General features: G+C 34.9%; 2 long non-coding RNA genes and 1 pseudogene across 2 annotated transcripts; all 3 read left to right on the top strand.

The window, feature by feature from the left end:
• Positions 1-51703: 51703 nt before the first annotated feature.
• Positions 51704-206073, top strand: LOC147579988 (uncharacterized). The gene is made up of 5 exons (XR_015252397.1): positions 51704-51773; positions 94762-94844; positions 133850-133995; positions 148628-148776; positions 202803-206073. It is a non-coding gene; the product is annotated as an uncharacterized LOC147579988 (long non-coding RNA).
• Positions 55228-56403, top strand: LOC147579989 (pre-mRNA-splicing regulator WTAP pseudogene; annotated as a pseudogene).
• Positions 206074-232799: 26726 nt separating the features above from the next.
• Positions 232800-262885, top strand: LOC147579987 (uncharacterized). Its single transcript, XR_015252396.1, has 5 exons — positions 232800-233013; positions 238070-238291; positions 243274-243321; positions 260215-260385; positions 262656-262885. It is a non-coding gene; the product is annotated as an uncharacterized LOC147579987 (long non-coding RNA).
• The last annotated feature ends 25473 nt before the right edge of the window (positions 262886-288358 follow it).

Here is a 288358-nt window from a genome sequence, read left to right as displayed (position 1 = left end):
CTTCCGGCAACTGTGTGGGACAGTATATGCAAATTGTTGCCAACCAAGGGAGCTCTCTCAAGTCTTGGAATCCGCAGTTTTATTAGGGTTCATATATGTAAGCATGTAGCACTTTAATGACTGACCTCAGCTACTCAGACTCCAGCCCCTCAGAACAAAAATATTCACCATAAATTATATTGTTAGTATTAACTATCTGATCAAGCTGATACCACACGGCAGAATGCTTCAGGCATATAAAAACAGAATTCACCCTAAATCATATTGTTAGCACAAACGATTTGAACAAACAGTAGTGCTGCTACTAAGCCTTAGGCACACAAAAGCACTCTTACCAAGTATAATACTGAATGGGCTTACAGCTCTTATCTCAGGAGCCAGGAAAGGACCCATCCTAAGACAAGTTTGTTTTGGGAATGGGAGGGTTTGAACAAACCGTGAGGAGTTCATTCTTTCCTGCAGAGTCAACCTCTGGCCCTTGACTAAATTCTATTGTAGCAAAAATTATTATATTTTCTTGGGTTTCTACATTTAGTATAGCATTGATATAATAAATACAACATTAGTAACGGCACAAATGTTCCTATCATTTGACAAGATTGGGCGCGTTCAGGGTGGTATGGCCGTAGACTTAATGTTCCTATCATTTGGAGGAGCCAAGATAGTGTAGAGATAGAGTTAAAGAAGCAATTCTATACAGCTATTACATATATTTTCCTATCTTTGTGCTATTTAATTACTCACTTCTCCCTTGATCTTTATACCTTCCGATATACTTATGTGGGAATATTTAGCATAGAAATTAGCCAATGTTTAGCTAAAATGAGTTCTTCCTCAGGCCAGTAATTTTCCATCACAATTACATCTTAAAAAGCTTTTAATTTAATCTCCCAATGCTTTGTTGGTATCAGTATTATGTATCATGGGATTTATTTATAGATTTTACAACAATGCCAGTGTTACATCATATCACAATTAGATCATGGCACAATTCCATTTCATCACAGAAGAAATCAGGAAGGATTACAGAGGGTATTTGTTATGTGTACTTAAGATAATTAACCCTTGCCCATATACTAATTTTTATTAATAGACAATATTACAATGCACCATGATTCAGTTGTTTCTTGGCTCCTAATCAGTTTGGAACAAGGCCAGACACCTTGTCTTAGTCCAAAGGCTGAATATTGAAACTACTCATTTTAAGTTTATTTATTTATTTTTGAGAGAGAGAGAGAGAGAGAGAGCAAGCAGGGGAGGGGGAGAGAGAGAAGGAGAGAGAGAATCCAAAGCAGTCTCCACATTGCCATTGTGAAGCTCCAAGCAGGGCTCGAACCCACCAACTTGAGATCATGATGTGAGCCGAAACCAAGAGTCCCACACTTAACCAACTGAACCACCAAGGTGCCCCTGAAACTATTTTTGATTTTGTGCTTTTTGCATCTGGGCTCACCACCCCTCCTGTGGATGTTGTGCGGAATAGTTCCTATTCTGTACATAGTCTCTATCTATAGGTAATTTGGGGATTATTTCAATCTTAACAGTATTAATCTTCTGCCCCATGACCCTGCTCATGTTCAGTACCAAATACATCACTCCATGCCGTGATCGATTGATAATGGACATGTTTAATCTAACAACTTGGTTGCTGTGACACTACCAAGTTCGTCAAGTAAGTATCTATTATCATGATGGGAGCTAATTTATAAATCATGTAGAATCCTCCGCTTTAAATTTTTTTTTTTTTTCAACGTTTATTTATTTTTGGGACAGAGAGAGGCAGAGCATGAATGGGGGAGGGGCAGAGAGAGAGGGCGACACAGAATCGGAAACAGGCTCCAGGCTCTGAGCCATCAGCCCAGAGCCTGACGCGGGGCTCGAACTCCCGGACCGCGAGATCGTGACCTGGCTGAAGTCGGACGCTTAACCGACTACGCCACCCAGGCGCCCCGAATCCTCCGCTTTAAATGGCATTACCTCTCTCCAGAACAATGAGGACCTACATTATGATTAAAAGTTAAAATTATGGTATATAAACTTAATTCTCCATGTCTATGTAATATTTAGGAATATTTGTAATAATAGGATTTATTTTTCTAAATAGAAAATGTTTAAAAATGGAATTAAATACTACAACCTATCTGGGACTTATAAATTCATTCCTTGAAATGTTCCTCTGTTTTAGATTTGAAGTAGGTTTTTATCTGTTGCTTTAGGTCAACTTTGATCACACACATCTTCCTCTGTCAAAATCTCAAACTTACTTTGGATTCCAGTTATATATTAGAAGATGTGGAATAGCCATGGAACCAGATATATATTCAGATTATCGTCAGGCCTACAGTGTATTACTCCCATCTTGTGACAGTATTATTTTTAAATTAAATAATATAGAATGCTCTGATGAACTTTAGGATAAGAATAAAGTTTTAGGTAAACTTTATGATTAAAAGAAAAAGAGAATGAAGTTTAAATAAAATGTGTTATTTTTGTAAGTTTTATCAAAATTTTATTTTTTTAATCTACTGTTTTATAACTATACTGGAAATGTTTTATGAGTTTAATCTGTTATTTTTAAGGTTCTTTCTATGAACCAAGAGGTCAGAAGGTGACTTTAAAATTAGAGTGTGTATAATTCCTCTAGATTAAAAAAATAAACTTAAAAAAGACCATCACAGCTATGTTTTTCAATTGCATAATAAAAAAAATAGAGGAGTTGATTAATTATATTAAATACAACTTAACAGTACCAGACCTTTTGGAATTGATATTCTAGGTGGAAACCTGATTTTAATTATGTTTACTGTCTCAATCTCTCCAATTCCATCTTGATTGGATTTAATAAGGAGTTTAGATTATCTTAATACTTTTAAATTAATCAAAATCCAAGTCATTTAATATTTAAAACATTCATCAAGAAGCTAAGGCTGTATTTTCATAGAGCTTTCATAACAATATTGTTGTTAACTCCATTATAAAGAACTGTTCACATAGCACCTAAGCTGTGCTACAGTTCTTTATAGAGTAGACCACAATGGATATGGTAAAAAAATGAAATTCATTTGAAATTGGCATCTTATAGGTGTGTGTGAATATTTGTCAAATTAAATTAATATGATTGTGTTGATAAAAAAATAGCATTCAACTACTAACACTCAGTGAAATTGGCAGTAGTATTATTTGAGAAGTTGCAACATGTCCACAGAAAACTGCTGATAGAAATACGTTATACCATCACATTAAAATTATATGAAATCATGGAGTTGAAAGAGAAAGTAGTAATTTAACTCGATCACATTTTATTAAGCGAATAAGTTTTTTGAAGTTAGAGTACAAAATGTTAATACCTAGAGAAATTAAATAATTTCTTACTGTTCAACAACTTTTTTATATGTTTTCTGGAAAAGTGGGTTAGCTATGAGCTATTTTATGAGCATAATAAATTAGACATATAAATTTCAAAATCTAATTACAAAAGTGTATTCAACAGTACTAGTGCCATAAAATCATACAATATTTGAAATAAAAAGGCTTAAGTTTGAATGAAAATGGAAAACTAAACAACTAAAATATCTTGAAATGCCACAAAATTAGGTAATCCCTCCTCAAAAGTACTGATAAAAAAGAAAAATTTCCACCAGTTTATCAAATGTCTTGAAGAATTCTTGGAAGATGGAAAAATAATAAATCCAAATAATGGAAAAAGGAACACATGGTCAAAACAAAGGGCCACAGTTGTAATAAACTTTAAGCACAGAGTCAGTAAATGCAAAGAAAATGAAAATGCCTTCATTAAAAGTAAAAAGAAAAAAAAACAGAAAAAACAAAAAAACAAAAAGGAGGAGGACGATGGGAATAGTTATCTCTTACATACACCTATGTTACTCCTAGAATTGTCTGAAATGAGAATGTAGAAACTGGTGACTTTCACCATGGGTGTCAGGCTTGGAGAAGCAAGTCAATGTCTTAATGCATTATGACCATTTAAAGATTAGAGAGATAAGTGGGCTACCTTCATTTGTTACAGGAAGCAGGTCTCATTTTGTCTTACCAAAATATCAATAAAGCAAGCCAGCATAATTTGAGACCCATATTAAATTACACATAAATATAATTATGTGTCTTCAAATTGAACAGTCATCTAATAATCACCAAACATTTGAGGATAATATGAATATACAAGAAAAAGCATTAAACTTAAATATAAAGCATTAAACTTAAATATAGCCCCCTCTCACCCCAAAAAAAAAGATTCATAGAGGAAAAATTAAGAACCACAGTATAAATATAATTTCAAATAAAGTGTTATCATTAAGATAATTTAAAAAAAAAAGATTTTATAAACTTAAAAGATTATCATGGTTTAGGTGAATGAAAAAAAGATCAAGTGGAACTTTGATTTTGGAAATCATATTTGTCAGAAAAACACATTTTATGGGGTGCCTGGGTGGCTCAGTCGGTTGAGCATCCAACTCTGATCATGGTCATGATCTCAGTTTGTGAGTTCCCGCCTTGAACTGGGCTTTGTGCAGACAGTAGTGATGGAGACTGCTTGGGATACTCTCTCTCCCTCTCTGCCCCTTCCCCACTTGGGTGCATGTGCACATGCACTCTCTTCCCCCCCACCTCCAAATAAACATTAAAAAATTTTAAGAAAACCACATTTTACTGTTGAGATATGATAGGATGTTAAGGTTAATTGCTGAAAGAATAGAATCAAAGTGTTAAATTTTTGTACCAGGAGAAAAACTGTGTGGAATAATCAACAGAGAAGCAAGCAAACAAACAACAGCAACAATTAAAGAAGTTAAAACACAAGTGGTGTCTTCACAAAGTCAGATGCATAAGCCACAAAGGAGCCAAAGAAGCATTGTAAAATTTAAGGATGATTAGAAATGGAAAATGAACATGATAGAAACAAAGTCAAATATTTAAAAACTACAACAAATACAAAAGTGTTATAATCACCAGCTAACAGAGTTTATCAGATTAGGAAAAAATCTAATGCTGTCATCTACTGCTGATGATAAAATCATAGCTACATCTCGGCACATGAGGCATGGAGGAACACAGAGATGAAAATACAGAATGCTACATATATTTTCATCAGTTCTTCCCTATCTTCCACACTCACATTGAGTATTAAAGACAGGTGTATTTTATTATTCTTTTTCGGTTAATTGCTTCTTGGTTAGTAATTTCAAGTCTTTTGTTTTTTGTTTTTGAATGTGGAATGTAACTGAGAAAATGCATATCAGTTTTAGGGAACATATAATTGAAATAAAAGAAAGTTAGATTAAATGAATAAGTGAATAAAATATATTCATATATTTAGGCACACACACACATAAATTTACAGATACAGAGAACAGATTGGTGGTTGCCAGAGGCACGGGGTGGAGTGTGAAGGAAATGGGTGAACTTTTTTTTTTTTTTTTAATTTTTTTTTTTTTTCAACGTTTATTTATTTTTGGGACAGAGAGAGACAGAGCATGAACGGGGGAGGGGCAGAGAGAGAGGGAGACACAGAATCGGAAACAGGCTCCAGGCTCTGAGCCATCAGCCCAGAGCCTGACGCGGGGCTCGAACTCACGGACCATGAGATCGTGACCTGGCTGAAGTCGGACGCTTAACCGACTGCCCACCCAGGCGCCCCTGAACTTTTTTTTTTTAACTTAAGTATTTTTTAAGGGGGCGCCTGGGTGACTCGGTTGATTAAGCTTCCGACTTCAGCTCAGGTCAGGACCTCACAGTTTGCGGGTGGGAGCCTTGCAATGGGCTCTGTGCTGACAGCTCTCTGAGCCAAGAGCCTGTTTCCCATTCTGTCTCTCCCTCTCTCTCTGCCCCTCCCCCGCTTGCAGATGGCCTCTCTGTCTCTCAAAAATAAACAAACATTAAAAAAAATTTTTTTAAATGAATAAATATTTTTAAGGATATTAAAATTTCCATCAACAAATAAAAAAAACATTTCTTTTCATGCTACAAAGCATTGAGGAATGCTTGTCATTTTAATAAAGACAACTTGGAATTGATATAATGAGTAAAAGGAGTTTAGAAAACAAAAGTAGGCACTCTTGATGAAATAAAAATAGAAGCTTAAAAAATATTGTTTTTGATAGGATGAAACAATTTTTAATAGAATTTTTTTTAATGTTTATTTTTGAGAGACAGAGAGAGAGAGAGAGACAGAGCATGAGTGGGGGAGGTGCAGAGAGAGAGGGAGACAGAATCTCAAGCAGGCTCCAGGCTCTGAGCTGTCAGCACAGAGCCCTACGTGGGGCTCGAACCCACGAACTGAGAGATCATGACCTCAGCCAAAGTCAGCCGCTGAACCGACTAAGCCACCCAGGCGCCCCAGGGTGAAACAATTTTTAAAAGTTTCTGCTTCAGAACATAGATGCTTTACTGTTCTCAGCTAGCTGATGCAAACAAACTTAACTGTGTTTTCCAGCAGGAAAAATAACAATGCTTTGGGGTGAAAGTTCAGAAAGCAAAATTTGAAAATTTAGAACATGGGCTTTTGGCTCACATAACCCCTTTATTATTTTCATTTGACTTATATATGGTTTAGTTAGTTCAGGGTGCTTTAACAAAATACATAGACTGGTGGCTTAAATAACACGAAGTTATATCTCAGAGTCAGGAGTGTGGGAAGTCCGAGATCAGAGTGTCCTCAAGGTTTGGTTCTGTGAGAGACCTCTTCCTGATTTGAATAGGGGAGAAAAAGTCCCTGGTCTCTTCCTTTAAAAAGGATACTAAATCCCATCATGGGGGTGCCATCCTCATAACCTAATCTAAACCCAATTACCTCTAAAAGGCCTCACCTCCGAATACCATCACTTTGGAGATGAGGGCACAACATAAATTTTCAGGGGACATAAGTATTCAGTGCATAGCAATAGTTTAGAAAAAAATTAAGTTGCAAGCAATTATAACAGATAAAGTGTTTTTTATGTCATTTCTTATTTTATTCAAGTACAATTAACACTCGGTGTTATATTAGTTTTAGGTATACAATATAATGATTCAGCAGTTCTATACATTTGCAAGTGCACCTCCCCTCTGGCATCCACCAGTATGTTTACTGTATTTAATAGTCTAGTTTTTTGTTCATTCTTTTGTCTCTTTTTTTTTGTTCATTTGTTTCGTTTCTTAAATTACACATATGCGTGAAATCATATGGTATTTGTCTTTCTGTGTCTGACTTATTTAACTTAACATATTTTCACAAGTCCATCCATGTTGTTGCAAATGGCAGGTTTTCATTCCTTTTTATGGCTGGGTAATATTCCATTGCAGATAGATGGATAGACAGACAGATAAGATTAGAAAGAGAGGTATAGAGATATCTATCTATCTCTGTCTATGTCTCACACCCACTTTATCCATTTACCTATGGATGAATATTTGGATTGCTTCTGACAGGTATGAAGTGATACCTCATTGTGGTTTTAATTTACATTTCTCTGATGTTTAATGATGTTGACCATCTTTTCATGTATCTCTGGCCATCTGTATGTCATCTTTTGAAAAATGCCTATTCAGGTACTCTGGCCATTTTTAATTGGATTATTTGTGACTTTTTGGTGTTGAATTGTATAAGCTTTTTATATATTTTGAATATTAACTCCTTACTGGATATATAATTTATAAATATATTCTCCCATTCTTTTCATTTTGTTGGTTGTTTCCTTCACTGTGCAGAGGTAGCCCCAATAGTTTATTTTGATGTAACCCCAATCATTTAATTTTACTTTTGTTTCCTTTGCCTCAGGAGACATATCTAGAAAAAGGTTGCTATGGCTGATGTCAGAGAAATTACTATCTGTGCTCTCTTCTAGGATTTTTTATGGTTTCAGGTCTCACATTTAGGTCTTTAATCCACTTTAAGTTTATTTTTGTGCATGGTGTAGGAAAGTGGTTCAGTTTCATTATTCTGCAGGCAGCTGTCAAGTTTTTCCAACACCATTTGTTGAAGAGACTGTCTTTTCTCATTGTGTATTCTTGCCTCCTTTGTCACATTAATATTAGAAATGCCAAGCATGCAAGTACGTACCAAATTTGACTAAACTAAGGTTTCAATTAGCCATTGTATTAACATAGAGTATTACTATTTATGTCTTATTAATACTATTCATTTTTAAATACTAGGAACAGCTGAATTAGCAAAATTAAAATTTCCTTTTCTCAGGACCTATTTAGAGCTGTATCCAATTTGCATTGCTTCTTTACCAAAATCAACAAAAAGTATGTTATTACATTTTTAATCTTTAACAGCATGACCAATAAAGAACACAAGTGTCTTAATATTAAGGCTTTCTGTTTTATCTTTATAATTATTATAAAACTGATACATGTATTTGAGAATAGAATGAAACTGAAAAGACAGCCTGTTGGCTCATGTCACCACATTCATATTTCTTAATACTTTTTTATAGCTCTATTTTTATTACTTTTAGATACTTTAGATACTTTATTACTTTTAGATTGACTTAATACTTTTAGATTGACTCCAGACAATGAAAGAGGAAAAAATTTAGCTCACTGTGTGAACCATCGCCTCCCCATATTCTCCTCCTTATGTGACTGAGACTTTCAGATATACAATTAGTGTTTCTTTAATTGGTTATATTGAGAGAGAAACATTTTCAGAAATTTTACTCCTTCAAATTCGCTATTTCTCAAATCTGTATTTTGTAGGTATCCTTGAATCTCTATTATGCAGGATAATTTTTCCTTCTCATCACTGTCTTTTTAATATCAAGGTGACAAAATGCACATCTTATTGTATAATAAAAAGTGCCTTCTCTTCAACTATAAGCTTATTTTGAATATAAAAAGCCACCGTGCTTAGATTAGAAAAAAAAATGCATAATTAATATTCACCATAAAACAAAATGATAAACAATTTAAGCAACAAACTCTTTGTGGAATATGATTGCTTTTTTGCTACAAAGAGTTTGTTGCTTAAATTGTTTTCTGTTATAAACTAAATCTGGGAGCCTGGGTGGCTCAGTTCGTTAAGCGTCCAACTGTTGATTTCAGCTCAGGTCATGATCTTGTAGTTCCTGAGTTTGAGCCCAGCGTCTGGCTATGCACTGACAGTACAGAGCTTGCTTGGGAATCTCTCTCTCCCTCTCTCTCTCTTCCCCTCCCCTGCGTGTTCTCTCTCTCTCTCTCTCTCTCTCTCTCTCTCAAAATAACTAAACATTAAAAACCTTTTAAATGAATCTGTTTTGGTATTTTTTCTGAAGGAAGACTATAGAAAGGAGAAGACATGTATTACCCAGTTTTCTTTTCTGTTAAAAATGCTTTTCTTCTGCTCTGAGTTCTCTTTTATCCATTCTGTTTTTGCTGTATGCATACATTAACTTTTAAAAATTTTTGAAGGCATTTTTTAAGGTTTTTTGTTTTTTTTTTAAATTATCTCTGTCCTCAGAGCAGGGTTTTTGTTTGTTTCTTTGTTTTCGTTTCTTTTTTTAAATAACCAAACTGTCCCCTCTGGACCTTCCTAGATAGAATGCCAAATGTGCTATTTCTGTTATATAATGGATTGCTATCATAGTCACACAAAATTATGACTCAGTGGATAAAATAAATTTCAGCTCAGGTAGGGCAGCTCTGGTCAGAGTCACTTGATATCCAATGGTTTGATAATTAGTTTCTTTTTTTTTTTAATTTTTTTTCAACGTTTTTTATTTATTTTTGGGACAGAGAGAGACAGAGCATGAACGGGGGAGGGGCAGAGAGAGAGGGAGACACAGAATCGGAAACAGGCTCCAGGCTCTGAGCCATCAGCCCAGAGCCCGACGCGGGGCTCGAACCCACGGACCGCAAGATCGTGACCTGGCTGAAGTCGGACGCTTAACCGACTGCGCCACCCAGGCGCCCCGATAATTAGTTTCAATCAATATCATGAAAGATGTTACTTTACAAGCAGTGAGTAATTTTTACAGTATATGGAATATTTGCTCCATAGCCCTAAAAATGTACACTGCTATTCTCATATCAGGGTGGTAAGAACACCATCCAGCATTTTAATCCATTACAGAAAACGGCACAGGATCTGCTGGGTAATAAAGTCTGGGAATTAACAAGCTTGCCACCCACTTGATCACAGCAGAGCTCTGGGACTCTCTTAGAACTGGCAATATTCCCAAGACTGATCAGTACTGCTAAGTACACCCACCAAGCAATGTGGCTCTTTTTTAATAGTGTCTGAGATGCAAGGGGTGCCTGGGTGGCTCAGGCAGTTGAGCATCCGACTTCTGCTCAGGTCATGATCTCTTGTTTGGAGAGTTCAAGCCCCGCATTGGGCTCTGTGCTGACAGCTCAGAGCCTGGAGCCTGCTTCTGATACTGTGTCTCCCTCGCTCTCTGCCCCTCCCCACTCATGCTCTGTCTCTGTCTCTCAAAAATGAATAAATGTTAAAAAAAATTTTTTTTAATAGTATATGAGATGCAAAACCTTATCTTTTACGTTACAGGGAATATCACGTGAAAGTTTACATATATGTCATCTGCAGTGTCTTGTGAAGTTCTTCTCCCATGCCTTGGGACCTGTTTCTTGCAATTTAGAGCATTTTCATTTTTCCTGTGTACCAGATCCAATCAACATGATGTCGTCACTACACTGGACCAATCTGACGTTCAGCTAATGATAGAAATTCCTGAGTAGTATTTAGTGACAGAAAGCAGGGAATTTAAAATACCCCTTGGGCAAAATAGGGAGAAGATTCCAGCATCCTTCCTACATACAAGCAAACTATTTTTACGGATAGGATGTGGGGGGAAAAAGCATAGTTGTCAGATTTGTATTCCCACAAGGGATGTGCAGATTGGGCTGTTTTGGTAAGAATACCATAGATAGCACAGCAGCTGCCATTACTGTTACCATCTTGTTAAGTGACGATAGGCTGACATGATCTTTCTGTATCTTACAGGCAACAGTTAGGTAAATGGAAATGGGATATGATGTGAGCTACAACTCTGCATCCTTCGGCATCCATCTGCAAATCCTCAAAAATTATGGTAGGGTTTCTGCTAAGGGATGGGAGGTAATCAATGTTAAGTATTTTCACATTGCCATTCCCACCGTAGTTGTTTATACTCACTGGTTAGGAAATAATATGTAGATTCTTATTTGTATTCAGGTATTAGAAAAATGACCACAGAAGAGTCCACAGACCCACTTTGGCACAGATGTGAGCCATTAGCCATTTGTCAATTGACCTCTATAAGTTCCTAGTCTTAAATGAGTGTCATGGCGATGTTTGGGTTTACTAATCTGTCAGCTAATTCACTATATAAAACAGCTTTTTTGGAGGTGTGAGATTTACCCTTTTCCAAGTATACATGTATCCTCATAAATGGACTCAGGTTTAGTTGGGGAAGAATTAGGTATTAGATATTTTATATTCTTGTAGAGCCAACTTCAAAGCAAAACAAACACGCAAAAAACCTGACAATCTCTTTCAATCAATAGCCTCTGGGTATGGGAAGATGTTTAGTCTGGGAACTGAGTTAGAGATTACCATTTACCTTCACCTTTGAGGCAGCTGATGGCAGCCTGCTGCTTTCCAGATGTTTCCTTTTCTTCTAGGTCATAAAATCCAGTAACACATTATTCATTTTCCATCATTTTACTTCTATACATTGATGTACTAGCCACTGCTCTGAGTGACTACAGATGAATTCACTCTAATTTCTCCTCAGGTTTTATTGCCTGGGGAGCCTTTCTTTCCCCATGACAATGAGATTGCACTAGCGAGGAGAAATAGGGTCTCTGAGAAGATCTGCGTTGACCCTCTGCTGTAGTCCACTGTCACAATGAGAGCTGTTGTCTTGCAACCAAGATCTTTGATATCAATAAGGATAATATGAGTCAAAAATAGCAGAATCTGGGGTGCCTGGGTGGCTCACGCGGTTAAGCATCTGACTTTGGCTCAGGTCGTGATCTTATGGATCATGAGTTCAAGAGCCCCACATCGGGCTGTCTGCTGTCAGCACAAAGCCTCTGTCCACCTCTCTCTCTGCCCCTCCCCTGCTCATGCACACACTCTCTTTCTCTCAAAAATAACCTTGGCGGGGGGAAAAAAAAGAATAGCAGAATCTGCTTTCTGTTTCTTCAGGGATTATACTTAAGAGGCAGTTTTTTTCGGCTCACAAGATAATTCCACCCAGATATTCTTGGTTCACTGCAGTGTCTGTTTCTTTTTCTTTATAACTCTGTCAAGGCAGTTCCTACATCACCTCCTTATTTACTGCAGGATATCATCATGCCCAGTGTCCTGAATAGGACATTACACCACAAAAAACAAGAGAGTACTTTTATGCCAACAAATTTGTCTTATCTAGCCTCAAGTTTTACCTCCCACACCAGATTCCAGGGCCCTCCAGATCTCCCCCACACATATCAGTGAGGTGGCTGATATGTGTGTGCAAAACCCCTGGCAGAGGCTTGGGCTGTGATTCTACCCTAGTTGTTAGTTTACTTTCTGTATACACACCTCAGTAAAGTGCTGCTATAAACAACAACTGGTTTTTTTGTTTGTTTTTGTTTACTTTCCAACTTTCCACAAGCAATAAGTTTCTTCTTACCATCCGACCAATCAGTAATTACCAAGTTCAGAATCCCATCCTAGATTATACTTTTTAGCACAACTATAACTAAGAGTTGTAGCCTGGGCTTGCCCCCTGAAAAAGAGCTGGAGTCAAGGGTTTGCATGTAGGCAGTCTTCTTGGGGAGGTGACCCCAAGGAGCAGCAGTGGGAGACTGTAAAACTGGGGAGAAAAGCTTAATCCAACTGTGGGTTATTGAGCTAACAAGGGCTTGATCCCATTGACACCTTTAAGGAGCCACATAGAATCCATCTGAGAATTGACTGCCTGAGTATATATGTATCAAGCAGAGTTTCATCTTACTGCATTTTAACTCCCTTACATGTCTAGATTTGCACATGATTCAGAATTGCCGAGTGGGTTCCAATAGCGATCCCAGTGAAGGCCATGGTGATGACCCAGGGCAGAACGTGAGAGCAATGGGACTGCTTGCCAAAACAGCTAGGGTAAGTAAAAACAGGTGGACCAGAAGGGACACTGAAAAAGTTTAACACGTTGTGTTGTAGCAACTCACCTCTAAGTCACTCTTTGACACATAGTAACAATGACTCTCATAGAAGGGATTTTTCATTATGGTGTTCTTTGTAATATCACATATTATAATCAACTTATATCAAAAGTTTTCTTAGTGACAGGGCGACCTAAAACTTAGTATAGAACACTATACAGTGGACAAAATAAATAGTTTTTATGTGTAGAGAATGGCATCATAAACATAAAATAGGAAAACAATCCAAAAACATAACTTGTTATATAAAAGCATGTATATGTGGTAAAATTACAAAACCTAATAAGGGAAGGAAATATACGAACTTCAGGAGAGTGTTTATTGCTAGCAAAATAGAGACACAAAGTGTACATGATGTATACTTGATATTTTATTATATTTACACTTTTTTCTTTTCTTTTTTTTAAGTTTATTTATTTATTTTGAGGTTTACAAGAAGGCTCCACACTGTCAGCACAGATCCTGACACAGGGTTCATTCCACAAACTGTGAGATCATGACGTGAGCCAAAATCAAGAGTCAGATACTCAACCAACTGAGCCACCCACATGCCCCGTATATTCCTACTTTTTTCTAAAGTTAGAATATTTTCTTTTAATTAAAATGGGTTTCAAAAAAAATTAGTAAAAGATACAATCCTATGATACAGCAATCGCACTACTAGGTATTTGCACAAAGTATACAAAAATACTGATTTGAAGGGACGCATGCACCCTGACGTTTATAGCAGCATCATCAACAATAGCCACACTATGGAGACAACCCAAATGTCCGTTGACTGATGAAAGGATAAAGAAGTTGTGATATTATTAGTATTATTTGTATCATTCAGCTATAAAAAGAATAAATCTTGCCATTTTCAACAACGTGGATGGAACTAGAGAGTACTATGCTAAGGGAAATAAGTCATTAAGGGAAAGACAAATACCATATGATTTCACTCATGTGAAATTTAAGAAATGAAACTGATGAACATAGGGGAAAAAAAGAGGCAAATAACAGACTCTACTGTAGAGAACAAACTGTGGGTTGTTGGAGGAGAGGTGGGTGGGGGAAGGGCTAAAGGGGTGATTTTCTAAGAGTTTCTATTATGAAGGGAAGTTACATCTTGTCAAATACTTTTTTGCATCATTGAGATTATTATGATTCTTTTCTTTCATTCTGATAATGTGAAATAGCACATTGATTGATTTGAATATATTAAACCATTCTTGCATCCCAGGGATAAATCCCTCTTGACCATGGTGAATGGTCCTTTCAGTGTGCTGCTGAATTCAATTTGCTAGTATTTTATAGACAGTTTTGTATCTATATTCATCAGGGATATTGGCCTGTAGTTTTCTTTTCTCATAGTGTTATTTTCTGCTTTTGATATCAAGATAATTCTGGCCTTCTAAAATGAGTTTGGGAGTGTTTCCTCCTGTTCAAATTTTTGGAACAGTGTGAGGACTGGTGTTAATTCTTCTTTAAATTAGAGGTAAATTTCACCAGTGAAGCCATCGTGTCCTGGGCTTTTCTGTGTAGTGAGATTTTTTTATATTTTTATTAAAGATTCCACATCATTACTAATAACTGGTTTATTCAGATATTCTATTTCTTCTTGATTCTGTTTTGGCAAGTTGTATGTGACTAAGAATTTTTGCATTTCTTCCAGGTTGTCCAATTTCTTACTATATAGTTATTAATACTCAGTGCAAATTTTTAAAGAGAAATTTGGTAAAGCACATATAAGTTATTCATATATTGACACAGAAAGTCCAGTTTAGGATTTATCTCAAGAAAAATATCCAAACTTATGTTGAGCATAGTTTTGCTTATTCTTTTATATTTTGTTTGGTTTTATTTTTAATAAATGTAAAATGTCTATTTTGATATTTCTTATATCTGATATTTGGGGAAAAAGTGAGTGGCTGGTATAATAAAGTGTGGTGCATCATTTGTTGGAAATTACATTTAAAAATGTTTTTATGTAGGTGCGCCTGGGTGGCTCAGTCGGTTAAGCCTCCAAACTTCGACGGTTCGTAGGTTCGAGCCCACATCAGGCTCTGTGCTGAGAGCTCAGAGCCTGGATCCTGCTTCAGATTCTATGTCTCTCTCTCTCTCTCTCTCTCTGCTCCTCCCCTGTCTCTCTCTCTCAAAAATAAATAAACATTACACAAAATTAAAAAATGTTTTGATTTAGAGCATTTGATACTGCTGCATATGTTCATGATGCAGTTTGCAGCATATGCATAGAATCCAACTAATTTAAAATGTGTGTGTGTGCCTATATACAAACTGTTTTGTTAGTATACTTAACTAAAAACACATTTTTTAGAAATATAAAAAAAAGTAGAGCTATGTTAATTTTTTATCATATTCTTTTATTGTAAATAATATACATCAGGCCATAATTTTCCTCTTTGTACTTTAGTTCATGCTCATTCCTTCAAATGAGAACATTGTTAGTTGATATTGTGGAACTTCAGTATGATAACTAGTTATTTATAACTTTGATTACTTTAATAACCTGCGATAAACTTAGTGTGCACCATTTTTAGTGACTGGTCACTTGGTTTTGAGAGATAGACACATCGTGTTAAAGGACACATTATACTTTATTAATAATAGATATTCAGATATAATCCTTTGTGAGCTCTAGTTGATTAATCAAGATTTTGTCAAGAAAACAAAGGCCATTCTAAGTATTTTAATCAAGAAGGTATTTAATGCAGGAAGCTAGAGTCTCCATAAGCATGGATTACCTGAAAAACATGTCATTCAATAATCAATTATAGGATTCTCATTGAAGACTCCATGAATGATGTCATTTGCTTGTAGTATCCAGTTATTGATTAGCATGAGCTTGTCCAGAAGTTTCTACGAATTTGCCAGCTAAAGCTTTTTGGCAGCTTCTACCATATAATAATAGTTTTCTTTTTTTCATTTTCTAAATCACCTATGAACGACATTCACAAATAGAATCTAACCCAGAAACCTACTCTTGAGGAATTTTGACAAATTGATTGCCCAGGCTTCTTCTCACAGGTGTGGAAGGAGGCAGAGCTGAGGTAATAATCAACAATCAGGTACACCTGAGACTAAAGTTTATTAAAGATGATATTACACCGATTATGTTTACCAACCATCTGAGAGAAAAGAGAAATGTAAAATAATTCATTTTATTTTGGTTTCTGAGAACTTAATTTCATAGCAACTTCTTAAATTTAAGGTTACTTTGGGAGCAAGAACTTATAATGCAGACAAGAGATGATTTTATGTTGGAGAGATACATGTGTATAGACTGGCAATAAATAGTAAGGGAACATCAAGAATAAAAAATGGTGGTCTCAGTATACAAAATAGACTTGCCTAAGATTTATGTCATCAAAGTGGCCAATTTGTCCACATGATATGGAATACTTTGCTCTACATAGCTATTTTTTTATCTTGGTCTCTATTTCAATAAAGCCTCATTTTTTAAATGTCCTTTATCATTAATTTTTTAAAAATAATATAACTGTAGCTATAACATCATTCTAGTCTTAATCCACTAATGGAAGTTACTATCTCAATAATATTCACTACAGATTAAACCATTTTTCAGTAAATAGTTTGTTGCATATTTTATATCATATACTCTAGCATTGTATTTTATTATATTTATTGTATTTATTGCATTTTACATATCATACAGCATAGGATTTGATTTTTCTTTATTTTTTCTTTAAGCAATCTCTTAACTGTCTAATAAAATCTATATGGACTATAAATATATAAAAACTGTATCATTACTTTTAATTGATAAAATGTTGTATACAGAATTGAAATCCTGATCCCAATGTCTTCCTTTTCCTAACAGAGGCCATATTTATTCTAAAATAAGTATGTGCCAGCCTAGTACATAAATTAGTGGCTTTATTATACTAGATTGTTTCCACAAGTGATATAATGATTTACCCCAGATTATTCCTGATGATACAAGTCATTATACTTTACTCATTTCCCAGTACTATATGATGTCTTATTGTAAAAGTATCAAAATTTATCCATTTAATCTGCTGGGATATTTGGGTTGTTTCGTCTCTCTCTCTCTCTCTCTCTCTCTCTCTCTCTTAAGAGCAAGGTCTCAATGCATATAGGCAAGAATTCCTCTAAAGGACCTAAGATCAGAATTTGCTTCAGATACAACTATAATAGTTTCTTTTTTTTTTTTTTTTACTGTTTATTTATTTATTTTGTAAGAGAGAGGACAAATAGTAGAGGGACAGAAAGAGGAGAAGAGAGAGAATCCCAAGTAGGCTCCGTGCAGTCAACACAGAGCCTGATAAGGGCCTCTATCTCACCAACCACAAGATCATGACCTGAGCCAAAATCAAGAGTTGGATGCATAACCACTGAATCACCCAGGTGCCCCAATAGTTTCATCTTTCACCCCTAACTCCCACTTCCAAACCTCCTATCATTTTTACTTTTACTCTCTTAACACATTTCCACTCATTTTGAGTACATATTACAAGCATCACTTAAATAACTTTTTCTTGAAGATGGAAAGCCACTTTCTTATGTAACTTGGGCACAGAGGTTAAAATGAGGATCTTTCTATCAGGAAGCCTGTGCCAGATGTAATGAAGGAAGTGCAGGGTACTAAAAATGGTAAATACAGGAATAGAAGATGATTGATGTTAGGAGCTGGAGAAGTCTTTTACAAGTTAGGTGAAACCTGAAGGATAAATAGATACTACCCAGATGAAGGAAGGATGGTAGAAAATGTTTAATGCACAGAGAATATAATACAAATATTAAATGCTCAGGGACAACTGGGTGGCTCAGGTTAAGCATCCGAATCTGGATTTCAACTCAGGTCGTGTTCTCATGGTTCATGGATTGAGTCCCACATTGGGCTCCATCCTGACAGTGAAGAGCCTGCTTGGGATTTTCTCTCTCTCCTCTCCATCTGTCCCTGCCCCACTCTCTCCCTCTCAGAAGTAAATAAACCTCAAAAAATTAAATGTACAAATGGCTGAGCATAGTCCCATGTGTCTTGAGTCTGTAGAAGTGTCAAGAGCTGAAGAGAGAGCTTTGTTCATTTAGAAGCTTGGGTAGCATATTAAAATTATTTATTTTCTCTTGACGGCAACAGAAAGCCAAATAATGTTTGAATTTTAGAATGATCATTTTAACAGGTAAAAATATAGAGTAGCCACATAAAACACAAAATAGGAAAAATAATTTTTAAGGAAGTCTGATAATTTAGAAAAGATACTGTGGCCATCCAAGGAGGTAGCAACAAGACTCTAGAGATGTAGCTGGATTTGACAGATACTTAAGAGATTGAATTGGCTGGCTTAGTAATTATATAATATAGGAATTTAGGAAGGAGATCATCCATAAATTTTGTGCAGTATGAGGAAAAAAATCACATACATCATAGAGCTGAGACACACATTTTTTAATGGATATATTCAGGATTAGGTGTAGGGCATTTGATACCTAGAGTGCATAGTTTTTTAACATTCCCCCCATCTATGGGCAAAATTATTTTCAATAATAGTCTTATCAGGAATAATAACTACAGTTTCATGACTCATTCTTTAGTTTTCAAGCAATTAGCAATAAAAAGAAAATAAATTTCAAAGACATTATTCAATTCCAGTAAAATATTTCATGTGTGAACTAAAATTTGTAATTTACCAATCAAAAAATAGTGTCCCAAGATTCATACTGTCTTTCATTATGTTACGTTTTAGAAACAGATGAAATCTCCATAGTCTTATAAGAGTGATGGAATTGCAGTCACCTTTTTTGTTTGTTTTAGTTTAGTTTAGTTTAGTTTAGGTTTTTGGTTTTTTTTTTTTTTGTTTTTTTTTTAATAATCATTATCTTTGCCAATTTGAATCTACTGGTTAAAGGCAGGAATGAGGAGTCCCACAGAGATTTGAGACAAAATGAGCTCCAGGGATTCCCAATCATTATGAACTTACTCTCAAAAGAAACATGTATGGATGAGTCACTATGTATCAGGAAGCCAACTGCATAACTGAGAGATCCCCAGATTAATTCAATTTAGACTACAATGTACAATGTCAATATTTATTAAAACATAAGTAATGAATTGTGTTAATCTGAAGTAATGTATATATCATCTATAATAGTATATATAAACTATATATATATATATATATATATATATATATATACACACTTTGTATTTATGTGTATATGTGTACACATAAGTGTGATATTTAAATGTATGTATTATATATTGTTTATATAACTTAGAAATACAAAATACTCAGTTGTTTAAAGGCTAGTAATAAGTCTTATAATGCTTTACACGCCATAGCAATATCTGAAGGGGTGGAACACAGCCTAGATCATTTCACCCCTGCTTCCTAATAACAGCCTATTTTGAATCTCTTTACCAAATCACTAAGTCACTCTTTTGTAAACCTGCCCCAAATCGTTTGACAAAGTAAGATAAAAGAGACAGGAGAAAAATTTACAATAAACAACAAAGGGATTTAGAAGATATTTAACTTCTAAGAAGAATGGAAAAAAAAAACATTTTTTACTGAGTGTTTTATAGTGAGAAGCTCTTGATATAATGTCATATCTATTTTTTATCGGAATGTTTATAATTAAACAACAGTGAGTTTATTGACAACTGTGCTCAGTTCTATAATCAAGCAAAAGGGATTTGATATTGTGTTCTATATAGGACAGAAAAAAATCAATTGTCTTCTCCCTCTCTTTTTTTTATAACATTTGAAAATTAATTTCCATTGAAGAATTGGTCAATAATTGCCATTTAACATATCATAGTACTTTTTTTTTTTTTTAATTTTTTTTTCAAGTTTATTTATTTTTGGGACAGAGAGAGACAGAGCATGAATGGGGGAGGGGCAGAGAGAGGGAGACATAGAATCGGAAACAGGCTCCAGGCTCCGAGCCATCAGCCCAGAGCCTGACGCGGGGCTCGAGCTCACGGACCGCGAGATCGTGACCTGGCTGAAGCCGGACGCTTAACCGTCTGCGCCACCCAGGCGCCCCACATATCATAGTACTTAACTAAACCCTCCATTTATGGAATTGAGGATAAAATTTATAAATTTCAAAAATACTATACTGTTTTGAAATATTCAATCATTTAAAAGTACACAAAGAGAAAATTAAGGGCATATGTGATAAAATAATAACAAAAATAAAATCAATTTTCAAATTACATTTTTTATAACAAACTTTATTACAAATATTGTGGCTTCTATCCCTTCCCAGGTAGGTTTTATTAGACAGCCAAGAAAAGTTTCTACAAGTCAGACAATCTGGGTTCAAATTTTTCTTCTATCAAATTCTCAGTCATGTGACCTGAACAAGTCATTAAACTTCTGTATGTCTCCATATGGCCTAAAATATGTTCCCACTTTATAGTATTGTTTGGTTTATAAAATCCTCTTCAGATCCACTAGTTTATCCAATACCTGATTCAGCTTCAGCTTTCCAAGGCTGTAACTTTATTCTCTCTCTACCCTTGGGGGAACATAAGTTTTCATAGTTGCTTTTGTGACTGATATTTAACCCTCATATATATTTCTTTTATCCTGCTAATACCTTTAGGAATATTTTCTTCATTACTGTTTCTCAAGTTAAATCATTTTAATTATGTTATTGGTATCCTTCCAGATACTTAACAGACAGTTCTTTAGTATTTAAATGCTCTTCTTGAGACAAATGTATGTCTTGGAAAACATAAACTAATAAACCAAATATTTATTGGATATATTTTATTAAAACTCAACAATTTATTCCATAAATGCCTTTAGCATACATACATCATAATTCCATTGAATATTACCTAATTTATCTACCTAATATTCTTTCTTTTATTACTAATGTATTTTCTCCTTAAGATATTTGACATTTAAATGTAACCACCAAAAATGGAAGTGAGCACATCATGTGTTTATGATTAGAAATTCAATATTTTTATCATAAAATATGTATGGAAAATTCTAACAAAAATGCACCTTATGAATTTGTGTCTATAATAATATCAGTATGTATTTTTGTGAGAAAACTGATGCTTTAAGCAGTTTTTCAAATAAAATACAATGTCAAGGAGCTGTAATATATATTTGTTTTACAAAGATAATGAGAGGTGTAAAATAATGCCATTCTCCATATAAAAGTAGGAAGCACCAATTTCCCAACTGATACTAATTTTGAAGACCTTTACATATATTTGAGAATTTTTGGGAAGGTTAAGCATTTGACATCATATATTGTAAAGTGATAATAATATAACATTTGCTTTTCCGATGTGATATCAAAAGATCTATAATTATGTCCTACTTAATTTATAAGTAGTTAATTGTGAGAATAAATAATGAGCAGCAAACCAGAAGTAACAAGTTGTTATCACCACATAAATGATAATCTTCCAGTTTATCAAATAAATCAATGTGTTTTGGAGATAGAGACAACTGTAATAAATAAGTCAATCTGTACTGTCTTATAACTGAGTATATATATTCATTTTTTGACATTATAAATACATAATGATTTCTACACATAACTGCAAGTAACTGTAATTCATCCCAGGTTTGTCCTCTTATAGTGTCATATTTGTAACACTGCAGTTAAGACTATGTTAGCACTTTCATTATAAAATCCATATTTTAAGCCATGACAATTATGTGATAAAAATTATTTTCATAATGAAACTTGGATTGTAAGGGTGCTTTCTAGGAGATATTTTAAATAAATTTTAAAGGCTGTTTTTTTTCTAGAAGGGCATATCTGATTATGAGAAGAGTGTGTACTGATAAGTGATGGGCTATTGGTTGTTCTAAATTACTTCATGTCTCTGTTGTTTAATGAGTATTTCTGTTAAATGAGAAAAATAAGAGATGTTATTAAATAACTTTGTTTTTTTTTTAGGGGCGCCTGGGTGGCGCAGTCGGTTAAGCGTCCGACTTCAGCCAGGTCACGATCTCGCGGTCTGTGAGTTCGAGCCCCGCGTCAGGCTCTGGGCTGATGGCTCGGAGCCTGGAGCCTGTTTCCGATTCTGTGTCTCCCTCTCTCTCTGCCCCTCCCCCGTTCATGCTCTGTCTCTCTCTGTCCCCAAAATAAATAAACGTTGAAAAAAAAATTAAAAAAAAAAAAAAATAAATAAATAAATAAATAACTTTGTTTTTCATTAAAAACAAACAAGTATTACATTAGTTCTATAAACATATATTTAAAGTAAGGCGATAATTGATACACTACTATGTCTTTTGAAGGGTATCTTCAAGTTTTACAAAAAAAAGATTGATAAGCAGAAAAATATGTATGAAATTATTTGATAATTTTGCAATTGCAAAACGAACTTTAAATTTCCTTGTTTGATAATTAACTGTATGATAAACAAGGCTAACTGAAATGATTTTGGCACACTTTGGTAATTCAACTACTTACATTTTAACCAAGCAAAAAAAAAAAAAAAAAAAAAATGACCATAATAAATTAACAAATACTATTTTGAAAAACTATCTTACTTTTTCATGTTCAAATTCAATAGAAGACTACTAGCAGAATAGAAGTAAAACTATTAAAATATTATTTCAACATAATAAATGTTTTATAGATAATAAAAATTTAATATTTAAGTAAAGGTAAATATTACAAACCATAAGAATTATATTAAAATTCTAATTTAAAATATTTTATTCAGTCAATCATCAATATTTTTACTAATCATATAGCTTCTAAATTGTATTAAGGAAAATAAGGTTTTATAATAGCAGTTGTAAAATGTAGATATTTGATGATATAACTTCCCTCAAAAATAATTATTTTTCAGAAATTAAACAAATATATATAATCTTTGGAATTACTGGCTATACTTTTATTTGGATTTGTGTTCATATTAAGATTTCTAAATTCAGTAACTATTTAAAAGTAAAAGTGTGTATATAATCTCTTGTTATAAAATACATAGAATGGATTGCAACCCATTTTATGGATTCCTAAATCTTTAAAGTTACTGATTAAATTACTAATTACTAACTAAAAAATTAAATTAAAATTAAAATTAGTTAAATTACTAATTAAATTTAAAAATTAATTACTAATATTCCAGGGCACCTGGGTGACTCAGTTGGTTAAGCTGGTACCCTTATAGAAAGAGGAAAAGACACCAGAATTCTCTTTCTCTGCCGTGTAGAGAAATGTTCAAAGATCTCAATCTGGAAACCCGAAAGGGGGATCTCTCCAGACACCAAATCACCTAGATTCTTGAGCTTGAACTTTCCGAACTCCAGAATTATGAGAAAATAGATTTCTGTTGCTTAAGTTTCCCAGAATGTACCATCTTGTATGACAGCCCAAGCTGACAGACAAAGCTGGACATGATGCACTCAGTACAAGTGATTAGGTTAAATAGGCCTGTAGTGTAAGGTTTTTTGTTCATCTGACTAGGAGTTAGGCTCTTCTTACCTTTCGCTGTAGTTGCAACTATCGGAGGCTAAAATGTCCCCTGATGTTCTTACTTGGTCTCCTGTGCTGTCTTGAGGTCTCCCTAGAGAATTCTTTTTAAGTGAGGTCTGCCATGTGCAGTACTTTAGGTTGTACTCCCTGTTATAAGAGGGGAAGGTTTGGGGGAAGGAGAAGGATCTGATTATTCTAGCAATAGTCCTCAATTTTTTAGTGCCTCTGTACTCCTGGGGTGTGACCTTCACAAGTGTTTCTCAGATTTGTACTCCAACCACCCCCCACCCCCACCCCTGGCTAGGTGAGACAGAAGGGGCTGGAGTTTGGGGTTTCCCTTTCCCAAAGTCAGTCACACTCAAACAGCCCCATTCAGTTAGACACTGGGACAATGATTTCCCATGAGGCCGGGCCATGTTAAGAAGTATAGAATGCTGAGAGCACCTGGGTGGCTCAGTTGATTAAGCATCTGGCTTTGGCTCAGATCATGATCTAACAGTTTGAGGGTTCAAGTGCCACACTGGGCTCTGTGCTGACAGCACAGAGCCTGCTTGGGATTCTCTCTCTGTCCCTCTCTCTCTGCCTCATGTTTTCTCTCTCTCTCAAAATAAATATACTTTAAAAATAGTATAGAATGCTCTGGACATATTTAAAGATACTTTTTCCCTCCATCCACTGGAAGCACAAGGAGAAATATATATACATATATATATTTCATAGATATACACACATATATATTTCATATATATATTCCACATATATTTCATAGATATACACACATATATTTCATACATATATTTAATATATATTTCATATAAATACACACATATATATTCCATACATACATTTCATATATATATTTCATATATACACACATATATTTCATATACATATTTCATATATATATACACAAATATATTTCATATATATTTCATATATACACACATATATTTCATATATATATTTCATATATATATATTTCATATATATATATTTATATTCATATTTTTTTCTTTCTTTCTGATCCTCACTGTGAAAACCTGGTAGGTTTTCTGGAGGTAAAATTCACAAATGTGTGGGTGCCCCCCTCCTAATTTGAACAACTACTGGAATTTTTAACTCTCAAACTTGGTTACATTGACCTCTCAGCAATTCCTCAGTTGTTTAAGTTCTGTGAGCCATGGAGGACCTGTTGTAACTGTGGTGTGAAAACAGCCATTAATAACACATAACTGAATGGGTGGAACAGTGTTTCAGTGCAGAGAGGGTTTCTGTTCCTGAGCTTGTACTCCAGCAAGCTGTGATTCTATCAGCCTGCCTCTCTTATTTTCAGCACCACAGTTTGTCCTGTGAGATCAGTGCTCATGGATCTAAGAAGAGTTGTTGGTTTTCACCTTGCTTAGCTTTTGTTGTTGTGCAAAGACTGGAGTTATAACTTCCAAGCTCCTTTAATGTTGGACTGGAAAGTGGAAGTCTCAAAACATAGCCAGTGTTTTTAATGCAGTGATCAAATGTTTACAAACTTGATAAAAACTATAAACTCACAGATCCAAGAAACTTGAACCTCAAGGAAAAGACACATGAAGAAAATGGCCCAAGGCAAATTGTATTAGTTTGTAAGGACTGCTGGAATGAAGTGCCACAGACAGACTTAGTGGTATGAACAAAAGATATCTATTTTCTCACGGTTGTAGAGGCTAGAAATCTGAGATCAGGTGTTAGTAGGGTTGGTTCCTCAAGGCCGTTAAGGGAAGGATCTGCTTCAGGCTTTAAGATGACCATCTTCTCCTTGTGTTTTCACCTTGTATTCCCTCTGTACATGTTTGGTACCAACTTTTGTGTTTTCAGTAAGGACACCAGTCATATTATTTAGGGCTTATACAAATGACTTCATTTAATTTAATTACCTCCTAAAAGACCCTGTCTCCAAATAAGCTCATATTCTGAAGTGCTAAACATTAGGACTTTAACATATAAACTTCTGGAGAGGAGGGGACACAGTGCAACTCCTAATACATATCATAGTCCATTTATTTAGACACCAGCAATAAGAAGAAAATCTTAAAATCAGCAAGATATCAAAAGAAAACATTATATACAAAGGAGCAAAGGTAAAAATTAATAGTAGACTTCTTATCCAATTTGACACAAGAGGAATATGAAGAGGTCCAAACACCTGGTCAGATTTACCTACTGGACATTTATTAATTTCTGGGAACTGCACTAGAGGCAGGGGTGGGGGTTGCTCTGGGACATACTTATAAAAACTTTTTTAACGTTTATTCATTCTTGAGAGAGAGAAAGAGAGACAGAGTGCAAGCAGGAGAGGGCCAGAGAGAGAGGGAGACACAGAATCTGAAGCAGACTCAGGCTCTAAGCTATCAGCACAGAGCCTGACGTGGGGCTCAAAATCACAAACTGTGAGGTCATGACCTGAGCCAAAGTCGGACCCTTAACCGACTGAGCTAACCAGGCACCCCTGCTACGTACTTTAAAGACACAATAAGAGAAAAAAGAAAAAAAAATCTCTCATAATTTCTCAATATTTAGAAGTGAGATAACTTCTATGTTGAAGGAGGCTTGTTTCAATCTTTCTAACAAGAGATTGGCCAGATTTTACAGCTGTTTCCTAGAAAGTGGGGAGTGTAAAATGGAGATGAAGGGATATACTCAGAAGCTACACAGGGCAAAACCAAATCTCTCCAAGTCTTCAGTCTCTCAATTTAAAACCCATGTCTTTTACTCCTTGGGTTTGCACATTTTTTTAAGCTTATTTATTTATTTTAAGAGAGAGAGAGAGAGAGATCGCATGTGCCTGCAAGCAGGGAAGGGGTGGAGAGAGAGAGAGGGAGAGAAAGGGAGAAAGGGAGAGAGAGAGAACCCAAGTAGGGTTTATACTCAGGAGCCATGAGGTCATGACCTAAACTAAAATCATGATGTGGATGCTTAAGTCACTAAACCACCCAGGCACCCCTGGGTTTGCAGACTCTCATGGATGAGGACGACATATAAGACATACTTCTCCTTAAAGCCATATGAGGGACTAGAAGCTTATAGCACAAAAAAGGAAAAAAAAAGATGGGGAGGAATCTTACCTCTAAGCCTTTAGGTTAGGTTTTATGCTTCCATGAAAGTGCCTGACACACAGAAATCTTTCAAAGCCTAAGAAAATATTTAATTTACATTCAGTATGCCTGGAAAGGTCTTCCAGATCATTTTGACCCCAGCTTACTTGTATAAGAGTTCCCTTGTCAGAAGAATTAGCTTCTAAATTTGTTGCTTAGGAAAAGAATGCAATTAACACTCCAGGGGATCTACACAGAGAACAACTTTATCTCTCAAGAAAAGAATACACATTTTATGTTTTGATAAACATAGATAATTAGCAACTGTGAGTTTCCATTTTCTAGCACTTACAAGTTTGCTCTGGTTAAAAAATAATAGCTTGACTTTTTGTAGATATTAAGATGCCATAAAATAAAAGCTTACTTATACTGAGTTGCAGAATTAATGGAAAAAGGGTCAAGCTGAATATTTATTATGGAATTAATGGCTATTGAAATATGTTGAAAGGACTATAAGGTGCAAAATGGAGTAAAATATGAACTCAGAAAATTCTGACTAAAGAATAAAAATACTTTCTGAAACTCACCAGATAAGCAATCAGGATATTTTTTAAATTTAATTAAACATTTGGTTAATGAACTAAAATAGAGTAACATAACTGCTGGGAACCAAATTAAAAAAAAAGTGGAAGAAATATTAGGCAACTTTGAGAGAAATTATAAAACAAGGAGGGAAAAGAAAAGAGACTTGGAAGATGTATCACATCTATGAGGCAAATAATAGGAATTCTAGAAATAAAAAAAAATAAAATGATGGAAAATAACTGAGAGCAATGGAATATTTATCTGAGCTAAAAAGGGACTTTAGTTGCATATTTCATAGGACCATTAATTCCTAAGTTGTTGAACATATACACACCTATAGATAAATATGTTTGTTTGTTTGTTTGTTTGTTTGTTTGTTTGAGAGAGAGAGAGAGAGAGAAAGGAAAGAGAGAGGGAGATGGGGCAGAATCTTAAGAGAGAGAGCAAGAGAGATTCTTAAGGGAACTTTTAAGAATTCTTAAGGGAGAGAGAGAGAGAAAGAGAGAGAGAGAGAGAGAGGGAGAGAGAGAGAATATTAAGCAGGCTCCATACCCAGAGGGAGCCTACCTGGGGCTTGATCACATGACCATGAGATCTTGACCTGAGCTGAAATCAAGAGTTGGATGTTTAACCAACTGAGTCACCAGGTACACTTTAGCATGGTTCAATTCTGGTTATAAGGATTAAAAGAAGGCTAAAGAATCTTCTTTTTGGTTACTACCAGTTTCTCATATCTTTACATGACAGAAAACAGAGAGTAGAAGCAAGCTTTCTTGTGACTCTTAGAAGGGCACTAATTCCATTCACAAGAGCTCCATCCTCATGAATTTATCTAATCCTAATTAACTCCCAAAACTCTGTCTCCTAAATGCCATCACATTGAAGAACAGGGTTTCAACATATAAATTTTGGTGAGAATACAAATATTCAGTTAATAACATGTCCTACTGAATAATTCAATAACATTATAAAAATTAATCAAAGTAACTATAAAGGAGGAATAATAACAGGAGAAGAAATCATAATATAGAAAACCACAAGTGAAGAGATTGTAAGAGGTTAACAAAAAACCCTTACAAAATCTATGCAGTAAATCTCCAATAATATTTTTCAAGAAAAAGTGAAAAGAAAATAATATTAGGAAGAAAAAAGGGCATGATTTTATTACTTAATAGATAATAGTATTTCCTCCTTTGATAATGGAAAACTTGACATATTTTTCTTATAGAATATTTATTTATAAATAGTCATAGATGTTAGACGTAATTTATATTTGAATATAGTTACTGTTATAAATGTAGCTATAGGCATTTACTAAAATGTTTTCTACGTAATGTTTCTTCTTACCACTAATACAAAATAAATAATGACAGGATAAAAGTTATAATTATTTTAATTTTTTTTTAATTTTTTTTTTTCAACGTGGGACAGAGAGAGACAGAGCATGAACGGGGGAGGGGCAGAGAGAGAGGGAGACACAGAATCGGAAACAGGCTCCAGGCTCCGAGCCATCAGCCCAGAGCCTGACGTGGGGCCCGAACTCACGGACCGCGAGATCGTGACCTGGCTGAAGTCGGATGCTTAACTGACTGCGCCACCCAGGCGCCCCTATAATTATTTTAAATTGAAATTCTTTTAGGTAATAATATGGGTTGTAAGGATCATGTATTGTAATATTTTATTTGTTCATTTTTATGAAAATTTAAGTTCGCAGAGAATTTTTCTGATGTTGTAAAGTTCTGAGAAGAAGATAAAAGAGATACATCATAAAGTATGTACAGTGGAATATATCCACGTTTTATGGATTTTTATTTTAACAACATGGTATACTAAAAAAACCCCACAAAGTTGAAAGTTTGGAATTCATTTGTAATTGTTATTTTATTACTTCTCTTCTGGATCCCATGACAATTTTTAGCATGTCTGAAATGTTACAGATTCTGTGGCACTCAGCTGGAGGTCTTCTCATAAACTTGACACATTGCCACTTATTGTTAAACATTATGCTATTTTCCAGTCAGTCTTCATGACAGTGTTCATGTCCCAATCAACTTGAATAAATTTTGCATAATGTTATATCTAACATCATATTCAACATTTTAATAACTTCAAGATATGTCAGTATATATATTTAGCAATTCTGTCAAAAATCATTTAGTTTTGTTTAATACGATAAAACTTTTAAAACTCAATCTACTCACTGGGATCATATGATAATACATTTTAATTTCTTCCTACTTATTTATTTATTTATTTATTTGTTTGTTTGTTTATTTATTTATTTTTAGAGAGAGAGAGAGAGAGAGAGTGCCTGTGAACTGGGCAGTGGCAGAGAGAATTTCAAAGAGTCTGGGATTCTCTGTTGATAGCATGGAGCCGGACATGGGTTTCAATTTCACCAACTGAGAGATCATGACCTGAGTAGAAATCAAGAGTCTGAGGCTTAACCGTCTGCACCACCCAGATGTCCCTATTTATTTTTGAATTATTATTTTGTGAGTGTAATTGGCATAGTTATATTTGGTTCAGGTGTACAGTGTAGTGATTCAACTCTACATGATACGCTATGCTCACTATAAGTGTAACTACCATCTGTCTCCGTACAATGTTATTATATTATTATTTGCTATATTCCCTATGCTGTGCCTTTTATTTCTTTTTTTTTTTTTTTTAATTTTTTTTTCAACGTTTATTTATTTTTGGGACAGAGAGAGACAGAGCATGAACGGGCGAGGGGCAGAGAGAGAGGGAGACACAGAATCGGAAACAGGCTCCAGGCTCTGAGCCATCAGCCCAGAGCCCGACGCGGGCTCAAGATCGTGACCTGGCCGAAGTCGGATGCTTAACCGACTGCGCCACCCAGGCGCCCCTGTGCCTTTTATTTCTATAACTTCTTTAATCCCTAATTAGAAGCCCACTCTCTTTCACCCATTTTGCCCTTCCCCTGGCCCTCTTTCCTCTACCAACCATCAGTTTGATCGCTGTGTTTAAGACTGGTTCTACTTTCTGTGTGCTTGTTCTTTGTTTTGTTTTCAGATTCCATATATGAGTGAAATCATATTTGTCTTTGTAACTCTGACTTACTTCACTTAGCATAATGCCTCTAGGTCCGTCCTTGTTGTTGCAAATGGAAAAATCTCATCCATTTTTATGGCTACATAATATTTCATGGTGTGTGTACATGTGTATACATACACATACCTACCGTACCATCTTCGTCCATTCATTTATCAGTGGGCACTTAGGTTGCTTCCGCATCTTGGCTATTATAAATAATGCTGTGATAAACATAGGGGTACCTATATCTTATCAAATTACTGTATGTGTTTTCTTTTGGTAAATACCCAATAGTGAAATTTTCAGATCATCTAATATTTCTATCTTAATTTTTTGAGGAAACTCCATATTCTTTTCCACAATGTCTGTACCTATTTACATTCCCACCATTATACAAGTATTCCTTTTTCTCCACATCCTTGCCAACACCTGATATTTCTTGTCTTTTTGGTGTTAGCCATTCTAACAAGTGTAAGATGACATCTCATTATGGATTTTTGTGTTTTTTAAGTTTTTTTTTTATAATTCAAGTTAGTTAACATACTGTGTAACATTAGTTTCAGGTAATATTAGATTCAACTCTTCCATACATCACCCGATGCTCATCACAGCAAGTGCACTCCTTAATCCCCATTACCTATTTTACCCTTCCCCCAGCCTACCTCTCTTTTGGTAACTATCCATTAGTTCCCTATAGTTAAAGGTCTTTCTTGGTTTGCCTCCCTTTGTCTCTCTCTTTTTTAAAAATTTCCCTTTCCTCATTTATTTGTTTCTTAAATTTGATTTACATTTCCTGCTGATTAGCAATGTTGAGCACCTTTTCATGTGTCCTTTGGCCATCTGTATGTCTTCTTTGGGAATATGTCTATTCAGGTCCTCTGCCCATTTTTTAATTAGATGTAACCAATAAGGGGTCAATATCCAAAATATATAAAGAACTTATAAGACTCAACACCTAAACACCAAGCAAACAAAACCAAGCATATTTATTTATTTATTTATTTATTTATTTATTTAAATATAATTTATTGTCAAATTGATTTCCATACAACACCCAGTGCTCATCCCAAAAAGTGCACTCCTTAGTGCCCATGACCCACTTTCCCCCCTCTCCCATCCCCCATCAACCCTCAGTTTGTTCTAAGTATTTAAGAATCTCTTATGGTTTACCTCCCTCCCTTTCTGTAACATTTTTTCCCCTTCCTCTCCCCCATGGTCTTCTGTTAAGTCTCTCAAGATCCACATATGAGTGGAAACATATGGTATCTGTCTTTCTCTGACTGATTTATTTCACTTAGCATAATACCCTCCAGTTCCATCCACATTGCTACAAATGGCCAGATTTCATTCTTTCTCATTGCCAAGTAGTATTCCATTGTATATATAAACCACATCTTCTTTATACATTCGTCAGTTGATGATATTTATTTTTAATGAATACATTCATTAATGAGTGAAAGAATAAACATCCACTTTTTTGACTACTGGATAAAGCACTCTTGTCCCTTGCTTAAACATACTGAGTCATATTTATGAACTTCAAAGACTCACATATGATGGGCTACTTCATGGTCTCTTCTAAAACCATTAGTTTAAGTGTGAATTTTCTGAGTGTTCTGAAATCTGTTAGTTTTACTTGTGGTAGTTATTTAATGAAATATTTTAAAACCATCTTATTAAATATTATATAAATTATAATTTGAAAAGGAAAGAGTGTTTTTCTATAAAATCATTGTTGAAATAGTCTTAAAATTTGTAAAGACTTTCAAATTAGCTATATATGCCAAGTATATAATGGAAAAAATAATTAAAACTATAAAATTCTATGCACAGGGGTGCCTTGGTGGCTTAGGCGGTTGAGTATCTGACTCGATTTCAGCTCAGGTAATGATCCCAGGGTCATGGGATTGAGTCCCATGTTGGGCTCTGTGCTGGGCATGGAGCCTGCTAGGGATTCTCTCTCACTCCCCTTCTGCCCCTACCCCCCGCCTCTCTCTCTTTGTCTAAAATGAAAAAAAATGAAAAAAAAAAAAAAAAGAATTCTATGCACACATCATTTCACAAGTGTTTTTAGGTTCTTTTTCATTTGTTTGTTTGTTGTTAAGTTCTTGATCATTTGTAAAGAAATAATTTAAAAATGAAAATATCAGTAGATGAAGTTTAGATATGTCTTCTTCAAGAATTTTGCCCGAGAACTATTATAATTAAAACATATTAGTTGAATTATTTGCCTATAAAAATCTTGGCGAAAATGTACATTATGCATTTCTAAAATATGTTTAAATTAGATATATATGTCTTAAAAGGGTTTCTTAACTTATCAACTGGAGTATCCTCAGACTCCCACAGTATTTGTTGATTTGCAGTGAAATCTAGTTTGGTAGGGTTATGTCCATTATAAATTATGTTCATCATATAAAAACTACATGTTTTATTAGTCCTATCATAAGCCTGTTTTATTGTAAATATACATGTAAGACTTAGAAACTACCACGTTCTTCTCATCTACCTTTATCCTGTAAAAATACATGGCTTTTCCTTCAGGGCCACCACTCTTCCTACAGGAGGATGGATTTTTAAGCAATGCAAATGAAAGGACCCCCATGCAAATTCTTCATAGCCTACCTTCATATGTTAATGGAGTACTCAATACTGGGACTTCTATGAGGGATGAAAGACTAGTATGTATGGGTATTATAAGCCAATAACTAAATATTTAAAAGGCAAATAAGCAAACAAAGCATAGAAAAAAGGCATGGTACTAATAGCACACTCCCTGCTCTCCTACACAAGGCCCCAAAAAAGTTTTAAAATCTGTGTAGGTCTAGATGGAAGTTGGTGCTAATTTCTTTGGATCAAGAAACAGGATTGCTTATAAGCATTGATTTCCAGGTGGTTTGCTTGTCTCTCTTGCTAGAAATTAATGAGGTTTGAATTTGGTCTTAAAATGTGACATGGACAAGTTTCATTATATCCTACAAAATTTCTGCCATCTGAACTCACACCACATATTTCCATTTTATTTCTCCATTAAGCAATGGGTCCCTCACACATCCTTCTAGGTTAGTTTTTTCCACCTTTCAGAAGAGAATTCTACAAGTGTAGAGCTCTCTTTAGTATGTTTTCAAATATGTTAAATTGGTGAGGCTATACTATAGAGTTTACTTGTATTTAGAAGACAAAGCATGCTCCTAATATAATCACACCACATATTATAATTTCTCTTTAGTTAACTCTCTATTTTAAACATAGGCATGGTTATTATTTAGTGTTGTTTCTCAGTGAGAAAGTGTCCCTCCTCTTAGACACAATCATGTTTTCTCTGGCCCTCTAATGACTTGTATATTTCTGACCTTCCCACCTCTTTTCTCTGTCTTTAATCTCACCTTGGCTTCTTGATCCTTCTTATATAGAATTTAAATGCAAGTCTGTGGGAAATCAAACAGTTATGTCCTGGGTTCAGAGATTATAGGGAATGTGTTGCAAAGCAGAGAACTGCTTTCTGGCCTGGTTACTGACCAAACACGTTCTGCTAGGGACCCTTATGTCTTCATCCTGATTTATAGCAGTGAAGGCCTGGACCTAGGTACCTCTGTCCATTTGCCTTGTTCACAAGGCCATGCAGTATTACAGATCAGTCCTTTTCTACATTTTGCAACCCGAATTATTTCCAGTGGGTTAAAAAGTCATCCCAAGAGTCCGTCCTTGGGCACCGAAGAGAAGCTCCCATGCTTGTCCTAGGGAGAGGGCTTACTGAGAAGGCCAAGAAGAAACTGCCATTTTTAACCCATAGTAAACACTGGAAAAGTTTTAGGGGGAGTTACCCAATTTTGTAATTTAGGTAGTTGGTAGAGGGCATTAAGAGAAAACAGTAAAGACAGAAATCTGTGTTGCTCTAAGTGACATTCCAACACATCTAGTCTTTACCTAGGTAAAAGTCCCTGACTGGGTTTTAATTTAATTGGATGCTGGTTTTGGCTGGCTCCAAGTGGAGGTCTCGAGGCCAGAAGTGGCTAGACGAAAGATGTGGAGGAGGTCACATTAGACCCATGATGAGGAAACCTCACTTGGGAGTCTTAAGATTGACAGCTGTCCTGGTGACTTAGGTGGCTGTCCTGTGCCCAAGACAGACAACTTTGTATAAGGACAGGAATAAAGAGAGGGTATGACGTTTCTGGGTCTTATTACCATTCCGGACAGGGCACTGACTTCCAGCCAAAAGGCAGGCTTTCCTCCTCCCTGTAGAGTAGCCAAGGGCAACAGGATTGCAGCCTGCGCAATTGACATTAAAGTGTTCCAATAAGACCCTAACCCTTGAAGAGCCCCTAACATGAGAGTAAAGAAGAAAAGAAAAAGTTGTCATCAAGTTTGCACCGGCTCAGAGTCCTGATGAAAAAGACTCGGAGCCCTGTAGCATTTCTACCCCTATCGGAATATGAATAGTCTGTGTGGCACATCCCTCTTGATTTCAAAAGTCTAAACAGCATGCTGAGCCGCGGGGAAAGCATGCTTTTTTGTTAAGGCCTTTCAATCGCAATGGGTCATTTCATATCCATTTCCTTTTGCTTCAATTATAGACTTATAAAGGAGCTTTGGACACTGTTCTCAGCAACCCTTTGTTTCAATTCCTTAAAGACAATAAAAGGGAGGAACTCATGCCTATGTTGATGTCCAGCAGTGGTAATGATGGGGAAGGCATGAAACACCCCAGCAGCATATCCCTCTTGTAAACGTTGCTGCATGGCTGATGGTTTATGTCCCTCCAATATAGGTATTGGCTTTAAGTGATCAGGAGGAATAGGGACAGGAGGAAGTGGGGGGAGGCAGGTGTTAAGCTTTCTTTCTTAATTTGTTCCTTCTCTGGAGATACATTAATGGTTATAATGCCAGATGGAGTAAACTCCAGGTCACTAAAATGAAATGGGAACCTTCTCTCCCTTTTCATGTTTTCTTGTTAAAATTTTCTCCACTTGTTTCCACAGATTTAAATCAACTGTACCATGGTCAGGAAACCAGGGGCAGGCATCTCACATTGTTCATAACAATTTACTTAATTGATCTTTTTTAACAGACAGAGCCACCTTTAAAAGCTGCTGTAAAGTTTTAAAATATAATAGCAGTTCCTTGTCATGTTTTGGCCCATGGTAGAGAAAGAGAAAAGAAATACTCTCACTGAAAACTAGACATGTTGGCAGCTATCCCCAGTGGGTACTGCTGTCCCTTACTGGGATGAGGTCTGTCTGAAGTGAGGACAATTTCGCTTTCTTCTCCTGAACATTTCACTTTCTTCTCCTGAACATGTTGATTCTGCTGCCTGAAAATCTTCCTCCCAAGGCTATCACTGTCACATCAGGGTCACCAATTGTGAGTATGGCTTTTGGCTTTGTCAAGCAAGGCCGAGATGGCAGAAAGGATTACTCAGGACTCCGCAAGTCAAGAGAGGTGAGAGGGAGGCTAAGGGAAGTCTCCCTGAACTGCTCCCAAGCTCCCGTATTAATTGAGCATACATTTAAGGAAACATTGTTCAATACTCAGGGAGCTATGTGCCAGTAAGAACATATAGAAAATGTGCAGAAAAACAAGACAGGGTAAGCATATTCCATGTGATAACATGGTCGGCAGGACCAAACCCCCAGATATACATTAACGAGATAAGGAAGTGAGTGCCCCGTAAATATACATTAACTAGATAAATGAAGCGTGCCCCGCTGTTTTCAGCAAGGCCAGAAAGCAGTATTCTGCTTTGCAATGTGTTCTCTATAATCTCCTAACCCAGGACATAGCTATTTGATTTCCCACACAAGTCATTTTTGTTTGTTAAAAAAAAATGTCAAACATACTCCTTCAAATTCACTCCCTATCTTCCTGCTATTCTGGCTATTCTCTTAACAGCCTAAATGATCCCCAAATTCTGGTTCAGTTTTCTCATCTGACACTTCTCAGTTTACTTTGCCTCTATTTCTATCCGTACACTGAATGGGCTATCATTAAGGTCAGCAATTACCTCTATTAATTGAAATTTAAAGATTGTTTTATGTAACTTTGTATCATCATTCCACACATTTGATAATTTGTCCAGATTGAAACACTCTCCATCCATAATTCCCCAAGCTTTCCTTACAAGTATAGCCACTTTCTCAGTGCTCAGGCTTCTTTTAGAACTTACAGATCTACCTTTTATCCTGGAGCTTCTAAAAATGTAGGCCCTGCTACATTTATGTGGATACTGTTGTCTTCAAGGGGGTAATGCCTCTGCCTTTGGCAATAACTGCTGTCAGCATTTAGGACCCCCAAGTACTTAGTACCTCCTCTGTCACAGATCTTACATCTGAATCACTGGTATGGCATCTTCAACATCCCCAAATCATCTAAAAACACTATATCCAAAGCTGAAAATTTGATCTTCTCTGTACAATTACTTTCTCTTCCTCATCATAATGAGCAGGACCATTTACATCTAGTTCACAAGTAATAAACCTGAGCATGGGGCGCCTAGGTGGCGCAGTCGGTTAAGCGTCCAACTTCAGCCAGGTCATGATCTCGCGGTCGGGGAGTTCGAGCCCCGCATCAGGCTCTGGGCTGATGGCTCAGAGCCTGGAGCCTGTTTCCGATTCTGTGTCTCCCTCTCTCTCTGCCCCTCCCCCGTTCATGCTCTGTCTCTCTCTGTCCCAAAAATAAATAAACGTTGAAAAAAAAATTAAAAAAAAATAAAAAAATAAACCTGAGCATCATCTCTACCTTCACCACTCTGACCTTCCCCAAATCAATCTACCACTGTGGCATGTCTTACCCCCTAGACAACACTCAAGTAACTCCTGTCTTCTATTTTAACTGGCAAAACATCTGGCTGTGATGCTTTAAGACAGACAAAATTGCCCACTACCTAAATTTCATTTGGCAAGCTACATATCACCCTAGCTTCAGTTTCCTCATCTATAAAAATAAAATTAATAATTTTATTATTAGTCATGTGATTCCAGTTTTCTCTCCAAGTTCATTTCCAGACTGGTCAGTTACTCTTGCTTCTTCCTGACTTAGGACCTTCCCTGGTCTCACAGTCTGAGGTAGGATCCCTGCTTATATGCTTTGTCAGTTCTGTGTATTTCCCCTTCAAAGCATTGTCAGGGTTTGGAATCACGTGCATATCTTATTTTTTTTATGCTTATTTGTATCACTCATCCACCAAGTTTCATGAGGGAAAGATTATGCTTTACAACTCACCATCATAACTCCAAGGTCTAACACAGTGTATGGCTTATAGTAGGAATTCAGCTAATATTTTTATAATGGATTTATGCACTAGTAGATGGATGAATGGACTTTAAACATGTTGTAACTTTATTTCTTTTTCAGAGGAAACCACCACATACACAATACTACAGAAAACTCCTCTATATAAAAGGCTGTTTTGATATTCTTTTGCTTGTCCTCTAGTTTAAATAATTAGCAAGACAAACAGAACAGAAACCTCTTAGATATTTATCTAAGGGGGGAATAATTCATTGCTCATTTGTGATAGCAAAATGCCAGTAGAGCAAATAGAGTCAGTATAAGGATTTTGGCAATAAAATCAAAATACCTGAAAATAGTTGATTTATTTTCTATGTAGTTGTGCAAATAGTAGAACAATCATTTTTTAAGCACTATCTGCTGGGTGCATATTATGTTCCAGATTATAACTCAGGGCTAAAATAGTGGGAAAAAATATTAGATGAAAGTCTTGTTACCAGTTTTTCTGTGTGAGAACCCTGACTTAATCACCTACTACATGCCCTGGAAAACTTCTTTAATCTCTATTTGGTTCTCTCTCTCTAATGATGAACAGAAGGTAATACCACCTATCTTCCAGGATCATTTTGAGAATTAAATAAATATAAGGAATTTAGGATTATAATCTGTGTAAAGGACAGTGCTCAGCATAAAGGAAGTATTATAGAAGACATATATTATCATAAACCATATTTTGTAGCCTTAGAGCATAGCTTGCAATTGAATGAGAGAAAAACAATAGACACCAAAGATATATTGTGTTATTGATATTGCATGGAAGTACTAGGTTTTATGGAATCACAGAAGTAGGATGTCTGACCTGAATTTGCGGGTGCAAAGGAAGCTCGATTCATAGTGTCGCATCAAATAGCATCTGACGGATGAGCCCAAGTTAGTTCATGATAAATGGGAACAGCCCTCCAGATGGTAGCATATAAAGAGTGGGAGTGTGCAGTTGGCTTGACTTGGTGTGGCGAAAGCCTGGGGTCCATGTTGTCAAACTAGATGGAGCCAAAAATTTACACCAAAAAGGAAAAATACCTCACACTCAGCTACCTGTGACTTATAATGCAACAACACTTGAGCTTTCCCTTAACTATCCATTTATTCACAAGCACATTTTGTCTCAAAGAAAATGATTCTAGATTAGTAAACATCACTTAAACAATTCAAATGTTTAAAAATTTAAAATCAAATTCCTTTTGATAGGGATCGTGATACCATTTCCCCCCTTTCCTTTCCACTACCTTCCTCTTTTTTCCCCCTTGCTTTCATTCTTTCTCAATTTCTTAATTTCCTTCTCTCTTCTTCTTTTTTTAATAATGTCTGTTTTCCTTTGCTTATATATATTTTTTCTTCTTTAGTCTTGTAGCAATTCTAAGAATTCAAGATTGTTAAACTCAATCTAGTCTTGTGGTTGGAACAAAATTTTATTTCTCATTAACACAAATACATACACACAATGTTTGCTAAGAAACAGAAATGAATAATAAAAACAATTTGAAGTATGTGGAAAGGACAGGAAAGAGTAGAGATCATTCCAGTTCTCTACCATTGGTTTTAATACCAATTCAGAGTGTTAACATTAGGCATCTGCAATTTAAGAGAAATCACTCAGGAATGGTGACAGAACTTTAGTCAAAATAAGGTGTTATTGTATATGCTTGTTAAACAGAGATTTCTATGTGCAGATTATCTTGAAAATATAAATTCTGATTGCCTGAATGTTACATGTGCAACTCCACCAGAACAAGGAATTGGCGGGAATGCTTTGTTGCTTTTTTCTATCAGAGTATCCACTTTGTTTTGATAGAGTTTATTTTTAATTGTTAATTATGTTTGTTTTGGGCCCTTGAGTCTATTAAAGAGCAATGTGTGTGTACCTCAATTTTATGAAGTCCATAGCCACCTAAATCTAAATCTAAATGTCCAACTTGATATTCTAAGCCACATTTATATCTGAAATTATTAATCTCACTAACTGACTACATAGAAATCAGTAAGTGAAAGTGAAAAAATGGCAGTGAAATGGTCTGCTGAAATTAATAATCTATTTGGCATATATGCAAAAGTCTCCTGTGCAAACTACATACTGCATGTTCATTATTTTTTTGATTAAATGTTTCAGTTTCCTCTTAAATATTAATTCCTTGTATCATGATTTGAAGTAAATCATCAAGATCTGGCAACTTTTTCCCTTTGTAATACTGGGTTTGGAGTGAATTCAATAGCCCTTAGTCCTGAGTGTTGCCTTAGAGTCATTTTATTCCTAGTGAGTGGAACTATGTGCTGACAAACTTGTCCTTACACTTTGCCAGTATTGAAACTGTTACAAAGGGATTATGAGATTTATCCAGGGCCAGAGTGCTAGTCATTGACTAGTTGGCTGAAAATTATGTTGCAGATGCCTGGTTCTTAACCCAATTGGCTGTTTAACATCCCTAGAGAACATTGGTGCTAAAAGATTCAGGCTGTTTCAATTTACTCTTTTAATTAAAACATAGCACTGGAGAAGAAACAAATAAAAAAGATGAAAGCAGAGCTTAAAATATCCTCTAGCTCACCCTCAGTATTCTTTGTTATAATTCTGCAGTAAGGCTCCACCAGCATATCTCTGAACAACTGCCACTTTTTCTTTTTCATTATGCAACATGCCACATTTACAGGCTCAAAATGATACTTTACATTCCATTTCCTCAACATAGCATCATTAGAGGAAGCACATAATTCCACACACTGACACCTAGAAAATGCAATGCATTGTGTTACATCATTATACTTCCTCGTTTAGTTAGAAACTGTAGATGAAAGAATCCATCATCAACTCTTACCAAGCACAAAGTGTTCAGAACCTATAAAAAAGAGGCAGGGCTTAATAGTAGAATGATAGAACTTGTTTTCAAGAGAATGGTGTTGGGGCGCCTAGGTGGCTCAGTCAGTTAAGCATCCAGCTCTTGGTTTTGGCTCAGGTCATGACCCATGGTTAGTGGGTTCGAGCCCCGTGTCAGGCTCCGTGCTGCCGCTGCTGGTGTGGAAACTGCTTGGGATTCTCTATCTCCTCTCTCTGCCCCTCCCCTCTCTCCCAAAAGAAATAAACTTAAAAAAAGAGAGAGAGAATGATGTTAAAGAGGGAAGGACTAAAAGCGCAATGTGGTCTAAATGATTTATATGTATAAGAACAGATCTCCCTTCCTCCCCAAGAAAAACACATCCCAGATTTGAAGGTATTAAATGAGAAATAAAATTGGGGAGAATTATTTTAGTTTTCATTATGTATTCATTCATTCAATACAAACTGCCTCTGTGCTAAGCTTTAAAGAATTAGACAGACATGGCTCTTCCCCAGAAGTAGCTTATATTCTATGAGATGAGGCTGATGACATTTATTTACCTATATACAAGTCAGATACTAATAAGTCATAAGTGTCAGTAAGGAAAATCCCGGACATTAAGAATTTGCTATTCAGAGAGCTTGAGAATGTGACTTGTGAAATTTGGACACACTACATTTTTTCCAGATATTTTATAACAATAATGAAAATAAACACATATTTACAAGGAGAAAAATAATTGAAGTAATTAATTCTGGATGAAAATCTAATTAAAATATAAAGGCAACAAGACAGTTTATTGCTCTGGAAAACTTACTTATTGTGTCTGGTTAAATGTCTATCATTAATACAGGTTTAGATATGATCAGTACCTATAATTAATGGTAATTGAGAATTATACAGCAATGTGCTAAGGCTTCACCATCTTCCTTGGCTTTTGTAGAAATATTCCAAGATACTTCTACATATTATTTATCTGTGTTATTAATACAACTAACACAAGTGTGTTCTTATTTGAGAGAGATGTGCATATATTGAAGGCAATAAAACCTTAACAGGGTATGACAGTAACATAGATTCTGTAGCCAGAAACACCGTATGTGAATATCAGCTTTGCCATTTAACTGAGTTATACAATACTGAACAAGATACTTAAACTATTTAGTGTCGGTTAACTCATCCATTAAATATAGGAAAATAATATTGTCTTATATGTTTTTGTAAGGATTCACTGACTTGACACATATATGAATGTACTAAAACAGTGCCAGCTTCATATTGCATATTCATTACAAAATGAATGGTAAGGCTTATAGTAATACTGATGATGCTGGAATATTGGAGACTGTCAAATTTAAACTTACGGAGTAAGATCAATACATGGAATTGTGGACTATGATTTTTGCATTGTCCTGCATTATATCAGTTAATGTCAAATTAGGAGAAAGAAACCATACAGTAATTTCGACAGGGGAATTTAATATAAATAATTTTAATTATAACAGAAGATTAGGGGCACCTGGGTGGCTCAGTGAGTTAAGCCTAGGACTCTTGATTTCAGCTCAGGTTGTGATCTGACAGTCTGTCCCTTGGAACCCCGCTCCAGGCTCTGTGCTGGCAGCACGGAGCCTCTTTGGATTCTCTCTCTCTCTCTCTCTCTCTCTCTCTCTCTCTCTCTCTCTCTCTCTCTCTCTCTCAAAATAAATAAATAAACAATAAAAAAAATAGAAGATTAGAGTAAGAAGAGATTGGCTAGTAAGAAGTAGGGAACTGTAAATACAGAAACAGCAGTCACTAGCTCTAGGGCTGAGACCCAGTGCCTGTAGGAGACTCCTTCCCCCCAGGCTGACATGCGGGCCTTGTTAGAGAAGTCACAGCTGTGGCTCATAAATGGTAGAGAAGTATCTAACCCTTCTCTTACCCCTAATTCTAGCCTTAACCCTGTAGTAGAACCTGCCAAAACTCTGCCCTCTTGGGTGACAGGGAAAGCTGTCCTTTTGTGGATGCTGTCGGCTGCCACGCACTGGAGGAGGAGGGCACTGGGGAAGCCTAGTGTGATCAGGGGTCTGAGGGACTCTGCCATAAAACCTCACGGTGGTGTGGGAAGGCAGTGAGGAAGGCGCCTGCAGCCGAGTGCGCACAGGTGCGCACTGTAAGAGCCCCGAGTAGAAGAATCTGCAAGCAAGGGCTGGCGGAGCCTTAGAGACACTGCTAGGAGGCGGAGGGGGCTGCGTGCTCGGGGGAGTGCGCACAGGTGTGCACTGCTGGAGCCCGGAGTAGAAGAATCTGCAAGCGAGCGCCTGCGGAGCTGGAGAGACTCCGCTAGGAAGCGGAGGGGGCTGGGCGCTTGGGCAAGCTGCTGCCTGCTCTGTGTTGCCCGCCCCGTATCCCCCAGGGATGGGCCCTGAAGGTGTGCCAACGCTTGCAGAAGTCGACTGCTGTGAGTGAGCAGAAGCGAACTGGGAAGAAAAACTTCCTGGAACGCCTCTTCAGTCCCTTCAACTGACAAAACTTCTTGCCAGCTGGAACAGGAAAAAAAAAAAAAAAATTGCAGAAAGGCAAGTATCATTTTGACAGAGCAATCTAACAGGGTCATTTCGGAGCGGGAGGGCAATTTATCACTAACTGGCACAATACTACAAACAAAAATAATTGAATATGAAAACTTCGTATTTCTATTCTTTGTGCTAGTTTATTAAACATACTTCATTCCAGTGTGGATCCTAGAAATCCTTATGAATTGAAAATCCACAGATACTATTTGCATTTATAGTAGTGATAACAAAATCTCTAAACTGATAACCAACCCTTAAGAAAATAGTGTGCTCTTGAGGGGAACCTCCACGGTATTGACTAGAGGGAGGTCATCTGTTAGAAATCTATTCGTATTCACATATTTTAAAAGTTTTCTTGAAAATTTTACATGTATTTTCTGGAAATGTATTTTAATCCATAGAAGGATACAAAATATGATTAATTTCATATTAACTCCCTGACTTCATTACCTTCCATTGTTCCCACTTCTCAGTCCACTCCAGCCACATGGAAAGCTTTGGGTTTCTCAAATATCTCAGGTTTCCCCCTTTGTTTCTGTTCTATAAAGAGGTAAAAGTCAAAGGGAAGAAGGACATAACATGGACATAAAGAGAAACTGAGAAAACAAATCTTGAGGGGAATTGTCAGTTTTTTCTTGCACTAGTCAGTATAGCGTCAAACAGAGGTATCCTCATTCTAATTAACTAGTATTAGCTCATATATGGTTTCTATCTTACTGTCAGAGTTAATGAAGTCTAACACAATTGTAGCACCTGGTGTGAGTTTTTTAAATATTTGAACCCGTCCTGATCTAATATCTATGTTTCCAAAGAACTACATCAGCTTTTTACCTGTAACATAACCTGTATTCCAGGCCTACCAAACGTAAGATTTCAGTAAAAAATACCCTGGTTTTAAAATGCTCTTCCCCCCCGTTCTCCTTAGAATTTGTTTCCTATTTTATTCATTAGATGTTTCCTAGTACTTTCAAGTATGAGCTTATTCCCCACCTTTGTGTGTTCCTGTTCACATAGCTAACAGGCTACAGAAAGTCATTGTCTGAAATGAAAATAGTAAGTTTACAAATCAATATTCACTTCTAAACCTCATGTTCATGGAGAGGAAGAAGTGGTATCCTATTTAGTCTCTCTTTTAGGCACATTGTAGAGTGCTTGGCCCATAAAGTGCAGCAAATGTTGGTTAGAAAAAAAATAATGGGTGAAAGATAGAAGCATGTTACAGAAATTTTTCATGAGGAAGATCAAAGAGAATTTTTGCTGAGTTAGTATCTAAACTGAACCATGGACGTGGAGGATGAGTCAAGTAAAAGAAACAGCATCCCAAATTGCCAAAGACAAAGAAAATTTGAAGCGATATTAGAAAATATCAAGAATATGAGTCTAACTGTCTATTCTGGAATACTAATGCTAAGGAAAAGTTAGAAATTAAAAAAAAAAAAAATAGCCTGTAATTAAACCCAGAAACATCACAAAAATATTCAGAGAAACAAAAATTTAAGGCCCAATCTGAGATAAATTTAGTTTTCTAGAAATTGTATGTAGAAGGTAAAGAACTTTAGGGGCACCTGGTGGCTCAGTCAGTTGATCTACTTTGGCTCAGATCATGATCTCACGGTTTGTGGGTTTGAGCCCCGCATCAGGTTCTGTGCTGACAGCTCAGAGCCTGGAGCCTGCTTGGGATTCTGTGCCTCTCTCCATCTCTTCCTCCCCACCCATGCTCTGTCACTCTCAAAAATAAATAAAAAACATTAAAAAACTTAAAAATAACTTTAAAAGTGTTTTAAGGAAATAGTAATAAATGTTAGAGCCATCTCTTATTTCACTAGACTGCTAAAATATAGCAATGTTTTACTACATCGCCAATGTTTTAGAATGAATATTATATCCATGTCTATGTTAAATGGTTTAAAAGAAGTAGTAATGGGGGCAGCTCAGTTGGTTAAATGTCCAGCTTCAGCTCATGTCACGATTTTCACGGTTGGTGAATTCGATCCCCCCGCCTCGGGCTCTGTGCTCACAACTCAGAGCCTGGAGCCTGCTTCAGATTCTGTCTCTTTGTCTCTCCCTCTCTGTCCCTCTCCTGCTTACTCTCTGTCTCCCTCTCTAAAATAAACACTAAAAAAATTTTTTTTTTCAATTTTTTATCTTTTATTGAAGTATAGTTGACATACAATATTAAATTACTTTCAGGTATACAACAGAGTGATTCGATAATCACATACACTGCAAAATACTAACCACAATAAGCATATTATAATATTGTTGACTATATTCTCTATGCTGTACTTTCTATCCTCATGACTTATTTTACTGGAAATTTGTACTTTTTTTTTTTGTTTATATATGAAATTTATTGTCAAATTGGTTTCTGTACAACACCCAGTGCTCATCCCAAAAGGTGCCCTCCTCAATACCTGTCACCCACCCTCTCCTCCCTCCCACCCCCCCATCAACCCTCAGTTTGTTCTCAGTTCTCAACAGTCTCTTATGCTTTGGCTCTCTCCCACTCTAACCTCTTGTTTTTCTTTTTTTTTTTCCTTCCCCTCCCCCATGGGTTCCTGTTAAGTTTCTCAGGATCCACATAAGAGTGAAACCATATGGTATCTGTCTTTCTCTGTATGGCTTATTTCACTTAGCATCACACTCTTCAGTTCCATCCACGTTGCTACAAAAGGCCATATTTCATTTTTTCTCATTGCCACGTAGTATTCCATTGTGTATATAAACCACAATTTCTTTATCCATTCATCAGTTGATGGACATTTAGGCTCTTTCCATAATTTGGCTATTGTTGAGAGTGCTGCTATGAACATTGGGGTACAAGTGCCCCTATGCATCAGTACTCCTGTGTCCCTTGGATAAATTCCTAGCAGTGCTATTGCTGGGTCATAGGGTAGGTCTATTTTTAATTTTCTGAGGAACCTCCACACTGCTTTCCAGAGCGGCTGCACCAATTTGCATTCCCACCAACAGTGCAAGAGGGTTCCCGTTTCTCCACATCCTCTCCAGCATCTATAGTCTCCTGATTTGTTCATTTTGGCCAGTCTGACTGGCGTGAGGTGATACCTGAGTGTGGTTTTGATTTGTATTTCCCTGATAAGGAGCGACGCTGAACATCTTTTCATGTGCCTGTTGGCCATCCGGATGTCTTCTTTAGAGAAGTGTCTATTCATGTTTTCTGCCCATTTCTTCACTGGGTTATTTGCTTTTCGGGTGTGGAGTTTGGTGAGCTCTTTATAGATTTTGGATACTAGCCCTTTGTCCAATATGTCATTTGCAAATATCTTTTCCCATTCCGTTGGTTGCCTTTTAGTTTTGTTGCTTGTTTCCTTTGCTGTGCAGAAGCTTTTTATCTTCATAAGGTCCCAGGAATTCACTTTTGCTTTGAATTCCCTTGCCTTTGGGGATGTGTCGAGTAAGAGATTGCTACGGCTGAGGTCAGAGAGGTCTTTTCCTGCTTTCTCCTCTAAGGTTTGGATGGTTTCCTGTCTCACATTCAGGTCCTTTATCCATTTTGAGTTTATTTTTGCGAATGGTGTGAGAAAGTGGTCTAGTTTCAACCTTCTGCATGTGGCTGTCCAGTTCTCCCAGCACCATTTGTTAAAGAGACTGTCTTTTTTCCATTGGATGTTCTTTCCTGCTTTGTCAAAGATGAGTTGGCCATACGTTTGTGGGTCTAGTTCTGGGGTTTCTATTCTATTCCATTGGTCTATGTGTCTGTTTTTGTGCCAATACCATGCTGTCTTGATGATGACAGCTTTGTAGTAGAGGCTAAAGTCTGGGATTGTGATGCCTCCTGCTTTGGTCTTCTTCTTCAAAATTCCTTTGGCTATTCGGGGCCTTTTGTGGTTCCATATGAATTTTAGGATGGCTTGTTCTAGTTTCGAGAAGAATGCTGGTGCAATTTTGATTGGGATTGCATTGAATGTGTAGATAGCTTTGGGTAGTATTGACATTTTGACAATATTTCTTCTTCCAATCCATGAGCAGGGAATGTCTTTCCATTTCTTTAAATCTTCTTCAATTACCTTCATAAGCTTTCTATAGTTTTCAGCATACAGATCCTTTACATCTTTGGTTAGATTTATTCCTAGGTATTTTATGCTTCTTGCTGCAATTGTGAATGGGATCAGTTTCTTTATTTGTCTTTCTGTTGCTTCATTGTTAGTGTATAAGAATGCAACTGATTTCTGTACATTGATTTTGTATCCTGCAACTTTGCTGAATTCATGTATCAGTTCTAGCAGACTTTTGGTGGAGTCTATCGGATTTTCCATGTATAATATCATGTCATCTGCAAAAAGCGAAAGCTTGACTTCATCTTTGCCAATTTTGATGCCTTTGATTTCCTTTTGTTGTCTGATTGCTGATGCTAGAACTTCCAGCACTATGTTAAACAACAGCGGTGAGAGTGGGCATCCCTGTCGTGTTCCTGATCTCAGGGAAAAAGCTCTCAGTTTTTCCCCGTTGAGGATGATGTTAGCTGTGGGCTTTTCATAAATGGCTTTTATGATCTTTAAGTATGTTCCTTCTATCCCGACTTTCTCAAGGGTTTTTATTAAGAAAGGGTGCTGGATTTTGTCAAAGGCCTTTTCTGCATCGATTGACAGGATCATATGGTTCTTCTCTTTTTTTTTTTGTTAATGTGATGTATCACGTTGATTGATTTGCGAATGTTGAACCAGCCCTGCATCCCAGGAATGAATCCCACTTGATCATGGTGAATAATTCTTTTTATATGCTGTTGAATTCCATTTGCTAGTATCTTATTGAGAATTTTTGCATCCATATTCATCAGGGATATTGGCCTGTAGTTCTCTTTTTTTACTGGGTCTCTGTCTGGTTTAGGAATCAAAGTAATACTGGCTTCATAGAATGAGTCTGGAAGTTTTCCTTCCCTTTCTATTTCTTGGAATAGCTTGAGAAGGATAGGTATATTCTCTGCTTTAAACGTCTGGTAGAACTCCCCTGGGAAGCCATCTGGTCCTGGACTCTTATTTGTTGGGAGATTTTTGATAACCGATTCAATTTCTTCGCTGGTGATGGGTCTGTTCAAGCTTTCTATTTCCTCCTGATTGAGTTTTGGAAGAGTGTGGGTGTTTAAGAATTTGTCCATTTCTTCCAGGTTGTCCAATTTGTTGGCATATAATTTTTCATAGTATTCCCTGATAATTGTTTGTATCTCTGAGGGATTGGTTGTAATCATTCCATTTTCATTCATGATTTTATCTATTTGGGTCATCTCCCTTTTCTTTTTGAGAAGCCTGGCTAGAGGTTTGTCAATTTTGTTTATTTTTTCAAAAAACCAACTCTTGGTTTCGTTGATCTGCTCTACCGTTTTTTTAGATTCTATATTGTTTATTTCTGCTCTGATCTTTATTATTTCTCTTCTTCTGCTGGGTTTGGGCTGCCTTTGCTGTTCTGCTTCTATTTCCTTTAGGTGTGCTGTTAGATTTTGTATTTGGGATTTTTCTTGTTTCTTGAGATAGGCCTGGATTGCAATGTATTTTCCTCTCAGGACTGCCTTTGCTGCGTCCCAAAGCATTTGGATTGTTGTATTTTCATTTTCATTTGTTTCCATATATTTTTTAATTTCTTCTCTAATTGCCTGGTTGACCCACTCATTCGTTAGTAGGGTGTTCTTTAACCTCCATGCTTTTGGAGGTTTTCCAGACTTTTTTCTGTGGTTCATTTCAAGCTTCATAGCATTGTGGTCTGAAAGTATGCATGGTATGATTTCAATTCTTGTAAACTTATGAAGGGTTGTTTTGTGACCCAGTATATGATCTATCTTGGAGAATGTTCCATGTGCACTCGAGAAGAAAGTATATTCTGTTGCTTTGGGATGCAGAGTTCTAAATATATCTGTCAAGTCCATCTGATCCAATGTCTCATTCAGGGCCCTTGTTTCTTTATTGACCGTGTGTCTAGATGATCTATCCATTTCTGTAAGTGGGGTGTTAAAGTCCCCTGCAATGACCACATTCTTCTCAATAAGGTTGCTTATGTTTATGAGTAATTGTTTTATATATTTGGGCGCTCCGGTATTCGGCGCATAGACATTTATAATTGTTAGCTCTTCCTGATGGATAGACCCTGTCACTATTATATAATGTCCTTCTTCATCTCTTGTTACAGCCTTTAATTTAAAGTCTAGTTTGTCTGATATAAGGATGGCTACTCCAGCTTTCTTTTGGCTTCCAGTAGCATGATAAATAGTTCTCCATCCCCTCACTCTCAATCTAAAGGTGTCCTCAGGTCTAAAATGAGTCTCTTGTAGACAGCAAATAGATGGGTCTTGTTTTTTTTATCCATTCTGATACCCTCTGTCTTTTGGTTGGCGCATTTAATCCATTTACATTCAGTGTTATTATAGAAAGATATGGGTTTAGAGTCATTGTGATGTCTGTATGTTTTATGCTTGTAGTGATGTCTCTGGTACTTTGTCTCACAGGGTCCCCCTTAGGATCTCTTGGAGGGCTGGTTTAGTGGTGACAAATTCCTTCAGTTTTTGTTTGTTTGGGAAGACCTTTATCTCTCCTTCTATTCTAAATGACAGACTTGCTGGATAAAGGATTCTCGGCTGCATATTTTTTCTGTCTAGCACACTGAAAATCTCGTGCCAATTCTTTCTGGCCTGCCAAGTTTCAAAAGAGAGATCAGTCACGAGTCTTATAGGTCTTCCTTTATATGTGAGGGCACGTTTACCCCTTGCTGCTTTCAGAATTTTCTCTTTATCCTTGTATTTTGCCAGTTTCACTATGATATGTCGTGCAGAAGATCGAATCAAGTTACGTCTGAAGGGAGTTCTCTGTGCCTCTTGGATTTCAATGCCTTTTTCCTTCCCCAGTTCAGGGAAGTTCTCAGCTATTATTTCTTCCAGTACCCCTTCAGCACCTTTCCCTCTCTCTTCCTCCTCTGGGATACATATTATGCGTATATTATTTCTTTTTAGTGTATCACTTAGTTCTCTAATTTTCCCCTCATACTCCTGGATTTTTTTATCTCTCTTTTTCTCAGCTTCCTCTTTTTCCATAAGTTTATCTTCTAGTTCACCTATTCTCTCCTCTGCCTCTTCAATCCGAGCCGTGGTGGTTTCCATTTTGTTATGCATTTCGTTTAAAGCGTTTTTCAGCTCCTCGTGACTGTTCCTTAGTCCCTTGATCTCTGTAGCAAGAGATTCTCTGCTGTCAGCTATACTATTTTCAAGCCCAGCGATTAGTTTTATGACTATTATTCTAAATTCACTTTCTGTTATATTATTTAAATCCTTTTTGATCAGCTCATTAGCTGTTGTTATTTCCTGGAGATTCTTCTGAGGGGAATTCTTCCGCTTGGTCATTTTGGATAGTCCCTGGCGTGGTGAGGACCTGCAGGGCACTTCCCCTGTGCTGTGGTGTATAACTGGAGTTGGTGGGAAGAGCCGCAGTCAGGCCTGATGTCTGCCCCCAGCCCACCGCTGTGTCCACAGTCAGACTGGTGTGTGCCTTCTCTTCCCCTCTCCTAGCGGCGGGATTCACTGTGGGGTGGGGTGGCCTGTCTGGGCTACTTGCACACTGCCAGGCTTGTGATGCTGGGGATCTGGCGTCTTAGCTGGGGTGGGTAGGCAAGGTGCACGGGGGCAGGAGGGGCAGGCTTAGCTTGCTTCTCCTTAGGTGATCCACTTCAGGAGGGGCCCTGTGGCAGCAGGAGGGAGTCAGATCCGCTGCCGGAGGTTTGGCTCCGCAGAAGCTCAGATTTGGGTGTTTGCACGGAGCGAGCAAGTTCCCTGGCAGGAACTGGTTCTCTTTGGGATTTTGGTTGGGGGATGGGCGGGGGAGATGGCGCTGGTGAGCGCCTTTGTTCCCCACCAAACTGAGCTCTGTCGTCCAGGGGCTCAGCAGCTCTCCTTCCCTTTGTCCTCCAGCCTTCCCGCTTTCTGAGCAGAGCTGTTAACTTATGACCTCCCAGACGCTAAGTCGCGCTTGCTGTCGGAACACAGTCCGTCAGGCCTCTCAGCTTTTTGCAAGCCAGACTCGGGGGCTCTGCTTGGCCGGCGAGCCGCCCCTCCGCCCCGGCTCCCTCCCGCCAGTCAGTGGAGCGCGCACCGCCTCGCCGCCCTTCCTACCCTCTTCCGTGGGCCTCTCGTCTGGACTTGGCTCCGGAGACTCCGTTCTGCTAATCCTCTGGCGGTTTTCTGGGTTATTTAGGCAGGTGTAGGTGGAATCTAAGTGATCAGCAGGACGAGTGGTGAGCCCAGCGTCCTCCTAAGCCGCCATCTTCCCTCCCTCTCCCTAAAAAAATTTTTTTAAAGAAGCAATAATATTATTGCGTTTTAATTTTCATTCAACCTCCAAACACCATGATACAAAATATAGTTACTTGTATATTTGTATATTTATATATGGTTATTTGAGATATGGGAAACTCACTTTTCAAGTTAAAATAAATTTTTTAATTTATAAATTATACTCATATTTTCTTTAATTATATAGCATAAAAAGACCTTAATAGAAAGTATAATATTTTCTACATAACTTTACCATATTTAAAGATAACATAACTAACTTTTGGTGAATGTTTCTCTCATCTAACAACCATCATCTTCATGAAGACAAGGATCGTGTCTTATTTATCTTGGCATTTCAATGCTTGCTTCAGTGACTTGCAAACTGGATGCACTCATACAGTGAAAAATAATAGTATTTATTGAGAATTTATTTTCTATGCAGTATACGTTGAATTACCATTCATAATTTTAGAAACAGCTGATGTGACAAGTATTGGCATCTTTCTTTTACAGAAAACTGAGTGAACAGTTAAAAAAAGAAAACTCTTCTCAAGTTGGATCACTGGTAAGTAGCTAACCCAAAATTTGAATCTAGGCAGGCTAGTTCTCAAATATGATTCTGTAATTACCACAGGACACTCTTTCTAGAAGTGGAAAACAGGAAGACGATTAAAAGCATGGTTATTTTTATTTTAAAATTTAGGGCCAGCCGTTACACATCTTTCATAGGTTTTATATTTTTATAATGGTGATAAAGTCAGTATATGCCAGTCTTTCTTTATTTCAAAGTGTTTCAACATTTGTTTTACAGTAATTAAATTTGAGTTTATATTTGATGTAATCTACCTGTATGTAGGACCTGTTGAGAAACAATTCTCCCTGGGTCTCATGTTTTTGTATATCTTGGGGGCAAAGCATGGGCTGTCTTTCTTCCAGACTTTTTTCATAGGATATTTTCATAGCAAACAGGCTTGAAAGATAAACTGTCACCTTTAGAACAAAGGGACAGTATACTAATTCCCCATTAGATGAGATTTGAACTCTCTAGACTCAGAGTTTTTCTCCCATAATATAATCCACCCTACGTATGTAGTTATCATCTGGTTCTCTTTGTGTCTCCCTGTAAAAAAATGGGACTTCAGGAACTTATATAAATCAGATAATCTGGCTACTGCTATTGATTGGCAATAAACTGTCTGTCTTTGACTTAGGAATCTCATGTCATCCACCAGCATACATGAAAACATGGCAAGCAAATTAATTAGCTTGTACATAGCACAAAATCTTACACCTTTTAAATTTCCTTTAAAAATCACATATATATTGTGTGATTTTTTTATTAAATATTATTAAATGACTTATTTTTTTTTTTAGGAAAGAAATTTACTAATGTAGCTAATATTTTAAAGACCCAGGATTTGAATGATTAGAAGGGTCTGTGAAAACTCATCAAAACTTTGTATTTAATTTTCATATAGTTCAAATGCTTGAATCAATTTATTCCTGATCATCTTTAATATGTATTGGACTGGTAATGAATATTTTTAAAACATTAGACCAGCTTTTCACAACAGGGGCCAATCTGTCTCCCAGGGAGCATTTGGCAACAACTGAAGACATCTTTGGTACACATTGCCTGAGATGTATGCATTCATTGCTTGTCTCAACTAGGAGTGGTGGTGGCATTTTGTGGACAGAGACCAGGGATGCTATTAAATATTTTACATTGTACAGGACAACCTCCCATAATGAATTATTTAGTCTCAGGTGTCAATTATGGCAATGTTGAGAACCCAGATATACATAGATATGCATTCACATCTGAGTTGGAGAGATCTAATTTAATTCTCTCAACGGTAAGAATTAATCTGCATATAAAATTAGAAAAATATAAATCTGTCTCTACATTTATCTATCCTATGTCTATAATACAGTATTTCATGAAAATCAAACCATAACACAAACAAGAGCAAGTAATCAACAGAAAACCAGTTTCTGTCATTTCAAAAATTTTAGATGTAACCTATTAGAAATATTAGAGGAATATGGTCAAGACTTTTTTTTTTAATTTATTGGTTATGAGGTATAACCAATAATGTATATACAAAGAAGAAACTTTTATCATGTATGTGGATGGGGATGGGTGGGTATAAATTTTAAAACTATATATATCCTGTATTTGATTACCTGACTGTATCCTGTTACTATAGAAACAGCAGTCATATATATCTCTTCGTTATTACAGCAATCTGTCAAGGAAATCCTGACATTCTGGAATTTGTGTACATTACTTTTAAAAATTGTAATACTGTGTTTGAATATAACCTGCTTTATAGAACGATCCTTAAACATCCATGACTTCACAAGTTATAGCTATAAAATTGTAAGTATGACCATATATGTATGCAAATATATGTGTGTATATATACGTACACATGCATATATGCACAACTATTATATATAATTAGCTAACATAAACTGAAAATCTGTGTCATAGTGTCAAATAAAATTTGTCAAAATTGATCTAATTGGTATAGTATTATCTGGTTCACAAGTGTGGACTAACAGTGTCTTTATTCGTGTCATCCAGTGTTAGGAGGATCCATCTACATATAATAAGAACTTTTAATTTCAGGGGAAAATTAAGGTTTCAGAGACACCAAAAATAAATATGATATAGAAAGGGGAGCGGGAGCACAGGGGCTGCAGCAGGAGGAGGAGTTGGGAGGCCAGAGGTAGCAGGGCCTGGCAGCCTGGATTGCAAGCCAGCAGCACGGCCTTGGCTTATGTGACTGGCACTGGCACAGCCTCTGTCTGGAGATGATTCAAGCTGACCAAGGAGGAACCTCTTCCCAAAAAGGTTTGAGTAAAACAGACTTCATAGTTAATGCAGGAAATGAGTTAATTTTAAGATGAAAACAATATGAACTATTTGTCCAAGCTTTGGAGGGCAAGTACACAGATTTTTTTTCTTTACATGTTTATTTATTTTGAGCACCTCCAAGTAGGGGAGGGGTGGAGAGAGAGAGCAAGACAGAATCCCAAGCAGGCTCTATGCTGTTAGCATGGAGCCTGACATGCGGCTCAATCTCATGACCTGAGCTGAAGTCAAGAGTTGGCTGCTTAACCCACTGAGCCACCCAGGCACTCCAGATTTTAATTATAATGATGGACCTGCCTTAAGGGAGTCTGATGAAAAACTAAAGCCGTAAGAGCCTGCACTCATGGAAGACATCCTTGTAATGTGACTAGCAACCAAGGAGCAAAAGAAACAAGAGTGAACTACCCAAATGCAGTACCTCAGGCAAATCCAACAGCCTAGCAGTGCCCAACTGAGATCCACAATGGTAGACCCAGTGATCAACTTGTTTTTCCTAAAAATGAACAGACTTAAGGCAAACTGGAGCAAGTCCCAAATGAACTGAGTGCCTAGAAGTTTATGCCTGCTAGGTAAACAAATCATACTCCCCAGCCAAGACTTGAATGACCATCCCACTAGGAAAAAGCTATAGTAGGACAGCCGAGTACTTTCACAGCAAGACTTGGGCTATTCGAGACAAAGCCACAATCTTACACTTTCAGCTTATCATGACTAATGTAAAACTTATCAGATGAACTTTATGTTTTAGCTTTTTTCTCTTTACCCTCCCCTTGCTTCAGAGTCCTGATGGTATGGGACTATTCCAAAGAAGTAGCCACTTCCCCAAAATTCCCCTTCTAGAGCATGTAGACACTTGAGAAATGTTTCTGTTGGAAGCAAATAGAAAAACCGAAGTCTCAAGTCTATGTGGCACACTGTGTCTTCAGATAGTTTGGAGGAATGAAAACCTAGAGATTTAAAATCGTGATTTGAACACGTAAAAGTCCAGTAAACTGTAAAAAGGGAACATGCATTGCTCTGAACCATGAGCATAGTGACTTAGAGACACTGTGTATCAGTTTTGCCAATAAGAATGTGGACTTTGTGACTCTTGAACTTCTGGGTCTACACTCGAATGAGCCAAACAGGCAAAGTGTGAATGGCAAAGTGTTGAATGCTTAACCAAGTGTTTCAAGAGCTTCGAAGTCAGCTGTCACAGGGACGTGTCGCACAACTTGAAGCAGAGTTGGCTTTACGGAAGAAAACAGCGAGGAACTTAAAAGCAGTCAGGATGCACTGAATGACTTCATCATTCAACTTGAGGAAGAAGTAGAGGGCATGCTGAGCACCAGGCTAGTTTTTCAGCAGCAACTGACAGGGACACGCCAGCAGCTGGCTTAGTACCAATAGCAACAATCTCAGGTTCCAGCCCAAGTACCAGCAAGACTACACTTCTGAGCCTGAAGGACAGGCAGAGGCCACAGGGAAAGACTGCAGTCGGCTGGCCAACGGTCCAAGTAATGGCAGTTCCTCCTGGCAGAGCACATCTAGGTCTGGATTTCACAGGGGGAGGGACACAGCAGAAGACAGCTTTTTTACTCCGGGGAATGGTAATAAATCCTCCAAGAGCTCAGAGGAGAGAACCTGCAGAGGAGGTAGTAGTTATGGAAACCAACTCAGTGTGGGGGTACGTAAGTGTAGACTTTCCCGCGGGCAGTGAAAATTCTCTCACACCCCACTCAAACGACACAGACTGCAATCATGACCCTCAAGAGGAGAAAAAAGTGCATGGGAAAGGTAACTGAACTACAGGTTCCTGCCACATTCAGAGTGGCTCAGGCTCAAGTGTAAATGTACAGGGCTCAGTTTTGGAATATTTCCTCCAGCAAACTTTATATAGTGTCATTTAATTTGAGACAGGATACTGTCCAGAAAATTAACGCGTACTTTTGTCACAATTCACCTTTTTGTGAGTGTGTTTCTTTTTCTTTCTTTTCCTTTCTTTAATACCTCTGCTACTTTGAAAATTGTGACAATTAATTACCTTGAATGTTGTTGAAAGGACATTTTTATGTAGGGTCAAGTTATTTGTATATGAGTTAATGTGCAGTTGTGAATGGAAAGCTTTCCTTAAAGTGTAACACAATGATGTCTGTAGAAATCTGTGTTTATCCTAGAATCTGTGTTGTGTAAGGGCCTTCTCGGTCATGCTGTTGTACTTATGTTAGGGTAGATGTGGGTTTTTGACTGCTAACTTTGCCCAGTACAGTAGTTTTATCACTAAAAGTTGGACTTGCTGATGAAGTCCTATAGTAGTTAAAATTTTTAACTTTTTTGAGAGAGAGGTGGGAAGGGAAGGAGAGGGAGAGAATCTTAAGCAGGCTTCATGCCCAGTTCAGAGCCTAATGCTGGACTCAATCTCATGACCAACTGTGAAATCATGGCCTGAGCTAAAATCAAGAGTCAGATGCTTCAGCGACTGAGCCACCCAGGTGGCCCTCCAGTATATCTTACCTATACTGACCAAACCTAAATAAATATTTTTCTTGTTAAAAAAAAAAAAAAAGAAAGAAAAAGAAAAAATTAAAAAAAAATCAATATCCAATATAGGCAACACCTAATTCAACTACTTGGTTGGATAGTAACTGAATTTGATGGATGAGTGTGATAATACACCCTATTTGTGAATAGTCTTTGGAAATAGAATTGATACTTACGAGATTCCAAAGAAGAAAAATAAAATTAACTACTTAACATTGTTCACAATTCAAGGACACCATTCACACTTATTCAAGACCAAAAAATCATCTTCAATCAAAGTGTTAGTCTTCCTTTTACTCAAAATCTGTTAATTATTAAATACATTTTAATAGAACTTTAAAAGACATATTAATTGACTATGATCGCAACTTTAAAATAGATATAGATTTACTTACATTTTTATTAGTTGCTATTTTACCATGTAGCCAGAAATATTTTCTACTCTGAATATGTGTTTGTGTGTGTGGGGAGGGGGCGGGTGGGGGTGGGCAGATTTAGTTATAAAAAATGTAGTCCAGGTGCACCTGACTACCTCAGTCAGTACAGCATGCAACTCTTGATCTCAGGATCATAAGTTCAAGTCCCACTTTGGGCATGGAGCCTACTTAAAATGTCAAAATAAATGTAGTCCAAAACTCAACTGAAAGAAATAATGAGGGAAAGTTGAGAGAATTATAAATTAAAATAGTATTAAAATGCATTAAATCTATTGAATAGACAACTTACTATCTAATTTTTATGGTTAAAGAAAAAGCTTTCTTTCTTTTTTAAATGGAGATGTAGGGTCGCCTGGGTGGCTCAGTCGGTTAAGCATCCAACTTCAGCTCAGGTCATGATCTTACACTCTGTGGGTTCAAGCCTGGTGCTGGGCTCTGTGCTGACAGCTCAAAGCCTGGAGCCTGCTTTGGATTTTGTGTCTCCCTCTCTCTCTGCCCCTCCCCTGCTCATGCTCTGTCTCTCTCTGTCTCAAAAATAAATACAAATATTTTTAAAAATGTAAAAAAATAAAATAAATGGAGATGCAATTGACCTAAAACGTTATATTAGTTTCAGGTATACAACGTAAGGTTTTAATATTGGAAATACTGCAAAATGACCACCAGAGTAAGTCTAGTTAACATTCATTGCCATACATAGTTATTTTTTTATGATAAGAATTTTTAAGATCTACTCTTTTAGGAACTTTCAAATACACAATATAACTGTAATCACCATGCTGTACCTCGCTTTACCATAACTTATTTTATAAGTAAAGAATCAATTTTTTACACCAGAAAGCATAAATAAGTGAAAACTGAGATTGTTTTTATTTATTTATTTTTTTTTTAAAAATTTTTTTTTTCAACGTTTATTTATTTTTGGGACAGAAAGAGACAGAGCATGAACGGGGGAGGGGCAGAGAGAGAGGGAGACACAGAATCGGAAACAGGCTCCAGGCTCTGAGCCATCAGCCCAGAGCCCGACGCGGGACTCGAACTCACGGACCGCGAGATCGTGACCTGGCTGAAGTCGGACGCTTAACCGACTGTGCCAACCAGGCGCCCCTGAGATTGTTTTTAAATAAATGGATTTTTGAAGTCATTAAGAAACTTGAAATATCATTTAATTATTCAATCTTGGATTTTTGCAATGATACCCAGAAAAACAGAGTGATTTGGTAAACTTGACACAGGTAGTTAGTCAAAGAGAACTAGAATCCAGTTGTTCCAATACTGCTATGTCTTAATATGTTTTAGGACAACTCTGCCTCACACCATCATGCATACATCTCCACCAACCATCCTTATTATCATTCCTCCTTGCTATATTGACATAAATGTCTGAAAGTATTGAACAATGGTTATGTTGTTTTATCGCCATTTGTTTGTCTTTGTGCCATATGGTGTTTGATAATCATCAGGATACTCTGCAAGGTTAGACTTATCTCCCATCTTCCCTGGGAATTTTCCAGCACCAGCTTTCTCTCATGATAAGTGATCACATCTGTATTTCTTTATGCAACTGACAGAATTGCATCCAAAATATACAGCTGAAACTTTTCAGAAGCATCAAAGAATTGAATGCAGTGTTAGATTGAGCCCTAGTGAGATCTGTTTTCTACTAAAGAATACACACAGAAATTAATCAGTCAGCCAAATATTAAAGTATGTTTGTCACATGGCTACAATTAAATATTTCCCAGAAGATCTCACTCTGTCTTCCTGGGATCCTGTGGTTTTCCTATAATCAAAATTATTTCTATCTATTTCAGGTTGTCAGCCACACTCAGCACATAAAACAACACATTCATTGCCAAACTCACTGCATTTAATGAATGTTTTGCTTTCCATTGTATTAGCCTACTTCCAAAGTATATATTTTAATTACACATTTTAATTATTCCCAATTTGTGATAAGAAGCACACTTAAAGCCCCTTCTTTTAAGGTGCTACAGATAATAAATCCTAAACTATTCTTGACAACCAAACTTGGATACAACTTTCTTTTTCCCTTATTAATATACAAGTTAAAGAGAATATTGTCTGCTGATGAGTTCCAGAAATTCTCTGTGAGCAATCTTCAGAGAACCTGCCTCAGGCGATGCTACCATAAATGTTCCCAATGGCTAATGTTGATTATTTGCTAGTTCTTTCTCACAGATGAACTAGTACTCCTGAGGAAATTAATAAATGTCTTTCATGGAATATATAGATGTTTTTGAAAAATAAAGAATCTAGAGTTATATCTATTTGAATATGCCAATATTTTTGAAAATATGCATTTTTATTTTCAGTTACGTTTCTATTTATGTTTTCTATATAAATTTATTTTTTTAATTTTTTTTAATGTTTATTTATTTTTGAGAGAGACAGAGACAGAATGTGAGTGGGTTAGGGGCAGAGAGAGGGAGACACAGAAGCAGAAGCAGGCTCCAGACTCTGAGCTGTCAGCACAGAGCCCGACGCGGGGCTCGAACTCACGAGCTGTGAGATCATGACATGAGCTGAAGTCAGACGCTTAACCGACTGAGCCACCCAGGCACCCCTATCTATATAAATTTAAAACAAAAAATGTGAAAGATGTTAGGGTGGAAAATTTTAATGTTTTCTTTTCCAGAATATCTTAGGTATTATTTCCTCAGACTTCCATTAAATCTTTTTCCATAGCCTTTATAAAGGCTTCTAAACTTAAAATTTATTTTTATTATTCAAATTATTTTACTTTTTTTGTTCTATCAAAAACCACATTAAATCTAACTCAACAGAAAAAAAATATGTCTAATGGGCACCATATTTTAGACCACAAAAAAATAAAATAGTAATTTAGCCCATGCAATTTTTACATTTATCTAAATAATTACAAATAAATATTTTACTGAATTATATCTGCAATCATGGAGTAAGTAAAACCATATATTTTAAAATTTGATAGTTAATAGTTAAATATATTTCATGATCAAATATGATGGAACCCTTTTATAAAAATCGTGTTGGTCACAAGAGTTAAAGGCATATATAGAAATATATTTCTTGATGATTTTAAGTAGCATCTTTATAATCGTAGATTGCATTATAATTGAGTGCAGTACATGGTATTCCCTGCATTGTAGAGTTATTCACATGATGAAGTTTCATGATCTATACAGAGATGGAGGAGGTACACTTCCTGGTGGTGGAGGAAACAGAGATGGAGGAAGATGCTTCCTGGGGTTGTGCACATGAACATTGGGTTCTGCACCGTTAGGTCTGACTGAAACAGAATATGTTATTCACTGCGTCTGGGCCTAGTGCATTACCTGTAAAATGGGAATGTGATATCTACATGACAGGATTGTTTTTAAAATAAATTAGGTAATGGGTTTTACATAGCACAAGTTCTCTGCAAATGTTAATTCCTCTGTTTAGCATAATGACTGTATACTATTTTAGAGAGCAATACTCTGTATACCCATGGGGAACATCACAGGGATGCCATTAAGTTTTACAACATGAATTTATTTAGCTACTCAATTTTATAAACAGTATGATTTTTAGGGTCTCACCTCTTCTTTAGTTTGCGTATGTTATAAAGATATTTTGATTCCCTTCAACCCAATTTTAATTACTGGTCCTATCTTTTTTTTTTTTTCATATTACTATTTAAATAATAGTTAAACTTTGAGAAGTCTTTTGTTTTACAAACAGACAATATGTAATAATTATCAAATGTCAACTTGTTTGAATATACAATGTGATTTTGACTACATTGTCTTTAAGGTTATCCTGAAACAGAGAGTTGCTAAATATGCTATAAAGTAAAAATCATCCATTTTGCTACAAATAAAATCAATATCAGGAAGCGATTGACTTTCTACGTGTAATGAATAAATCTGTAAATTAATGTGGATATTAAAGTGAAACCTAACATGCTGATGAAGTAAATAGGAAAGTGGGAGGCCTAAATATGAAGTTGCATGACACAGAACTGCTGGATAGTACTAATAATACCAATGGTTGGAAAGTTTTCCTGCTGGGAATTAATCAAATCTTAATAATGGAAACATAAACTTTAAAAAGGGTGTTAGAACCAAAGCCACCATCTGAATGTAAAAGTAATAATAATCAGTACTTATCTTCCTGTAAGAGTAAATGTAGTATTTTGACAATTGGGAAATGGCTATATCTAATCAGAGGGACCTATAGGAAGAAAGTATGGCAAGCCAGTGGAAGAAGGGCCAGATAAGAAGAATGGCAAAGAAAGGAAGGGATTTGACATTGATGCTTGCAGCTTTATGTGGAGAAATATAGAACAGAAGCGTGTCTATTGAATAATAAAAACTGAATATGTTGAAATATTACAAAGACTTTAAACATAAAATTTAATCTGATAACTGCAGGGACTTGAATCAGTGTTTGAATTCAGAATACTAAAGATATAGAATGTGTTGTGAAAGGGAAAAAGGGGTTTCTTTTCTGATAAAGAGTGAAAACTATACTATCAATAATAAGTAGGGAGCATTAGTGGGTCTTGCCCTAGATTTTATTAGCAAAACACAGTCCAGGGATATGTTAAAACTTACAGTGGTCACCTGAGTAACTTTACTGAAATATACTAGCATTTTTTTTCAAGATTGTGAGATGATTATATCAAAACCTAAATTTTATCTATTAGTCTTAGTCTGATTATAATGACCTATAAAATTGAGTGTATTTGGTCAGAATGACATGGTCTGTAGAAAGAGTAAACAAACACTGTCCTAAAACTGAAAAGTGAATTTCTCTCATTGAACATACATTCATTATATATCAATCTTTGTCTCAGATGTTTTAATTTTTCTTTTGAAAATTTAAATATACAAAGTATGTAGAGCTGTTAAAAAAAAAGAATCACAATTTTTGGTAATACAACCATTAGGAGAAAAATGAATTAATTGATGGCCCAATATGGACACAAGAAATTCTAACTTTATTTAAAATTGATTGAAATATGAGATTTTCTTCACTGCGCAATTTAGCCATTGCATAGTTTATTTGCAAAGGATATGCAAGGAAAGTTTAATATCACTAGGAACAGCTACATAGAGGCAAATGTGCTATCCTCAGGTGAAATATTCCTGGTTAGTATGTTTATCTTTGAAATATACAACATGGATAGGCTGGTCCCATGAGGCCCATGGCTATCGGGGTAAATGAAGGGCACATAGGAGTTTCTGCCTTGTTTGAAGAACCACCTCCATTTCCTTAACTGACTTCTTAATGTATTACGGATATCTCATTCTCAGGCTTATAATTTCCATTCTACGTAAATAGAGCAGATGTTACTCAAGGGTTTTCATACTAAATGGTTCCTTTTATAGTTAACACTGTCTTGCCTGTTACTAGTTAAATTTCCTATGCAACAAATCATCCCATACCTACTAGCAGATTAAAATACAAGCATGTGTTATTTCTCACAATCTTAGGGTTTACTTGAGTATTTATATCAGTTTGGACCAGCTCAGCTGTATAGGAACGGGATGGTGTGAACAGACTACTTTTCTATTTTGTTGTTGGCCCAATATCAGCTAGGATGATGGGATTAACTTGGTCATGTCCTTGTGTGTCTCACCATGCTAATGGCAGGCTAGGCTGGGCTTCTTCACCTGGCAAGTAGGTTCCAAAAGCAGCAAGAGAACAACTGCAAAGTAATACTTTACAAATGTCATTTTGTGTCATTTACTACTGTCTCATTGCCCAAATAAGTTCACAAAATTAGCCCAGATCATGGAAGGACACTCCAAAGGATACAAAATTTGTATCCATGTTTTATAATTTACTACACCCATATACTTAACAAGAAGGCTAGAAAATGTTTTAATCTAATATTAAGGCCTTGGTATTGGGATTTAGCAATTATCTTACAAAGGTGTATAGATCCTGTCTTAGTTCATTTGAGATGCTATGAATAGACTGGCTGGCTTATAAATAACAAATTTATTTCTCACAGTTCTGAAGGCTTCATTCAGTGTGTGGTGAAAGCCTGTTTCCTGGTTCATAGATGACTCTCTTTTCAGAAGGCAGAAGGGGTTCCAGAGTTCTTTAGGGTGTCTTTTGTAAGGGTACTAATCCCATCCACGAAGGCTCCATCCTCATGATGGAAGCACCACCCAAAGTTCCATCTCCTAATGTTATCACTTTGCAGGGGTGAAGGGGGAAGAATTTTAATATATAAAATTTGAAGGGACACAAGCATTCAGTACATAGCAGGTGGCTACCAGTCAAGAACTTCAGAAACACACCTAAGATGTATGGAGCATCTCAAAGAGATGCTGGGGAGATTTGGCCTTGTGTTAGGTGATATTGGTGAAAGATTTAAGGGGGCCTGGTTTTCCTTTTGGTTAAGTAGGGAGAGAGTCCAGCAAAGCACCTGAAAATAGGTCAGATAAGAAAAATGGCAAATAAAGGGAGGGATTTGACATGGATGTTTTCAGCTTCATATGGAGGAATGTAGGACAGAAGCATGACTATTGAATGTGAAAAACTGGATATGTTGGAAGATAACAAAGACCTTAAAGCAATGAAAAAGAGGTTACTGACTTGACACCGAGTATATGTGGACACGTAATCAAGGATTATTGATTCTTTGAAGAAAGTAAAAGCTGAGCCATTGGAAGGGGAACTATACTTGAGAACATGATTGAAATAAGACTCTGAATTGAACAAAAATGTCATAAGTAGACTGGCTAAAAGAATTAAAACCTGTTTATACTTACATGGAACTAGGCAATATTCTTGCAAGTCTAAGGATAAAGAAAAACCATATGTGCCTTCAGAAACACATTTAAGATCTCATTTTTAGAAAGCACTTCAAAACATACACTCCTCAAATAAATTGTGAGAAACTTTTGAGCACAGAAAAAATATAGCTAAAAGAACATAAGTTTTTTTCATTCAAGGATTTTAAATCTAATTTGCTGATCTTTAACAGTCATTAACAAATTTTCAGTTACACAAGGGTCTAACAAACATGTGTGAATTAAAAATATAATTATGTCTATAAAAATGAAAATTTTAAATATTTAAAAAAATACATGAAGATTTACTATGACAAATAGTTTTTAAAAAGCTCGAGTGTTAATGGGAAAATCTTTTTTTTTTTTTTAATTTTTTTTTCAACGTTTTTATTTATTTTTTGGGACAGAGAGAGACAGAGCATGAACGGGGGAGGGGCAGAGAGAGAGGGAGACACAGAATCGGAAACAGGCTCCAGGCTCTGAGCCATCAGCCCAGAGCCTGACGCGGGGCTCGAGCTCACGGACCGCAAGATCGTGACCTGGCTGAAGTCGGACGCTTAACCGACTGCGCCACCCAGGCGCCCCAATGGGAAAATCTTAATATAAAAGTCAACAACAGTGAAAACAGAAAGGATAATTAATTGTTATACATCTTGTTGAAGCACCATTAATTCATAAAATGTAATTCTAAAAAAAATGCCATAATATAAGCATTTTATGTAGTGTACATTTTTATTAAAAGAATAGTAAGAGAGAAAGATGGAGACCAAGACAAATACAGATCACAAGGTGTTATAAAAGGATGGACTTTATTACTAGAGTAATAAACTTCTGGAAGGCTTCTAGCAAGGGAGAAACATTATAAGATTTGCATTTTAGAAATATAACCAAAGCTGAAATAAAAATCAGTGATAGTAGAACAAGACTAAACCATGAGAGCCCATTTAAGGATCTACTTTAAGAAGCCAGAATGCACTGAAAATGAAGACGCGGAAAGAGATCCAAGAGAAACTTACAAGATACAGTTGGACAAGTCTGTGCTTGTTGGAATATGTGTTTAAGTGTATGGAGGTATCCTGGGTGCTTCAAAATCAGTGAAGATCCATTAATATTATTAACAAATGTATCCTGATGCAATGGGTCTTCAAATATTTATTATTGTTAAAAGAAAATAAACAGAAAAAATAGTGCATTAAATTTAGTTTTGTTCCTAAGACCACAATCCTTACCAAAGTTCACCCAGTGATAAAATGACCAGGCATATTTTCTTGGTTCTTAAGTTAGCTGAAGTACTCTTCCTCTAACTCAGATCTGCTACTTGTTGTGTTGGTAGTTTGTTACTTGTGTATTTTGTTAGAACATAAGACTTAATCTGATAACCTCAAAGTGTTTGAAATCAGAATATTAAAGATAAGGTATAGAATGTGTTAAGTCTTGTGAAAGGGAAAAAGAAGATTTGTCTGATGTAGCAAGAGTAAAAACCCTAGTATCAATAATAAATAAGTGGGAAGCATAAATGTGTCTGGCCCTAGAATTTATTATGAAAACATAGTTCAGGGGCATACAGTTAATGTGGTTAAAACATAGAGTAGTCACCTAAGTAATTTTACTAAAATATACTGGAATAAATTTTTTTCAAGACTGTGGAATTTTATAATAATTTTTACCTATTAGCCTCAGTCTCATCATAATGGCTTATAAAATTGAGGGCATTTGGTCAGAGCAACGTGGTCTGTAGAAAGGGTCCCTAAACTCTCATAAAACCAAAAAAGTGAGTTTCTCCCTTTTGACAATATATTGTCTCATGGAGTGCCTCTGAGAGATATTGAGGAGATTTGGGATTGTGTTAAGTGATACTGGTGAAAGGTTTAAGGGGGCATGGTTTTCCTTTAGGTTAAATACTGCTAGAAAACAGAATCAATATTCCTATTTTTATATGGAAGTGGGAGGAATGAAGTAGGGCTAAAGCTGAATTTAGTAAAGAAGCTGGGAAATATATATAGATAAATAGATATAGATAGATATATCAGAGAGTTTTGTGGTCTTCATAGATTCTTCTTGTCTGTGTTTAGACATAATTTGTCTTGTTTTAACTCTCTCCATCATGATTATGAATAACCTTCTTGGATATTGGTATTCTGCAAAAGTATCTGATCATCAGGAGAACACTGTGTCCTATCTCTTAGTTCTAGGCCATTTGCTACTGGCAGTCATTAGAGGTTTGTTGTTGTTGTTGTTTTCTCTCTTTCTCAAGTATAAACAACCCCCAATATGGGGCTTCAGAATATGTATGTATGTGTGTAAATTTAAATCTGTTGCCACATTGACAAATGTGAAATATCTTAGCAACTTCTCACTATAGGGCAAGTCCATGAGCTGAGTTATCCCTCAAACAATCCATTCCTGACATTGGAAGCAGCTGGAGTCAATACACCCTTTTTGTCTTTTACTATCTTGTGCTATATCTGTTACAGATAACACTTCATGCAGAATCATAAATATTAAAATAACAGAAAATCCCGCTTACAGAAATATATTTGAGTAACTATAGTATCTTGGCTTGAATTGCTTTAGCATTTACTAGAGCAACAAGAGTTTTCATCTTAACATTTTAATTTTACCACATCATTATTATAATACCTCGCTGTTGCAAAAGAGTTTCCAAATAATTCCAGAACTACACATACTGGCATACAGTTTGCTTTGATGGTATTCTTTCTTCTCATATGAATTTACATCTGTGTGAAAATTTCATGGAGCATTTTTTTCAGTAGTTGTGGTGTGATCCAGAAAAATAGTTACTTTGATCTTATTGTTAATAGTGGCTATGTCAAAGTAATGATTTTACAGAGAGATCTTGAGGGAAGAGTGTCTAAAAGGTTATTGAGATGAAGGGAGTATTTTTAATATAATTAAACCTAACATGAACTAACACAGAGGTAAGCTAGTGAAATAATTCCAAAAATGAACTACTTCAATAGGAACAGAAACATAGACCCAAACAAAACAGAGATATCAAGAAGGCAGGACTTCCCGCCGCACACGTAATGGATTTTGAACAAATTACATTTGGATCTCAAAGGACAAGGTACTGGAGCTGACAGTTGGGTTATGCACCTGAGATCCCTTGAGCCTGGTGTTGTAAACAACCATCTTTAATGTAATTACTACCCTAGAATTAAGCCAGGACAATATTTTTATTATGACTGACAAACTTTAAATACCTGATTATGGAGAGTATTAATTATCACAGCTCAGGCTATGTTCATACCTCATGAGATATCATTGCAATCTGATGAAGTTATAGAAAGTGTTTTGTAATCAACATTAAAGGCTATGCAGCATACAATTAGAAATTAAATGTTTCAGATGAAAAGCCATGCATGTGAAGTGCTTTGTAATCACTATCCTGTGATTAGGAGCAAGTGATTTCTCCACAATGTAATGTGTGTGGAGGCATGCAGAAAATAAGATGGTAAGCCAAGCAAAGAATGTTTGGAATTCCTTTATCTACCTCATGTATCCAAAGAATTCTTGGGCTGAATAGGTCCTCTGGCTGTCAAAGCATATAAAACCAACGACCTATTTCCTACAGTGAAGAAGTCACTAAGTTTAGGGCATCTGGCAGATACTATTTGCTACCAAACTGAATATGGTCTTAGGATAATGTCATGAATTGAAAATAGGGAAACATCACAAGAATAATAAAGTCTAATATGGCACTGAAGACAGTTACTAGGCTTTTCCTAATCTCCATATTAAGAAAACTCTTTCACTGTGGTACTGTCAGTGAAGAGCTGCTCAAATATTAGGTAAGATGGAGGGTGTCTGGATCTAATCTGTAGGAAATGCTCTGCATGATGAAGTATGACCAGAGATTGACAGATATAAAGGTGCTACTGTGCTCACCCCTCTTTGAGTTCTCACCCCAAAACAATGGCTTCAGTTGCAGCATGTAGATACGTGGACTCTGAAATTTTCTAGGAGAGTAATATGGCATGCCTATAAGACCTTCTCCTTTTTAGTAAAGTGCATTGAGAAGTGAATAGTAGTTATATATAAAGATGTTTCTCTGTGTTCCTATAGATGGTTATAAGGATGGAGACGCCTTCCTGATGGACCCATTGAGTCTTGAGGTGACTTAGAAATTGGGAAGGCTGGACACTTAAAGTTTGGGTCTAGAGCTTTACTCATTTCCAGAACTTTTCCTGGATCAGGATTAAGGAGCAGGCAATGATTCCACTTGCTAAATTGGCACCAGTGGGAAGCACCTAATCATAAACTGGGATGCTGTAAGCTACTGAAAAATCTACCTTGTGGTATTTTTGTACTTAAAAAAAATGAATATTACTTTTCACACTGCTTACATAATGAGATTGTGGTTCTGATCATAGATTTTTTTGGTGTTAAGTTAAAGGACATCATTTTTATAAACCATCACAGTGGCTATTACATGATAAATATACAATCAATATAAGCAATTTATTTTTATTAATAAAAACTGCCAATCCTTATTTTAAGTCATCAACCTATTACACATGCATACTCTTGCCTTTCAGCACAAATGTCTGTTGTTGCACTCAGTGTAGCAAGCTATTTGAGAATGCTTTGAAATCTTTAACTGAGGTGTCCGGGTCTGCCATTTCTTGAATTTGCACACTTTAGATGTTCAAATTCTCAGAACAGACTTAATGCTCTCATGAGTAGAGTTCCTGAACCCATGCCTGCAGCACTATATCTCCTAGGTTTCAGTCCACTGTGACAGTAATGTACAATTCCATGAGTCGTGCTATTAACTGACCTCCTTATAGCCCTTCTGTCAATACCCTTGACCCATTGTGCAGCGATGTCAGTAAATGTGTCACTATACTTGGGTATTAAGTAAGGCACATAAAATTTGTTTTACCCTAATGAATAGAAGTAACAAGGACATCAGTTCCTTATTAGAGTATAAGAAAATACATATTTTATAGGTTTTATTTTTGTATTCCATCTCTTTTTAAGGAGTAGAGGGGAGATTGTGGAAGGAAATGGAAGGTGAAAAAAATAAGGTAATAATTAGAATAATTAGAGCACAAAATGTCTAGGATTGTGAGAAGAAGAAAAAAAGGATTAGACATGGCATGTGACTACTACCTCAAACATGAGTTTTTATGTAACATGCCCCAATGATTTGAAGACAATTTCACATGTTATTTTCAGTAGCCCAAATGTGGGTGGGTCCATTATTTTTTTTCTCTTTGCTCCTTTCAAGAACATAATGAAGACTTAGTGGTTCTACCTCTCAATATATTTCCCTCCCTTAGCTGCCATGGGCGAGATGGGACATCTCTGTTGAGATGGGCAACTGCCCCTCAAAGTCATTGGGGATTCTAGATCATAGTTCCCTCAAGGGGGTGATGACCTTGACCTCTGAAGAAAAGAAACCAGAATGATTCTCTAACTATCATTTCCCTTTAGAAGACTATAAATACAAAGGAGTGATATGAACATAGAAAAATTATAAACTGAAAGTGTATGTGCTAGAGCAATCCCTAGAGAAGAATTAAGATTAGAAAGAACAAAGTTGAAGTTCTCAACAAAGTCAGACTTTTTATTGTTCTATATAAGGGAAGGTAGTTCAAACCTACCATCCAGAGATGTGTTTATCTATGAACCTCATTTTAACTCCTTATCTCATTCTTCTTTCCAAATGTTCATACTTGGATATATTCTCTCTCCCTCTGTCCGCCCCCCCCCCAACACACACACCTCTTTCGCTCTCTCCTCACCTTGAAGCCTTTCTCAGTCTAAAAACATACCTTTCCTACTCTTAGTCAAGTCACCCCCTATTTACAGGACAAAGTGTTGCTTTGTAATTCCTATCAGAATTCTCATTCTCACCTAACATCAAATGTCTTAAGGTGCATTTGCAAAAGATGGAAAGGACCAAAGCAGCCTATGAATGCTAGTCAGTGAAGAGTTCTATCCCAAAGCTACCCTACTGGAGAATGACAGATATTTCAGCCAACCTCTTTACGCAATCCTCTGAGTTAGACCTCTGTCAAAAAGCATCATTTTCTCTCTGTGGCATATTGAAGGAAGAACAGTCCCTTCATTAGGAAGGATTTGGCCCTGTCCTGTGAGCATAATGGCATCCTATGATTGCGCTGAGGAACATTAGTCATTGTTCTGGTCTGCCTGTGGCCTGTGCCACAAAGAAACTGCAATAATCAATGTTCCTTTAGTTTACTGAGGAAAGAGTAGGGGTTCTGATTCCAGGCTCTCCTTTGAGTAGAGCCTTGTAGGAGATGCCAGTTCTTTCCACAGCAACAGTTTTGCTTTTGGCATAATGAAAGAAGCAGGCAAAGAAGACTCAGAATTCTGTGTATCCTTTTTGAAATTACTCTGATTACTAAAATCAGTGTGTACAAAGACCTGGTCTAAGTCTTGTTTTCCTTTAATCAACCCTAAAGAAAACCTGTTTCCAATTTTGTAGTTTATCCAGAAGTACATAATGAAATAAAAGCACAATATTAATCATATTTACCAAATTTAGGAGTTCTATGTCTAACAGGCTTTGCAACAGTCTAAAACATTTATCAAAAGGGAAACTCATTCAAAAGGCACTCAAACCCTTTTAAAATTATGATTTGTTTGCTTTCATTTAACATTGATTAATGCTACTCATTTCTTTCTTATTCTCTATTTGCCTTTGTTCCTCATACTTAGTGTGATGTTTCAAGCTAAGCGCATCTGAAATATAATGGATCTATGAGGCAGATTTCAAAACGAAAACTGTATCTGTGTAAGTGTTTACGAGTATATGTTATATTCATAATCATGTACATATAATTGTTATTCTGTACTAATATAGAATGATGTCCAGATATAATTACAGTAAATCCAATATTCATATTTAATAACTACGAATCTCAGAATCTTACACATGTTTGTCAATGGAGAAAGTATTTCCCACAAAGATGCATTTTAGAAGCATATGGAGGTGTTTTCAGTTGCCATAATAATTATGTAAATATTATAGGCAGGAGCTGTTTATGTTTCATGTTTTAAGAACACAGATTGGTGCAATATATGGAAGATTTTTGTGTCCTGTCCGGATTTTGAAATCCTCGTCAAGAATCATGAGGTCAAATACATTTGTAATTGTCTGACGGTATTATCTGATTGTATTTTACATAAAAGATAACACATATTTGCACTGTTTTAATGCATACTGATTTTTTTTCAAGAATACAATATTGGATAAATGCACACAGTGTCTCTTTCTCTGAAAGAGTTCTTTGTCATTTCAGAATATAGTACAAATGATGACAACATACTTTCTGAAGTATTTGATCATTCATAAAACCTACTTGCATTAACTGGCATTTGTAGCTTTCGTATTCAAAGATTACACATAGACACACATATACCCCTTGTATCAAAGTATAAAATATAAGGAAAAATATAATCTGAATATTTTCTGCTTTTAATAAGCACAGTTTTAAAACTTATGACCTCTTCACTATGTATACTAATTTCTGGAAATGACTTATTAGATGGATGAGACTTTTTTTTCTTACTCTTTCTCTCTCTGTTCCTGTCACTCTGCCTGCCCCTTACGACAAATCACATGAAAAGTCATTCTTTCCAAAAAGCTGAGATAGTGGAAGTGAAATAGTGGATACTAATATTATAGTTTTACCAACTTCAGTTACTTTTCCAAAGCATAACTTCTATGTTGTGAGTCTCTGTGCTAATGGTGCTCTCCATTTATGGATAAGGAGAAAAAAACACTATCTTCATATTATATATGTGGGCCACATAACATGAAAAAAATATATATATATATATCATAACATTCCTAAAGCCTTTATAGTATTTGAAAAATTATAGATATGTAGAATATCAGAAGTCAACGCAAAAATCCGGCTACTGCCTTCATCAGCTGATTGTGCTTACTACTCAAGTTAACCCTTTCATATTTTGGTAGTACTGTGAGTAGCTAATGAAGTATGACTTTCCTCTGATTTACTTTATTATCAGTTTATCCAGTAATTATGAATTATGTTTTGTTAAAATACACCATCCATTATTTTGTAATGCTCAGTATATATTCTTATTTTAATACATATCTTTATGTTTGATTATTAAATTTGTGTTTTAAAGTGTAATGGGATTCTATTTAACAATAATTGCAACATTGGAAATATTGTTTAACAGGTTACAATACTGGATTTTCGATTTCATTCATATTTTCTACTTTTACTTTTTACTGTTTTTTCATACACTTTAGGCCATTTATTGATTACTAGGCTAATGTTACTGTATCCTTTCAAGGAAAATTGGGAATTGTCATTTTTAAGAGTATTTCCCCTCATATTTGTCATGTCAATACATTTGAAATCTGCAGTCTTTTATAATGGTTCCGATAATTAAATAGCATACAGTGATATATATGAGGCTACATTAATGTTAAACTAAATCTGGCTTTGGTTTATAGTTCTTATTAATATCTTTTAAAGAATATATTTTCCTGATAATCACCCACTAATTCCATTGAATAAATTAAATTAAGTTTTTTATTCAAATGAAAATATATAAGTAATTACAAAATAAAAGTATTATTTTAGATTTGCAACAAGGGAAAAATCTTCAAATGAGCAACACTTTAGCACTGAGTTTTGTGAAATACGCAATGTGCAATATATAAAAAAAATGTCATCAAACGTTTTGAGAAATTCCAGTTTTTATGTTGCTTCAGAAATATTTTTAATGCTTAAAATAAATCAAATGAAAAGACATTTTGTGACAGGTGAAAAAAAATAAGGAGTTAAAAGTTTAGTGTCCATTAGTTTCACTGGACTACAGGCACATAATCTTTTATATATTGGCTATAGCTTACTATCACGCTGCAACAGTAGATTAGCATAAATGCAACAGAGCTGGTATGAGCAGCAAAATTTAACAAATGTACAGTATGTCACCATAGAAATAGTTTGTGACCCCTGAACCCAATAAATGAATTAATAATATCAGGTATGACAAAGAGAAATGGGGCAGGGGACCCGAATAGACAATTTTCTAATGAAGACATGCATAGGGCCAACATGTGGTGAAAATGCTCAACATAATTAATCGTCAGTGAAATGCAAAACAAAACCACAGTGATATAATCTTACACTGTTAAGATTTCTATTAACAAAAGACAAAAGATAACAAATGCTGGATGTGGCTGTGGGAAAAGAATCCTTGGACATTGTTGGCAGGAATGTAAATTGGTGCTCCAATATGGAAAACAGTATGGAGGCTCCTCATAAAATAATTTCTTCTTTGGAACAATGTCTGTCCAGGTTCTTGCCCATTTTTTAACTGGACTTTTCATTTGTTGCTTGAGTTTTGTGAGTTTCTTATATGTTTTGGATATTAAGCTCTTATTGGTATGTTGTTTGAAAATATTTTCTCCCATTTCATAGGTTGCCTTTAATTTGTTGATGATTTGATTTCCTGTTCTTTCCCAGCTTTTTTGCGTGTTGTAGTTTCACTTGCTGATTCTTTGCTTTAGTTGCTTTGTTTTTTGGTGTCAAATATAAAAAAAAAATAGTAATTGCCAAGACCAATGTCAAATAGCTTACACAATATGTTTTTTTCCAGAGTTTTATGGTTTCAAGTCTTACATTGAAGTTTTTAATCCATTTTGAGTTGAATTTTATGTATGATGTAAGATAGTGGTCCAGTTTCATTCCTTTGCATGTGACTATCTAGTTATCCCCACACAATTTATTAAAGAAACTATCATTTCCCACTTGTATATTCTTGGCTCTTTTATCAAAAAGTAATCGACCATAGGGGCACCTGGGTGGCTCAGTCAAATGAGCATCCAACTCTTGGTTTTGATTCAGGTCACCATCTGACAGTGCAGAGCCTGCTTGGGATTCTCTTTATCTCCCTCTCTCTCTCTGCCCCTCCCCAGCTCATTCTCTTTCTTTCTGTCTCTCAAAATAAATAAAAATAAACTTAAAAATACATTAAAAAAAAGAAAAGTAATTAGCCATGTATGTATGAGTTTATTTCTGGGATCCCTATTATGTGCCAATGATCTATATCTCCATTTTTTAAATTAATTTATTCCTGAGAAAGAGAGAAAGAGCTAGAGCACTTGTGCAGGGGAGGTGGGGGCGGGGGGGAGAGAGAGCGAGAGAGAATCCCAAGCAGGTTCTGCACTGTCAGCGCAGAGCCCGACATGGGACTTGGGCCCCGCCAACAGTGAGATCATAATTTAACTGACTGAACCAACCAGGTGCCCCTTTTTAGTTTTTTAATGTTTTTCATGTTTGCTTATTTATTTTGAAGAGAAAGAATGCATGCAAGCAGGGAGCAGCAGAGAGAGAGAATCCCAAACAGGCTCCATGTTCTCAGTGTAGAGCTTAGCATGGGCTTGATCTCACAAACTGTAATATCATGACCTGAGCTGAAATCAAGAGCCCAGCACTTAACCAACTGAGCAACCCAGGGGTCCCTCTTTGTCTTCGTTTTAATGCTGATACCGTACTGCTTTGATTACTAGAGCTTTGTAATATAGTTTGAAATCAGGAAGTGGGATGCCTCCAGCTTTGTTCCTTTTTCTTAAGATGGTTATGGCTATTCCAAGGTCTTTTGTAATTCCACAGGAATTGTACAATTTTTTGTTGTTGCTGCTGTGAAAAATTCCATTGGATATTGACAGGAATTTCACTAAATGTGGTGATTGTTTGGGGCAGTATGGACATTTTAACAATAGGCATTCTTCCAATCCATGAGCATGAATATCTGTGCATTTATTTGTGTTATCCTTAGTTTCTTTCATTGGTGTTTTACAGTTTTCAGTTTATAGAGCTTTCACCTTAAATTGTTTTCCTTAGTATTTTATTGTTTTTGATGTTAGATATTATTATAAATGGGACTGCTTGCTCAATTTCCTTTGGAGAGTTCATCATTATATAGAAATGCTACAGAGTTTTATACATTGATTTTATATCCTCTGGCATCACTAAATGGTTTATTCTAACAGTTTTTGACTGAGTCTTTAGAGTTTTCTATATGTAATATGAAAACATACAAAATTTATATGGAATAATATAATATGTCAATCTTCAAATAGAGACAATTACATATAATTTTTTATTATATTTGATATTTTTATATAATTGCTCTACTAAGGAAGTGAGAGTGGACTTCTCTGACTTGTTCCTGTGTTAGAGGAGAAGATTCCAGGTTTTCACTGTTGAGTCTGATGTTAGCTGTGAGACCGTCTTCTATGGCCTTTATTATGTTGAGATACATTTCATCTATGTTCAATTTTGAGAATTTTTATCATTTATCTATTGAGAGGAGCTTATGATTTTTATGTTTCATTCTATTATTGTGGCATATCACCTTTTTTAAAAATAGTTATGCTCATTTCACTTAGCATAACACTCTCCAGTTCCAGTCATATAGAGAAAGACAGATACCATATGTTTTCACTCTTATGTGGATCCCGAGAAACTTAACAGAAGACCATGGGGGAGGGGAAGGAAAAAAAAAAGGTTAGAGAGGGAGAGAGCCAAGGCATAAGAGACTCTTAAAAACTGAGAACAAACTGAGGGTAGATGGGGGTGGGAGGGAGGGCTGGGTGGGTGATGGGCATTGAGGAGGGCACCTGTTGGGATTAGCACTGGGTGTTGTATGGAAACCAATTTGACAATAAATTTCATATTGAAGAAACATTGAGAATTTTGAAAAAAAAATCTTTGCTTGTGTTCTTGATATAGTAAAGATGTTTGTCTCCAGTGAGGTGGTGCTGAATAAATAAATGGCAGGATGAATGCTAAAAATAAAAATTAAAAAAATAAATAAAAATAGTTTTGCATATGTTGAACCAGCTTTGCATCACAGAATAAAATCCCTCTTGCTCATGTTGTATGATTCTTTACTGTATTGTTGATTTGGTTTGCTAATATTTTGTTGGGGATCTTTATGTTATGTTCATCCGGGATATTGGCCTGTAATTTGTGTGTGTGTGTGTGTGTCTTTGTTTGGTTTTAGTATCAGAGTAAGGCTGGCCTCGTAAAATGAGTTTTAAAATATTTCCTCCTCTTGAGGTTTTTAGAGGAATTAGAAAACGTTTTAATTACCCTATAAATGTTCGGTAGAATTCACCAATGAAGTCGTCTGTTCCTGGGCTCTTCTTGGAAGGTTTTGATTACTTGTTCGATCTCCTTGCTAGCAATTGGCCTATTCAAGTTTCTATTTCTTCATGATTCAGTCTTAGTAGGTTATATGTTTCTAGGATTTTACAATTTCTTCTAGGTTTTCTAATTTGTTGGCAAATAATTTTTCATATCAATTTTTCATGATCTTAATCTTTTTATGTTATTAATTGTAATGTTTCTTCTTTCATTTTTAGTTTATTTCTTTGACTCTTCTCTCTTCATTTCTTCTCCTTAAACACAGGCTAATCAGAAACTGGATCTTCAAGCAGCTGGCAGAGTATTCAAACCCTTTCCAGGGGAAAAAAAATGTGAGATTGGTATTTTTGTCTGCAATCTCTGCATTAAACAAGGAGGAGGAGGGAAGAGCTGCAGGGAGTGTTCTCACGCTGTTAGCAACTTCTTTCCCTCTTATAACGTGATAGTCCTGTGGGTCTCATGGGCACCAGCCTCTTTGGTTTTCAGTGCTAGCTGACTTGAGGGCTCATGTCTCAGGTGGCAGCCTTAAAGGTTAGGGTGCTATATATGTGGTCCAAACCCTTCACTCCTTAGAGAGAAACAGGTAGTTAGAGTTCCCTCTGGGCTTGAGTTTATGGCGAGTGTGTGTCTCAGTCATTTTTACCCATTTCAATGTGTGTATGTTCTCAGTTGCCCCATGTGGAGGAGTCAGTCAACCAGTTTCTGGATTTTGCTCAGAGGGAACCAGCTCATGTGTAGCTTTATATTTGGTTCATCTGTGGGAGGACAAATTCAGGAGCCTCCTATGTCACCATCTTGATTGGGATTCCTACTTGTTTCTCCATATCTTTCAACCCTACAACCAACTACTAAGTCCTGGGAATTCAATTTCTATTTATTTCTGCAATTGATCATTACTGTTCCATCTTCTCTGTTGATACATTATTCAGCATGGGTAATTGGTTTACTCTTTGCCTCATCATTTTCTTTCTTTCTATTCTCATGATTGTTATCTTTGACCTTTGGTTAAGTTCTACTGGAAATTATTCAACAGTTTTTCAAAATTATAATGTGGAATTTCATTCATAGTCTTGACTAAACCTGATATTTCAGTCTTATTATCAATGATGTGTTAATATTTACCTCTTCCTCCAGTTATACCCACAGGGCCTTGTTAGGATTAAATTAGATACTATATCCAATATGGTGTTGAATGTGTAATTTGTGCCATGCATTGTTTTAACTATAGCAATATGGAAAGTAGTAAAATAAAGGCCATACATTTAGGATTTATCTCATTCAGGATCTGATCCCAAGTGACCCTTTGTATGTGATTCTAGTGCAGCAAAAATGTTTTTTGTTTGTTTATTTGTTTTCTTTTTGGTCATGAAATGCCACTGAATCATTTTTTGTATGGTTATCAATTTTAGTCCAGTATATAACTTGCATTTCCCTACCTGCTATATCCCTTTTTCTTTATGGATCTTTTAACATATTGGTTTTCTGCATTTTATTATTAATTCTGAGATTACAGAGAGATTACTCTAAAAATATTTACAAAAATATTTTTGTATAGTAATTTAGCCAAGTAATTGCTTATTAAATATTCATTTATTTACTTGTTAATAAAGTTCAACTAAATCAGGACATGAGGATACCATTTGTTACAAAGAGTCTGCATTGTGCTTGATGCATTTATTGTAAGAGGTCTTGACTAACGGTTTGATTAATTTTGTGAAGAGTGATTCAGTGTTTGGTTGGTGTATAAGAGTTAATGAAAGCTCCACACATGATTAATACTTTTAGGAAATAATGGAATCCAAGAAAAGCATTCCTCAGGTTTTATAATTATGAAAAACCATATGACATACATTTTATAGTTAAGATATTTTTGTCTAGAAACAATAAGTTCTGTTAGCTGACCACAAAAAAACCTTTCATCTCTATTTTTGGTAAAAAGAATCTTGAAAATTGATCTCTGGGGATGCAGAGGTGAGCTAGATGAAAAATAAAAGAATGTTGGTATCACTATTGCTTGCAGTAGAAATGTCACAGAGCAGTTACAACTCTGCTATATAACCTAACCTTTCTATGCACTGGCCATTTATTTCTTTAATTTCTTGACAATAGAGTTGTGCACTTTTCTTCGTTTAAATTAGAAATGCCTTCTAGACATTTTTCTTCATTTTGACCTCCTGTATAAGGTTCAGGGAGTTTGCTGTTCTGATGCTTACAGAATCTCTTCAAGTCTTTAAAATACAGTGCCTATAGATACAGTGGTGTTAAGCGTGATATGATCATTTCCATCTGAAAACATAATTTTTTCTTGAAGTTATGCATTGTACACTGTAAAAATATAATGCAATCCAGTGATAACTCAGGGAGTGAGTTACTGTATGCAGTGTTAGCCATGTTAGGTGTGATATACAATATGAAACAAACATAAAAAAGCCACTCTTGTTGAAACAGGCATATTTTGACAATGAGGACATTTGTTATTTGTCCATTTGAGCAAAATTTAAGCAGAATCCACCTTGGGCAATACTCCTGAAGTCCTTTTTATGTACAATTTCAGATCATGCATTTTTTCCCTAGCATCTCTAAACGTAGCTCTTGTTCTGCTCTCTGATCCTCCCATTTTTAGTGCATTTTACCAGACTAAAACATAGTATTCTGCAAGTTGTAGCAATTATTGCACTCTGAAAGAGTCAATCTCTAGCACGTCTCTACAAAGAGATGTAATGATGTACACTTCATTTTCAAATAGAAGTATACTGTATTTCTCCTTTCATTCAGTAAAGTCATAATTCATTTCCTTCTTCAAATCCACGAAATTTGAATGTGAAAATTACCTTGTGATAAATTAGGAGAAAGTTGATATGTTCTTTGACTTAGAATAAAGGATTTATAGTTAAAATAATTTCTGTCAAAAATTTTCAGTGTGTTGACACATTGATAAGTACCTGAAAATTAAAATATTTGTAACCCCTATGTATAGATTTTTATCCCTTTGAGAGGAAAACTATTCTTGATTGGAACATGAGACAGCTGCTACAGTATAAAATTATGGTTGATTTTATATTATGACTAAAATAGCCAATGGGAATGTAATTTAGAGAGATATAACACAAAACTTATTTTCCCTCTAAAATTTCTAAATACAACAGATTTTTCATGAGCCTGTATAATAAATAATTTAAAACCTCCATAAGTAAACTCAAATGAAAACTATAGGGATGTATTTTAGCAACATTATCTTAGAATACTTACTAAGTTATGGCAAAGATATGAAAAACTAAGAAAAACAATTAATATTTTGTTGTCAATAAAAGAGTTTTACCAGGTTAGGAAGTTGAAATGGCACAGATTAAGATGAGCAAAATAGTCTTATAATCATAAGTAAATGATATAAGTGGATATAGGTGATACCAGCTACATAATAAAATGTGTCTAAATTACATCATTACATATATAAAACAATTTGTATACCAATGAAAATGAAAACTTGCAAACATAAAATCTTATATTTCAAGTGAATTAGTCTTCCAAAAGAAAAAAAAATTCTGAGGAAAGATAAATTAATATTTTACAAATAAAATAATTAATTTAAATGTTTGGTTATTTTTGTGAGAGAAAGAGAGTGTGAGCAGGGGACGGGAAGAGAGAGAGGGATACACAGAATCCGAAGCAGGCTCCGGGGTTCTGAGCTGTCAGCACAGAGCCCGACGTGGAGCTCCAACTCACCAACTGCAAGATCATGACCTAAGCTGAAGTTGGAGTTGAAGTTGGAACTGACTGAGCCACCAGGTGCCCCTACAAATTTTAAATCAAAGAAAATTAGTTTAGATTTAGGTTTTATAGAAAATGTTCTAATATTAAATGAAAAATTAAGTACAATTACAGTGTTTACAGTCTTTGAGGGGAAATTATTGTCTGTAAATTACTACTGTGTTTTGTTTGGTTGGTGATATAATTTCTTTCCATATGAAACCTCGCAGCTGGTTTAGTCTGGTTTTTCCCTGATGTCAGAAGAAATCTAAATATAAACTTCCTCTCTCTGACTTTTTGTGGACATGAAAAGAATATTTAGGTTGATAAAAGCTACCTAAATGCACACATGCTGATTATATTTCTTACATATAGGACTGAATTTCTTACATATAGGAATGAATATGTATATTCATTCATATACATGTGTTTATACGCACCCAGGCGCCTCCTGTTCAAGACAGTTGTTTATGTTTGAGTCCATCCATAGTTCCTTGATCCCAGAGTTGGAGGTAGTTGTAGCTCTCGTTAGAATCAACATTTCTAATTAAGATTTTATTTCATCCTGCCCATTCCACCTTTCTCTAAATAAAATGTTATTTCTGTATTTTCAAATTCTAACATGCTTTAAGTATTTATGTGTATCTATTTTGGTGCTGGTAAAAATAATTTTCACTTGGAACATAATTCTTAAAATAGCTTTTTTATTTCCTTTCCTTATATCCTCAATTAATTTAATGTGTATAATTTCATAATTTTATGTTCACGTAAATTTGTTAATTTATTTCCCACTTGAAACTATTTTATTTCTGTATGTGTAATCAGAATGGCATTTATCTAAACTTGTATGTAATTATGCTGTTGATAAATTAGCTCTTTTTGTTTGTCTCTTTCCTCTCTCTCCATTAGAATTTAACCTTTATGGACATGATCAGCTTTATTGCTATTTTTGTTAGTCAACATCATATCCCACATATTAGCATGGAGCTTGGGATCCAGAAAGTATAAAAGGAAGTAAATGAATGACTTAGATGAAAAAAAAATGGCCAATAAGAAACTACTTAAAGCAAGTGTTTAAGTAACACAAATAATTTTCCTATAATAGTCTGAACTATATTCTGCTTCCCTGCACTAAATATTTAGTAGGATCTATTCTACCCACAGCCTTTGTTCATTAACTCTAGGGAATTAAGGAAGTTAGGTTGTGCTGCGTGGTATAAAGTTATACAGAAAATGCCAAGTTATTAAAAACAGCAAAGGAAGAAGTTGAAAAGTCTGAAAGATGGAGACGAGATTAGGAGAGGTCTCAGCTGTGCTTCTTGATGGACTTTGTCCTTCACCTTCGTATTTCAAGGGTCAATCAGTGATTTGAGTAGTTTATTTATTCAGAACCTCTCCTTCACTGGATTTCCTTTCTTGCTGAGATCACTCAAAACTCTGACCTCTTTCTGTCAATCAGTAAGACCGAAGTACTCTTAGTTTCTTCACGTAACACAAGCTGAGGTCTACCCTCAGGTGAAAAGCTTTAAGAATGAGAAAATTACCCAGATCTTTCTCTTCTGAGTGTCCACTTTTAGTTTTTTCCCAATTTTCTTGCTTAGTTATTGTTAATATTTTAATCCTAAGTTTATAAGTGTTATATACAGATGTTTAGTCCTATATAAAGTACTTCATCTTTACTAGAAGTAGAAATCCTCTACAATTTTTTAATTCTTTTTTTAAAGAAAAGAACAAGTAAAATAAATGCAGCATTTTCTTTTTAAAATTTATATTTTTTTAACTTTAATTCCTATACAGTGAACATACAGTGTTATATTGGTTTCAGATGTACAGTAAAATGATTCAACAATTCCATATATCATCCAGCGCTCATCAGGACAAGTGCACTCCTTAATCCTCATCACCTATTTCACCCCTCCCCTCAACCCTCCTCCATCAGTTCTCTGTAATTCAGAATCTCTTTCTGTTTTTTTTTTTCTCTGTGTTTTTTCCTTTGTTTATTTGTTTCTTATATACAACATATGAATGATACCATGGTGTTTGTCTTTCACTGATTTATTTTGCTTAGCATTATACCCCCTAGCTCTATTCATGTTGCAAATGGCAATATTTCATTCTTTTTTTTTTTTTTTTTTTTTTTTTTTTTTTTTTTTTTTTTTTACGGGTGAATATACATACCACATTTTCTTTACTCATTCATCTATTGATGGATATTTGGTCTGCTTCCATAATTTGGCTATTGTAAAAAATGCTGCTACGACTATAAGGGTGCATATATCCCTTTGAATTAGTTTTTTGTAATTTTGGGATAAATACCCAGTAATGTGATTACTCGCTCATAGGGCAGTTTTATTTGTAATGTTTTATTTTAAATTTTTGAGGAAGCTCAATACTATTTTCCACAGTGGCTGCACCACTTTGCAATAATGAAAGAGGTTTTTCTTTTCTCCACATCCTCACCAACATTTGTTTCTTGTGGGTTTTTTTTTTTTTTTAAGCTATTCTGACAGGTGTGAGGTGATCTCTCATTGTGGTTTTGATATGTATTTCCCTGATGGTGCGTGATGTTAAGCATCTTCTCATGTATCTGTTGGCCATCTGGATATCTTCTTTGGAGAAATGTCTGTTCATGTCCTCTGCCCATTTTTAAATTGTATTGCTTTTTGGGTGTTGAGTTGTATCAGTTCTTCATATATTTAGTATACTGACCCTTTATCAGATATGTCATTTGAAGATACCTTCTCCCATTCAGTAGGTTGCCTTTTAATTTTGTTGACTGTTTCCTTTCTGTGCAGAAGTGTTTTTGATTTTTATATAGTCCCAAAATACATCATACTTTCTCATGTGTAAACATCTAATTTTGACATTATAGAGGAATAATATTACCATGGTCCCCTAGAGAGTTTGCCTGCATATTTACAGACAAAGGTTTGAATTTCAGCTTATCTTAGTCGTTCCTGAATGCCTTTGTCATGACCCCGTGGATTAGACCTCAAGAAAATGGCTGCTTAGCTGCAGACTAAAATCACCTCCTCAGCAATAGAGCAAATTGTGTTGTAGTCATCTAGCCCATTTTGTTTCGGCATCATGTTTTTAGTTGGTGAGATTCTTAGAATCATAGAAGCTGACACCATTGGTATATTCTTCTTTCCTCTGATTACATAAGTGTTAGACTGTATACATCTAAAACTGGCTCATTTTATCTATGCTGGTAAATCATTCAGGCTTTCTTATTACCTTGGGCTTTATTTTTATGTGCTTATAAAAGGTGATGAAGTCCATCAGGCAAAGATCATTAAGACCACATTAGAGTCTATTATCACAGATGCCAATCCCTCACAAAGTATGCCAAAAATTGTATGTAAAAATAGTACACAGAAAACTTGAATCTATGAATATTGTTCATTTTTTCCTTTTTGATTCTTGCCAGAACTGTGCTAGGGGCATTTAATATATCATATCACTTTAATACATTTAGGAAGTTAAATGATTTAAAGTTCTTTTCTGTCTCTTGCTAGTGTAGTTGTAGCTTACACTTCATTCTGGGACTTAAATCGAAGTCTATTATTGGTTACAAGATGCTATTTGGAGCCCCCTCTTAGCAATATGCGTAATTCAAATACACCACTACTCCCTCACCCCCATCCCAATTAATTTACTCTAAGTTTTTCTGCTTCTCTGCCCAGTTTCCCAAACCCTCCACCACCAATTTGGAATCAGCAGTTGTCTCTAGAGAAATAGCTACCAATTCTAGACTCAGTTACTTAGTCCTTTCCTAAACTTTAGCCCAGCAACTTCTTATCAACCTGGTGGTTCTTCAATCGCTTCAAGGATATGATCTTTCTATGCTCTTCTAATTATTCTCAACTGAAAGTTTGAACAAACCTGTACAGTCCCATTACCAGAAGAAACACTCTTGCATTGGTATATTTAAAAGTATTAATTTACCTGTAATTTCCCTATAATCTTTTTTTAAATTTTAAGTAGGTTCAAACAATTCCCACAACAAAAATTATACAAGATACATAAATATAGGAGTTATAAAAGTTATTTAAAAAGATATTTTTTGGAGGTTCCTGGGTGGCACAGTCAGGTAAGCATCTGACTCTTGATCTGCTCAGGTCATGATCCCAGGTCCGTGGGATCAAGTCCTGCATTTGGGATCTACACTGGGCATGGAGTCTGCTTAAGATTCTCTCTCTCTTCCTCTCTCTCTTTCTCTTTCTTTCTCTCTCTCTCTCTCCCCCCCCTTCCCCTTCCCTGCTTACTTGTGCTCACATGTGCACTCACTCAGAAAAAAATAAAATAAATATATTTTTCCTTTATGGATCAAAAAATCATCCCTCTGATCCCAGTATACTTTTTGTTTTCATATTTCCTTCTGAAATATCCACAAACCCAGAACTTTACCCCAAAATGTGAATTATCAACTAAATGCGAGAACACTAATTCTACCATTAGACAGATTCAACTGGAATAATAATAATATGGACAGTTCAGATAATGGCATGAAGTAATTTTGATATATGAAACAGAGCCTTCCAACAAAATTAGGGGCAGATTTTCATATGGGTTTAAAGTGTACCTCAGGACGCTCTCTGCCTGCATTAGAAATTGGCCCTGCCAGTTTTTTACTATGGGAACCTGAACAAGTTGTGTCCACTTTATAATCCTCATTTTCCCTATCTGTAAAATAGGAATGATTATCAATAATAATTAAACCTACCTATCTCATAAGGTTTAAAGGATTACAAGATTTAGTATATATAAAGTATGTGGAATATAGTGCATTTTTTGTTTATTTATTTTGAGAGAGAGACAGAGAGTGCAAGCAGGGAAAGAGCAGACAGAGAGAGAGAGAGAGAGAGAGAGAGAGAGAGAGAGAGAGAGAGAATCCCAAGCAGGCTCTGCACTGTCAGCACAGAGCTCGACGTTGGGCTCGAACTCACAACTGTGAGATCATGACCTCAGCCAAAACTGAGTCAGAGGCTTAACTGATCCACCCGGGTGTCCCTGAAGTGCATGTTTAATGAAAAGAACATGCACTCCTCAAAAATAAGAGAGTAAGCAAGAAATAGGAGACTTGGGATCTTAGAGTCATTAATACAAGAAAATAAAGAAAGGGATGAAAGAATTTCTCTGGATCATGGGGCAGTTAAGTGTCAAAATGACTGATGTGTCACAGCATAGAAAGCAAAAAACTGAACTGCAAACTCCAAATGGCAAAACTTTTTTTTTAAGTATTTTGTTTTGATTTGTTTTGTTTTTGAGAGAGAGAGAGAGAGAGAGAGAGAGAGAGAGAACGAAGAGGGGAGGGACAGAGAGAGAGGGAGACGACAGAATCCGAAGCAGGCTCTAGGCTCCTCACTGTCAGCAACTGTCAGCACAGAGCCCAACTCGGGGCTCAAACTCACAAACCATGAGATCATGACCTGAGCTGAAGTAGGATGCCTAACCAACTGAGCCACCCAGGCGCCCCTAAATAGCATAACCTTTCTTAAAATGATATGTTAACTGATTTATCCGATGCTCATTTTAAATATTTTTAGAACTTTCTTGCAATGCTATTCATCAGTTCTATCTACAACAAAACAATATCCTTTCATATATCATAAAAGAAGCACAGAAAACTCATAGTGTTCTTAGAAAGTGAAGCCATTCATTAAAGTATACATGATTCTTATTACTGAATGTGTCTTACCACTTTCTTGACCATAAGCCTGTCTGAAAATTATAAAATTAAAGTTTATTTAAAACACCTACTTTAAAATTCAATTTTATTCATAAACTTACTAGTTTTCTTATAATTCAGGTTGAACTTGTTGATATCCAACATCACTATATTAACAAAATGTAACAATTTGTAGTTACTGTAACAGTACTTCTAAATATTGTTATTCAGGGGAATAAAGATCATGAAATTTCTCTGGAGTATTCAAATAACTGTGAAAGTAACTCAAATGAAAAACAATTGTTAACTAAAATAGAACTATTTACGAATATTAATGCCTATTATTTTATTCAGCACTTGTTTTTACAAGTTCCAGAAACTGAATCTAAAAAGAACTCCTTGGATTGTGTGTTATATCCTTTGTTTTTGCCCTTGTATCCAGCTGTACTAATAAGTTGAGGGGCGCCTGGGTGGCTCAGTCAGTTGAGCATCCGACTTCAGCTCAGATCATGATCTTCCGGTTTGTGAGTTTGAGCCCTGCGTTGGGTTCTGTGCTGACAGCCTGGAGCCTGCTTCTGATTCTGTGTCTCCTCTCTCTGCCCATCCCCACTTGTGCTCTGTCTCTGTCTCTCAAAAATAAATAAATGAATGTAAAAAAATAAAAAAACTTGATAAGAGATTTGAACAATATAAAAATAATATAAATCTTAGATAAATATTAAATAGTATTTTATAATAACAATGGAAAGATCCATAACCTTTTCTAAACACCCAAACCTCTTTCTAAAGTTTTTTAAAATATTAAGTTTTGTTTTGAGAATTCAGCTAAGGATTTAAAGCTAATGTGAAAAAAGCAATTCAATTAAACAGATAAGTACTGGGGCACCTGGGAGGCTCAGTCCCTTAAATGTCAGACATCTCAGGTCATGATCTTGTGGTTTATGGATTTGAGCCCTGCGTCAGGCTCTGTGCTGATGGCTCAGAGCCTCCAGCCTGCTTAGGATTCTGTCTTTCCCTTCTCTCTTTCCCACCCCTGTTCATACTCTGTTTCTATTTCTTTCAAAAATAAATAAACATTAAAAGCTTAAAAAATAAAAAATAAAATAAATGGATAAGTACTTCATTATTTTGTACATGTTAGTACCTGTAGTAATTAATTTTTGAGCTAAGGAATTAATTCAATGCACTTATGGCCTTGTAGAAGATCTTACTTTACTTACTGATAGCTGTTGCCCCTTACGGATGGATGTCAATCATCTCATTATTGTTTTCGCCCTCCTATGTCACTAGGAAATAAATCTTTAGAATAATGCTGGTTATTCAGGGACAAAAGCATTGTGTTATTACTATAAAAATATTTTTTTGACAAAGAAAAAAAAAAGGAATTGTTTCTTCCTTCAGATTGTTAGCAGAATTCAGTTTTCTCGTAGGGCCAAGCTATCATTTATTTGCTGACAATAAACAGAAAGACATTTTCAAAAATATTTTTTGCTGGTGCTTTGATTTCTATAACCAAGGAAAAAAAAGCTTCATTTCTGGAGAGCTTCTGACTACATACAGGAAGCGTTAGAAAGATGGTTGAAATAAGATGTTTTGGTCATAGTGATGAGAATAATGCTATGTTGTAGTAACCTAATTTAAGTGACTGAGCAGGAAAATAGACTGACAGAGGCTCATTCTTGAAATTTTCTTTGCATAAACTATTCTAAATAACTACACTGGTCACAAAACTCATACTTAGATACTTTATATTTTAAATCTATCACCTAAATTGATATGGAAGCAATGTAAACTATGAAAATGCTTGTTTTCATAGTTATTTATGTATCTGCAATGCAGATTGAGTTAAATAGTATCATTGGTATTTTCTTGTCAGCTTTCCACCTCAATTTTGGACACATAATTCAGCTCCATTGGTTTTGTACCATAAAAAACAAAACAAAACAACAAACAAACAAAACTACAGTAAGTGTTCCAGTTAGATACACAGGAGAGTGTCTTTCATTTGCTTTCAATGCTGCAAATGAATTTTGGATTTATTTCTGTATTTACTTTCCCCATATATTGCTAATATAGCTGATATTTTGCTATATTACTTCCTCCTAGCTTATTTTCTATATTCTTTTATTTCTTTGAAATTTTTGCTAATCTCCTTAATGTATTTAAATTTCTATGTAATTACAACATTTTGATTTATTAACGTATCTGGTACCAAATCTTTAACCATTTAAAATAGACAAAAATCAGCAACTACAACAATATACCAACATAAAGAGTGAAAAAATATTAAACATAAAAACATAACAATTGAGCAGGCTACTAAAAATAATCACCATTAAAATGTAAACAACTATTATAAATATATTTGTATATTATTAAATATATTTATTAAATATGAGGTCCGAATAAGTTAGGAAAAATAAAATATATATGTGATTATAAAATATGCACAAATATACTTACAAACACATAAACTTCAGTAGCCCCAACCATGCACCATGATACCTATTTGATAATTAATGCCTAATACATACAAAATTGTGTACATTTTACAAATGTATTTGACAAGAATCTTACTTTCTGATTGTTGGTTGCAAAATTCTATATTTCTCCTTGTATGTTCAGATTATTTTTACATTTCTATTTGTTTGGTTTTTGTCTCTACCTTTCCTATTCTACCTATCCATAAATGGCTGATATGAATTAAAATGTCTTGTTTAGTAGACTTACTAGTTTTTACTCTAATTTTATCAATTTTATTTAATGCATGATGAATCTATTCTGTTGCAACATATTTGTAATTGCTATCTACTTTTGATGTATTAAAAATTTGATCATGATATAATAACCCTATTTATTCCTAATACTGATTTTTAAAGTCTATATAATCTTAATATATCTAAACCACAGATTTTTTTGTTCACTGTTATTAGCCTAATATTTTTATATCATACTTTCACATTCAACTTCCTTGACTACTTAGTCTTTATAGATGTCTCTTATAAAGAACAACAGACATTATTTAAATCAAATCTTAGAAGGCAATTTGGTACATTTACATTTGTTGTAATAGAAGTTATTTGAAAATACTCCAAAAAGTTAATGAAAAAATCTGTATAAGTTTTATTTTTATTTTCTAATCATTTATATATGTATTTCATAGTCGATGTCCATACCACTTATTTACTAAAAAGAGAAGAGTTTTAGGATATTCTCACTAATTATTCCCCACCATTTTTTATGCTGAATTTTAATTCTAGATGTGTGTGTGTGTGTAAATCATTTTTTTTAAATCTTAAATATTATCTATTCTTACATATCACTTCTAATTGCAAAGTATTTGGTCAACCATCCCTCACTATCTCTTTGATATCTCCAGCATTTGTTCCTTCTTTTATTTACTTTCTCCAAAGGTATTTTCTTTCTTTTTTTTTTTAATAATTTTTGTTTGTTTGTTTTTTAGTTTACATTCAAGTTAGTTATTTTCTACATGTTTGTATGTTAAATCTGACCTAATGTTCATGATCTTGTTTATAGAATGGCCTTATATTTGCTTAATTTGTTTGGCTATAAAATTATAGACACAGTGTTATCTTGTTGAAAATAATACTGTATTCTTCAGAATAGGTTCTTAAATCTTGCTATTGAACACTCAAATGCCAGGGTGCCTGGGTGGCTCAGTCAGTTAAGCATCTGACTCTTGATTTTGTGTCAGGTCATGATTTCACTATTCCTGAGTTTGAGCCCCATATTAGGCTCTGTGATGACAGCATGGAGTCGGCTTGAGACTGTCTCCCTTTCTCTATGCCCTTCCTCCCACTCATGATCGCTGGCTTTCTCAAAAAAAATAAAATTAATAATAATAATAATAAGAAGAAGAAGAAGAAGAAGAAGAAGAAGAAGAAGAAATAAAAAGAAGAAAAGAAAGAAGAGAAAAAATATCTAATGCCAAGTTGACCCTGACTCACTTGCGTGTATAATCTCTTTTTGGAGACTTTATTTTTTTTTTCATTTCTTTAATGTTTATTTACTTTTGAGCTAGAGAGAGACAGAACTTGAGAGGTGGAGGAGCAGAGAGATAGGGAAACACAGAATCTGAAGCAGTCTCTAGGCTCTGAGCTGTCAGCACAGAGCCCTACAGGGGGCTGGGACCCACTAACTGTGAGATCATGACCTGAGCTGAAGTCGGGCACTTAACTAACTGAGCCACCAGGAACAATGAAACTTTTTTTTTTTTATTATGTTCCTATTTTATATTCTTAAATGTCTCTATAATATATTTAAATTTGCTTTTTTCCCTATAATATATTTAAGTTTGCTTCTTTCCCCTTAGTAGTCTGTAGGCTTCTTTATCCTGAGGTTGTTCATCCTTCTTACATTCTATAAAAACATATCTTTTTTGTTTAAGTCTTTTCTCTGTTCCTTTAAACTTTTCTCTTTCTGAGATTTGTGTCATTAGGTTTGTGGTAAAGAGATCACAGCATTTCTCTCTTATCCTTCATACACTGTATTTATTTTTATTAATTTTTATTATATGTTTATTGTTTCTTTATCCTTTTTTTCTACATTTTTGGGAGTGCCTCTGTATCTGAGCTACAATTTCAGTATTTTTTTATTTCTCAGCTGTATTCATTATATTATTTATCCAATCTATTATTTTCTGTACTTCAGCAATCACATTTGTAAACATAACATTTCCATGTGGATTCCTCTTAAAGTTTTATTACATAATGATTCTCTTGTCAGTGTTTTAATTTAGTGTGATTAATAGGCTTATATTTAATTATTTTTCTCTCTTTTGTGGCAGCCAGCTTCTGACAGAATTCATAGTACAGTTCTTGTTTTTCTTTGAAGATAATTGGTTCTCTTCATGTGTCTTGATATTCTGACATGTGAAAATCATTTGTGTGTTATGGGTACTTTTGTACTAAAAAGTACACAGGTGGCGCCTGGGTGGTGCAGTCGGTTAAGCGTCCGACTTCAGCCAGGTAACGATCTCACGGTCCGTGAGTTCGAGCCCCGCGTCAGACTCTGGGCTGATGGCTCAGAGCCTGGAGCCTGTTTCCGATTCTGTGTCTCCCTCTCTCTCTGCCCCTCCCCCGTTCATGCTCTGTCTCTCTCTGTCCCAAAAATAAATGTTGAAAAAAAAATTGAATAAAAAGTACACAGGAAATGGGCTGAATATCCAAATTAGGTTTAATAAATAAGAAGTTGAGTCATCTCTTGTATTAAGATCCAAATCACCATAAAATCATCCTTCATTCCATTATACATCTCCTCATTTCAGAGATTTATCCTCTACCTCTATTCAGCATTCTCCCAGGTGACAGTTAGAAAGCACTCATTGACTGCAATCCACAAACACTGGAATTAGAATTTAGATAGAAAAGTGACTTCTTAAGGCTGGTCAACTTTTTCCCCCTGTTTCTCTCATGTCCTCAATCCTGTGGTGTTTCTGCATGACCTGATTTTACTTACATGATATCTTCAGCAGCATGAAAGCAGGCATTTACTGTCCCAAAGCAAGAGAAATCTAGGGAAAAAAAAAAACAAAACACAGAAATTTATTTTTTTTTTTATCATCCTACAGCCATGATCTGCCACCAAATTCGCATATGCATTTCAAAATAGTACCTTTTCATCCCAGATACTATCTAACAGTTTACTCCAGGTCTTGATGTATTTTCCCTGTAATTTTCTTGATCATGGAAGAAGGAGTCAGCAATCTGTGGTTATTTTTAGTAATTTCTGGAAGATACTAACAAAGGCTTCTCTAAAACCCTATCATTTAAAACCTGTTAATGATTCTCTTTTTCTTTCTTTCTTTCTCTCTCTCTCTCTCTCTCTCTCTGTTTTAGCTGAAGGAATCACTAACTGACAAAATAACATGTACATTTTTAGTAACAAAAATATCCATATAAAAGTTACGAATATATAAACCAATCTCAAAGTAATAAAATTCACTTAAAATCAAAGATAATAACTGACAACATATTGTATATTAATTTTAATATCTTATATATTAAGCATTAGGGTTATATATATAATTACATATAAATGCATATATATTTACAAATGTAAACATAATAAATAACATATTTTTTTACAGAAGAATACCAATTAAATTTCATTTTGATCCTAATGAAATAGACATATTCAAACATTTTTGTTTTTCTTCAAAACTTCAGAACAAATTATATAACATATGTATGTTTTGAAATTTTATTTTATTTTATTTTATTTTATTTTATTTTATTTGTTTGTTTATTTTGAGGAGGGGAGGGGCAGAGAGAGGGAGCTAGAGAATCCCAAGTTGACTCTGAGCTAATAACAGAGAGGGGGATCCCATGAACTGTGAGGTCATGACCTGAATTGAAATTAAGACTTAGATGCTTAACAACTGAGCCACCCAGGTGCCCTTGTTTTGAAATTTTAAATAAAATATTTCTAATATTCTGATTTAGAGTATTTTCCCTCCATTGATTTTCCTTATAGTTTACCTATTTTCTCAGAATCTTCCAAGATAAGAACTTCAGAGGAAATCTGGAAGAAATAAGTTTGATTGCAGTAGGAATGAACACTTTATTCTCTGTAAAACCCAAAGCGTTCCCTTTATGGTTCAGTTTTGAAAATGTCATTATTTCTGTGACATGTTGAATTTCATTATCAAGGCCATGTACTCATTAAAGGTGTTCTTAAAAATAGATGAATTGAGAAATCATATAATTAAACTTATACAAAAAAGAGTGCCCCAATGACTTAAAGTTAAATCATAACTATGGAATTTCATGAAGCATGAAAGTTAAAACTTTTACTTATGTTTTTCTCTATTCTCTGTAGAAAAAAAATGATTTATGGTCAAGTCAGTACTTTCTATATAATCAAGCTATAAAACATAAAAACTTAAAATTCTGTTTAATATCAAATTACATATACAAATTTACCTGATAAATTGTATAATACATATTTTCTGTCAGTAGTCTTTTGTAGTGTTCAGGAAAATATTATTTTGATAAGACATGTTATATAATTCCATAAATTGAAATATGTTGAAATTATCTTTTGACATATAGATGACATCTATGTTTATTCTTTGATAAACAGCATTCATTAAAAGTTGCCCTGAGATAATCAAGATATGATAAATCAATGACAGATTTAAAATAACAAAAACAAATAAACAAGTTTCGTACATTCTTGGATTCTTTACCAATAAGCATGTTCTTAATAAGCACACTAAACTAGTAGTCACCGATCAATTAACTTTGTGCCACTGCAACACCAAGTACGATAGAGAAGGAAGAAAAATTCCAATTATATAGTAGATATTAAAATTAAACTTTTGACCAGAGAACCCATCTTATCACTATGTTCCCTAGGAGGGATCACAGGGATCACATCTGTTGAGAGATAAGTCATTCATGTTTATTCACATCTTGTAAGCAGAAGTGTTAACTGTTTTTGTTCCAGACTACCTTTCTAAGAGTGTATTTATTTGAAAGTGCCTTGGCCTATGGAGTTTGTCCCTCTGTAGTGAAGGGCAAATTTGCTTGCTTTGTATCCTATTATAGTAAGTTTATTTACTAAACTTAGTAAAGTTTGAGTTCCTCAGCCATGACGCAAACCCACTAGTGCTCAGCATCTACTTCAGCCTCTTGTTTCACCATTATGGATGGTTGTTGGGGAGGTATTAGCAGAAACTTAGAGCTTAAGACAACACAAATGTATTCTGTCATAGTTTCTATAGGTCAAAAGTTTGGCATTTCATAATTCAAATCTGTATTCAGACTCTTATTGGACTGACACATAAGTTTTGAGTAGAGCTGTGTGGTTCTCATCTCAGGCTAAGAGGCCTCTTCCAACCTCATTAGTTGCTGATAGAATTAATTTCCACACAGCTATAGGGACTGAGGTCTCTGTTTTGCTGCAACCTGTTTCCCAGGGACTGCTTTCAGCTCCTACAGGCCATCCTGAGTTCCTTGCAAGCATGTTTTCATTATTTCAGGCCAGTCTGAGCATGTCTCTCTGACTTCCTATTCTGCAATCAGGCAAGGATAACCCTTTGCTTTTAGAGGACTCACTTGATTATGTTTGGCCCACTCAAGATAGTCTCCCTTTTGCCATATAACAACATAACCACAGGAATGAGATTTCAAAATACTCATAATCTCTTCCAAGAGTCAAAGGAGGTTTTCATACAAGGAAGAGCAGGGTCACTGTGATCATCTAAGAATGATACCTGGGGTGCCTGAGTGGCTTGGTCTGTAAGGTGTCCAAATTCGGCTTAGGTCATGATCTCGTGTTCGTGGATTTGAGCCCCTTGTTGGGCTCTGTGCTGACAACTCAGAGCCTGGAGCCTGCTTCAGAATCTGTGTCTCCTCCTCTCTCTCTCTACCTCTTCCCTTCTCGTGCTCTCTCTCTCTCAAAAATAAATAAACATTAAAAAAAATAAGAATGACCCCTATCACAGTAGACAAGAGGAACTGACACATGTTATGTAACTTGCTATGCAATTAGTAATAAAGGTCTTTGTCTTTGAGAGAGGAACTTTGTAGTTTCTTCCAACATCTAGGAAACAGTATAAATTGTTTGCTGAAAAGTAGGGTAACATCTCAGGCAATTCATCATTTTGATAATTCTTTTCACCAAAGCAATAGATAATGTACTATCTGGAAAGATGCAAAATATATTTGAGAAGCTGATTGTTTATTTCTGCTTTAGGTTAATGATAATAGTAAGACTGTTTCTTTTTTTTTTAATTTTTTTAATGTTTTTATTTTTTATTTTTGAGACAGAGACAGAGCACGAGCGGGGTAGGGGCAGAGAGAGAGGGAGACACAGAATCTGAAGCAGGCTCCAGGTTCTGATCTGTTAGCACAGAGCCTGACATGGGGCTCGAACTCTTGGACTGTGAGATCATGACCTGAAGTCAGATGCTTAACCGACTGAGCCACCCAGGCGCCCCAAGACTGTTTCTTTAAGACTGAGCAAACTGGCATAAATGGTGATGAAAGGATTCCAGAAAGGCAGAGGGTAGATGCTAGAATGTAACTTTCAGATGTAATCACCACCAGTATAAGTATATGGAGCACCTCCCTGAATTCTCATATTGGTTTCCTGACTTGTGAAATGAGAGTAGAAATTGTAGTAGAAAGACGATATTGGAAACTTCTGAATGTGTCCTCCTGCCTCAGCCAAGATGGTACATCAGATGTCTTCCTGAATCCCATCAGGAAATGCAGAGACTGGAAACTCCATCAAATACTGTAATGTGGGTTCCTTATCATATCCTCATTTATACCACTTGTCTAGATCCTGGAAGACTACATGAAACATGGAGAATGATGGCCAACTACTAACAACAAGATAGTTCCCAAACCAACTGTGGTGTGCTGGTAAGAGTAACTGCCACATTACAAACAGGAAAATATGTTCTTAACTAAGCTTATAAATGAAAAAAAATCACACTAATTATTTTTATGTGGAAAAGTATAGCAGTATAGATACACTGTCTTATTCAGGATTATGTTAATATTTTATTGTAAGAATATAGTCTTAAGGGAATTTGGTAGTCTTGAGCATTCCTGAGAACATCATGTTGATCCATTATATTGATGGTATTTTGCTATTATGGAAATGATTTGATAAACAGTAGGTGGTAGGTACTCTACATGCCATAGAAAGACCCATGTCTATAAAAAGATTGGAGATCAGTCTTAGGTAGATGCAGAGACTTGACAACTGAATGAAACTGTTAAGGCTCCAGTAATCTTGGTCCTGCTGAGATTTCTGCTTTAAGTTAAAGGTCATGTTGGTGCCCTCCTGTTAAAGATTAAATACGTGTGTTCCACTCAACAAATTCATATGTTTAGATCCTAATGCCCAATGTGATGGTATTAGGATGCAAGTCCTTTGGGATGTGATTAAAGTATGAAAGGGGAGCCCTCATAATGGATTCATATTCTTATGAAAGAAAATGCTTTCTCACATCCTTTGCCATGAAACACACAGCAAGAAGACATACCCATGAACCAGGAAATTGACCCTCACTTGACACTGAATCTGACAGCACCTTGATCTTAGGTCCTAGCCCCCAAATTGTGAGAAATAAATTTCTGTTCTTATAAGCCATATAGTTTATGGTCTGTGGCACTTTGTTATAGTAGCCTGGATGGACTAAATGAAAGACAAATGAAAGACTCATGTAAGTGAAACAGCAATCTGCCATCCCCCAGAAATGGTACATTTGAGGTTTATCCCAAACATGTACAGTTTTCATTTCATTTGCCTCTATTGCACCAAAGTCTCTTTCTCAAATTGCATCTGGGGCCTAAGGAAGGGGAAGGAAAAGCAGCTCAGTCTGGTTAAAAGGTGGGTTGATCCAATATGATGTACTGAGTGGAAACTGGAGATGAACTGCTACAACAGTATGAGCTAAGTAAGGCATGGCTCAGAAGAATGTCGGTGAAGGAAATACTCCTAGTGGCAGAAATGTGAGCAGAACACCTAGTCAGTCATTTTTTCTGAAGGTTGAAATGGCTCAAATTAAGAACATTCACGGACTATTGGTGTGAGTAATGGCTCAACTGGTTGGCCAAAGGCCTAGAAGTAGAAATTTTAAAAGACTAACTGCAAGAAAGTTTGGGGAAAAGGCCTCTGTATAAAACTGTGTAAGCATAAAGTGGTAGATCTTCGTATTTCATGTTTATGTCAACTAGAGTGCATTACCAAAAGATTATTTCATGCATATAGAAAAGATAATATTTCTATGATTCCTAGCCTTTCTCATTGGCCAGTACAGCGGTGTATGTCAAAAAGAAATGACTGATATACTATCCTCAGAACTCCAAAAACATTGCTGTTGAGAATATGACTTATTTTGCAGAAGGATCATGATCATGGAATCAAGTTTTCCTAATCTAGCCTTTATCTTCTGGAAGCAGTAATTCTAGTGGAACAATAGATTGCACTATTTAATTATAAATAAGACTTCAGCTCAAAGAAATCTTCCTGACTGGTTAGAGTAATATTCTTGAAGAAACAATAACTTCACAGAACCGGTAGCTAATATATTATGTTCAAATCTATGGAATCAAAAGATAGAAGTATCTCTGGTCTCTCTAACAATTATTTCTAGAGCACCACTCTGAGAATTTTTTTCTTTTTTTTAAAATTCCTGAATCCTGTGTTTTTCTCTATCAGAGGTCAGGGGTCCTGGAACTAGGAGCAGATGAAATTGCTTCCAGTAGGGGACACAGACAGATGTTGTAGTTATTATTACTTTGCAGTCTGGGATCTCCATATGGAACAGCAGACAAAAGAATTTCTTTACTTGAGTGGATCATTGGCTCTGATGACCACGAGAAACTAGATTTGCTGTTACATTATGGGTGCAGGAAAGTGTATGGAACCCCTGAAGCCCACTGTTTGGTCACTTCATTCTTCCATGCCTGATGATAGTGGTAAATGGACAGTTACCATAGTCATGGGTGACAAAGGGTAAAACAAGTAGGGGTTTGACTTCTTCAGAATAATGTTTGAGATCAACCAACCTAGAATTTCTGAAATACTAACCACAGATAAGGGAAATCTATCTTTGGTACTGGAGGAGGCAGAAAGTTTCAGCTTTGGAAAAAGTTGGAGCAATAAGGAATGCAGTTTGTTCCAATAACACTCCCAAGTTATGTCTTTTGTAGATAATGCAGACTGTGTTCCTATACTACTCCAAGATTTGTTACAATTTTGGCTTCTTTCTGGTCTAAATAAGATTTTGTTTTGTTTTGTTTCAGTCACTTGACCTCAAACTGAATACTAATAGAAAATTCTATGTGTAAAAGAGATTGGTCCAGAAAAGCTTTTTCAAGTTAAAGAGCAAACAGATGGGAATGGAACACTAGGGAATTCCAATATTTAAGGTTTGTGTAGAGGATGAAGTCCTTAAAGACAATAAAATTGCTGAACCAAAAGGTAGTACAAAGCTAATGATGTTGAAGTTATTAATCCAAAATAATATTTCAAGTAGGAAGAAGTGGTCAATGATGTCAGTTATCATAAAGAACCACATAAGATAAAGATATAAAATTATTTTTATTTATTTTTTCTTTAATTTGGTAATTACTAGGTATTTGGTTAATAGGATAGCTTCTCTGATTTTAAAACTCAATAATACTTCCCTTGCATTAATTTTGATCTTACTCCATTGATATATTTTCATATTAGCAGTATTTTTCTTTATACCCACTATTTTCAAGTGGTTCATATCTCTAATATCCTTTTCTATCCTTTTCTTGGAAAACTCTATGCTTATTTAATATTTTTAGTCTTGATATTCCATCAATCCATTTGAAAAAAGGAAATATGAGAAAAGAGGTATGAGCATAGATGTGTTAATATCCATATAATAATAATGAATAATCCAAAATGAATGGTAGTAGTAATATAGGGGTGAAAATATTTGAAGAAATAATGTTTAAGAATTTTCTCATGTTCGGGGCACTTGGGTGGCTCAGTAGCCTGAGTTTCTGACTCTTGGTTTCAGCTCAGGTCAAGATATCATGGTTTATTGAGTTCAGCCCCGCATCAGGCTCTGTGCTGGTGGTGTGGAACATGCTTGAGATTCTCTCTCTCTCCCTTTCTCTGTCCCTCCTCCACTTGTACTGTCTCTGTCTCTCTCATAAAATAAGAAACGTAAAAAAAAAAAAAAAAAGGAATTTTCTCATATTCAATGAAGATAAGAGACCTTCTACCTATTGCCTTCAGAAAGTGAAAAAACAAACTATTTAAAAAAATATTCAGGGCACCTGGGTGGCTCAGTCCTCGGTTAAGCGTGTGACTTCGGCTCAGGTCATAATCTCACAGTTCATGAGTTTGAGCCCTGCATCAAGGCTCTGTGCTGACAGCTTAGAGCCTGGAACCCACTTCAAATTCTAGGTCTCCCTCTTTGCTCCTCCCCTGCTCATGCTCTGTCTCTCCCTCCTTCAAAAATAAATAAAAAACATTTAAAAAAATATTCAAAACCAGCATAGTGTAATTTAAAAACAGAACACACATCAATTAAAATGTGCATATTCTACGGGGCGCCTGGGTGGCGCAGTCGGTGAAGCGTCCGACTTCAGCCAGGTCACGATCTCACGGTGCGTGAGTTCGAGCCCCGCGTCAGGCTCTGGGCTGATGGCTCAGAGCCTGGAGCCTGTTTCTGATTCTGTGTCTCCCTCTGTCTCTGCCCCTCCCCCGTTCATGCTCTCTCTCTGTCCCAAAAATAAACGTTGAAAAAAAAATTTTAAAAAAATGTGCATATTCTTTCCAACTACATACAAAAATGACAATATACTAAAAATGTACTTTTATACACTAGCAATTAATGACAAAAATGATTAAAAAAACTATTTAAATTGCATCCAAATACATGAAATACTTGGGGATAAATTTAACAATATATGTGAGGAATCAAGCTCCTGACCACAATGAAATGATGTGTGGTTTTTTGGACCGAAACATAAGCAATTACAAAAGCTTTATCTGGCAAACATCATGGGGAAAAGCTGCCCTCCCCACACCAGATTTGGTGCACATCAAGTGCACTGCAGTATCTGAGGAAAGTTACAGTCAAGGACTGATATTCCCCTAGCTGGCCATCTTTTTATGCTTAGCTGCATTCGTAGTTTAGGTGCCTCCATTTGAAAGTCACCTGTAAAGGAAATTTGAAGACACTGTTCTCCATTCTCACTCAGCTCTCAATATTTTTCCACTTCTATTCCTTTCCCCATCCCTATCACCTGTCTGTCTGTCCATAAAAATTGAAGGTGTCTTTCTGGGGGGAGACTTTCTCGATAGTGTAACAATCCCTTCACCTCTCCATGTACTGATTCACCTGAGTGATATTCCATGCAGGGAAAATGGAACAGGAGGCAGTTGCCATCTTCTCTGTTTTTAGATTCTTGCTTATACTATGGCAGTAAATGATTAAAGGGTTGACTGTCACTTTCATTTTTGGCTTGTTGCTTTGTCTATCCTGATACCTGGCAACTCAAGCTCTCCCTCCATCTCGGCTGAGCTCCTGGCAATGAATTTAAGACTCATACACTGAAAAGTACAAACATTTTTGAGAGAAATTAAAGAAGAAAAAGACATCTTACATAAAAGGATTGTAAAAATCAGTATTTTGAAAATATCAATTCTCCCAAATTAATTTATAAATTCAGAATAATCTCAAATTTCCAGTAAGATTATTGTTTTATGCACTGACAAGCAACTTCTAAAATTTATGGTAAGATAATAGATATAAAATAGCCAAAGTAATTTGAAGTGAATAAACAAATTTGAAATATTTATACCTGATTTAGTTATAGTATTCAAGAGAGTTAATTACATTAAGGAGAAGAGGTAATTACAGGTTACATTAAGAGGTAATTACATTAAGGATAGGTGTATATATATTAATGGAACAGATTATGTAGTACAGATATACTCACACAATCACTTCAAGTGATTTTTGTTGTTGTTCCAGATTTCTTTTAAATAGTCATATGAAACTGATTTTTAACTTCCAGAAAAGTTGAAAATAGGGCACTGACATTTCCCAAACACCCTTCACCCAGCCTCCCATAATGTTAACATCTTACATAACTGGAAATTTGTTAAAACCAATATATCAGTACTGGTAAAATACTGTTAATTATTGACTTTACTTGGATTTCACCAGATGTTCTATGCTTTTTTTTTTTTTTTTTTTTTTCTGTTCCAGGATGCAAACCAAGATACTACACGTTGTATTTAGTCTTCATATCAGTCTCCTGCAGTCTGTGACAGTTTCTCTGTCTTTCTTTGTTGTCCACGATCTCGACACTTTTGAAGAGTGCCCTAGTCTCTGCTTTTCTGAGAAATCACAGGACAATTCAATTGTTTAATATGCTTAAGTCATATTTAGATCTATTGAATGCTTTATATTTTGAGTTGTTTTCCTGATAATAACTAAGCAAAATTGAAGTCGTTTTATTAGATAAAAATATTTGCCAACATGTTATCTCAAGTCTTTGTGAAATGTCCTTTATCACTTGCCAGGAAGTTACCATTTTGGCATCTCAGGCCAAAGTACAGAATACTAAATCCTTTTCATCCTCACCATCTAATTAACCAACTGTTCAATTACACATTGCCATTTTCCTCCCAAAATCTCAAATTTCAACTAGAATAAGAGTTAAAACTACAACCTATGCCCTAAAATCTTCTAATTTTGTATAATACCTCTTGCTGAAATTTTTCATTTTCAAATGTTTTGACTATATAGACACCAAAGTTGTATAGGTACATAATTAGCACCTTGTTAATTTATATAAAGTCATTGCTAAATTACTTTCTTTTCAATTATAGTAGTCATTGAATACTGCATATTCAAGAACTAATTGTTGTATTACTAAGTTGCACCATCTTGTTTTTCTTTTATAATTCATTTTGTAACCCATATAGGTATCAACATAAAGGCAAATTAAAAGATTAAGAAAAAATATTCTTTATCTATGCTTGTTACCAAAACCCAAGTTCAGTAGCCCATTGCTTGAAAAGCCAATACCCAACAAATGAGTTTTGAGTGGAATGGAATACAAGCTGTATTCAGGAGGCCAGCCACCTGGGGAAAAGGTGGACTCTTGTCCAAAGGCTAACCCCTAAGTTTTCTTCCTGGCCCAGGGATTTTTAAAGGGGTTTAGGGTAGTTAACCTGTTAGGGAAGCGTATTGGTCTATAACATTTCTTGATTACATGCAGATTCGATGGTACCAGCTATAGACATCATGGTGCTCAGAAGTTGTACCCGGAAGTCTAATCCCTCAGTGCCTAGGTGTTCTGCAAAAGGGGTCTGGATCCTTGAAGCCAGGGAGGGGTTGTGCATGAGGATCTAGTTTCCGTTTAATGACTGAGAAGTGCTTCATTATTTTTTTTTTAGGAAAAATGTATGATCTATAGCTATACAAAGAAAGGATTAGTTAATCGTGTGGGCTATGGGTACTTGTTAAAGCTTAAAGACTACTAGGTTGGCTGGAGGGGCCAAGGTGGCTTCATGCTCAGTAATTTGTTTCAGTTTAGATATAAATCTACCTTTTAGCCCTTCATGTGCAATTAGATATAGAGAGGTATTAACTTATTTTCATAACCACATATTTGACTTCAGTTTATTTGCCAAATTACATTTATAATAACCTGCCTTAGAGTTTTAATTAAGGCTACTGAGTACTATACTTTAAAAATCGAAATGTAACTTAAATACCATAAATTCATTCTTTTAAATTATATAATTCTGTTTGCTTTAGCACATTCACAAAGTTCTTCAACCATCATGCCACCACTCTCTACTTCCAGAATATTTCATCCACACAGTAAAGTATGTACCCATTAGCAGCCACTCCCTCTTCCTTCTCCTCCACTGTTTTTGGAAACCATCAGCATACTCTTTTTATAGAAATGCCTATGTTGAATGTATATATACATGGAATTACATAATATGTGATTTTTGTGTCTGGTTTCTGTAATTTAATATAAATATTAAAAAATTCCACCATGGAAGAGAGATCACAACCAACACCAAGAAACACAATTATTAGAGAATATTGTGAAAAATTATATGAAAACAAACTAGACGACGTGGAGGAAATGGACAAATTCATAGACACCCACACACTACCAAAACTCAAACAGGAAGATGTAGAAAATTTGAACAGACCAATAACCAGCAAAGAAATTGAATCAGTTATCAAAAATCTCCCAACAAATAAGAGGCCAGATGGCTTCTCAGGGGAATTCTACCAGACATTTAAAGCAGAGTTAATACCTATCCTTCCCAAACTATCCCAAAAAATAGAAATGGAAGGAAAGCTTCTGGACTCATTCTATGAGTCCTTGATTCCCAAACCAGACAGACCGCACTAAAAAGGAGAATTACAGGACAATATCCCTGATGAACATGGATGAAAAAAATTCTCAACAAGATACTAGCAAATCCAATTCAACAGTATATTAAAAGAATTATACACCATGGTCATGTGGGACTTATTCCTGGGCTGCAGGGCTGATTCAGTATTTGCAAAACAATAAATGTGATACATCATGGTAATAAAAGAAAGGATAAGAACCATAGGATCCTGTCAATAGATGCAGAAAAAGCATTTGGCAAAATACAGCACCCTTTTTTAATAAAAACCCTCAAGAAAGTTGGGATAGAAGGAACATACCTTAACATTATAAAAGCCATATGAAAAGCCCACAGTTAATATCATCCTCAATGGGGAAAAACTGAGAGCTTTCCCCTGAGATCAGGAACACGACAGGGATGTCCACTCTCACCGCTGTTGTTTAACATCGTGTTGGAACTCCTAGCCTCAGCAATCAGATAACAAAATGAAATAAAAGGCAAAAAAGTAAAACTTTCACCTTTCACAGAGGACATGATACTCTATATGGAAAACCTGAAAGACTGTATCAAAAAGCTGCTAGACCTGATACAAGAATTCAGCAAAGTCACAGGGTACAAAATCAATGTACAGAAATGAAGCAACCAATAATGAAGCAACAGAAAGAGAAATCAAGAAATCCATCCCATTTATAATTGTGCCATGAACCATAAAATAACTAGGAATAAACTTAACCAAAGATGTAAAAGATCTGTATGCTAAAAGCCTTAGAAACCTTATGAAGGAAACTGAAGAAGACACAAAGAAATGGAAAAACATTCCGTGTTCATGGATTGGAAGAACAAATATTGTTAAAATGTCAGTATTACCCAAAGCAATCTACACATTCAATGCAATCCCAATTAAAATTGCATTGGCATTCTTCACAGAGTTAGAACAATCCTAAAATTAGGATGGAACCACAAAATACCCTGAATAGCCAAAGCAATTTTGAAAAAGAAAACCAAAGCAGGAGGCATCACAATCCCAGACTTTAAGCTTCTATTACAAAGCTGTAATCATCAAAACATTATGGCATTGGCACAGAAACAGACACCTAGATAAATGGAATAGAGAACCCAGAATTGGACCCACAAATGTATGGCCAACGAATCTTTGACAAAGCAGGAAAGAGTATCCAATGGAAAAAAGACGGTCTCTTTAGCAAATGGTGCTGGGAGAACTGGACAGCAGCATGCAGAAGAATGAAAATGGACCACTTTCTTACCTCATACACAAAAATAAACTCAAAATGGATGAAAGACCAAAATTGAGACAGGAAACCATCAAAACCTTCTTTGACCTTAGCTGCAGCAAATTCTTACTCAGTATGTCTCTGAAGGCAAGGAAAATAAAAGCAAAAATGAACTATTAGGACCTCATCAATAAGCTTCTGCACTGCAAAGAAAACAATCAACAAAACTAAAAGGCAACCAACAGAATGGGAAAAGATATTTGCAAATGACATATCAATAAAGGACTAGTATCCAAAATCTATAAAGAACTTACCAAACCCAACACCTGGAAAACAGATAATCCAGTGAAGAAATGGGCAGAAGACATGAATAGACATTTTTTCCAAAGAAGACATCTACATGGCCAACAGACACATGGAAAGACGTTCAACATCACTCATCATCCAGGAAATACAAAAGAAAACCACATTGGGATATCACCTCACACCTGTCAGAGTGGATAACATTAAGAACTCAGGAAACAACAGATGTTGGCAAGGATGTGGAGAAACGGGAAGCCTCCTGCACTGTTGTTGGGAATGCAAACTGGTGCAGCTTCTCTGGAAAACAGTGTGGAGGTTCCTCAAAAAATTAAAAATCTACGACCCAGCAATAGCACTACTAGGAATTTATCCAAAGGATACAGGAGTGCAGATTCATAGGGGCACGTGTACCCCAGTGTTTATAGCAGCGCTTTCAACAATAGCCAAATTATGGAAAGAGCCGAAATGTCCATCAATTGATGAATGGATAAAGAAGATGTGGTTTATATACATAATGGAATACTACTTGGCAATAAGAGAGATTGAAATCTTGCCATTTGCAGCAATGTGGATGGAGCTGGAGGGTGTTATGCTAAGTGAAATAAGTCAGAAAAAGACAGATATCATATGTTTTCACTCATATGTGGAGTTTGAGAAACTTAACAGAAGTCCATGGGGGAGGGGAGGGGAGGGGAAAAATAGTTTCAAACAGAGAGGGAGGCAAACCATAAGAGACTGCTAACTACAGGGGCGCCTGGGTGGCGCAGTCGGTTAAGCGTCCGACTTCAGCCAGGTCACGATCTCGCGGCCCGTGAGTTCGAGCCCCGCGTCGGGCTCTGGGCTGATGGCTCGGAGCCTGGAGCCTGTTTCTGATTCTGTGTCTCCCTCTCTCTCTGCCCCTCCCCCGTTCATGCTCTGTCTCTCTCTGTCCCAAAAATAAATAAACGTTGAAAAAAAAAAAATTAAAAAAAAAAAAAAAAAGAGACTGCTAACTACAGAGAACAAACTGAGGGTTGATGGGGAGGCGGGAGAGAGGGGAAAATGTGTGATTGGCATTGAGGAGGGCACTTGTTGGATGAGCACTGCATGTTGTATGTAAACAATGAACCATGTGAATCCACTCCCGAAGCCATGAGATCACTGTATACATTGTATGTTAGCTACCTTGACAGTAAATTATATTTAAAAATAAAGATTCCACCATGTTGTGGCATATATCAGCACTCCATTTTGAAGTGTATAGATACACTGTATTTTACTTCTTTTCATCAGTTGATGGACATTTGGGTTGTTTCCCTGTTTTGGCTGTCAAAGATGATAATGCCATGAACATTCTTTCTGTCCGCAACTACGTGGATAGAACCAGAGGGTATTATGCTAAGCTAAATTAGTCAGTTAGAGAAAGATGAATATCATTTGACTTCACTCAAATGAGGACTTTAAGATACAAAACAGATGAACATAAGGGAAAGGAAGCAAAAAGAATATAAAAACAGGGAGGGGGACAAAAACATATGAGACACTTAAATATGGAGAATAATCTGAGGGTTACTGGAGGGGTTGTGGGAGGGGGGATGGGCTAAATGGGAAAGGGGCATTAAGAAATCTATTCCTGAAATCATTCTTGCACTCTATGCTAACTAACTTAGATGTAAATTGAATGAATGAATGAATGAATGAATGAATAAAGCTGCAGTGAACATACATGTACAATTTTTCCTGTGAACATGTTTTCAGTTTTCTTGCATATGTACTTAGGAGTGGAATTGTTGGGTCTGTACCAGCTCCATGCTTAACTTTATTGAGGAATTGCTAAACCATTTTCCAAAGCAATTGCAACATTTTATACTCCCACCAACATGTATGAGGGTTCCAGTTGCTACACATCCTCCTGGACAGGGACACTGTTATTGACTATCTTTTAATTATAGCTATTCGAGTGGCAGTAAATTCTGTCTCATTGTAGTTTTGATTTGCATTGCACAGATGACTAAAATTGCTGGAAACCTTTTTTCATGGGCTTATTTGAAACTTCTACACTTTTAAAACTAGTTTTCCAATATATCAGGAGAAATGTGGCAGGGCAGGGGTTAGAAAAGCTGACTTAAAAGTTAATTGCAGAATACTTTTAAACATCTTTCATAATCTCAAACCATCCAGTTTACATTTAGTCAGCAAAAAAATTTGGTCAATGTAAAGAAACAACAATAATAATAAAAACCAAAAGAGCTATACATTTTAAAATCCCATTACTGTCCTTAGGAAAGAGTTTAGATACTGTGTCTAGATGAGCACTTGTTATAAAAAAGATTGAATCACAATGAAAATATTTATATTATCCAAACTTTCAGAGTTCTTTCAACCAAAGCAATTTTATTTTCACATTCATTAAGTTTATTCTCTCTATATTTACTCCATTAGGTCCATCATCACTTACACAATGCTATTTCCTTAGATCTGTTTCTTCATCTGAGTAAGTCAATGTAAATAGCATTCAAATTAAATGGTTAAATATATATATCTAAGTTATATATAAAATAATATGTGTATTAAAATATAACACTAATTATTAAACCAAAAGCACCTCTCATAAGAGTCAAGGTTTTGTTTTTTTTTTAATTTTTTTTAATGTTTATTTTTGAGACAGAGACAGAGCATGAGCAGGGGAGGGGAAGAGAGAGAGGGAGACACGGAATCTGAAACAGGCTAGAGGCCCTGAGCTATTAGCACAAAGCCCCACGCAGGGCTCAAACTTGTCAACTGTGAGATCATGACCTGAGCAGAAGTCAGATGCTCAAACAACAGCCATGCAGGTGCCCTGAGTCAAGGTTTTACATAGAAGAAGAATATCTAATTGGCCAGTAAGGCATGTAATAAATTTATAAACAAAATTTTTGCTTGAAAATTGTAATGAAACCATAGGTAATACTGAAGATAAAAAATGAAAAAGTATGGCGTCTGACTCTTGATTCCTGCTAAGGTAATGATCTCATGGTTCATGAGTTTGAGCCCCAAGTTGGTTTTTGCACAGACACTATGGAACTTACTTAAGATTCTCTCTGTCTCCCTCTCTCTCTCTCTGTCCCTCCCCTGCCTGCACTCGCTTACTCACAATCTCAAAATAAATAAAAGTGAAAATTTAAAAAAAATGAAAGTTATTCATCAATCTTTCCTCTGAAATTTCAAGAGCTTTCATGTAAAGTTCACTTGGAAATACTTTAGATAATTCCTAAAGAATTGAGTTCCAACAGCTACAGAAGTTTAATTAACATGCTGTTGTTAATCAAACTTTCTTTGGTACTGACTGCAAAAAAGTTAAATGAGAAATTGTCATGCTTAAGGTGTTAGATTTTAAAAAAATGAATTTTGGGGGGCACCTGGGTGGCTCAGTCAGTTGAGTGACCAACTCTTGATTTCAGGGTCGTGAGATCAAGCCTCAGGTCAGGTTCCACGCTGAGTATGGAGTCTAAGATTCACTCTCTCTCTCTCCCTCTGCTCCTTTTCCCCACTCTCTCCCTCTCTCTCAAATAAAAATAAATGTATTTTTTCTAAGTGAACTTTTTAAGAGTACCTAGATACCAAGAAAAATTCAAAGTTTTTCATTTAGAAGGAAGTTAGAGAACATATATATTACTTGTGCTCTCCGCTATCACCTTCTAATGTGTCTATTTCTAGGGCATTGTATTGTAAGTTGCTTATACTCAAGTGTGCAAGAGTACTAAAACTGATCAATGATTAGTACTTTCAATTTTTTGCACTTGTCACTACACAGTTTAGCGATAGTTCATTTTTATCTAATACCTTCTACTTTTTAAGTTTTTTACTAATTTATCTTATATTGCATATTTTAGTGCAATATATTATATTTATATTTTAGTGCATCATGCACTAAAATGTAGCTTTCGTGAGGGCAGGGTTTTTTCTACTATGATCATAGTTCTATTCCCAATGTTTGTAAACATGCCTACCTCAGGTGTTCAATAATTATGTGTTAAATAAAATGAATGAATTATTCTGAGATTGAAAGTTAAATGTTATACACCGCACCACCCAACTTTTCATTCAACAAATGTTCACTCAGCATCTAATGGGTTTTAAGTATTCTGATATTATATAGGAATACACAAATGAGCTTGTAGTCTTGTCCAAATGCTATTATTGAAATTTATGGAATTTTATCACTATGTGTCACACATAACAAACCTTAAATTTGTGCTATATAATGGAAGATTTTTGAAATAGGATTCCATTATGGATTAATGCATGCTTTCTATTTTGCTGTAAGACATATTTCCTGACTCTGACAAGGTGTATTAAATCACTCAATGGTAAGATAGTGTTTTTTTCTCAGTATTTGAGTGTTTTACTTACCAGGAATTACCTGTTCAGGTCACAAAGCTATTTATATCAATTGTAGGTGTTATTATATTTAAAATAATTTTATTTCCTATGGACCAATGAGATATGGGTATAAAATAATACAAATTGTTCTTTCGATAGAAAATAGTTGAAATGTTTCTGAAAGATTGATAAATAGGACAAAATAAAATGCTGCTGGATTAGGTATGGGTAAGAATTTTTTAAAGCTGATATTAAAAACTATAGAAAGTGATGTCAGATGAGTATACTTCTCTACTTTAAGAAAAAATGAAAATTATATTTAAAGCACATACAAATAGGTCAGGTATAAAATTTTTATGATTCTCTGAAATTTAGTCTATCCTATGTAGACTTTTGGGGTCTGATACAATAGATGCTTTAGAGTGTTTAACATGAATTCAAATCTCACCTGTGCCATTCATAATCTATGAGTATCTACATAAAAATGGTTAATTTCCTAATCTTCAGTTCTCTAATCTGTGAAATTTTGTGATATTTCATGACTTAAAAAACGTAAATTCCAAAACAAAAGCATTCAAAAATTAAAAGATGATGTCACAACATTTAATTATCAAGTTAAAGGTAAATTTTAAATCACCCAAAATGTTAATTATCCTGCAGTTTTCATCTTTGTGTTTCATGACAAGTATTTCAAACATATGTCAATTTATTTCAGTTTACTTTGACCTCGGTGGAATAGTTAAGAGTGTATTGGAGAGCACATTCATGTTGGGTGTTAGGGTATAGGTTGTTTCATATAAGCTCACTTCCTTTGTGTAATTATGAATACTTTGGTTTTGCTGGTATGATCAAAATTGCCTTTGTTAATTAATATTTTACGTATTGAATGCATGTTGAAGTATTCCCATAACATTCACATATCTTTGTATTTTTTTCTATTAAAGTACTTACAAAAATGGTAGCCTATAGAGAATAATGAAATATTGGAAAATTCAGTGAGTATTAGGAGGTAGTAATCAAATAAAGCAATATTCTAATTTTATAGCAGGTTAACAGCACATGTCAAATTTGCCAATATAAAACTTTTATTTACTTAGAAGCATTAATAAATTCAGTGTATCCACATTAAACTTGTACTTATGTATGTGCTTCATGAGTATTCAAGTAACAGTATTTTTAAATATATAAATACTTGGAGTGAAACTGAATATTAAGTATCCCTAGGTAAAAGCTACAACTTTTAATTATAATATATGACTAAATTTACAGAGAGGAGGTTTGAATTTTGACTTACTAAGGAGATTGACTTATATAAAATATAACTAAGGACTTGAATGTTAAATACACATATCTTTTCTAATCACTAATTCCCCACATTCTTGTCAGATGCAACAGAAAGTATATATGGAATGAAATGAAATATTAAATCTTGATGAAGTGTTTTAACTCTGTGTTTTTTTTTTTTTAATGTTGATTTATTTTTGAGAGACAGAGCATGAGTTGGGAGGGGCGGAGAGAGGGAGACACAGAATCCGAAGCAGGCTCCAGGCAATGAGCTGTCTGCACAGAGCCTGACACTCAGAGCCTGACAAGGGGCTTGAACTCACAAGCTGAGAGATCATGACCTGAGCCAAAGTTGGTCGCTTAACCAACTGAGCCACCCAGGCACCCCTCTTGATGAAGTGGTTTAAATCATACCATCTCCAACATGGTCATATAGATTTTTAATATTCTTTAAAATGTTTAAATTTTTTTTTTTAGTAAAATTTACCTTCTAAAATGATGCATATGATCTCATGGTAATTTTCAATGACAAAAAACTCCATATCCCCTTTCACATTTGTATTTATAAACTAAACAATTGATCAGTAGGCAGACACCTATAAAAAAAAAAAGCTCATGGCAAATACCCCATCAATGTCAGGGCAAAGGAAGTTTGGTGTTTTATCTGTTTCCCTAGCCTATAAGAACAATGGGAACAACAACAACAACAACAAAAAGACGTAAGTTATAGTATTGCTGAATAAGTATTGAATAAATGACTTACACTGAAATGATGAAGGTCAAAAAGTAGGAGAGATGGAGAGAAGGAAAGAAGGAGAAAGTGAAGAGAAAGAGTCCTGTTTTGACTTAAGATAATGGTAGAAGCTTTGAGATTTTGAATATCTCTTAACCAATTATTTAGTTGCTCTCTTAAAAATGCATTTGTCCTCGCTTAGAAAAGACTTGAAGTGGTGTTGAATCTCTCTACTAGCTTTTGATTAAATTTTCAATGATAAAGGATACCTGTCATATGTCACTGCTCAGTAAGGACACCATTCTTCAGTCCAGTGACAGAGAAAGTAAATGCAGAGCAATAGAAAAAGGTCAATTTAATTATAGATACTAAGCTACATAAAATATTCTAATACTGCCAGTGCTTATAAATGGATTATTTAAAAAGTACTCAGATCAGAGAAAACTACCTGTGTGACTCTGAGACTATTACCCACTATTAATTGTCAAGTGAGATTTTATTGATCTCATCCATCAACTTTTTTTCTTCTTTTTTTTTTCAAATTTCTGAAACTAGTTGTTTTGGTATTGATTATTCCTAAAGGCTCTGACTCACTTCCCCTATTGTGCTAATATGAACAGAGATTTGTAAATATGCACTGTTCTTCTAACATACTTGTCGTTAAACACAAAATAATAGCAATAGATCAAGAAACACCATAAGATGACAAAACATTGTGAAATTAAGTATTTTCATGAATTGAGTGATAGGATTTTAATAATACCCAACTGTTATTTAAGATTACAATTTATCTTCCTTCCCTTGTACTGGGGAGAGTAATATAAAAAATAACACTGAAGATTATGTGCTACATTTTTACAAAAATCTTACTTTACCATAAATGAAATATGGGTATTCTTATGGAAGCCAGGAAATCTAGAATAATAAAGATAAAAAAAATTTTCAGGATGGATTGATAATTTTTTTCCTAAGAGAAACTAATGAGAAAAAAATGACTAGGGAAAAAAGTGTTATTAACAATTTACTTAAAGTTTATTTAATTGTATGTGTTATTTAAGAAGTGTTGCAAAGTCACCTCTATTGGATTCAGTGGTCCTAGCATGCTCCTGCCAAAATACAAATTCTCTTAAATAACAGGATGAAAAGAGAAAGATACAAAAATATTAAAATTTAGGACTATAGCCTCTAGTCTGTTAAGGATATACTGAATGTCTGCTGAATGAGCAAATATTTAAACTCACCAATATTTATATTTGAATGTATAAAATGTTTGGAATTTTCTTGTCAAAAAATTAACTTATATTTTGTTGAAGCTCTCCTATTATTTTGGATTAGATGGTAGGTACATGACTATATTTTTTTCCCAAAATTATGGAATTGTATGCTTAAAAGGGTAAATCATACTCTAAGTAATTTCTCAATAAAAATGTATAAATTGCAAATTGATTTTAACATTCGCTTATAGATCAGAATCTATATATGTGTTAGGAAAAATCTTTCTATGCAAATGAATTGCATAGAATTATTTTGCCATTTAAATAATGACATTAATTTTTGAGAGATAATTTTTTTTTTAATTTTTTTTTTCAACGTTTTATTTTATTTTATTTTTGGGACAGAGAGAGACAGAGCATGAACGGGAGAGGGGCAGAGAGAGAGGGAGACACAGAATCGGAAACAGGCTCCAGGCTCTGAGCCATCAGCCCAGAGCCTGATGCGGGGCTCGAACTCACAGACCGCGAGATCGTGACCTGGCTGAAGTCGGACGCTTAACCGACTGCGCCACCCAGGCACCCTGAGAGATAATTTTTAAAAACACATTTTAGGGGCGCCTGGGTGGCGCAGTCGGTTAAGCGTCCGACTTCAGCCAGGTCACGATCTCGCGGTCTGTGAGTTCGAGCCCCGCATCAGGCTCTGGGCTGATGGCTCAGAGCCTGGAGCCTGTTTCCGATTCTGTGTCTCCCTCTCTCTCTGCCCCTCCCCCGTTCATGCTCTGTCTCTCTCTGTCCCAAAAATAAAATAAAATAAAACGTTGAAAAAAAAAAAAAACACATTTTAACCTTTTATATTTAAAATACTGTTTCAAAGATCAAACTATTGACTTACTATATGAAATGATTTTAAATATTTATATAGTAAATGTACTTTGTATGAATATTTTTCCTTAATTCCCTCGATATGTGTTTTTTTTTTTTTTCCCAAGAGTAAAATATTAAATATCACAGACTGTTTCCTGGCTATCATATCCAACTATTATTTCTCATAATTTTACAATGTAATTATACTGTTAATTATTGGAATTCTGTAATATATAATTCAGTTTTATTCAGGAATTGTCTTGCACTTATAGAAAAGTGCAGTAAAGAGAACTAGGTCATAATTTTGAAGTACTCAGTCCTCCTGTGTTCTCAAAGAGTTTGTGTAGGTGCATTGGCTTCTTTCCCTTCTAGCTTCTGGTGACTTCCCTCAATCCTTGGCATTGCCTGGCTTAGCAGCTCCGTAGGTCTGTCTTCATATTCCCATGGCCTTATTTTTTTGTGTCTTTGTGTTTTCTCCTCTTCTAATAAGAACACCAGTCATTGAATTTGGGGCCCACACTAGATCCAATGTGATACTCTCTTAAGATCCTTAGCCAATTACATTGTAAAAACCCTAATGATAAGTAAAGTGACATTCTATGATTCATTGTGCACATGATTTTTTTTTTGGGGGGGGGGGGAGTCCTATGATAGAATTGAAATGATTTATTTTTAAATGTTTGATAGAATTCATTAGTGAAATATGAATACATTTTGGGAAGGTTTGTTTCTCTAAGACTTTGTTTAGAGTAGTTCTAGGTTCACAGGAAAATGTAGAGGAAGGTCAGAGATTTCTCATACTCTCTGCCCCCATACATGCAGTCTCCTCCATTATCAACAGCTCCTGAAAGAATGGTGCATTGTTTACAACAATGAATCTACTTTGACAAATTTTAATCACCAAAAGTTCATACTTTACATTAGGGTTTATGCTTGGTATTGTACATGCTATGAGTTTGGACAAATATATAATGGCATGTATCCATTTTCACAGTACCACAAAGAATATATTCATGGTGTTAAAAATCCTCCATTCCCTATCTAGTCATCCCTCCTATCCCTGAAACCCTGACAGCCACTGATCTTTTTTCTGTTTCCATAGTTTTGCTATCTCCAGAATGTAATATAGTAAGAGTTCTACAGTATATGGCCTTTTCAGAGAATTGGCTTCTTTCACTTAGTAAAATAAAATTAAGTTTCCTCCCTGTATTTTCATGGCTTGATAGCTCATTTCTTTTGAGCACAAAATGCTATTCTATTGTCTGGATGTACCATGGTTTATTTATCCATTCACCAATTACAGGATATCTTGGTTATTTTGAAGTTTGGGCAGTTATGGTTAAAGATGTAAATATCCAAGGGAAACTTCTGTGTGGACATAAGTTCTGGAAAGGTTTTTAAATAACAAATGCAATACATGTAATTTTTAAAGAACTAGACATATTTTCTGTTTCCTGTGAGGCAGTTTTAGTTATTTGTACTCTTCAAGGGTTTCATCCATCTCATCAACTTTTTTACATTTTTTGACTATCAATAATCAGTAGATTAGGAAATCCAAAGGTCACAATTGAATCACTTATTATTTTATAACTTATTGATATTTCCTAATGTTTACTCATTCTCAATTGATAGGTGTTATTTATACAAGATTCCTGGTCATGAGCTACAGGACCCAAGCTACAGGACCCATTTATTATTATAAATGAATATTTTTATCTAAGACTTTATTGGTTTCTAATATGTTATTTTCCTGTTAATATATCATCACTAATACTTTTTAAAACCTTGTTCCTAGAATAATAAAATGAGTTCCAGAGCTTTGCCTTATTTTTTACTCTATAACCATGTTTTTGTAACATCTAGACTTCTGTGGTCTAAATGTTGAGCATGTTCCCAGCTTAAGATATATGGTTCTGGTATTTGAAGGGGGACATTATTTACTTAATTTTAATGTTTCTAGGATTAATATTTTCTATTTTCAAGAAGGTATTAAGTATTTTTCTAGTAATTTCCTCTTTTCATCCATGTTTTTGTATGTCAGAAAATAGTATACATAATATTCTCTCAGTATCTGTTTAATCTTTGTAGTACCTGGGTGTCTCTCTTTTAACATTTAATACTCTGTATAAACCCTGACCACTTTTTTGTATTCAGAATATAGAGACTTTTCTATATGATAATTTTTTTCCAGATAATCAATTTTGTTGACTATGTTGGATATGTGGTTACATTCTACTAATTTCTGCACTTGTATTTAATATTTTCTTCCTCATAATTCCTTATTATATTGTTCTTTTTCTTATTTCTTTTTTGTTTAATTTTTTAATGTTTATTTTTGAGAAGGAGTGCAAGACAGAGTCCGAGTGAGGTAGGGGCAGAGAGAGAGGGAGACACAGAATCCAAAGCAGGCTCCAGGCCATGAGCTGTCAGCACAGAGCCCAATCCAGGGCTCAATCCCACCCACCGTGAGACCATGACCTGAACTGAAGTCAGACGCTTAACCTACTGAGCCACCCAGGTGCCCCTTTTATTTCAAATATTGGAAGCTTAGAATTTTTTTTTTTTTCTCCAGAACATTCAAGACTATAACTTTTCATCTAAGAAACATTTATCGCCTTCTACAAGTTTAAAACTTAGTGTTTTTACTGTGATAAAATTTTAAGTATTTCAAAATTGTAATGATTTATTCATTGACTCAGGTTTGTACAACAGAATTTTTTATTTAAAAATATGAGGGGGGGGGTGTGTTGGTGGCTCAGTCCATTAAGGGTCCAACTTTAGCTCAGGTCATGATCCACGGGTCATGAATTCAAGCTCCACATGGGAGTTCTCTCTCTCTCTAAAATAAATAAACATTAAAAAAATAAAAAATGCTTGAAAATTTTAAGTGAAAATACATGTGGCTCTCAAAATTTTAAAATATCAAATATAAGTGCACTGTAGTGAGAAAATGTAATTTGTATAATACAAACTTCTATTTAAATTTGAAGGCCAGCTTTATGTCTCAGCCTATGATCATTTATTATAAGTGTTTCCTTGAAAATAAAAACTTAAAAATGTGGATATTCTAATCAATTATAGAGAGTTCTTAATATATTTCTCCATTAGATCAATCTTAATAATTGAACTTCTAGAGTCTTCTATTATCTTAATGATTTTCCCCCTTGATCTAATAGTTACAGTCAAAAGTGTATTAAAATTCCTCATAACATAGTAGATCAATTCATTTGTTTTTTTTTTTTTTTAATTTTTTTTTCCACGTTTTTTATTTATTTTTGGGACAGAGAGAGACAGAGCATGAACGGGGGAGGGGCAGAGAGAGAGGGAGACACAGAATCAGAAACAGGCTCCAGGCTCTGAGCCATCAGCCCAGAGCCTGACGCGGGGCTCGAACTCACGGACCGCGAGATCGTGACCTGGCTGAAGTCGGACGCTTAACCGACTGCGCCACCCAGGCGCCCCACATTTGTTTTTTTTAAGAGTACTATATTTGAGGGTTATTCTTTGAAAACAAAGTTTAGTATTTTTGAATGATTTTGGCCTTTGATACAGTTTTCATTATATTGTATTCACAGTTTTAATTAATTATAGCTTCAAATTATTTTTCTAAATAGTTTCCTTTGCTTTCTTTTAGTTGAAATTTTCTTCATTGAATCTCTCTGTGGACCTTTTTGTGTAACATAAATTAGAAAGAGGACAAGATATACATAATCTTAGAGTTACCTTTGAGAGTACCTTTGGAGATAATCCTACCAGATAAGATATCCTGCCCCATATGTCTTTTTGTCATTTCCTGGAAAACATACTTTTCACCTGCCTCTTAAGGAGGAGAATAATTAGAAAGCTTAAAGTAAAGCTGTGAAATATAATCAGCATATTGAATATTCCAGTTTTTTTTTTAACAAAAATCATTCCCTTTTGTCTTCTTCCTGGGTAGCACTTTTGCTAGTCTGAAGCATGCTGTGTTTGCTTTTGACCCAAACCTTTGTTATCAGTAAATAATTCTATATACATAGCTGGAACAGGTTCAATTTGCCATATTATTAAGTGAAAATTATTAAATGTACTGATTTCTTAGGTTAATATAGTCGAGAAAATTTAAAACTATACCATCCCAATATCTAGATGGTGGTAATTATATGCTAGATAAAGATTTAATTATCTAATTAATTATTTTAATAAATGATAGATTATTCAAAAAGCTGAAATAATATCTTTATGAAAACAGAATGACTACTTGTAGGTTCAGCAGATTGGGCACATATGGATGAGATGACATTTAAAGCAGGCCATGTTGGTAGATGTGACATGGAGATAGAAGTAAAGATAATTTCAGTTGTAGATAAGAGGGTGAGCAAAGTCATCATAGAGAATTTTTGGTTCTTTGATAAAAACTAACAAGATAACGTTTATCCAAAACATAGATGATATTAAGATGAGTTTACCTCTTATTAATCTATATGGTGGATATAAATGTCTTGTAGCCCAGTGTTCTTCTCTTTCTTGCTAATAGATCCTACTTGTATTGTTTCAGTAAAGTGACCAGTTAAAAAGCTATTCTGCATTCTTCCTTGAAGTGGCTGCTGCTATGTAATTAACCTCTGTCTAATATATTTAAGGAAAAACTGTTGAGTGGATCTTTCATAAAAGTTTTTTAAAGGTGATATGGGAAGGGGTTGACTGCCTTAGCCAGCATGTGTCTTTTGTTCGTTGCCTTTTCCTTTCTTTTACCTTACTCCCTGCAATACAACATTATGACTGGAACTCCTATAGCTATCTTGGAACTGCGCATAAATAAGCACAGAATAGGAATGACTGAGAAGAAAGTCTGGGTTTGTAAAAACACAAAAGGGCTTTAGGACTAGCCCTGATCACCACCTTTATATTTCTTTTTATGTGATAAAGGTAAAAACCCCTAATTTTTTCAAATCACACTTTTTCAGATCGTTGTTACCAGAAGTCAAATACAGTTCTGTACTTATGTAATATGAAGGTTGAATTTTATTTTGAATTATAATTTAGAAAATGCATTTCCTTTTGAAAACAAAACTAAAATTAACATTCCCTTGACAAAATATTACTTTCTGTTAGTAATGAAAACTATTTTTATCAGATATTTTAAATACTTAAATATTAGAAATTAAATATTGAAACAATTTTTGTTAAGATACTAGTGCACAAACATTATTCCAAATATTTAATGCCTACCATGGACAGTGTGCTACAAAAGTTTGGTTGGTTTGTGCATTCATTCATAAGAAATCAGCATTAATGGGGGTGCCTAGGTGGCTCAATCGGTCGTGTCGGACTTCAGCTCAGGTCATAATCTCATGATTTGTGAGTTCAAGCCCCCCATTGGGCTCTGTGCTGACAACTCAAAGCCTGGAGCCTGGTTCAGATTCTGTGTCTCCCTCTCTCTCTGCACCCCCTGGCCCCCGCGCTTGTGTTGTGTCTCTCTCTGTCTCTCAAAAATGAATAAATGTAAAAAAAATTTTAAAGAAATCAGCATTAATGGAGTACAGAAATATACATTTTGGGGTTCTCTATGTAACTCTTGCCATTGTACTAAAATTGTGTACATCAAAAGAACTCTTTAAATAAATGCTGGCATAAGAATGGTGAATTGAATTGCATATAACTTATACCTCAATTAAGCTGTGTAAGGCATCTCATGTGATTCTTATGAGGGTTTAGCCCTGAGTCATTTATTCACACGAATGGATTGTAGAACCATAAATATGAGAATCTATGAAGGAAATACCACTTACTTTTCTTTTTTATATGATAAAAAGAATAGTTGTTCAGACTGCCACATTGAAATGGGTTTTGTAGGTTCAATTGTGCCTCTTCTAAAGGCCTGCTATTGTGAATATTTTATAGACTTTCTTTTAAAAGCAAACTAAGCTAATTTAAGGTTGATGATGAACCTGTCAGCTGTGAAATTCTTCACTTCATTATTCTTCCATCTTCTCTGTGAAGATGATCTCAGTGTATATTATATCACTCAACTGAACTTTGACTATAGATTTGCCTTTATTTATCTTGAAAACTATATTCATTTGCCCCAATTCAGGCCCATGCAAAGACTTGAGCTCAGGGTTGTGGAGTGGTTAGGTATGCAATTCTTGAAAGGGCACTGAAATCTAGAGAAGTTTAATAATGATATCACTATTATTTCTTTTGTTTCAGTTAGCAATATTTCATTATAGCATATGTCTTCTGGAAAATTAACCAGAGTTATTATATATGCTATATATGCATATGTAACCTTCGTGAATTCTAAAATTTATTTAACCAAATTATTGCTACTTGGGGCAGTAAGAGATTTTCTGTGGGGTTAAGTGGGTTCCAATGATAGTTGAAAGATTTGTGTTAGGCATACTACGTATTCCGGTCAGTGTATGGTCAGCATTTAAAATTGGATGAGAATTTGCCTGCACGCATTGCTTTTTCTGAGACTTTAGAAAGAAGAAAACTCTCACAAGAACACCATGCATTTTTATCAGCTTGCTTGGAGAAATAGTCTGACACAATTTATTTTCATTTTGTGTCTCTCAAGGTAAAGTACATGCTCCAGGGTAAGCACAGAAATAGGGTACAGATCTTTCCCTGAATTGATAGACATGACATTTGTGCAAGTAGGTAGATAGAATGATTCACAAAAAAAATGGACTAGGAAGGAAGAAAGGTGAAATGTAAAAGCTGGAACTAATGTTATCAACTCAATCTGTTATCTGAGCTCACAAGTTAAACATAGCACTGCAGCGTCAGCATTTTCCAGGAAAGTAGAACGCTATAAATATCCACTGCTTGGAAGCGATATTTGACCTATAAAGGAACCACCATCCCAGCAGTACTTGCTGAAAAATTGGATAATGGTTGTCTGCAAAGTGGCAGACTTTCTTTGGAGTCTGGGCTGAACAGAGGAGTTCCCTGTAAAATAGCAATTGAATATGTTGTGAATTTTCAAGTTTTGACTGACATGTTTTGTTCATTATACATTTTCAAGAACTGCCAGATTTAGCTCAATATCCTGAGCACTGTCTTAACAGAAACTGTGATATTTCAATTCCAAACTACTAAAATTCTAGTTGGATGCTGCAGTCCCATAAAAACTGTAATCCTAATTGATGGAATGGCGCTATTATTTCCCATTTCAAAGCATGTGTTTGTGTATTAGGACTCATGCCTTAGAAGTATTTGGAATGCCATAAAACACAATATATAGAATATTTAGAAATCGATCGGCTTATCTTCATTTTGGTTTTGTTTGTGTTTGTGGCTAATCAGAGAAATGCTAATGGCATAAATATTCTAGTATTTTCCCTATTGCAGAAAAATATGTTGATTATTTTGATCTAGCAACACTGTTTTTCACACTTTGCACAGAACATGATAGCATTTGCATTAGGCATCAGTCTAAGGGCAACAGATTTATTTAAAGCTTATTTACCATGCTCTTTTCTGAAACAATTTTGATGATTCTCTGTTAACAGCACTGTCATTGCTACTATTCTAACATTTGCTTCTAATTTATTTTACTTCCATCCAACCTGAACACAGTATATTTTAGTCTTGTACACTTTAAAAAATGTCCATTTTCTGTAAAATTCTTCTCTGTTATGCAGTGCTTTATAATGAAATATTTTAAATTATTAAAATATCATAATTCATTTTAGTTAATTAGATCAGTAAGTTAATATTTTGTTTTTTATCAATGAAGTCTTCTTTTATTATTATTTCTTAACCTCTTCATGTTTCACCATTATGACCTTGACTTACTCTGAAAATGTATATAAAAGGTGATCAATTCTGACCACTTCCCCAAAACTTCCTTAATTGAGTCTCTATTATTTCTTGCATCAAGTCCAACAACAGCCTCTATCAGATTTCCCTGCTTCACTTCTAGCTCATCTACAATCCATAGCAATCATAGAGACCTTTAAAAATCTGTTTACACTATCATTCTTGCCTATAAGCTCTCAAGTTCTCACGTTCCCTAGAGTAAATCCAAACTCCTTTTCCCTAACTTGAAGACCCCACCTACTTCCTCAAATTGATTTTATAGGATTATTCTCCTCTTTCACCTGTATTGCATTGCCATCCTTTCTGTTGCATCTTCTTGCCAAATCTGTTGCCAAATCAAATTTTCATCATCAGAAAATCCTTCTCTATTACTCTGTCTAAATTACCCACACTAACATGCAAGCTTCCAATTATGGAATGGATAAGTCATGGGGATGAATGGCACAGCATAGGGAATATAGTCAATGATATTGTCGTAGAGTTGTATAGTTACAGATGTTATTCTGTGAGCACAGAATAACATAGAGATGTTGAGTCATTATGTTTTCACACCTGAAACTAATGTAACATTGTGTGTCAACTATACTCAAATAAGAAAATTAAAATAAGTAACATTTTTACTACATTACCCAATTTTTATTTCTTCAAATTACATGTTAAAATATCACATACATTGGGACAACTGTGTGGCTCAGTCAGTTTAGCATCCAACTCTTGATTTTGGCTCAGGTCATGATCTCAAGTTTTGTGAGATCGAGCCCCACACTGGGCTCCCACTGACCATGTGGAGCCTGCTTGAGATTCTCTTTCTCTCCCTGTCCTTCCCCTGCTTGCTTGCTCTCTTTCTCAAAATAAGCAAAATTTAAAAAAAAATCACCTATATTTATCTTATTTGGAATATCTCCTATCCAGCCTGAGAATATAAGCTTAATTAAAGTCTATCATCAATAAGTTTTTGATCATTTGAAGGAGGCAGAAAAAAGTACTAGGAGAAGAGGATACAAATTGTAAAAAAGAGTAAATTCAAAGCGGTTTTTGGGGCACCAGGGTAGCTCAGTTGATTAAGCATCTAACTTTTGATTTTGGCTCAGATCATGGTCTCACGGTTGTGAATTGAGCCCTGTAGTCTCCACACTGGGCAAGGAACCTACTTAAGATTCTCTCTGCATCCCTCTGCCCCTCTGGTACACATGCGTGCATTGGCTCAAAAAATAAATAAGTAAATAAATTAATTAAAAAAGAGGCTTCAAACAGCACGTAAGATTTAAAAGAAAAACAAAAGAAATATTAATCTCCTTTTTCCCCATGCTCATAATTTTCTTGCACCTCTTATTCTAAATTTAATATCATCTCCCCACCTCTGTATAAGTCCAAATGATCATAAAATTTTAAGGCTTCGATATAATTTCTTGACTGTCACTTTCCAGGATGTCCAGGGGTATAGTAATTTATTTTACGTTGAAATACGTGAAACATTTTAACTCTACTTTGTTAATATTACATGAATTATCAGTGTACATGAATATTGTCCCAATTCTCTCATGAACCCCAGTGTATGGTGTAGCTCTGATTTATATTTATATACCCCTGTCCTGTCCTGATTACTTCCATATTATGAATTTATTATTAACAAAATAATGGACAGGTATCAAACATGTATTTATTGGAAAAATAATTTATGTTCCATGCTTTCCAAATCAGATGGATATTGCATTAACACTTGATTTTGTGTCACTCCTCAGGTGATCATATACATTTTTGAAGTTTAAAGTTTATTTGAAAAAGTGGAGATTATATATTTCAATATTTAATGATATATATTTTCTTTCATTCCATTTGTTTGTATATTTGTTTCCTTATTTAAATGTCTTTCTCATTGTTTTTTAATTAATGTACAAATTCTCCTTAGCCACTATCTAGAATCTATAAAAGGACAAGCATCAAATTTGGCCATAATTTGTCAAGAATTTTATTTAGTGAGATGAAGCTTCCGGGGATATCAAATAGTTTAAATATTTTAATTTCAAGGGCAATGGTTTTGCTTTGTTTATTTTTTTATATTGATCAATCAAATGCAGGGGATTATAAGTCTAGATATATCAAAATAAGATTTAGATACACATAGATATAAATTTAGATAGACAAAAATTTATATGGATAAATAGCTAGATATGTATATAGTTTTTTACTAATACTTAAAAATGTAGGAGCATGATGGGGAAGCTTTCCTTCCTTTTACATATCAGCCTTGAAGTGTTTAAGATCCTTGGTTAAGATTACTAAGAGAAAAATTTCAGAACTGATATCCAACTCTGGTTAATTTGGCTCCAAACTCTTGCTTGTGCCCTGCCATCTCTGGACACTCTCTTTGTCTCCCAAGAAGCAAGCTCTAACTATTTTGATAATATCATCCATATTTTCTTTCTGTTCCAGGGTCCTAGGTATATTATCTCATGAGTTGTTTTTTTCCTTTATTGTCATCTAGAGAGTGCATACGTACGTATTAATGGTGGCAGTTGGGCAGGGCTCAGTTGCTACACAAAAGACTCATAGGACCAAAATAATAATTTTTACAAATCTGTGGTTTGTTACAAGAAAATTATACTGCATAGCAACTTGATTCTTAAGAAAGAACAATAATCACATTGAAACGCTATTTCACACCAAGAGTTCAGAGAATCTGAGTATAGTCTCCAACCATCCCTTGGAGGGGCACCATGATGTGCTTTCTCTTTTGGGTCAAGACCACCATCTCATACATACATGGAACCCCATGAAAGCAGGGAGTCCAGTATAGAGTGGAAGCTCAGACTTCTTATATCCTGTAGATCATGTAGGTTTGATTTTACTATGTAGTTTGCCCCAGTGTCAGCACCTTCTTATATATCTCACAGAGGCACCTATAAATCCTCAATCCCTGTTATCAATAAACTATGTTGACAAACTTAAACCAATCTTTATACAAATGGTTATAAGGTAACAATTAATGGAGAGGGTGATGCCTTGATGAGGAGTTGATGTCACAGGTACATCCATTATTTCAGTAAAATGGCTTAGTGCAACTCCAGATCTACTAGAATTAACTCTCATGGCACAGTATATATCATAATAATCATATAGTGTCTTTAAACACTTTTTAGCTGATACTGTGCAACTCAACTAAGTGTAAAGCTGATTATTTCTGTCAGATCCCAATCTACCAGTTTGTCCCAGTCCCTAAGATTAACATACCCAATAATCATGAGACTCATATATATGATTTCTTATTTTAATTTTAATACATTTAATTTTAATACATTTTCTTATTTTAATACATGAGTATTTTTATAGAAATTGTCTAGCCTCCAACATTTTATCAGCCAGTCCTTTCCCTTTTTTTATTTTTATATGAAATGTTATTTGGTACTTCCTTGCATAGATTATGGAATATGAAACTGAAACACACTGAGGCCAACCTTTATTTGTGAAGTAGTGTTGCTTGTTAGTAAGAATGATGATAAGAATCAGATTTTCTATCTAGCTTCCCAGTGTTTTTCTCAAATGGAAGTATCAATACCTGTCCAGTTGACACATAGATAATATTTTCTTGGAAATACTAGTTACGCATAGATCAAAATTAACATAAGAATTTTCATTTAAGTGATTAAATATGCTCCCATAAACTTATTTAATCTTTTAATTTGCAGGGCCAATCTTCTCTATTATCAGTAAATATGTTTAGCTTCTGGAAAAGTATTAGAAGCTTCAGTTGTTAATAAATATTTACTAACATATTTGTTGATTACCTATTGCTAGTCTCATTTTCTCTTCTAAATGCTTCTTAACCTGGTGTCTATTGCATTAGCTCCCTCCCCCCCATAGGGGTACATAAAATAATGGCATTGTCTTAGAGTAGATGATACCTTAGTTTCATGAAATACATATATTTAGAAGGAGTTTCTGATGTTAGTTAGGCCAGACCAGCATGTTGGTTGTGTTTGATAGTTTAGTCACAGTTAACTTTTCCTAAAATTCACTCAGCGTCACTCAAAAACTAATGTTCTCTGTGACTTTTTACTGTGCCTCCTCTCGATCCATTCTAATACTATGATAGATTGAATTAGTGTTCACAGTTATCTGGCCCCCTCTCTGTAGACACAGAAAGGTGTGTTCCAGTGTAGTCCATACTAATCAACCTGCAGCTCTAACAGGTTACCAGGATCATACAATTCTGACCACTACCGTGTGAATTGCCTCAACTCCTATTGAAATCAGCCTTGGCCATATGACATGCTGGGATGACAGAATGCAAGCTGAAATGATGTACTTTCAGTATCATTGAATTCTTTTCCATTACCTTTTTTCCCTCTGCCACAACAATTGCATGACCCAGCTGAGGATGACTCCTTTATCCTGTGTCCAAGAAAAGACTTTTGGGGCATGTTGGCAGCTGACTCAAAGCAAACATAAAACAAAAGCAAGAAATAACTTTATGTGTCAGCCACTGAGATTCAGGAGTTGCTTGTTTCTACAGAAGAATTTAATGAAGATTGACTAATAAGAATTCATGTACTAAAATATTTATCTTTTCCTACTTATATGTTAGGCAGTTTTAGCATTCTGAAATAGAGTGGTTAACATGACAGGCAACCCCTTCATGTAGCTTATATTCTTGAAGGAGAAACAAACAATAAACAGAAAGAAATAAAATAAAAATACTATTTCTGAGAACGTTAGGTGCTATTGGTAATGTATAGTAAAGTATCTGTGGAACTAAGTAGTGACAGGAATTGAATATGATGATAAGGAAGAGACTTCTACAATGCATAAATTTTGAACTAAAATCTGAATTACAAGAAGAAATGAACAATACAAATATTTGAGAGCACAAGCATCTAGGTAGGGTTTACAGAAAATAAAAAGACTAGAAAGCAGGGATGGGACATATTAAAAGAACGGGGAAAAAAATCCAGTAACCATAGCATGTGATGAGCTAGGAAGGCCATGGTAGAAATGTGTTTGGAGAGGTAGCAGAGGCCAAGTTACATCAGGCCTTGGGTTCAAGAAGAGGTGTAGAGTCTATTCCTAGGTGAGTCTACAATAATCCACTCATATGTGAAGCATGCTTTTGATATATAACACATCAGTGCCATCAGTGATACATTAATTGATTTCATTCAAATTGTATTTCCTGACCTGTTTGTTTCCTCTCAATTTCATTGTCACCTTGGTTCTTATCTCTTAGGGTATGCCGATGATATGAACTTGGGGATTCTTTCTAAACTACAGTACACCTTCACTCCTCTGACAATATCCTTTTTTATCACTTCACACCCCAGTTCAATCTAACCTCACCTCATTGGACCTTCTCTGGTGCCAACCTCCCTGTGGTTAGCAAGCCTGCCTGATGAGTCTTTTTTTCTTCTGAGAAGTAAATATAAAAGTTGTTATTTTGTTAGTTTTTATTTAAATGTTTTCAGTCAAATTCAAGGTTTTATTCAGAGAGGTATTCTCTGTTTGGATGGTGGAGAATCAGTACCTACATTAGTTTTAGGATCAATTATAAAAAAAAAAAAAGAGCTATCACCCCTGTCTTCTGCTTATGATTACAATGAATTAGAATCAAATTTCTGTTAGCTCAGGGCATAAAAATAGCTAAACCTTGGCACCATGGTGGCTCAGTCAGTCAAGTGTCCGACTTCAGCTCAGGTCACGTTCTCGTGGTTGGTGAGTTAAAGCCCTGTCTTGGGCTCTGTGCTAATATCTCAGAGCCTAGAGCCTGCTTCAGATTCTGTGTCTCCCATCTCTTCTGTCTGCTCCTCCCCTTCTTGTGCTTGCTCGCTCACTCGCTCTCAAAAATAAACATTAAAAAATAGCTAAAATTAAAATAATAGTTTTATCTAATTAATTGTAAAAAGATAAGAAAAATGTCTTTAGTCAAAAGTACCTGGATTTGGAGTAAAATTATATTGTTTTCATGTGTGGCCTTTAGCAATTTACTGAATAATCCAGAATATTCATTTCTCCTGTACATAATTTTGGTACAGCAATTTTTGTGTCAATCACAAGTACATGTAGTGGAAACAAAAATTCAAGGCCAGAGAATATATATGTGGAGAAGCAGGATTAAACTAGATAATTTTTATACACGAAGACCATGTTAGTGAAACTAAGACACATGTTTGATTTTGAGCTTCCTAGAAGTAATCTAATTTTTGAGATTATTATATATATTGATAGGTAATAAGTGCAGATAAAAATTTCAGTACAACACCTGACTTGTTATTGTCATTCAGTAATAGTGTGCATCACTCTTTGTCTAATCTAGAATATTCTTGATGGTACTGAATATCTCAGTCTGAGAACTCATCACGTTGTAATTTTGTATTTCGTGGGAAGATGTAATGGGGGATTAAGTCTACACTGAATTTCAAAATTATTTCTGCTAAAAAAAAAAAGTATGTTGGTTAACAGATCTCATGTGTTTGTCCAAATAATCTTTAACACATTTTCCAAAAATTTTCACTGATTAGTTAAAAAGTTGGATGGAAATTTCTGTCTAGACCCTGATCCCAATGAGGATGTGCTATTCACATTATGGCCCGTTCCCCTGGCTAGATCCCTCTGGCTGGCAAGAACTGTAGCACAGCCTGTAGATAACCCCAAATTAGAATTTCCAAATGCTGGCACAAAATGTTCAGTATCTGGCAACCGAGGCTTTTAGGATTTGCTTCTACCTCTTTTCGGTTTTATTTGCAGTATTCCAAATCATTAGATGTCTTTTACTCATATGTTTTTATTTACCTTAAAGCACTCACTTTGTCTGAAATGCATCTTATCATCTGCAATGATAATTTTGCAAGACATAGACATGTTTCCTGAAGCTTATAATAAAAAAAAATTATACTCTGAACATTGAAGAATTAGTATAAACTCCAAGCATATTGGCAGCCTATGGCTGACTCAGGAGAGCAAATTCATGGAAGAGGAGCTTGATTCAATTTAGATAAAGGGAAAACTCCTGTTATTATCTATAAAAACATGTTTGGTAGGTACTCCCTCCTGATGGAGGTGGGGTGATAATTAGTAATTTGAGGAAAAGAGTTGCTGTAAACAGGTAAGAAACTGAACTGAAATTCACTTTTGAAGCAACCTAAGCTTTTATGTTTTATTTTATTTTTATTTCATATTTTATTTCTCCCCTTTGTTTTTTATTTTTCTATTGAAAGGCAATTAAAATACATTGCTATATTAGTTACAGGTGTACAACATAATGATTTAACATTTATATACATTTCTCAGTGTGCTTCAAGACAGGTATACTCTTAATTACCTTTATCTGTTTCACTTACCCTCTACCAACTATCTCCCATATGGCAAACATCAATTTGTTCTTTGTATTTAAGTGTCTGGGTTTTTTTTGTGTTTTTTTTTTTTTTTTTTTTTTTTTTGTTGTTCATTTGTTTTGTTAAATTCTAAATACGAGTGAAGTCACATGGTGTTTGTCTTTCTCTGACTTAATGTCACTTAGCATTTTACCCTCTAGGCCCATCCATGTTGTTGCAAATGGCAGTGTCTCATTTTTTTTTTTTTTTTTTTTTTTTTTTAATTTGTGTGTGTGTGTGTATACACCATGTCACCATAACTTCTTTCCATTCATTTATGGATGGACACTTGGTTTGCTCCCATATCTTGGCCATTATAAATAATGCTGCAATAACCTTAGGGGTACATATATCTTTCCAAAGCACTGTTTCCTTTCTCTTCAGGTAAATACCAGTAGTAGAATTACTGAATTATATGGTAATTTTAAGTTTTGAAGAACCTTCATATTGTTTTCCACATTACTCCAAAGAAGATATACATGTAGCCAACAGATACATGAAAAGATGTAGGTCACCGGTTCTTATGGGCAATGGGTACATTCCAGTTAATATATTATTCTACATATGTATCTTTGTGTAAATACAATAATTGAATGCTTTTGAATTTCATGTATTTCAGAGAAATAGAGAAAATTTTAATACAGTACACTTCCTAATTCTGCCTGACTTTGTAAATGATTCAAAATGAATACTTCTAAATATATTCCACTAAAATACATAGTCATATCAGAGTTCAAATTTTGGGTTAAAATAAAAAAAAAGAGATTGTCTTGAAAATTCTCTGAGCAGACAAAGAGAGTTTAGACATACAAACAAAGCTTATTTTTGCTTATTTTGCAAGACTAACTTGACCTGGGTCATTTCTTGCTTATGACTCTGGAATTCACAAGTAAACTTACACAGTTCCCCAAAATTGACCTAAGGTAATCACTAACCAGTTCTCGGTCATTTATAACTAATCATTGTGAAGAATAAACAGTTCCTGTCTCCTCGCTATATGCTGCTTTATAACAGTTTACCCAAGAGCTTCATACTGTGTTTATTTTGAGTGCTCTTTGTTTGCGAACTGTATTTTTGGTATGGACACAGTAAACTTTTAAAAATTACTACTACCTTGATTCACTGGTTTACTTCTGTTATTTCTGAACTTTTGATAGGTATTGTTACTAAGATATTTCTAAATACAGGCAAATTATCATGTCTTTCTTATAACAATTATATCAGAGTTAGCCATGAAGTTCAAGTGAGATAATATAAGTTATTAGGGTATACAGAGCATACTATTAGCATTCAGTAAATTTTGCCTTTTATTAGTAATCACAATAATCAAAACTAGTTCTAAATAAAACAATTTAAGAACAAAAGAATATATTTTAGCTGAGTTAATAGCCCATGTAAGTCTTTAGCCTGAATAAAAATCGTATGTATAGATACCAGGCATTTTTTAAATGTGACATGTAGAAATACTTAGCCAAGAAAGTTGTATTTATGTTTATTATTTGTCCTAAAAGAAGATAATTAAGAATTGATTTTATGAAAAAACTTTAATTTGTAGTTTTGCAATGTTATATAAAAGTATGTAGATACAAGTGTAATATTAATTTGAAAAATATACGTAAGTATTTGATCAGGAAATAACACAAGGGTTTATCAATGTTTTCTGTACTCATATGTTTAGAATGAAATAACGAAAGGAGGTGAGGGTAAATTCCATTAATTCACATACTGAGATATTTTGGAATGGGTAAAAGGCATGGAGTTAAAACATGTCCTTAGTTCTCCCAGATATTCAAGTAATGTGATCAGGTCTGCTCAATAGAAGCTTCCGCTTTATGTTGATAGATCTTTCTTTCTTTGATATTTCATTAATCACGACTGACTTTTCATTAATCATGTTATGACAGACAACTCCAATCCATTTTTTAAAGTTAAATTTTGAAAACAACTCCATTTGAAGGAGAGTTGCAAGTTGCATCTCTCATGACATTTAGTCATCAAGGGTATTATTGTGCTATTTATCATTGAAAATTGTTATACAAGAAATAGTAAATTTTTTAAGAATCTAATAAACTTACAAAGTTATAGATCAATAATATCTGAAATATTATACAGTTGTTTTAATGTCTGTCAAACTGTAATATACACAACACTGATAATATGCAGAATTTTTTGTGTCACATTGATGAATTATTTATTTGGAAAACCATTTTACATATATTTGTTAGAAAAAAAATCTGTCTAGAGCAGCAAATCAATAACTTAACAGTTATTATTCCTAGGACATATTTTACATTTTTTTAATTGATTTAAAATTTAATATAAAAATACTGGGGCACCTGGGTGGCTTAGTTGGTTGAATATCTGATTCATCATTTTGGCTCAGGTCCTGATCCCAGGGTTGTGAGATCCACTGTGTTGGGCTCCATACTGAGCTTATTGATAATACTACAGTAATAGGGATTTTAACGTCCACTTACAGCAATGGACTGAAAATCAAAAAGGAAACAATGACTTTGAATGACATACTGGGTAGGATGAACTCAACATATATATTCAGAATGTTTCATCCTAAAGCAGCAGAATACACATTATTTTCAAGTGAACATGGGACATTCTCCAGAATATATCACATACTGGGTCAGAAATGAGCCCTCAACAAGTAAAAAAAAAAAAAAAAGATGGGAATCATACCATGCATATTTTCAGACCACAATGCTATGACACTTGAAGTCAATTACAAGAAAAAATTTGGAAAGAACACAAATACCTGGAAGTTAAAGAACATCCTACTAATAAACGAATGGATTAACCAAGAAATTAAAAGAGAAATAAAAAAAATACATGGAAGCAAACGAAAATGAAAACACTACGGTCCAGAGCCATTGGGATGCAGCAAAGGTAGCCATAAGAGGGAAGTATATAGTATATCGTATATAGTATATAGTATATAGTATATAGTACTATATAGAAGTATATAGTCTAGTATATAGTATAGAAGCAAGAAAAGTCTCAAATACAAAACCTAACCTTACACCTAAAACAGGTAGAAAAGGAACGGCAAATAAAGTCTAAAGCCAGCAGAAGGAGGGAAACAAAGATTAGAGCAGAAATAAATGATAGGGAAACAATGTAAAAACAATAGAACAGATCAACCAAACCAAGAGCTGGTTCTTTGAAAAAATTAATAAAATTTATAACCCCCTAGCCAAACTTATCAAAAAGAAAAGAGAAAGTATATCCAAATAAAATCACAATGAAAGAGATCACAACCAACACCACAGAAGAAATAAAATTATAGCATTATGAAAAATCACCTGCCAACAAATTGGGCAATCTGGAAGAAATGGATTAATTCCTAGAAACATACAAACTACCCAAACCAAAACAGACAGAAATAGAAAATTTGAACAGACCCATAACCAGCAAAGAAATTGAATCAGTAATCAAAAATTTCCCAATAAATAATTCTATTGTATCTTGGCTATGGTGCTCCCTCATAAGCCATAGAAACAGGGTAAGCCATATATAAAATCAAACACACTTTGTTTTTGACCAGAGAAAGACACCTTTCTTTAGAAACATGTCCTGAACCATTCTGTTGTAGCCTTTCGTTTATATCATTTTATAAAGAAGGCAAGAGTAGTTGGGCAAAAGTTCCCAAGCAAGTATGTAGTGAAATATTGCAGCCTGTAATAAGTATCTAAGAGTTTTACATTGTTATCTATTATTTTGTTTTGTTTTTTAAAAAATATTTAGGGGTGCCTGGGTGGCGCAGTCGGTTAAGCGTCCGACTTCAGCCAGGTCACGATCTCGCGGTCCGTGAGTTGGAGCCCCGCGTCAGGCTCTGGGCTGATGGCTCGGAGCCTGGAGCCTGTTTCCGATTCTGTGTCTCCCTCTCTCTGCCCCTCCCCCGTTCATGCTCTGTCTCTCTCTGTCCCAAAAGTGAATAAACGTTGAAAAAAAAAAAAAATTTAAAAAATATTTAATGGATGTCTACGTATGTTATTCAAATTCTGGTACTTGGAGCAGTTGTAGTATAATCACCTGTGGTAATATTTAAAATGCAGTTTCATGAACCACCCTTCAGCTGCTAAACTAGAATCTATGTAACGGACGTGGGCATCCTTAGAATTTCCTCAGCAGGTTGTAAATTACATTGAAAATTAAGTATGAGAATCAGGGATACCTATAGGATATTCTGCTTAGAAATCATCTTAATGATAGTTGGCAGCATGCTTCCTGTTCTTTCTTTTTAATATGTATTTTTATAGAACAAAATGATTTGCAGATGCTTATGTGCATACTCAGAAGTATTTTCTATTTAAGTTTTTACATTCTCCCTGTTTGCATTGGTCAAAGCATGGGAATGATCAACTTTATTTTCTCTTTGTATCATTCAAGTTCCAATGGAAAGCAGCATGTACAAATTTTATTAACTCATGATTTATTTATGAAAAATAATTTCACAAGTTTGGTTGGAGGAGAATCATAGTGAATAGTTCTCAAACTCAGATTGGTGTTAGTATAACTGTCATCATTTTTGGGTCCAAAAGTTAGGAGGGAATGGCTCAAAATTCAAAAGATAATTCTGTAAAACACACCAACTTGGGAAGAGCAGTGATCTTCTGTGAAGCGAAGCAGCATACACAAGACAGGCTCAAATGGTGAGAATCAGAAAACTATATACTTTGACCTCTTTCTCCTCAATCTCTCTAAACCTCTGCCATGACTCCTCATTTTCTGAACCCAACAGGAAGTCATGGGGCATGTACACTCATTGATGTGATCTGTACAGGTAAGGTAACCTGGAAAAGGATAGGATAGGAAAGGGTAGCTCTGGAAGGACACTAAATATATCTAGTGTATTTATCCTCATTATATGCAGATACCATTGCTTTATATATACTTCTGAGTTGTTTATTGATGACAATATTTCTGGAATAGTGTTTTATGTGATATGATTTGTTGTGAAATGGTGTTATGTGAAATGATTTGTACCTAGTACACTGCTGCTGTAATTTGCATGTATTTGCGTTTCAATGTATATTTATAGGTCAATATAATACACATGTGATGTGTATGTGACCATATGTGAAAAAGCAGAGATTTAAAAAAGGAAAAAAATCATCTGTCACTGTAGGCATTTTTTTCTCATAGAAATACCACCTGGGTTGCCATGTTTTCTTCTCATAATTTCTGGTTCAATTTTTTTTAACGTGTACATCTCCTTTACTAAATTTCAAACATAATACCCCTTCTACTCTTTCTTCTTCACATTTAAGCATATAGACAACCAAATATAGAATGTGTTTATTAAACATTGTTTTTATGTTTGATTACACACTCATGCATACATACCATATATATATGTATATGTGTGTATATATATATACATATACATATATATATATATTCATATGACTGTTTTGATATTCTTATTCATTTCTAATGTAAGTGCCACCTAATAAATGGATTGGTAATTATTTCTAATGACATTTACTTTTTGAAGAGTTTGCAGGTTAATATAAACACATTTCAATTTTGTTTGCTTCCTAGGTTAATTGGAAGTTTGTACAATTAATTTTTAATGGGGGTTTTATTTCAACAATTATTCCTTACTTCTATTTGCACTCTTTTTCACAGGAGACTTACTATAATTTACCTAATCAAAATTTAACTCCTTATTTCATGTTATGACTCTTGTCTCCCCATCAACTGAATCAGGAACCAAGGGAATGTTGACTTTAACATGAGAAAGCAGAAGTAATTTTTCAATTGCTCCAAATAGAGAAGGGCATTTTCCTTAGATCATTGCTACTTGTTCCTGGCTTATGATTAGATTATCTCTGCCACTTTTATGACAACTAATTTACCTACCTGTAAGACATAGCCTTACCCAGGAATCAACTATATCCTTTTAGAGTAAGCAGGGTATAAATTCAGCTATTTTTAACCTTTACCAATTCCCAAAATCTAAGTGCTTAAGTTGTCAGACAAACAAAAGGAGGATTTTAAAATATCCATCCCAGGAGATATTTTAGAAGAACATAGAATTACAACTATTTCTGATGTAGGTATATTCATGCTTAGAAACACAGATACTCATTTTAACACTCTTTAAAAAAATATTTTTGTCAGTTGTTTAGAATTTCTTAAAAGAAATAATGTAACAGGAAGATATTTATAGAGAACTAGTGTTTAAACACAAATATAATGAAAACCTAATGAAGATATAGGATATTTGCTTGATTAGTGTTGGGATAGTACTGGTAAACTCAAATGTCTTTTAAAAAAGAGACCACTCAGAAGCAAGCATATCATAACCATTTAAATAATTTCACTCTATTTAACTTTTAGGTATTGGTGAATTAACCTTGGATGATGTTCAGAATTCTCAGAAGAAAAGTTTGAAAATAGTTTTGAAATACAGTATTATCAGATAGTACTACCTAAAGCACACAGTCAGATCCACTTTCAGATCTCTTTCCACTCTCAAAACAACAGTAAGTAATGCAGAGGCTATGTGTGTGTCAGGGTAGGGGGCATATAGGATGTTTACCTTCCTTTCAATTTTTTTGTGAACTTAAAACTCTTCTAAAAATAGTCTTTAAAATAAAATAAAAAACTGGTAAGTATTTATTTAAAATATTTAAAATACATAGTTACAATAAAGATCACAGATTTTTGTCTCATAGGACTAGATGGGAATGGAAATAGAGCTGCAAGCCAGGTAGTAGCCATGGATCGGCTGTGCTCTGTGTCTAAAATTGGGTAAATGGAGTCTTACTCTTGCAGTAGTAATAATAAAAAAGATTGACAAATCACAGGATATGTGGTATTATGCATATATATGTGTATATACATATATATGTATATTTATAGTGTACCCTCTATACCCTGTGTATTTTGTATATACCCTTTTATTTCCTTTCTTTGTCGCGTTATCTAGGACTGCCAGTTTGATGTTGTATAAGGTTAGTGGAAGAGACAACCTTTCCTTGTTCTTGATTTTAGCTGGGAACATTTCAATTACTCGCTATTGACTGTGAGGTTTTTTGTAGTTTTTCATAGCTGTTTCTTTCTATCAAGGTGAGGAATGTAGCTTCTATTCCTGGATTGCTAAGATTTTTTTCTTGGTTTGTTTTTGTTTTAATCATGAATGAGTGTTGAATTTTGTCAAAAGTTTTTCTGAATCTAATAATATAACCAAGTGTTTTTTCTTCTTTAGCTTCTTGATGTTATTTTTTACATTATTTTTGAATATTTAAACTAGCCTTGTATACATGGAATAACACCTACTTGATCATGTTGCATAATTATCTTTATACATTTCAAGATTCCATTTCTTAATGTTTTAGATTTTTTGCATGTATACTCATGAGGTATGGTCTGTAGTTTTTCTTTGTAGTGTTGTTTCTTTCTGGTTTTGGTGTTAAGGTAATGTTGGCTTTATAGGATTAGTTAGAGTATTCACTTTGCTTCTATTTAATGGAAAATAAATTGTAGAGCATTGGTATAATGTAGAGCATTGGTATAATTTTTTCCTTTAACATGTGGTAGAATTCGCCAGTTAACATATATGGGCCTTTCTGGTGCTTTCTGTTTGGGAATATTATTAATTTTACTTATTTAGTAGATATGTTCCTATTCAGTCGGTAGACCATGAGACCCTTGATCTCAGGGTCATGAGTTGGAGCCCCAAGTGGGGCATAGAGATTACTTAAAAAAAATAAATAAAGGAACCTATTCATATGTTCTTTGTCTCCTTGTGTGAGTTTGGGCAGATTGTGTCTTTCAAGGAATTGGTCCATTTTATCTATGCTGTCAAATTTGTGGGTTCAGAGTTATTATATTATAATTTAAATACCTTCTAAAGTGACTTACTAGATACAAAAAATTAAAGACAATTTTCATGTAAATTCCAGTTGGTTCGGGGCGCCTGGGTGGCTCAGTTGGTTAAGCTTCCAGCTTCAGCCTAGGTCACGATCTCATGGCTCATGAGTTCAAGCCCCATGTTGGGCTCTGTGCTGACAGCTCAGAGCCTGAAGCCTGCTTCAGATTCTGTGTCTCTCTGTCTCTCTCCCCTCCCCCCCCTCATACTCTGTCTCTCTCTCAAAAATAAATTAAAAAAAATTAAAAATAATAAATTACAGTTGTTTAACATACAGAAAAAATAGGGACAATTTTCTTTTCATAATATTCTTAAAATAAGTCTTAAAATTATTTTAAAGTCTTTGCTAAGCTAAAAAAATAGGTATAAATTATAACTTTTAATGAAAGCGATGCTTTTAAATAACACTTGTACAACAAAAGAAAATTGAACTTTTAGTTTATTGCAGTTAGTGGTTAAGTGGATGACAAAACTCCTATTGCATTTTCAAGATACATATTATATTTCCCATTAAGATCCATAATAATATCTTGATATCAAAGATTATTCAAAATATAAGATGCTATTTTACTATACTTTTGAAAGTCAGATCACGCTTCAAATAGCAGTTTGAGATGATAAAGATTCATAGAGTTTCACAATGGAAATTTTTTTTGTTGTAGCATCAGGTAGGGACTTATACTTCAGATCAAGATGGTGAACAAAGTAATAGACTTATCCTTCTGCTTTAAAAAAAATAGAAGAACAAGAAAAAATATAGTCAACCATGTATGCCATCTATTAGAAAATAGGCATTAAATGTCCATAAATTCCCAGAGGAAGGAAGAAAACATGATAGACTCTAGGATTATAACTATTTACTGCTTAGATGTAGTTTTCAAAAGAAAGAGCTGGAAATTCAGCTGAAAGAGTGTTGGAGAGGAAAGGGATTCAAAGTTGGAATTCTCCAGAAATCTCAAGAGAGATCCCCTAGAGTCTTGACCTAAATATTGATCTGTGCATGAGGGTAAAGTGCCTAACATCCAGGAAGAGACCATCAGAAAGGAATAGTACAGAGCCCAGAGAGTTGGGAGTGGTTCATGCTGTCATAAGGAAGATGAGAAAGACATTGAAATGCACAGGCCATGAGGTAAAACATTAAGAGAGGTATGTCGTTAGTAAGATAGCTAAATTGTCCTTAAATTATAAGCCTTTCTTGATCTACACTAAAGAAAATTTATAAACAAGTTTGGAAAGTATCTTATAGATTTATTTCCAAACAAAATTCAGTACAACTTAAAGGAGTTACAACAAAATTCAGGATCAACGATGTAAAATTCATAGTCTACCATCTTATCAAAACTTACAAGTCACAAAAATAAAGTGTGAAATATGGCTTGTGACCTAGAGAGGAATAAGTCAGTAAGCATGAACATATATTTAATTGACGGTACAATCTGGAAAAGGAAATCAAAACAGTAATTATGAATAGTCTACAAATGTTCAAGAAAGTAGAGGGAACTAGGACTACAATGAAGAGAATAAAATGGATGATACAAAAATGACACACACTGCTCCAGTATTCTTACTGGACTTACTGTCTCTTTGTTTTAATTATTATTGATAGAATGGTGGTATTTACTCTGATTATTTTATAGGCTATAAGATTTGCTACATATATATTGATACTCTGTTATTCAGTACATAAATATTTAGGACATTTACGTCTTCTTACTTACTTGACCACCTTATCATTGGGATATGACCATCATCATTCCTTATGACATTCTTTGTTTTGAAATGAGTTATTCTGATGTTAATACAGCCACTTCAGTGTCCTTGTTTCAATAATGTTAGCAGGTTATATTTTCCCATCTTTTTATTTTTAATCAATTTTCATCAATTTATATTTAAGTTTTAGTAAGCGGAATATATCTGGATGCAGCTTTTGTATCCAATTTGAAAAACATCTCCCATTTTATTGGGTTGTTTGCTATTTACATCTAATGTGACTATTGATATGGCTTGGTATATATCTACTATCTTGTTGGTTTTCTTTTTGTTCTATTTGTTTTTCTTATTTCTTTCTGTTTTGCTTTTTTTTTTCCTATTGAGTTTAAAATAATCTGCAAGTAAGTTACTGGAACTAATGAGAGGATTTGGCAAGATCAAAAGGACATATTTTCAATATATAAAAATAAAAAATATATATACACACACTATTAATGCACAACTAGAAAAATAATATAAAAACTAATGCCTTCTAGCTTAAGATATTTGTAATATGTATAGTAATTAGTATAATGTATTATAAGATATACTATATATTATCACTATTAGTATAATATATTAGTGTAAGGTATAGTATAAAGCTTATCCTATAGTATCAAAAACATATCCTCATGATTAATTCTAACTAAAAATATATGCAAAATTTCTATACTGAAATTACATATTATATATATATGTATATGTAAGTGTATATATATATATACATATATAAGGATATATGTATAAATATATAAACTACATATTATATTTATATTTAAGGAATTTAAAATGCCTATATAGCTGGAAAAAATTCTTATAATTTAGTAATATCACTAAGAAGATTTTAAAATGGACAATATATTTAAACCATCATTTTTCTAAAAAAAGTACATGTACCAATCATCATAATTCAAATAATCATCACAAAACACCAGCATTATAATTATATAAACTATAAGTTTATTGCTAACTTAAAATAGTAGACAATATCATTTACTAGAATCCTTCACTTGGTCAGTCCTTTCTTCACACCATATTTTGTCTATACAGACATTGCAGTTAGCAAGTTGTATATATCATATTACAATTTCACCTAAAATTAGCACCTATGATATAGTTCAAAGTTAGAGGGTTTTTTCACATTAAAAATAGAACATAAAATATTGATATCTAATGTATGAGGTGAAAGACTCATAAGCTTTAATCACCAGTTTCTACTTCATGTATTTATCAATTGATTTAATAAATACCTGTCAAACACCCACCGTATTCTAGGCAATGTTCCAACACTAAGAATACATCAGGGAATACAACAGACAAAATGACTCTGATCATATCAAATTTAGGGTTTAGTTGGGTGAAAGAGACAGAAGTAAACCATGAACAGGTAAAAAGGAATAGGGCAATGCTGTGATCTTGAATAGGAGTTTACAGAAAGCCTGGGATGGAATTTGAAGGATAGCCAGAAGAAGTGCTGATTAGTGCAAATGTTGAAGTTCCAAACAGAACTTTCTCCTGCTGAAAAATTTCTTTGACAGAGGTGGCTCACATTTGATAAAAGTTGTGATTGTTTAAATGTAGAAATGTAGAAATTGAATACTTGATTTTAACGATATTAATGTAATTCAGTATGTTCCTGTACTGCCTTCTTATTGCAGATTGTGGGGCTCTGCTCTTTCAACTACCGTCTCCTCTTACAAGTGTAGAATGTTAATTATTTCAGTAGATTTGCCTATTTTCATTTTAATGTGGTAATCATGATCATCATTATTAATGTGAATTTATTCTGAGGGCAACTGGAGTAAAATCCCACGTGGGATGTTTAAATTCTCTCATTTGTAAGTTCAAGTAGAAGGTAAAAATGACCAACTATTCCATTAAACTGCTATAACCTAAGGCAAGCTGTTCTGAAATCACTGGGAGAGAGTTAACTACCAAAATAAAGGTGAAGCCCTCTTAGTCACATTTCTCTGGATACACATGAATACATCTTCTTCAGAATTAAGACTAAAGCTGTAACTTCTGAACCACAAATGGCTATAGAAATGCCTGCTATTCCATTTAAAGTCTCAGAAGTGGTAAATTTACGAGTATGTCACTTCATTATGTTTGCAGTGTAATGGATGAATTTTTAATGCTATATATTGTTTGGAAATTGGTTTTGCTATAAATTTCTGAGCATTTATTCTACAAATCTTATATATTGGGACTTACCATGAATTCTTTATGATAAAGTGTTACACAGAAATTTTAAGTCCCAGCTTCATTTATATATTTTATATTTTAAATAATGTAATTTATATTTATAATTACAATAGCATATTTCAAACAGTGTGTGCTTGATAGGATTTTCAGTTTTTACGTACTGCAATATTTTGTAGAAGTGAAAATGAGCAATTAAGTATGGTAAGCTAACCTAAATTTGTTACGTATTAACCTTTCAGGTGTACATGAAATTTTTATAAGTGCTAGGATAACAGACAGATTTACCCTTTGTGTAAGACTCTTACTATGGCTGAGCACTAAATTGCTAAATGCTTTCACTTCATTTCTAGGATTTTCATGTGGGTTATCATAGTCATTGTTGCTACTACTGTTGTTGAAGGTGGTGGTGATGGTGATAATAGTATTTTGATTCCTTTTAGGCTTTTGTTAGAAAGCAGAACATTCCAGCCGGGCGCTCTTCCCTTTTTAAGTACTGAAAAAAGCTAGCATGGGATGTTAACTGAAAATGCCAACAGTGTTTAACCTGAACTATAAAGACATTTGTTTCAATATTTCATGTCATTATCTTCATATTGATAAGATCCAAAGTCCCCTTTCACTCTGATTGCATATGTATAATCAAAGAGAAAGATAAATTTTCCAATGTTTTTATGTCCTTTGTTTTAAAAAGAATACAATGCTAAAGCAACACAAAAGCTGAGCAGAAGTAAGAGTAAATAATCAGTTTTTTTTTTCCCCCTTGGGAATATAAGAGGAGTAGAGGACAGTATAAAATCAATAATTTAACTTATTCCAAAATGAGTAGAGATAAGAGAGAGAAAAGAGAGAGATGAGCATGAAAATAATGATTATAGTCTGATCGTAGAGAGGAGATTATTATTTATTTTAAGTGTGTTTATTCTTTGAGAAATATGTTCACCTGATACAAAATTCAAAAATTATAAGCGTATAAAATGAAAAGTGTCCCTCCCTGATCCCCACTCAGTTTCTCTACCTGATGGCCACCCATGTTTTTCAGCTTTCAGATATACACTATACCAATACAATGATAGACACATATATTACATTTTTATTTTCTTATTGAAAAGGTGGCATGGTTTGCATATTACAATTTGTTTTACAATTTACACTATATCTTATAAACCCTCCCATATCAACACAGAAAGATCTTGTATTTCAAAAGCATTTAAGGGCACCTGGGTGGCTCAGTCGGTTAAGCAACAGCTTCTTGATTTCAGCTCAGGTCATGATCTCCACGTTTGTGAGATAGAGCCCAACTTTGGGCTCTATGTTGGGAGTGGAGTCTGCTTGGGATTCTGTCTCTCCCGCTCCCTCTGCCACTCTCCCGTACACACCTTCTCTCTCTCAAAATAACTACATGTAGTTAAAAAAAGATAAAAGCATGTATATTTGGGTTTGTGTTTCATACCCTATTAATACTATATTGTTGGATTTTTTGCTTATCATTTTAAAGGAACTTGCATATGTTAAAGAAATCAGTTTTTTATTTGTTATATGAGTTGGAACCATTTTACTAGGTATTATGCCATTTTTGCCAGACAAAATTGCTTTAGGGTTTAGTTGGTCAAAATTATTAATGTATGTAATTCTACTCTTTTGTATCTTATATTTATAAAAGCCTTTTCCATTCTAATAATAATGCTGATACCAAAATATCTCATGAGTTATTTTAACACATAGTCTTTTTATACAGTTGTACTTTTGAAACATGGTATTAATTTTGTCTAAGTTTAAAGGAGTGAATCCAACTTACCTTGTTTTTAGATACATATGAAATTATGCTCAAACTATTTACTAATAACCTTTCTTTTGTCATCATATTTTAAATGTTACTTCTAATGTATAATAAATCTGATATTTACTTGGGTATATTTTCTGACTTTCTACTCTTTTCCATTGATCTTTTCATCTATTTGCTATTAACTAGTATGTGTAGCTCTTAAATATATGTTAATATCTTGAAAAGGTAGGCTTGTACCACCTTGTTATTAATTTTTGGAAAAACACATTAGCTAATATTGATTTTAATTTATTTACATGATTTTTTAAAAAATTAACCTCATTCGTTTTAAAGAGTTGTAGTATTAAATGTATAGTTTAACATAAGTAGAATTTATATGAGTTTGTCTTTCTACTCAGTCACCTGGAATCCTTTCCATTATTTTCCATATTTGGAGTGGGAGGATCAGTATTGAGACAGTTTTTGTATTTTAATACTTGGTATATTTGATTTTACCGATACTTAAGTATTATTGTAAATTAGGATTTTTCTCATTATGTCTTTTAAATGGTTGATTTCTATAGATATAATGAGACTATTTTTAAATGTTATTTACGTTAACTACTTTGTTTTATATATTTTGTTTTAGTTCATTTCCTTAGATTTTCCAAGCATACAACTTTCAAACAACAATAAATATCAAGACTTTTTAGGGAATGTAGGAAAAGACACGCTCATCCTGGCACAAGCTAAAGTGTGTTTAAGAACCAACCATCATATGCTGGGAGGGTACATCTTGTATATAGCATGAGCAGGACCAGAGTCACAGAAAAGCTGAACTAACAGATATCCAGACCTCCTTGTCTTTGCAATTTTCAGCAGTATGAAACAAGGATACATTAATATACCCAACTCCAAATTTGTTTTTGTAATTTATTACACAGTCTTTGGAAATTTTCTAATAATTTAGAATAGATTTGCTTGACATATTCTTTTTTATAATATCCTTAGTTTAGAATGTATGTATTTAATATTTATATTAGTATGAAATATACAGAATTGGTATTTTGTTAGTCATCATATTTTAAAACCACTTTCAAATGTAGTTTTAATATTAAGGTAAACTATATTAATCCAAAAAATAAGATTTTTACAAATTTATATTTAGTTTCAGTCAAATAAACATCACTGTGTAAATATACTGTGATATTGTTGAAGTGATTTAAATAGGAGCAAATTTCAGTTTAAAGAATTGTTTTAGATTGATTGGCATTATTGAATAAAATGAGCGTTAGACATTTATGGCCCTTCCTCCTTCCCTTCCCCGCCCCCCCCTTGTCTCTTGCCTCTTGCCTCATGCCTCATGCCTCATGCCTCTTGCCTCTTCCCTTTCCTTCCTTTTTTTTTTGTCAACTTAGCTAAAAACTCTTCCAACTATCACACTAGAAGCTGGAAATTTCAGACACTTGCTTTCCTCACCCCTTTTATGTCTAGAATACAAGTACCAGATCCTACTTTAGCAGAAGCTTTAGGGAAAAGCAGGAAGGGGCATACTTCATCTGGCATATATGGCAAGAGAAAATATGTCTTCGCTCAATTTCTAGGGGCAGGAGTGATTCTGACACTAATAATATCTAGTATTATCATTAGGTGACCCTAACTGCAGGGTCCAGATGTGGGAGGTTGTTGTGTAACCTATGACATTGGTTTGTGTGTCAGACTAGTTCTGCAGCACCGTCCAAAAGTGGTATTCCTGACTGTCGTTTTAAACCTAAATCTCTGGTCCTTTACTGATTCTATGAACTTTCAACCATCCTCTAATAAATTACCATCTCTCATAATTTAACTGTTAATTTAATTGGAACATAACTGTTCCAATTGCTTTCGTTAAAAAGTGCTAAATATCTGTACTGTAAATCAGTACTTCTTAACCTTTGCACTATTGAAAACTCAGAGCAGATTATTCATTTTTGGGAGCTAGTGAGTGGCTGTCCTCTACGTTATGGGATATTTATCAGCCTTTACCTACCAGTGCCAGTAGCATATTCCCATTTGTGAAAATCAAAATGTTTCAAAGACATTGTCACATGTCTCCTGAGACAGAATAGCCCTCACCTCAATTGAGAAACACTACTACAAATATATTGATAGTTAACAGAAAGGAAAATTGGATGATATGATACATACTGTGAAATTTTTCTCATTAAATAGGTTTCTACTTCAGTAAATAAATATGAAAATATAATCATTGAGAATCATATAATCATGAGGGTAAAATTAATTAAAATATTTATAAAATTTAATCTAAAATATATGTATTATTAAAGGAAAACAGGTGAGATACACTGTATCCCTCAGAGTAAAATTAAATCTAAATTCTCCAGTGAGTAGTTCAGAGAATGTTCTTTGGCATTCCTAGGATTATCATTAGAGATTTAACAGTAACAGAAATTATTGCCAAGAATATTAAATCAATATTTTATGCTCTTTGTTCCTCAATTATGTGCCTATTTGCACAAAATATTTCCAGTTTATTTCCAATTCCTAAGTGTATTTTTATCTGTATTAACACTCTGTTAGTGACTTAACCTTACCATATATTTGAACATTGGATCATTTCCATTTTTTCTCACTATTATAATAACATGAATAATTTCATTCATTGTACTTTTCTATACTTTCCATATTTGAATTTATTTCCTCACAATAGAATATCCAAAGTAAATCATCAGATTAATAAATTTAGACTATTTAAAGATCTTAAAACAATCTGTATAAGTGTACATTAATAATAGTGTTATTCCAGTTCAAGTCTACAAACGATATATAAGAATTTCTACTTTACTATGACCTTAGTATAATTAGATCATTTTCTATTGTTTACAGCAGGTAACTGACTCATTATGTAAATGTTTTTGGTTAGACACCAGAATAATACAGTACAACCAAATTATGAAGTCCAGCAGATATTTTAAGAGATTAACAAACCTCTTGTGGAATCCAGCTCTTCAATACGTCTATCAGTAAATTTTATATGGATAAATTATATATATATATATGCATAAATATTTTGTGTAAAACTATATTTATATATTTTATATTTATAAATATACATATTTTAAAATTTTTAATGTTTATATTAGAGAGAAACAGCATGAGTTGGAGAGGGGCAGAGAGAAAGGAAAACACAGAATCTGAAGCAGGCTCCAGGCTCCGAGCTGTCAGCACAGAGCCAGATGCATGGCTCAAACCTATGAAATGTGTGATCATGACCTGAATGGAAGGCTGAAGTCAGGCACTCACCCAATTGAGTGACCTAGGCGTCCCTATATGTATATGTATATATATATATATACATATATATATATGTATATATATGGAGCACACACACACACAGAAATATTAATGGTTCTTTGGTTTGCTGTTTTTATCTTAAATAATGTTTTATTTAATGTTTATTTTGAGAAAGAGAGTGTGTACCCGAGCTCCATGCTGTCAGCGCAGTTCATCATCTTGATTTAAAAAAATCAAGGCTACATCATCTTGAATTAAAAAAAAACAACAACAAAAGTACAATATCAACAGTGAGAGAAATCCAGTCTCTCTATAAACGGAGGCCCTTCATAATTTGAAATGAGTTGTGAACATTTGAGAAAGAACCTTTACTTCTCATTTTAATTGCTTTTTATGTCATTCTCTATTCATATCCAAGACTATAACATCTTGAATTCATTTTGCCTGCTGACATGAGAGTTGACAACTTAGAGACATTTATTTTTTGTGTGTGTGGTAATGTATACATAGCATAACATTTAGATCGTGCCCATTTTTCAGTGTACAGATTTGTGGCATTGAGCATATTCACATTGCTGTGTAACTATCACCATCATTCTTATCCAGAATTTGTCTTCTCCAATCAAATGCTAACTCCCTTTAACTCTCCCCCTATCCCTTGGCACTGCCATTCTACCTTCTGCCTCTATGAATTTGTTACTCTAGGAAACTTGTAAAATCAGTCATACAATCACATTTTCCTTTTGTGGTTACCTTAAATCACTTATCTAATATTTTCAATGGTGTAGCATGTGTAAGAACTGCCAACTGCCTTCCCTTTTAAGACTGAAAAATACATATATCACATTTGGTTTGCCATTCATCTGTTGGATACTTAAGTTACTATGAGCATTCGGCTTATGAATAGTGCTGTTATGAGCATGAGTACACAAACATCATGTTTGAGTCTCTGCCTTTACTAATTGTGGGGATATATCCAGAAGTAGAATTGTTGGATCATCGACATACACCCTTTTAATTCATCATTTTTGAAGTTATTTTCTTGATTTAAAGAGCACAGTATATCTCTTTTTTATACCATAGAAAAGTTTACCAGTTCTCTAAAGACAACACAAAGTTCTTGACTAAATGGGGGTGGAAGTGTATTTACTTACTTATTTACTTAGCTAACTTATTATCTATTACTATATATTACTTAGCTATTATTACTTACTAATCAGTAATTAGTAAGTAATATACAGCACTCTTTCAAAAGAAATTGACAGCCAGGTGTTCATATCTTGACTCACTGGGAATATATTTAATTAGGTTATTCTCTTAGTTCAACATCCTTCAGGCTAACTTCTTGGGTAAAAATAACTTAGTTTAGATACCTGTTTTGACTGATGTTAAAAAGTTACAACTTTATTTGGCCAATTTGCTATTATGGAAAAGGTCAGAAATGGATAATCAAAACCACTTTCCAATAAAGCAGGGGGTTAGTGCTGGAAAGGAATAACAAAGCATGGTCAACCAATGCAGAAACTGGCAGTCACATGAAAATATTATTTGAAAATCATTCTTTTAATATTATCTTCATACATTGATTTTGGAAAATAAAAAACACAGATAATGTGTTGTCTCAGGGCCAACTTGGGTTCAGGTCATGATCTCGTGGTCTGTGAGTTGGAGCCCCGTGTCGGGCTCTGTGCTGACAGCTCAAAGCCTGGAGCCTGCTTCAGATTCTGGGTCTCCCTCTCCCTCTGCCCCTGCCCCACTCATATTCTGTGTGTGTATGTCTGTCTCAAAAATAAACATTCAAAAAATTTTTCAAAAAAGAAAGAAAATGGCAATTATCAATACATCCATTGCCCAGTGTTAGCCACTATTAACTATTTGGCATATTTTTTCTAGTCATTGTTATATAGACTTAAAATTAAAATTAACCCAAGTGAATAAAACATATCTATTCTTTATCCATCATTCAAAAAGTAGAAAAGGTACAGATAAAAATTATGTAGTAATTTTAGTGTTTGATAATAATCCTTGTTATAGTTCATTGAATCTCTCTCTGCAGGTTGTAACAAATATATCTGTTACAATGAAATTTTACTTTGAAGTGCTATTTACAACTTAAAAATACCACTGTGTCATAGCACCTGGATGGCTCAGTCAGTTAAGGGTCCAACTACGTATCAGGTCATGATCTCACAGTTCGTTGAGTTCGAGCCCCGTGGTGGGCTCTGTGCTAACAGCTCAGAGCCTGGAACCTGCTTTGGATTCTTTGTCTCCTTCTCTCTCTGCCCCTGCCTTGCTCATGCTCTGTCTCTCTCACTCTCAAAAATAAACATTAAAAATAAATAAATAAATAAATAAATAAATACATACATACATAAACACATACATACATACATACACACACACATACTGTGCTGAATTCCATCTATAAAAACAAGAAAGTAAAATTGAAAGAAATTTTTAATTCAGATAAATGTATGTTGAAGATGAAGTTAGTTTGCTACCTATATGATTTAGTTTCAGTAGGACTGATCGGCTCCAAGCTATTTAGGATTAGGATAAGGACATTAGAATTCTTATATTTGATCCAATTTCCTCTGTCTCATTTGTTGTTAGTCATAGGTTTACAATGTCATTTATAGTGTTAACATTTCTGTTCCACATCTAACATTTCTATGTTTTGATTTATCTTCTACATTAAATTTACTATTCATTAGTTCTTTTACCATTTTTTTCTATTTTCCACAGTTCAACTATAATTAGCTAAATATTTTAAATTTATTTCTAAAAATAAGTTTAGTAGAAAGTTTGAGCCCCGGTTTAACAGATATACAGCTTATATATATGGTGATTTAGTAAACAATAAAAGAGGCATTTTAATTTAATTTGGGAAATATAACTATTTAACTCCTGAAGTATTTGAGTAGACATTTTCACAATAAATTTAGATTCATTCCTTCCCCATATACCAAGATAAAATTAACATGTATGGAGAATTTTATTGTAAATAGAATTTGTTGTACAAATGATTGGAATATATATTTTAACTTTGGAGTGGGGAAGCTTTTTCCCCTATATCAGAAACTAATGGATAATAAATATGAAATACTTTCAAATGCAGAGAAAATACCATTTGTGAAATATCATTTGTAAAATTTAAAGCTGAATTTAAATATTTATGACACATATAACAACAGAATATATGCAGATATTATGATAAACGTTTTTAGAAAACAACCAATGGAATATGGACATTCACTGACTATTCACCAAATATCCATCTCTGTGTTAGACTCTCGTAGGATGGCACTTTATTTCCACTTGGATTAAATAAGATTATGTGATTTGAATTGGACAGGAAAATGTGTACAGAAGTGATGTGTATCATTTCTGAGCTGAAATTTTTGGCTCAACTGCATCCTCAACCCTCTATTTCAGTGGTCATGGAAATACATGTGAAGATTGAATGTTGGTCAGCCTGTGTTCCTCATTGCCTATTATCAGCAAAGTTCTCAGCTCATTGGTGATGTTTGGCATAGTCAACAAACGAATCTTTCTTTCTATAGACACTTGAATTATAAACCAGGGATTGAAAAAAAATATATTAGAGCATAACTAGTCCTTCCGGATTGATAAAGCTTCTAATAGAAGACTCAACAAAAGAAAAGCCATCGAAAGTGCATTACATGTATTTTAGAACATCTTGAAATCAGTCCACATTTCAGTGTATTGTGTAATCTAGTAAAAGGATAAATGTACTACTTATGGAGCAAAAGCTAGAATTAACTCACTCTTGAATAGGAATATATTCATAGATAGGGTAAACTGACATCTTTACATCTTTTGTCTGCCAGTATCACTTAAAAAGGAATGACAGACAGGGTCACACTCTAGATTGAAAGGCAGTATTGAATTGAACAAAGTGAAAAGTCTGTTTTAAATTGAAGAGACAGAACACGTCATTACATTTGCTAGAAAATCCTTAGGGTAACTCTGATGGGTAATTACGACATTCCTTTATCCCCTTCCTGAATTTTAGAGCTATCTGAAAATATCCTGATGTTCAGAGACAAGTAAATCTTTTTTGAGGATACTTTTTCTCAATTATATCACTCAGAGGAAATCCTATGTGCATTGTGTTTCAGAGTAATGGTGAAAAATTAAAAATTTCCCTAATCAGCCAAGGATCTTTACTAGAAGATAGATTACTAAAGTTTACACTTTGTTTTCTTTTCAGGATTAAAGTCCTTTAAACTGCAGAAGTATTAGATCACTGCCAATTTATCAACAAAACAACGTAAGGAGCCTCTTACAAACAATCACCTCATAATTTTTCAAAATAACTGAAGTAGCAAGTTGTGAGCTCAGCTACTATATATGCAAAAGGTAAATATATAATTTAATTGCTTTCTGCCATATTTTTATTAACTACTTAGAAACAGTGACAGATAAACCACAATATACATGTACGTGTATATATAGAGATTCTAATTACTTATAATTATGAACATTTCACTGTTTAATTTTCATATATATATATTTGTATATATATTCAAACTTTCATGGAATTTAAAAAGCAAGAAAAGATAAACAAGTCAAAACATACCAGTGAGAGTCATCTCTGATTTTGATTCTTTTTGATATTTCATCTTGAGATAATTGTGTCTGTGTGTGTGTATTTATATATACATATATATGTATATATGCATATATGTGTATGTGTATATGTATGTGTGTGTATATGTACATATATATGTGTGTGTAAAACTTTTGAAGATAATTTTATATAATACATGTTATCCATCTCTTGAGGATTCATTCTCTTTTTTTGTTTCAATATATGAAATTTATTGTCAAATTGGTTTCCATACAACACCTAGTGCTCATCCCAAAAGGTGCCCTCCTCAATACCCATCACCCACCCTCCCCTCCCTCCCACCCCCCATCAACCCTCCGTTTGTTCTCAGGTTTTAAGAGTCTCTTATGCTTTGGCTCTCTTCCACTCTAACCTCTTTTTTTTTTCCTTCCCCTCCCCCATGGGTTTCTGTTAAGTTTCTCAGGATCCACATAAGAGTGAAACCATATGGTATCTGTCTTTCTCTGTATGGCTGATTTCACTTAGCATCACACTCTCCAGTTCCATCCACGTTGCTACAAAGGGCCATATTTCATTCTTTCTCATTGCCACGTAGTAACCCATTGTGTATATAAACCACAATTTCTTTATCCATTCATCAGTTGATGGACATTTAGGCTCTTTCCATAATTTGGCTATTGTTGAGAGTGCTGCTATAAACATTGGGGTACAAGTGCCCCTATGCATCAGTACTCCTGTATCCCTTGGGTAAATTCCTAGCAGTGCTATTGCTGGGTCATAGGGTAGGTCTATTTTTAATTTTCTGAGGAACCTCCACACTGTTTTCCAGAGCGGCTGCACCAATTTGCATTCCCACCAACAGTGCAAGAGGGTTCCCGTTTCTCCACATTCTCTCCAGCATCTATAGTCTCCTGATTTGTTCATTTTGGTCACTCTGACTGGTGTGAGGTGGTATCTGAGTGTGGTTTTGATTTGTATTTCCCTGATAAGGAGCGACGTTGAACATCTTTTCATGTGCCTATTGGCCATCCGGATGTCTTCTTTAGAGAAGTGTCTATTTGTGTTTTCTGCCCATTTCTTCACTGGGTTATTTGTTTTTCAGGTGTGGAATTTGATGAGCTCTTTATAGAATTTGGATACTAGCCCTTTGTCCGATATGTCATTTGCAAATATCTTTTTGCCTTTTAGTTTGTTGGTTGTTTCCTTTGCTATGCAGAAGCTTTTTATCTTCATAAGGTCCCAGTAGTTCATTTTTGCTTTGAATTCCCTTGCCTTTGGGGATGTGTCACGTAAGAAATTGCTATGGCTGAGGTCAGAGAGGTCTTTTCCTGCTTTCTCCTCTAGGGTTTTGATGGTTTCCTGTCTCACATTCAGGTCCTTTATCCATTTTGAGTTTATTTTTGTGAATGGTGTGAGAAAGTGGTCTAGTTTCAATCTTCTGCATGTTGCTGTCCAGTTCTCCCAGCACCATTTGTTAAAGAGACTGTCTTTTTTCCATTGGATATTCTTTCCTGTTTTGTCAAAGATTAGTTGGCCATATTTTTGTGGGTCTAGTTCTGGGGTTTCTATTCTATTCCATTGGTCTATGTGTCTGTTTTTGTGCCAATATCATGCTGTCTTGATGATTACAGCTTTGTAGTAGAGGCTGAAGTATGGGATTGTGATGCTTCCCTGCTTTGGTCTTCTTCAAAATTGCTTTGGCTATTCAGGGCCTTTTGTGGTTCCATATGAATTTGAGGATTGCTTGTTCTAGTTTCGAGAAGAATGCTGGTGCAATTTTGATTGGGATTGCATTGAATGTGTAGATAGCTTTGGGTAGTATTGAGATTCTGACAATATTTATTCTTCCAATTCATGAGCACGAAATGTTTTTCCATTTCTTTATATCTTCTTCAATTTCCTTCATAAGCTTTCTATACTTTTGAGCATACAGAACTTTTACATCTTTGGTTAGATTTGTTCCTAGGTATTTTACGCTCTTGGTACAATTGTGAATGGGATCAGTTTCTTTATTTGTCTTTCTGTTGCTTCATTGTTAGTGTATAAGAATGCAACTGATTTCTGTACATTGACTTTGTATCATGCAACTTTGCTAAATTCATGTATCAGTTCTAGCAGACTTATGATGGAGTCTATCGGATTTTCCATGTATAATATCATGTCATTTGCAAAAAGTGAAAGCTTGACTTCATCTTTGCCAATTTTGATGCCTTTGATTTCCTTTTGTTGTCTGATTGCTGATGCTAGAAATTCCAATACTATGTTAAACAACAACGGTGAGAGTGGACATTCCTGTCGTGTTCCTGATCTCAGGGAAAAAGCTCTCAGTTTTTCCCCATTGAGGATGATGTTAGCTGTGGGATTTCCATAAATGGTTTTATGATCTTTAAGTATGTTCCTTCTATCCCGACTTTCTCATGGGTTTTTATTAAGAAACATTGCTGAATTTTGTCAAAGGCCATTTGTGCATCGATTGACAAGATCATATGGTTCTTATCTTTTCTTTTATTAATGTGAAGTATCACGTTGATTGATTTGCGAATGTTGAACCAGCCCTACAGCCCAGGAATGAATCCCACTTGATCATGGTGAATAATTCTTTTTATATGCTGTTGAATTCGATTTGCTAGTATCTTATTGAGAATTTTTGCATCCATATTCATCAGGGATATTGGCCTGTAGTTCTCTTTTTTTACTGGGTCTCTGTCTGGTTTAGGAATCAAAGTAAGACTGGCTTCATAGAATGAGTCTGGAAGTTTTCCTTCCCTTTCTATTTTTTGGAATAGCTTGAGAAGGATAGGTATTATCTCTGCTTTAAACATCTGGTAGACTCCCCTGGGAAGCCATCTGGTCCTGGACTCTTATTTGTTGGGAGATTTTTGATGACTGATTCAATTTCTTCACTGGTTATGGGTCTGTTCAAGCTTTGTCTTTACTCCTGATTTTTGGAAGTTTGTGGGTGTTTAGGAATTTGTCCATTTCTTCCAGGTTGTCCAGTTTGTTGGCATATAATTTTTCATAGTATTCCCTGATAATTGCTTGTATCTCTGAGGGATTGGTTGTAATAATTCCATTTTCATTCCTGATTTTATCTATTTGGGTCATCTCCCTTTTCTTTTTGAGAAGCCTGGCTAGAGGTTTGTCAATTTTGTTTATTTTTTCAAAAACCAACTCTTGGTTTCCTTAATCTGCTCTACAGTTTTTGTAGATCCTGTACTGTTTATTTATGCTCTGATCTTTATTATTTCTCTTCTTCTGCTGGGTTTGGGGTGTCTTTGCTGCTCTGCTTCTATTTCCTTTAGGTGTGCTGTTAGATTTTGTGTTTGGGATTTTTCTTGTTTCTTGAGATAGGCCTGGATTGCAATGTATTTTCCTCTCAGGACTGCCTTTGCTGCATCCCAACGCGTTTTGACTGTTGTATTTTCATTTTCATTTGTTTCCATATATTGTTTAATTTCTTCTCTAATTGCCTGGTTGACCCACTTATTCTTTAGTAGGGTGTTCTTTAACCTCCATGCTTTTGGAGGTTTTCCAGGCTTTTTCCTGTGGTTGATTTCAAGCTTCATAGCATTGTGGTCTGAAAGTATGCATGGTATGATCTCAATTCTTGTATACTTATGAAGGGCTGTTTTGTGACCCAGTGTGTGATCTATCTTGGAGAATGTTCCATGTGCACTCGAGAAGAAAGTATATTCTGTTGCTTTGGGATGCAGAGTTCTAAATATATCTGTCAAGTCCATCTGATCCAATGTCTCATTCAGGGCCCTTGTTTCTTTATTGATCCTGAGTCTAGATGATCTATCCATTTCTGTAAGTGGAGTGTTAAAGTCCCCTGCAATGACCACATTCTTATCAATAAGGTTGCTTATGTTTGTGAGTAATTGTTTTATATATTTGGGGGCTCCTGTATTTGGAGCAAAGACATTTAGAATTGTTAGCTTTTCCTGATGGATAGACCCTGTGATTATTATATAATGCCCTTCTTCATCTCTTGTTACAGCCTTTAATTTAAAGTCTAGTTTGTCTGATATAAGTATGGCTACTCCAGCTTTCTTTTGACTTCCAGTGGCATGATAAATAGTTCTCCATCCCCTTACTCTCAATCTGAAGGTGTCCTCAGGTCTAAAATGAGTCTCTTGTAGACAGCAGATAGATGGGTCTTGTTTTTTTATCCATTGTGATCCCCTTGTCTTTTGGTTGGCGCATTTAGTACATTTACATTCAGTGTTATTATAGAAAGCTATGGGTTTAGAGTCATTGTGATGTCCGTATGTTTTATGCTTGTAGCAATGTCTCTGGTGCTTTGTCTCACAGGATCCCCCGTAGGATTTCTTGTAGGACTGGTTTAGTAGTGATGAATTCCTTCAGTTTTTGCTTGTTTGGGAAGACCTTTATCTCTCCTTCTATTCTAAATGACAGACTCGCTGGATAAAGGATTCTCAGCTGCATATTTTTTCTGTTCATCACATTGAAGATCACCTGCCATTCCTTTCTGGCCTGCCAAGTTTCAGTAGAGAGATCAGTCACAAGTCTTACAGGTCTCCCTTTATATGTTACAGCACATTTATCCCTTTGCTGCTTTCAGAATTTTCTCTTTATCCTTGTATTTTGCCAGTTTCACTATGATATGTTGTGCAGAAGATCGATTCAAGTTACGTCTGAAGGGAGTTCTCTGTGCCTCTTGGATTTCAGTGCCTTTTTCCTTCCCCAGATCCGGGAAGTTCTCAGCTATTATTTCTTCAAGTACACCTTCAGCACCTTTCCCTCTCTCTTCCTCCTCTGGGATACCAATTATGCATATATTATTTCTCTTTAGTGCATCACTTAGTTCTCTAATTTTCCCCTCATACTCCTGGATTTTTTTTTCTCAGCTTTTTCTCAGCTTCTTCTTTTTCCATAATTTTATCTTCTAGTTCACCTATTCTCTCCTCTGCCTCTTCAATCCAATCCGTAGTTATCTCCATTTTATTTTGCAACTCGTTGATAGCATTTTTTAGCTCCTCCTGGCTGTTCCTTAGTCCCTTGATCTCTGTAGCAATAGATTCTCTGCTGTCCTTTATACTGTTTTCAAGCCCAGCGATTAATTTTATGACTTTTTCTAAATTCACTTTCTGTTATATTGTTTAAATCATTTTTAAAAAGTTTGTTAGCTGTTGTTATTTCCTGGATGTTTTTCTGAGGGGAATTCTTCCGTTTCATCATTTTGGATAGTCCCTGGAGTGGTGCGGGACTGTGGGGCACTTCCCCTGTGCTGTCTTGAATAACTTGTGTTGGTGGGCGGGGCCGCAGTCAGACCTGATGTCTGCCCCCAGCCCACTGCTGGGGCCACAGTCAGACTGGTGTGTGCCTTCTCTTCCCCTCTCCTAGGGGCGGGATTCACTGTGGGGTGGCGTGGCCTTTCTAGGCTACTTGCACACTGCCAGGCTTGTGGTGCTGGGGATCTGGAATATTAGCTGGGGTGGATCAGCAAGGTGCACAGGGGCAGGAGGGGCAGGCTCAGCTGGCTTCTCCTTAGGTGATCCACTTCAGGAGGGGCCCTGTGGCACCAGGAGGGAGTCAGACCCACCAGAGGGATGGATCTGCAGAAGCACAGCTTTGGGTGTTTGCCTGGTGCAAGCAAGTTCCCTGGCAGGAACTGGTTCCCTTTGGGATTTTGGCTGGGGGATGGGTGAGGGAGATGGCGCTGGCGAGTGCCTTTGTTCCCCGCCACACTGAGCTCTGTTGTCTGCGTCTCAACAACTCTCCCTCCCTCCCGTTGTCCTCCAGCCCTCCCATTCTCCGAGCAGAGCTGTTAGCTTATAACCTTCCAGATGTTAAGTCTTGCTTGCTGTCAGAACACACTCTGCCAGACTCGGGGGCTCTGCTTGGCCGGTGGGCCGCCCCTCCACCCTGGCTCCCTCCTGCCAGTCCGTGGAGCGCGCACCGCCTCACCGCCCTTCCTACCCTCTTCCGTGGGCCTCTCATCTGCGCTTGGCTCCGGATACTCCGTTCTGCTAGTCTTCTGGCGGTTTTCTGGGTTATTTAGGCAGGTGTAGGTGGAATCTAAGTGATCAGCAGGACGCGTGGTGAGCCCAGCATCCTCCTACGCCACCATCTTCCCAGGATCCTCCATTCTTTTTAATTTTTTTTTTTAATGTTTATTTATTTTTGAGAGAGAGAGAGACAGTGGAGCAGGGGAAAGTCAGAGAGAGGAAGACACAGAATCTGAAGCAGGCTCCAGGCTCTGAGCTGTCAGCACAGAGCCCGACGCAGGGCTCGAACCCACGAACCATGAGATCATGACCTGAACCAACGTCAGACCCTTAACCAACTGAGCCACATAGGCACCCCTAGGATTCATTATTTTTAAACGTTGGCAGTTTTATTCCCTTATTTTCTGTTTGCATCAACTACATGAATTTCTAGGTAAAAATTTGAGACAACATGACTGCTTCCTAATTTATGGAAGTTATCTTCTCCTTATGAGGTATTCCTCCCTCATGCATTAACTTCTTACTAAAATTATTGATTCTATTATTGTTTATGAAAATATGCATTGAAATATCATATATTCTGACAATTCTGAGTTGAATTGAAAAGTTGTCAAAACTTTCTACCTATTGGAGTTTTAATTTAGGAAAAACTCTTTACCAAGAGTGCCTGGGGGTGCTCAGTCTGTTGAGCATCTGACTCTTCATTTTGGCTCAAGTCATGATCCATCATGTGTGGAACCTACTTAATATTCTCTCTCTCTGCCACTCTTCACTGATATCTCTCTCTCTCTCTCTCTCTCTCTCTCTCTCTCTCTCTCCCTCTCTCTCTCTCTCTCTCTCTCTCTCTCCCCCCCTCTCTCCCTCTCTCCCCCCCTCTCTCCCTCTCTCCCTCTCTCCCTCTCTCTCTCTCTCTCTCTCTCTATGTCCATATATATCTATAGATAGATAGATAGATAGATAGTTATATAGCTATATATGTTAGAACTATATATATAGTTCTATATACAGTTATTTGGAAAATATATATACATATATATTTACCAGAAATGAATCTTAATTTACTCTTTAGTAAAACAGAAGTCACTTTTCCTAAATCAGAGACCAGGCATGGTAATTGAGTTTTGGGAGATATTAAACTAATGTTGTCTATATTGACATCTTACTAAGAAAACAAATTAATCTGTGCTAATGGAAACCATTGGAGGCCTAAAGTCAGGCTGCAACAGTTGTCGACTTTGTTATTGCATTTATCTCAGCTAAGAAACTTTCTAGAGATTTTTGAGGGAGTCAATAATACATAGCAGGTGTGATTTTGATTTAATGCAACTCAAACTGCAAAGACATTTGCTTTTATCACACAAGTGTGAGGTCAAGAGTGTAGTATAATCGGTGATTATAAAAGAGTTAAACTAACTGTCTCAAAAAGTATCTGACTGTGCCTAATACTCTCTGCCTTCTAGAAATTATTTTAAATATGTTAGTTTTTGAAAAATTAAGCATTGAGTTCTAATAATGAATTACTATGATAATCACAATGATATTTTAGTTAAAATGTATTAAAACAAAATTTTTATTGAAATATGCATATTATGGGGCGCCTGGGTGGCGCAGTCGGTTAAGCGTCCGACTTCAGCCAGGTCACGATCTCGCGGTCCGTGAGTTCGAGCCCCGCGTCAGGCTCTGGGCTGATGCCTCAGAGCCTGGAGCCTGTTTCCGATTCTGTGTCTCCCTCTCTCTCTGCCCCTCCCCCGTTCATGTTCTGTCTCTCTCTGTCCCAAAAAAAATAAATAAACGTTGAAAAAAAAATTAAAAAAAAAAAAAAAAAAGAAATATGCATATTATGAAGCGGTAGCAAAATTATGCTGTGACATCTGTTCTTTTATGTACAAAGTAATACATGAAGTCACAGTTACCTCTACTAGTATCATAAGCTACAGAGATAGTGATCTCATCGTTGGCAGGCCAATAATATAGAAAGTGACATGGTGGCACGCTGGGTTTTGTTTGAAATATAAATCTGACATTTACTTTGAAAATACCAGGAGCAATGAGGGATCATAAGCCCTAACTCAATTTTCAAGAACGATAAGGTTGTATACATTGTGGTTCTTTCTTAAAGAACAGTCATTTTTCTTATTTTGTCTTTCAAATAAGTAACAGGGTTGATAGTTTGTGGTTTAAATTATTGATATTGTTTTTCTTTTGGAATTTAGTTCCTTGAAGTCCTAGAATGTAGGAACATTAAGACATAGATATTTGGTGCCATCCCCACACTCAGTATTTCTAAGAGATTCCATTTAATCGGTTCTTTGAAAAATCCTGTGAAGAAAATCTTTAATATTTTATAAAAGTCGAGGTATCTGGGTGGCTCAGGCAGTTAAGTGCCTCTACCCCTCTCGTGCTCTCTCTCAGTTTCTCTCTTTCAAAACAAATAAATAAACTTAAAAAAAACAGTTTATATAAATGAAATTTAATTTTTTTAAATTTTTTAATGTTTATTTTTGAAAGACAGAGAGTGAGCAGGGAAGGAGCAGAGAGAGAGAGAGAGAGAGAGGGGGAGACACAGAATCTGAAGCAGGATCCAACTCTGAGCTGATGGCACAGAGTCCTACATGGGGCTCAGACTCAGGAGTTGTGAGATCATGACCTGAGCCGAAATCGGATGCCCAACCGACTGAGCCACCCAGGTACTCCATATAAGTGAAATTTTAAAACTCTAATAGGTTTCTAATATAAGTATGAATATAGAATGTCATTGACACTCTCAAAAAAAAAAAAATGAAAGCATGATTGAACTAATAGTAAGTGAAAATGGTACTGTATTTTCTAAACAAAGAGCACCATTAATATTGGTGATTTCAAATGTGTTGTCTCTGGGCTTTGATAACAGAGAGAGAAAATTACACTGAGGACTAATATTTGTCAAAGTGCATCCTGGATACTTTCTTTCACATTTTTTTCATTAAGTTTTACAATAAACCATTGAGGCAGGTATAACTAGTGTCATTTTAAAGAAGAAACAGGCTTAGAAAACTATGGTGATATTTTCAAGGGCATCAGTTAACATACTAGTAGAAATAGAATTTAAACTCAAATTGTTTGACTTGAAGTCTAGTGCTCTTTTGACTAAAAGCATTTGTTCTGCTATTAAAAAAAAAAAAAAAAAAAAAAAAAAAGGCCTGAGCGTGACAATGAGTAGAATTTCACTCTAGAAGTGCATGTTATTACTAATATAAAATTTTAAGTTTCTGAGAGCACAGAGAAACTGAGGCACCACTTAGTGACTGTGAGTGGACATACACATAATGGTAAGAAGCTTATCTTTTATTGGGTGAGCTTGTCTATGATGTATGTGTCATGGACTGAGCTATCCATATATAAAGATCGGAGGACCTTTGAATGTGGTAAAGTGGACTTTGAATGTTGAAAAGTATAAAGATATATAAACAAATTTAATCAAAAGAAAAATGAAATGAGTAAATTTAAAACTTCTTTTGATGAGCAAGCCTCCTCTTGATAACTTTGGGCAAGTTACTTAACCTTGCTGAAACTTAGTTTTTATCAGCTGTAAAATGTAGATGAGATAATTGCTAATTTATGGGAAATTATGAGGAATACATGTTATGAATAATGACTTTGATGGTATCAGGTTTAGTTCCTTTAGGAGGCTCTAGGAAAAAAAATCTTTAATCCTTGCCTATTCCAGAATCTGGTGGCTGTTGGTTTTTTTTTACTTTTGGCTGCATCACTCCAATTTATACTTCTCTTTTCTTCTTTGTCAAATTCCCCTCTGATTCCTTCTGATAAAGATTGTTATTACATTAGGATTTATATGGATCATCCAGGATAGACTCCCCATCTTCCCGTGAAAGATAACATAGAGAAGTTCCAGTGATTAGGACCTGTATGAATTTTGGGACCATCTTTCAGTCTAAATCAAATATATGTGTAATGTGTCATCTCAATGAATCCTTTAATCACCCATATCTGGTTTGCAGTCCTTTTATCCATTTCAAATGTAAGGAAATGAAGAAACGGAGATTAAATAGAAGTTCACACAGTAAATTGCAAAGCTAGGACTCGATTCTCAAACATCTGATCCCAGTAATCACTCTGAAAGCTACACAGGTCCCAACTAAAAGAAATTCATTAGACACACAAAAGAGCCCCAAAAAGCGTGTAACAAGAAAGTTATAATGAATGTGATGTGAAACATATATGTGAGGACACAAAGGCATAAAAAATGATTGCTTTTTCATTTTAGAATCAGCAATCCATAAACAATATGCAAGACTTATTTATGATAGGAAAACAAAATGCAAATGCTGTAAAACCTGACAGTAAAGTAAATATGAATAGAAATGGGGAAGAAAATTAGATGACAAGGAGCAGTGACAATTGCTTCCTTTATAAAATGAGGGACAGTAAATCCTATAAATGCTTTTGGAACAAGAGGTAATTTATTATGGAGTTAGCAAGATAATAGAAGTAAAAATTAGTGATTGAAGTGTAAAAGATTTCAATCACCAAAATAAATCTGTATTTAATGCAGAATATAATGGCCACATGGTAAATAAATGAGGACATTTTGCTGCCTATTATTTAACATTACGTCAATATCTGAGGCTTCACAAAAATATCAAAATGTTCATTAATTGTAGGAAATATTGTAATCTTCAGCAAACTTTATATCACTACGTAATAAATAAGTTTAAATTCAGTTTTACAGTAGTTTATTACATGGCAAAATGTAAAAGGAAGGAAAATGTTCTCTTGTGTAAATGAATGAGACACTGTGACAGAGCTAATTAGGCTCTTGGGAGAATTTATGTACAGCTAATAGGAAGCAGAGCTAAATGTTGTCTTAATTTACCCTCAAGCCCTCTGCCCACAAAAAAACAAAACAAACAAAAAAAACCATTCAAGTTGCACAAATTGAGCCAACAACCATTAACCCCTCTTTTCTGGATATATCCTCATGCTAACATACAGAAATGATGCTTTATCTTCGCCAAAGAGCAACATTTGTTTTGTTTTGTTTTTCCATGTATCTTTTAACATGTATTGAAGGTCTATTGTATTTAAAGATAAAGCAGATGCAATTCATAAATTTATTTTTTCTTTGTATGGCATTCCGATTATTAATCTTACCTTTTAATACAGTATAACATAGAGTAGAAAGGATTTATAATTACCAGCATTATCAAATGGGGTTAGACAAGTAATTTCAAATAATGTTTGCAAGTGTGTGCATCAGAATACCCCTTGATGTAGGACAATTTCTTTATTAACTCAAAATTTTTAATATCACTCCTAAATATGTCTGTTTTAGAAACATGCACAGAGATGTGCAAATGATAAAAGATTCACTAGAAGAATATAAATCAGATTTAGTCTAAATGACCCCACACTGGACACCAAATTACATATTTTATCTGTAAAATCTGATGTATGTATACATATGCCAAGTGGAATAATGTTTCAAAACTGAGTATGATATTTATATCTGGGAAGATTTATATCAAGCCTCAAACTGTCTCTTTGATGGCGATCCTGAATTGTTTTCTTTTTTTTTTATGTTTACCTAGAGAGAGAGAGAGAGAGAGAGAGAGAGAGAGTGAGCGTGAATGGGGGAAGAGGACAGAGAGAGGGAGAGAGGGAATCCTAAGCAGGTTCTGTGCTGTCAGCACAGAGGGGCTGACAAGGGGCTCCATCCCACAAGCCATGAGATTACGACCTGAGCTGAAATCAAGACTTGGATGCTTAACTGACTGAGCCACTCAGGTGCCCTGATACTGGACTATTTTCTAATTTATAGATTTCTTTATTATTTGAAGGGTTTACAATGAGTCTACATTATTTTGAAGATAAAAAGTTATTTTAGTATATTATGATAAACCTCATTAATAGAGCAATTTATATGATCTTACATGTGGCCATATAAAGGTTATATTAATAAATAAAGGGAATTGAATTTAACTTATGTGATAAAAACTAAATTATACTCTTTGGATGTTATAAATTAGCAAGCCAAAAAGTAATGCTGGTAGGAATACATCTTGATGAAGTAGAACAACATAAAAGGAAAAATAGTGTATTGGTAACAATAAGATTGAGAAAGGTTATTAAGATAAACAGGAGTGGAATGCAGGATCTACAGAGTTAGATACAGTTTAGTGTTAAATTGATAATGTTAGCTGGTGAATTCAAAGTTACTAATTGCATTGTGAAAATAAACTGTAGAGAGGAAGGGAAGGAGCTATGAATCAATAATCTTGATGATTGTGTATACAAAAAACAGAAATAAACATTCCAAAATATTAGCAGGAATTTTCTATAGATTGTGTGCTTAGACAAGTTTTCACTTCTTTTCTATAATATTTAAACTTTCCGTAATGATCCACAATACTTTCTTGAATCTTAAGTACTCAACAAAATATATTTTATACTGAAAAACTTTAAAATATAAACTACAAGGAGTTTTTCTAAATGCATTTGAAGAAGGTCATTGGAGCTTTTTATCTGCAATTCTCTTGTACTTTTTTTTGATATTACACAATAGAGACTAATGAAGGAAAATGATTCCCTTTACCACAAATTTAAGTTACAATTAAAATGAGTGTTTAATAATGTGTGCAGAATGTGTCCCCCATTGACCACATGCCAAGGTCACTCTGAGCATTTTATTTCTGTGAAAGGATTTTACTGGAGTTTCTATTAAAAAAACAAAACAAACACACAAACAAAAAAACTACCTTTGCCTCAGATTTACTAACACCATAGTCTTTAAATATTAAATAATTTTCATGAGTATATGCTATGTTATAGTCACTGAAACTTACCAGACACTTTGGCTTTCAGAGCACTGGAGTGACCAGCAGATGCAATCCATAACATTTATGTAACTACATATTCTCTACATTATTGTAATGCAAATGTATGTAGCAAAAAATACATGGCTTTCCACCTGTAAAAAGTTCATAGCCTTGGGAAAGAAGACGTGACTAAGTACAGATAACCTGCTCTAACAGAGTTATCTTTCAAGCTGAATGCAATTGCTTTGAAGCTCATGTGGGCGAGCAGCCTTCCCAGAAACATGAACAATCATTATTGGTGTTCAAAACCGAGAAAAATAAAAGGGGGCACCTGGGTGGCTCAGTCGGTTAAGCATCCAACTTCTGCTTAGGTCATGATCTCATGGCTCCTGAGTTGAGGTGTGCTGACAGCTCAGAGCCTGGATCCTGCTTCACATTCTGCCTTCCTCTCTCTCTGCCCCTCCCCTGTTCTCTCTCTCTCTCTCTCCCTCTCTCTCTTTCTCTCTCTCTCTCTCTTTCTCTCAAATATAAATAAACATTAATTTTTTTTTAAGAAAATGAGAAAAAAAATGCAGACTGGATCAAAAAAATGATACACCTGTAAGAAAGTTTAGCACATGCAAAGCCACAATACCAGCATTTAAGTATTCATCAATTAATTAAATATGTAATTTTTAAGATCTTAGCATATGCAAAACACTTAGGTTTCAGTAATACGTAAAAATGTGATCCATACTGTCTGAAAATAAACCACCCATGAGAGGAGGACAATATGGGAACATACACACAGTGCACATCCCTAAATTTCTATGACAGAACTAACGTTCAATGGGGTCTACTAGGGCAGAGAGGAGAGAGTGATTCTTTCTCTTTTGAGGACCCTGAACTGTTTTTCCAAAGAACTGACCTTGTGTTGGACCTTGAAAGAAATGTTAGCCTATAAAAAAAAAAAAAAAAAAAAAAAAAACACAAGGCAGAAAGGAAGGAAGAAGAGAGGATTCTCTTAGTGGAAAAGTAGGGGTAAGCGTACAGGTTCCACTGCCTGACTGGTCTTTCAGTTTTGATCATGCATGCATAGTCTTTGTTTTGCAAAATTTGAAGGAATGCATTCATATTAAATTACTGCGGGCATGCTGAGGCCCTAAATGCATTAAGGCAAGCAAAAGAAAGAAAATGTGGGCACCTGGTGGAAAGTCTGACTCAGGCTCAAGTCATGATCTCATGGTTCATGAGTCCTGCACCTTGGGGCTCTCTGCTGTCAGTGCAGATCCTACTTTGGATTCTCTGTTCCTCCTCTCTCTCTGCCCCTTTCTTGTTCACTCTCTTTCTCTCAAAAATGAATAAGCATTCAAAAAAAAGACAAAAAGTATGACAACTCAATATATATATTTGTATTCATAAATAATGTACATCTATTGTATTTCTCGTGATATACTATAGAACACTTTTGAAAGATAGGTAAAGATGAAATACATGATATATTCCATTTTTTTACTATATGGGTTTTGGTATACTGTATTCTTAAAGAGAGATTTATTTGTAACAATAATAGATAAATATCAATTGCAGATTATCTTCCTTGATAATTGCATTGCTTTTGACAACTTCTTGTCAAATCTGATTCAACTGTATTGTTTCACGCCTGTAATACAGCTAAAGATTTATATGTGTTTTCTGTTTACTTGTAATTATTTTTTTAATATTTGGGGGGAGAGCACAAGCAGGAGAGGGGCAGATAGAGAGGACAGAGGATCTGAAGTAGACTCTGCTGACAGGCTGACAGTGGAAAAGCCTGATGTGGGGCTCGAACCCACAAACTGAGATCATGACCTGAGCTGAAGTCGGATGCTCAACTGACTGAGCCACCTAGGTGCCCCTGTTTACTTCTAATTCTTATTTGTACTTTATGTGTTATATTCTTCCTTGGGTTCCTTTTCATTTTCTGTGAGATATTTGATATCATGAGGGTTAAAATTAGTTATTTTGTTTTAATGAACTCACATATCTCTTAAATATAAACTAAAAGAAACCCCACTATATTAAAACGTGGATAATAATAAAACCCTCTATGTTGGGATTTCCACCCTTCTTTATATGTAAGCAACATATTAAAGGTATTATGATGGGATAAGAAGTTGAATGCCACAATGATTAGACAGAAAGTTCTAACTTCCTGGGAAAATGTGTGAAATCAAAGGCCAGACTTTGAAGACAAGCTGTGCAACTTGTCCTAATTGACAAGAGATCCCCTTCTGATACAAATTTCTAAGATACTGCCTCACCAAATTCAGGAAGACAGCATGCCATCAAACCAGTAGGAGCATAACTTCCAAATGCCTTCTCATAGGCATGGCTAGAGCAAAGTAGAAAATCCATATAATGCTGCAGGATGAATCCTAGGAGCTCTCTTTTGGTGAGGAACATTTAAGCTTTTAACTCACAACGAGACATATTCTACAAAAAAAGAAAAAAAAAAAGAGCTTGCTGGAAATGATTGCCCAGTTCACAAATATACACAATTCTATACTGAAAGGGAAATATAGAGCAAATGGGCACTGAGCATAAGACAAACTTAAAAAAAAAGTTTATAAAATTTTCAACTCCAATTTTGTGAATAAGCATATGCAGTGTGGGTGAAGATTACATCACTTCAACATGTGTGAATTTGCTGTTAAATGCACTGCTTTTTAAAATTAAATAAAAATTTAAAAAGTAGATCTGGCCCAAAATTATTTTCTTTCCTAAATCATTTCATTTACATCATAGAATGTTTTGAATCTCTCAAGAAACGGAACCAAATACTATGATTTCACAAAGCAGAAGGTGCTGTAAATTTAGAAAGAATAGTCTCCTTATAAATGTAACCCATTCAACATTGATCAAGCCTACTAATAACAACCACATTGTTAAAAGCCAGGACAAAAAGACCAAATACAAATGTAACAGAACAAATGCCAATATAAGAAGGATATGACAACTCCAACTTGATATTTCTATGTGCCTATACTAACTTGATTGTACCCCCAAGAACTTTTTTTTCTTCATGAGTCAAAGAATCAAAGAGCTTTACAAGCAATTGGAGAAGGAAACTGACTATAAAGATTTTAAGTACTCCTAACTGTCCTCATCAAGGTCAACAATGCCATCTTGTTGACAAATCTAATGAGACTTGAGATCCTAGAAGAATTTGACAGTTTGATGACTCCTTTAATAAGAGAACTCTCTCTTCCCTTTACTTATCTATAATAAAATCTAATTTTTGACTGAATCTACAACTCATCAATTTCTTTTTCTTGATTCTGTTCTGTCAATATTAGTTTCCTTCCAGTTTCAAGCTTTGCCATTTTTGTACCTTTTGAACTCTCTGTTTTTTGTGAAAATCCCTCTATGAAGACTACCAACAGTAAATACACATTTCTATCCTCACATATTTTTTTTTTTGTTTCATACGTTGTATCAAGGATAGATGCTGTTTTCTATTTCTTTTACATCTTTCTTGGTTGCTTAGGTGATTTGCACATTTTGTTGATAAATCAATAGGTAGAGTTATGGATTCCTCTTAACAAATTTAAAAATGATATGTATCTTAAGCAATGTGGCCTTGAGGATGCACTTCTCAGGAGGTATGGCATGTCACCCTTTGTCAAACAGGCCAAACAGTGATACAAAAGTCTAATAATCCAGATGGGCTGTAGAAATTACCTAATTATCTAAATCTATTCTAACATTGAGGACATCAACATCCAACAAGATTAAATGACAAATCTAAGGCTCTACATTTAATTAATACTAGCGATAAGAATCGTGTTTCTAGAGTCATATTCTCATGCTGTCACTCAGCAACGGGCTGCTAGGAAGCAGTGGCACAGCATTAGAAGTCTAAAATAGTCACAAGGGATTTGTGAAGAAGTCCCCTTCTTCATCAGTTCCTTCCTGTTGCAATTCTCAGACACTGATCTCTCTATAAATAATACAAAAAGCATTGTTGAGCATAGTGGTTGAGGCTTCATCTCTTTCTTCTCAAACAAAATAATTAAGTTACTTTGGAAAATGTTTAGTGATTATTGGGATATAGTCATCACAGGAGAAAAATAGACTCGATAATTTCTTGCCTTGACTGTATTCTCCCTCTTGTCTCCTATTCCATTAAATATTCAGGTTTTAAAATATACATGAATATATTTAAATATTGATTACAGAATAATTATTTAATTTAGTGATATTCAAGATATTATTAGATCGTGATGTTCACAGCTTCCAGTTGGAAATAATTCAGAGATAATGATTAGCTTTTGGAAATTAGCCTTTCATTGTGGGTTCAGAGGGAAAAAAAAAAAAAAAAAAAAAACTTTTGCTATGTGAGTCATAAAGGATGCTAATCACATTAACTTTACTACAGTTGGGATGCCACAAAAGCAGAAGGGCTGGTAAAACATTTTGTGGGCTGGTAAATATTTTTCATCTATTTCCATGGTTGACTGCTACCATTTAATAAATTTGTTTTAAAGAGCCCCATGCCAAAAGCAGTAAAATGTAATATGAGAAGATAATAAGCCAATTAAAGCAAATTACTGCCAAGCAAGATAATTATATTTAGGCTTAAATAATTTCATGCAATAGATTTATACTGTGTCACAGTACTACAGGTTAATCAAATATAGGGTAAACACTAAGAAAATAAAGAACTTATACATGAGATTTAACTTGTATGACAATGTGAACTGATGGAAGAAAATATTTTCATAAATAAGATTATGGCTCCTATCTATATTAATGTTTTTGGACAGTAAAATATTGTTGCTTTTCAAGACAATATATTCAAATGATAAGTGGATATTATGATTTAAAGTACATTTTCATATACAGTATCATGTGATATTCACAATTATTTAAGACTTTGTATTTGATGCATTTTTTAACTCAAGTGAAAGACTCATTATGTAACTACTTTTTTTATTGAAGTATAACTGACATATAATGTTATATTAGTTTCAAATATACAACATAGTGATTCAATAATTCTACACATAACACCACAATTCGTGTAGTCATCATACAATGTTATTGCCATATTATTGATTATATTCCCTATGCTGTACTTTTCGTCTCCTTGACTTAATTACCTTATAACTGGATGTTTGTACCTCTTATTCCTTTTATCTTTTTCACCCATACCCCACCCTCTGGTAACCATCATTCTCTAGAGTTACCAGTCTGTTTTTTCATTTTTCTCTTTTTTACATTGTTCATTTGTTCTGTTTTTTAAATTCCACTTATGGTTAAATCCTGTGATATATGTCTTTCATTGACTTATTTCACTTAGCATTATACCCTTTAGATACATCCATGGTGTTGCAAATGGCAAGATTCATTCTTTTGATGGCTGAGTAATATTCCATTGTGTATATTTACTATTTCTTCTTTATCCATTTACCTATTCATAGACACTTGAGTTACTTCCATAATTTGGCCATTGTAAATAATGCTCTAACAAATAGGGGTGCATATATCTTTTTGAACTAGTATTTTCATATTCTTTGGATAAATTCCCATTAGTGGAATTACTGGATCATATAGTAAATCTATTTTTAATTTATTATGGAATATCCATAAGGTTTTCTTCAGTGGATACACCAGTTTGTATTCCTGTAACAGTGCATGCACAAGGGTTCATTTTTTTCCACATCTTTGCCAATACTTGTTTCTTTTGTTTTTGATTTTAGCCATTCTGACAGGTGTGAAGTGATATCTCATTGTGGATTTTATTTGCATTTCCCTGACAATGAGTGATGTTGAACATCTTTTCATGCATCTGTTAGCCATCTTTCTGCATGTCTTCTTTGGAGAAATATCTATTCATGTCTTCTTTATTTTGATTTAGTCCCAATAGTTTGTTTTTCCTTTTGTTTCCATAGCCTCAGGAGACATACTAGAAAAAGATTGCTCCAGCCATGTCAAAGAGATTATTGCCTGTGTTTTCTTTGAATATTTTTATGGTTTCATGTCTCATATTTAGGTCTTTAATCCATTTTGAGTTTATATTTGTGTATGGCATAAGAAGGGGGTATAGTTTCATTCTTTTCCATGTAGTGGCCCAGTTTTCCCAACCATTTGTTGAAGAGACTGTCTTTTTTCCTATTGCCTTCTTTGTTGAAGATTAATTAACCATATAAGTGTGGGTTTATTTCTGGTTTCTCTATTCCACTGATCTGTGTGTCTATATTTATTTGTCAATACCACACTGCTTTGATAACTACAGATTTGTAGTATATCTTGAAATCTGTGATTTTGATAACTCTAGTTATTTTCCTTTTACACGTTTGCTTTAGCTATTTGGTTTCTCTTGTGATTGCAAATTTTAAGGTAATTTGTTCTAATTCTATGAAAAATGCTGTTGGTATTTTGATGGGAATTACATTAAATCTGTAGATTGCTTTGGGTAGTAGTGAAATTTTAACAATGTTTATTCTTCCAATCCATGAGCATGGAGTATCTTTGTGTTTGCGTCATTTTCAATTTCTTTCATCAGTGTTTCACACTTTTCAGAGTATAGGTCTTTCAACTCCTTGGTTAAGTTTATTCCTAAGTATTTTGTTATTTTTGGTGTGATTGTAAATGGGATTATAAATGGGGCATTTTCTACTATTATTTATTCAAATACATTTTCTGTCCCCTTTTTACTCTGTTCTCTTTGTGGGATCCCTATAATGCGGATGCTATTATGCTTGATGATGTTGCTGAATTCCCTAAGTCTATTTTCATCTCTCTTTACTATTATTTTTTCTCTTTCCTATTAGGCTTGATTGCTTTCCATTACTTTGTGTTCCAGGTCTCTTATCCATTCTTCTGTTTCCTCTCATCCACTGTTTTTTCCATCTAGTGCATTTTTAATTTCAGTTATTGAGTTTTTCATTTATCATTGGTTATTTTTTTATGGTTTCAGTCTCTTTGTTGAAGGTCTCACTGAGGTCTCCACTCTTTTCTCAAGTCCATTGACTATCTTTATGACCATCACTTTAAATTTCCTATAAAGCATATTACTTACCTCTATTTTGTTTAGCTCTCTTGCCGTGATTTTGTCCTGACTTTTCATTTGGGTCATATTCCTCTGTTTCCTCATTTTGTCTAACTCTGTGTCTATTTCTATGTGTTAGGAAAGTTAGCTACATCTCTTGCTCTTGAGAGTAGTGGTTTTATGAAGGAGAGGTCCGATAGTGCCTACAGCACAATGTCCCTGTTCACCAGAACCTGGAACATCAAGAATGTTTACTATGTGTATGCCTATTCCCTACTGTTATGGCTGAGCCACTTTTGCCTTCAGTCCAGTTATCTACAATGGTTCTCTTTGCCTAATGTTGTCAGGGTTTGATCCATACGTTGTTAGTGAGCCAGTCTGGGACCACTCTGGGCTTGAATTGAATCAGATCAGGCATTTTCCAGAGATTCAATAGCGATGAACTTCTGGGCACTTTCCTCATTTTGTCCCCTGAGAAGCTTTCTTGCTGTTGGGGGCCTGCAGTCAGATGAGATGTCTGCCCCCAGCTGACTGCTGGGGCAGCAGTGGGAATGGTGTGTGTAGTGGTTGTCTTCCCTTTTGCCTGGGACAGAGGTCACTTTGCAGTGGTGCTGGCCCTGAAAGGGCTGCTTGCACACTGCCAGGCTTGTGGCACTGCTTTAGATAGGCTCTGGCCACAGGCTATTGGAAGGAGCAGGTCTGCAGGAGAACATGGGGGTGGGGCATGTTGTTAATAAGTTAGGTGGAGAGTTTGTGCTAAACTGGTTCGGGCAGGTGTCTGCATGTCTAGGGTTGGAGGCAGGGGTGGAAATGGCACTTGCCATCTCCTTTGCTGTTGCAGACTTTGAGTCTGGAGTTCTCTCTTTTCCAGCAAGAGAGTAGATGCAGAATTGAACACAAGAGAAGCTAATGTATAGGAAGAGACATGAGCCCCAAGTAAGGGTCCTTGCTCCATATATATTAGGATCAGAAGACTAACAAGCATGATGGACATGCAAAAAGAGACAATAAAACAGTGATCATTAACTCATGTATGTGAGAGAAAAGGGATTTAGAAGGTATGCGGTGTTAGGGGTTAGGGCCAATAGAAATCAAAGTCCCGGCGCTGAGCAGATGGCTGTTTACAGCAGGCACCAGACACCATATCTGTTCTCAACTTTTCTAGGGCTAAGCCAGAACATACTACCTCAGGGTTAAAAAGGCATTTTTCTTGCTACTAAGCTCTAGACATTTTTGCCCTGCTGTGGCGGCTTTCTGCCTCTACCTGTTCTTGGATGCTTTCATCCTGTGGAAGCAGCTTTCTGCCCTATGCTTTATTCTACTTAATGATAAATTCTGGGCACTTTTGCCCTGCTGCAGCAGCTTTCTGCCTCTACCTGTTCTCAGATGCTTTCGTCCTGTGGATGCAGCTTTCCACTCTATGCTTTGTTCTATGCTGGGGGCACTTTAGCCCTGTGGTGGCTTTCTGCCCTAAGCCTTGTTAACCTATTGGTGCAAGATCATAGAATTCTGAAACTTAATCCCCATGCCTTGCTCCTGAGGAAGTCTCTCAAAGATCCCTGCCCCTCCAGCACATGCTCTGAGATTAGTCAACTAATCTCTCTCTCTTATACCTCAGGAATTTATCAAACTGCTGCTTCTGTGCTGTTTCTCTAGGGAGCTGTTACGCTGTCTCTGTAAGGGTAGGGACTCTGTTTCCTCTTGCACTCTCAGCTCTCACATAGCTGAACCCACTGATTTTCAAAGCTTGAGGTGTTCAGCCCCACTGATTAAAGAACCTGAAAAGTTTGGCCCTCTTGATTTTAAAGCCAAATGTTATTGGGATTTATCTTCTCAGTGCAGGCTCCCCATGACTGGTGTGCTTGGCATAGGCTCTGTTTCTCTTTCATCTCTGTGCCTGCAACATCATTCCTTAACAAGGACAGTCTCATGAGTCTGGTTAGCACCTGGCCATGTCTCTGGCCTTCCTATCCTCTTCAATTTGGCCTCTTTTCTACATTATCTGTGCAGGCTGTTGTGCCAGTCTTCAGGTCATTTTCTGGGTTATTTACACTGATGTCAGTGTTATCTAGTTATATCCATGTGACAAGATGAGCTTAGGATCTTCTTACTCCATCATCTTCCTTGATATAACTTCAAAAATTTTTCTTGGGTAAAATAATGAAGGATGACAGTGATTAAGTCTAGGATACTTAAGTGTAGGGTACACTTAGCTTTAAAAATTAGTACCTGTGTTAGGCATAGAGATCCATTGCTTAGATCTTCCTTCTAGAAAGAACCTTCTATGAAAAGTGTAGGTAGTTTAGAGCCTCCAGTAACAGCACCTTATAGAATTTCCAGGATATTTGAGCCAATACTAGGTGTTCCACAGGTAGTTTGCCCATGAGGGTTGAGCACTGCAGTGTAACAGAGCTTGCTGGGTCATTCTTTGTTCTTGGACTACCTCGTGGTCTTCTTGAGACCTACATCACAGTCTGAGGATCTTCTTACACATTTCTTTTTATTTTTCCCTCTCATATAATAGAGTCATATTAGTATCATCTGAAAACTTTCCCCTCTCATTCCTGATCTCTTTTCTCTTTACCTTTCACAGTTGTAGTGGGGGCAGAGCTTTGCAACTATATTCTGTATCCCACTTTGAAATCAAACTCTATTTAACATATTTTTATGAATATGTTTCTGAAGTTGTAGGTCAATATTAACATGCCTTAACATAATTTTATAGATGAAGCATTAGAAATTACTAAATCTATCCTTCCTGTTTTAAAATGAAGAGAAAAGGGGCAGCTGGGTGGCTCAGTTGGTTGGACGTCCAACTTCGGCTCGGATCATGATCTCATGGTTTGTGATTAGAGCCCTGCTTTGGGCTCTGTGCTGACAGTTCGAAGCCTGGAGCCTGCTTTGGATTCTGTGTCTCATTCTCGATCTGCCCCTCCCCAACTTGTTCTCTGTCTCTCTCTGTCTTTCAAAAATAAATAAGTATGAAAATTTTAATGAAAAGAGAAAAAGTTAGTAACCACTTTCAATATCACACTACTACTTTTTTAGCAAACATTGAAAATACTTATTCTCTATATTAGTTAATTGTTAGTGTATTATTTATTCATTGTATTGGTGATATGTTTTGAGAAAAAAGAAGACACCAAAAAATCAGTGAAAGAAAAAGTTTAATTGCTAAGAAAATCAACTCAGTACTTTAAGTTAGAACTAGGTCACTTATTGGGAAAGGTTATATTAACCAATCCTTTTAGTTAGTATTTGTGATAATGATTGTTTTTTTTTTTTGTTTTTTACTTTTTTTAATGTTTATTTATTTTTGAGAGAGAGGAAATGAACATGAGTAGGGAAGGGGCAGAGAAGGAGGGAGACAGAGAACCCAAAGCAGACCCCCAAGCTCAGAGCTGTGAGCACAGAGCCCCCACGTGGGGCTCAAACCAATGTACTGATGAACTGTAAGATCATGACCTGAGCAGAAGTCAGATGCCCAACTGACTGAGCCACCCAAGCACCCCATGAGCCTTTCTTGAAGAAAAAAAAAAACAACAAAAAGCAAATTGTTTCTTTCCCTTTTCTTATATATAAAGAGCTCTTCTGTGCTGATAGTATGATGTTAAATCTGTAGTACACAGGAAACTTAAGCAGTATTTTGTTTGTTTCTGTTTTCTCCAAGAAATTATATCATTTATACTGAAATTCATTTTATGCCATTTAACATTTATAATTATTATCTATGCTGCCACTTTTTATAATTACAATTTGAGATATTTAAATATAAGACTATTCTATTTTTAGCAATCCAATTTCTAGTCTTTGAAATGATGCTCAATAAAGGCTTGACCTAATACCTCTTTCAGAATATCAATAATATTTGATGGAAATCAACTAGAAATTATTTCATGTTATATAAATGAGTATTATAAATTCATTAAATTACTTCATGTGGGACTTGCATATTAGCTCTTACAACATTATATCCTCTCTTATGTAAAATGAAGGGAATACTGGCCTGGTATAACTTTGCTTGTCTCCTTTTTTGTTATTCTGCTAACTCAGTAGTTAACCCTTTTAAGTTTCCTTTGCTGGTTTCTCTTCATCTCATCTATGTTTACATTGGCGTGAACCAAGGTTTATTTCTTGAGCCTATTTCTTTTTTATCTGTATTTACTCTTTTGGTGGCCTCATATTTATGACTCAAATTTAGATCTCTAACCTGCCTGTCCTCTAAACTTCAAAGCCATGTACCATTGCTACTTATCATTTACTGAATTTTCAACCTAATTTATGCAAATTACTTATCTTGCATTCAAACCATGCTCCCTCATATTGTTTTCCCCATTCCAGAAAATTGCAACACCATCATTTCAGGTGCTCCGGGAAAAAACAATGTGAATTCATCCTTGATTTCTCTCTTTCCTTCTTTCTTTCACAATATGTCCAACAAATGGTGTCATGTTCATCTTCAAAATCAAAATATTTCTATTTAACACTTTCATAACTAATATATTGAGTCAACATTAGGCTATTACAAGAGCCTCCTAGAAAACCTTCCTTTTTCTGCTCTTGCTGCTCCTCTCTTCCTGCACCCACCTGCTTTCAGTGCAGCAAGTAGAGTGATTTTTCCCAAAATTAGGTCAGGTAGTATCACTACTCTGATAAAAGACATCTAATGGCTTCCCAGAGTAAGCAGAAGCAGTTTCCTCTATTATTACTTTGCCTTAATTTTCTGAGGCTCTTTGCTCTTTGAGTAGATCCCAGCTACACTAGCCTCCTTGTGCTGCTCTAACATGCCTGGTATGCTCTTACTTCAGGGCCATTAAGCATGCTCTAGCCCATGCTTGAAATGACCTTTAGAGATGTCTAATGGTTTTTACCTACCTCCTTCAGATTTCTCGCCAACTTGGAAATTCATAGTCCCATTTGTTTTCTAAAGAAAGTGTATGTATATGTATGGATACACGCACACACACACACACACATATATATATATTTATGATTTTTCTGAATTTATTATTCTGAGAGATCATGTGATTCTCATACCAGGGTTCTTTGTACTTAAGTACAACATTAAGAGCCAAAATATTTTATTATCTCAGTTTCCATCTTTTCACACATATAATATGTTGGAAACAGTATCTACTCCAAAATGGAATTAAGAATAATTCATTGGTACAATAAAATTAGGGACAAAATGATAATAGGAGTAATAAGAATAAGGACATGTGTGCTATCCGATAGGCAATATGCTAACAACTTTAGATAATTTTCTATATTTGGCATTTAAGTAAACTGATGATGTAGTTGGTATTATTCCCAATGTACAGATAAAGAAATTGAGACTTGAGTGAATTTAAGAAACTTGGCCATATTTACCAAAAGGGTCTCTGGATGAGCAGGATGCAAGCCTATTTTGATTCCAAAGTCTATCCTTATTCCTGCATCCCATATATCATTTATACTGCATAGCTATATATTGAGAAATTTGAAAAAAACAATTTGAAAAAAAAATGTTACATCTTTCAGATTAATAGCAAATTCTTATCAATTTTTTTATAACAATTTCTATTCTATTTATATAATATACTATGAAATATATACATACCTAAATACAGTATAATCCTAAATTGAGAAAATTAGAAAGTAATCTACCTATATGGATATAGAAATTGAATGCTATGAAAATCTATGAGAGTTATCTATAATAATTTTGCTATATTTGCTCATGCCATAATCTTCCATATCTCAATATACATAAAATTCTACTTTCCTAACCTGTGAAACTTGTCAAAGGTGACAACAAACTGGCATGGTTATAAACCGATAATGGAGATATGAATTGTTTAACATTTCAGAATAGTGATTTATCAACATTTTTAAAACTTTAAAATGTACCTACACCCTCTGAATTTACAATCTCAATATTTTGTCTCTATCCTAGGCAGACAATGGCAAAGAAACAACACGATGTATAAAAAAGATGGCCTTCAGAGTGTTGTTTATAGTATTAAAAAGCACACAAAGAATAGATGATTGATTAAATAGCTTATGATACATACACATGAGGCCATTAATAATGAAATATACACTTTTTTTTTTTTTAATTTTTTTTTTTTCAACGTTTATTTATTTTTTGGGACAGAGAGAGACAGAGCATGAACAGGGGAGGAGCAGAGAGAGAGGGAGATACAGAATCGGAAACAGGCTCCAGGCTCTGAGCCATCAGCCCAGAGCCCGATGCGGGGCTCGAACTCACGGACCGCGAGATCGTGACCTGGCTGAAGTCGGACGCTTAACCGACTGCGCCACCCAGGCGCCCCGAAATATACACTTTTTATTGATAACACATATCACATTACCATCAAGAATGCTCTGACCTTGGAGAAGAGCACTTTATTTTTTAATGTAATAAAACCGAAGAGATAGTAATGTCTATTCTAATTGCTAAATAATGTTACTAAATTGTGTGTACATTTTATTTAGATGTTTATTCAGTAACATGAAAACATATTTATAACATAAAGATGAATTTAAAAACTAATGAATTAAAAAAAATCATTTAATGAACACTTTCCTGAAAGAATTTTTAGCAGAAATAATGTTCTATTTCCAAAATTAAAAATAAATTATATTTTTATATTATAAACTGAACTAAGAATTGTGGGTACATCATTATTTATCATAGACTCTAATTTAAACCAAAATTTCCAACACTCACATTCTTTTATTTATTTTTTTAAATTTTTTTCTAAATGTTTTATTTATTTTTGAGAGACAGAGAGAAAGAGCGAGAGTGTGTGTGTGAGTGAGCGGGGAGTGAGCAGAGAGCGAGGCAGACACAGAATCCATAGCAGGCTCCTGGCTCTGAGCTGTGAACACAGAGCCTGATGTGGGGCTCGAATCCACAAGCCATGAGATCATGACTTGAGCTGAAGTTTGACACTTAACCAACTGAGCCACCCAGGTGACCCTTCACATTTTTTTAAAATATGCTGGAATTTTCATAACTTTTGTTACTGTTTTTTTTTAATTTTTATCTTACTAAAAACAGCACTTATATTTAATAACAATATAGTGATTCTGCTTTTTATTTTATTTCTTTTTATAGTTTTATTTTGCAGCTTATAAGTTCTCTGAATGTGAAAGTGCCCATTCCTCACGTAATTTTTCAAAATTCTGTGTGATGACTCTTTACTAATGGTGTCATCTTTTTATGACACACATTGTTCTTTGATATAGTACAAAGCAGATCAATTTTAGAAGTTAGCTTAAAACTATGAGATTTTCAAATATGACATTCTCTTTCGTGTAGAACTTTGATTTTTTAAAATTTCAATGGTTTCTTTAATATATGAGCTTTTTCTGTTCCATTATTAATTTAATGAACAATTTAGCACCATTAAACTGGCAAGCATCTTCATGTTTACCTTATCCTCAACTTTGTCATTTATCTTATGCCCTTTTATTATTTTTGAAGATAATAAATTATTGGTAAATATTCTTCTGAGAACCTTCAAGTGAAAATATACAGAAAACTAGAAATTAGCTTTTCTCCTCTTTCAATGTGCTTGTTGTAGAATGTGTGCGTTCAGATTCAATCATTGATACTATCGTATACCTACTGTTGTACATCAGATCTCTAAAACATCATTTTGCATAAGTGAAACCTCCTACACATTGACAACAACTCCTCATCTTCCTCATTTTATAACCTCTGGAAACCATCATTCTACTTTGACTATTTTGGATACCTCATATAAGTAGGATCATGACATATTTTTTCTTTGTGACTGCTTATTTCACTTAGCATAATATCCCCTAGCTTCATCCATCCTATTGCTTAGAGCAGGATTTCCTTCATTGGCTGGATAAAAGTCCATTGTGTGTATATCATGTTTCCTTAATCCATTAATCCATCAATAGATACTTGGATTTTGGTCATATCTTGGGTATTGTGAATAATGCTACAGTCAACTTGTAAGTGTAGATATCTCTTCAAGATCCTAATTTTGATTCTTTTGGATATATATGTAGACGTGGATTTGCTGGATCATATTGTATTATTAATTTCAGTTTTTTGAGGAACCTCTAGACTGTTTTCTATAATTGCTTCACCAGTTTACATTTCCACTAACTATGAAGAAGAGTTTCAATTTCTCAACATTCTAGCACTTGTTATCCTATTTTTTTATAATAGCCATTTTAACAGGTATGAGGTAATATCTCATTGTGGTTTGGATTTTCATTTCTCTGATAACTAGTGATATTAAGCACTTGTTTGTTGGCCATTTCTATGTCTTCTTTGGAGAAATGTCTATTAAAATTCTTAGCTCATTTTTAAATCAAGTTATGTTTTTTTTTGATATGGTTTTGTAGGTGATATGGTGATATTAGGTGATATCAGATAAAGGTGGTTTTTTTGGAAAGGCAGATGGTCTTTTCATAAAGTATGTTTAATTCCAGCTTTTCATCATATACTTTTTTTTTTATGTTTTTATTTATTTTTGAGACAGAGAGAGACAGAGCATGAGCAGGGGAGGGGCAGAGAGAGAGGGAGACACAGAATCTGAAACGGGCTCCAGGCTCTGAGCTGTCAGCACAGAGCCCGATGTGGGGCTCGAACTCACGAATCGCGAGATCATGACCCGAGCCAAAGTCAGACGCTCAACTGACTGAGCCACCGAGGCGCCCCCATCATATACTTTCTTTATCAGCCTTATAAAAGTCTTATGCAGGAATAGATGGCATGAATTCTTTTTCATAGATTTCTTACTAACATTACAGAACATAATATTTCTAACTTAAAAGTTTAATTTATTAATGATAGGAAGCATACTCCCAAGGTTTATAATGCTTTGCTAAGTACTAGAAAGCCAGAATTAAAAAAAAAAAAAAATAGAATGATAGAAAAAGAAAAAAAATCCTCACTCACTATTATGAAAGCAATGATGAGTAAGGTAATGAGAAAATTAGAGGAACGTTTTCTAAAATAACCCTTAACAGGAAGCTACTACTATGGCTATGTGCTATTTAATTAATAATTAACTATGAAACCAGATGATATAGAAAGACATTATATTTTAGAAAGGTATGTATAACACACCACATCTACAAATACGCTAACATATTTAGAATATTTGTATATACATTTACAATTCAGAACTATAACATTGATTATGAAATTTCACATAGCATATAATACCTTTTATGAATTTAAATATTCATGAATCTTCATATTTCTACATGTGAGGAGGGACTATTGTCAATTTACACAAGGGGCAAATATGTCTATTATACTTACATATAATTTTCTTGGGAAGTGTTATTAAACACATAAATTGTGCAGTTATCCAGCCACAAGATAGTGATCAGCACTAAGACTACCATATTTGTAAGAACAGTAAAACTACAAATATATGTAAATAAAACAAAATAGTAGGGGCTCCTGGGTGGCTCAGTCGGTTAAGCGGCCGACTTCGGCTCAGGTCATGATCTCACGGTCCGTGGGTTCGAGCCCCGCGTCGGGCTCTGTGCTGACAGCTCAGAGCCTGGAGCCTGTTTCGGATTCTGTGTCTCCCTCTCTCTGACCCTCCCCCATTCATGCTCTGTCTCAAAAATAAATAAATATTTAAAAAAAATTTTTTTTAAAACAAAATAGTCTGTTTACCAGGCAGAACTCCTCTATATCTACCCTCTAATTCTCCCAGCCTGAACACACACACACACAACTGTACATACAGTTTGACACCTGAAAGAGGAGAATGGGGCATAAAAGCTAAGAGAAACCAATCTAAGGAATGCCAACCCCTCTCTAATAATGGCAGGTAGGAAGGAGAACAAGGCTGAAAGATCTCCCAAAAACAGAAACAAGAAATGAGATTAGAGAGCAAAAAGATGCCCCTGGTGAACACAAACCAGGTGGCCAGTCTGTAAGAGTTTCCTGACCAAGAATCACATATATCACTAGCATTTCACCACTGCTCTGATCTCCAACTCTGAAATGAGTGGCATGATTCTCCCCAAAAAATATTTGAATACATTGCTAAACTACATCAGACTAAACCCGCAACAAATCCAGACACTGCTCACAACCGAAGATGAGAATGATTTAGCCACACTCATGTTACCTGTAAGGAAAAAGAGTACTCTTTTCTCAAAGTGAATATTCTTTATTTCAGTCTCTGCTGTTATTTGATAAAATACCTCTGGGAAACAATTAAAAAAATTAGATCACACACAAAACATACAAGTGTGATTCAGCAACAAAAAAGGAAATAGTCACCAGAAAAAATAAGTATCTCCCAAAGAGGCTATACCATTTTGCAGCGATGTGTGAGAGTTCCTATTGCTTCATGTCCTTTTAGCCACTCTAATAGATGTGTAGTGGTATCTCGTTTTAATTGTTTTAATTTGTTTAAATTTCCCTTTTCCTGATGGCATATGAAGTGGAACATCTTTTCATATGCTTATTTGTCAGCTCTTTTTCTTCTTTGGTGAAGTGCTTGTTAAGTTCTTTATAAATATCGTTTGTGTTTTCACATGTAAATGTTGTAAGCTAAGACATTAATATTTTTCCTTTAAGATATTAAATTTTAAATTGTAAATAATAATTTGAAATATGTTACCTTTTATTTTATTTTATTTTTAATGCTTATTTATTTTTGAGAGAGAGACAGAGTGTGAGCAGGGTAGGGGCAGAGAGGGAAACACAAAATCTGAAGTAGGTTCCAGGCTCTGGGCTGTTAGCACAGAGCCTGACATGGGGCTCAAACCCATGGACTGTGAGATCATGACCTGAGCCAAAGTCGAATGCTTAACCAACAGAGCCACCCAGGTGCCCCAAAATACATTACCTTTAAAATTGTACAAGGTTCTGGATATCTTAACTTGAATATGTTTTTAAATAGCATTTGTTGTTTGGAATACACACACACACACACATAAATTTTCTCTCTCTTAACAATGTTAAAAGCCATAATCACTTAGCTAATTGCTCTTGCTGTTGTAAACATTCGTATTTGATTCATTGTTGTCATAGATTATTCACTTTAGTGTTTGGATTCAGAATTTATTGTAAAAATATTGTATATGTTGAAACTACCACCTTAAATACCAAGTCTATCAAATTACTTAGAAGTAAGTAGATATAAAATCATCAAACCAAAAACAACATCCTGTTTCAGAGAGAGCCATTGAGAAACATCTGTCTCTGCTAATATAATTAGGTAATCAGCTAAAAGGGGCCATGTGTTACTGAGTAACTCGTCTTGAGTATATTTGCATTAATTCTCTAATCACTTGTGAAATACTAGTTTCTATGAAGTGTGACATGGCATATAAGAACAAAATTGTTCTTAGGTTTTAAAAAATGATACATTTCTTTAGGTATGTCTTTCAAATGCATTTTTAAAAAACTTTGTCAAGTCATGAAAATACTGGAATTTACAGTTCCCTATTCTTATAAGAACATTCCCTTTCATAATTTCTAAAATTTTCAATCAAGGTCCCAAAGAGTAGCTTGCTTTGCTTTTGTTTTTTCCTTTTTTGTTCTATTTTTTTTTTCTTTTCTCATTAAAGACTTCCAAGTGAAGAGCATCAGCCATGACAATTATAATATGATATTTCATTCAGAAGTCAACTTTCTTTGAAAGACCCATATGCTACTGAGACAGTGTTTTTTTTAGTCGGCCAGACTGATACCTTGAACCTCTTCTATCATTCATGCCCAAATATTTATCTACATTATGACATTTCAGAGCCATTTGCCTGAATCTGCCACAAATCTTGTTTCCACAGCTATGGTTTAGGACTAAGTTATTAATGAATTCTTACTTTAAAGGTTTCCTTATCATAGATATGTTGTTCTCTGTCGCTCAGCATATTCCAAATACCTTGAAAATTAAATGAGAATTTTTCAATAGGCTTTTTAAATGTTCTTCATTAATATTAATCGGAGTTTAAAATCTATCTAATTTTTCTATTCTATTCTTTAGTCAACAGGATATTTAAAAATTAATGTTTATGCACTTTTTTGAAAAGGTGGTGTTTTTTTTTTTTTTGGTTTTTTTTTTTTTTTTTTTTTGAGAGAGGCGGGGGCATGGGGGGTGGGGAGAGAGAAAGGGAGAGAGCGAATCCCATGCAGGCTCCACACTGTCTGAATGGAGCCTGACATGGGGCTCAATTTCACGAACCGTGTGATCATGACCTGAGCTGAAATCAAGAGTCTGATGCTTAATCAATTGAGCCACCCAGGTGTCCCTATGGACTTTAAAGAGAGCAAACATTAAAAATATAAAATCAAAGACATATATATTCATAATCAATTCAGATTTCAACAAATTTTCACTTATTGGTAAGTAAGTAGAATATGAGTAAGTTGGTAAAAGTATTAATATTGAAAACCCACTTGAAAGAGGTACTTTATATATACCATTTCAATAAAAACAGTAGGATACATATTATTTAAGCTTCATGTAAATTATCCATCATCACACTACATACTCTGGGTTGTAAATAAATTTAAAATTATTCAAATAATCCAAAATATATTCTCAGACCACAATTAAATTAAATTTTAAATCAATAATGAAAAGGCATTTGATATATCCCCACAAACATGTTGATACTGAAAAATCCAGTTCTGTATAATATATGGGTTAACAGAACAATCAAAAAGAAATTAAAAAGTATTTGAAACTGAATGAAAGTGAAAACATAGTATTTCTATATTTATGGAATACACATTTAACAATACACTTAGAATTTATAGCAGTAATGGTTATATTAGAAAAGAGGAAAGGTCTCAAATCAATGTCTTAAGTTTCCACCTTAAAAACAGGATATCAAATTAAATATAAAGAGCACCAGGGTGGTTCAGTTGGTGAAGAACTTGACTTGATTTTGGCTTAGGTCATGATGTCATGGGTTTGTGGGATCAAGCTCCATGTCAGGCTCTGCACCAACACCATGAGGCCTGCCTGGGACTCTCCCTCTTCCTCTCTCTCTGCCCCTCCCTGCTTGCTCTCTCTCTCGCTCTCTCTCTCTTTCAAAATAAATAAACTTAAAATAATTAAATATAAAACAAGCAGAATCAATATATAATGTGTGGAAATCAATGAAATGGCAAATATATTGAAAATCAGTAATACCAAATGCTTGTTCACTGCTCTGATTAATAATATTAACAAACTCTTGCTAATTGTAACAGAAAGAGAAAAGACACACACACACACACACACACAACTAACACTAAGAATGAGACCAGAATAGCAAAAATGTTTTATGAGAAGACCAAGATACTATTCAATTTCTGGATGACTTATAAAGCTACACACATTAAAACAATGTGGCACTGACATAAAGATAGAGATTTGGAATAATAGAACAGAATACAGAAATAGTTTGATTCTAAGATAGATAAATTTTTGACAAAGCTGCCAATACAAGTTAATGACAAAAAGATAATCCTTTCAGCAAATAGTCCTGTTACAACTGTATAGCCAGATGTCAAAAAACATGAACTTCAAACATTGCATTACAGTATTACACTAATACCAATGTTAAAATTGATCAGAGGATAGGATGTATGAGGTAAAACTTCAAAATTTTATAAGAAAATCCAGGAGAAAATCTTAGTGAATTTGTATCTAGCAAAGTTCTCCTAAGTGGCCCCAAACTATAAACTATAAAAGAATTTAAAAAAAATTAATGTATTGCATTTCTACACACTGATAATGAACTATCAGAGAAATTAAGGAAATACTCCTATTTACAATTACATCAGAAAGAATAAAATACCTAAGAATAAATTTAAAGAGGTGGAAAACCTGTCCTCCAAAAACTGAAGACATTGATGAGAGAAACTGAAGAAGACACAAATAAATGGAAAGCTTTTACATGCTCAAGGACTGAAAGAGTTAGTAGTGTTAAAATATCCATACTAAAGAAAGCCCTGAATAGCTAAAGCAATCTTTAGAAAAAAGAACAAAGCTGAGTCATACACTCCAGGTTAAAACTACACTACAAAGCTCTAGTAATCATAAAAACACACACACAGATCAGTGGAACAGGACAGTCCAAAAATAAATCCACATATACATGGTCAATTAATTTACAACAGTGGAGCAAAAAATACACAATAAGGACAGTTTCCTCTTAAAGAGTGTCACATGCAATGGAATGAAACTGGACCTCTACCTTAACCATACACAAAAAATTAACTTAAAATGAATTAAACACTTGAACATAAGATCTGAAATCATAAAATTCCTAGGAGAAAACCTAGCTGGTAAGCTCCTTAACATTAGTCTTGGCGATGAATTATTTTTGGATTTGACAACAAAAGCAAAAGCAACAAAAGCAAAAATTAACAAATGGGACTACATCAAACTAAAAAGCTTCTGTGCAACAGCAACAACAAAAAACAAGCAAAAATCAGCAAAATGAAAAGGCAACCTACTACATAGAAATATTTTCAAATAATATATCTAATAAATAGTTAATACCTAAACTATATTAAAAACACATATAACACAATAGCATAAAAACAATCTAATTAAAAAATTAGGGCATAGTATCTGAATAGATATTTTTCCAAAGAAGACATACAGATGGCCAACAGACATACCAAAAGATGCATCAACATCCAGGGAAATGCAACTCTAAACCACAATGAGATATCACCTCACAACTGTTACAGTGGTGATCATCAAAAAGATAACTCAAAAGTGTTGGTGAGGATATGAAGAGAACCTTTGTGTACTCCTGGTGGGTGTACTCCTGGTGGGAATGTAACTTGGTACAGCCGCCGTGGAAAACAGTATGGAGGTTCCAAAATAATTCAAAATAGAACAACCATATGATCCAACATTTCCACTTCTGGGTGTTTATTTGAAGAAAATGAAAACACTAACTTGAAAAGATATATGCATTTTCATGTTCATTGCAATATTATTTATAATAGCCAAGATAAGAAGACAACCTAAATGTACATTGATGGATAAATAAATAAAGAAAATATAGAGTACACACATGTGTGCACACACCATGGAATATTATTTAGCCATAAAACTAGGGAAACCTTGCCATTTGTGACAATATGAATGTACATTCAGGACATTTTGCTACGTGAAGTCAGAGCAAGAAAAATACCATATTGTCTCATATATATATAGAATCTAAAACAAACAAAGGAAACCAAGCTTATAGAGAACTGATAGGTGGATGCCACAGGTAGAGGTTAAGGGACAAGTGACATGGGTGAGGGGAGTCAAAAGGTATAAACTTCTAGTTATAAAAGTTACAGGGATGTAATTAATGTACAATATGGTGACTATCATTAATAATACTGTATTGCATATTTAATAGTTGCTAAGAGTGGATCCTAAAAGTTCTCATCAGACACACTAAAAATAATTGTAACTATGTATTGAATGGTGACAGATGTTAACTAGATTTATTGTGGTGATTATTTCACAACATATACAGATATCAAATCATGTTATATACCTGAGACTAATATAATGTTATATATCCATCATACCACATTTGAAAAGTTACCACAGAAAATATAAAAAGAAAATGGACTATGTTCTTTGTGGTGTTCATATGTGTATTTCCTTCTGCTGAAACACTCACCTTTTGCTAACATAATTTGCATTATTTTATTTTAAGGTTCAGTATAACTTGCAGAGTGGAGTTTTTGCTTTCACCTACGTTGAGACTTGTGCATCATTTAGACTCCCATCATATAATATAGTGCCATGCTTATAGTGCCATGAAGACTATGAGATCCATGAGGACAAGTACTGTGTCTGCCTTATCCTATAATGAGTTCCTGGAACATAAGAGAATATGACAAAGTACATACAAACTAATAAACTTCTAACACCATACAGGTGAAGAAAATGAGGTCTTGAACTCTGATAAAGTCACAGTATAATTGGTTGAAGACCAGAGATATTAGTACTAATCTTCCAATTCTTAGTTCAGTGTGTGTGTGTTTTTTAACCTACATTATATTAGCTAAAGTTAACTATTAAAATTAATAAATTTCCAAATTTGAAATACTTACATTGTTTCTCCCTTACTTACCTAATAACCTAATGTTGATGTTGCAGATTGGATGACACTTCCTAGTTGTGATCCAGACTTCTTCCATTTTGGAACTTTGCATTTTTCACCACACGAGTACTAAGTTTATGTTGGAAGCTGTCTATGTTCCATCCAGCTGGACAGGAAAATGACCAAAACTATCCTCTGTGGGAGATTTCTATGGGCTAAACCTGGAAATAGTGCACATTACTTCTTCCCACATTTCATGCACCAGCATATAGTCACACAACCTTGCCTAATGCAAGAGAAACTGGGAAATAGAGTCTAGCTGTATGCTAATAAAAAGTGGACAATAACCAGTCTTTGCCAAATGCAGTACACTATAGTTAATATGTAGATTCTAGAATGTCACAATGTTTTAAAGTAGTACCCATTAAGTGTAAGGTTAGTAAGGTTAGTTATAACCCAATCTCTAATAGACTGGGTTTAACTTTGGCAGAATTTAAAACATATGACAGAATAACAGCATTTCTATATAATTTAAAGGCAATAAAATCGTAATCACCTCTTCTAAGTAAAATGTCCTAATCAGTATCTGAATTACATTTCTTGTTAGGTTAAAATTATTACAGTTATTCTGCTTCATAGTTTTACACTCTTGTTAAACATTAAAATGGTGAGAGCAATTCTTTTATTTGCTTAAAAGAATAAGTTATCATAAAGGTCACCGAGGTCTATCTGCTTTAGAAGAAAACAAGGGAGATTTTACCCTGGATGTGAAAAAAGAAATTCATTTTACTTATCAACATTGAAATCAATTTTCCCTGCATTGAGGGATACACCATATGGGATTCAGGATTAAAATGTTACTGTAAATAATGTACAAGGAGCACAATGGTTTTAGATTGATTTGACTGAAATCCCATGTGCTACATACCAAAATAGAGGAAAAAAAATTAATGTACATTGTCGATGATGCAAGCATAAAAACTGGTGGTCATTTTGAAAGCAATCTCATTTTTAATGCTATTAATATTTTTTTTTCCTTTAAAGGTAACTTTTGCACAAAATTTAACAAGTGTATATTGTCATGTAAATTCACTCACTGAATGTGATTTGGTTTCTGTATTTTACTGCGTGTAGATAAATTTCTAGAAGAAAAACATTCAATTTAGGTTGATTTATTTGTAAAAGCAATTGAGACAGGACAGTTATTTGCATTCTTTCTCAGTTTCAGTTTGTGTCTGATGAAGAAAACCAATTCAGTTTCACTAGGCCTATGGTCCATGCTAATTTTCCAGGCTGTGCTTCTGCATATTTTGATAACCCTGACCAATACTATGTTGGTATCACTGTCAGTAATCAAGGAGATGTAAGGATAATGTTACACAAATTAAGTGTAATTTATATAATTATGTGATTTTATTTTTATTTATCTGATAAACAATACCTACTATTTGATTATTTCATTATTATATATTATTTTTTTTGAAAATTTTCAATCACCTCAAATTTAACAAATCAAATGTGGGGTAGTAGAGAATCCACACATTTGTTACTCAAATTAAAAATATCTCATCAAATTATTACAGGCCAATGGGAATGATCCATTCTCCAGGCCACCTCTTGTGACTAACGTCTGGTCACTGAGCCCCAAATCGACCTAACCTGCACAAGATCCACAGCTCCTGGGGCAAGCTGACTGGACACATTCACAGGACAGAGCGCTGGAGGTGTGGTAAAGTATGATAACACTAAAAAATGCAGGCTTTTATATATGCTTGTAATTTATATTTGATTTTTAAAATAAATAAGATCTGAAATTGTCCTATACATAAGGTGCTGAAAACTAAAAATAGTACAGTTGAATATGGTTAAAATTTGGTATAAGCATATATAATAATATGAGATCTATTTACAAATGATAAAAGAAAAAAGAAAAACTTTAACGAAGTAGATATAGTATGTCAAGACATAAACAGACTGCTTAATTAGAGAAGATGAAGAGATAATATCCCAAGTAATGAACTGGGCCAACATTGTATATTGTCAAAACAAGAAAGTCATGAAAAATTTATAGCAAAATATGTATTTTGTATATGAAATCTCACCAGTGTGGATGTACATATATGTTCTCTGGTAACTAAAAATTTTGAGAACACATTTTTGATAGGCTATCAAAATACAAGAGATATTGTAAAAAGAATAATACAATAGGCATTTGGGCACCTGAGTGGCTTAATTGGTTGAACATCTGGCCCTTGATTTTGGCTCAGGTCGTGACCGATGGTTGTGAAAGGCTTTGCCCCACTCATGCACTCTCCTTCTCTCTCTAAAATAATAAAAAAAAATCCAATAGGCACTTAATGTGTGCCACACCTTAGAATAAAGTAGCAAATTAATATTATACCCCAAAATAAATAAAAATTAAAATTAACTAAAAGAGATTATTTTCAAAACTTAGGTTAAACAATTAGTTATTTAAAAATTAGATTTTTTACAAGTTTACATATGAGAAGAGTAAAGTTTCATTAACACAGAGAATATTTTAATCTATATGCACCTCATAAAGTTCATTAAACAGTTGATTTTCAATATTTTAAATTTCTCACTGATTTTTCTCTAAAAGTATCTAGGCTCAGAATAAAAGTAGTATTCCTGGTGAAGTCATATAAATTGCAATGTTTCCATTGTATAGCACTACTTAATAAAATAATTATGTACAGTATGATATGACACTTGATTTTAGTTAGATTAAAACTTTAGCTCTTCCAAAGCAACTTTTAAGAAAACAAAAGGCAAGTCACAGGTTTATATAAAATATTTAAAGTAAACAGATCTATACATATCCAGAATATGTGTATATATGTAATAACACAACTCAATAAGATAAGAATCCAATTAAAAATGGTCAAAATGTAAACAAACACTTTACAAAAGAAAATACATGGATAGTCAATTACACATAAAAATTGCTTAAACTCATTACTCCTTAGGGGAATGCTAATTAAAGCTGCACTGTGATAACACCACACACCTACAGGAATGTAACTAAAAAGCATTTAAAAAGGACAAATGGGAAAAAAAATAACACAGACAAAAATAATCTAAAGAAAGTATGAAGGAACTATCTTGTTAGTGAGTCTTGAAAATGGGGCAACTACTTTGGAAAGCTATTGACTGTTTTTATAAAGTTAAACATAGAGCTCTTATATGACCTAGATATTCTACTCCAAGATAAATGAAAACATATGTCCATACAAATTTTTTAAACAAAAATTTATACAGCCTTATTTACCAAAGACCAGAGGTGGGGAAAAAAAGAATAATCAGATGTCCATCAACAGGTGAATGTAAAAACAAAACTGTGTATTTATAGAATGAAATACTACTTAATAATAAAAAGAATTAACTTCTGATACATGAAACAATACAGATGATTATTAAAATTATTATGCTGGCAGAAGCCATGTGCTAAACAGTCATGTGTATTATTCCATTTACATAACATTCAATTACAAACTAACATACATATAGACAAAACACTACAGACGTTGCATGGGACTGGAAGTAGATGCAGGGATGGACAGCAAATCAGGGTAAAGGGAATGTTTTGTATCTTGATTGCAGTTGTTGTTTCATAGTAGATACATTTCTAGAAATGTCCACTTCTACACTTTCAATGGGTGAGGTTTATTATACCTCAATCCAGTCGTTTTAAAAAGTCCAGTGGCGGCTGATAAGATCCTTAACAAAAGTGATCAGTATAGATATGGAGGAAAATACATAGAATTTTTTGATTCTTTCTCTGAGTTATGGAGTTAGGGCTATGGTCCTAGCCCCTAGGGTTGAGTCTATTCTGGTTTATAAAAGTATCCTAACATGGTATTTCATAATATCCTTTTTTTATAATTCTATCCAATTTATCGTTTTAGACAGGGAATTATGTGGTCACGATACTCATAATGCAAAATGACCAGTTAGTGATTGGGGTGAATTTTACCTCAAGTATTTTTCTCTTAAATTTGTCAAACTGTCCTAGACTTTGATATCTGGTTATTTTTATTAGTTATTTACACTATTCCTCCCTAAATTATATGGACCTGCTTTCTATTTTTGTGATTTTGAATGTACTGAAAAAAACACTGCTTCCTTCTTAATGTAAATAATCTATAATTGAGGATATATGCTACTATTTTTATTTCAACTTTTTTAATGTTTATTTTTGAGAGAGAGGCAGAGAGCAGGGAAGAGGCAGAGAGACAGGCAGACACAGAATCCGAAGCAGGCTCCAGGATCTGAGCTGTCAGCACAGAGCCCGACACAGGGCTCAAACTCACTAACTATGAGATCATGACCTCAGCTGAAGTCGGACACTTAACTGACTGAGCCAGCCAGGCATCCCTCAACTTTTGGACTATATGTTCTAAAAGTTTTAAAGATTTCTTATTTGTAATGGACAATAATTATTACACTGATAATTATAAGTACCATGATTTAACCATGTTTTGCTCATCTATTACATGACAAGCACTCTTTGGGCCTCTAAAAACCATTAAAGATTAAGATTTGCATCTCACCTTTGAGGACTCCCTGTCGACTGATAAAGATATATATCACCGCCTTTCAGCAACTCTTTCTTGCCATGGATTACAGCACAATTATTCTATATACTCTTAAGAAGGAAAATAAATGCTGCCAATTAAAATTGATCTAGGGGCGCCTGGGTGGAGCAGTCGGTTAAGCGTCTGACTTCAGCCAGGTCATGATCTCGCGGTCCCTGAGTTCGAGCCCCACGTCGGGCTCTGGGCTGATGGCTCAGAGCCTGGAGCCTGTTTCCGATTCTGTGTCTCCCTCTCTCTCTGCCCCTCCCCCGTTCATGCTCTGTCTCTCTCTGTCCCAAAAATAAATGTTGAAAAAAAATTAAAAAAAAATAAAATTGATCTAATTCTCTGGTATCACATAAATTATAACACACATCCAAACTTCAGAGGTATTATAATGTAGAAAAATATGCATTTAGAATGTTTGAAATATGATACTAGCATCAATGTGATAAATGCTGTATCAAACTGTACATAGAGAACAAAGAGAATTGAAGTAGACAAGGATGATTTTTCTTGGGAGAATGGGTATTTAAGCTATGTCATAAATGATAATATTAAAGATATGTCATTAGGATAGGGGGAGACTTTATGGCAGCACATTTAAGTAAAGAAAATACTATCACTCTTCTGTGTTAACATCTTCTGTGTTAACTATAATCCTATAGTGACTCACTAGTAAAACGATTACCATAATCGTGATTTGCCCTCATGTAGTTGATGCTATTGAGTGCTACTCTCTATTTGTTGTTATTTTAATAGTTCTAACTTTTATCCCTTAACACCATCATTTTTAAAAATTATTTGAATGGCCTAATTTTTCTATTATCTATTTTGTAACAGTTTGCACACAACCATGGGCTCTTAGCTACCAAAATCAATCTCTCAGACTTTTCTTTCTGTTGTGTCATATTGAAATATTTCTCTAGCAAATTCCATGTGGAAATACCATAATTTTATTCTTATGCCAGAGATCCTTCGAGAAATTTCAGGCATTTTATTTCTATAATGTACAGCCATTTTACTCAAGAAGTATTAGACCAAATGTATGTTAGACACTTGATTCCCACAAACTCCTCCATTCTCTGTGCCTCAGTTGGATATTTTCTGCTATAGTTTGATGTGGAATTCCAGCATATTAGTTTTACTTGTGAGATAAGTATTTTATGTACTTTTTTTTAAATTGACACGATGATTCTTTTTTCTTTTTTATTATTTTTTAAAAATTTAAATCCAAGTTATTTAACATATAGCATAATAATGATTTCAGGAATAGAATTTAGTGATTCATCACTTACATATAACACCCAGTGATCTTCTCAACAAGTGTCCTCCTTAATGCCCCTTGCCAATTTATCCCACCCCCCTACCCACAACTCCTCCAGCAACGTTAAGTTTATCTGTATTTAAAACTCTCTTATGGTTTAACTCCCTCTATGTTTTTATATTATTTGCTTCCCTTCCCTTATGTTAATCTGTTTTGTATCTTAAATTCCACATATGAGTGAAGTTATATGATATTTGTCTTTCTCTGACTGACTTATTTCACTTATACTCTGGTTCCATCCATGTTGTTTCAAATGGCAATATTTCATTCTTTTTGATCACTGAGTAATATTCCATTGTACATATATACCACATGTTCTTTATCCATTCATCCATTGATGGACATTTGGACTCTTTACATACATAGGCTGTTGTCAATAGTGCTGCTATAAACATTGGGGTGTATGTGCCCCTACAAAACAGCACTCCTGTATCCTTTGTATAAATACCTAGTAGTTCAATTGCTGGGTCATAGCGTAGTTCCGTGTTTAATTTTTTGAGGAACCTCCCTACTGTTTTCCAGAGTCACTACGCCAGTTTGCATTCCCACCAGCAATGCAAAAGGGTTCCTCTTTCTCCACATCTTTGCCAACATCTGTGTTGTCTGAGTTGTTAATTTTAGCCATTCTGAGATGTGTGAGGTGGTATTTCATTGTGGTTTTGATTTGTATTTCCCTGATGATGAGTGGTATTAACCATTATTTAATGTGTCTGTTAGCCATCTGGATGTCTTCTTTGGACTAGCTGCTGTTGAAAAAAGCATAGAATCCCTTTCTGCAGAGATAAAAGAAGTAAAATCTAGTCTGGATGAAATTACAAATGCTATAACCAAGATGCGATGTCTAATGGATGCCATGATGGTAAGGATGGACAAAGCAGAGCAGTAAATCAGTGATATAGAAGACAAAATTATGGATAATAATGAAACAGAAAAAAAGAGGTAAACAAAGGCAAAAAAGCATGATAGAGTACTTAGAGAACTCGGTGACTTACTAAAAAGGAATAACTTCCAAATAATAGAGGTCCCTCAAGATGAAGAGATAGAAAAAGGGGCAGAAGGTTTATGTGAGCAAATTATAGAGGAAAACTTTCCTAATCTAGGGAAAGACACAGACATCAAAATCCAAAAAGCATAGAGAACTCCCATTAGATTCAACAAAAACCAGCCACCACCAAGGCATATCATAGTCAAATTGACAAAATACACAGAAAACAAAAGAATTATGAAAGCAGCAAGGGAAAAAAATATCCTTAACCTAAAGGGAAGACAGGGCAGGGTCACAGCAGACCTATCCACAGAAACTTGGCAGGCCAGAAAAGAGTGGCAGGATATATTTAATGTGCTGAATCAGAAAAAAAACATATGCAGCCAAGAATTCTTTATCCAGCAAAGCTTCCTTCAAAGTAGAAGGAGGGATAAAGAGTTTCCCAAACAAAAACTGAAAGAGTTCTCATGACCATTAGACCAACCCTGCAAAAACTTTTAAGAGGGACTCTCTTCTATGATGGGAGAAAAGATGAAACAAAACAAATAAGACCAAAAGCAACAAAGATTAGAAAGGACCAGAGAACATCACTAGAAACTCCAACTCTACAGGCAACACAATGCCACTAAATTCATATCTTTCAGTACTCACTATAAATGCCAATGGATGAAACGCTCCAATAAAAAAATCATGTATCAGACTGGGTACAAAAACAAGACCCATCTATATGCTGCTCACAGAGACCCATTTTAGACCTAACAACACCTGCAGATTGAAAGTTAAGGGATGTGAACTATCTATTATGTTAATGGCCATCAAAAGAAAGCTGGAGTAGCCATATTTACATCAGACAAACTAGATCTTAAAATAAAGACTGTAACAAGAGATGAAGAAGGGCATTATATCATAATTAAGGGTTCTATCCACCAAGAAGATCTAATAATTATAAATATTTATGCCCCAATTTGGACATACAAATATATAAATCTATCACAAAAATTATGTACTTTTATAACCCACAGATTCAAGATCAATATCGAATTTCTTTTGGTCATCTCTATCTTTTCATTTATACTTTATCAAAGGCTGTCAGCTTATTTTTTTTTAATATCACATTTTCAAAATATATGACCTAGGGGTGCCTGGGTTGCCCAGTCGGTTAAGTGTCCAATTTCGGCTCAGGTCATGATCTCACGGTTGGTGAGTTCGAGCCTCATGTTGGGCTCTGTGCTGACAGCTCGGAGCCTGGAGCCTGCTTCAGATTCTGCGTCTCCCCTTCCCCAACTTGTGCTCTGTCTCTCAAAAATAAATAAATGTAAAAATAAATTAAAATAATGTATGACCTAACTTTTAAAATTACTTTCCCCAAAATATTTTATTTATTGAAATTTATTAAGAACTGCTAATTGTGAATAATAATCGATAATGGATAAACTGACAGGATATAATGGTCTATTACTTTTCTTTCTTATTTCCCTATTTTAATACTACTGCAGAAGAAACATGTAAAAATGTGTATTATCCCTATGCTTCTGAAGACATTCTCTGTGAACTTAAAAAAGTACGAATAAATACATAAACCATGTTTGAAGAGACATTTTTAAATCATTATCACACACCAACAATATGCAAAGTTATTTCATTGAAAAGCTCCTTCAAAAACTTTAATAGGGATATTTTTCTAATTCTCATGGAGAAGATAATGAGTAATTTTCATGTTAATGCTATGACCCTGATAGAGGGCAATTATCTCTGAAAACCAATCAAATATTCATTAGAGCTGAATAAATTTGTTATTTAACTTAACTGCCTTTTTAGAAACTCAAATGCCAATTTTAAAATGATCTTAGAGTATTTGACCACATCAGCTGGCCCATGTTTTAAGGTCTCCTGTATCTAGATCCACTACTGTATCATTTTAAACACTGTTATTCTTAACTTACTTCTAGATCAAATTTACATAAAATGATTATACTCAATATGATGTATGAGAGCATAAAAATTCAGAATGCAACTATAGTAATAGCAGTGAAGTGAAATTTGATGCACTCCCTCCTAGCTGGTCATGTGCCAAGAAAGATGACATTTAAACAACTTCTAATAAAGTCAGCTGAAATAGGTTCTCAGATAGGCTGATTCCACCTTGTGGTAGCTGGTAAAATAGAGGAATAAACTGAACCCACATACATTATATGCTGGTAGCCACATAATCATGCCTCCAGAGAATCACAGAAAGGAGAAATGCTATCATATTCTTCCTTCTGAGTGCATTTATATTTCATATAGTTCATTTATATTTCAGCTTTTCTTCATAAAGAATATCAAGTAAAGAATTTATTCTTAGAAGTAAACTGTTTGAATTCCCAAGTCCCATTTTCCATTGAAAATTTAAAAAGTGGCTGCTATATAGTCATACACTGTTGGCAAATGGTTTGGTTTTTTTTTCTCAATTTTATTTCTTTAAATTATGTGAACCCATCATCCAAAAGTCAAACATTGCTTCTATTTTGCATCCACTTATGTTCTCCATTTGCCCTTCTTCCCACCCTCTAACACACAGATAAACACCAGTCTGAATTGTGCACTTATTACTTCTTTTGAAAAATATTACTACACATATCTTTAAATAACATGTTATTCATATGTGCTTTTTAATTACAAATTCTGTATAAAAGGTGTCACTGTAGTATTTAAGAAGTTTATATTTAAAAAATATAAATTTTATTATGTGTATTTTAAATTTCCTTAAAATTGTGTGGTAATTATAAATAGCATTATATTTATTTAAAATCAAGGTTTAGGGGCACTTGAGTGGTTCAGTTGGTTAAGCGTCCAACTCTTGATTTTGGTTCAAGTTGTGATCTCATGGTTGTGAGATCGAGCCCTGTGTTGGGCTCCATGCTGAGTGTGGAGACTGTTTGGGATGCTCTCTCTGCCCCTTACCTGCTCACTCACTCTCTCTCCCTTATCTCTGTTTTAATAAAAATAAATAAAATGAAGTTGAAAAAATTTTACTGATACAGGGAAATATGACTAATTTTATGACTTTTTAGCCAATTATCAGTTTTTCAAATTTTTAAATGTTTTATTGTTGCCCTGGCAACCACCATCCTACTTTCTCTATGAATGTGACTATTCTGGGTACCTCATATAAATGGAAGTATACAGAATTTGTCTTTTTGAAATGGATTTTTTTCATATAGCATAATGTCCTCAAGGTTCATTCATGTGGTAGCATGCTTCAGAACTTCCCCTTGAAGGCTGAATAATATTCAATTGTATGTATATACCACATTTGGCTTACCCATTCATCTATCAATGGGTACTTAGATTGCTTTCACTTTTTGGCTACTATGAATAATGTTGCTATGAACGTGACTGTACAAATATCTCTTCAAGACACTGCTTACAATTCTTTAGAGTACATACTCAGAAGTAGAATTCCTGCCTCATATGGTAATTCTATTTTTTTTGAAGTTTATTTATTTTTGAGATCGGGAGAAGGGCACAGAGAGAGGGAGAGGCTGTCAGCAGAGAGCCTGACATGGGGCTTGATCAGGAACTGTAAAATCATGACTTGAGCCAAAGTCAACAGTTGTGCAATTAACCCATGAAGCCACCCAAGCACCCCTGGTGATTCTATTTTTAATATTTTAAGAAACTGCCATATTGTTTTCCATAGCAGCTATACTATATTATAATCCCACCAACAGTACACAGAATTCCAATTTTGCCATGTTCTTGCCAGTAAATGTCACTGTTTATTTTTTTTAAGTAGCAGCCATACAGATATGAGGTAGTATGTCATTGTGGCTTTAACATTTCCCTAATGAATAATGATATTGGGCACCTTTCAAATGCTTGTCAGCCATTTGTATATTGTTCTTGGAGAAATATTTATTCGGCTTGGTCCATTTCTTAGATTGTCTGTTTTCTTTGAGAGTTGTAGGACCTATTTATATATTCCTATATATTCCTATTCCTATTTATATATTAACTCCTAATCATACATAGTTTGTAAGTATTGTCTCCCAATTCATAGGTTGCCTTTTTACTCTTTTGATTTGCCAACCAGCCTTGTAAATTTACTTAAAAAGTCAATAGTTGCTCTCTAACTTTGTTTTAAATTTTAGCACTCTGGGTATGCACATATATATTCACACTGTTGTTTTTCACATTCAATATGTTACATATTTTCGTTTGATATTGTGTCAAATTGTGTTACTTAATTCCTCTGAATAACAGAAGTATTGATAAAAAAATATTGATAACAGGAAATATTTTGCTGATTGTAAAGAAGTATTTCAAATATTTTCCTTAGAATAATTATTTGCCATAATTTTAAATACTTTAGAACAATTTAAGATTTGTAGAAAAGTCACAAATGTAGTACAGGATTTCCTATATACACTGCATTTGCTTTCCCTTACAAATATTATTTTGCATTACTGTGATAAATTTATTAGAATTAATGAACCAAAGTAAATATACTGTTATATCTAAAGTTCATCCTTTATTTATTTGTTTGTTTGTTTGTTTAGAGACTTAGGTTTTAGCTATTAACCTTTTCTTCTGCTCCAGGCACCAATCCAGGACATCACAGTACATTTAGTTGTCCTACTTCCTTGGACTTCTCTCATTTGTATTAGTTTCTTAGTCTTTCCTTGTTTCTGCTGTATGTTTTGAGGAATTCTGGTGAACTATGTTGAAATATAAGCAAAGGCATATTAACAGTTTTAAGAGTTGATTTGAGCAAAATTAGATTAGAATCAGGTAGTGCCAAACCAGAACTTGTTTGCAGCACTCCACTGACAAGAGCCAGGGGAAAATATACAAAGCTTTCTCTACTTATGATGGGGTTATGTCCTTATTGATAAACCTATGGTAAACTGAAAATATTCTAAGTCAAAAATGTAACTAATAGACCTATTCTACCAAACATCATTGCTTACTTAGCCATGCCTACTTGAAACATGCCCACAACTCTTAGATTAGCCTATAAATGGGCAAAATCATATAACATAATGCTTGTTTTATAATAAAGCACTAGATATCTCATGTAATTTATTGAATGCAATACTGAAAGTGAAAGAATGGTTGTACGGGTACAGGATGGTTATAAGTGCATCACTTGTTTCCTGTCATGATTGTGTAGCTGACTGGGAGCTGTGGGTCACTGCTGCAGACTAGCATCAGAAAAGAATATCCTCTGGCATATTATTAGCCCGGGAAAGAAATAAAAAAATCAAAGTAGTTTCTACTTAATGCATATTGCTTTCACACCACTGTAAAATAAAAACAAACAAACAAACAAAAAATCCTAGGTTGAACTATTATAAATCAAGGACTATCTATATAGTTAAATTGCAGAAACAAAGAAAGTTGATTGATTGACTCTAGCTTAAAACATAGTTGGTTGTTTGTGATGGTTGTCCTTAGCATTTGCCTTATTTGGGAAAGCCTAGTTGACTCTGATTGGTTGTCCTCAGGTTTTGGTTTCTTAACCTTGAGGAATTTACAAACTTGGGTTTTGGTTTGCCTCCACGGGCCATCAGAGCATTGAAGCCACTTCCATTTAATGACTCCTTGTTTAATTAATTTAACAGGTGTTATGTAGAATGTCCCTCTGTTGGGAATTGTCTGATGTTTTCCTCATATTTAGACTGGAGTTACTGGTTTTTGAGAGGAAGACCACATAAGTAAGTTGTCATTTTTTATCACATCATATTAAGGATCATACCAGCAGCTACACTGATCCCTTTGATACTGACTGGTTACCTGGTTGAACTGGTACCGGTGAGGTTTCCCTACTGTCCATAATATATATATTAATGTTTGTTTATTTTTGAGACAGAGAGAGACAGAGCATGAACGAGGGTCAGAGGGTCAGAGAGAGAGAGGAAGACACTGAGTCTGAAGCAGGCTCCAGGCTCTGAGCTGTCAGCACAAAGCCCAATGTGGGGCTCAAACTCACAAACCATGAGACCACGACCTGAGCCAAAGTTGGAAGCTCAACCGACTGAGCCACCCAGGTGCCCCTATTTTATATTTTCAATCATAATCCAGTGCTAATGTATTTATTTTGTCCCTTAAATTGTTACAGTTTTGGCCATCAGAAGCTTTTTCATTTGGTGTCTATGTCCCTTTGACATACCACTGTCATGGTGTGCGTGCATACATACATGCGTGTGAATGAGTATGTGTGCTAAGCTCTGTATCATCCTCTGGAACTAGAACCTGCTCCAGGCTCATCTTGTGCAGTTCCTCCTCCAGTCTTTGAATCAGAAGCCCTTATTTCTTCCTTTAGTGAATGGTATTAGAAACCATGATTGAAATGCTAAGTGTAATTATTGCTACTCAGTTTCTTTGCATCTAGGCCCTTTCAGTTTTCAGGGCAACAAAATACATGTATGTTGCTAATCTATGTATATTTGTATATCTATACATATATCTGTATCTAACTGTATACGTGTCTGTATACTGATTTCTTCCAATTCTCATCCATTACCCCATGGATCATTATAATCTCATCCCCATAATTATGTGTAAATTGCCCATTCCAAAGGTAAAAAACCTGATTTTCACCTTCTGCTATCCATTTACTTAATTGTTCAATTCCTATACACATGGATGGCACCGTCACAACTGTTAACATGTATCTCTGTGGGAACATTTTTTTTAGCTAGATTACACTATGTACAATTTCTTTTACCTTCAGTTTGAAAGATTCCATTCATTTACATGGTTATTTGGTTCAGCACATTTTCCTCCACCCACTTTATGAGTGTTATGGTCTTGTGTCCTCCCAAATTCATATATTTAAATCTTAACCCCAAGCATGATAGTATTGTCAAGTGGGGCCTGTGGAAGGTGATTAGATGATGAGGAAGAAGCCCTCATGAGTGGGATTAATGCCCTTACAAAAGAGATCCCATAGAACTCCCTGGCCCCTTCTACTATGTGAAGGTACATAAAGTCTGCAATCCAGAAGAGCTCCCTCCCTCCATCCTGCTACCTGATCTCAGACTTCTAGTCTCTGGAACTATCAGCAAAATATTTCTGCTGTATATAAGCAATCCAGTCAGTGGTGTTTTCTTACAAAGCCCAAATGGACTAAGGCAGTGACAATGTTAAAGGTAGTTGAAATACCGTCAGCTTCTTTTGTCATCTTCTGCTTTCTATTCTAGGAATCCCCAACCTCCTAAGAAATGTTTTTAAATATTTTTATACATTAAATTTCAATGTGTTTGAGAAAGGCATAATGTCAGCCAGCTGCAATTACACATCCTAGAGAATACTTTATCCTGTCTGAAAATTCTCTGAGCTCTCTCTGTTCAACTCTTCTCTTCTCCCCCTATACCTTTGACATGCTAATTTTTTTATTGTATCTATAGTTTTGCTTCTTCCAGAATGCTATATAATTGCAATCATATAGTGGATACTCTTTTTTTACATTTTTTAACTTTTTATTTTATTTTAAAAAATTTCTTTTTTGGGATGAGCACTGGGTGTTGTATGGAAACCAATTTGACAATAAATTTCATATATTAAAAAAAAATCTTTTTTTCTTCAACGTTTTTATTTATTTTTGGGACAGAGAGAGACAGAGCATGAACGGGGGAGGGGCAGAGAGAGAGGGAGACACAGAATCGGAAACAGGCTCCAGGCTCCGAGCCATCAGCCCAGAGCCTGACGCGGGGCTCAGACCGCGAGATCGTGACCTGGCTGAAGCCGGATGCTTAACCGACTGCGCCACCCAGGCGCCCCACTTTTTATTTTATTTTTAAGAGAGAAGGACTGAGCACGAGCAGGGGAGGGGCAGGGAGAGAGGGAGACACAGAGTCTGCAGCAGGCTCCAGGCTCTGAGCTGTCAGCACAGAGCCCGATGTGGGGCTCGAACTCACGAATCGCGAGATCATGGCCTGAGCCAAAGTCGGACGCTCAACTGACTGAGCCACCCAGGCACCCCAGTGGATATTCTTTCACGTTGACTTCTTTCATTTAGTGATATACGCTGAACATTCATCCATGTCTATGATGGATTGATCACTCATTTGTTTATTGCTGAATAAATTCCATTGTATAGATGCCACACAATTTTTTTAAATCCATCTTATTAGAGCATATAGGTTGCTTTAATATTTTGGCAATTATTAATAAGACTGCTATAAACATTTATGTGCACTTTTTGTGTGTGGATGTGGGCATAGTTTTTCAAATCAGTTTGATAAATACCTAAGAGTGTAATTACTGGATGATAAAGTAAAACTACATTTAGCTTTGTAAGAAACTATCTTCCAGGGGCGCCTGGGTGGCGCAGTCGGTTAAGCGTCCGACTTCAGCCAGGTCACGATCTCGCGGTCCGTGAGTTCGAGCCCGCATCAGGCTCTGGGCTGATGGCTCGGAGCCTGGAGCCTGTTTCCGATTCTGTGTCTCCCTCTCTCTCTGCCCCTCCCCTGTTCATGCTGTGTCTCTCTCTGTCCCAAAAATAAATAAAAACGTTGAAAAAAAAAAAAAGAAAAAAAAATTAAAAAAAAAAGAAACTATCTTCCAAAGTGACTATACAATTTTGCATTTCTACAAGCAATGAGAGTTTCTGTTGCTCCACATATTCAAGGGTTTTTGTTTTTGTTTTTGTTTTTGTTTTTTTTTTTGCATTTTGATCAGTGTAATAGGTATTTACCAGTACCTCAGTGTTTTAATTTGCAATTCTTTAATGATATTTGAAGTAGATAATCTTTGCTTCTTTGACATTTGTATATCTTCCTTGCTGTCTGTTCAGACTGTCTTTTTTTAACTGATTTTTCTTGCTTAGTTTATGAATCAATCCTTTCTATATTTGGATATCAAGACTGCTAGCATATAAATATATGCTTTTCAATTATTTTCTCCCAGTCTTTGGCTTGTATGTATTTTCTTAACAGTGGCTTTGGGAATGCAGAAGCTTTTAATATTAATAAAGTTTTACATATGTTTTTTCTTTCATGGATTTTACTTTTGATGTCACATTTTAAAACTCATCACCAGGGTGCCTGGGTGGCTCAGTCTGTTAAGCGTCGGACTTCGACTCAGATCTCGATATTGCAGTTTGTGGGTTTGAGACCTGTGTTGGGCTCTATGCTGATAGCTCAGAGCTTGGAGCTTGCTCTTTCTCTGTCCCTTCCCTGTTCTCATACTCGTTCTCTCTCAAAAATAAACATTAAAAAAATTCCTTATAAAAAATACTCATCACCAAACTCAATATCAACTAGATTTTCTTCTAAGTTTTCTACTAGACGTTTTATAGTTTCACATTTGTCATTTAGATCTCTGTTCCATTTTGAGTCAACTTTTGTGCAAATGTCTAGGGTGTTACATATTTTGTAGATATTGTGGCACAATGTTAATTTCTGTATCTTTACTAAGAATGTTAAAACTAAACCTCATCATTCTTACGCTTTATCTACCACTTGTTTTCATCTTGGATGTGGATATTTGTGAATGATTTTTACTGCTATATTCATGCATATATTTAGCTTTTAGTTTTCCATTTTATTACTATATTTTTTATTAGTTTTCAGACCATGAATATTCTTGCCTTATATAATTCATTGGGATAATATCCATCTTTTACTCAATTAATAGATTTTGTATAAGCATTATTCTGTGGCTACTTCTATATTGTGGGCAGATTTTTGCCCATTGATTTAATTTCTCTGATCATTAGAGGCCTTTTCAGTATTATATTATGAATTATGTGTTTGCTTCAAAGAATCAGTAAATAATTCAGATGCCACTTTATATTGCAAGTTGAAGACAAGAACCTAGGTTGTCTTAATTTCACAGCAGTATATAAAATGGGTACTAGTCCATATAATTTCAGCTTATACTGCCAATGGCATGATTTCAAATGGAATGGGAAAGATTCTGTCCTTAGCTTGTAGAGAAAAAAAGTATACCCAGTATAGTAAATGGTTATCATAATGGCTCCACTGAACCACATCTTCTGTCCACATGTATGCGCAGTATAACAGTCGTGGGCCCCCTTTTGAAGAAATAATTATTCATATTCTTGAATCTGTACTAGTTGAGACTTGTACAGGCCAATATGATATAGAAGAAGAGATGTAGGAATCCAGGAATCTAGGACACACGAGACGTTACTTCCTGTGCTCTCGTACTCCTGAAAACTTGAGAACATTATGTGTGAAGTTCAGTCTAACTTTAGAAGATGAGAGGTCCTGTGGCAGGGAATTGAAGCAACCAGCAGGAGGCACCTGGGCCTTCCTATTCATCCTATCCATAATGTGAATATAGTCACGTGAGTGAGTTTTCAGCGCTGTAACAATGCTGTCCACTACACTTTGCTCTTATCCATCATCTAATAAATCCACAAATGTAGCCACTTTTCTATATTTTCCATAGCTTCTTCCATCACCATAGATGTTACTTTAGCGTTTTCCAGAATGCCCTCACATAGAGATCAAAAAATATCTTCTTTTTGGATACGCCATATTGTTCATTCAGTAATACTGAACTCATAGCCAAAGCAGTATAACTCATGCCCAAAGGAAGCTCATCTAACACAAATATTTTCTCCATAAGGCCAATCATAGCTTTCTTGTGTCCAAAAATGTTACACAGAACTTCATCACTATGGTTGGTTGCCATTTCAAACAGTTAAATCACCAAAAGGTACAAATGTGTGATAAAGTGACACCAAATAGACACTGGAAATGACACTTCTTGTCAATATGAGAGCTGAAACAAGAAGGTAGAGTGCAGCCATGTGCATTTCTGGGTACTCACATTTTTCAGTTCTGAGCATGTGTACTAGTGACTACAACAGTGTCTCAAGGATTGATTTGAGGCTTACCAATAAATTATAGCAAGTAGTCAATTCTCAAATATGGAATCCATGAATAATGAGGATTGACTGTATATGAATTATATATGTACATCTGTATATAAAAATGTCATTTAGCAAAGAAGCAAACAATTAAAGTTGCTGGCTATGAAAATTCCCACGTAAAGTCACATAAGGTGATGACACTTGGCCATCTTGTTTCAGACTCCTGCAGATGACCAGAGAATAGAGATGACAGGCAGCAGTGAAATGTGGCACAAAAATCTCTGTCTCTGGGACCATTCGAAGAGTTCTGAATCATAACTTCGGCACCTGTTAGTGGAGTAGTCTCAGGCAAGTCACTTAACATTTCTGAACCTTGCTTTCTCTTTATAAAATAAAGAAAATAGAATCTATTAGGAAGAGTTCTTTTTAGGGTCTAAGATTATATTTCCCCCCTAGGAATAGTGGTTCAGCATTCCTAAATTTTATGTTCATGGAGACTTTATAGAATAAAACTACTATAAATAATGAAAACTAACTATATCTGTGTGTGTTTGTGTCTTTGTGTTTGTATGCCACATTGACAAGATATTTTACAGCCACACAATGGAACACTGTTCAGCTGCAAAAAAGGTACAGATTAAATGCTCATTACCTATAGACACATGCTCAAAAACATTTTGCTAAGTGAAAGAAACCAGACATAAGAAACTACATATTCTATTATCACATTTACATAAAATACCCAGAAAAGGCAAATTTTTTGAGATTAAAAGTAGATTAATGATGGCATGGAGCTGGGGGGCACGAGTGGGGATTAGCTGTAAATTGGCATGAGAAAATTTATTGCAGAGAAGGAAATGCTCTAAAAGTGATTTGTGATGATGGTTATACCACTCAAAGTTATTAAAAACTATCATATAAGTGTACACTTGAAATGTTTGAAGTTTATGATGATACCTGTTATATATCAAAACTGTTATAATAAGGATGACTCATTTTTTAACTATTTTATTCTTGGGGTAGACCTAGCTTGTAATCACCTCCTTGAGTCCACAAACTGTTTTTCTTAGTTTTTGAAACTGTATTTATTGATTGCTATGCTATACATCTCTCATCCTACCTGACTTTCTACATCACTATTTCTTCCCATTACTAGCACATTTGATGCCAAGGGCACTGTAGTGCTTTAAAGTCCAACATAGACCTAACAATTTGATGCTGTCTGTTATCATCTTATTCATGTATCATTTCACTCAATAATCATTGCCTGCTGTGTTCCAGCACAATACTAATCACTGGATATGGAATGTTAACTAAAGCCAGCATAGAACCTATCCTCTTGGAATTTATTGTGGAAAAGTCTTTTCATTCTGGATTAGGCTAGAATGGTTCATTGCTCAAGAAATTGGAATAATATATCTAATTCCTTTCTAGCCCACACATACACTCTAACAAAATTGAGTTTTCACTCCACTTACATAATCATTTTGAGATGAAATGGACTGAAAAGAAAATGATAGTGATACCATGAATTTCTCATTCAGTGATCTTCCACCACTGGACCTAAGTAGAACTTTCTGCGTTTTCTGCTTTCTTTATGTTAGTAAAGCTGGCAGAGGTTGCGATAGGACTATTATTTGGCTTTTGGACCTCAAATGATAACATGATTCTGTTTCTTAAAGTGGCCTTTTCAAGGTTATATTTGGACTCAAAGCATCATCTGGAGAGGTAAACAGGTTGCTGCTTTAGCTCCTTGCTTACTAAGATTCAGTCTTTGATAGTGCTTTCCATAGAGACACACATATAAAAATTCTTTCATTCATCACAAGATGATTTTTATCTCATCCATCCTGCCTAAGACTGTTGACAGTTTTGCTGATACTGCCTAGGTTATAAACACAGATTACTGGATACACAAATCAATTTCTTGCTCTGAAAATTATAAATTTAGTCCATTATATTGCTTAAAATGCTACAAAAACAGAATCAATGATTGTGATATCCTTCTCATTTCCTTGGAAATATTTGTAGATCTACAGATCAAGATACAGAAGAATCCCTGTGAATCACATTTGTTTTAACAGCATTTTCACAAATTCAAAGGCAAGAATATCATCCTGCTATTGTACTTGTGGAAAGGTCTGCCATGCCATATAATTGTTCTTGTTATGTTTTCTTTTATCTCAAATTTTGCTTTCTGATATAACATCTGAGCATCTCTTACTTAGTAGTAATTACCTTTGTTTCAGAAAATTCATGAGATATGCACTGCATGAAATAGCTTCTAATGAAGCTATTTTCCTTCTGTTCGTGAAAATCTATAGGTACCTTTGGGCTCTCAGAGGAGGTGTCTAATGCAGTCTGCTGTTGTGATCAAACTACTTTTCAAGGTGGCTGTACCATTTTTGCATTCCTACCAGTGAAAACTATGGAATTCTCAGCATGTAAAAAAATCTTCCCAACGTCTGCACTAAATAATGGCAGAGTAAATAAGTTTTAAAATCTCCTGACCTTCTTCCCTTTTTAAAAGTCCCTATCTTAGGTACGTTATGAGATACGGCAGAGATAATACCCACTTTTCTTATCAAGTACTCTTAGCAAGATATATGACCTCCCGTACTATATAACTAATCATATTTTTCAAAACTCCTTGTAGGTAAGAGTAAGCATGTACCTAAATTCTGTCCAATGTTATGTAAGCCAAGGTGACATATCAGTTACTTACCTCAAGAGATATTTTTCCTTTCTTCTTGTCCCTCCATTTTGCTACCTCTAAAATTGATGCAACATCTTAGATCATCTAGTTTAGAACTATGTTTTAGGATTGCTGGAGTGATTATCTGTTGTTTCTTGAGAATATTCTGAAGTAGAGTCACCATGTTAACCTTGGATGGCTTGCCTCCAGGTTGATTTCAATGATAAAAAAAAATATCAAAATAAACTTCTATACTGTTTAAGGCACTGTTATATATTTATGTTACTCACAGATAACCTCAGTTTGGAATTTTAGGAATAATTGAAGGTAATCATTACTCTTAAAATAAGGGAAAATAAATTCACTTCTCAAAGCTAAAGTACCAAAACAGCATAATGAATCTTAGTCCCAAGTAAATGTTAATGGACTTTACTCATCAGAACTGGAATTTTAGGAAAAGGAAAGTCATAGAGGCAACCACTGGCATAACTAGGGGAATCTAGGCAAATAACAGTGGTACAAATAAACTAAAACATAGATTATATATATATTGATAAAAGAACAACAACAAACAACTAAATTAGCCTCTTTGAGTCATTTATTCTTAAGATGTTTAAAAGTTTCACCATGGTTGGATTATTGGTACAACAGGGTTGTAACATCCATCACATAAGGAAATGTTTTCTACCTATTATCTGTCATCTACTCATTGTCCTTAGCACAATGCTTAGAATATAATAAGTTCTTAACGTGAATCACTGTTATATTTTTTTACTCAATGTCATCCTGTGTTCCTTTTTTTTTTAAATTTTTTTTTCAACGTTTTTTATTTATTTTTGGGACAGAGAGAGACAGAGCATGAACGGGGGAGGGGCAGAGAGAGAGGGAGACACAGAATCGGAAACAGGCTCCAGGCTCCGAGCCATCAGCCCAGGGCCTGACGCGGGGCTCGAACTCACGGACTGCGAGATCGTGACCTGGCTGAAGTCGGACGCTTAACCGACTGCGCCACCCAGGCGCCCCTTTTTTTTTTTTTTTTTTAATTTTTTTTTAATTTTTTTTTTTTTTCTGTGTTCCTTTTTTAGTAACACTACAAGATTCATGGTTTTATCTCTTAGGATACTTCGAACTCTATAGTGACTTACAAATTTGAATGATCAAAATAATTACTATAAAATTTAAAAGTCCTCTCTTCTTCATTTTTTGCTTTTAATATTACTGAGAATGCCTTAATGGGATTAAAAATAACATGATTTTTAAAAATTATGTGCTATTTCTTAAAACACTCTTATGTACAAATGTAACTGAGACTTATAAAGTTTATGTTTGTAGCCTAAACTCCCACATTATTTTAGTTCAGAGGTACATCCGCAGACTCCAAATAGTTTAGTTATAGGCAGCTGTACTTACTCTACATCACACTCTGTTTCCTTACTTTCCTTCTTAATATATTTCTTGAAGTGACATTTTTAATAAATTTTCTTTGATGTCAGAAAATACAAAATTATTGGGTGTCATTTTAGTAAGAGCATTTACAAGTTTGCTTTTCTTTAACTTTTTTTATTCTTCTTAAATTCTCAAGTCATTGTGTATAAAAAAAATGAAGAGGCATGTAAATATATAAGGATTCCTGTAAATAAGTGTTCTTACTGCATACTACACATGGTTTGCCAGAAGGGATTATTTTTAAGATAGAGAAGGATAGTAAATAATAGTGGCAGTTCAAATTTTGTACCAATTTCACCTTCCATTAAAACTGCATTATTATATTTATATGATTTAGTGGAATTGTCTTGCTGTAAAGAGGCAAACACTCTTCGATGGTTAGACTCTGGCTGTGGTTGTCAGCTTTAACCACTCAGATGACTATGGGTTGTATAGAAGCCAATATATCATGATCTGCTTAAATCACTATTATTTCCATAGCATTTCTGGTATGAGAGTTTGCTGAAGCTTGGGAAATAGGAAACTTAAATAAGCTGAGAACAAGTTGAGAAAATGAAGTCATTTTCATTTCTATTATCTAACCAAGTGATATGGATATCCCAAAATTAATATTCTGACTGAAAACACTTGATGTTTAATCTTTTTCCCCCACATAGAGAAAAATACATTGAAATTTCAAAGAAATATTCCCTTGATATTTATTTTTATTAGATTCAGCACTGGCTAGAATTTAGGAAGCCTGGGGGTGAAAAAATAAATTTTATGAACTATAAGCTATATCTGCTAAATAACCTAGAGCTACTTCATATGTTTTACACTGTGAAAATAGTATTTCTGAAGTTGTCACTAGTCTAGAACTTACAGGCTTACTTTGAAATTCTTCCTTTTAAACAGACAGTGTAGATCCAGGCAAAGATATGGTAATATCCATTAAAACATGTTACAAATGTTTAGAAAGTATACATTGAAGGCTTTAACATGAAACAACTGCTGCATTATAGTATTAATAGTAATGTTAAAAGACATTTAAGATAAGAATTACAAGAGTATTTTGGCCATTTAAAGTATTTTTGAAACCAGAAAAAAGCATATGATTATACTTCTCATATAGGGTTGTATATGAGATTTCAATTGTACGTTTATCAGCTCTTAGTCAAATCTCTTTGCTCTTTATAGTAAACTATCAAGGTATTTACTAAACTAGTTCATAGAACTAAATACTTAATAACTATTATCTCATTTAGTCACGTAGCAAATATACCTTTATCATATAATTCCTAGGAATCGTGGCAGTGAATAATAAAAGGTAGTTTTATAAATCTTGCTTAGTTGGCAAGAAAGATAATAAACACATAAACAGCCAAGTAAGACTAATTTATGTACTTACAACTGTTATGGCACAAATAAATGTATGCATAAAGGCTTACAATAAAACATGCATGTCTTTATTTACCATGGATCATGGTAAAAATTTTAAAAAATCACCTTTTCTAAAAAGTGTTGTTTATAGATTTTAATAGATTTAATGTATTATTCCAATAATGTACTGCATATACAAGTATTATGACATTCCTTGGAAACGATGTAATTCATCTTAAACAGATAAAATAATTAGCCAATACTTATTCTAATTTATTTAATACTTAATGCAATTATCTGGATTTTAGTTTGGCAATTTAATCCATGGGAATATATTAAAGTTTATTGAGGAAAAGAGCAAAAGAATGAAACTCTTCATTAGTGAGCACAGAACAAATACTTACATTTTCTCCCCTCTGTAATACTGTTTTGTGAAAAATTTGTATGTATTTGATTTGTGGAGTTTTCTTCAGGGCAGGACAATTATTTCTTGTAGGAAATGTCCTCATCTATCTTTCAATTTAAGCTTAATTTATTTACTTTTTGAGAAAATTCAAGTATAAAATAGAGAAAACCATACAATTAAATATGAAATATTGGAATATTTGAATTTATAAATCAAATTTTGAAATATCTAAATATATTTACATTTTTTCTTTTCCTTCCAAAAAGAATGTCATAATAAGTGTATAAATTCATAATTATAGATTAAGCTTTTATATTTTGTCTATGAACATCTATTTCAGAACAGCAAACAAAATATATTGTAAATATTGTCTTCAATTATTTTCATCTTAAAATATCTTTCCAGTTTAAAGTTTTAGTAAAAGGTAAACAAAATATTCATGGATAGATGTTAGATAAAGCATGATGAAATGACACTGTTTTACTTTCATTTTGTATAATACACAAAAGATTTTCACAAATTTGTAGGAATTTTAACTTTGTAATTTATAAGTAAGATATTTCTAAATATGTCCTGTTTATCTCAGCTCTTGTCAGTGTTCCTGTCATTTAGTAGGCATTAATTACATAATTTCTAATCATGTAATAAATTAATACTCAGGGCAGTCAAGAATGTAATACATGTTCAGTCAAGAATGTAATACTTGACTATTAGAGACCAAACTATATACAGCACAAGGAAGCATCTTCTCTATTCACTTAGCAAATGGACTTACCTTTACCTTTGGTGATTATAGGTATATAATGAACAACTCTAAGAACAGAAATGGGGTTGGGATGACATAAACAAGGGAATATTATTTCTTAATTAAGGAGTATATAGATATCTGTATAACTCAAGGAAACAAATATAATTGGAAATATAGTAGGAAGAATTTTGGCTCTCATCATTTCTGCCACTTTCTGGTACTTCATGAATATATTATGCTACATAGTAGAAGAAATATTACACATAAAAATAAAGTTACTAATCAGTTGATCTTAAAATAGGGAAGCCATCTTGGATTATCTGGTGGGCCCAAGGTAATCACATGATCCTTTAAAAGCAGAGAGTAGAAGAGGAAGTCAGAGAAATTTAAAGCATAAAAACAATTCAGTACATCCTTATTGACTTGATATGAGAAGGGAATTTGGTTAAAGAAATGAGTATTCTCAGTCCTACAACTATAAGTGGCTGAATTCTGCCAGTGAACTTGAAAGAGGACCTGAGGGCCAGATGAGAGCCTCAACCATGGTTCATTCCTTGAGAATCCAGTCACACTGCGCCAGACATCTGACATAGATAAACTGTATAATAAATGAGTGGTGTTACAAGATGTTGACTTGTTATAGTGGCAATGGAAAGCTAATTTAGTTATGTGTGATTTAGAACTAGAAAGAAAAAAGGCTAGAGATCAATTTAAATGAAAGCACTAGGGGGACACCAGGGTGGCTCAGTTGGTTAAGCATCCGTCTTCAGCTCAGGTTGTCATCTCTCAATTTGTTAGTTCGAGCCCTATGTTGGGCTCTGTGCAGACAGCTCAGAGCCTGAAGCCTGCTTCGGATTCTGGGTCTCCCTCTCTCTCTGCCCCTCCCCTGCTCACAGTCTGTCTCTCTCTGTCTCTCAATAATAAATAAACATTAAATGAAAGAACTAGGAATAACTTGATTCTCTTTATGATATTTTTAAAGGTTCATTGATTTAGAGAGAGAGCACACACAAGTAGGGGAGGGGAAGAGAGAGAGGGAGAGAATCCCTAGCAGCCTCTGCGCTATCAGAGCACGGTCCAAGTAGGGACTCGATCCTACCACCTGTGGGATCATGACCTGAGACGAAATCAAAAGTCGGATGCTTAACCAACTGAGCCACCCATGTGCTCCTAAGAGATGATTTAAAAAGCAAAAACAAAACAGAAAACTTTATTCCAAGAAAAACAAATACGGAACAAAATGTAAGTCAGAAGCTAGAGAATGGTAATAATGCCACTGGAGTTTCAACATGGAGAATTTTGTGACAAAATTTTCTATTTTTCTCAACGCAGTTATGAGGGAAATGGGAAGCAACCATGTGATGACAAAGATTTATACTATCAAAGAAAAGACAATTTTAACATTATATTAAATGGTATGTATGGGAATTGAAGTTTTAAAGTACTCATTATATGTGAGCGGTGTTCATTTTATCTAAACTTTCTCAACGCCAGAATCTTGGCCATAATTACAATTAGGTCCCCTCAGTTCAAGTGCTACTGCACAATTCTGGAATATTTATAAAAAAATCTCAACATTAATATTTGAGGCAGAAATATATTATTACAAAGAATTTTAAAATGTGTTCTGTGGTAAATTATTAGTTTAAGAATACCTTTGTTGTTAATCATTAGCTAAAGAATACCTATGTCATATATACATACAACACACATGTCTATGCACATATACATATGTAGCAGGACACATGAAATACCTCTTACACATACTAAATATTTTGTACTAAATAACTAACCTCCTATACATACTAAATGTTTTGGGAGTATAAATATTTTCATGTATCTTTTTCAAATATTTATTTACTTGATCTGTTAGAAAAAACATATTTGATCTCTCATCCTGAAGTCCTTCTTCCACCTTAAATTTCCTACAAATGTGTTAATTTTACTGTTGGACAGATAAGTTCTGAATACTAACAGTTCTCCAAGGATTACTTTGGTTGCTTGAGGTACTATAGTGAACATGGGCTTAAAGTAGAGAAGAAGTTCCCTCCTGCAGCTTATAGTTTACTAAAGAAAAAGATGTAACTCAAGTAATCATACAAATTAATATGAAACTACAATTGTAAAAGATTGCTATAAATAGGAATATAAGAGCAATGTAATGAGAAGTTTTACCTAGTTTATGAAGAGTTAATATCAGAGAATTCATTTAAATATATGTAGGAAATAATGAGGTGAAGGTAGGGAAGCGAGAGGATCTCAGGCAGAGGAACAAGCCTATATAATTACTGTCGGGGATGAAGCATGAGCATACTCTGTCTTGAAAGAAGGCCTAGCATCTGGTATAAAAAAGTCGGAGGGAACTTTATTCAGGATAATCTGGTGAAGTAAATTAGAGACAGATTATGCCAGGGTCCGGTAGATCATGTGGTTTGGTTTTTTATCAGATTTAACGTAAGTCTGGGGAATTGAAGTAGGGGTAGATTCAAGGGTTGTCCAAAGAGATCCAGTTGTGTATTTCTAATGCCATGTGGAGGAAGGACCAGAAAAATCTAATTATTCTCCTTCCACGGTTGGCCTTGCCTTTTTGTCAAGTGATTTAATGATTCTGTAATGTTTCTTGAGGGTTTAATGAATTATGCTTAGCCACAGCAGAAATGGGTTTTGATCATGTTCTTTGATGTAGGAGGTTTCATCTTACTCCATTCTGATCTTGGTCCAGTGGGCACTGTGCAAGGCTTCTTATGGGTGGTATCTGCATAGTTTAAGTTTGCATGCACAGCCATTCTATTCTCAAAGTGTTATGATATTTCTGGGCAAACACACGTAACATATATGCATGCATATATATGTATATGATGATGTGGAATTACAATAAATAATATAAAAGAGGCACAAAAGGTGGGTAAAAGAACAAATGAGGAAAATAGAAAATATATAGAAATGTGTTACACATAAATAGAACCATAGTGATAATAACACTAAATTAAATGGTCTAATAAAAAAGAAAAAGCAGAGATTAGCAGATTTAAGAAAGATCCTTTTTTGGCTATCTACAAAAACCCTTTATAATATATAGACATAGATAAATAAAAACTAAGTAATGGAATATGTGTGTGTGTGTGTGTGTGTGTGTGTGTGTGTGTATAGTGAAACTTCTTTAAAAAAAAGCCAACTTGGGTGGACTGTGTATTATCAAAGTAGACTTCAGATCAAAGAATATTATCACTGAAAAGAATATCTCCCCATAATACAGAATCAAATGAACAAAAAGATATATGTATGTAGCTAATAATAGAGTTTCAAAATGTATGATAGAACTGAATGAATAGGAAAATCTATTTCAGTTGGAAATTTCAACATTCTGCTATCTAAAATTATAAAGCAAATTAATACTACCATAAGCTTAGGCTAATTGATATTGGTAAAGTAATCCAGCATACTTTCAGAATAAAATTTTCTGAAAAACAGTACCTATTATTTTGAAGAGCATAAAAAACATACACAAGAATAGTCCTTGTGGTGAGCCATAAAACAAGTCTCATTAAGTCTGTAAAGATTGAAAGTATACAGGGAGCGCCTGGGTGGCTCAGTTGGCAAAGTGTCCAACTTTGGCTCAAGTCATGATCTCATGGTTTGTGAGTTCAAACCCCCACAACAGGCTCTCTTCTGTCAGCTCAGAGCCTGCTAGGGATTCTCTGACTCCCAATCTCTCTCTCTCTGCCCCTCCTCCAATCACTTTCTCTCAAAAATAAACATTAAAAAAGATTGAAAGTATACAAAGCGTCATTTTCAAAAAAGAACTAACGTAGATGTCAATAGCAACGATAGTATCTGGAAGATGAAATTAATAAGCCGCATGCTTGTAAATAACACCTAAATCAAAGAAGAAATTACAAGGTCAATTTGAAGATAATCTGAATTAAAATAAATTAGTGTTTAAAGCCGAAAAACCACATGATCATATCACTTGATCAAGAAAAAAGACATTCATTTATGTAAAAATTCTCAGCAAAATAAGACTAAATAGAAAGCAAATTTCTCAATCTGATAAATGATCTATGAAAACCTTAATGCTGGGGCACTCAGTCAGTTGAGCATCTGACTTTGGCTCAGGTCATGATCTCAAGGTTGGTGGATTTGAGCCCAGAGTCGGGCTCTGTGCTGACAGAAGAGAGCCTGGAGCCTGCTTTGAATTCTTTGTCTCCCTCTCTCTCTGCTGCTCCCTCGCTCATGCTCTGTCTCTCTCTCTCTCCTTCAAAAAATAAATACAAAGACATTAAGAAAAATTTAAAAAAAGAAAAAAAAGAAAACCCTAATGCTAACATCATACTTAATGGAAAACACTTAGTGCTTTGCTCCTAAGATTGGGATAAATGAATTGTGTCCACCCTCAAAATTCCGTCTTCTGATACATTCTAACTTCTCGGTTAATACTACTTTTACTGTTAAGAATAACGATGGATGTCTATCAAGTCCTTAAATGTATAATACATACAAATATTAGCATTTCAACTGCATTTATTTACATGATTCTTATAATAACCTACAATATTGTAATATCCATTTTGACAATGAGAAATTTGAGGTGCCCAGGGTTTAAGAAATGTTTTTGGTTGCCACACAGTTACTGACAGATTTGGATTTCACATACAAGAAGAAATTTAAACTGGATTTTACACTGAAACTGAGCATACATTCTTAATATGAGTCTGTACTGATTCCAATAGTAAGACTCTTTACTATAATAAAATAGATAAATGCTTCAAGCATTATTCTGGAAGATTAAGCACAACAAAAGGCATTTAAATTTCAGAGAAATGACAGTACTCATACTTTAAGTAATAACATATTAAGTATTATAAATAATTTGGTACACTATTTTTCTTAATTTTATTTTAGAGAAAGCATGCGAGGGGGGAGAGATGTAGGGGGAAAGAGAGAGAGAATCTTTCTTTTTTTATTTTTTTAAGTTTATTTTTGAGAGAGAATGAGCAGGGAAGGGGAAGAGGATCTCAAGTAGGCTGCACGCTGACAGCAGCAAGCCCAATGTGGGGCTTGAACCCATGAGTCATGATATCATGACCTGAGCCAAAGTTGACTGCTCAACCGACTGATCTACCCAGGAGCCCCAATAATTTGGTACATTATGAAAGATTAAAACATAAGAGCAATGAAAATTAAATTCTAGATACTTATGCAGATGTACATATATAAAAACACCCCACAATGTATCTATATTACATATATATGTATATAATATATATAATATATATAAACTTATATACTAAAAAGAGAAAATTATAATTCCCTCACTTCTAATCGATCCGTCATTATCAGCGTATTATTGTTCCAGTTACAAATAATTGATAAAAATCTCAAAAGAATAGCCTTATGCTGATTCATGAAAGCTGTTACATTTTATAATATATATATATATATATATATATATATATATGGAAATGTGTGGTGTATTATTTACATATGAATTAACAAAGTTACCTAAATGAATGTTTATTTTATATATTCTTGGGATTTTTTTTTTTTTTTTACTAAGAAGGACAATGAAAATTTCTATAGTATGGAATTATGTATTAATATAATTCTGAACCAGTTATTCTGAAACTTTAAAATCTTTTGTTAGGGAGAACTATAAATTTTTTCATTTAAACTTTATGCACGTGTATTAATTTCCTTGGACTTTCCATAACAAAATACCATAGACTAGGTGACTTACACAAAAGACATTTACTTTTTCATGGAGTGCCTGGGTGGCTCAGTTGGTTGAGGGTCTGACTTTGGCTCAGGTCAGTTCGTGACTTTGAGGCCCACATTGGGCTCTGTGCTGACAGTTCAGAGCCTAGAGCCTGCTTTGGATTCTGTCTCCTCCTCCCCGGCTCACACTCTGTCTCTCTCTCTTTTTCTCTCTCTCTCAAAAATAAATAAACATCAAAAAAAATTGTTTAAAGAAATTTACTTTTTCATATTTCTAGAGTCTGGAAAATACAAGATCAAAATTACAACAGGGATCAGTTTCTGGTAAGACTCCTCTTCCTGGCTTTCAGATGGCTACCTTCTCACTAGTTCTCTCAGATCAAGTTTCCAGCCTTCTGACCTTGCTTCTTTAAAGATCATAATTCCAATTCATGGCGAGTAGGGCTTCAACATATGAATTTTGAGGAGAGAGTATTAAATTCAGTTCATACATAGCACTAGGTTTGGCAAAATAATTGATTTAGCCTATGGATAATTAATTTATAATAATATCACAATATAGCTACAATCAACTGTGCAGATTCTTGTTAAATTCAGAACTAGAAGCAGTGACAGTCTTTATAAAAATTTATAAGAAAAAAAGGGGAATATGGAAGATCATTAAAATAAATGCTATAGGACTTTTATTTAAAACATAAGAAAAAGGAAAATTATTAGTTTGGGGCAGTGAGTTAATTGCATAAAGGAAATATAAACTTATTTCATAATGCCAAGGCTAATGTGAACATATATAGATTTTATTATAGCCTTAAATAAAATAGCAAAAAATGGAGACACCAAATATTTAAAAATAGAGTAGTAGCTAAAGAAAGACTGGTACTTTCAGAAGTTAAAATAATATTAACAAATTAAAATTTACTTATGAAATAATATTTATTCAACACAAGAATATTAATATGAAGAATATGTATTATTTTATAGAAAAATATGTTATCTTTGTTACAATGCATGAATGTGACTAAATTTATTTTATCAAATTTACTAATTATGTTGAAGATGATCTAACCTAAAATATGTGTTGTTGGATTACATCAAATTTGCTTTGGGCGGTCCTGGGGAACACCAGAAGAAATAGGCAAAATCTTCAGGAGTAGCTGCAGACATTGATCACTTATAAAAAATCTTTGTGCATACAAAACTCTACAAGTAAAATAGTACAGCGGTAGCAAATATTATATATGTTATAATCATTATTTTTATGTGTAAACTTGGCTATACTATGATACTGTTTTTTTAATCTCTCTGTGAATGTATATTTTTACATGTGATTAGTATGTCATTAAAAAGATGTTGAGCAAAACAGATTACCCTCCATAATGTGGATAAATCTCATCTAATCTTTCTTCGATTTTAGGAGAAAAGTATGTGGTCACGGAAGGAAGATGAGTTCTGCCTTCAGACTTCTTTGGACTCAAAAGTGCAACATCATCTCTTCCCTAGTCTGCTTGCCTGCCCTGCAGATTTTGGACTTGTTAGATTCTACAGTCTCGTGAGCCATTTCCTTAACATAAATCTTTTTTTTTTTTTCTTTCTCTCTTGCTATAACTGTATCTATGTCTATGCCCTTATCTATTATCTATCTATCTAATTTCTTATTGGTTCTGTTTCCCTGGAAAGCTCTAATTAATACATCATGGTTTTCCCCTCTAGTTTACCTGAGTTATATGGAAAGGTGAGTATGTGTGTGTGATTGTGTGTGTGCATGTGTATGTGTATGCACACACATGTGTATTATACTGGTGAAAACACTATGAGATATTTATATTATTTAACACTTGATGTAAAGTATTATGTACCTTTTAACTCCTCAGTTTTTTAGTTCTATGTTAAATATCTATCACTGTTTACTATTATTACTAGTAACAGTACTAAAAAGTTTAAATATAAAATAAAAGTGAATGCAGTGTTCATAGCAAACTAGTAAGCACACTATCAACTTTCTTTCTCTTAATTAACCTGTTATCAAGATTATTATCTGTGATAATTTGAATGTGGCCTTATATTATAATGTAACTTAGGTGCCAGATAAATAAAAATAATAATTAGATAATAGACAGGTTTGGAAAATATCTGTTAGTCAAGATTTGAACAATTTAATACCCGGCAACAGTATACACCATTAGATTATGTGAATACACACATATCTACATGTATACACACATGCACATGAGCACACCCAACCATGATATAATTCATCTAAGAATTGAAGTATATTACAATTTTAATTTTGATACCACAGCCTTTGACAAACTCTCTATATAAACCATTCCAGGAAGACTCTTATAAGAATTCAGGAGAACAAATCAAATATAAAATGTCAGAATTTTTCCTTTATCTCTTGGAGGACTTGCAAAGTCAAAGGCTCTATGACTAGCCTTCTACCACCATTGTTGCCAACACTTTATTCCCCAATATCATAAGAAATACACTTGAAAATTTAAAACATCCAAGTGGATTAATCTACTGGATCATATTTCTTAAAAATCATTGCGTTGGCCTAGCCATGGCACCAAAATCTACAAAATACTACCCATCCATATCACCTTGGTCCCAAGTTTATAGAGCACGGGTGAACGTACAGTTTAATTTCATTATTACACTATAAGTAATAGGACACTGCATCCCATGCCTGGGGCCCATTATCAAAAGAACTTTTCATAGAGTCTACATTGTCCTCTGTCGTATATGACAAACTGTACAAAAGAAAATGTTTTCTATAATTATATACATGGGGTTTTGAAGTGTTTTGAGTGGGTGTCCTATATTTCAACTATCTGGGATTTAACCATGAGCTCAGATGGAGTAAGGTGTAACATCCAAGCTTTATTACTTGACATTGATACAGATAGTTTGTTTACAGAAAATAAATAAATTGGTAGGTATCAATTTACACAGGACAAGAAGAAGTATGTTTTCCTTAAATGAACAGACTACTATTTGATTATGATCACTTTATGTGAATAAAGTAGAGTTCATTCAGAATGACGGAGTCCACACAACAGTTTTTACTTCTTAGTAGACTGAATATGCTACAAAATAGTTACCAAACCCTGTAAATCAAGGCATAGGGTATTATCTCTGTGAAATATTGTTTATTTTAGTAGATAATAGATTTATCTTTGAATATATTTTACACCATAGAGATATTCTTTTCCACTTCCCCTCAAATATCTGCTATCATAGACTTGAAATGCTTCTTAACCTCTTTTGAAGCAGAATTAATACAGAAACTTTACCAAATTATGTTACTCATTTTTCATTGTCTGAATTTTTCCAAAGACCATCATGTCAGTTTAAAATATACATCCCATTCATTATAATACATAACATAAATTATGGTACAATAATTATTTATACTGTTGTTGTCTGAAAAGGAGTATCTCCAAAAATTAAGTCATAGTCACCTTTCCATGTTGATACTGCAAACAGTTTATCTATTACCTCTAGAGTTCATTTTATTGGAATTTCTAATTTTAACAAATGCTTACTTATCAACACACCGATTTTATACCCCTATTAAGCTTCCATTCTATAGTGCAAAAGAAGCCAACCTAGAATCTCGTATATAAATTCAGATCCAACTTGGCACAGCTATAGCTTGGAATACACTACTGAAGAAGCTTCTATGTGTTTATCGAACTATTTCATGCTATTTTGCTGAAGTCATGAAGAAATCAATTGCATCACAGCTGCAATACTTGACCCTAAATGTGTAGATGATGGCAAATAGCTTGCAACTAGCTATGCAAGGAATACATACCTAATCCCATAAAAGTCTTAATCAATACAGAATACTTAATTGGCAGATGTTGTAAGACATTAACACTATCTGTACTTAATAGTCTCATTTCATATATTTTCAGTTACTTTCCTAAGTGCAGCTAAATTAATTACAATGATTACATTAAGTTCCTTATCTTGCATTAAGAATAAGAGCCTGTTTCAATTTATAATAATGACTAGCTGGGCCTAGAAAGATAAAAAATAGCTTTACTCAACTGGAGTTGATAGATGGTAATGTTTACTAATTAAGTAGTTTTGAAAGGGAGGGATTTTTCTTCAATGAGATAGCATTAGAAAAAAAAATGCTTGTTTAAAAATAAATATTGCATATATTTTTTCTTTTTTAAAAAATTCAGAATGCATAAGTATAAAACAATAATCACCCATAATTCTACCCCCTAGATAATCACTATTGAAATCTAACTGTGCCAACTTCTAGAGCACTGCTTGCTGGGTTTACAGTTTGGAGAGCATACTTAAGATTAAATTGCTATTCTAATTTTTCACTTAAATAATGAAAATAGTTGTTATGCATCTCTGTAAATACTAAAGTAGTTCACATTCAATAAATTACTTTTTTTATGTTAGCATGGTTATATCACTGAAAACTTATATTGTGGATGGCTTTTTCATGCATTTATCATATGTAGAGTAGATAATCCAAGGGCTTTCTGCAGAAAACACCACAATTGTCAAAGGGGAAAAGTAAATAGTTTTCCTTTTTAAAAAACAGAGGCATCGTATCAATAATTTCAGATGTGGTAATCCCTATGGTAGCAAAAGAGATGACATTAAACAAATAAGGTAACTACTAAAATCCCTTATTTTTCTTTTCTATCATAACTTCTTCTTTACAATTTATTTACATTTTTTCAAATTTCTCATTTAAATTCTAGTTAACATATGGTGTAATACTGGTTTCAGGAGTAGAATTTAGTGATTCATCACTTACATATAACATCCAGTGCTCAACACAAGTGCCCTCCTTAATGCCCATCACCCATTTAGCCCATCCCCCCCACCTCCCTTCCATCAAAACCCTCTGTTCTCTGTAGTTGAGTCTCTTACTGTTTGCCTCCCTCTCTTTTTTCCCCCTTCTCCTATGTTCATCTGTTTTGTTTCTTAAATTCCACATCTGAGTAAAATCATATGGTATTTGTCTTTCTCTGACTGACTTATTCCACTTAGCATAACACTCTAGCTCCATTCATGTCATTGCAAATGGCAAGTAATATTTTAAAATTACTGAGTAATATTCAATTGTATGTATCTGTGTGCATATATATACATATATATCACTTCTTCTTTATCATTCATCAGTTGATGGACATTTGGACTTTTCCCATAATTTGGCTGTTGTTGGTAATAGGGCATAATCATCAGGGTGCATGTATCCCTTCAAATCAGTATTTTTGCATCCTTTGGATAAATACCTAGTAGTGCAATTACTGTGTTATAGGGTAGTTCTGTTTTTAAATTTTTGAGAAAACTCCATTTTGTTTTCCACAGTGGTTGCACGGTTTGCATTCCCACCAATAGTGTAGAGGGCTCCCTATTATAACACAACGTCTAAAGCAGTATTTGGTAACTCTTAAACAAACAAAAAATTTGCAAAGACATATAATTTACTATGATGCTTAATTTTATGTGTCAACGTGGCTGGGCCATGGTGCCCAGATATGCGTTCAAACATGCCAGGTGTTCTATGAAGGTTTTTTTTAAGTTTATTTATTTTGAGAGAGAGAGAGGGAGGGAGGATGCACACTCGCAAATGCAACTGGCGGGGGAGGAAAGAGAGACTGGGGGAGAGAGAATCCCAAGCAGGCTCCATGCAGCATGGAGCCCAATGCAGGGCTCAAACTCACAAAGCATGACATTATGAGTTCAGCTGAAATCAAGAGTCAGATGCTTAACCAACTCACCCAGATGCCCCAAAGGTGTTTTTTATATGAAATTAAATTTAAATCAGTGAACATTGAGTAAAGCAGATTACGTCCATCATGTAGGTTAGTTTCATCCAATCAGCTAAAGGCCTTAAAAGAACATAGCCTGGCCTGCCTTGAACAAGAAGGTATCCTGACAGCATATTGCACTTGAATTCAAACTGCAACTCTATCCTGGGCCTCTGGTCTGCAGGTTGAACTTCTGTCTCCAAAATCATGTGAGCAAACTCCAAAAGATAAGTCTTTCTCTTTGTCTCTCTGTGTATATGTGTGTGTGCACATATGTGTAGGCATACGTATGTGTGTGTGTGTGTGTGTGTGTATATATATATATGGATATATATATATGGATATATGTATGTGTATAAACATATGTATGGATATGTATGGATATGTGTATAAACATATGGATATATGTATGTGTATAAAGTGAAGCACAGAGACACACACATATATATATATATATACATATATATGTGTATATGTATATACATATATATGTATATACACATATATATATATGCACACACACACATATATATACCACACACACACATACATACACACATATTCTGTTGGTTCTGTTTCTCTGGAGAACCATGACTCATGCTTGCATGCATTTAGTAAATATAGTTCCTAGAAAAGAAGTTTAGTATCACAATTGGAATTTGAACAGAGATACATGTTTAAATATGAAGAGTTTGTTTATAATGGGGATGCCATCTGTTTTATACTGGTTTGATCCATGTAACTACCACCAATAACAACATATTGAAAATAACCTATATACTCTGTCTCCCCAAGGAAGCTTATTAGCTTTTTATAATGAATAATGCATTTTTTTAAATAATGCCCTTCAAAAAAATCATGCCCAGTTTTCATAGTTCATTTTTTTACAAACAATAAACACTAAAAGTTTTACAACTAATGATTTCCAGACCAATTTTCCCACCTTCAGTTTCCACTTGGTGTCTGCTCCCTTTCTCTCTTTATTTATTTATTTATTTATTTATTTATTTTTTTTTTTTTTTGAGAGAGAAAGAGAAAGTGTGTGTGTATATGTATGTGAACAAGCAAGGAAGGACAGAGAGACAAGAAGAGAGAGATGCAGAAAGTCCAATGAAGGGCTCAATCTAATGCAGGACATGATCACCAAATCATGACCTGAACTGAAATCATGAGTCAGATGCTGAACTGACTGAGCCACCCAGGTGCTGCAATGTCCGCTTTCCCTCTTAAAGAAAATGCATAACATTCCCTGTGTTAGGGCTTCACTAGGTCAGGCCTGCCTGATAGCATATTTTTTTCTGCTTTTTTTCCCTCAGCCCAAGGTCTGCCCTTACCTCCAGTAGAAAATATTCTTGTTTCCTATCTTACCAATTTCTCAAGTATCTTTTAAGTAAGCACCATTCTTAACAACATTTATATAAAATGAAAATTAAACTCACAGGGCACCTGGCTGGCTCTGTCAGCAGAGCATGCTACTCTTAATCTCAGGTTGTTAGTTCAAGCCCCACACTGACCATGGAGCCTACACACACACACACACACACACACACACACACACACACACACACAATTAAATAAAGGAAGAGATGTTCATGTGCCAACTCTTCCACTTAATAACTATGTGTTCTTGAACAAATCATTAAGTAAATAAAATTCACGGAAATTAAAGAAATTCCCTTAAGATGTTACGTTTAGTGGAGCTTGATATAAACATTAGACATATCAACCTATGATGCAGAATATAACCCAATTGATCTGCCTTACATTGTCCCATGTTATACTCTGTCTCCTTCTTTCTCTTTTCTCCTCTTCATGGCTTAATTTTATAGAATTCTTTAGATTTCCATTTTTATTTCCTCAATTTATTTTTAAACCACTCCATCTTGACTTCTGTCTATATTATACACAAAATGTTGTCCCACATTTAGCAAAGAAATGTTTTTGACATTGACATCTTGACATCTCAATATTATATAACAAAATTGACCATTTCTGCAAACTACTGAATTAGTCAGAAGGGTATTCTGATCTCTACATTTTCTTCCTGAAAAAGGAGATAAAAATCCCATGTGAAAATGTCCACCCTATACAAAAAGAAAAGAAAGATTCTTTTTATCAAGGATAGGATGGTAAGCATGAGAAAATTCTATATAAACAGGGCTTGTTAGAATAGTTTTCATCTTTATTCAGCCTCCCCACTATTTTAGTTACTTTTCCACAATTGCTTCTCTTTGTTCAACATCATATAAAAGCATTCCAAGTTTGCCACTTTTTGGGGTCTTCATTTCCTTATGAGGGCTTCAGTGTCCCGTAAAATTTAAACTTGTATGCTTTTCTTTTACTAATGTGTCATTTGTTACTGAATACCAACCTAGGCCTAAAAGGGAAGAAGAAAAAATTTCCGTCCTCATACATTCTCATATAGTAAATCAACTCTTAAATGTTGATCTTTATTCTGGGCCTCTGATCTTTTTGTTATATTCTCTCCTTTTGATTCCTCAACCAGTTTTATGACATAAAGCACCATATATGATCTAATGAGTCATTTTCATACCTCATATGGAAAGCTTTCTACTGAACTCTGTGTCCACTTATTTGGGTAGCATTGCATTCAGTGTCTCTCAGTACCCGCTGTTTAGAATTTCCAATGCATAGTTATTTACTTCAACTAACAAATCTCATTCTTCAGAAATCTCTATGAAACAAATCACCATCTGGTTGCTCAAGTCAAAAACGTGTGAGTTTTCCTTGACCCTTCCTCTCCTTATGGTCTATTCAAAATCAATTACTAAACCCAACAGTGTTGTCTTAGTGCCTTTTACCTCCTCTGCCAGCACCAATGCCCAGAATCATGCTAGAGCCTCAAATACACTCCCTTCTAATATTATTACTTGTGTTCTCCATAATTCTGTGAGTTTCATCAAATAAAAATCTAAGTAATTTATTAGCTTGAAAACCCCATTTGACTCTGTTTAATTAAGCCCACTTTAGGGAATGCCTACAAGGTAGTATAATTTGACTTTTCTTACATCACTTACTTCATGTTTATGTGCTGTGTTCTTCTTTCTTACATATTATCTCTTACCTCTTTCTTCCTCTAGATTCTTCTGACCAAATCATTCTTCCCCTATGCTGCATTTAATTTTCTCCTTCCCCGGTCGTCATTTTCATCTTTACTAAAATGTTACTTTTCATTAAAGAATTTAACTGTTTTCTAGATATAAAATTAATTTCCTATGTTATATATACTTATAGGTCTCTCCCCTTTCTAATTTGTACAAGATGTAATTTCTATAATGTTCTCTTTTACCTCATTTAATTAAGCTCTATAAGGGAAGGTAGAATGACTGTCATGTTCAAATCTATAACTCAGGCTATTAACATAGGATATGATACAGAAGGTACTCAACATATATTTTGTAAGAAAATGTAAATACATTATTCAGGTTAGAATCATAAGTTTTAGTAAAATATGTTGTTATTTTAACTCTTTCCTTATTTTTATATAATGAGTACTAAAATTTATGGGCAAACTCATAAATCCCAAAAATTTCTTCTTTAAGGAATAGCAACAAAGAAAAAATATTGAATACTGTGTTATATCACTTGCAAGATGAATTGAAAAAAGTCACACTGATAGAATCAGAGAATAGAACACTAGTTACAAGGGGATAGGGGGTGGGGGAAGGGGCATATTGGTTAAAGGGTACAAACTTTCAGTTATAAGATGGATATGTTCTGGGGATCTAATATATAGTATGATACATGACTATAGTTTATAATACTATATTGTATACTTTAAAATATTAAAAGAGTAGATCTTAAATGTTCTTACAACACACACAAACAAAAGTTAATTATATGAGGTAACGAACATGGTAGTTAATTAATGGGATTGTGATAATCATTTCACAGTATATATGTGTGTGTATAACTATATGTATTATATATATATATTGATATATATTGATGTATATGATATATATATCAACACATTGTACACTCTAAACATATGTAACTTTTATTTGTCAATGAAGCTGGAAAACAAACTATAAGATGTTGCTAAACTCTATTTCAACTAACTTAAATGTTACCTCTCTGTACTTCTCCAGTGTCTATTCCAGAGTTTTTCTCAGAGAATTAATATGGCACTCAAAAGTCTTTTTTTAATTAAATTTTTAATGCTTATTTTTGAGAGAGAGAGAGCATGGGCAGGTGAGGGGCAGAGAGAGAGGGAGACACAGAATCTGAAGCAGGCTCCAGGCTCTGAGCTGTCAGCACACTGCCCAATTCAGGGCTCAAACTCACAAACCATGAGATCATGACCTGAGCTGAAGCTGGACACTTAACCAACTGAGCCACCCAGGTGCTCACACTCAAAAGTCTTTAGATTACAATATCATTTGGTAAGAAATTAAATGAATATAGTTTAATGATTAGAAAATATTATTTTTTAATTCTCTGTCTTATACGATGATTCACTGATCTTTTTCTCAAAGGAAGAGAGGTATCATGAAAGGATGAATTGTGTCTTTTATACCAGTCAAATCTCTACCACTTTGAACAGTGATGACCTAGTAGGTTGTAACACTCAATAATTATTTAAATGAATTTATTTCTTATTTTTTTAAGAATATTCATAGAAATAATAGGTTTTGTATATAATATTCAGGTTTCCTTAAGTAAAACAATCCAATTCACTTATTCAAAAAGTTATTAAAAACTTAAATTTTGTTATTATGATTCACTGGACCAAGATCAAATTAACCATCATTTCAGCCCCATTAACCTAACTATGTAATGAGAATCGGGAAGACAATGTATTTAAAAACACCTAACTTGTAAGTCATACTAAACTAAATTAAATACATTCTTAAAGCACTAAATTACCATCTGTTCACTTTTTCTATTGGCTAGAGTGTTTGATAATAAGACAGTTTCAAAGAGAAAATGAGGTGATGCTGAAGAATTACAGACTGTGAATTATGCAGTTTACATTCTAATTTATATTTGCTTATTCAAAAGAATATATAAATAATATCAATACATTAGCATTTCACTATATGTAATCTGCTTCCTTTTTAAATCCCTTTTAAAAATGATCAGTACCAAACATCAAGAATACAAAACATCAGAGGAGATCTCAATGGATCTAAAAAAATATTTTGACCAAGTCATTTAATCATACATAATGTTACCTTCATCTTTGTTTTATTATTACTTTTATGTTTGGTTTTCTTATTATCTGTTAACACAGTTTCACCAATGAGAAGGCAAATTTTGTACCTGACCATTAAAGCTCAGGATTGAAAAGAAAAATGTTCAATCCTCTTTACTGATTAGCTAAACTAAATTGACCAAAGAAAGCCTAGTGCAAACACACACTACTTATGTTACAATAGTTGGTATCTAGTTAAAGGGGATAAATAGGTGACATATCATGATAAGGACCATCCAGCCTATGTTTTGAAATTATCATCCTAAGTTTTTAAATATAACTGATCCTTTTGTGTGTTATATCATGAGAATAATTATAAACATGGCTGAATCCAAATCCGTTCCAAATATATATTTTTTCTAACTTCACTGATTCTTATTCATGTTTGGTCCTCCTATCCCTAGTTCTAAACATATAAATTCATAAATTCAACAAATAATGTTTTGAGCCCTTCTAATGTGTGAGTCACATTTTTAAGTGATAGGAATGGCCTTTCAATGGCCTTCAGTGATAGTTCCTGCCTTTCAATAGGCTATGTTTGTGTTGCTTTCTGCTAATTCTTGGTTTGGTGACCCTGTTAAAATCCCATATGTGGCTTACAGACTTACTCTTCCCATTCATTTTTGAATCTTCACATTTACTTGATTTTGCTTCAACAGGCACAAGTGGCCCCCACAACTGCCACATCCACAAACCGAGGAAGATTCAAATATACAGTAAGAATAACCACTTCGGAAGGACCCCCTATCTTCTTGATAAAAAGACTTATTTTTCATATGCTCAGTACTGATCAATATTGGAGACATAAGCTTAACCCACGTTCCATGTTTATTACTTTCCAATACTGAATTCTATCTTGGAAAATTAATAGGGGGAACAACACGTAATAGACACCAATTATATTTAAAATATTAAATTTGTGATTATAGTGAACAATAGTTCATTTCTACCCTCAGCTAGTTTAAAGAGGAAAAACCCTAACCCAAATGCAGAACTCAATACCTACTCAGACTTTATAATTTAGTATATGGGAAATAGAGACAATGGACAAAATAAATAAAATACATAATATACTAGGTAATAAGTGTAATGGGGAAATACATTTCATCTAAGTGAAGCAGATAGATACAAGGTAAAATGGTTGTTAGGTGGGTTCCTAAGAAAAACTTCAGTTACATGAAGACCTAAACGCTATGACAGAGTGAGCCATTTAGTGAGCAGGAGAGATAGCGGCCCAAGCAGAGGGAAAAGAAATGGTAGAGACCAGGGATGAATTTGTGTGATTTGAGTGTTTAAAGAATAGCAAAAAGAGGCAGTGAAAATCACTGCTTAAAGAAAACAAATAAAAACTTAAAAACATCAGAAATGTGCAGAAAGAGAAGAAGGGAGAAAGAAAGAAAAGCAATAGGTAAAGTGAGAATCTAGACAACTGCGTGGCAGTTTCAGGTAAAGGCTCTGTTAAGAAAAGAGACATTTAATATTGAATTATGTTATCATCTATATCGATGATATAGATCCACTTGTTGTTACTGTTATTATTAAACTGTAGCTTCATATACCTGGCACCTATGACCAATATTAGGGGATGGGATCAAGGAAGAAAAAGCTTCTCCTAAATGGGCAGATGTCCTAGTATAGGAAAAGGAGAAATATGGGACACACTGGAAAATGACAATTTAAGAAAAGACAGAAATCACAAATAGAGTTAACCATTTATTTATATTCACATATAAGTCCTTGAAAATACAGAAATCTTTGGCACATAGGAGATGAAGATTTAACCCCTATGAATCTAGATCCTAACGCAAAGAATGATAACAGTATGCATTTAGGTTACACAAGCCATCAACATACTATTCTGAGTATGTTATAAAAAATAGTCTATCAAATATCATTGCCACCTAACTTGAATTTTGTATTCTATCACTTTATATTCTCTTTTTGTCTTTTTTTTTTTTTTTTTGCTTGATATATGGAATTCTTTCTTGTTTGAAAACAGTGAAGGATAAAATGTACTCACACATCTTAGATTGAGGGAACTGTAATTCAGAGTTGTGAACACTTTGGATTTTCAGGAACCATATTCTACAGGCCCTTCTGAAAGTGCATGTTTTTATACACAAGCATATACTCATATCAGTGGAAATACATAAACTCTCATCAGTCTCAGCTATTGTGAAGGTCAGTCAAGTGTCAATCACTAGGTTTTTTATCAGTTATATGTTTTGAAAATATTTCTCCTAGTCTATGGCTTTTTCTTTCGTTTTCTTAACAATTTCTTTTGCAGAGCAGATACTTTTAATTTTCATGTCCAATTTGCCATTTGCTGCATGTAGATTGTGTTTTTCACCAACAAATGCCATAAATATATATTATTTTTGGAAACACATGATCAGGATGAAGTATTCCCTTCCTGTTCCTAAATTGCTGTTTTAAAAATCACATATCGATATTGAATGCTGCCAAATGTTTTATATCTCTATCAAACATTATTATATAAATTTTCTTTGGTGTTTTAATGTGATGCATCTCATTGATTAATTTTTGAATGTTGAATGTGTCTTACACATCCAACATAAGTCTCACTTGTTCTTGGATGAGCTACCTTTTAAATATTGGTAAATTTGCATTGCTTTATGTTACTGAAGATTATTGCATCCTATATTCATGAAGTATATTGGTCTTTAGCTTAGATTTTCATTTTGTTTATTTTGTCTTTCACCGACACCAATAGTAATCCTAGCTTCATCAAATATTGGGAAGTATTCTCTCCTCCTCTGTTTTCTAAAGACTTTATGTAGAATTGATATCATTTCTGTAGTAAACAACTTCCAAGTCTGACTTCCAATGATCCCTACATCCTATTATTCATGGACTTTATTATCCTGTCCCCTTGATATGGGCTAGACCTGGTGACTTTCCTCTAATAAACAGAACATGGCAAAGTTGATAGGATGTCACTTTTGAGATTAGGTTATAATAGACTATAGCTTAGTATTGCTAGCTTTTTTTTTTTTTTTCCATGTCCTCTCTCTTGCTTGCTCTCGTGGATCAAGATGCCATGTTGTTAGATGATTTATAAAGCAGTCCAAAGGGCAAAGAATCTGGGGAGTCCTCCAGGCAAGTGCTCATGAGGAACTGAGGCCTCAATCCAACAGTGTACAGAAACTAAATCCTGCCAATAACAGCATGTGTGAGCAAGAGCACAGAAACTTCCAGCCAAGCCATAATTGACTGTAGAAATGTGAGAGACCCAGAACCAGAGGAGCTGGCAAAGCCACAACTTCTCAAGTGAGCACTGGAAGTTTGCATTTTTCATGAAATTTATTTGTCAAATTTATTGGCATAAAATTGTACTTAATGTATCCTAATTTCCATTTTTCCTAAATATCATTTTAATCTTTAGGATTTGTATTAATGTCTTCTCTCTCATTTCTGATTTTGGTAATAGGTGTCTATCTTGCTCTGACTAGCTGGAAGTCCATCAATTTTATTGATCATTTCAAAGAACCAACTTCCATTTATTTCCTGAAATGTTTTTCTGGTTTCATTGTCATTATCACCTTCTCTAATCATTATTATCCCCTTCCTTCCACTTGCTTTGTATGTAATTTTAATTTCTTTCAATAGTTTCTTAAGATAGAGGTATAGTCATTATTTTAAGACCTTTTCTCTCCTCTCTTATGAGGACTTGATACTATTTATTTTTCTGTGAGAATAGTTTTAGTTGCATCCTACAAGTTTTGATTTGTTGTGTTTTCATTTGTATTTAATTCAAATATTTGGAATTTTCATTTTAACTTTCTTTTGACTATATGTTTTTTTGTAATTTTAATTTCCCAATATTTGGGAAATTTTAAGATATATTTTATAATTGATTTCTAGGTTAATTCTGCTTTAATCTGAGGATATACTTTGACTGTAATCCTTTAAATTTGTTAAGGTGGGTTTTTTGTTTTTGTTTTTGTTTTTGGAGAGAGGGGAAGAGTGGGGACTATTTGGGAAATATCCCATGTGCATTTGAAAAGAATGTGTATTGTGTTGTTTGCATGGATTGCAAATAATCAGGTCAGATTGGTTGATAATGTTTGGATCTTCTCTATACATAATGATTTTGTTTACTTTTTATTTTTTAAAATTTTTTCCGCATATTTTAAAAAATTGATTACTAAAAAAGTCTGAAACTTCAAATGTGTTTATCTTCTTAACTATTCTTAGTGTTTTTTCCTCAGCATTAGATGTCCAGTTGCCTGGACCCAGTACATCTACTTACCCTTTCCCACATGTAGTGTTTTTTGTTTGTTTTGTTTGCTCATGTTTCTCTGTTCTTTTCCCCCAGTTGCAATGGATCTTCATCTGTCATTGGGATCTCAGTCTTTACTCTCACCAAGGGGATTAAGCTTTTTTTTTTGTCCTTAGGGCATCAAGTTCTGGACAGTTTTTTGTTGCTCCAATCATGGTGGTTTCTACCCCACCCAGGTCTAATACTATTTCTCTGGCCCTAATCCTCACATGCACATAATGGGATCTGTGAAGAGCCTACAAGTTGGAACAAATTTGTCTCATTTCTGTAACTCCCAGGAATTCTATACTCTCACATTAACTTAAATTGTCACCAGCTAGACCCCAAGACCTGGTCTTTACTGAATACCTATTTGTATTCACTAACCTTTATCTTAAAGTTTCCCTTACGCTCTTCTTTCCATCTTTCTTCTTAACTCAGAAAATGAGACCTGAAACCACTTCCAAGGTGATGGCAACTACCCTCACAAAATCTACCCAACCCCAACCTGCCCAAACCACCCAAACAGGTTGAGCTAAATCTGACTCTTTCCTGAGCAGATGGACCAGGGAATGAGCTCTGGAATGACCTGTAATTACCTTTACCTCATTATAATATTAACATATCTGCCCAAGGAGGGGACTTGGCCCCACTTACATAACATACAATGTGACCTTATGCCCACCTCTACAAAGGATGACAAGGCTTTGCTATCTAAATATTTATCCTGAACCTAAACAAAAGGAACCTATTCACCCTCTCTAGGAAAGTCATGGTTTTGGAAGCCATTCCCTGAGATATCTCCTTATTTGCTGCAAATAAAAGTTTTCTTTATGTAACAACTCAACCTGTATGGTGTCTGACTCAGCAAGGAACGAACTCATGTTGGTTCACCTACATCATTATCTTAGCAATTGTTTAAAATTTTAGCTGAAATCTTACCTATGCTGCTCTGTGCCCTAGGTTATCTACAATTTTCAAGTCATATCTCTTTGGCGGTGCCTTTTTCCATGGGTTTCTGGCTAGTTGTTTACACTGCAACCTTCACCTTCTGATGGTTACAAGAAGAGTTATGGATTTACACTTTATCTTTTTCTTGTTGGTAGGTTGGGAGATAAACTTTTCATCTTCTGCATCTTAAGTGGAAGCAGAAAGTGGAAGAAAATCACCTTCACAAGAGATAGCATTAAGAGGTGGAAATTCAACAACTTTGTTGAAAGATTTAATAATAAATGGAAGGAAGTAATGGAGCTAGAATTTCTTTATATACTTTAAATCATAACAAACATGAAATACCCTACACACAAGCTAAGTCTTTAAAAAAGCAAATTTCGTGTATACTACATTGCTTATGCAAATTAATTTATTCTACATTACTCATCAGATTAGGTATTTTGAAGTTTGTCAGAGACTGTGCTCCTAGGTAATTCACTACTGGGTGTTTTTACATTTATCAACTATCTGACTTGTGGGAGTTCTTTATAATATCAAAGGATTCACCTGAAGCAAGTAGCTACCTGACTTGTTTTGTAATATTGCAAGTTTCTCACTCATTTTGATGCAAAGTTTTAAACATACCTCAATCCTTCTAAGTTAATGAGCTCCAAACAGCTGCATTCATAATAAATCTACTCCTCGGTATTGTTACTTTGAAAGATGCATCTACATTAAATTTCTTTAAATTATGATTCAGTCAGATGATATTATAACCACAGTTTATACACACAATTAATAAGGTAAAACCCAAACAATAATTCATACTAGGTTAGTTCTAGGCAGCATCATGAGATTTCTTTTTTTGTAACCTCATTTCACCTTTTTACTCCTCTAATGTCAGTTCAGTACTTGAAATCTATCCTTCAAATGTATAAGATATTCTCCAACTATGCTCCTTTGTTTAAAAGTTCCCTCAATTTCTTAAAATATTTTTGTTTTTCTCTACCTCATTTTCTCAGGCTTTCTCCTCTTTGGTTTTTAATTTCTATTTATCACCAGAATGGATGAATTATAACAAAAGTAGTCTTGACAATCAAGCTATTTAAAAGGAAATCAGTTAATGGAATGTATTTCAAAACTGACAAATTCTCTCACCTTTGCTCTTACTCCCATTCTGTTCTAGAAATGGGTTTCTTTCAAAAGCAAAGCTCAACAGACTTATGAATACATTTGGTATGAGAAAGAATGAATAGGATAATATGCATTCACTTTAGAAAAATTCTAGCAATGGAACTTGTATTAAGAACCCATAATTATGAGCCCCCCAAAAAAACCCCAAAAAACAAAAAACAAAAAAACCCCAGCAAAGTCTTAAGTTTGAGTCTTAGAGAATGTACCTATAATATTCTATAAAGTTGTTTTTTGTGTGAGTCTCAGCACACTATTTTTTATCTTTTTACAAATTTTAATGCCAGTATGGTTAACATAGAGCATTTTATTAGTTTCATTTTTTTTCTAAATCTTTTTAAAAATTTTAATGCCAGTATAATTAACATAGAGCATTTTATTAGTTTCAGGTACAATATCCTGATTCAACAATTCTATATATTGCTCACTGCTCATCAAGTGTACTCTTTAAAAAAAAAAAAAATAATAATGTTTATGTATTTTTGAGAGAGAGAGGAGAGAGAGAGGGAGACACAGAATCCCAAGCAGGCTCCAGACTCCATGCTCCAAGCTATCAGCACAGAGCCCAACGTGAGAATTGCCACATCATGACCTGAGCAGAAGTCAGAGGCTTAACCGACTGAGCCACCCAGGTGCCCCAAGGTATGTGTACCTTGATGACCTTCACCTGTTTCACCCATTTCCCTACCCACCTCCCTTGTGGCAACCACCAGTTTGTTCTCTGTAAGAGTATGCCTTTTTTTAAAATTATTTTCTTCATTTGTTTTGTTTCTTAAATTCCACAAAACAATTATATCATATGGTATTTGTCTTTCTCTGACTTATTAATGTAGCATTATATTCTATAGTTCCATCTATGTTGTTGCAAATGGCAAGATTTCATTCTTTTTTACAGCTGAGTAATATTCCAATTGTATATATGTATGTGTGTGTATATGTGTGTGTGTGTATATATATATATAATAATCCAGTTACATATATGCATATATATATAATCCAATTATATATGTATATAATAATCCAATTATATATGTATATAATCCAATTATATATGTATATAATAATCCAGTTATATATATATGCATACATATGTATATATATATCACTAATATTCCGATTATATATGTGTGTTATAATATTCCAATTGTATGTGTGGCACATATCTTTTAGAATTAGTTTCTTTGTATTCTTTGGGTAAATATTCAGTAATGGAATTAGTATAACATATGGGAATACTGTTTTTTAATTTTTTTTATTTTTTATGTTTTTAAATTTACATCCAAATTAGTTAGCACATAGTGCAACAATGATTTCAGGAGTAGATTCCTTAATGCCTCTTACCCATTTAGCCCATCCCCCCTCCCATAACCCCTCCAGTAACCCTCAGTTTGTTCTCCCTATTTATGAGTCTCTTATGTTTTGTCCCCCTCCCTGTTTTTATATTATTTTTATTTCCCTTATGTTCATTTGTTTCGTCTCTTAAAGTGCTCATATGAGTTGTCATGATTTTTGTCCTTCTCTAATTTCACTTAGCATAATACCCTCCAGTTCCATCTATTTTTAATTTTTAGAGGAACCTCCATAATGTTTTACAATGGCTGCATCAGTTTGCATTCCTACCAATACTGAAAGTGGTTTCCTTTTTCTCCACATGCTCACCAAAAATTGTTGTTTCTTGTGTTATTGATTTAAGCCATTGTGACAGGTGTGAAGTGGTATCTCATTATACTTTTGATTTTCATTTCTGTGATGATGAGTGATGTTGAATATCTTTTCATGTATCTGTTGGCCATCTATATTTCTTCCTTGGACAAATCTCTCTTCAGGTCTTCTGCGCATTTTTTAATTGGATTCTTTGTTTTTGTTTTTTCGCTTTTTTTTTTTGGTGTTGAGTTGTATTGTTTTTTTTTTAATATGAAATTTATTGTCCAATTGGTTTCCATACAACACCCAGTGCTCATCCCAACAGATGCCCTTCTCAATGCCCATCACCCACTTTCCCCTCCCTCCCATCCCCCATCAACCCTCAGTTTATTCTCAGTTTTTAAGAGTCTCTTATGATTTGGCTCCCTCCCTCTCTAACTTGTTTTTTCCTTCCCCTCACCCATGGTCTTCTGTTAAGTTTCTCAGGATCCACATAAGAGTGAAAACAATGGTATCTGTCTTTCTCTGTATGACTTATTTCACTTAGCATAACACTCTCCAGGTCCATCTATGTTGCTACGAAAGGCCATATTTCATTCTTTCTCATTGCCAAGTAGTATTCCATTGTGTATATAAACCACAATTTCTTTATCCATTCATCAGTTGATGGACATTTAGGCTCTTTCCATAGTTTGGCTACTGTTGAAAGTGCTGCTATAAACATTGGGGTACAAGTGCCCCTATGCATCAGTACTCCTGTATCCCTTGGGTAAATTCCTAGCAGTGCTATTGCTGGGTCATAAGGTAGATCTATTTTTAATTTTTTGAGGAACCTCCATACAGTTTTCCAGAGTGGCTGCACCAGTTTGCATTCCCACCAACAGTGCAAGAGGGTTCCCGTTTCTCCACATCCTCTCCAGCATCTATAGTCTCCTGATTTCTTCATTTTCGCCACTCTGACTGGTGCACCAGCTGCCACTCTGACTGGTTCATTTCGCCACTCTGACATTTTCACCACATCTCAATGTGGTTTTGATTTGTATTTTCCTGATGAGGAGTGACGTTGAGCATCTTTTCATGTGCCTGTTGGCCATCTGGATGTCTTCTTTAGAGAAGTGTCTGTTCATGTCTTCTGCCCATTTCTTCACTGGATTATTTGTGGAGTTTGGTGAGTTCTTTATAGATTTTGGATACTAGCCCTTTGTCCGATATGCCATTTGCAAATATCTTTTCCCATTCTGTTGGTTTCCTTTTAGTTTTGTTGATTGTTTCCTTTGCAGTGCAGAAGCTTTTTATCTTCATGAGGTCCCAATAGTTCATTTTTGCTTTTAATGCCCTTGACTTTGGAGATGTGTCAAGTAAAAAATTGCTGAGGCTGAGGTCAGAGAGGTCTTTTCCTGCTTTCTCCTCTAGAGTTTTGATGGTTTCCTGTCTCACATTCAGGTCCTTTATCCATTTGGAGTTTGTTTTTGTGAATGTTGTAAAAGAGTGGTCTAGTTTCATCCTTCTGCATGTTGCTCTCCAATTTTCCCAGCACCATTTTTTAAAGAGACTGTTTTTTTCCATTGGATATTCTTTCCTGTTTTGTCAAAGATTAGTTGTTGATACTTTTGTGGGTCCAATCCTGGAGTCTCTATTCAATTCCATTGGTCTATGTGTCTGTTTTTGTGCCAATACCATGCTGTCTTGATGATGACAGCTTTGTAGTAGAGGCTAAAGTCTGGGATTGTGATGCCTCCTGCTTTGGTCTTCTTCTTTAATATTACTCTGGCTATTCGGGGTCTTTTGTGGTGACATACAAATCTTAGGATTGCTTGTTCTAGCTTTGAGAAGAATGCTGGTGCAATTTTGATTGGGATTGCATTGAATTTGTAGATTGCTTTGGGTAGTATTGACATGTTAACAATATTTATTCTTCCAATCCATGAGCACAGAATGTTTTTCCATTTCTTTGTATATTCTTCAATTTCCTTCATAAGTTTTCTATAGTTTTCAGCATTCAGATCTTTTACATTTTTGGTTAGGTTTATTCCTAGGTATTTTGGTGTTGAGTTGTGTTGGTTCTTTATATATTTTGGATACTAACCCTTTATTGGATATGCCATTTGCAAATATCTTCTCCCATATAGTAAGCTGCCTGTTAGTTTAGATTTGTTTTTGTTTTTTGTATTTGTTTTTGTTTTTTGCAATGCTGAAACTTTATTTATTTTATTGTAGTCCCAATAGTTTATTTTGCTATTTTTTATGTTTGTTTATTTATGAAAGACAGAGAGTGTGAGCGGGGCAGGGGCAGAGAGAGAGGGGGACACAGAATCCAAAACAGCTCCAAACTCTGAACGGTCAGCTCAGAGCCCAATGCAGCTATCTGGGAAATAAATAGCCTGACTGATCGCTTAATAAAATAAGTTGAATAAAATAATTTTTTTAACCCCAGATTCCATGTTTGTATTTTTTCTCTGTTCAGCCATCACAGAATGTGTTGAATTAAAAAAAAAAATACTTGGTGACTTTTTACTCAAGTATGATAAGTAAAATACTTGATTTCATATGGGCTATATGATATTCCTAAACTTTATACATTTCTATATGAATTAAGTCAATATATTTTACTTGAGATTTTACAATATCAGGCACTATGTTAAATGTCCTGCAAACTTTCCAAATTTTATTGGGTGCTCACATTTCCCTCCTTCTTTCTGAATATTTTTAATTCAGTAAACTCTATACCAAATGTGGGGCTCACACAACCCCAAGATCAAGAGTTGCATGCTCTATTGACTTAGCCAACCAGGTGTCCCTCTCTCCCTCTTTACTCAAGAAAACAGGATATGGATCTGTATTAAGAACAAAATGGGGAGCACCTGAAAAGCTCAGTTGATTAAGTGTCTGACTCTTGATTTTGTTCAGGTCATTATCTTATGGTTCATGAATTTGAGCTCCATGTCCAGCTCTGCTGTGATAGCTGGGAGCTTGCTTGGGATTCTCTCTCTTCCTCTCTTTGCCTCTCCATTGTTCGTTCTCTCTCTCTCTCTTTCTCTCTCTCTCTCTCAAAATAAGTAAATATATTTAAAAAAGAACAAAATGGAAACTTCAGAATAAGGAAGCTACTTCCCAGTGGGATAATTAAACTGGAAAAAGTTCAGTTCTTCCATATAATCTCTTCTTTGTTATATTTCATTCAGTCAGTGTGGAAAGACTCTAGGGCTGTACACAAACAGGAAATTTTGCCTTTGTGATGGGTAGAAACAAAATTGAGGCAGGATCTAAACAGAGAAAAGTATATGGTGGATGCTCTTCAAATCTGCTTATGACCATAATGATAATACTAGTCATTAACATTTATTTTTTGTAGCACAGTGTTAACACTTCATGTATTGCTTCATTTAATTCTCATTTATTACTTGTAACTACTTTTATAGATCACTAAAGGAAAAACTGAGGCTGAGTACAGGACTCAAATCCACTTTTTTTTTTTTTATTTATTTTTTTTTTTATTTATTTTTTTTTTTTTCAACGTTTATTTATTTTTTGGGACAGAGAGAGACAGAGCATGAACGGGGGAGGGGCAGAGAGAGGGAGACACAGAATCGGAAACAGGCTCCAGGCTCTGAGCCATCAGCCCAGAGCCCGACGCGGGGCTCGAACTCACGGACCGCGAGATCGTGACCTGGCTGAAGTCGGACGCCCAACCGACTGCGCCACCCAGGCGCCCCTCAAATCCACTTTTTAAAATTAAATGTAATTAAAGGTATCCATGAGTTTACACATTACCCCATCTAGTATTCTTGTGAAGAAGACCAGTTATGAATATGAAGCTGAAGGCCTTTAAAGCAAGGATTTATCTGTAATAGGAGGTTGGTGAATATGGTGGTTTAAAATACATCCACTAATCGTTTGACACGCCTATGACAATTAATTTTATGTGTCCACTTGACTGGGCTAAATGATAAGAGAAAGCTTGTAAAACATTTCTGGATATGTCTGTGAGGGGGTTTCTGGAAGAGATTAGCATTTGAATCTGCATACTGAGTAAAGATCATCCTGGCTCTTTCAGGTGGATGTCATCCAATCTGTTGGAAGTCTGAACAGAACAAAGATGGCAGATGAAGGGTGAATTGCTTTCTGCTTGAGCCAGGACATCCATTTTCTGCCCTCAGATATTGACACTCCTGGCTCTTGGACCTTTAAAGGACCTGGAGTGAATTATACCACCAGCTTTCCTAGTTCTTCAGCTTGAAGACAACAGATCATGGGACTTCTGAGTCTCCATACTTACGTGAGTCAATTCTTATCATAAACCTCTCTCTCTACTATACACATGCATGCACACACACACGAGAGAGAGAGAGAAAGAGAGAGAGAGAGAGAGAGAGAGAGAGACACTCCTATTGGTATTGTTTCTCTGGAAAATTCTAATACAATTCCCTACAGAGTTAGAGCCAAATCTACCACTAATCTACTTCATTTAAGTATGTGAGCTGGACTGAATGACAGACTTCTAGTGCAAGTAATATGGTGTCTCTGGCATTAGATAATAAGTCACCATTGCTTCCTCCTTCTTTTATATCATTCATTTTGGGGAAAGCAGGCTGCCATGTCATGAAGACACTCTTGCAGTCCTGTTGGCAGAGCTACATAATTAAGACCTGAGGCATTCTGCCAAGGCCCTGTAAGTGAACCACCTTGGAAACTTCTGATGGCCACATTCCAGACACCTGTTTATTTCAGCCTTCTTAGAGACCTAGAATGCAAATCATGAATTACTGGTCCAAAGAAAACATGGTAAGATAATAAATATTCCTGTTTAAGTCTATGTTTTAGAATGATTTGTTATGCAGCAATAATTAGCCAGTACTGTGGGGGTTATCAATCTTGAACCCATCTTTAAAAAATTACAAGCAGAAGAAGCTTTTAAAATATTATAAATAATGATCAAACTTTCCCTTTTAAGAGTTCATGGTATAAAAGAGCATAAATAAAACACTAGATATAATCCAATGTGACAGGTTGTCTTCTAGGAAAATGTAAGGCACAGTAGGAAAACATAGCCATGTGCAAGATATTTACCTAGGAAGATTAGGAAAGGTTTCTTCAGAAAAGTAAAATGAGAACTGAGATTAAATCAACTATTTAACTTCTCTGAGCAAGTTATTAGACTATGAAATAAAATGATGTGTTTAACATTTAAATAAGTCCCACAATTGATGGACCTTCTCAAGATCTGTGAGATGAAGAAGATTTATATCTGCTTCATAGAAAAAAAAATATGAGAGCTGGTTCTATTAAATGCCTGAAATGAAATTTAAAGTAGAAATTGTCAGAGGCAAACATTTGTTTCCACTAAATGAAACTCAAGTGAAATTTAGCATACCTTGTAAGAAAAACTGGTTAATGTGCAATAAATCTGCATTTTAATAATTCTTGTGTAAATAACATTCCTCTTGGGACAATCATTCTAAATTAACTTTTTTTTGTCTTGAGTTACATATAAAATAATATTTCTCTCAAAAATATTTCAAGTTAGCCTGTCAATTTGCCTATCTAAAATTATATTAAAGATATTGAGTCTCATTTGGACTAGGATTTTTAGTATTCATGAATGTAAGTCTTCTCTACTTTTGAGTGTAACAATTCCTATGATTGGGCATTAGTAATAATGTGACTAGAAGCAGTCTAATGTTAAAATGTTCTTTACTCAATGTCATAGAATTTTTCTGACTTATGGATTCAAAAGTAATTATTATATCTGCCCAGAATACTGTAATTTCTATATAGGGTATACTTTATTTATGTGTTTATGTATTTATTTATCTATTTATTTATTAGAGAATGAGTGAGTGGGAGCAGAGGAGGGTTAGAGGGAGAGGGAGGCAGATAATCTCAAGTAGGCTCCTCAGTACCAGCATGGAGCCTGTCGAGGGCTCGATTTCACCAACCATGAGATCATGACTTGAGGCAAAATCAAAGTCAGACACCCAACCAACTGAGCCACCCAGGCACCCCCATAGGGTATCATTTTAAAGTTGAGCAAAATGAACAGACTAAACATCAAACTCTCTCTCTCTCTCTTCTGGACATACCTAGGATGTGATCCTGATTCTGCCTGGATTCACTGTAGCCAGTAGCTGATAAGAAAATTGATCTAAACAAAACATTATTTTTACCAAAAATAACAATAGGAAGAAATAACAGAGTATATCAAATTCTCTGAGGACTGGAATAACCCACACCATTTAGAAGGTATCTGTGGAACCCATATGGTCTTGTTTTTGTTTATTTACTTGATTTAGAGGAAAAACTGGGGTTTAGTCATGACCAAGTTTTACTTTTACTAAATTTGTGAACTAGTAGTTTAAGACACTTCTCAGTCTCCATTTCTTCATAAATGAAAAGAATAACAATTTATCATAATTTCGTCATATTATTGAGTTGAATTACATGAAGGTGTGAGTAGAATGTCAGGCACTATACAAATGTTAATTTTTATTCCTCTAGTCTGTGAGGCTTTTGGGTTCATGTCTGATGACTAACATATTTATTCCCAGCACTTATGAGAATGACTGCCAAACAGGACTGTGGCCTTAAATCTGATTAAAAGCAAGCAACAGTTTCATTTTTAAACCCTTTCATGTAAGTGCATGAATTTATCTTTTCAACTCATGGTATTAAGAGATAAATTATTTCTTATATAAATTATGGGTGTAAATTCAACACTAGAAAATTTCAGATGGTATGTTTTATAGTTATAATTTTCTCATCCAGTTCCCTTGAGAAGTACTATTCTGTATTTTTTTTCTTACAGTTTATTTATTTTGAGAGGGAGAGAGCCCATATGGGGTAGGGACAGAAAGAAGGAGACAGAACCCCAAGCAGACTCCACTCTGTCGATGCAGAACCCAACACAGGGCTTTAACTCATGAACCATGAGATCATGAGCTGAGCCAAAACGAAGAATTGGATGGTTAACCGATTGAGCCACCCAGGTGCTCCACACCATATATTCTGAGATTGTTAAAAATAAACTATAAAATTAAGCAGCATGACTATAAATCTAGCATAGTATGTAACAACATGGAGGTGTAAATTAATCTACCCGTAGACCAGTAAAGGAAAAAGATTATACAGAGATTAGGGTAGACACAATAGGTCAAGCCAGCAATAAGTACAAGGTAGTTAGAAGCAGGTATCTCCCCATTGTTGGTACATGGGACATAGCAACAAGAATTCTAGGATTAGCAATACATGTAAATACAAATAAGCATGCATTAGTACTTATTGGGAGGACCTATTAACAAGACCTGGAATAGAGTATATATTATAAGCCAAAACATTCCAGAAATTTAAGGTATAATTAAAGCTATCACTAATCACTTCATTTAATGAAGTCCCAATTTTCAAGAACCACTTTAGATATTTTGAAAGAAAAGCATCTGAACCTACTTTCCCTAACTTATTGATTTATTGTGATTATGATGTCTAAAAGGATAAAAGATTTAAAACAAAGAAAAGCATTTGAATAATAGTGTCATTTGGTATATTATACATCAGTATCTCTTTTACAATGTCTGTATATTGTTGTTTATATTTATAGAAGGATCTTTTGATGGGGTTCTTCCCAACCCTATGTTTTACAGTATAAATGATATTTTGTTCTATATAGAACACAAACAATAAAAGTAAACAAACTTTAGAAGATCAGGGTTACACAAAAGTTATTTTAATAAATCCTGAAAATTGCATATTTAAGACCTATCACAATTTCTGAGATATATACCATGATGTTTTCATGATATACCATGAAATATATACCATCATATACCATGATATTTAACTTTAAATCTAGTGATTTTTTTAAAACTAATGGTCTTAGTAATAAGACAGCATAAGCATATCTTTTCAACATATGTCCTCATTTAGGGTGCATTATGGGCATTACTTACACTATGCTGTGGCAAATATTTGTCACATAGTCTTATGATAGAGTAGGCACTATTGTCTAATACTCATATATTTGCTTCATGACAAAAGACAACCCTAGTATGGGGTGACTTCAAGGATATGTTTGGTTAGTGTCTTTTAACTATATGCCAAAATAATCATTTGGACCCCATGAGCTACTAGATTTCAAGAGTGAAGAAAGTTTTGCAATACATGTTAGATATTCTTGAAAGAAAAGTCACAGTGTTCAATTTTTCTTGCAAAAAAATAGAAATATTGCTTTATTGTGTGGTGATAAGAGAATGAGTACAAAATAACTAAATGGTCTCTAAATGTCACAAAATGTACATTCATTATAGACAAAATTAGAAACTACCAAATGACAGAGGTGTTTTAGCTACTCAGTAAAGTTTATACAGCAATGAACATCAACACCTATAGACAGGGGTAAAGAGGGCCAAAAGATACAAAATTCTAATAAGTCATGGAAATATAATATATAGCATAGTTACTATAGTTAATTCTATAATGCATACTTGAAAGTTGCTAAGATACTAAATCTTAAAAGTTCGGATCACAAGACAAAACAATTCTATAACAATGTGTAGTATATTTGGCATCTAGACTTATTGCAGTGATCGTTTCACAATACATACAAATTCAAATGCAGACATGACTGAGTACATAGTATATGATCTTTTTTCACTTAATATTTTAAGTACAAAAAATAAGCAATTTATGCTGTTATATTTCAGGATAGTGGTTATACTTGGTGGGGGAAGGGTGGAAGGAAGGGGAAATGAAAGGGGTTTCAGAGATGCTGGTAATGTTCATTTCTTGACCTGCCAGTTACATGGTAGTGTTCAGTATGAAAACAAAATGAACTGTAACTTATAGTTGTGAGACAATTCTTTGTGAATCCTTTGCATTTCTCCACGTTGTGTGAGGAGAGACACTGGCTACCCTTTTTTTTTTTTTTTTTTTTCAGTCTTTTCAGAGATGGTAATACAGAAATGGCTTTGAAAGGACAGAAATAGCTCCCTTCAGGGTAGAGAGATACCTTACCTGATTAGTTTAATAAAGGTAATGCTTCCATCTAGGAAAAAAATTTAATAGGTTTGCTTGCAGCCTTTTACAAAAGGTTGGGATTCTCAAAGTTCAGAGTTCCTCTCCGCTAACACAACCCATTGCATGTGCAGATGTCACTGGGTCTTGTTGCATAGTCTTGTAGAAAATGAGGCTAACAAAATATTGTAAATGACCATATTTTAGCTACTACTACTGCTGTCAACGATAAAATGACCTTTGTTTCTTCCTCAGGGGCCTCACAAAAACCCTGGCATGCTAACTTGCTAGCTTGAGCATATGGTAAGATCTCAGACCCTTCACATTATTTTTTAAATTTTAATTCCCTTATATTTAACATGCATTATAATAGCTTCAGATGTATAATAGAGTGACACAACAATCCCATATATTAGTGTTTGTCCAGATAAGTGTACTCTTTAATCCCTATCACCTATTTTACCCATTCCCTAACCAACCTTCCATCTGGTAATCATTAGTTGGTTCTCTATAGTTGAGCCTTTTTGGCTCAACCAAACCTCTTTTGGTTTGTCTTTTTTTTTTTTTTTTCCATTTGGTCATTTGTTTTGTTTCTTAAATTACAGAAAATAATGATATCATATGGTATTTGTCTTTCTCACTTAGCATTGTACTCTCTAGATCCATCCACGTTGTTGTAAATGGCAAGATTTCATTCTTATTATGGCTGAATCATATTCCATTGTGTGTATGTGTGTGTGAGTATATAACGTGTATATATCTTTTTTAAGGAGTGTTTTCATATTCTTTGGTAAGTACCCAGTAGTGCGATCACTGGATCATATGTGGCTAGTTCTATTTTAGTTTTTTGAGGAACCTCCATAGTGTTTTCTACAGTGGCTACACTAGTTTTCATTCCCACCAACAGTGTGTGAGGTTTCCTTTTTCTCTGCATATTCACTGACACTTGTTTCTCAGCCATTCTGACAGGTCTGAGGTGATACCTTATTGTGATTTTGATTTGCATTTCCCCAGTGATCGTGAGCATCTTTTCATGTGTTTGTTGGCCATCTGCATGTCTTCTTTGGAGAAATGTCTGTTCATATCCTCTGCCCATTTTTAATTGGATTTTTATTTTTTGGTTGTTGAGTTGTATCAGTTCTTTATATATTTTAGATACTATCCCTTTATCGGATATGTCTTTTATAAATACATTTTCCCATTCAGTATGTTGACTTCTAGTTTGTTGATTATTTCCTTTGCTGTGCAGAAGCCTTTTATTTGATGTAGTACCAATAGTTTACTTTTGCTTTTATTTCCCTTGCCTCAGTAGACATATCTAGAAAAATGTTCTTATAAACTCTTCACATTTCTTGACATTAAAATAGCCACATAAGATATGTAATAAATGTCGCATATTTTAGATAAAAAGTTCTTGACACATGATAATGTATACTTTTATACTTTAATAGAAATTTAAAAATTACCTGGATCAGTCTTGATTCCTTATAACTAACCAACCACAACAGGAAGCAAATGTAGAAACTAAAGATTTCTTCTAGAATACATACACCTGCAGAATTAAAACACACAGAAACACTTGTCAGCATTCATGGGATACAGAAAGTAACTCTACTACATTAGTTATTCTTCTTGAGAAGAGAGTATTACTAAAGAGCATGGATGTGTTAAATCTCTTTTTAATTTTATAAAATTTTGGTTAAATTTCCATTTAAAAAATTGCCCTGGAATATTTATTATTCAGTTTCTGTGTCACATATTCTATGTTTTCCTTCAAATCAGTAATATTTAAATACTATTCCAAAAATTTTTAAATTATAGCTTTATTTTTCACTTTCTTAAAAGTTTACTTATTTTTGAGACAGAATCCCAAGCAGGGTCGGCTCTGTCAACACAGAGCCAGACACAGGGCTCCATCCAATGATTTCTTACTCCAACTGTGAGATCGTGACATGAGCCAAAATCAAGAGTAGGAAACTTAACTGACTGAGCCACTCAGGTGCTCCTATTTTTTCACTTTTTTGAAAGTGAATCCAAGATGGATATGAAATTCAATATTTGCCAAGTGTACTATTTGTGTGTTTATGGTAGAATCTATTGGTAGAAGAGTGACACGATGGTTGGAAAATGAGCAGGAAGCCTTATTTGGGCAGTTTAAGTTTCTGGAGCAATTGAACATAGATCATAATGAATTATAAGCCTATTGTGAAACAAAGGGCAGATAATAGTAGCTCTCAGCATAGTGAATAGGAAACTGTTTTTTCCAAAATTATTTAATAGTATTGTAGCGAAGGGGCCTGAACCTTGACCTCACTAACATGCCCTTCCTTTATAGTCACAAAGTTATCTTGAAAGGCAAAATTTCTTAAGCAAATAGGCTTAAGAAAATACAAATCCAAAAAAAAAATAATAAATGTATTTCTGTTTAAGAACTATTTCTTAAACAGAAATACGTTTTTGGTATTGAAGGACAAACATTTCTAGATCTGATAATTCCTTGTCATTTTAATGTGTGGATATTATGTAATTTCCATCTTTTAAACATAGGAAAAAGAGTATTTTTTAAAAATGTGATTTTACTGATAATAAACCATTAAAACTGAAATTATGACTAGGAAATGATAGCCAAGAACACTAGAAAAATAATATATACTTAGCCCTCCTTCTTCCATAGTGTTCAGTTTTCTCTAAGAAGTGTCAATGATTCAATTCACTGTAATGATATTTAGAGCAACAAGAAACAAAACCACAAAAATGGCCTAATAAAAAATAAGTTATCTATGGATAGAAACATATACTATATGAAATATTTTGTACAAGACCCTATGGGATTCCCCTCAGCTATACAAGTAAGCTGGCTTTCATAACTGAAGCTGCTCTCCTGGGATTTTTGTGTTGCTTTTCAACTTTGATAGAATCGAAAAGAAAGGATGAGGATATTGAGCCCGATTGGTTAACCACTCTAGGGACAAGGGCTTGTGAGCTGCTCAGTAGGCTTTTCAAAATAAACAAAATGCAGTTTTTGAAATATAAGCAAGTAAACGACACATAACTTAAAGAGAAAATTGGTTTTGGGTGATGATATTTTTATGGTTCTTTGATCACTGCTCTCACCTCCCTATACCTCAAATTGGATAATTTTAGTTAATGAATAGACATAATTCTCATCCTATTACTATATTCAGTTAGATGGTAATTTTATTACTTTGGTAATGTCTTTTGACTTTAACAATTACGCTGTGAATTTACTAAGATCATAGTAACATAATTGCTTGAAATTGCTTTTCACTAAATCATATTAATAAAGAATTTCCCCCTGTAAAAATGTAGATTTGCATAAAACCACCATAAATGTCCCATGGAAATGAAAAGTTCAATGAACCAGTTTCTGTGAAGACAGTGCAGTAGAAGGACCCAAAGCTCACCTCGTCCCACAAACAAAACTAGAGCACTTACTTATATCAGTGTCAATAACCCAGAAAACACTTTGAAGATTAGCAGAACAAACTCCACAACTAATGGTAAAGAAGAAGCCACATGGAAGAAAGTAGGAAGGTGAAGTTCTCATCTTGGAGCAAAACAAACAATGACTATCCACAGAGGGGAGAGAGCTGGTGGTGTGGAGAAGAGCTAAAAATAAGTTTTTACACTGAGCAGCCCATCTATAGGGAGGACGAATCACCAGAATATGTGCCTTTGAAAGTGAGAAGGGCCAAATTTCATGAGTTCTTAAAACCAGAGGGACTTAAATCTTGGAATTCTAAAAATTGGTGAGCTTGGCTCTGGGAGAGCTGGGAAGGCTTTAGGAAGTGGGGGTCCACACCCTTAAAGAGACAGCATAACAAACAGCAAGTGCAGATACAGTGTAGAACAAGCTGTTTGAAAAACACTAGGGGCAGAGAGGGATCACATGGAGATCCCTCCAAGAATAAAGGAGCTGGCAATTGCCATTTCCCCACACCACACAAACACAGCATAAAGAACAGCCACCTGTGGTAAAGAGCATAGTACCCACACTCTTACACAATTTGTTTACCCTAAACCCCTTTCCTGTCCCTAGCTTCCACAAATCCACCCTTCCCAGTCATGCTCACCTTAGTCCCTAGTCATACCTAGCACTACAGGCTCCCTCCGTGGAATAACAGTATAAACCCTGTTGACACCACTTCTCCTGAACTTAGTTGCAAACTCAATTCCAGCAGCAGTGGAGGCAGGTCTCATTTTGCAAGCGGACCACAACCACACACCTTGTTAATGTACACCCCACCCCTGTTGGGGACCAAACACTGCCCACAATAGGCAATGATAGCCTGTACACACAACTGGACTGAAGGAAAGATGCCAAGAGTCAAAACAGAGCATACCTAACACAAATAGGTGATGTTCCCTGAAGTCCCAAGGCCTAGGGGACAAGGGACATTGCACTGCACGGTACTCTAGGACTTCTTCTTTGTAAGGTTATTATCATTAAGTACAAAAGAAGTAGCTGAAGTAGCTTTGCTAACACAGAGAAACAAACACAGAGTTAGAAAAAATGAGGACACAGAGAAATATGTCCCAAATAAAAGTATCAAACCAAAGCAAAGAACTAAGAAAAACATAAATGATATGCCTGATAGAGAATTTATAGTAATGATCATAAAGATACTCACTGGATGATCCTGGGAAGATGGCGGCGTAGGAGGACGCTGGACTCACTGCGCGTCCTGCTGATCACTTAGATTCCACCTACACCTGCCTAAATAACCCAGAAAACCGCCAGAGGATTAGCAGAACAGAGTCTCCAGAGCCAAGCGCAGACGAGAGGCCCACGGAAGAGGGTAGGAAGGGCGGCGAGGCGTACCCGCTCCACGGACTGGTGGGAGGGAGCCGGAGCGAAGGGGGGCCCGCAGGCCAAGCACAGCCCCCGAGTCTGGTTTGCAAAAGCGGAGGGGCCCGATGGAATGTGTTCACACAGCAAGCGGGACTTGACATCTGGAAGGTTATAAGCTAACAGCTCTGCTCAGAGACTGGGAGGGCTGGAGGACAACTACAGGGAGTGTTGTTGAGACCTGGACGACAGAGCTCAGCTTGGTGGGGAACAAAGGCGCACTCCAGTGTCATCTCCCTCACCCATCCCCCAGCCAAAATCCCAAAGGGAACCAGTTCCTGCCAGGGAACTTGTTTGCACCCCACAAACACCCAAAGCTGTGCTTCTGCAGATCCATCCCTCTGGCGGGTCTACTCCCTCCCGGTGCCACAGGGCCCCTCCTGAAGCGGATCTCCAAAGGAAAAGTGAGCTGAGCCTGCCCCTCCCACCCCTGTGCACCTTGCCTATCCACCCCAGCTAATATGCCAGATCCCCAGCACCACAAGCCTGGCAGTGTGCAAGTAGCCCAGATGGGCCACGCCACCCCACAGTCAATCCCACCCCTAGGAGAGGGGAAGAGAAGACACACGCCAGTCTGACTGTGGCCCCAGCAGTGGGCTGGAGGCAGACATCAGGTATGACTACGGCCCCACTCACCAACACAAGTTATTCAAGACAGCACAGGGGAAGTGCCCCGCAGTCCCGCACCACTCCAGGGACTATCCAAAATGAAGAAACGGAAGAATTCCCCTAAAAAAAAAAAAGTCCAAAAAATAACAACAGCTAACAAACTGATCAAAAACAACTTAAACAATATAAAAGGAAGTGAATTTAGAATAACAGTCATAAAATTAATCGCTGCGCTTGAAAACAGTATAAAGGACAGCAGAGACTCTCTTGCTACAGAGATCAAGGGACTAAGAAACAGCCAGGAGGAGCTAAAAAATGCTATCAATGAGCTGCAAAATAAAATGGAGACAGCTACGGCTCGGATTCAAGAGGCAGAGGGGAGAATACATGAACTAGAAGATAAAATTATGGAAAAAGAAGAAGCTGAGAAAAAAAAATCCAGGAGTATGAGGGGAAAGTTAGAGAACTAAGTGATGCACTAAAGAGAAATAATCTACGCATAATTGGTATTCCAGAGGAGGAAGAGAGAGGGAAAGGTGCTCAAGGTGTACGTGAAGAAATAATAGCTGAGAACTTCCCAGATCTGGGGAAGGAAAAAGGCATTGAAATCCAAGAGGCACAGAGAACCCCCTTCAGACATAACTTGGATCGATCTTCTGCATGACATATCATAGTGAAACTGGCAAAATACAAGGATAAAGGAAAATTCTGGAAGCAGCTAGAGATAAATGTGCTCTTACATATAAAGGGAGACCTATAAGACTTGTGACCAATCTCTCTCCTGAAACTTGGCAGGCCAGAAAGGAATGGCAGGAGATCTTCAATGTGATGAACAGAAAAAATATGCAGCCAAGAATCCTTTATCCAGCAAGTCTGTCATTTAGAAGAGAAGGAGACATACAGGTCTTCCCACACAAACAAAAACTGAAGGAATTTGTCACCACTAAACCAGCCCTACAAGAGATCCTAAGGGGGATCCTGTGAGACAAAGTACCAGAGACATCGCTACAAGCATGAAACCTACAGACATCACAATGACTCTAAACCCATATTTTTCTATAATAACACTGGATGTAAATGGACTAAATGCGCTAAGCAAAAGACATAGGGTATCAGAATGGATAAAAAAACAAGACCCATCTATTTGCTGTCTACAAGAGACTCATTTTAGACTTAAGGACACCTTCAGATTGAGAGTGAAGGCATGGAGAACTATTTATCATGCCACTGGAAGTCAAAAGAAAGCTGGAGTAGCCATACTTATATCAGACAAACTAGACTTTAAATTAAAGGCTGTAACAAGAGATGAAAAAGGGCATTATATAATAATCACAGGGTCTATCCATCAGGAAGAGCTAACAATTATAAATGTCTATGCGCCAAATACAGGAGCCCCCAAATATATATAACAATTACTCACAAACATAAGCAACCTTATTGATAAGAATGTGGTCATTGCAGAGGACTTTAACACTCCACTTACAGAAATGGATAGATCATCTAGACACATGGTCAATAAAGAAACAAGGGCCCTGAAAGATACATTGGATCAGATGGACTTGACAGATATATTTAGAACTCTGCATCCCAAAGCAACAGAATATACTTTCTTCTCAAGTGCACATGGGATATTCTCCAAGATAGATCACATACTGGGTCACAAAACAGCCCTTCATAAGTATACAAGAATTGAGATCATACCATGCACACTTTCAGACCACAATGCTATGAAGCTTGAAATCAACCACAGGAAAAAGTCTGGAAAACCTCCAAAAGCATGGAGGTTAAAGAACACCCTACTAAAGAATGAATGGGTCAACCAGACAATTAGAGAAGAAATTAAACAATATATGGAAACAAATGAAAATGAAAATACAACAATCCAAACACTTTGGGATGCAGCGAAGGCAGTCCTGAGAGGAAAATACATTGCAATCCAGGCCTATCTCAAGAAACCAGAAAAATCCCAAATACAAAATCTAACAGCACACCTAAAGGAACTAGAAGCAGAACAGCAAAGGCAGCCTAAACCCAGCAGAAGAAGAGAAATAATAAATTCAGAGCAGAAATAAACAATATAGGATCTAATAAAACTGTAGAGCAGATCAACGAAACCAAGAGTTGGTTTTTTGAAAAAATATACAAAATGGATAAACCTCTAGTCAGGCTTCTCAAAAAGAAAAGGGAGATGACCCAAATAGATAAAATCATGAATGAAAATGGAATTATTACAACCAATCCCTCAGAGATACAAACAATTATCAGGGACTGCTATGAAAAATTATATGCCGGGCGCCTGGGTGGCGCAGTCGGTTAAGCGTCCGACTTCAGCCAGGTCACGATCTCGCGGTCCGTGAGTTCGAGCCCCGCGTCGGTCTCTGGGCTGGTGGCTCGGAGCCTGGAGCCTGTTTCCGATTCTGTGTCTCCCTCTCTCTCTGCCCCTCCCCCATTCATGCTCTGTCTCTCTCTGTCCCAAAAATAAATAAAAACGTTGAAAAAAAAAATTAAAAAAAAAAATAAAATAAAAAAAAAAGAAAAATTATATGCCAACAAACTGGACAACCTAGAAGAAATGGACAAATTCCTAAACACCCACATGTTTCCAAAACTCAATCAGGAGGAAATAGAAAGCTTGAACAGACCATAACCAGCGTAGAAATTGAATCAGTCATCAAAAATCTCCCAACAAATAAGAGTCCAGGACCAGATGGCTTCCCAGGGGAGTTCTACCAGACGTTTAAAGCAGAGATAATACCTATCCTTCTCAAGCTATTCCAAGAAATAGAAAGGGAAGGAAAACTTCCAGACTCATTCTATGAAGCCAGTATTACGTTGATTCCTAAACCAGACAGAGACCCAGTAAAAAAAGAGAACTACAGGCCAATGTCCCTGATGAATATGGATGCAAAAATTCTCAATAAGATACTAGCAAATCGAATTCAACAGCATATAAAAAGAATTATTCACCATGATCAAGTGGGATTCATTCCTGGGATGCAGGGCTGGTTCAACATTCGCCAATCAATCAATGTCATACATCACATTAATAAAGGATAAGAACCATATGATCCTGTCAATTGATGCAGAAAAGGCCTTTGACAAAATTCAGCACCTTTTCTTAATAAAAACCCTTCAGAAAGTCGGGACAGAAGGAACATACTTCAACATCATAAAAGCCGTTTATGAAAAGCCCACAGCTAATATCATCCTCAATGGGGAAAAACTGAGAGCTTTTTCCCTGAGATCAGGAACACGACAGGGATGTCCACTCTCACCACTGTTGTTTAACACAGTGTTGGAAGTTCTAGCATCAGCAATCAGACAACAAAAGGAAATCAAAGGCATCAAAATTGGCAAAGATGAAGTCAAGCTTTCACTTTTTGCAGATGACATGATATTATACATGGAAAATCCGATAGACTCCACCAGAAGTCTGCTAGAACTGATACGTGAATTCAGCAAAGTTGCAGGCTACAAAATCAATGTACAGAAATCAGTTGCATTCTTATACACTAACAAGGAAGCAACAGAAAGACAAATAAACTGATCCCATTCACAATTGCACCAAGAAGCATAAAATACCTAGGAATAAATCTAACCAAAGATGTCAAAGATCTGTATGCTGAAAACTATAGAAAGCTTATGAAGGTAATTGAAGAAGATATAAAGAAATGGAAAAACATTCCATGCTCATGGGTTGGAAGAATAAATATTGTCAAAATGTCAATACTACCCAAAGCTATCTACACATTCAATGCAATCCCAATCAAAATTGCACCAGCATTCTTCTCGAAACTAGAACAAGCAATCCTAAAATTCATATGGAACCACAAAAGGCCCCAAATAGCCAAAGTAATAATGAAGAAGAAGACCAAAGCAGGAGGCATCACAATCCCAGACTTTAGCCTCTACCACAAAGCTGTAATCATCAAGACAGCAGGGTATTGTCACAAAAACAGACACATAGACCAATGGAATAGAATAAAAACCCCAGAACTAGACCCACAAAAGTATGCCCAAATAATTTTTGACAAAGCAGGAAAGAATATCCAATTGAAAAAAAGACAGTCTCTGTAACAAATGGTGCTGGGAGAACTGGACAGCAACATGCAGAAGATTGAAACTAGACCACTTTCCACACCATTCACAAAAATAAATTCAAAATGGGTAAAGGACCTGAATGTGAGACAGGAAACCATCAAAACCCTAAAGGAGAAAGCAGGAAAAAACCTCTCTGACCTCAGCCGTAGCAATTTCTTACTTGACACATCCCCAAAGGCAAGGACATTAAAAGCAAAAATGAACTACTGGGACCTCATGAAGATTAAAAAGCTTCTGCACAGCAAAGGAAACAACCAACAAAACTAAAAGGCAACCAACGGAATGGGAAAAGATATTTGCAAATGACATATCGGATAAAGGGCTAGTGTCCAAAATCTATAAAGAGCTCACCAAACTCCACACCCGAAAAACAAATAACCCAGTGAAGAAATGGGCAGAAAACATGAATAGATTACTTCTCTAAAGAAGACATCCGGATGGCCAACAGGCACATGAAAAGATTCTCAACATCGCTCCTCATCAGGCAAATACAAATCAAAACCACACTCAGATATCACCTCACACCAGTCAGACTGACCAAAATGAACAAATCAGGAGACTAGAGATGCTGGAGAGGATGTGGAGAAACGGGAACCCTCTTGCACTCTTGGTGGGAATGCAAATTGGTGCAGCCACTCTGGAAAACAGTGTGGAGGTTCCTCAGAAAATTAAAAATAGACCTACCCTATGACTTAGCAATAGTACTGCTAGGAATTTACCCAAGGGATATAGGAGTACTGATGCATAGGGGCACTTGTACCCCAATGTTCATAGCAGCACTCTCAACAATAGCCAAATTATGGAAAGAGCCTAAATGTCCATCAACTGATGAATGGAAAAAAAAAATTGTGGTTTATATACACAATGGAGTACTACGTGGCAATGAGAAAGAATGAAATATGGCCCTTTGTAGCAACATGGATGGAACTGGAGAGTGTGATGCTAAGTGAAATAAGCCATACAGAGAAAGACAGATACCATGTGGTTTCATTCTTATGTGGATCCTGGGAAACTTAACAGAAACCCATGGGGGAGGGGAAGGAAAAAAAAAGAGGTTAGAGTGGAAGAGAGCCAAAGCATAAGAGATTCTTAAAAACTGAGAACAAACTGAGGGTTGATGGGGGTGGGAGGGCGGGTGATGGGTATCAAGAAGGGCACCTTTTGGGATAAGCACTGGGTAGTTGTATGGAAACCAATTTGACAATAATCTTCATATATTGAAAAAAGAAAAGATACTCACTGGACTTGACAAAAGAGTGAAGGATATCAATGCGACCCTTATCACAGAGATAAAAAAGAACCAAAGATTACGAACACAATAAATAAAATTAAAAATACACTTGATGGAATAAATAGCAGGCCAGATGAACAAAGTAATCACCTGGAAGAGAGAGTAATGGAAAATAACCAAGCTAAGCAAAGGAGAGGAAAGAAAATTATGCAAATTGAGAATAATCTCAGTGAAGAATGGGTTCAAACTTAAGGGACCATCAACCTAATGTGGACTGTTCTATGCCAAAGATATTATATGCAAACTTAATGGTAACCACAAATCAAAAACCAGTAATATGCAAAGATTAAAGAAAGAGTAATCCAAGTATATCACTAAAGAAAGCCAACAAAACATGAAAGAGAATGAGAAAGATCAAAGAAAATCTACAGAAGCAACTTCAGAATAAGTAACAAAGTGGCAATAAATACATATCTATCAATAATTACTTTAAATGTAAATGGACTGAGGGCACCTGGGAGGCTCAGATGGTTAGGTGACTTGATTTTGGCTCAGGTCATGATCTCAGAGTTGTGAAATCGAGCCCCACATTGGGCTCTGAACCAACAGTGTAGAGCCTGTTTGGGATTCTCTCCCTCTCTCTCTTCTCCTTTCCCTAACCCCTGCTGTCATGCTCTCTCTCTCTCAAAAACAAAAAAACAAAAAACAAAAAAACAAAAAAAAAAACAACACACTTTAAATGTAAATGGACCAAATGCTCCATTGAGAATGCATAAAATGGCATAGTGGATTAAAAATACAAGACCAATCTATGTGCTGCCTACAAGAGACTCATTTCAGACCGAAAGACACCAATAGTTGAAAGTGAGAAGATAAACATGTATCAAATGGATCTCAAAAGTAAGCCAAGGTAGCAATGCTTATATTAGACAAAATAGACTTTAAAACAAAGACTGTAATAAGAGACAAAGAAGGACACTACATCATAACAAAGGGGACAAGCCAAGAGAAGTATATAAAAGTTGTAAATATTTATTACGCAGCACAAGAACACTCAAACATAAAACTGTTAATAACAAACTAAAGGAAATAATCAATAGTAATACAGTAATAGTGGGGGACATTAACACTGTACTTATATCAACAGGTTATCCAATCAGGAAATCAACAAGAGTGGCTTTGAATGACACACTAGATCTGCTGGATTTAACACATTCAGAATATTCCATGCTAAAACAGCAGAATATACATTCTTTTCAAGTGCACGTGGAACCTTCTCCCCTTCTCTGTAACACATCACATATTAGGCTACAAACTAAGTCTCAACAAATTTAAAAAAAAGTCACACTATGCATCTTTTCTGACCATAACACAACTCTATGAAAGTAGAAATCAACCACAAGAAAAATCAAAAGAGCACAAATACATGGAGGTTAAATGACATGCTACTAAAAAAATGGGTGAACCAAGAAATCAAAGATGAAATAGACAACGACAACGAAACAAGTGAAAATGCACAATGGTCCAATATCTTTGGGATGCCACAAAAGTTGTTTTAAGAGGGAAGTTGATAGCAATGCAGGCCTACCTCAAGAAGACAAGGTCAAACAATCTAACTTTACACCTAAAGGAACTAGAAAAAGAAGAACAAACAAAACCCAAACAGACAAAAAGAAGGAAAAAATAAACAGAGCAGGAATAAATGATATAGTAACTATAAAACAAGGGTACCTGGGTGGTTCAGTCAGGTAAGCATCTAACTTTCCCTCAGGTTGTGATCTCATGGTTTGTGGTTTTGAGCCCCACATCAAGTCTTGGGATTCTCTTTCCCTCCCTCTCTTCCCCTTCCCCACTTGCACACACACTGTCTCTCAATATAAATAAACTTAAATAAAAATAAACTACAAAGCAAAGCAAAACAAACAAACAAAAAAAAAAAAAAAAAAAACAACAACCAATACCAAAAACAGACCAAAAAAAAAGCAAACAAACATTAGAACACATCAATGAAACTGGGAGCTGGTTCTTTGAAACAACCAAATTGATACATTTCTTGCCAGACTCAAGAAAAATATTTAAAAAATAAAAAAGAGAGATCAAGTAAAATCACTAAAGAAAGAGGTTAAATAAACACTATAGAAATATAAATAATTGTAACAAAATATTATGAAAACCTATATGTCAACATAATGGACAACTAGAAGAAAAGGGCAAATTCCTAGAAATGTATAACCTATCAAAAGTAAAGCAGCAAGAAATATAAAACCTGAAAAGACAAATTTCCAGCAATGAAGTTGAATCAGTAATCAAAAAATTCTCAAAAAACAGAGAAGTCTAGAACCAGACAGATTCACAGGTAATTCCTATCAAACATTTAAAAAAGAGTTAATGTCTATTCTTCTCAGACTATTCCTAAAAATAGAGGAGTAAGAGAAACCTCCAAATTCACTCTATGAGGTCAGTATCACTCTGATACCAAAATCAGATCAAGACATAAGGGAAATATCTCAAATGAATATAAATGTAAAAATCTTTAACAAAATACTACCAAACCAAATCCAATAATGCATTAAAAATAATTCACTTCAATCAAGTGGGATGTATTATTGGGACATAAGGGTGTTTCAATATTTTTAAACACAAGGGTATTTCAATATTATCAACCAACATAATATGTCACATCAACAAAAGAAAGGATAAAATCATATTATTTCAATAGATGCAAGAAAAGCATTTGACAAAGTACAACATCCATTCATGATAAAAACCTTCTGCAAAGTAGGTCTATAGTGAACATACCTCAACATAATAAAGTCTTTATACTTAAAAAAAAAAAAAAAAACACCCAACATGATACTCAATGGTGAAAAAAATGAGAGCTTTTCCCCCGAATGTCAGGAATAAGACAAGGATGTCCACTCTTACCACTTTTATTCAACATGGTAATGGAAGTCCTAGGCATTGCAACTGAACAACATAAAGAAACAGAAAGCATCCAAATTAGTAAGAAATTAGAACTTTCACTATTTTCAGATGACGTGATACTTTATGTGGAAAACCCTAAAGACTTCATCAAAAAACTACTAGAACTGAAATTTAATTTGGGAAAGTCACAGGATACAAAATCAATGTATAGAAATCTATTGCATTACCATACACTAATAATGAAGCAGCAGAAAGAGAAATTAATAAAACAATCCCATTTACAATTTCACCAAATACAATAGGATATCTAGCAATAAACTTAACCAAAGACATGAAAGACCTGTACTTTGTAAACTGTAATAAATTGATGAAAGAAAGTAAAGATAACAAAAAGAAATAGACAACCCATGCTCATGGATTAGGAAAATGATTATTGTCAAAATGCCTATAGCAGCCAAAGCAATCTACAGAATTATTTTCTTAAATTTTTAATTAGTGAGAGAGAGAGACAGAGAGCCAACAGGGTGGCACCAAGAGAGAGGGAGACATAGAATCTTAAGCAGGCTCCAGGCTCTGAGGTGTCAGCACAGAGCCCAAGGCGGGGCTTGAACTCACAAACCAGGAGATCATGACCTGAGCTGAAGTTGGATGCTTAACCAACTGAGCCTCCCAGGTGCCCGAACAATCTACAGATTTAATGCAATCCCTATCAAAATACTAATAGTATTTTTCAGAGAACTAGAACAAATAATCCTAAAACTTGTATGAAGCCAAAAAAAGACCTCAAATAGCCAAAACAATCTTGAAAAAGAAATATAAAACTGACAGTAGCACAATTCCAGAATCCAAGTTATATTACAAAACAGTAGCGATTAAAACAGTAGAGTACTGGCTTAAAAATAGACATATAGATGAATGGAATAATAGAGAACCCAGAAATAAAACCGCAACTATATGGTAAATTAATCTTCAACAAAGCAGGAATGAATATCCAATTGGAAGATGACAGTCTCTTCAACAAATACTCTTGAAAACTGGACAGCTACAGTCTAAAGAACGAAACTGGACCATTTTCTTTCACCACACACAAAAGTTAACTCAAAATGGATTAAAGACCTAAATGTTAGACTTGAAGCCATTAAAGATTCAACAAGAAAACATAAGTAGTAATTTCTCTGCCATCAGCCTGAGCAACATTTTTGTAGAGATGTCTCCTGAGGCAAATAAAAGCAAAATAAACTATTGGGGCTACACCAATATAAAAAGTTTCTGCATGGTTTAAGAAACAATGAACAAAACTAAAAGGCAGCCTAATGAGTGGGAGAAGATATTTGCAAATGATGTATCTGATAAACAGTATCCATAATAAACATAAATAACTGATACAACTCAACACCTAAAAAACAGTAATCATTGAAAATTGGCAGAAGACATGAACAGACATTTCTCAAAAGAATAAATAGCCAACAGACACATGAAAAGATGCTCAGTATCCGTCATCATCAGGGACATGCAAATCAAAACCACAATAAGATATCACTTCGCATCTGTCAGAATGGCTAAAATCAAAAACACAAGAAACAACCAGTGTTGGTGAGGATGTAGAGAAAAATAAACCCTCGTGCACTATAGGTGGGAATGAAAACTGGTGCAGTCACTGTGGAAAATACTATGGAGGTTTCTCAAAAAATTAAAAATAGAACTATTCTGGGGGCTCCTGGGTGGCTCAGTCAGTTAAACATCTGACTTCGGCTCACGTCATGATCTTATAGTTTGTGGGTTCAAGCCCTCCATCAGGTTCTGTGCTGACAGCTCAGAGCCTAGAGCCCACTTAGAATTCTGTCTCCTTCTCTCTCTGCCCTTCCCCTGCTCATGCTGTCTCTCTCTCTCTCTCAAAAATAAATAAACATTAAAAAAAACAGGATTACTCTGAAATCTAGTAATCACACTATTGGTTATTTGCCTAAAGAATACAAAAACATTAATTCAAAGGGAAATATGCAGCCCTATGTTTACTGCAGCATTATTTACAATAGTCAAACTATGGAAGCAGCCCAAGAGTCCATGGATTGATGAATGGTATACGTGTGTATGTATATAGATATGTATACACACACAATGGAATATTACTCAGCCTTAAAAATAATGAAATCTTACCATTTACAACAACATGGATAGAGGTGGAGAGTATTATGCTAAGTGAAATAAGTCAATCAAAGAAATACAAATACCATATGATCTCAGTCATGTGGAATTTAAGAAAAAAATGAGCAAAGGAAAAATATGACAGAGGAGACAAACCAAGAAACAGATTTTTAATTATAGAGAGAAAAAAACTGATGGTTACCAGAGAGAAGGTAGATGGGGGATGGGTAAAATAGGTGATGAGGATTGAAGTGTACACTTACCATAATGGAAAAAGAAAAAAATACACAAAACATGAAGGATTCTTAAGTCAAAAAAAAAAAAAAAATTCAACAAAGCAATATATGGACAAAGATAGTCAATGTAGGTATATAGGAACATTTTATGGCCCTATACATTGTATTTTTCATAATAATAGATTCTTGGAAAAGATGGTAAATTTATTCTTATTGAGCCAGTACAAGTGAAGCACAGTAATTAAATTCCAAGACCTATTGCTACATATATTTTCCCTGAGAATTATGCAATATGTATTTTTAAATTTATTTTTTCTAATAATTCTTTTATAATATTAGCTCATATTCATAGTACTAAAACTTGTGCAAATTATTAGCAAGAATATTTTATCATAAATTTTATGTCTTCATGGCCATCTTTAGTTAACATGACAATGCTGATAGTACCAAAACATATCCATATAATTGAAAAACAGATTTTGAAATTAAATCTAACGATCCTGGCTGATTTTTATTTTCTATTACAGCCAGATGCCTATTGCTTTTCAGCCCTTGTTCTAAATATATAAGTAGTAATTTCCCTCTTCTCTATGTTCTTTTGTCTCCCAAAGCACCTAAATTCTTGTGCCTTACACAATGTTCCTATTGTGGAAAACTTATCTTTTCCTCCAACTGTTCATTGTCTAGGCTTTGAAACCTAGTCTTCCACTTCTAGGAATTAATAGTAAAGATCTTTTTTTAAGGGATTTTAAAAGAGAAGGACTTTTCTTTTGAATTTATACTTTTCTTTCTTTTTGAGTTTTAAATGAAAATCATGTAATGGTTTTATGAATAAAATTTAATAATACAGAAAATAAACATTTAAGATATCTATAATTTTAGATACTTCAGCATAGAATGTGTAATATTATGTTTTCCTAGTTAATTCAAGCTTTAAATCCAAGGTAATAAATTAGAGAAAATCTACAACACAGAGGTAGTCAACTGGCATTATTTCAGAAAGGTCAAACTTTAGAGGTAATGCTATAATCTACTCAGCTAGCCATATCTCTGTCAATTTGTGAAACTTTGCCCTATAGGTATGAAAAATATCAGATGGGACTTTTTACCAGTGAAATCATAGCTTGTAATCAGCACTGCACCTTGCTACTGGTGTGAGGGGATCCTTTGCCTTATGCCAACTAGAAGGCTATCAAAATCAACCCACGGGATGTTGCCACATTACCCTGATAGAACTTTTCATACAAGAGGTAAGAATGCATAAAAGGAGACAGGGAGTTTAGTGCATGCGTTCTTGAACGACTAGTGACTGCTTTCTAATAACTTTTTCTGATACATATTTGTATTTATGGCATAATTTGGACTGGGCTTTGCTTTAATTACAATATTTGAGTCAGGTGAATGGATAGCTACTCATAAATTCAAATTTATTCTAGGTCAAAGGGTTACTTTTGAAGGGTTTTAAGCAAGAAGAGGCATGATACATTTAGTATTTTAGAGCAGGAGATACAATGACGAGCTTAAAGTGTGATGAGTTGGAAAAACAGACAGGAAGGCAAACATCAAAGTAAGTAAACAGATTTTGTCTGTATTACTTTCCCTTTTTTCTTCTATCAAAATTCCCCTAGCAGTCATCACAAAATAATATCTCAGAGGTATTATATTTATTGCTTGTGGGGATATTAATAGAAAAGATCTTAAGCCCTTCATTGCTGACTTTGGGTTATACAGCAATCAAGCTCTAGAGAAAGACCTGACTGTGCACAAAGTTCAACAAAATGTCATTTAGACAATAAACATTATCAAACAATAAATGGCATGATATAGGATATAGTGAATGCTCAAACGGAGGGTTGGATTCCATTCTGTTGAGTTGTGAAGGAAGATAGAATAAGCTGAAGCTTGGCAGCAGGGAATATTTGAATAATGAGCAATTCAGCTATTTGGATGTTAGAGCCAATAATTAATTTACTAAAATGATTAAGATTCATTAAACACCACTTTTTCCTTAAACCCTTTACCTAAATATTCCACATAAGTAAGTAGCAAATATTAATGTTTTAGTTTTGTTTGGCTTCCTGATGGATATGGCTCAAATCAGAAGCTGTCAAACCAACTGTGTTAATTTTGATGGAACAACCCTATCAATAAGGTTCAACAAACATTTGTGTTATCATGACCAGCCATGTTTACGTAGATGACACTGGTTTGGTTTTGTTGTTGTCATTTGTTTTTTGATTATTTTTACATGGAACACACAAGAAGTATAACCTTATTGCAGTGCAAACTTTTCAGAAATACCGGCCTGGCTCTGGGCAATATACCCTAGGGTGTGAACACAAACTGGCATAAATTCTCGCATGGATGGGATATTCAGGATGGTCTGTTAAAATCAACAAATCTCCCCTACCTGGGAAGGCAAGACATAACCCTAGTGATATGTCTGAATAGGAGCCACAAACACACAGGCTTTTGAACTTCCAAGAGTCACTGTTCCCTGCCTATGCCCTGAACTCTAGAGCATATTTTAAAATTTACTTTAATCTATTTCAAAATTTCTGGTGTTCTATTACTTCCAAAGTGTTGGGAGCATTTATACTATATTGTGACTTCATTTTTAGTAAATATTTAGGGCATTTTTACTTAATTTCCTCTCAAAGCAGTCAGAGCCCAAAAAGGGATAACTCTGTTAAATGCAGCATTTTTTTCCTCAAATAGTAGATTAGAAATCATCTACATTCATGGAAATCTTCAGTATAAATCATAGAATTGCTGACAATTATCTGAATTATGAAGCACATTTAATTTAAAACCATTTTTCTCCAAATGAAAATTATGTCCAAATAGCAAGTACCTTAAGAGAGAATTCTAAAATGGAAATACTGACATAAAGTTAACAAAAACAACTCCAGAAGTCAAGATTCTGATAGAAATAAATTGGATTTATGCTTGTGTTGTATATTGTCTATTCCTTGCAAAGGAACAGCTAGGGGAAAATCAGCAATACTTAAAATTCTGTTAAGCTTAATGGATTTGCAGGTTTGAATTTCCAGTTGTGAGTTACATGAAAATCTGCAAAGAAAGCAATATATACAGCTAATTAATTACCACTATTAGTAATCAACCCCCATATGTTTATATTTTCTTGAACCCAGAAAAGATGCAAGTTAGTGTGTAATTTTGTAGAAAGTCCATGTAGTGAATAAAAATACTGTGTGCATAGGAACTTCTAATTGTATGTTTTATCTCAAACTTAAACCATTTTTATAAAGCAGAAGCCAGTGGGTAGCCACAGCTGGTTAACAGGAGAAAGCACTTACTACTGCAGAGAACTCATTCATGAATGGCTTGAGCTGACTTGAAATGGAGAGGATCCTATCACAAGCAAAGCAGCCACTGGGAAGATCTAAATATGTTTTTGTTTTAAGATTACACTGATTTTGACATAAACATCCCACCTTTTTCTTTTTTTTTCTTCCTTCCTTCCTTCCCTTGGATGTCATTTCTGTGAAATTTGAAGCTCTTAAAATCAAGAACTGAAGTCTGGAGAGAATCAAGGGAAGTACAAATGTGTAAAAATATTGAGTGCCAGATTTATCACTAATAATTTATTCTCTTAACACCTTGCAAAGTACACTTCCACTGTTATTTGCATTTTGAAGGTTAAAAAACAAATCTATAAACCCATTGACTTTTATAAACTTCTACGTAAGATATCTCAACCAAAATAAAGTTCTATGAGAATTTTGAGTTTTAAGAACTCATTCTTCCATGCCCTCATTCCTCATACTCCCCATCCAATACTCGTCAAAAGACAACTAAGAAATATGGGTAAAATGACACCAAGAAAAAACAATTACTTCTTAGGAATTATTAGGGTAAAAGTTTAGTGAGTTAAGTTACTCTTAAATTCATTTACTTATATTATTTTCAGGTAATATATGTCCACATATTTTTTAAAATAAAATAAAAACCTAAAATGATGGCCATTGCCATACCAATCCCACTGTAATTTTTGCTTCTTCAAGTCAACTCATTTTAAGTAGTATCATCTTCTTTTTGTTTACTTTCCTTTTGGTATTTAACTTCATGTTTTTAAATAACATAGCATTGGGGCGCCTGGGTGGCGCAGTCGGTTAAGCGTCCGACTTCAGCCAGGTCACGATCTTGCGGTCCGTGAGTTCAAGCCCCGCGTCGGGCTCTGGGCTGGTGGCTCGGAGCCTGGAGCCTGTTTCGGATTCTGTGTCTCCCTCTCTCTCTGCCCCTCCCCCGTTCATGCTCAGTCTCTCTCTGTCCCAAAAATAAATAAAAACGTTGAAAAAAAAATTTTAAATAACATAGCATGTTGCTTTGTAGTTTTTTTATAGCTTTGGACTTTTATATATGGACTTATTTCTAATGGATGATTACAGTTTAGCTTACATTATACTCCTGAAATAAATATACCTCTACCAAACCAATATAGCTCAGATCTCATTCATCAACTCATTCCAGTTGATATAAAGGCATGGAAAAGTAAATCTGAGAATATTAGCAAAAGAAGATTTTGTAAAATAGTAACCAGTAAATAGGTAGTGGTTATAGATAGAGATGGATTTAAATGGAATCTACACTAATTACATAAACCACAGAAATCCTATAGTCCTATCCAAGATTTCTGCAAATTTCTCAGTGCCACTTAATACTATAATTCTGTAGCCTTTTGTCTATATTTACCTTCTACCAAATTGATTGCACTGAGAAACTAGGCCATAGTTTCATTTTCAAAATTAAAAAAAAAAAAAACCTGTCACTGAATAAGTGAAAAGCCCCTTTCTGCCTAATTTTTGAGATGCTTGTATTTTCATGATTAGAGCATTCTCCTTATGGTCAGTCTCTCTCCCCCTATTATAGTACACATAAAACATCCTTCTCAACTTATGAAGGAGTATCTCCTAAAAAGCCATCATCAACTGAAAATATTGTAATTCCAAAAAGCATTTTTTTCCACGTATCCTACCAAACATCACAGCTTAGCGTAGCCTAGCTTGAACATGCTCAGAAACCTTATATTAGCCTATACTTGGGAAAAATAATTTAATACAGAAACTACTTTTAATGAACCCTTGAGTATCTCATGTAATTTAAAGAATGCTGTGCTGAAAGTGAAAAACAGATGGCTATATGGGTATAGAATGGTTGTAAGTGTATTGGTTGTTTACCCTCGTGTTTGTATGGCTAAGTGTGAGCTGTGGCTCACTGCCACTGCCCAGAATCAGGAAAGACTATCTTGCTGCTTATCCCTAGCCCAAAGAAATATCGACATTTAAAATCTGAAATACAGTTTCCAATTGACTGTATATCACCTTCTGCTACTGTAAAGTAGAAGAATTGTGTCAGACCATCATAATTCAGGGACCATCTGTAGGTCCTTCCCTTGCAATAATGCATTTGAATAAAGTCTCTACTTATCTAAGTCCCAATTTGTTTTTTTATCTGATTTTGAGTTTGAGAAACATTATGGATGTTTTATGGTGTTACAGAGACCATATCCTCCAACCTATGATTTTGAATCATGTCAATATTTTTTTCTTTCTTCTTCCTAGCCACACATCAATTTGCTCCTTAGAATTTGCTAAGAAGTTTTAGCATATGAGCCAAATGATTTCCAAGTATCTAGGGAATTTTATTTTTCCAAGTAAGTGCATATTTATATTTCATGAAAATATGAAAATATTCCATACAAGTATTTCATTTGTCAATTGAGAAGATACTCATTCTACAACTAGACATGGGATTCTGGGTAAATCTTATATATCTGAACATTCCTAGCTGGATAAATCTCAGTTCTTAACATTTTTAAACTCAGTTGTTATCAAAAACACAAGTTTAGAAAAATTTTTTGGGGGCTCCTTGGTGGTTCAGTTAGTTAAGTGTTCAACTTTTGGTTTCAGCTCAGATCACGATCTCATGGTTTTGTGAGATTGAGCCCCACATTGGGCTCCGCACTGTTAGTGCTTGGGATTCTCTGTCTCCCTGTCTCTCTGCCGCTCCCTGACTTGTGCTATCTCTGCCACTTTCAAAATAAATTTTTTAAAAAAAGAAAAACAAATGTGAGAGAGAGAACAAATGGGGGTGGGGCAGAAGGCGAGGGATGAGAGATTATTAAGTGGGCTCGATGCCCAGCCTGGAGCAGTATGTGGGGCTCAATCTCATGACTGTGAGATCATGGCTTGAGCCTAAATCAAGAGTCAGACGCTAAACAAACTGAGCCATCCAGGCACCCCAGTTTAGAAAATTTAATAGAGATTTCCTCAGAATAATACAGATGAGGAAAATTTGATTTAATTCTCCTTGGTGGTTTTTTACATAAAAATGTTACATTAAATGTTATCTTCAGGGGATGATGACAGAGTAGGAGGATCCTTGGCTCACTGTGTCCCACAGATACAACTAGGTAACACCCACATCAATGTAAATAACTGAGAAAACAACATGAAGACTGGTAAAAACAGACTCTCCACAGCTAAATGTACAGAATAGGCCACATCAAAGAAGGCAGGAAGGGCAGAGACACAGTCAGGAACCAAAATGACCCACAGAACTTTTCCAGGGAGGGAGGGATGCTGCTGTTGTGGAGGGAGAGGAGATAACCTCATAGCAAGCATCCAAAGCATGAAGGGACCTGTATTGAGAAGATGAATCCTCTTTTTTTATTTTTTTTAATGTTTGTTTATTTTTGAGACAGAGAGAGACAGAGCATGAACGGGGGAGGGTCAGAGAGAGGGAGACACAGAATCTGAAGCAGGCTCCAGGCTCTGAGCTGTCAGCACAGAGCCCGACGCGGGGCTCGAACTCATGGACTGTGAGATCATGACCTGAGCCGAAGTCGGACGCTTAACCGACTGAGCCACTCAGGCGCGCTGAGAAGATGAATCCTCTTAACACTAGGCTTTGAAAACCAGAGAGGCTTAACTTCACAATTTCTTATAATCAATGGGGCTTAACACTTGGAACCCTAAAAATCGGCAGGCTTGGCTCTGAGAGTGCCAGAGGACAATAAGAAACTGAGATCCCACTCAAAGAGACAGCATAACAAACAGCCCTGTTGAGATACAGAATAGATGAAGCAGTTTGAAAAACACTTGGGGTATAAGGAGATGAGATATGTTTACTAAACTCAGAGCATGTTCTGGAAGGGCAGGGATCTTTGGGAGACTTCTCCAAGAGCAGAAGAGCTGGTAGGTACCACTTCCCTCTTCTGCACCACCCCCGCTTCCCTTCCTAGACACAGGAATACCTTCAGGAACCAGCACAGACCTTTCCACCTAGCTTGCTAAAGGCATGCCCATCCACATATTCTCCTATAGACCTGCCCCATTAAACACATCCTCAGAAGTTTTCTGAAGTGTATGCAAGCCTCCTTCCAGACAAGACCAGTGTAACCCCTTGCTAACACTGCATGCCCCACCCCTGAATTCTCCTGTGGAACCACCCCCTCCAACACACTTGCAGCAGCAGTCCATCCAGAGCAGTTACACAAGAGTTGCAGTTTGCAAGCAGCCCTGACAGAGGTCAGCAGGATCTCAAAGTGACTCCTGCCCAGGGGAGAGGGGAAGAAAACCACATGTACCAGTTTGTGGTCCTAGCAATGGACTGGGGCAGACACCTATTCTGATTACTGGCCCCACCCACCAATGAAAGCTTCTTTGAGTATAATACAAGGAGAGTGCCCTGAAGTTCCATAAGACCACAGCTTGCAAATGCCTGGTGTGATCCAACTCAAGATCAAGGTGGACCCAGACTAGTCCATGAACAACCCAAGGACCAAACCTGCCCACAACAGGCAAAGAGGGCCATTGCAGATGACAGGAATGAAGGAAACCAGACTGAAGGAAGCTCAGCCACAATAGTAGGGCACACCCAACACACATAGATGTCTCTGAAGTGCCAGGTTCTAGTGAACAGGGGCTGTTACACTGCAGTGCACCACAGTACCTCTTATAAGGCCATTAGTTTCAAGAGCAGGAGACACAGCTAACTTTCCCAACATGTAGACAGGCACAGGGAGACAAAATGAGGAGACAGAGAAATATGTCCCAATGAAAGAACAAGACAAAATCACAGCATGAAAGCTAATGAAACATAGTTACTCATTAGACTTGAGAAAAGAATGGAGGGTCTCAGACCCTAAAATGATAAAGAGAAACATAAAAAAAATAACAAATCCTAGACGAGGAACTCAGTAACTGAAATTTAAAATACAGTAGAGGAAATAAATAATAGACTAGAGGAAGCAGAAGAATGGATTAGCAACCTGGAATACAGCGTAATGGAAAGCAATCAAGCTGAACAAGACAAAGAAAAAAGACTAATAAAATGAATAGATTTAGGGAACTCAGTGATAGCATCAAGCCTAATAACATTCACATTACAGGAACCATGAAAGAAGAAAGGGGGAAAGAAAACTTACCTAAAAAGGAATACTTGAAAACTTCCCAAATCTGCAGAAGGAAATAGACATCCAGGTCCAGGAGGCCCAGAGAGCCCCCAACAAATCAACCCAAGGAGGTCCATGCCAAGACACAATAAGTATAATGGTAAGAAATAGTGATAAAAAAGGAATTTTAAAAGCAGCAAGAGAGGGCTGCCTGGGTGGCTTAGTTGGTTAAGCATCCAAATCTTAATTTCAGGCCATGGTCTCATGGTCATCAGATCAAGCCCTGCATTGGGCTCCGTACTGAGCATGGAGCCTGCTTGGGATTTTCTCTCTCCCTGCCCCACCCCACTCTCTCTCTCTGCCCTATTCTGCTCTTCTTCTGCTCACACTCCTTTTCTCAATATATATAAATACACGCACGCACACATATTTTAAAGCAGCAAGATAAAATACATACAAGGGAAACCCCATTAGCTATCACATTTTTCAGGCCAGAAGGGAGTGGTATGATATATTAAAAGTACTGGGGGGACCCAAAAACAAAAACAAAAAACCCTGCATCCAAGAATACTGTATACAGAAATTCTATCATTCAGAATAGGACAGATAAAAAGTTTCCATACAAACAAAAATTAAAGGAGTTCATGATCACTATACCAGCTTTAAAAGGTCTGTTAACGGAAACTCTTTGAGTGGAAAGGAAAAACCTTAAGCAGGATTAAGAAATGTAAGAAGTAAAAGAGAGATAAAATTAGTATATCTGTAAAAATCAGTCAAGGGGTTCACAAAATAAAAGGATGTAAATTAGGACATGATATACCTAAAATATATGTGGGGTAGTGAGGACTAAAACTTAATGCTTTTAGAATGAGTTCAAGCTTAAGCAACAATTAACTTAATGCAGACTGATATATGCATAATATGCTGTCAATAAACATAATGGTAACCACAAATAAAAAACTGGTAATATATATCCAAAAATTAAGGGAAAGAAATCCAACTCTATCACTGAACAAACCAGCAAACCATGAGAGAAGGAGCAAGAGAGGAACAGAGAAGATCTACAAACACAACCATAAAACAAGTAACAAAATGGCAATAAGTACATACCTAGCAATACTTGGAATGTAAATAGAATAAATGCTCCAATCAAAAGACACAGAGTAACAGAATGAATTAAAAAACAAGGAAAGACCCATTGATAGGCTGCCTATAAGATGCTCATTTCAGACCTAAAGACACATGAAGATTAAATGTGAAGAGGTAGAGGGGAGTTCAGTCGGTTAAGCATCTGATTTTTGCTCAGGTCATGATCTCACAGTCCATGAGTTCAAGCCCCACATCGGTCTCTGTGTGGACAGCCCAGAACCTGGAGCCTACTTCAGATTCTGTGTCTCCCTCTCTCTCTGCCCCTCTCTCACTCACACTCTGTCTCTGTCTCTGTCTCTCTCTCAAAAATAAATAAACATTAAAAAAATTAAATTGAAGGGGTAGAGAAGAACTTATCTTGCAAATAGAAGTGAAATAAAGGCCAGGGTAGCAAAACTTATATTGGACAAAATAGACTTTAAAACAAAGATTGTACAAGAGACAACAAAGGACACTATATCATCATAAAGGTAACAATCCAAAAGGGAGATACATACCTATCCTTCTCAAGCTATTCCAAAAAATAGAAAGGGAAGGAAAACTTCCAGACTCATTCTATGAAGCCAGTATTACTTTGATTCCTAAACCAGATGGAGACCCAGTAAAAAAAGAACTACAGGCCAATATCCCTGATGAATATGGATGCAAAAATTCTCAGTAATATACTAGCAAATCGAATTCAACAGCATATAAAAAGAATTATTCACCATGATCAAGTGGGATTCATTCCTGGGATGCAGGGCTGGTTTAACATTCGCCAATCAATCAATGTCATACATCACATTAATAAAAGAAAAGATAAGAACCATATGATCCTGTCAATCGACGCAGAAAAAGCATTTGACAAAATTCAGCATCCTTTCTTATTAAAAACCCTCGAGAAAGTCGGGATAGAAGGAACATACTTCAACATCATAAAAGCCATTTATGAAAAGCCCACAGCTAATATCATCCTCAATTGGGAAAAACTGAGAGCTTTTTCCCTGAGATCAGGAACACAACAGGGATGTCCATTCTCACCGCTGTTGTTTAACATAGCATTGGAAGTTCTAGCATCAGCAATAAGAAAACGAAAGGAAATCAAAGGCATCCAAATTGGCAAAGATGAAGTTAAGCTTTCACTTTTTGCAGATGACATGATATTATACATGGAAAATCCGATAGACTCCACCAAAAGTCTGCTAGAACTGATACATGAATTCAGCAAAGTCGCAGGATACAAAATCAATGTACAGAAATCAGTTGCATTCTTATACACTAACAAGGAAGCAATAGAAAGACAAATAAAGAAACTGATCCCATTCACAATTGTACCAAGAAGCATAAAATACCTAGGAGTAAACCTAACCAAAGATGTAAAAGATCTGTATGCTGAAAACTATAGAAAGCTTATGAAGGAAATTGAAGAAATGGAAAAACATTTCGTGCTCATGGATTGGAAGAATAAATATTGTTAACATGTCAATACTACCCAAAGCTATCTACACATTCAATGCAATCCCAAAATTACACCAGCATTCTTCCCAAAGCTAGAACAAGCAATCCTAAAATGTGTATGTAAACACAAAAGGCCCCAAATAGCCAAAGTAATTTTGAAGAAGAAGACCAAAGCAGGAGGGAGGCATCACAATCCCAGACTTTAGCCTCTACTACAAAGCTGTAATCATCAAGACAGCACGGTAGTGGCACAAAAACAGACACATAGACCAATGGAATAGAATAGAAACCCCAGAACTAGACCCACAAACGTATGGCCAACTCATCTTTGACAAAGCAGGAAAGAATATCCAATGGAAAAAAGACAGTCTCTTTAACAAACGGCGCTGGGAGAACTGGACAGCAACATGCAGAAGATTGAACTAGACCACTTTCTCACACCATTCACAAAAATAAACTCAAAATGGATAAAGGACCTGAATGTGAGACAGGAAATCATCAAAACCCTAGAGGAGAAAGCAGGAAAAAACCTCTCTGACCTCAGCCGCAGCAATTTCTTATTTGACACATCTCCAAAGGCAAGGGAATTAAAAGCAAAAATGAACTATTGGGACCTCATGAAGATTAAAAAGTGTCTGCACAGCAAAAGAAACAATCAACAAAACTAAAAGGCAACCAACGGAATGGGAAAAGATATTTGCAAATGACATATCAGACAAAGGTCTAGTATCAAAAATCTATAAAGAGCTCACTAAACTTCACACCAGAAAAACAAAAATCCAGTGAAGAAATGGGCAGAAAACATGAATAGACACTTCTCTAAAGAAGACATCCAGATGGCCAACAGGCACATGAAAAGATGTTCAACATTGCCCCCCGTCAGGAAAATACAAATCAAAACCACATTCAGATATCACCTCACGCCAGTCAGAGTGGCCAAAATGAACAAATCAGGAGACTATAGATGCTGGAGAGGATGTGGAGAAACAGGAACCCTCTTGCACTCTTTCTGGGAATGCACACTGGTGCAGCCGCTCTGGAAAACAGTGTGGAGGTTCCTCAAAAAATTAAAAATAGATCTACCCTATGACCCAGCAATATCACTGCTAGGAATTTACCCAAGGGATACAGGAGTGCTGATGTATAGGGGCACTTGTACCTCAATGTTTATAGCAGCATTCTCAACAATAGCCAAATTATGGAAAGAGCCTAAATGTCCATCAACTGACAAATGGATATAGAAATTGTGGTTTATACACACATTGGACTACTACTTAGCAATGAAAAAGAATGAAATATGGCCTTTCGTAGCAACATAGATGGACCTGGAGAGTGTTATGCTAAGTGAAATAAGTCACAGAGAGAAAGACAGATACCATATGTTTTCACTCTTATGTGGATCCTAAGAAACTTAACAGAAGTCCATGGGGGAGGGGAAGAAAAAAAAAGAGGTTAGAGCGGGAGAGAGCCAAAGCATAAGAGACTCTTAAAAACTGAGAACAGACTGAGGGTTGATGGGGGTGGGAGGGAGGGAAGGGTGGGTGATGGGTATTGAGGAGGGCACCTTTTGGGATGAGCACTGGGTGTTGTATGGAAACCAATTTGACAATAAATCTCATATTAAAAAAAATAAATAAATGAAATTAAAAAAACAAAAGGAAGATAAAAAATTGTAAATATTTATGGACCCAACATAGTAACACTCAAATGCATAGTAGTTATTAACAAACATAAAATAACTGACAGTAATACAATTACACCAATGGATAGATCATCCAAACAAAATCAATAAGGAAACACTGGTTTTGAATGATGCACTAGACCAGATGGTATTAACAGACATATTCAGAACATTCCATCCTAAAATAGCAGGATGCACATTATTTTCAAGTGCACATGGAACATTCTCTAAAATAGATCTCATACTGGGCTAGAACACAAGCCTCAACAAATTGAGAAATATCAAAGTCATACCATACATCCTTTCTGACCACAGCACTATAAAACTAGAAGTCAACCACAAGGAAAATCTGGAAAGAATTTCACAAATGCACGGAGGTTAAGAAATCAAAGGGGAAATTCACAAATACATGGAGACAAATGAAAATAAAAACACAATGATGCAAAATCTTCAGGAAGGGGCAAAGGCTGTTTTAAGACGGAGGTCTATAGCAACAAAGGCCTACCTCAAGAAGAAAAATTTCAAATAACAACCTAAACTTAAACCTAAGGGAACTAGAAAAAGAAGTATATAAAATGTCCCAAACCCATAAAAAGAAGTAAATAATACAATTTGGAGCTCAAATAAACAAAATACATAAACAAACAAACAAACAAATAATAGAGGAGATCAATGAAACCAGGAGCTGATTCCTAAAAAGATCAACAAAACTGATAAACTTTTAGCCCAAGACAGAGACAGACCGGGGTGGGTGGGGGGGGGGGGGGGAGATTGAAAGAAACAAAGTAAAAAAATTATAGAGGAGAATAAAACAACAACACAGAAATAAAAAGTATTATAAGAGAGTATTATGAAAAATTATAAGACAACAAATTGGACAAACTAAAAGAAATGGATAGATTCCTAGAAACATATGTCCCAAAATGGAATCATAAAGAAATAGAAAATTTGAACAGACCAATTACCAGCAATGGAATTGAATCAGTAATGAAAAAAAAACTCCCCCCAAAACAAAAGTCTAGGACCAGATTGCTTCACAGTTAAATTCTTCCTAACATAAAGATTTAATAACTGTTCTTATTAAACTCTTCCCCAAAAAAAGAAGAGAAAGGAAAGCTTCCAGATTCATTCTATGAGGTCAGCATTACCCTGATGCCAAAAAAAGACAAAAATACTACCAAAAAGAACAAATAAAAGTACGACCAAAAAACCAAAAACCTATAGTCCAATATCTCCAATGAACATATATGCAAAAATCTTGAAGAAAATAGTAGTAAGCCAAACCCAACAATATATTTAAAAAAATTATTCACCATGGTCAAGCTGAATTTATTCCGGGGATGTAAGTATGGTTCAATATTCACAAATCCATCAGGGTGATATATCACATCAACAAGAGAAAGAATAAAAATTATATTATCATTTCAATAGATGCATACAAAGCATTTAACAAAGGACAACATTCACTGATGGTAAAAATCCTTAACCAAGTATGTTTAGAGGGAACATGCCTCAACATATAAAAAGGCTATACATGAAAAACCCTCAGGTGACATCATACTCAATGTGGAAAAACTGATAGCTTTTCCACTTGTCAGGAACAAGACAAGGATATCCATTCTCACCATTTTTATTCAACATAGTACTGGAAGACCTAGCCACAGCCATCAGACAACTAAAAGTATCAAAAGGCATCCAAATTGGTAAGGAAGGAAGAAGTAAAACTGTTACTATTTGCAGATATCATGATATTGTATACACAAAACCCCAAACCCTCCACCACAAAACACAGGATTACTAAATGGATTCAGTAAAGTCACAAGATACAAAATCAATATACAGAAAAATTCTGGGTTTCTATACACTAAAAATGAAGTAGCAGAAAGAAAAATTAACAAATCAATCCCATTTACAATTGTACCAAAAATAATAAAAAACCTAGGTAAACTTAGCCAAGGAGGGGAAAAGTTATACTCTGAAAAGTATAAAACACTCATGAAATTCAAGATGACACAAATGGAAAGATAAGTCATCCTCATGGATTGGGAGTATAAATATTGTTAAAATGTCCACAGAACCCAAAGCAATCTACAGATTTAATGACATCCCTATCAAAATACAAATAGCATTTTTCACAGAACTAGAAGAAACAAGTCTAAAATTTGTATGAAACCACAAAAAAATGAATATCCAAAGAAATTTTGAAAAACAAAAGAATAAATATGAAGTATCACAATTCCAGATTGTACTGTAGTACTATACCATAAAGCTGTAGTGCTGTGCTATTCTATTCTATTCTATTCTATTCTATTCTATTCAGCTGTAGTAATCAAAACAGTATGATATTGGTATAAAAACAAACACAGATCAATGGAATGGAATAGAGAGCTCAGACATAAACCCATGCTTATATGGTCAATGAATCTTTAACAAAGGAGGCAAGAATATACAATGGGAAAAAAGACAGACTTTCTTTTTAAGATTTATTTATTTTTGAGAGAGAGAGAATGAGAATGAGTGGGGAAGGGCAGAGAGGGAGAGAGAGAATCCACTCAGGGCTAGATCTCACATGACCTGAGCAGAAAATCAAGAGTTGGACACTAAAATAATTGAGCCACCCAGGCACCCCAAAAGGCAGCCTTTTTAACAAATAATGTTGCGAAAACTAGACAGCCACACATGAAAGAAACTGCACACTTTCTTATACCGTGCGTAAAAATAAACTCAAAATGGAATAAATACTTAAGTGTGAGACCTGAAACCATAAAAATCCCAAAAGAAAGAACAGGTGTAATTTCTCTGTTACTGCTCATGCCAACATTTTTCTGGATCTGTCTCCTGAGGCAAAGGAAACAAAAGCAAAAGTAAAATATTGGGACTACATCAGAATAAAAAGCGTCTACATAGCTAAAGAAACAATCAACAGAATAAAATGACACCCTATTGAATGGGAGAAGATATTTGGAAATGACATATCTAGTAAAGGGTTAGCATCCTCAATATATAAAAGTCTTATACAACTCAAACTGACAAAACAAAGAGTCTAATTAAAAAATAAGCAGAAGACATAGACAATTCTCCAAAGAAGACATACATACAGGTGGCAAACAGACGCATGAAAAGATGCTCAATATCACTCATTATCAGGGAAATGCAAATCAAAATCACAATGAGATACTACCTGACACCTGTTAGAATAGAATGGCTAAAATAAAAAATATGGTGCACCTAGGTGGCTCAGTCAGCTGGGTATCTGACTTCAGCTCAGGTCTTGATCTCACAGTTTATGAGTTTGAGCCCGGCATAGAGCTCTCTGCTATCAGTGGAGAGCCTGCTTTGTGGTGCTTCTGTCTCCCTCTCTGTCTCTCCCTCCCTCTCTCTCTCTCTTTCAAATATAAACAAACATTAAAAAAGAATACAAGAAGCAACATTTTTTGACAAGGATGTGGAGTAAAAGTAAACTTCATGCACTGTTGGTGGGAATGCAAACTGGGGCAGCCACTGTGTAAAACATTATAAGGGTTCCTCAAAAATTAAAAAATGGGATTACCAGATGGCCTGGTAATTCCACTGCTGGGTATTTACCCAAAGAATACAAAGACACTAATTCAAAAAGGTATATGCAGTCCTGTGTTTATTGCAGCATTATTTACAATAGCCATATTATAGAAGCAACCTAAGTGTTCATCCACAGATGAGTAAAGAAGAGGTGATATATATGCAGTGGAATATTGGCAAGCCATAAAAAAGAATTAAATCTTGCCATTTGCAACAATATGGATGGACTTGAGGGTAAAATGCTGAGTGAAATGAAAGAAAAAAATACATACCATATGATTTCACTCATATGTGGAATTTTAGAAACAAAACGAACAAAGACATAAAGAGATAAAAAAAAAAAACCTGACTTTTAACTACAGAGTACTAATGGTTATCCGATGGGAGGTGGATGGGGGGATGGGTAAAATAGATGAAGGGGTCTACGAGTGCAATTATCATGATGAGCACTGAGTAATTTATAGAACTGTGGAATCACTATTGTACACCTGAAAATAACATAACATTGTATATTCATTATACTGGAATTTTAAAAAAAAGCTAGAGATTTTATGTATATAATGCTATATATCAACAACAATAAAAGAAACATAAATAAATATTGTTTCTTACGACTTGCAAAAATTACTCCAAAATTGTATTGCTGCCCCTATTTCAATACTAATACATTTTTTAATTTTTAATAGTTATTGATCACTTATGTTATTTGACCTATTTACAAAGGATTTTACATTAACTCATCATGTTTTCTATTTCAAATAAACATGCTTTACACATTATAAGACTATTAGTAGAAAAAAATTCTTGGAATACAAATAATGAAAAGGTATCTATGGACAATTTCAATCTGTGCTGCATTCAACGAAACGTTGTGTTAAATTTATTGGTTCACAACCCAGATTTAGCTTCCAGAAAAATACAAAGATCTTACATAGGTAATTGTCACTAACAGTAAGTGAAATTATAAAGAAAGTAATACTATTTTCTGTCACCTTTAATTATATTGGATGTACAGAATTAAAAAAAATTACTTCAAGTCATTGTTTGCTTCATTACCAAAGCTATATTATATAGACATGTATTAAACTTGGAGCAGTGCATACACACACACACACACACACACACACACACACACACACACACACCTCACTTCTGTCTTAGGTTCCCATTCTCAGAGTTCCCAGTCCCAAGACCTGTATAACCTAAAAGTTCTTATTCTGGAAAGTACTCCCTGCTGACGCTATCAATTCCAGACTACGACTGGTAGCTATTTTTTGCGAGAGGTTTCACAGGCTCAGGGAAGACCTCCATATTATACACCTAACTAGTTAGCACAAATGAGGACTAATCTACACTTGGCAGCAAGGTGGGAAACCTCAAGACTTTCAAGGAATGCCAAATGCTATAGACAGTCTGGGCCTCATCAAACTCTACTGGCTCCAACTGGCTCTTTGTGCCAGGATGACTTGGCTATGGATTTTGGTGGGGCTTGGCTGCCCAGCAAGCTCTGAGTGACAGCTGCCAATCTGAAGGTGTCCTAAAGTTGTGCATAATTTTTGCTACTGTTGCTGCCACTGTTCCTCGGGCTGTTACACCTTACAACATAGCCCTCACCTTGCCATACAGACTCTGCAGGCACTCCAGTCTACAGTCTTTGTGCAGGGGCAGGAGACCCTGACTGCCTCTATCCTGGCTGCAGCACCTCCCCAACCCAGGAGCAAAAAAGAAAAAAAAAAAAAAAGGTGGGGGGGAAATGTTTGTTCCCACTCATCCAAATCATGCCATCAAACTTGGCTGTAAACATTATAGGAATGGTGCTGGAGATAGACATCTCCAAGTTGCAGCACATACTGGTGTCTCCTGAATCTTTCAACTCCAAGATGGGCAAAACTGGCAGTTCTACAGGTTCATCATGACAACAAAGAGGCTGTTCAGAAGATGGACAAGGAAAAACTATCTCTCAGACAAGAAAAAAAACAATTTATTAATTAAAAAAATTATTTTTAACATTAATTGATTTTTGAGAGAGAGAGAGGCAGAACATGAGTGGGGGGGAGGAGGGGGAGGGAGAGAGAGAGAGAGAGAGATACAGAATTTGAAGCAGGCTCCAGGCTCTGAGCTGTTTGTTAGCACAGAGCCCAATGCAGGGCTTGAACTCAAGAACTGCAAGACCATGACCTGAGCTAAAGTCAGACGCTCAACTGACTGAGCCACCCAGGCACCCCAAGGAAAAAACAATTTAAAAGCCAAATACCTCTTTTTTTTGATATTTCTCCCATAAATTTGTTGTATTTGATATACCCAAGTTTTAAGTTTCCCAATAAAGAAAATACATCTCCATTAAAAAAAAAAAAAAGTTCTCATTCTAGTTCTAAGTATACACTTAAAGACCATCACTGGGAGAATTACCTTAGACTTCCTCATACTATCCTCCCTTTATAATACTTTCTACAATATATTTACTTCTCTGTGTCTAATCTAGTTTTTCTTTGTCTTCAAAATTAGCACCTCTTTTTACGGATGGTCTGCTTTGCTTTATCCATATAATGAGGTATGAAGGCTACAGAACCTGGCTGGCTAAGATTTAAGAAAAGAATGTTTGCAGCCTGGAAAATGGCTGGTTGAGAGGCAGCAAAGCAGACCAAGAAAACCAGGTCTCCTTTGAAATACCAAGGCTGAAAACAGACAGACCTTGCCTATGAATCAACATGGTTTCCCATTCTGTAAATGCTTAATGTAAAGTAGAAAAACCATCCCCTTCTTCTGACATATACACTGCCCCCTCATGTTTGGCCTGCCTGCCTGCACATCACTACTCTGATTGTACTGTTCCCCCGATAATTTATGAGTATGCTTTCTTCCTGCTTTTGAAACTACACACTTTACCCTGCACCCTTTGAAATATACTGATAAGATTCTCAATAAAAACAAACTGGAGAAGAGCTTTGCTTGGTGACATCACCACTTGAGCCCTTTGTCCCCTTGCTCTCTCCTTTCTGATTCAGCAGTCCAGAATAATCTGTCATTCGCCATCCCAGGGTTTGCTGGCCAAACCCAGCAATGAGGTTATAATAAGTTTTTAATTCCAGAATTACAATTATTATTATTTTTCTTCTTTCAAATAAGCCTATACATTTTTCATACCATCCTGGTCTTGTCTCATACTTTACTTTCCTCTGTGATTTTACTGATTCTTGCTATGAAATATCCTTTTTTATTGCTACTATGCTATTTTTTTTATTGAACTACATATTGTCTTATTTTGTCTATTCCTCAAGATGATTTGTTTTTACATGTGATTTATAATGATTCTTATGCTGAACATATTTTCAGTGAGTGTTATCCATGAGATACTATGCACCCTGGAATCTGAATATGTTTTTATAATATTATAAGTTTTCTCTTTCTGAGCCTTATGGTTTTACTCATGCCAAGTAAGTTTTATTGTTGACTTTTTAGTTGTTTCCAACCACCTCATTCATTGTAGGGCAACTTCACACTTGTTTCCCATGCAATCCTATAAGTATGATTTATTATAGGTTATTATTATCTTACAGTCCAGGATAGGTAGCCAATCTTCTTGTTGTCTCCTAGTATAAGAAATAAAGTTATCTAATTTCTTGATCTCAAACAATAGACAATTTCATGGCTCCTGGCATCATTTATCTAGCTTAATCTAGCTCCCTACAAGCAAAATAGTATTTTCCTTATATCCTTCCTGTGACAGTGCCTAAACTGTAACTTCCAGACTTCAGGAATTATACCAAGTTCCGTTTCATTGATGATCTAAAGTTTGACCCTGTTCATCACTATGATGATGATATTCTCCTTTACTTGTGTCACCTAGAGTTCATTCTTTCTTAGTGACATTTTCCTATTTTTTTTAAATCCATTCCAATGGAAAGAAGAGTGATTAAATGAGAAAGAAAGAACAATGGGCAGAAGGGCCATTAAGATAGGCACTTGTACCCCAATGTTTATAGCAGCACTCTCAACAATAGCCAAATTATGGAAAGAGCCTAAATGTCCATCAACTGATGAATGGATAAAGAAATTATGGTTTATATACACAATGGAATACTACGTGGCAATGAGAAAGAATGAAGAATGGCCTTTTGTAGCAATGTGGATGGAACTGGAGAGTGTGATGCTAAGTGAAATAAGCCATACAGAGAAATACAGATACCATATGGTTTCACTCTTATGTGGATCTTGAGAAACCCATGGAGGAGGGGAAGGAAAAAAAAAAAAAAGAGGTTAGAGTGGGAGAGAGCCAAAGCATAAGAGACTGTTAAAAACTGAGAACAAACTGAGGGTTGATGGGGGGTGGGAGGGAGGAGAGGGTGGGTGATGGGTATCGAGGAGGGCACCTTTTGGGATGAGCACTGGGTGTTGTATGGAAACCAATTTGACAATAAATTTCATATATTGAAAAAAAAAAAAAGATAGGCTTTGATATCTTAAAGTTCTCAAATATTTAGCCTCAAACTAAACTCTCAACCCTATTTCTTCCAAACAAGCTGACCATTACCTCTGCCCTAATTATCTCCTGTTTCTTTTATCCTACTATACTTTTAACACACATATCCTTGTGAATCATTATTCCCTCCAAACTCCAACCAGCTCAGATATCCATTAATTTGGTAGTTCTTCCTTGAAAACTTACCTAAAATTGAACCTTGTTGTCTATGTGTTGCACTTCCCCTCATCATCCTCCACAAAGTTATTCAGTTATATTCATTAATATTACATATGTATCTCCTTTTTTTGTTTATTTTTAGTCTTCCCTCATTAAAATGCCAGCTTCATGATGGCAGGGACTTTGAATTATATGTCACTGGTATGGCCCCAGAACACAGTGGAATCATGACTCTTTGTTAATATTTTATGATGATCATAAATGCATAGTTAGTAAAGTGTCATTAATTAAACATATACATCCTTTCTTAGAAGAGTACGTAATTCTTTTTAAATTTGGACTGTGGAGATCATCTCAGTTTTTATTGAAAATAATCTCCAGATCATTTATTTTTTTATTGGTTATTAATCTTCTTTTCTAGTATAAGAAAAATGATCAAAAAGTATCTTGCTTAAGTTAGAATTTCAAAGCCTATAATGAGTTCCTTTTACATTTTTATGGCAGCCAGCCATTAGACAATCAGTGGAATCATAAAATATTTATTTTTAAGAACTCAAAAGGAATAAAAGAAAAAAAATCAATAGTCTTTGTTTCCAGCTCTCCAGAGGAAATCATTGTTCATATTTGCAATACTACATCCATTTTTAAAGCCAAATAGAGGAAAATACTAGATAAAAAGGTATCTGATTCCCAGGATGTCCACAAATAAGTCGCCAAACAAGAACCAAAAATCCTCAATACCAAAGGACAACTTCAAAATTTTAAGAAGAAATGTATTGACAATAGGGCAAATTGCTATCAAAATACACCATATTTTAAAAACATCTTTTAAAATTCAAAATTGCCTTATTTTCACTATTTGTGTTGAATCCCATAGTTCCATTTCTATTCAAAAACAAAGCTGTTATGCCATGATGCAAGGAATGAAGATTTGGTCTCATTTTCTTGAGCTTTTCCATGTCCTGCAGAGTCTGTTGATTGATATAGATCTATTTATGTGTGCTCCAAACAATAAAAAAGCCACAATTCAAACAACATATAAGTAAATGATGCTTATATTTTTTATCAAAATTTTATTTGTTATAAAAGAAAATCAATATCTCTTATTCAAAAATAAGGATTAAGAATAACCTAAATATACTTTTTTGGAATTCCCCCAAATTTCTTTCATTTGTATAGACATAGTAATGTCAGTATTTTTCTGTTGGTGAACTAACTTACAGAGCTACATTCCATGACTTCAATGACACTAGAGGAACACATTAATAAGGGAAAGTTCTTTATCTAAATATAACAGGATTTATCATTAAAGCAGCCCTATTGTTCTATCCTAATTATTCCTCCAGAAATGTTACCAAAGAAGAAAGCCCATCATTGGTCAATCAAAATTTTTCAAAATATATTTAGATGATGTGTTATTTCTTGATTTATACTTTGTCTCCAAACACAAAGAGGAAAACAGTATAGCAAAGATTACCATATACTCACATTAACCAGATTTTTCCCCAAATTATAAAGACATCCAGATGTTTTAAAAATTGTAATGTTTAAATTTTAAGCTCAGCAGAAAATAATGAATCTACCTAGAAATATTAGATTTCTAATGTATTAGAAATCTATCAGAAAATAATAAATCTATCCATGTTGGAGATTGTTTCTCCTGCTATTCTTTTACCTGTGGTAACTCATTCTTCCCTTTCAGTGCTTATTACACATGAACATTTCCATTGATTAGAAATGGCTCACAACTCTTTGTCAATATGTGAGGACTGTTATGCTTGATTCAAGGATCAAATACAAAGATATTCTAAAGGAAATAAGGTGGACTCTGATTAAGTAAATTCCTTAAAGGCAAACATAGGGCTAAAATCACAGCTGTCTTGTATTTTATTTTCTTCTATAAACATTGATGCTCAGAATGCAGTTGTGTGTGTGTGTGTGTGTGTGTGTGTGTGTGTGTGTGTGTGTGTGTTATAGCCCATAATTAAAGTTATTTTGTGTTTCAATGAAAAGTAAAATCACAGAAAATGATTTCTCTTTATTTCTGTATGCCAAGTGACCTTTACAAGTGAACTTTGCCCGCCCCCCCCCAGATCCACAGAATTCTGAAGAATGAATAAACAGATGTGTATTTATTTTCATGTTGGATGAAATCCTTGATAAGGGACAGTATTATGAAAGAAAAAAATTAAAGAGCAAATATAAAATGGTTTTTACAAAGGTAATCTTATAATAGCTATAAATAACTATTACTATTCAAAGCAATAAAGTCTTAGTAGATATAACAAGACTTGGTATAGGTTAGAAATACTGGATGTTTGGATAAAAAATATTGAATATCTAAAAGACTTTGCATAACTGTCATTTACTCCACAGAACCTATTATTTTGTGATTAAAAGTTACATTTTCAAAAAATACTTTTAATTATAATTACATTCATATAGATGCTATAATTTGGAGCCCTAATACTGCCATCTTTTCTTTAGCTGCTACTACCTGTTACATCAGAATCATTCTTTTATATTTAAGACATAAGAGCTTTTATAACAAATAATTCCATTACACATAGTACTGTGGATAATTATTCATAGACTAGTATTTAGGAACAGTTACATGGTTATCATTAGAATCATCTGCTCATTCACATACAATGTCCTTGAAATGAACAGACCCAAAAAATAATACTTTTAAATGCACTTATACAGAGATTAACTGTCTAATATTAATATAAATGTTATGGAGCCAATTCAAAAGCTTGAGATACTAATTGTGTGGATATTTCATTTGAAAGCTGTGGTGCTTGAAGTACTTGGACATACTTTATTTCTTTAAATGAATCTATTGGAAGCCAAAATTCTACCTATATGAAACAGTTAAGCATTCATAAATTTAACTACACATATTTTAGATAGCTACATGCATATAGATTTGACAAATGTTGCAAAAGTAAAAAAGATGGCAAAATAATTGCTTTTTAACAATAACAATCAGAAAATGCTATCAAATCAATGTAAAAAGTCAGTTTCAGTTCAAGATGGCGATGTAGGAAGATTTTGAATTTGAACTTAACTCCTCCATGGAACACACAAATTACACATATTAATAGAACAATTCTTTTTGAAGAACTGAGGGCTGACTGAATAGCTACTGAAGAACCAAAGACAGAATAGTAAGAAGACAGCAAGAGAGATGGTTTAAAGGAGTAACTAGCATATACAGCCACAGCTCCAACCAGCCAACTAAAGTCACCAAGCATACAAGGTCTGCACAGGGGACACCATACAGACCACTCCTTCAACTTTAGGAAAAGAAACTCTTTCACCTAAACCATAGAAACAAACACAGAAAGACAAGAAAAATGGGGAGGCAGAGGAATACATTTCAAAATAAGGAAAAGGAAAAAAAAAATCAAAAAAAGAACTAAATGAAACAGAGATGATAAACAATATGCCTGATAAAAAACTTAAAGTAATGATGATAAAGATAGTCAATGGGTTGGGGAAAAGAATAAAAGAACTCAATTATACCTTCATTAAGGGCTAGAAAATAATAAAAAGAATAAATAAGAACTAAATAATAATTAAAATTAAACACATACACACACCATAGGGAATTAACAGTAGATTAGAGGATGCAGAAGAATGTACAGTGATTGGTGAGATGGGATAGTGGAAAGAACACAAACTGAATGGAAATAAGATAAAACAAATTTTAAAAACATAAGGATGGATTAAGAGATCCCATGGACAACCTCAGGTGAAAAACTCACATTATAGGGGTTGCAGAAAAAGGAGAGAAAGATGTAGAAAATTCATTTGAAGAAATAAGAAGTGAAAATTTCACAAACCTATGGAGTGAAATAGACATCCAAGTCCAAGAAGAGCAGAGACTTCCCAACAAGATGAACACAAGAAGGCCCATGCCACAGCACATAATAATGAAAGAGTTAAAGGTTAAAGATAAAAAGAGAATCTTAAAAGTAGCAAGAGAAAAACAAACAGTCAACTAGATGGGGAAAACCTATAAGGATATTAGCTGATTATTCAGCAGCAAATTTGCAAGCTGAGGAAGTGGTATGATATATTCATAGTACTGAAAGGGGGGAAAAAACAGACAACTAAGAGAACTCTAACCAACAAGTCTTTCATCCAGATTTGAAGGAGAAATAATGAGCTTCCCAGACAAACAAAAGATAAAGGCATTTGTTACCACTATAATAGCCTTACCTGAAATATTAAAGGAACTTCTTTAAGTGGAAAAGGAATAGCCAACATTAGACATAAGAAAAATGTGAATAAAAGGATGTAAAATGTGACAACATATACATAAAATGTGGACAAGGGAGTAAAATGTGAAGAGAAGGGGAAAAAAGAAAAATAGAGACTTTTGTCTTTTTCTCTTAAGAATGTGTTTGAACTTAAATGACCATCAAATTAATATGGACTGATATTTACTTGGGATATTATATAGGAACCTCATGGTAACCATAAACTCAAAACCTATAATACATAAAAAAGAAAAAGAAAATCAAGCAAAATACTATAGATACTCATTAATCACAAAGAAGGAGAGCAAAAGAAGAAAGGAACAAAAAAGGACCAGAAAACAAATTTTAAAAATGGAAATAAGCATATATTTATCAGTAATTACTTTAAATGTAAAAGGCTTAAATGCTCCAATCAAAAGATATAGAGTGGCAGAATGAAACAACAACAACAAAGTTTATTTATATGCTATCTATAATAGACTCATCTCAGACCTAAAGCTGCATACAGACTAAAAATGAAGGGGTGGAAAAGCCAGGGTAGCAATACTTAAACAAAATAGACTTTAAAACAAGGACTACAAAAAGGGCATTACATAATGATAAAAATATCAATCCAACAAGAGGATATAACAGTTGTAAATATCTATGCACACAACACTGGAGCCACCCACACACATAAAGCAAATATGAATGAACATAAATACAGAAATTGATAGTAATATAACAAGAGTGGGGACTTTAACACTCCACTTACATTAATGGGTAGATCATGCAGACAGAAAATCAGTAAGGAAAAAATATCTTTAAATGACACATTAGGCCAGAAGGACATAACAGGTAAATGTACAACATTCAATCCCAAACAACAGAATACACATTCTTGTCAGGTGAACATAGAATAGAATAGATCACATACTAGGTTATAACACAAGCCTCAGTAAATTGAAGAGGAGTGAAAACATACCATGCATCTTTTCTGACCACAGTGCAAAACTAGAAATAAGTCACACACACACATACACACACACACACACACACAGGAAATTACACAAACACATGGAGACTAAAGAATATGATATTATCTAGCCAATGAGTCAATGAAGCAATCAAAGAAGAAATAAAAAAAAAATACATGGAGACAAATAAAAATGAAAACCCAGCTGTCCAAGATACTTGGGACACAGTGAAGTATCAGTGTGAAAGCAGTTCTAAGAGGGAAGTATACACAAATACAGGCCTGTCTGAATAAACAAACAAATAAAAACCTCAAATAAACAATCAAATTATGCCTAACTGAACTAGAAAAGAAGATAAAAAAGCAAGGTGAATAGAAGAAAGGAAATAATAATGATCACAGAAGAAATAAATTCTTAAAAAAAGAAAAAGAAAACATCAATGAAACCAAAACCTGTTTCTTTGAAAAAATAAACAAAATTGACAAGCTCTTACCCATACTCATCAAGAAAAAATGACAAGGGACCCAAATAAATAAAATCACAAATGAGAGAGAAGTAATAAATGACACCACAGATATACATGTAATTAGAGAATACTAATGAAAAATTTTATGCCAACAAACTGAAGCAGGAAGAAATAGAGCACCAGGTGTTCACCAATTACAAGTAACAAAATTGAAACAGGAACAAACCACTACCAAAATATAAAATTCCAGGAGTAGATGGATTCACAAGTAAATTCTACCAGAAATTTAACGAGTGAATATCTACTTTCCTCAAACTATTCCAAAAAATAGAAGAAGAAAACCTTCCAATATATTCTATGAATTCAGCATTACCCTAATACCAAAACTAGATAAAGACACTACAAAAAGAAAACTTCATACCAATATCCCTGATGAACACTGATGCAAAAATCCTCAACAGAATAATAGCAAACTGAATTCACCAATAAATTAACAAGATAATTCAACATGTTCAGGAAAGATTTACTCATGGGATGCAAGTATGGTTCAATATCTGCATACCAATTAATGTCATACACCAAATCAACAAAGGATAAAAAATCATATGATCATCTCAAGAAATGCAGAGCAACCATTTGATAAGATTCAACATCAATTCATGATAAAACTCTCAACGAATGGGGTTAAAGGGAACATATCTAAACATAATAAATGCATTAAATGAAAAAAAAAAAAAAACACAGCTAAGATCATCCTCAATGGTCAAAACCTGAGAGCTTTCCCTCTAAGGTCAGGAATAAGACAAAGATGTCCACTCTTGCCACTTTCATTCAACACAGTACCAAAAGTCCTAGCCATAGCCATCAAACAAGAAAAATCAATAAGGTGTGAGATCCAAAACTACCAAAATCCTAAAAGAGAACATAGGTAGTAATTTCTCTGACAATGGCCGTTAGTACATTTTTCTCAGTATGTCTTCTGAGGCAAGGGAAACCACAAGCAAAAATAAACTCTTGGGCTACATCAAAATAAAAACTTCTGCACAACAAAGGAAACCATCAACAAAACTAAAGAACAACCTACTTAATGGGAAAAGATACTGCAAATAACATATCCGATAAAAGATTTGTATCCAAAATATATAAATTCTTATACAACTCAACACCTGAAGGAAAGAATCCAATTCAAACATGGGCAGAAGACATAAACAGACATTTTTCCAAAGAAAATCTACAGATGGCCAGAAGGTTCATAAAAAGATTCTCTACGTCACCCATCATCAGAGAAACTATGAGATATCACCTCATAGTTATCAGAATGGCTAAAATCAGGGGCACTCGTCTGACTCAGTCAATTAAGTGTCCTACTCTTGATTTTGGCTCAGGTCATGATCTCACGGTTCGTGAGTTGCAGGCCTGAATCAGGCATTGTACTGACAGCGTGTAGCCTGCTTGGGATTCTCTCCATCTCTCTCTGCACCTCTCCCTCTAGCTCTGTCTCTCTCTCTCTCTCTCTCTCAAAATACTTAAAAAAAAAAAAAAAGAGTGGCTAAAATCAAAAACATAAAAAACAACAGTTGGTGGTGGAGATGTGAGAAAAAGGAACCCTCTTATAGTGTTGGTGGTGCAACACCAGATGCAAACTGGTGTAGCCACTGTGGAAAACACTGTGTAAGTTCCTCAAAAAACTAAAAACAAAATTACAATATGGTCCATTAATTCCACCACTGGGTATTTACCACCCCCCCAAAAAAAACCCCACTAATTTGAAAGGGTATATGCCCACCTATGTTTACTGCAGGATTATGTACAATAGCCAAATTATGAAAGCACCCTAAGTGTCCATCAAGAGATGAATATACAAGGAATAAGTGGTACACACACACACACACACACACGCACACACACACACTGAAATGTTAGCCATAAAAAAGAATGAAATCTTGTCATTTGCAACAACATGGATACATCTAGAGAGTATAATGTTAAGTGAAGTAACTCAGATAAAGACAAGTACCAGATTATTTCACTCATCTATGAAATGTAAGAAACAAAACAGAGACAAACCATAAAGCAGACCCTTAAGTAAAGTGAACAAACTGAGGTTTACCAGAGGGGATTTGTGGGAAATGGGTAAAACAGGTGGAGAGGGTTAAGAGTACACTTATCCTGATGAGCACTAAGTAATGTATAGAATTGTTGAATCACTACAGTGTATACCTGAAACTAAAATAACACTATATTGTGGAGGATAAGCTTAGGAATCCCCTGGGTTTACACCAATGGCTTAACAAAGCATAAAGAAATACAAAGTCATAAAATGCTCACACCCGAGATTAGGTAAACCAGATTGGCACTCCAAGAATATGGGGGTACAAATACACCCCAAGAATAGGGAGGCACAAAGGTGCTAGTAATAGGGAGTGCAAAGGCACTCCAAAATAGAGAGGGGGTGCAGAGCCCCCAGAATAGAGAGGGAGAGGCAAAGGCCAAAAATACGTACGACACTAAGATGCCCAATATGTAGGTAAATGAAATAAACAAGATTAGATATCCACGGTGGAAGCACCCCAATTTAGTACCATAGCAGAAAAGCTGCTTTCACAGGAGGATAGGGCCAGGTTAGTAAATTGGTGAAGTGGACTATGGA

The sequence above is a fragment of the Puma concolor genome, chromosome B3, assembly GCF_028749965.1.
Source record: "Puma concolor isolate L17-30 chromosome B3, mPumCon1.1.hap2, whole genome shotgun sequence".
Taxonomy (NCBI): Eukaryota; Metazoa; Chordata; class Mammalia; order Carnivora; family Felidae; genus Puma; species Puma concolor.
The sequence above is the reverse complement of the archived record's forward strand: the minus strand, read 5'-3'. Positions and strand labels throughout refer to the sequence as shown.